The sequence below is a fragment of the Cetorhinus maximus genome, chromosome 11 (assembly GCF_964194155.1).
Source record: "Cetorhinus maximus chromosome 11, sCetMax3.hap1.1, whole genome shotgun sequence".
In the NCBI taxonomy this organism is placed as follows: domain Eukaryota; kingdom Metazoa; phylum Chordata; class Chondrichthyes; order Lamniformes; family Cetorhinidae; genus Cetorhinus; species Cetorhinus maximus.
This window is the reverse complement of record NC_135889.1, coordinates 53,959,742-54,248,099: the sequence shown is the minus strand read 5'-3', so window position 1 is coordinate 54,248,099 and position 288,358 is coordinate 53,959,742. Positions and strand designations below refer to the sequence as shown.

Below are 288,358 nucleotides of genomic sequence, written 5' to 3'. Positions count from 1 at the left end.
CTAAAAGTGCAAAATGAAAATCTCAGCTTTCGGTGTGTATATTAATTAAATATGTGCCGTTTCTTAACGGATTGTGTCCGGGGGCAGGCTTGTGTTTGGGGCATGTCAGGCATTGGGGTCAGCACCTGAGCTGACAAGGTGCACATCAGGTAGAGCACACTTTAGAAGAATCAGGTCTCTTAATTCACCAAAAATGAGTAAGCCATCAGTTAATAGTGCTAGAAGCTCCTGATGGTCTCTACAGTTTTTTGCAAGCCCAGCCCCCTGATGTACATTCATGCTATACTCCATGCAAAATCGAATGATTAGATGCAGGCTGATCTTCGTGATTAGTTTGTGTTACTCTTTCTGCCTTTTTTAAACCAGACCATATAGACATTTCTTTTCAACTGTGTGGAGATTCCCAGTTGCAGATTACAGGTAGTCCAATATGATGTACTGCAACGAAACTCACACACTGCAGTTATGTTCCAGCCTGCTCATAGCACAACAGGTGTGAATTCAACTGGGTGTGGATTCAGGCCAAAATGCATTCTTCTTATACTTACAGATTTGACATCAATGTGAAGAGGCAACTGCTTCGCATCAACACAAAAGCTGCAGTATAACTGCATCCCAAAACAATCAGCTATCAAATTTTGTCTGCCTCCCTGTGAAAAAGCACCTGAACTCCACTTGGAGCCTAGCCACAGCAGTGTATCAGAGATCAACCAATCGCCTCAAATCAAGAATTGTAGGTATAAACACATCTTCTATCCTTCTAAGGTATAACACATTGCACCTACAGTGCACCACACCATCAAATAATTCGATTCAGATAATGTTCCTTAACATACTGCCAATACCTTTTATCTCATCTTTAATGTAGACTTGAAAAGAGACTACAAGGCAAGTTGACTGGCAACTGCTTTTAGTGAAATACATATATCAAGGCAGCTACTTATCTATGTTAATTTTACATTGAGCACATAATGTTAATGAGAATTTGCATTGTAAATTGCCTCATGGTTTCTTCTGAGAATATCCGTTTCCTCCTAAACTTCTTCTGAATATCCAGCTGCTCTCAATAATATGTTATGTTAACACTATAAACCATTACATCGAGTCTGCACATTATTGTTGTATTGTAAGCTTGCGAAACTGGCGTCCTGGCAAATTTAGTGATGCATGGTGGTATGACATGATAAGGAAAGACACTCACAATGCATACATGGAAATAAATGCATGTGTGAAGGTTCTCTGGGAAGAGGGGACTATATTCAGCAGATGTCTTTCACCATATGTCTCAGTGAACTGGCAAGTATTCACCTTTCAATACAAGACATACACCATTCTTGTCTGTTCATTTTTCTTTTACATACACAAATCTTATTTCTATGTTTTAGTTGTACAGTTCTTCCTCTGCTGCTGTATGCAGCTGTAGGACAGAAATTAAGCATCCATTTTCTTAACTAGTGACTTAGATGTGAAACACAAAATTTAAATAATGATTAAATCTAAAACAGGGATGTACAACTGGAGAAAAAAAATGGAAAAGAACAATAAACACCATTTCTCCGGCACACCCCACATGTCAGAAGACAGATCAAAGTACCTTCCATGAATAAAGGAAAAAAATCTTGAGGCCCTTCTATTGTTGAATCTTTCTGTCTACCCACATAATCAGTTCAAATGTGAAAGATATTGAATGCCATAAAAATGTGATGAGCCACAATAAAACTTCCATTCTATTTTGCTATTCTAAGGAATATACTTTCAAATTAATAATCACAATATAAACAAATTAATGGGAGCTCAGATGAATAACAGATTTAATAACAAAACAAACCACACAAACTTGGCCCTTACAAATTAACCAAACTTGATAACAAAAAGAAGAGAAAAACAGACACTGAAATTTCTTGCAACACAAGCAGAAACCTGCCACAAGTCTCTGCAGTGGGAAAGAAGCCAGCCCAGATGGCATTACCTGGAGGGAGGTACTGCTTAGGGTTTACGGAACAAATGACTACGTTTAAAAACAGAGAGAAGGATGAAAACAAGGATGCAAGAGAGAAAGAGAGGTGGAGAACTAATGAAATAGGGAGAAACAATATTTCCATAAGTTGCAAGAAGGCAACTCAAATCACTTTAACTTAAAGAAGCAAATAAATCATAGATACTGAATAGAAGAAGAAAAGGTAAAACTGGAAACAGTTAAAGCAGAGAACCAAATGGCTATTGAAAAGAAGGTTTGAGGGAATAGTTTGAAAACTGAGGAGATGGCAAGCTGGAGGGAGTTCCAGAAGGAAGGAGCAGTGATTAGTTATGGTGCGGAGGAAGCAAGGGGCATGAAGAAGCTTGAGAGATGCAGAAAATGCATGAGGACAGAAAGCTGTAGATTGGGAATGTCAGATAGAATCATGTTCTAGAGGGATCTGGAAGCATGGACAATAAATTTGAAATCAACTGATTAGGGCACAAGGTGCCAGTGCAGTTTAGAGAGAGCAAGAGTGTGATTGTGCTGGGTAGAACTGAAATGTTTAGATGAGTTGGAGCTTCAAGAGGATTAAGGTAAGGAAGCCAGCTTGGAGGAAGTTAATGAAATTGAGCCTTGTAGCTATGAAAAATGCTCTGAAGTTCTGGAGCTGCTTGGGATGAGGCAATGGTGTTGGCAAATAATGTTACTGATACCGAAAAAAAGTGATCTTGATTGCAAATATGAGGGAAAAGGCAAAGATCAAGCCAGGTGCTAACATCTGACAATCTGAGAGGGCAGCTGTGAGGTTGATGGAGTAAAAGCTAAAGGCAGATAGGTGCTGCCAGGAATCAAAAATGACTTGTATCAATTTAACTTGATTAACCACATAGGCACATTCTCCATAATCGGCCAGACATTCATCTTTCATTAATTTTATTCCCACTGATGTCTCGTGGCCAAGAGCCATCTGGTGCCCTTGGCACTGCACCTAGTTGCGCCTCCTTGCCATGGGAGCTAAGACCGTGTGTTTCTGAAAGTGATGGACGCAGAATGTGTCCAAGATGGCCGTTGGTGTGGTGGGGAGTGGTTTGGGAGCAGTGGTACTATATGTTTGTGACCAATCAGCCGTAGCGTAGAGACGAGGCACTGGAGGCCTCAGATGGGCCACTGTGGTCGGGGTGCGGCGTGCACATGCAGAGTACATGTGCGATTAGCCCCAATGAATGGTCTTCTCTGTTTTGCAGGAGAAAACTGCGCACAATGCTTACGAGCGTTTGCACACTGGAGGCGGCCAGGCCCAGTTGGTGATACTGAGCCGTTTTGAGCAGGAGGCCCTGGAGCTTGAAACGCACAATGCGCCCAGGTCCAGAGGTGTCGGTGAGGCTGGGTTGGAGCGGCCAGGTGTTTGAGGTCCACTGTCACATCCGCCCTGTCTTCCCACCATCTGGGAAGCACTGATGATTGTTGGAATCATTAATATAGCAACACTGCTCATTCACAGACTGATAGAGTCAGAGGTGTGGGTCATAGGCAAAGGTCACTCGGCCCTTCGAAGATGCGCGTGTCCAGCACCTTCCAAAGTCGCCTTATCCCATTTCTGACCATTATCCCCATGGCTTTGTATGCCATGGCATCGCAACTGCACATCCAAATACTTATTACATGTTAAGAGGGTTTCTGCATCCACCACCCTTTCAGTCACTGCGTCCCACATTACTGTGTGCAAGAATTCCTCATCACCTCAGCTGTCAACCTCATGCCCCTTACCTTAAATAAATGTCACCAGGTTAGTCAGCCAAGGGGAAAAGTTGCTTTCTGTCCACCCTATCTATGCCCCTCATAATGTTATGAAGCTCAATAATGTCACCCCTCAATCTCCTGTGCTCCACGGCAAATATCCCCAGTCTATGCTATGTATCCTCACAACTTCAACTCTCCAGCTCAGCATGCATCCTGGTCAGCGACCTCTGCACTCTCTCCACTCCAATCACATCCCTTCCATGAAGCATTGATCACAACTGCATGCAGAACTATAGCTGTGGCGTCGGCAGCGTTTTCTGCACTTGCAACATGAAATCCCTGTTCCTACATTCTATTCCTCGGCTAATAAAGGCTAGTATGGCATTTACCTTCTTAAACGCCTTATGTACCTGTCCCGCTACCTTAACAGGCCTGTCGACATGCCCAGCAAGGTCCCTCTGATCCTCCTTATTTTACCACGATTCTACCATCTACAGGTATTCCCGTACCTTGTTTGTCTTGCCCAAGTGCATCACCTCACACTTATCCACATAACATTCCATTTGGCATTCCTTAGGCCATCTGACCAGCCCATCTGTATCCGCCTGTAATGTTTGGGCCTCCTCCTGATTATTTACCACCCCACCAATGTTCGTCTCCTTAGGTTCTGGGAGGTTGAGCGCATAATGATCCTGGGGGAAAGGGATGAAGTGTGTCACTGTGTGGACGCTAACTGATCCACTGTCCTTGTTGTTATTTTCAGCATCATCAGAGGCTAGTGACCAGGCTCCGTTACAGATGCCCCCTCTCACACCTGAGGGTCGTGAACTGTCACCTGCGTCACACCATTTCTACCAGGCAGGCACCAGCGCAGATTCTAGCACCCGGTGGGAATTGCAACATTGGATAGTGTCCCAGGGCACAGTGGAGAGGGCACTTCACAATCGCTGGGGGAGATGGCAGAGACAGAGAGTGCCGATGGCACCAGCAGCGGGAGGACTGCAGGGGACCAGACACATGCTGAGTCGGGGCGTGATGATGTGCCTCTGGAGTCGTCCGCGACGCAGCAGCTGCAGGAAATGCGGCTGGGTGTGCGGGAGCATCTGGGAGTGTTGCATGAGACCATTCTTCACTTGGTGTCCGTGGTGGAGGAGTCCACGTGGAGCATGAGTGATGCCATGAGCCTCATGTCAGAGCGTCATGCTTCCTCCATGGAGAGAGTGGCGACTCTCCTGGAGAGGGGCTTCCAGGAGAACAAGCAGCTTCTCCTGGGGATATGCTCAGACCTATAAGCCCTTACAGCGCCAGTGGCCACAGCTAGTCATTGACAATGTGGGAGAGGGCCTGGGCACCAAGTTTCCCAGCTCGGTGACCATCCATCTACGTTGAGCAGGGAGGTCCGAAGCAACCTTGCGTCGGCGCAGCAGCTGCCTGACGCCTCTGCGGGCTCCTCTGAGGGTGCTGCGGATGAGGGCAGCAGCTCCTCCGCTCCTTTGCCAGTGACAGTTGTATTCGTTGAGGCTGCGATGACTGGGGAGATGCCAGCTGTGGAACTGGCCACTTCCTCCCAGGCAGGGCCAGCACAGGCTCCAACTGCCAGAAGACGTCCGCCAAGGTCATCAAGGCCACCAGAACAGCAGAGTCAGCAGGCTGTCTCAGAAGCCACTCTGAGCGATGGGGCGGCACTAAGACGTAGCACCTGTAAACGTAAGCATAAGGCACCTTCGGCACACCACGGATTACTCACAGGTGCTTTTGTGTTGGCCCTAGATTAGGGAATTATTATTTATTGCTGTTGTAAAAACGTTTTGCTTTCATTTTGTTGCACCATATCATGGATGAAATTAAATCCAGATGTGTTACCATGGCTGAGGGTGGCTCCTTTGTGCTGCATTTATATGTTTTACAGACATGTCATGAGTGTTTGAGTGGACATTGAGGTTTATGTCCAAAGCCCTTAGTTGCAGCTGATGAAGTGGCACTTAAATGCTGCGTATGGAAGTGCCAGACAAGGCTGGTCCTACTGATCCATTTGTGTGGAGCTAGCTGAAGGTTCGTTGGATTAAAGTCTCCCAGGTGTCCCTGCCTCCTTGGTGTAGTGCCGGGTCAGTGTTCAGCCCCTCATCATTGCCCTGTGCTTCCTCATCCTCTGAATCAGTGCTGGACTCATCATGTGCAGCCGCATCCATTGTGTCAACGTCTTCATCATCCACTGCATCCCCCCTTTCCAGCACAAGATTGTGGAGAGTGTAGCATGCTACCACTATCACCGAGACACAATCTGGGGGGTACTGGAGTGTGCCCCCTGAGCGGTCCAAGCATCGGAAGCGCATCTTGAGAAGACCGAAGGCTCTCTCCACCACAGCCCTTGTGGAGGCGTGGCTCCTATTGTAGGGCTGCTCAGCTTCTGTTCTTGGATGGCGGAGAGGCGTCATGAGCCACCTTCTGAGGGGATAGCCCTTGTCACCCAGCAGCCATCCATCAAGTTGAGCCAGAGCACTGAAGAGCCCCGGCACCTGGGAGTGTCTGAGGATGTAGGCGTCGTGGGCGCTGCCTGGGTACCTTGTACAGACTTGTAGAATCAGCATCCTGTGATCATGGAGTGGAAGCCCTTCCTGTTGACGAAGGTACCGGGCTCACCTGCTGACGCCTTGATGGCCACGTGTGTGCAGTCGATTGCACCCTGGACGCGGGGGAAGCCAGCAATCGCTGCAAAGCCTCTGGCTCGCTGTGCCTGATTTGCCTGGTCCCAGCGGTAGTGGATGAAGGTCAATGCACACCTGAACAGAGTGTCTGTGACCTGCTTGACTCAAGTGTGGACAGCTGATTGGGAGACACCGCAAAGATCACCCACCGCACCCTGGAAGGAATCAGAGGCATAGAAGTTGAGGGCAACTGTAACCTTCAGAGTCGCTGGCATGGGGTGTCTGGCCACACAGTTAGGAGAGATCTCAGGGCCAATCATCTGACAGATGTAGTGTACTGTCTCCCTTTGACAGTCGGAGCCTCCTTCAGCAGTGCACCTCAGTCATATTGAGGTAGCTGCTTCTCCAGCTGTATACACTGGCAGCAGGATAGTGGCATCTTCTGCGGCACCTTCCACATTGGACTACCTATTGGCCCTGCGCCCCTTGTGCCTGCGCCTGTATCCCCAAAGGTGGCTCCCCTGGCCTCCTCCTCATTTTGGCCCTCCCTTCCTCCTCAGAGGAGCTGCCTCCAGTAGACATGTGAGAACCCATGCCCAGGCTAAAGGGAGGCCTCCGGAAAGCTGCAGGCCCGATAAAGATTCCTGACTGAAGTGTGCTGAACTGAAGGTTAAAAGTACACAGAAAGCTGCTGGAATATGTTCTGAACTGCTACAGATCACAAAGGCAAGTTTAAAAAAACTTTCTGCAATAAATATTTCACAGACCAGACTGATGACCCCACTGAGCCCTCTTATCCCGCCGGTGGATGAGTTTTATTAAAAAGTCTCTTACCCGCCTGCCTGTTGTGCCCGTGCCCCGACCCGAAGATCACATGGGCGCCTGAAAATCGGCGTCGATTGACGATTTAAGGGCCTTAACTAGCCCGTTAATTAATGGCAGGCGCGCGTCGCACTTCATCGCTCGCCCGCCCAGCGAAATGTCACAATGGCGCGCGGTGACGTCGGGACGCTCGCCCGACGTCATCGCGCATCATTTTATGCGCTGACGTGGCGGGGACCATCCCCCCCGCACATCACCCTGAAAATTCTGCCCCATGTCACTGTGACAAAGGCAAACTTATCCTTCTCATTCTTTTCGACCTGTCTGCAGCCTTTGACACAATCAATCAAACCATCCTCCTCAAAAGCCTCTCCACAGCTGGGTGGGACTGCTCTCACCCGGTTCCATTCTTATCTATCTAATCATAGCCATTGAGTTGTCATCAATGGCTTCTCTTCCCATTCCCACACAGTTACATCTGGTGTCCTTCAAGATAAATCTTTAGATCACCTATTTCTCATCGATGACATCCAAAAGCTTCCACATGTGTACCGATGACATCCAGCTTGACCTCTCCATCTCTCAACCTCCACTGTCTCCAGCTTGTCAGACTGTATCCAACATCCAGTATTGGATGAGCAAAGATTTCCTCCAATTAATTATTGGAGAAGGCTGAAGCCATTGTTTTCAGTCCCTGCTACAAATTCTGCTCCCCCGCTACTGATTCCAGCCTTCTCCCTGGCAACTGTCTGAGGCTGAACCAGACTGTTCATAACTTTGGTATCACATTTGATCCTGTAATGAGCTTTCAACCACATACCCACACTTTCACTAAGACCAACAATTTTCACCTCCGCCGCAACACCCAGCTCAGCCCTGTCTTAGCTCTTCCGCTGCTGATACCCTCATCCATTTCTTTGTTACCCCAGACTTAACTATTCTAATGCACTCCTGGCCAGCCTCCACACTCTACCTTCTGTAAACTTCAAGTCATACAAAACTCTGCTGCCATGTCCTGTTTTACTTGTTCCAATTGTTGTGTCTGTTTAAATACAATGAATCATATTGTGGAAGCAATGTTGAAACATATGCCAAACACTTTACCCACAAAATTGAACAGGGCCCGAAAATGTGTGGCGCGATTCAATGCATAATGAACTTGTGTGCAGGCAGCTTGCAAGCTTTGTGCTGCCTGCAGATTACCATGATAGCTGTGTGCAGCCAGACCTAAACACACTGTTGATTGGCTGCACCCCTCAGTAGGGGACCTGAGTTTGCACGACATCAACACTGCTTAAAACTAGCCTGCATTACTTCAAGTCAATCTGAACCTCTTAAACGGGAGGCACATTCTGGCTCGAGCAGGTGGTAGAACAGCTGTCAGAAGAGAGTATGAGCAAGAAGGACAAGTAAACAGGGTAAACAGCGTGCACCAAGGTTCTCTGACATTGTACTAGACACCTGGAAGGAGGAAGTGGACAGGAGGAGAGAGTCCTCTATCCACAGGGGACCAGGAGACCCTCCAGACAAACTACGCAAAGGCAGTGGGGCCAGATAGCTGTGGTGGTCAATGCCAGGAGTCGCCCCAAGGATCTGAATGTAGAGCTGCAAGAAGTTTTATGACTTCACATGAACGGTCAAGGTCAATGATCTTCAAATGTCATATCCCACCCTTGTGGAGCCTTGCATCTGCACTTCATTCTGTTGAAGTTGAGCAAATGCTGGCAGTCAGAGCTCTAAGGAAACTGCAGAAATCACATGGAACTACAGTGACACTGATTTGTCAGATGGAGAGATACTGGTGGATAATTCAAGAGTTTTAAAGAAAAGAGGATATGTCCTGAAAGGCCAAAGTACAGCGAACTGTTACCATAAAGAGATCTATATGCTCATTTAATTAACAGTCAGAACTACCTGCTATTGACTGGGACAGTATTAGTGACATTGAAGATATGACTTCTAACAAAATGGAGTGTTTCATGGAACCCGAATTAACTTGCCTCACACACTACTCAATACACCATACTCCTATCATTTACCTACAAATAATCTCTATTAAATATGACTCATAACGAGCATTCCTTGCTTCCGAGCATTACCTCACTCTCACACACTTAGCACTGCTGCAAAACACACACACACACATATCTCACAACTTGCACAGATCACCAGATATTCAGCCATGCGTGCACATTCCCCAAACAGATTGCAACACGTTTACTGACACATATCCTCCCTCTTGCAGGACACGATGGTGCATAAGTAGAGGCAATCGCACCTAACTGGTGGGGGACAGGCATGGCTACGTGTCCTTACCCACATGGAACAGATGGTGCTCATCATCAGTTGGAAGACTATGACTGAGGCTGTGACCAGAGGTGGGGCTGAAACCACCAAAGATGACAGCTTGATCCCACTTATTTCACTGTCCCATAACTCACTTCCCTACCCCTAATCTCTTGTGATTTTCAAACTGTACATGGTGTAAGCATTTGCTACTTGCTTTTCCCTGCCAACCGCAGCCCTCCCAGCCTGATTCCCCATATCACATCTCTAGCCTTATACCTTTCTCCTTTCAGATACTTAAGGAAGAAAAAGAGGTGGAAGAACAAAAAGATAGTGATGAAGAAGAAACACTGTCGCTAGCTCTCACACTGGCAGTTACCAGCTCAAATACTGACAGTGTGTACTTCGGAGCAGGAGTTCTCAACTTTTTTTGCCTCTGAAGGTGCTCTCCTGCGTTAAAAAAATTCTACAGATCCCTAACAATTAGTTCCATAATTTTAAAAAATGAAATTACTTGTCCTTAAATATTTCAGACTTTGTTAGTAAATGTCTCTGTAATTTGGAGGGCTTCAAAGAATGGACCGCACTTGGTTCACAAATTACATGCTGCAGTTGAGGTATATCTCCAATTCCACTAAAAATAAAACCAAAATTCAAGTAGTTGTCTTCGTAATTTCTTAAAAGCTTAATAAGACTAAAACCAGATGGATGACCCAACAACGGCCTAAGCACTGATCACACCAAAGTCGCACCTAGCCCAGCTGACCCTGCAAATTCCTTCTCACTAACATCTGGACACTTGTGCTAAAATTAAGAGAGCTGTCCCAGAGAGTCAAACAGCAGCCTGACATAGTGATATTCACAGAATCATACCTTACAGCTAACATCCCCAGACTCCTCCTTCACCATCCCTGAGTATATCCTATCCCACTGGCAGGACAGACACACCAGAGGTGGCAGCACAGTTGTACACAGTCAGAAGAAGGTGGCCCTGGGAATCCTCAGTATGACTCCAGACCCCATGAAGTCTCATGGCATTGGGTCAAACATGGGTAAGGAAACCCCCTGCTGTTTAACACCTATTGCCAACCTTCCTCTTTAATGTTGGACACCACTGAGGGTCGCAAGGGAACAGAATGCACTCTGGTGGGGGAACTTCAATGTCCATCGCCAGGAGTGGCTCGATAGCACCACTACTGACATAGCTGGCTGAGTCCTGAAAATCACAGCCGTCATGCTGAGCCGATGAGAAAGCCAACATGAGGGAAAAGCCCACTTGACCACATCCTGACCAGTGTACTTGTTGCAGATACATCTATCCTGACAGTATTGGTAGGAGTGACTACCGCACTATCCTTCATACTGAGGACCCCCCATTGTCTTGTGTAACACTACCACTGTCCTAAATGGGATAGATGTAGGCCAGATCTAGAAGCTCATCCCAATCCCCATCCTGAATGATGAAGGAGTCCAGTACATGTATGCAAAAGACAAGGCTGCAAGCAATTCAACAAGAAATGCCAATTATATGATCCATCTCAGCCTCCTCCTGAGCTCTCCAACATCATAGATGTCAGGCTTCAGTCAATTCGATTCACTCCACATGATATCAAGAAATGGCTAATGCACTGTATACAGCAAAGGCTATGGGCTCTGACAACAACCAGGCTATGGTGCTGAAAGCTTGTACTTCAGATTAACTGCACCTCTAGCCAAGTTGTTTCAGTCCAGCTGCAACTATGGCATCTACCCAATAATATGGAAAATTGTCCAGGTGTGCCCTGTCCACAAAAATCAGGACAAGTTGAATCCAGCCAATTGCCACCGCATCAATCTACTCTCAATCATCTGCAAAGTAATGGAAGGTGTAGTCAACAGTGCTATGACGTGGTACTTACCCACCAATAACCTGCTCAGTGATGCCCAGTTTGGGTTCTGCCAAGAATATTTCAGCACAGCCTTTGTCCTAACATGGACAAAAGAGCTAAATTCCAGAGGTGAGGTAAAAGTGACTGCCCTTGACATCAAGGCACCATTTGAAGGAATGTGGCATCAAGGATCACCAGCAAAACTGAAATCAGTGGGAACCTGGGGGAAAACTCTACACTGGTTGGAGTCATACCTGCACATAGGAAGATGGTTGTGGCTGTTAGAGGCCTAACATCTCAGTCCCAGGACATCATAGCAGGAGTTTTTCAGGTAGTGTCCCTGGTCCAACTATCATCAGCTGCTTCATCAATAACCTTCCCTCCATCATAAGGTCAGAGGCGGGGGTGTTTGCTGGTGATTGCACAGGGTTCAGTTCTATTTGCAACTCCTCAGCTAATGAAGCAGTCCATGCCCCCACTCAGCAAGACCTGGATTACATTCAGGCTTGGGCTGATAAGTGGCAAGTAACACTCGAGCCACACAAGTGCTAGGCATTGAAAATATCCAACAAGAGAGAATCTAACTACCTCCTCCTACATTCAATGGCGTTATGATCGCTCAGTTTCCACCATCAATAGCCTGGGAGTTACCATTGACAAAGAACATAACTGGAACAGCCATACAAACACTGCAAGGGCAGTTCAGAGGCGTAAGGTAAATCTATGCCAGTTCTTTTACAAGTACTTTCTCTCCAAGATTATGCAATTGACCATGATTCGAGATAGTTTTTAAATTCAAATTGTTTGAATTTTAGTATTCAGGCATAGAAGCTTACAATATTATGCTGAAAATTCCCTTTACTTACAGTCAAACTACAAGTGATCAGTCTGTAGCTGATGTAGTCAGTCAGTTGATCAAGCTGTTGCTTCTGTCTTTTCTGTGATTTTCTTCCTTACGATCACAAGGCTAGCATCGATGCTTCTTGGGCAGAATTTTACCGCCCCTCCCACTGGCGACATCTTCGGTTCCCGCCAAAGGCAATGGAGTTTTGAATGGCTTGCCTCATTTTTTGGCCCTGCACCCACCATGACGGGGCAGTAAAATTCTGCTCCTTGTGCTCCAGGTTTTATACCTTCCATGGGACATGTTGGAATGTTCCTTTCAAGTGAGACATGTGCTCGTTGGTGAAATACACTTCATCCATCTGCTTCAAAACACTACCCACTTCCTCCTCCAATGATATTCTTGGGTTCCCACCTCCACCACAGTCTGAATCATTTTGTGGATGTTCTTAACAGGATTGGTGCCCGCCAGTCTTGAACATGTATTACAAGCCAGGCATAACAACTTTGTTTATCAGCAGTTTCATCCTGCAGACAAATACATTGTACTGATCACGAGGTTCACTGATTTCTCTATAGAATACTCACTGTGCTAATCATCACAGAGCATCTTTTTCTCTGTGTCAGGCCTCCTCACAAGCCTGCTCTATCTTTTTGGTCAAACCATGCCTGGTTTTGATTGATTAGGTAGCACTCGTAAGCCTTGGCCAACTGAATTTGATTGTGGCTGCATCTCCACAGCTGCTGGGTACAGTGAGTAACTCACTTGTTGATTCCAAAAAGCCTTTCCACCATTTACAAGGCACAAGTCAGGAGTGTGATGAAATATGTACCACTTGCATGGGGCAGTGCACAACTCCAACAACACTCAAGAAGCTCAACATCATCCAGAACAAAACAGCATGCTTGATTGACACCCCAAAAAGTAGCTTAAACATGCACTCTTCCCAACAATGGCGTACCCTGACTATCAGAAGTAGACATTGACAACCCACAGCCAACCATCTCACTTCCTCCTCCCACTGGGGTAACAATTAGAAGGAACACAACATTGGGAAGCAGAAGATGCAAACCCTACAGTATTACTTCTGCACCAAGCACTGTAAAGGTTAATAAAAATTCAATTGATTGAAACTGGAATGTGTCCTCAGTTAAGTTGGCAAAATAAAATAAAGAATTCCTATTTATATAATGCTTATCACACTTTCAGGACATCTTGGGGCAACCTATAATGGTTACCTCCAATACCCGTTGACTCTCTTGTCAATCAAGAACCTGTCTAACTCAGGTTTAAAAATATTCAATGAACCTGCCTCCACCACTCTCCAGGGGGGAGAGTTTCACAGACACATGGCTCTCTGAGAGAAAAAAATTCTCCTTGCCTCCATCTTAAATCAGCAACCCTTTATTTTTAAACTGTGTTTCCTAGTTCTAGTCTCTCCCATTAGGGGAAACATCCTTTCAGCATCCACACTGTCAAATCCCCTCAGGATCTTACGTTTTAATAAGATTGCCCCTTTATTCTTCTAAATTCCAATGGACACAGGCCCAACCCGTCCAACCTTTACTCCCCTTACCCCCAGCCCTCACCAACCATCCTCGCCTTGCCAGGGCCTGTCTGACTGGCCCTGGCACCCCCAGACCACACTTATCTGGTTTGGAGACTGGCCTGCTACCATGGTGTCCTCTTTGCTAGGTACAATGTCAGCGGTGGCCACCACCCCCAATGATGCTGCTGAGACTGCTGGCCCTCTGATTGGCCAGCAGCTCTTGTGGGCAGGCACCCATCCTTCAAAGGAATGGGAGCCCCAACAGCACTAATTAGTTGCCAGATGGATGAAAATTGCAGCTGGGGATCACACAAAAAACTGAGGCAGGGTTGCCTCTGGCTTTTGGGTCTGTTGTTTGGGCCCCCATCACGTCAACAAAATCCAGGGCCCTTATTTTCCCTCTGTTACTGATCGTCACAGTGTCATGTTGGCCATAATGCTAAAATAAAACAAAAAGCCACCATAAAACAAACATTCCATACCAAATTTATAAATGAAACCTTCCAGTGTTTCATAGAAAAGTCAACAAATCATCCTTATGAATTCCTCTAGTGCCTGTCTTTCTTGTGCCTTTGCTGTCCTTGTGCTCCTATGCAGTGTTTCTCTAGTATCTGCAGTAGAGCTAGTGGAAGGCTGCTGCCTTTCAGTGCGAGAAACTGGAGTTGGCCTTGCAGGATGAGCTTAAGCAGCTCTGGCCCTAGAAGGCTTGGCTTTGGATTGCACCACCTTGTCATGGATGGCAGTCTGGGTTGTTGGCCGACTGACAACAGCAAGTTGCAATTTGTGGAGTAGCAGCAATGGAAGGACGAATGTAGGCTTGTGCTCCACTGTACTGCTGTCACTCCCCCAGAGCAGCATCTTAGCAATCCTCACAATGTTTTGGGGGGCAGATTGCTGAATAGTTGCTGCAAGCATTTTTGAACACTGGAATTGAAAGCTGTGGTGGCAGTAGTCTGAGTCTGCGTAGCTTGGGAGGCAGCAAGCTGAGCTTGTATGACTTCAGTCTGAGCTTCCATTGCCACACTTAAATGTTGAGTAGTTTCTGTTGTCTTGAAATGGAAGCTGCGACATTGGCCATTAGAAGCTGCATCACGGGTAGGTTCACATGTGTTCTCATGAAGTTAGCCACCAGTTTCACACTGGAAAGGATGGGCTCAAGCTCTGTGCAAAACCCTGTGTCAAGTTGGTGCCAACTCCTCCGTGCTCTTGACATTGACCATAGGCACCAAGCAGAAAGTTGTATATCCTTCAGCCTTTTTCTATGGACTGCCTCACAGAAATACTCATCTGAGTCCTATGAAGCAAAACTTGTGTGTGACTTTGTCTTCCAGCAAGCTGCCACCTGTGTTATCCTTGTCCCTGTCACTTCTGCCTGGTGTCTCACAAGGTGCAAATACTGCCTCTAAGCTAACCTCTAAAGTATGCTGTTTATAAAACTCTGTTTTATATCAAAAAAATTACTTTGTTTATTGAGTAGGCTGAAGCCACAGAATAAGTTTCAAAAATACTCAAATTACATAAACAGTCTCAAAATGGCCAAATAATTACATAACTACACCGGACAATTTACAAAGTTATCAGAATGGAGAAGGGCAGTCTGGGGATAGCACGCCCAAGGCAATAAGATTAAAGGAGTGTGAATTGCCATCTCCTCAACTACTCCAAAGACATTCAAACATAATCTAATTATTCAGGTAGATGAGGACAAAGCCGATAAGCTCAATCACTCTGAACGATGGATCCCGGCTGAAGAGGGCCTCACTGACCACCTTAATCTAATCACTTTAAACAATGGATCTGAGATGAACTTGTTATGACCATGTATGTTAACTGGCTAGTTTGTGAAGGAAGGTTACGTGACAGCAAGCTAGCCCTTTATGTACAAAGACACTGATTTCCAGAGTCAGGGTATTTTACTGCACGCACCCCCATGCATGCGCACACTTCTGCGCTCATGCTCCTCCTGCCCCCACCCCAGCAGTGCTGAGCGCTGCAGCGTGCGTTTCATGCAGGCTGGTCGTTATTTGGCCAGCCAGTGTGAAACCCATGCCGGGGCCCGATCGCAGGCAGTGGTCGGCTTTGCAACCACTCCTGGGCCTGCCCGTCGCACCCGGCTGACAAGGGCAAAATTCTGCCCCATAAATTGGTAACAGAATCAGGGAATTGTTATGCTGCAGAAGAAGGCCATTCAGCTCATCATGTTTGCACCAGCTCTTCAAGTGAGCATTATGACTCAGTGCCATTCTCCTGCCTTTTTACCGTAACCCTGCACATTGTTTCTATTTAAATAATCATCGAATGCCCACTTGAATGCTTCAATTAAACCTGCCTCCACCACATTTCCAGATAGTGCATTTCAGACCCAAACCACTCGCTGTGTGAAAAAGTTTTTTCTCACATTGCAAATCACTTTAAGTCAGTGCCCTCTCATTCTCAATCCCTTTATGAGCAGGAACAGTTTCTCCCTATCTATTCTGTCCAGGCCCCCCATGATTTTGAACACCTCTATCAAATCACTTCTTAGCCTTCTCCTCTCCAAGAACAGTCGCAACTTCTCCAATCCATTTTCATAACTGAAGTTTCTCAACCCTGGAACTTGTGGTCTCCTTACTCTCTCTTTCCACCCATTCTCCAAGCTTGCCCTGTCTGTATTCTGATCAGTCAGACACCACAGGCAGTACCTTTAACATAAACCATGCAGTTGCTGATTCCAGAAGCTGAGACAGAGATCACCTGTCAGCATTTAAATCATCTTGATGCAGAAACCGGAAAGGTCACCAAACTCAGCCTGAAACCATCCAAGTCATCAATCTACAGGAATCTACAATCTCCAGTCATTTTCAGTAATGGTCAGTAACCCCGCCTGGTAAAGAATTGCAGCTCTGCCAGTTCTCTATTGGTTAGGTTCTGCTGCCTCTGGTTGTGTGCCACCTTGTCCTGCAAGAGCAAGGAAAGTGTGTCTGAGAGTGTGGTGTAAATGATTGGATGCTATTCACAATTGAATAGCTAGAAGTATGTGTAAGCTGTGAGATGTGTGTGACCAACTTCCAGCAATGCTAAGTGTTTGCTAAGGATATACAACTTTTTGCTTGAATGAGTTTTTTTTTCTTTATTCTTTCATGGGACGTGGGTGTCACTGACAAGGCCAGCATTTGTTGTCCATCCTAATTGCCCTTGAACTGAGTGACTTGCTAGGGTATTTCAGAGGGCAGTGGGTTTGGAATCACATGGAGGCCAGACCAGGTAAGGATTGCAGATTTCCTTCCCTAAAGGACATTAGGGGACCAAATAAGTTTTTACAATTGATGATAGGTTCATGGTCATGAACTCTGAGACTAGATTTATATTTCAGGTTTATTAATTGAATTCAAATTCCATCAGCTGCTATGGTGGGATTTAACCCATGTCCCCAGAGCATTAGCTTGGAACTCTGGATTATTAGTCCAATTACATTATCACAAGTCCTGAGCGAAGTGAAGCTCACCAGGTGCATGTGGTTTATGTACAGTTGTGAAACACATGCCGACGTGCCCAGATGATCCAGTGTGAGAGGATGATTCTGGTGATCAGGGCTTATAATGAGAAACTAAAGTATTTAAATTAGGTTCCCGACTTGCAGTGGTGGGAAACACAGCCTACCATTGGTGGGTGGAGCGGATGATGGCAAACTAGTTTCATGGCATTGTGAAACCAATCTTTGGCCTTCTCGCCATATTTTCTTCTCATGCCTGCCATGACGTCCGATGCCAATGGGGACGAAAAATTCCGGCCAGAATTCATGTTGAAACTTTAACACCATTTCTCTCTCTCCACTCAAGCTGCCTGACCTGCTGAGTGTTTCCAGTATTTGTTGTTTTTAAATCTAAAATTAAGATGGCCACATGTGGTAGATTTTAGAATAGCAGGACAAAAACTCAAATCCGTGTAAGTCTAAAGAGATGAGAAGGGGAGAAAACACAGCAAGAATTTGACATATTTATAAATGTGACTTGTCTACTTGGAGAAAACAACATTGACTGATGCAAACATACAATGCCATTTTTTTTAACAGAAGAGAAATAGGCCTTGCTTTTATGTTTTTAGTGCAGTTGTATTCAACTGGTTTTTGCATCTGAATTTGTTAAAATGCAATTCTGTCTGTTAATCAAATTTAGTAGATTATAGATATTTTAATATATGTTAGCAACATGCATATAGGTACAATTGAAGGTATGCCAGCCACATTGGCCCAGATCTGGATAGTTGGAGACGTAACCCGAAAGGTGCACTACTGGACACCTCGGAAGTCCCAATGCATTTACTCCGTGGAAATTGCCTGGGAAGTTTGAACTTCCAATGGACAAATACCCTGACTACAAGGCCCTCTGGAAAGGTCTCCGACTTTGAGTCAGATTTGGGAACTCCGGACAGTTCTGACTTACTTACCTGGATAGTTACCCAGGAAATGTTAGACAGAAAAATTCTAGACTAACTCCTGGTAACTATACAACTGACCAGCTAATTACTCACACTGACACCCCCACCCACTGGGAGAAACAGGTTCTTTTATTGTTTTTCATTCATTCTTGGGGCGTAAGCATTGCTGGCAAGTCCAACATTTGCTGCCCATTACTAAGTGCTCTTCAGGAAGTAGTGATGAGCTGCCTTCTTGAAACGCTGCAGTTCATGTGGTGTCGGTACACCCACAGTGCTGTTAGGAAGGAAGTTCCAGGATTTTGACCCAGTGACAGTGAAAGAATGGTGATAAAGATCCAAATCAGGACAGTATGTGGATTGGAGGCGAACTTTCAGGTGGTGGTGTTTCCTTGCATCTTCTACTCTTGTTTTTCTAGCTGGTAGAGGTTGTGGTTTTGAAAAATGCTGTTGAAGGAGGCTGTTGGTGAGTTGCTGCAGTGCAAGTGGAGGCAAGGGATCAAATCTGGGAAGATGTGGTAAACCAAAGTAGAGACAAGGCAAGAGAGAAAGTATTAATATGGGAAATGATAAACAGATCGTGACATGAAAGGACAGAGAGTACAAATCTAAGAGTAAATCAGCAGATTTATTAGAGGTTATAAAAATAATCAAAGGACAAAACTAAAGGCTCTGATTCTGAATGCGCGCAGAATTCTAAACAAAACAGATGAACTGCTGGCGCTAATAGAAATAAATAAGTACGATCTGATAGCCATTACAGAGGCATGGCTGCAGGATGACATGGACTGGGACCTGGATTTTTTTTAATTCATTCATGGGATGTGTGCATCTCTGCCTAAGCCAGTATTTATTGCCCATTCCTAATTGCCCTTGAGAAGGTGGTGGTGAGCTGCCTTCTTGAACTGCTGCAGTCCATGTGGTGTAGGGATGGAGTTCTAGGATTTTGATTCAGCGATAGTGAAGCAACGGTGATATATTTCCAAGTCAAGATAATGTGTGGTTTGGATGGCCGTCTGCACCTGAAGTGCTGTAACCGGCAAGGTTATGGACCAGGTGCTGGAAAGTGGGATTAAAATGAGCGGCTCGTTGCTTTTTTTGCCTTTTTGGTTGGCACAGACACAATGGGCTGAATGGCCTCTTTCCGCACCATAACTTTTCTATGGTTCTATGCAAACTTCCAGGTGGTGGTGTTCCCATGCATCTGCTGCCCTTGTCCTTCTAGATGGTAGTGGTCGTAGGTTTGGAAGGTGCTGACTAAGGAGCCTTGGTGAGCTCCCACAGTGCATCTTGTAGATGGTACACATTGCTGCATTGTGTGTTGGTGGTAGAGGGAGTGAATGTTTGCGAATGTGGTGCAAATTAAATGGGTTGCTTTGTCTTGGATGGTGTCGAGCTTCTGGAGTGTTGCACTCATCCAGGCAAGTGGAGAGGATTCCATCACATTCCTGACTTGTGCCTTGTACTTGGTGGACAGACTTTGGGGAGTCAGGAGGTGAGTTACTCGCCGCAGGATTCCTAGCCTCTGACCTGTTCTTGTAGCCACAGTTTTTATATGGCTAGTCCATTTCAGTTTCTGGTCAATGGTAACCCCCAGGATCTTGATAGTGCGGGATTCAGTGATGGGAATGCCGTTGAATGTCATGGGGTGATGGTTAGATTCTCTCTTGTTGGAGATGGTCATTGCCTGGCACTTGTATGGCACGAATGTTGCTTGCCACTTGTCAAGCCTGGATATTGTCCAGGTCTTGATGCATTTGGACGTCGACTCTTCAGTATCTGAGGAGTCATGAATGGGGCTGACCATTGTGCAATCATCAGCGAACATCCCCAGTTCTGACCTTACGATAGATAGAAGGAAGGTCATTGGTGAAGCAGTTGAAAATAGTTCGGCCGAGGACACTGGGGAACTCCTGAAGTGATGGTCCTGGAACTGAGATGATTGACCTCCAAAAGCCACAACCATCTTCCTTTGTGCTAGGCATGACTCCAACCAGCGGAGAGTTTTCCCTCGATTCCTATTGACTCCAATTTTGCTAGGGCTCCTTTATGGCACACCCAGTTAAATGCTGCTTTGATGTCAAGGGCAGTCACTCTCACCTCACCTCTAGAGTTAAGCTCTTTTGTCCATGTTTGAACCAAGGATGTAATGTGGTCAGGAGCTGAGTAATCCAGGGGGAACCCAAACTGAGCGTCAGCGAGCAGGTTATTTCTAAGCAAGTGCAGCTTGATAGCATTGTTGGTGACCCCTTCCATCAAGTTAATGATGATCGAGTGTCAACTGATGGGGCAGTAATTGGCCAGGTTGGATTTGTCCTGCTTTTTGTGGATGGGACACACCAGGGCAATTTTCCACATTGCCAGGTAGATGCCAGTGTTGTAACTGTACTGGAACAACTTGGCTCGGGGCATGGCAAGTTCTGGAGCACAAGTCTTCAGTACTATTGCTGGCATATTGTCAGGGCCCATAGCCTTTGCAGTATCCAATGCCTTCAGCTGTTTCTTGATGTCATGGCAGAATTTTGCTCTTGGCATGCAGGCTTGGCGGGGTGGGCGGGAACAGTCGGGAAGCCAATCGCAACCTGTGATCGGGCCCGGAAGGCAATTTCACACTGGCGGGCCAATTAATGCCTGTCCAGCGTGAAATGCAAGCTGCAGCGATGAGTGCTGTCTGTGCAGGCGGGGGGAGGAGTGCAAGCCAGGCGAGCGTGACCTTCGTGCATGCGTGCGAGTGCGTGCTACATAATTTCCCTGAAGCAGAGAGCTGCCTCAGGGAGATGAACTGATCTAGAAAAAAAATTAAAGATTTGATAAATGTTATGAAACATGTCCCCTCGTGACTCTGTCACATGAGCAGGGACATGTTATTTATGAAAAATTAAAGTTTTTATTTAATTTTTATTTGCTTTTGGAAACCTCATTCTGGATGAGGCTTCCAAAAAAGTGCAAAGGCCACTTGGCCTTTTCGCCTGCCCGCCAACTGTAAGGTTGGACGGGCGGCAAAAAATTTACTTCAATTACCTTTTAAATGGCCATAGTAGGCCTTTTAATTGTCGGCGGGTGTGCTGCTGACTCCAGCGTGCGCCTGCCGACCGAAATATTGTGAGAGTGCGCAATGACGTCGGGACGCATGCCCAACATCAGCGCACGTCATTTTATGCTCAGTTGGGTCGGGTACGGGCCCACCCACCTAGCTAAAAACCCTGCCCCATGTGGAGTGAATAAGACTGGCATCTGTGATGCTGGGGAGCTCCAGAGGAGGCTGAGATTGATCATCTGCTCAGCAACTCTGGCTGAAGGTTGTTGCAAATTCTTCAGCCTTATATTGAATGGTACATGACACTTAGGAAGGACAGGAAGCTTGGAAAAGGTGGAGGGGTAGCTCTATTAATTAATGAAGGTATTAGCACAATAGAGATGGATGGCCTAAGTTCAGGAAACCAGGATATAAAAGTGGTTTGGGTAGAGATGAGAAATGATAAAGGCAAGAAGTGGGAGTGCTGTACAGGGCCCCCAACTGTAACTACACAGTAGGGCAGGGTATAAAGGAAGAAATAATGGGAGCTTGTCAGAAAGGCACGGCGATAATCATGGGGGATTTTAATCTACATATAGACTAGAAAAATCAGATGAACAAGGGTAGCCTTGATGAGGAATTCATAGAATGTTTTTGGGATAGTTTCTTAGAACAGCACGTTCTGGTGCCAACCAGAGAGCAGGCTATACGAGACCTGCCATTGTGCAGTGGGATAGGATTAATCAATTACCTCATAGTGAAGGTGCCCCTAGGTAGCAGCAATCATAATATGATTGAATGTTACATTCAGTTTGAGGGAGAGAAGAGTGAGCTTAAAACTAGATTTAAACTTAAATAAGGACAATTATGAGGAATGAAAGCAGAGCTAGCCAAAGTGAACTGGCAAATTAGGTTAGGGATAGGTCAATGGAGACGCAATGGCAGACATTTAAAGGGTCATTTCAGAATACACCGAATAGATAATTTCCAAGGGGTGGATCCACCATCCGTGGTTAACTAAAAAAAGTTAAACATAGCATTAAACTTAAAGAAAAAGCATATAATTGGCCAAAAATAGGTGGCAAGTCAGAAGATTGGACAGAATGTAAAAAAAACAAAGAATCACTAAGAGATTAATAAGGATATTTAAATAAGAAAAGAGTTAACAAAGTGAGCGTTTGTCCTATTGAAAGTGAGTCTGGGGAACTAATAATGGAAAATAAGGAGATGGCAGGTGAATTGAACAGGTATTTTGCATTAGTCTTCATTATAGAGGATACAAGGAACATCCCAGGAATAGCTGTAAATCAGGAAATGGAATGGAGGGAGCAACTCATGAAAAAATCACCAGGGAAGTGGAGCTAAGCAAATTGTTAGAGCTGTGGGCTGACAAGATCTTGGCTCCTGATGGACTTCATCCTAGGGTCTTAAAGAAGTGGATAGTGAGATAGTTGAGGCAATGGTATTATTTTTCCAAAATTCCCCAGATTCAGGGGAGGTTCCATTAGATTGGAAACTAGTTAATGTAATTCCTTTATTCAAAAAGGGAAGACAGAAAGCAGGAAACTACAGGCCACTACAGGCCAGTTAGCTTGGCATCTGTCATAGGGAAAATGTTAGAGAATAAATGCTACATTAAATATTCAAGAATTACAACCTGTCCATACTGTGGACGAAGAGCAAGAAGATAGTGTAGATGAAGACCCACCATCATTTGAATTCACAGAGATAGCCACCAGCTCATCAGACTAACACTGCACATGATTTAGGTAACAGCATAAAAGCGCTACCTACACCAGGCTCAAATGCCTTGCAGACAGGGCAGGGTGCGGCAGGTGCCAACTCGCTTTCGAGTGAGGTTGCACACTAGTTCTGCTGCAGAGGACTCAGATGATAACTTTGATGGGCCTGGCTACAGCATTGTCAAGCCTGCCAGAAAGCCTGCATTCAATATCAAGAAGCATGGAAAAGTCCAGCAGTAATTTAGCAGAGTTCTGCGAATTCTGCACAGAGTTTGAGCCCATCCTTTCTAACATAGAACCATTGGTCAACTCCATCAGCAGACCTGTGAAACCGCCAGCATACAATATCAGATGGCCAATGTCGCAAGCAGGGGCATTCTTTTGCTTATTCTTTCTTGGGATTTGAGCATCCCTGGCAAGACCAGTACTAGTTGCTCAACACTCATGGCCCTCGAGAAGGTGGTGGTAAGCCATCTTCTTGCACTGTCGCAGTCTATCTGGTGTGGGTACACCTACAGTGCTGTTAGGAAGGGAGTTCCAGGATTTTGATCCAGCGATATACGAGCAGCAATATAGTTCCAAGTCAGGATGTGTGTAGTTTGGAGGGAAACTTACAGGTGTTGGTGTTCCCATGCATCTGCTGCCCTTGACCTTCTAGGTGGTAGAAGTTGTCGGTTTGGTGTGGTCAAAGGAGCCTTGCTGATTGCTGCAATGCATCTTGTAGATGGTACACACTGCTGCCACTGTGTGTCGGTGGTGGAGGGAGTGAATGTTTAAAATGGTGGAAGGGGTGCCAATCAAGCAGGCTGCTTTGTCCTGAATGGTGTTGTTCTTGAGTGTTGTAGGAGCTGCACTGACTTGTGCCTTGTAAATGGTGAACAGGCTTTGGGGAGTCAGGGTATGAGTTACTCACCTCAGGATTCCCAGCTTCTGACCTGCTCTTGTAGCCACAGTACTTATATGGCTGATCCAGTTAAGTTTCTGGTCAATGGTAACCCCCAGGATGTTGATGATGGTAGATTCAGCGATGGTGATGCCATTGAATGTCAAGGGGAGTTGGTTAGATTCTCTCTTGTTGGAGATGTTTATTGCTTGGCAGTTGTGTGGCGCAAATACTACTTGTCACTTAACAGACCAAGCCTGAATGTTTTTCAGGTCTTACTGCAAATAGACATGAACTGCTTCAGTATCTGAGAAGTTGCAAATGGTACTGAACACCCACTTCTGACCTTATGATGGAGGAATTGTCATTGATGAAGTAGCTGAAGATGTTTGGGCCTAGGACACAGGCCTGAGGAACTTCTGCAGTGATGTCCTGGAGCTGAGATGATTAGTCTCCATAAATCACAACTACCTCCCTTTGTGCCAGGTTTGGCTTCAAGCAGTGGAGAGTTTTCCCTGATTACCTTTGACTTCAGTTTTGCTAGGGCTTTTTGAGGCCACACTTGATCAAATGTTACTTCGATGTTAAGGACATTCACTCTCACCTCACTGTTGAGTTCAGTTTTTTTTCCATGTTTAGACAGAGTGACCCTGGCGGAACCCATACTGAAAAATGGTGAGCAGGTTACTGCTATAGTGCCACATGATGGCAATGTCAATGACATGTTCCATCACTTTCCTGGTGATCAAGAGTGGGCTGATGGGGTGTCAACTGGCCTGACTGGATTTCTCCTGTTTTTTTTGTGGACAGGACATACCTGGGAAATTTTTCACATTGTCGGGTGTCAGTGCTTTAGCTGCACTGGCTTGGCGGGGGGGGGGGGGGGGGGCGGGGCGGATAGTTCTTGAGCACAAGTCTTTAGTACTACTGCTAGAATGTTGTTACGGGCCATAGCCTTTGCTGCATTCAGTAATTTCAGCCATTATTTGTCATTATGATGCTTGAATCGAATTGGCTGAAGAACGGCATCTGTGATGCTGGAGACATTTTTTATTGGGTCATGGGTATTGCTGGCAAGGCCAGCATTTGTTGCCCATCCCCAATTGCCCTTGAGCTGAGTGCTTGTTAGGTCATTTCAGGGGGCAGGAAAGAGTCAGCCACATTGACTTCAGGAGGACACTATGGTGGATCACCCACTCAACACTTCTGACTGAGGATGGTTGCAAATTCTTCAGCATTGTCCTTTGCACTGATGTGCTGTGCTCCCCCATTATTGAGGATGGGTACATTTGTGGAGCCTCTTCCTCCTCATGTTAGTTGTCTAATTGTCCACCACCATTCATGCCTGGATGTGGCAGGACTGCAGCGCTTTAATTTGATCAGTTGGTTGTGGGACTTATTCCTGAATATTGCATGCTGCTTCCACCATTTGGCATGCAAGTAGTCCTGTGTTGCAGCTTCACCAGGTTGATACCTCAGTTTTAGGCATGCCTGGTCCTGCTCTGGGCATGCTCTCCTGCCAGGCCATGAGGTGACAGATTGTGGCTGAGTGCAATTCTGCTGCTGCTGATGGCCCAGTTTTGGGCTGTGCAATATGTAATAAAAAATATCCCTTTTAGCATGGCGGTAATGCCACATAACATGATGGATGGTGTGATCAGTATGAAGATGGGACTTAGGGCGGAATTTTCCCAGATTTGCACTAAGTGTGGTAGCAGGCGGGTAAAATGACGTTTTACCTGCTGGTCACGATGGCGGATTTTCACGCCGTATCATCCCAAACCCGTCTAATTATTTATGCATTCCTGAGAAACACGCCGTTTCCATGGCGGGCAGGCTCTCATTCGCCCTCCCGCATCACCCCGCTGTTGTATCACGCCAGCTGCCATGTTTAAAAGGCAGCCACCATCACACCATTCATCACTGCCAGCTCACCACCGCTGCTGGGAGGCATGGCCAACCTGCAGCCCCCCAGTTTAATGACAGGTCCCTTGAGCAACTGCTGGATGCCGTGGAGGCCCGCCGGGTTGTCCTGTACCCCAGCTCTGGCCGCAGGATGAGCAGCAACGTGATCAATCTGGCTTGGGAGACGGTGGCCGCGGTGGTCAGCGCCAACGCCCTTCAGAAGAGGACAGCCACCCAGTGCCGCCAGAGGATGAATGATCTCCTCTGTTCCGCCAGGGTAAGTCACTCTTTTCATCACTCTCAACTCACACACTCACAAACCCAGCACACATCCACAGGGCCCTCACTCACTGTCAGTTCAAGGAACATCACCATTCATTCTCTCACACACAACGGCATTGTCCTCAGCCTGTCCATAGGACCACTCACCACCAACACAGGCCAGGCACATCTATCATCTGGCCCAGGAGGCATCCTGCTTACACTTTCTCCATCTCTATCCATGCAGGGCAAGCTGGCACGCAACAAGAGAGAGAGGACGCAGACCGGTGGCGGAATGCCCGAAATCAAGGTCCTCGTGGACTTTGAAAACAGAGCCATCCAGCTGGCCGGTGAGAATCTGGACCGTTCCTGTGCTGATGGTGAAGTTGACACTGCTCTACCAAGTGGGGGTCCAGCAGTGCAATATCCATCAGACAACCATGCTGTGAGTGATGTGTCCTCTTTCACAGGCCACTGCTGTGCACTAATTATCTCTCCATGTTTTCGCAGGCATATCTGCCAAACAGTCGACAGAGTCCATGACCCAGGGTCTCCAATCAAGCCCCAAAGAAACTTCCGAAGGGGGATCTGAAGACTCCCTTCTCGAAGCTCCATCACAGCGCTCACCCACACCCTCCACCAGCGCAGAGACACACACCTGGTGGGACCTAGCTTTAGAATGGACACGGGATCATAATCTGGTGAGCATATCGCACTGTCTGATCCACAGCAGGTGGCAGCAGGGATTTCCTAGGTCCCCGGCATTCGGAGGGCTGCTGGAAGCCAGAAATTTGCCTCTGGACTCGGTCATGTCACAGTTGCTGGAGCTGCAAAGGCAAGCTTGGGGACACCAGGAAGGGAAGTCCGCTGCACTCCTCAGATTGCAAGCATGATGGAGGATTCCGTCCACCTTCAGGCTGAGGTGATAGCACCATCATGCCAATGCACAGAGCTCAACACTGGTAGGATGGCGACCGCTATGGAGACCTTGGTCCAGAACGTCGCCCCTGCCTTGCTGCATGGGCTCAACTCCATCGCTGATGCCACAGTTGGCCTACAACAGTGTGTATGCGAGAGGGCTGCAGAGCATGCTCGATCTCACTCCAGCTACCCCATCCACTCAAGGAGTCAGCCAGGGGCCCACGGGCACCCATAGGGAGGAGGATCAGCAGGTGCACACTCCAGGCCCATCCACCCAGGTGACTCCGGGAGTGACCGGCCCATCCGAATCCCCTTTTCCTGCAGCCTCAGCAGCTCCAGATTCACAGGGTGAGGAGGGTGCCGCTGCCACACAGCAAGACCTGAAAGCAGTCCTCCAAGTCTTGACCCTCCAGAGGAGGCCCACCAGAGTCATCACAGATAGGGCGTTGCAGTCTGCAGGCTGCCTTCACCTCTGCTGTGGATGTCCGAGGAGCACCAAGATGTAGAGGCAGGGTTAGGAAAGTTAAGGATAATTAGTTGCACAGCCTGGGCACGGGTGTTAATCACTTGTACATACCGTTCACTATTGTCAATAATCTATCAAGAATGTCTCCATGCCTATGGTTCCTTGTTCTGATGAGCAGTGTACTTGTCATTCAGATGTGAAATCTTTCTGCACAAGATAAAGACAGGTGTTTCAGTCCAGGGCCTCTCCCCTGTGCTCTGTGCAGCCTTCAGACCAAAGTGATAGTCTGGCCGCACACTCCATGGAGACATTACTGATGCCTGCACCTCAGCAGTGCTTGACATTGCTGCCAGAATGTAGTGCCACAGAGTTCTCTCATTCTCTTGATGTGCTCTCAGCACTTTTAAGGAGGAGCTAGCCCCCATCTCTTCAGCATCTGTGACGACTGATGCTGTGCTACAGCTCCTGAAGGGCTCAGGTGCTGAAGGTGGACAAAGCATCGGATGCTGCATCTCAATGATATGACCCTAATCACAGAGCGCAAGCGAGTTGCCCTTGGCCAGGCAAGAGTCAGACATTCTCAGAGACTATGTGAAGATTTATGGAGTGTCCCCACTGCATGTCGTCATCATCCCCCTGCAATCGAGCGATTATTAGGGCCTCCACTGCAATTCCATGACAGGAGCATTTTCACAGAGGGTATTCGCACTGCCATAAGACAGACAGGAGTCAAATGTTCACAGATGTGATGTGAGGATCAATGGGGTCACCTCACTGTGTGTTGTTATCATCCTCAACAAATCTAGCAGCTATGAGGGCCTCCCGAACGCGCCTGCCTCGTCTAGCCAGTGCGAGGGCCTCATCCCCGTCATTGTAACGTCCGAGGACCTCCTCACCCTCATTCCTGTCGGTGTCCTCCTCATTGGAGGAGAGTTGCAGCTCCTCCATCTCCTCCTCAGCCAGCTCATCTCCCCATTGGAGCACCAGGTTCTAAAGGGCACAGCAGACGACGACGATGCGTGACACCCTCTGCGGACTATATTGTAGGGTTCCAGACTGGTCCAGGCATGGGAACCTCATCTTCAGCATCCCAATGGTCTGCTCCACCAAGTTGCGAGCTGCAGCATGAACCTCATTACTGCTCTGCTGCAGTCTGAAGCCGCCGCATGGGTGTCATCAGCCACGGCCTCTGTGGGTAGGTCTTGTCCCTGAGGAACCATCCCTGCAACTTCTGTGGGCCCTGGAAGACTCCAGGGATCTGTGACCGACTGAGGATGTAGGCGTCGTGCACACTTCCTGGAAATTGTGCGCACACCTGCAGGATATGTTTCTGATATCACATATCAGCTGCACATTCAGTGAGTGAAATCCCTTGTGGTTGATGTAGTCCTCCATGTGCAGCGACGGAGACCTGAGCGCCACACGAGTGCAGTCGATTGCACCCTGCGCCTGTGGAAATCCTGAGATCCGGGCAATTCCAATGGCCCTTGCATCCTAGCTGTCCCGGTCCCAGGCGAAAAAAGTTGTGCGCCCTTAAGAAGATGGCATCCCTGACCTCATGGATGCATTTGTGGGTGGCGGCTTGTGATATCCCACAGATGTCACCTGTGGAACCCTGAAAGAAGCCACTGGCATAGAAATTGAGCACCGTGGTCACTTTCACAGCCACCGGAAGTGGATTCCCTCCATGTCCCCTTGGCACCAAGTCCTGCAGGAAGTGGCAAATGTAAGCGCCAAGTCCCTAGACATGCACAGTCTTTGGCGACACTGGTTCTTGGTCATCTGCAGAAATTACAGGCGGCGTCTATAGACCCTGGGTGTTGCTAGGTGCCGACCAGCCATGGCTCGCTGTCACTCCTGGGCAGAGTGTGCTGGAGCCCCAGCAGTCCCTTTTTCCTGAGGTTGCTGCTCCAGCCTTTGCATGGCCAGGCACTTCAGTCACTCTCTCCTTCATCTTCTTCACTCTCTGTAGGCCATCAGGCATACAACTAGGTCACCCGGCTCCATCTCCTGGTGTGGTCCTCCTGTGGCATGAAAGAGAGAGAGACGTGGTTAGCATGGGTGAACTTAGTACCTTACCTGGCCCTGTGTGACGGCCCCTTAACGCTTCCCAGAGAGTGCTGGTCTCCCCCTAGGATGGCCACAGATGAATGCGCTGCATGGCTGCCCTGTCAGCTTGCGACATGGGGAAGGCAGCTCCTAACCGGGATGCTGAGATTGCAAGGGGCTGTGAGGGCCTCCAGCAGTGACTGCTATATGGCCAGCGTTGTCAAGGAGATTGTACAACGTGTGCAGTCCAACTGCTCCGCGGTCCAGTAAAGTGGTCGCGGACTCGCAGTCTGTGTCGGGGCTGGGGGAGGGGTATAGGGGGACAGCGGGGTGAGGTCTAGAGGGCTTGGTGGCACTTTTGTGCGTCCGCATTGCTTGTGTGGGCGGGCAGGCAAGGAGCCCAATCCCAATCATAACACTGTGGCTGCGCCTGAGCTGTCTCCAGTTGCAGAGGAATGGTCAGTTTATATCGGTGTCCCTACTGCATGGCCACTTCCCTCGCCTACCCTGCACTTCCATTTCGATTTCTTGTGCGTGGGATCCAATGTCAGGGCAGCAGTTGCCCCCCACAACCACCCCAACAACAGCAACAGTTGCCTCTGAGGCTGGGCAGCAGTTGCCCCCAGACACCTCCACCCCTGAAAACAGTTGCCTCTGAGGCAGGATGGCAATTCAGCCAGGCCCCCCAACACCTCTGAAACCTGCAAAAGCAACAGGCGGCCCTGGTGAGCTGTGGAAAATGATACTGCTCACTCACCTCAGTTCACCCAAAGCGAAGGCCACCAAGTGAACGTTGCCTGTGTGCCATTGTGAAACACATTGATGTGCTTTCCCGCCGACATGGACAGACAATTCGGCGGGGTCCAAGAGCTGGCGGGATGGCATTTTAATGATATGCCTGCTGTATTACAATGAGCTCCCCGACGACTGTTGGCGGGAAACGTGGCCCGCCGTTGGCAGGCTGAGCGGAAGATCACAACCTGCCTTCTCGCCGTCGTGAAGCCGATCATGCCAAATTGTCCAAACACCTTTACGAAGATGCTATCCACTGCATTTCTGATGGGTTCACATGCACTTTGGATGCCATCTTCGATGTGTAAAGGCACTTGGAGTGCTGAAGAAGTGGACACAAAAGAGCACAATTTCACCCCCCAAGAACTGAAGAGTCTCTACTTCATACTGTTAAGTATTGTGAACTGAATCCCAAATCTCCATTTTGGTATTATGAAATCTGAGTTAATAATTTATCATTCAGATTTAGAATCCTTCCTGTAGGAATTGGTTTCCTGAATATCTGCTTTTAAAATTACCATCTGTGCTTGCAAAATGAAGTTGCATTTACCAGCACTGATGAAAGGTCACAGACTTGAAACATTAACTCTCCTTCTCTCCCCACAGATGCTGCCAGATCTGCTGGGTATTTCGAGCATTTTCTATTTTTATTTCTGATTTCTAGCACCCATAGTATTTTGCTTTAACAAATGGGCACTGGCTTAAAAGAATCAAGTACAGGTATAGTGTCTCAAAACCAGCAACCTCAGGACTGAGGCCGTGCCCGACTTCAGAAATTGACAGATTTCAGGTTGGGTGGTTTGAGCCATGGGCGGTTCGGATCGGGTGGGATCAAGGGTCTCTCAGAGTGCAGGAATAGACTGGCGCGCATGCGACAAAGGGGATAACTAATCAGGCGCCACACCATGCCAATTGTCCAGGTAAGTTTCTTTTTATTCTTAAAAATGTCCGGTTTTCATATAACTCCGGTTTTTGCATAGCGGATTTGAGACACTGTACTATATAATTTTTTTTTTAAGTTCCAAGATAATCAGCTTGGCAACAAGAGTGAATTCAAATGTGCATCAGAAATGTTCCAAGTGCATGGTCTCCTTCATCATATCACAGTTGTTTAGCCCAAGGGTCTATCATGCAATTTTCATATTCATATGTCCAAATATACAGTAATCCATATTCTGAGCACCACTGTGTAAATCATCTATTTTTTCTGTCACTGAGCCAATAATGTGCAACAGTTACATATTCCAAATCTGGTCCATTTTTAAAGGAAAGGACACATCTGGATTTGGGATACGTATATGGTGCTACAAACACAGTTTAATTACACTGGGAAAAATATTGCTGTTTTATAAACTAGTTTTCCTGATAACATTCAGGATATATAATTGAACATGTTGAAGAGATTTAACCATTTTAATGCTCAGGGTGCCTATTCTATTATTTTATATTTATGGCTGTGACGTTTTAGGCATATTTGATAAGGTTTTAAGGTGCAGTCAAGTTATTATGTCAATAATTTACAATTATATATATATAATGGCCCGAATTTTGCAATCAGTGGTGAAGTGACAGCACTCGCTGTTGACCTTGAAGAAAGCTGCCAATGAGAACCAGTGACCTCTGTGGTGTCTATTTCGTGACATCAATTTGAATTTGGCGACAAGTCAAGGGGATCACCAGACATCCAACAATGTGAATAAGTTGGATAAGCACAGTGACATATTTTCACAGACAGCAAACAAATAAGTAAAATGCCCTGAATTTTTCATTTTTTACTAAAATGGTATAGAGGGTGAAGTAAATGATTGGGACATCTACATGGGTTTAAGGAGAAGTTAATATGTCATAAATAATTTCTTTTTAAAAATTGCATTATTTTAAAAAATGGTCTTTAAAAAAAAATCAAATTGGGAGAAATTTCACATTCCACAAACATAAAATTACTCTTTCTTGGGCAGTGAGGTTGTTCAGCAGTAATCATGAATTTAGCATGCTATTAAAAATCCAGTTACACCTCATTCAACAAGGTATAACTTTTTAAATGGCTTTTTACAACGAAATATTGTAAGAAGGCAAGTTCCTATGACTTCGGTGATTTCTACTTGATTGCAATCTGTGGGTATTTCAGCACCCTATGGAGAAGTATAAATCACTGACAGCAACTTCTGAATTTCGGCATTTAACTGTTTATGCGCGGACATCACATGTTGCTGTCAGTATTAGAGAAGTAATGACAGTGAACACTTACAGATTTTACTGTTGCAAAATCTGACCCAACATTTGAAGTTGTAATGGCATTTTGTGTTGACTTCTGATTTCTGACTGGACTAAAAGAGCAATGAGATTCCTGCCTGATAGTCATCTCAGATTGAGTTTGTACTGCCTACAGTAAAAATGAATCAATAAAAAGCTGAAAAAGCAACAATAACATTCAGCAAGAATCTCTGGAGAGCAGAACTCTCCAACCACACATGAGTAAAGCTCTTTGGTCACTGAAATAAAACCAGAACCTGCTGGAAACAGCAGGTTTATCGTTAGCTATAATTACAGAATTTCACATTAATTACTTAGAAGGGGCCCTTTTGTTCTCCCCCCTGCTGCTGAGAGTCTGTAGTGGCCTCCTCCAATGCTCCAGTTTCCCTCCCCATGCTTATTTAATTTACATTCCTCTCCCCTCATCCCTCCTATACCTCTCAACTTCATCCTTTTCCTTTTCCTGCCACATCATCTCTTCTCCCCTCTCTCTTCTGCTCCTCATCTCCCTACTAATGCTCTCAAAAATTTGGCTCCACATTTCTCTGCCTCCAACAACTCCGGAATTAACTTCTCTCCCTCTGCACGCAATTACCTCCTGTGTTCCCGACAGTCTAATTCCTCACATTCTTCCTCACCCTTTGAGACCCTTGGGACCTGTGTTTAGCTTCCAGAAATACATCAACAGCAATCAGATTTGCCTCTCCACTGCCTCTCTTAACCTCTTGTCTGATATTCAATGACATTCAGATCAGCCAAATTGGCAATGGTAGTCTAGAGGAAGAGGTCATGAAATGCATTTGATATAGTTGATGACAAAAAAACTGTTGAGGAGTCAATTATAAAACAGGTTATTTAAAATCCAGTTTTTAAAAATTCATTCATGGGATGTGGGCCTTGCCCATCTGAAATTGTCCTTCAGAAGGTGATGGTGAGCCACCTTCTTGAACCATTGCAGTGCTTTGGTGTGTTGGTTTGCTACAACCTAAGTGTTTTGCTCTGCCATTTTAGAGGGCAGTTAAGAATCTGTCACACTGTTGTGGGTCTGAAATCACATTTAAGCCAGATAGAGTAAGTCAGCAAATTTCTTTCCCTAAAGGACATTAGCGAACCAGATAGGTTTTTAAAGACAATCTGGCAGACTCATGGGCTGGGATTTTCTGGCCATGCCATGGCAGGATCCAATGCGGGGAATGCGACAGGCCAGCAAAAAGCCCATTGACTTTTGGCAGGACTGGAAGATCCGGCGGTGGGCGGGGCCAGAAAATCCTGGCCATGGTCATCATTGCTGGTAAAAGCACTTTATTCATTTTAGTTAGATTTATTTAGCTAACTGAATTTAAACTCCCTAGTTGCCATGGTAGGATCTGGACTCAAATCTTTGGATCATTAGGCCAGGCCTCTGAATTACTAGTCCAGTAGTATAACCACTATGCCATGATACAGAGTATTGTGTAATGTGACAAGGATAATTAGTGATCTTATTAGTGATCCTCGAAGTAAGAATGATCATAATATGATACAATTTCATATTGCGTTTGAGAGTGATGTACTTAAGTCCACATTTAGGGTCTTAAATTTAAACAAAGCCAATTAAAAAAACATAAGAACTTACGAAATAGGGGCAGGAGTAGGCCATTCAGCCCCTCGAGCCCGCTCCACCATTCAATGAGATCTTCTACTTCAACACCATTTTATTGCACAACCCCCATATTCCTTGATGTTTCTAAAATGTAGAAATCTATCAATCTTAGTCTTGAACATATGCAACAACTGAGCCTCCACAACCCTCTGGGGCAGAGAATTCCAAAGATTCACCACCCTCTGAGTGAATAAATTCTTCATCACTTCTGTCCTAAATGGCCTGTCCCTTATTCTGAGACTGTGACCCCTGGTTCGAGACACCCCAGCCAGGACAAACATCCTTCCTGCAACTACCTTGCCGAGCTCTATAAGAATTTTATATGCTTGAAAGAGATCAGCTCCAATTCTTCTAAACCCCTGAGAATAAAGGCCTAATCTATTTAATCTTTCCTCAAGGGGCAATTCCTCCATCCCAGGAATTAGTTTGATGAACCTTTGTTGCATTCCCTCCATGAAAAGTATATCTTTCCTTAGGTAAGGAGACCAAAACTGCAATACTCCAGATGTGGTCTCACCAAGGCTCTATATAATTGCAGTAAAACATTTTTACTCCTATACTCAAATCTTCTTGTAATAAAGGCCAACATTCTAATTGCCTTATTAATTGCTTGCAGTACCTGCATGTTAGCTTTTAGTGACTCATGAACAAAGACACCCTTTGAAGTTCAACACTTCCCAGTCTCTCACCGTTTAAGAAATACTCTGTATTTCTGTTTTTCCTACCAAAGTGGATAACCTCACATTTCCCCACATTGTATTCTATATGCCAATTTTTTGCCCACTCACTTAGCCTCTCAAATCTCCTTGAATCATTTTTGCACTCTCCTCACAACTCACACTTCCACCAAGTTTTGTCATCTGCAAACTTGGGAAATGTTATATTTAAACCCCACATCCAAATCATTGATATAGATTGTTACTAGCTGGGGCCAAGCACTGATCCTTGAGGTACCCCTATTTATTCCTACTCTCTGTTTTCTGTCCATTAACCAGCTCTCAATCCATGCCAATATATTCCCCCAATCCCATGCACTCTAATTTTGTTTACTAACTTCTTGTGTGGGGCTTTATCAAAAGCTTTCTGAAAGCCTAAATGTACCACATCCACTGGTTTCCCCTTATCTATTCTGCTAATTATATCATCAAAAAAACTCCAGCATGTTTGTTAAACATTCCCTTTCATAAATCCATGCTGACTCTGCCCAATCCTACCATTATTTTTGAAGTATCTTGTTATCACATCCTTTATTATAGATTCTAGCATTTTCCCTGCAACTGCTGTTAGGCTAACAGGTCTGTGTTCCCTGTTTCTTTCTCCTTCTTTTCTTAAATAGTGGGGTTACATCTACCTTCCAATCTGCAGGAACCATTCCGGGATTTATAGAGTTTGAAAGATGGCCACCAATGCATCTCCTATCTCTACACCTCTTTCCCTTTCTGGGTTGTAGATCATCAGGTCCAGGGTATTTATCTACTTTAAGTCCCTTTAATTTCTCTGGTCCTATTTCTTTACTAATGTTAATATCTTGCAGTTCTTTATTTACACTAGTCCCTTGATTCTCCATTATTTCTGGGAGAATTTTAATATTTTCCTCTGCGAAGACAGACACGAAGTATTTGTTTAGTTCCTCTGCCTTTCCTTATTCCCCATTATAAATTCTCCTGACTCCATTTGTAATGGACCCACATTTGTTTTTGCTAATCATTTCCTTTTTATATACCTATAGAAGTTTTTACAGTCCGTTTTTATTTTTCTTGCTAGTTTACTCACATATTCTATTTTCCCTTTCTTAATCTTTCTCTTGATCCTCCTTTGCAGAATTCTAAAATGCTCCTAATCCTCAGACTTACCATTTTTTTTGGCAACTTTATACGCCTCTTCCTTTGATCAAACACAATTGATTTCCTTCATCTGTCACGGTTGGAGCACTTTCCTTGCTGGCTTTTTGTGCATTAAAGGAATATATTTTTGTTGTAAACAATGTTATTAGTTCTTTAAATGCTAGCCATTGCCTGTCCACCATCATACCTTTTATCGTAGTCTACCAATCCACCATAACTAAATTGCCCTTCATACCTTCATAGTTTCCTTTGTTTAGGTTTAAGCCCCTAGTTTCTGATTGAACTGCATCACTTTCAAGCTTAATGTAAAATTCTATCATATTCTGGTCAATCTTTCCTAAAAGCTCCTTTACAACAAGGTTATTAATTAGCCCTTTTTCATTTCACAATACTAGTTCTAATATAGCCCATTGCCTAATTGGTTTCTCACATACTGTTTTAGAAAACTTCTCATACATTCCAAGAATTCGTCCTCCACAACATTAGTACTAATTAAGTTTACTCAGTCTATATGACAGTATGAAAGACAAATGAACTGAGGTAGATTGGGAAATTATATCCAAAAGTATGATGGTAGATAAGCAATGATGAATATTTAAATGTTTAAATAAATAATGAATAATTTACAATGAATATACATGAAAAGTTACCTGAATGTGGTTAATTAGAGTAAAGGATTACAATCCTGCCAAAAGGGGTAGTATGCTTGAGGACTGTGAGGGTCGTAGAAATCAATAAATGATCACCAGGGACCAGATTTTCATCATGGAGGTAGGAATTGGGAGTCAGGACTTTTCCTGACATCATGAACCTGTCTTTGTCATGGCAGTGCCGGCTGGCTGTATTTTCATCTGGGGAAGGCAGGGATGGAGTGAAACGGGCCTGCTGCTTCCCACACAAGCATGGAGGCGAAAAAGAGATGTGGGCCTGATAACATGTCCGACTCCACCTGCATCTTTGTGATGCAACAGTTTAATGGTCTGCAGTGAAACTGTCAAGTATGCTTGAAAGTGCTGGCTAAACTTTGTACTGTGAGTGCTAACTGTTATCATTGGTGTCATTTCTGGTCAATAGCTTGATGTCCCTGTTATAGTTGGCCCAGCATAATGGAACCCTCAGTAAACTTCAAAACCAATGCAGGCTCCCCGAGTCCCTGCTTTTCACCCAGCTCTGAGGGACTGCTGGCCCAGCCTGTCTCTGCACTCCCGGCATGTGGGTGCACTCTCACATGTGCAGTCACAGCACGGTGCTGCAATTGAGCACAGCAGCCCAAATCAACATGGCTCCCCAAAGTCAGCCCTCAATTCTATAGCCCTTCACAGTACCCCTATCTCTACAACCTCAATACAGGAGGCCAAAGCATGTGTGGTCCTTATGGAGCTCTGGCCCCCTAGAACATTGCTGCACTGCATCAACTTACACCAAGCTGGCATTCACACACCAATCGTGAGGCCACTAAGCCTACAAAGTGAACCCATCACCGGTATTCAAACCACAACTCACCAGACTCTTGCTATCGTGTAATCATGCTAAACTAATGATGCACCCCACACAAGGCCAACACACATACTGATTCATGTACTACATCTATTTCAGTGCCGGAATGTTTCAGCAATCCAACAAGCAGGAGAGCTGGGTCTGGTCAGCTCCAAGATCTCCAACCAGGACCTCGATCTACTTGTGCAAGCAGTCAATGCGACTGCCCCCGGTAGGCCTCCAGTTGTCTCCAATCCTCAGCAAGAGGGCATGGGTCCAAATCGCAGAGGTGGTCAGGGGAGCACTGCCAGACATGGGTGCAGTGCCCTAAGAGGTTTCATGGCCTGCTGTGTTCTGGAAAGGTGTGTGAGACCTCTGGCAATTCAGTGTTTCCCCTTGGCTTACAGCCCAGAACATGCAAAGCAGCTGGGGGCACAGACGTATGCTGCTTGTCAACGTTGGAGGAGCTTGTGCCCAGGGCGCTGATGGAGCGCTCAGTGTGTTTCTGGGTTCGAATGCCAATGAAGGAAGAGCTGCCCTTCTCCATGCAGCACTCTGTTGCCTTATCTCCCATTCCCTCTTGCCCTTGCAGAAGAAATGGGTGCACAACGCCCATGAGATGGCACAGGCCAGAGGTGGGATGCCACTGCTGACGGCTATACAGGCCATTGAAGAGATGGCTATGGACATTGCCAGGGCTCCTTCACAATAGTGTGTTAGTGATGGCGAGTTCGCCATTCCAGCTGTACATAGCCAGGAAGGTACTCATGTGAGCATGGTGTAGTGGTGGGAGCTTAGGTGGTGATGTTTGGGGGAATAGTCTTGGTGGTGGGGGAATGAAGTTGGGTGGATGGCACTAAGAACCTAGTCTGACAGCATGCCAAGCACTGGGTGGTGTGGAATTCCCCATGATTGTGGAGCGCTCAGAGTCTCCATGCCTACCTCTCATGAGCTTTTCATGTCTCACACAGGTCCTACCACCATAAGCCAAGGAATTCCTTGGACATCAGGAGGAGGAAGAGATGTCCGAAAATGCAACGTCACATCTGAGTAGTGCACTGGGCTCTGGCACAGATACATGCACCTCAGTGTGTGCATGCATGATAGTAGACTCTGTGGCACTGGGTGAGGAGTACTGCACAAGTGTGCAGGAGGAGGCGCCTGAGACAGAGGCATCTGTGGACAGTCCCCCTAAGAGGATAATGATGCTTTGCAGGCAGTGAGGAATGGCCTCAAGAGTCAGTTTGGGGGTCAGTACTTGAAGCAGTTGCAGCAGATATGTGGCCATCTGTTGGAGATTCCTGAGTCTTTGCAGGCTGTGAATTCAGGAGACCATGAAGCAGATGAGTTCGACCTTGTCTCAGGGCTTTGCATGAGCTCCTCCTATGAGAGAGTGGCTAACCTCATGGAGAGCCATATGCGGCAGCACCTGGAGTGCCTGGACCAAACAGTTCAGACCCTGAGCACTGATACCTGTGGAGTATATTAGCAGCTCTGGAACCTGAGCAGGGCATTCATGCAGATGGCTAAATGGTGGCTGGGGGGTGCCAGCTGCATCCCAACAACAGACTCCTTCCAGCTAGTGGGAAACCTGATTAAGGGCTGAGGATGTTCAAAGGGGTTCCACGCAACTTGAATCCTCAGCTTCCCCGGCCCGTCTGACAGAGGGAGCATTTATGGTGCAGATGCCAGTGATGACGGTTGCTCCTGCAGAGATATAGGTCAGCCACAGGGAGGATCCCAATGGGTCGCTGCACATCAAGGATGATCGCCATGGCCCTCAGAGCCAAAGAGCTGAGGGCATGAGCAGCCCTACCTCCATTTCCTCCGAGGCCATGAGGGGAGCGCATCATAGGAGTCTCTGTGTTCACAGGTCACTGCATTGTGTTGATTATTGAGTGGATCACTGTGATTTGTTATATATTGTCATGTTCCAGTATATCATGAACTTTCAGAAAATACTTCAAAATTCTGAACAAAAACAGACTGCTAAAATGGCCCCTGCCAATTATGTGACCTTTGGTCGTATCAGCTCCTGACAGTCCTGAGACCCAAGCAAATACCTAATTACATATGGACATTCACATCCATCAACAAAAGGATGGACTCCAGCATTCCCGCAAACTTGTCTTTCTGGTTCACTGTGGACAAAAGACACATCGAAGCTCACTGTGTGCTAGGTGGATGCGAATGGGACCCCATCTACCTCCCATTGTATTTTAATGGTTCCTCATCTGCACCCAGACTGGGTAAATTTCAAAGTGTCAAATGACAAAGACAGGGAGCTGAATAAAACCAGGGGGTGAGGCACGCCACCCAGAAACCACATTGGTTTGGACCCCACTTGCTCAGTGCCATCCACTCTGCAGCCATAAAGCGCTGCGGGGTGGACTAATGAGGGCCGAGTGGGCTTTCTGTCCCTCGCTCAGGGCACCTGCGTAGAGAAGAAAAATAAAAGAAAAGGTTCGAAAACCCCAGTCATGTGACCCAGGAACAGAGCCCATAATCCGAAGAATCCCAGACAGGGGAAGGGGACAGGGAGAGGTCTCTAAAGTAGATTCCCAGGCAGGGGACAGGGAGAGGGGATAGGGAGGTGTCTCAGTTAAGAGGAAAGAAAGGGAGGAGCAAAGAAAGAAAGACAGAAATTCTGTGACATATTGCGGAGCTTTGCAGCACATCATGTGGGAGACTCTGAAGGTGAGATCTGCGAAGGTGAAATTGGAATCCCGAGAAAGAGAGGGACAGAGTTTCAACATGATTGCTTGACTCACATGCATGTTTTGAAGGGCTCCACCAGAGCAGTCAAGGCAGCAAAATCTTGAGCAGGCCGTTGGCATTGGGGCCCAGTTTGTGGATTTTTCAGGGTGTTAAAATCCTTGCTGTTTATAAACTTGGCATCTCTGTCCTTGGATGTCTTGATGGCCACATGGGTGCAGTCAATCACGGGAGACCTAGGAGAAGCCAACTATTGTGGTGAAACCCATTGCCCTCTCCCCTTGGGAGGTGCAGCCTTGGGGAAGCTGATGAAGTCAGCCAAACTTGCAAAGAGGGGATCTATGGCAGCGTGGATGCAATGGTGAGCAGCCCACTGGGAAATGCCACAGATGTCAGCAGAAGAGCCCTAAAATAACCCCATGGCAAAGAAATTGAGGAAAACAAGCACCTTCAGTGCTATCAGTTGGACCTGTTGATGGGTGGTTCTAGGTGAGAGGTCATCATTAAGAAGGGCACAGATGTCTATTGCCATTTCCCTGGACAGTCGTAATTTCCTGCACTGGCACTCAAAGATGACCAGGTAGGGACACCTTTGTAGTAGGCCCAGTAGACCCTATGCTCCAGATATACTCAGGTCCTCCTCCTTAGTGTTGGTTCCTGAGGTTTACCCGCTTGTTGACTGGGGACCCTTGTGCCGTGTGCTGCTGCCTCTGTGCTGTCTCAATGATGTGAGGGAACTGAATCCATTTTCAATGGCACCTTTCCTTCCTTGGAATAGAATTTCTACAAGCATGGCTGAATGGCCTGATGCCCTGTCGGTGGCAGATTTTTACTTAGCCCCTGAGTTGTCACAGAGATCACCCCTGCCTCTTTCCCCCTCACATGCAGCTCCAGCATCTTCCCATGGGCTTTCCTGTTCACTTTAATGCAAAGCTATGAACATATTAAATAGGAGCAGAAGTAGGCCATTCAGCCACTTGAACCTGGTCTGCCAGTCAATAAGATCATAGCTGATCTGTTTGTGTTTTAAATTCCACGTTCCCATCTACCCCCGATAACCTTTGATTCCCTTGCCTAACAAGAATCTATCTACCTCCACTTTCAAAATATTCAATGGTCCCACTTCCGCCGCCTTCTGAGGCAGACAGTTCCAAAGTTGCACAACCCACTAAGAGAAAAAATTTCTCCTCATCCCTGTCCTAAAAGGGCAGCCCCTAATTTTAAAACAGTGCCCCCTAGTTCTGGACTCGCCCATAAGAGGAAACATCCTTTTCATGTCCACCTTGTCAATACCATTCAGGATCTTATATACTTCAATCAAGTAATCCCTCACTCTTCTAAATTCCAATGGAAACAAGCCTCGTCTGTCTTACCTTTCCTCATAAGACAACCCACTCATTCTAGGTCTCAGTCTAGTAAAACCCCTCTGAACTACCTCCAATGCATTTACATCCTTCCTTAAATAAGGAGGCTGAAACTCCACACAATATTTGAGATGTGGTCTCACCATGCCCTGTATAACTGAAGCATAACATCCTTACTTTGCAGTGATTCTGACATGTCTTCCTTCTTCTTTGACCGAGGTTTCCCACCCACGGTGGTTGACAGGGCCCTCAACCGTGTTCGACCCATCTACCACGCCTCTGCCCTCACACCTTTCTCTCCCTCTCAGAACCATGATAGGGTCCCCCTTGTCCTCACTTTTCACCCCCACCAGCCTCCGCATTCAAAGGATCATCCTCCGCCATTTCCGCCAACTCCAGCATGATGCCACCACCAAACACATCTTCCCTTAAACCCCCCTGCCAACATTCCGTAGGGACCGTTCCCTCTGGGACACCCTGGTCCATTCCTCCATCACCCCCAACGCCCTCCCACGGCACCTTTCCATGCAATTACAGAAGGTGTAACACCTGTCCCTTTACTTCCCCCTCCTCACCGTCCAAGGGCCCAAACACTTCTTTCAAGTGAAGCAGCACTTCACTTGCACTTCCCTCAATTTGGTCTACTGCATTCGCTGCTCCCAATGCAGTCTCTTCTACATTGGAGAGACCAAACGCAGACTGGGTGACCGCTTTGCGGAACACCTTCGGTCTGTCCGCAATCATGACACAGACCTTCCTGTTGCTTGCCATTTCAATAGGCCATCCTACTCTCACGCCCACATGTCTGTCCTTGGCCTGCTTCAATGTTCCAGTGAAGCTCAACGCAAACTGGAGACACGGTACCTCATCTTCCAATTAGGCACTTTATAGCCTTCTGGACTTAACTTTGAGTTCAACAACTTCAGACCATGAACTCTCTCCTCCATCCCCACCCCTTTTTGATCCCCCTTTTTTCTATATTAATTTTTATTTTTAAAATTTTATTTATTTATTTACACTTATTTTCATTATTGTTATTTAAAAAATTTATTTCCATTTTTATTCATTGTTTTATCCTGAGCTTTTAGTCTATTTTCGATCTTTTTTCCCACCACCATCCCCTCCCCCCACACCACCCCGACTAGGGCCATCTGTCACTTTCCAGAGTGCTTACCCTAGTCTGGCTGTTTTGACATTCTGCTTTCCACTCTTAATGTCACCATTAGCATTTCCTTTAGCCAGTACCACCACTATTAACAACCCTTTGACCTTTTGTTTATGACATCTTTTGCAACCTCTCCTATTGCTAGCCTTCTATCCAGCTTCACCTGTTCCACCCCCTTAAACAGTATATATTTCACCACATTTCTACTTCTCTTTAGCTCTGAAGAAGAGTCATATGGATTCGAAACGTTAACACTGTCTTTCTCTCCACAGATGCTGTTAGACCTGCTGAGTTTTTCCCAGCACTTTTCGTTTTTGTTTCAGATTTCCAGCATCCGCAGCAAAACCTTTATCCTTACTTTTATGTCAATTCCTCTCGTAATAAGGGATAGCATTCCATTAGCCTGCTTAAGTACTTGCTGTAACTGCCTACTAAATTTTTGTGACTCATGGACTAGAACACCTAGATCCCTCCGCACCTCAGAATTCTGCAGCTATTCTCCATTTAAGTAATATTCAGCTTTTTTATTCTTCCTGTCAAAGTAAAAAAAACTTCACATTTTCCTACATTATACTCCATTGAGCACATCTTTGTCCACTCACTTAACCTATCTATATCCGTCTGCAACTTCCATATGTATTCTTCACAACATACTTTCCTACCTATCTTTGTGTTGTCTGCAAATTTAGCTATCATACCTTCACTACCCTCATCTAAGTCATTGATATAAATTGTAAAAAGTTGAGGCCCCAGCACAGACCCCTGCAGGACAAAGACCCATTTATGCATATTCTCTGTTTTCTGCCAGCCAGCTAATTTTCAATCCATGCTAATACGTTATCCCCTACACCATGAGCTTTTATTTTCCACAATAACCTTTGATGTGGCATCTTGTCAAATGCCTTCTGGAAATCCAAGTACTGTGTGTCTACAGGCTCCCCTTTATCCACAGCTCATGTTACTCCTTCAAAGGACTCCAATAAATTACTTAAATATGATTCCCCTTTCACGAAAACCATGCTGACTCTTCCCAATTACCTTGAGTTTCTCTAAGTGCTTCCTTAATGGTCAATTCTAACTTCCCCACGACAGACGTCAAGCTAACTGGCCTATAGTTTCCTTTTTTCTGCCTCCCTCCCTTCTTGAATAGAGGGGTTATATTTGCTACTCCCCAGTCTGATGGAACCTTTGGGAATCTAGGGAATTTTGGAAAATTAACACCATTGGTGGTGCCTAATGGACCATGGCAATTGAGTCCTCATCCTCCCACTGCAAGTTCCTCTTCAGCCCTGAGCAGATGTCCCAAACCCTGGCATCGGATAGGCAACACAGTCTTCTGGACTCCACTCTTTGCTGCAGAGAATAGTGTCAATGCCCCTCACTATACTTTCCCCTACTACTACATTCCTGTTTGATTCTCCCACTTGAACAGCTTCCTGCACCATGGTGCCATGGTCAACCTACTCATCCACTTTGTTGATCTTATTTTCGTCCAGACAGGTTGTGAGCACTTCAAAATTGTTTGACAAATGCAAAGTCTGAGGCTCCTCCACTACTGTCTGCTGGGTCCCTTTACCTGCCTCACTCATGGTCACATCCTCCTGTCCCTCACTGTTGACCAAAACAGACGACCCTATTCTAAGCGGTGTGACCGTCTTCTGGAACAAAGTGTCCAGGTATTTCTCCCCCTCCCTTATGCTGTGCAGTGGACTTCCAGATCAATAGTCCTGATCTGGAATTCCTCTCGCTGCTTACACTTTCTGTAGCTGTGTTTGTACTGGATCGCCGTGGTGTCCAAAAGTACCCACTTTCCACAGCTGCAACATAACACCTGTCCTGCCATTGTTACTTATGTTATTTAGTTAATTTAACTATTTTCTTAATTAACTTTGAATAATTCCTATGTACACCACACCTCATTCTCCCGTGCACTGAACTCCCATGTGGATCTAATTTTTTACTCACTCAGTCACCGACTCACTCTGGTATAGTTATCTGTCTACTTGCATTCCCCTTACTGATCGTGTGGTATGAAAAGCCTGTCCCTTATATAGACCCTCTGATGAGTCAGTAGCTAGTTTAGCTTCCTGCTACAGTAATTAACACCGCTTGAACCAACTGCTTTCCAATGATTGACAGATAATTGCCACTCCAGGCAGTTCTCCACTTAACAAGCTAATCTAGTTTACTTGAAGGTTAGTAGTATGTCAGATCTTGATTTTTAATCTATAGTTAAAACCTGAAAAGGACTTACTGGAACTCACCATGTGAACCTAATTTGCTACTTACTCAATTTCCGTCTCATTCCATTGTAGTTGTCTTTTGCCTCACATGTCCTTTAATGATCGTATGGTTTGAAAAGCCTATCTCTTTTATAGACCCTCTGATGAGTCACTAGCTAGTTTTGCTTCCTGTTACAGTAATTAACCACACGAAACAACTGCTTTCAGGTGATTGACAGATTTTTGGCAAAACTAATTTGACAGATTTGGCAAAACTTTTCCATCCTTCCAAATGGTCTCCTGTGCTGTTCATAACTGTGCTGCTGTGGTTTAGGAGGCAAGAAACTTGTCCTCCTTCTTGAAAATCCCAGAACTTCTGTTTCAGCATTCAGTACAATGGTGCAGCCTGTGCCTACACTGCAGCATGCCTTCAGCGCTGCTGAAAATGGCCAGCACTGGAAATGGAGGCAGGACTTCCGAATCTGCACCCACCTCCATTTTCCTTTCCCACCAGACTCCGTTCAGTCCTGTTTTTGGATCGCAAAATCCAGCTCCAAGAAATTGATAAAGTGGGAGAAAATGGAATATGAAAGTAAACGCATAAGAAATATAAAAAAAATTGCAAGAGCTTCTAAAAAAGAGATTAGCAAAAGTAAACATTGACCCTTTAGGGGCAGAGACAGGAGGAATTATAATGGGAAAGAAGGAAATGGCAGAGAGTAGAACAAATATTTTGGGTCTGTCTTCACAGTAGAAGACACAAATTACATACCAGAAATAGAGGGCAACCAATGGGCTAACAAGAATTAGTAACTTATTAGTATATTAAACAAATTAGAATTTTAGGCCCTGCTAGGGATGGGAGCAGAGGTGGCAGGTGCCAAAAATGTTGCCAGCCGGGGTGTCAGTTCCTCAGTTCCAACTCTCCCTAGGTCATTTTTATGGAAGCGGGATAAGGGTTTGGCAGGGTTACCCACCAGCACATGGCATGTGATCCAGTGAGTTAATGGCCACTTAAGGCCAATCAAAGGAGGCTGACTGGGATTTTTCCAGTCCGCCTGCAGTTTCACGCAGGAGATAGGGAGCTATTTAACTGCCTGGAGGCAGCCTCATGGTAGCAGACTGGGGAGTCAGCACTCCAAGCAGGTCGAGAGGCCCTGTCAACCCAGCTCGTGGCTGCAGTGGCAGTGGACTGCCCTACAGAGGGCCCCCCTCCACTCCCCCCATCCCCTTCCAGCACTACCCCCCTCAGCAGTGGCTTGGCTTCAAAAGCCACTTTTTGTTTAAATCTAAAATAGTTGGAGAGAGTGTCTCCATTTGAAGCTCTCTCTCCCTTACTTACCTTCTATTGCAGCCTGTTGCTCCTTTCAAGCTAGAAGGCCTTTGATTGGTCCGCCAGCTTCAAAAGTCATCTTTAACTGGACAGCAAGTTTGCTCTTTGGCCATTAATTGGGTTCCCTGGGAAAATCACAGTGAGTGATTATTTCCTGCACAGTGAGGGCTTCTGATCCACATTTCAGTCAGATAGTGGGGTTCAGATGGCTGCAGGGAAAATCCTGCCCCTTACGCCTATCTTCATAGTAGAAAACACAAAATATTATCTGGACAAAGTAGGAAACTAATGGTCTAATCAGACGCAGGAACTTAAAGTTATTAATCTTAGTAAAGAAAATGTACTTGAGAAATTAACGGGATTAAAAGTCAACATATCCCTAGTCACACAGAGTGAGCATGAAAAAGTGCACTGTGAATAGTGTGCAAAAGTCAGGAATCTGGAGAGAGTGGGAATTCTCTGGTAAGAATAAATGAATATTTCTCAAACTGAAATTTAGTTTAACATTTGGAATTTTTAAAACTGCAAGATCTGACTCTGTCACATGAGCAGGGACATGTTATGAATGAAATTTAAAATTTTTAATTTAATTTTTAATTGCTGCTGAAAACCTCATCCCGCCTGTGGATGAGGTTTCTTAAAATATTCAAAGGCCGCTTGGCCTTTTCGCCTGCCCGCCAACCATAAGGTTGGACAGGCAGTGAAAAATTACAGTCAATTATTACTTTAATGGCCTTAATAGGCCTGTTAATTGTCAGTGGGCGCGCTGCCAACTCATGCGTGCGCCTACTGACTGAAATATCGCGCGAGCGTATGATGATGTTGGGACGCTCGCTTGACATTATCACATGTCATTTTACGCTTGAACAGGTTGGGCACAAATTTCTGCCCATTAATTCCGAAGAATAGTTACATTGGATTCAAAACATTAACTCTGCTTCTCTCTCCACAGATGTTGCTAGACCTGCTGAGTTTTACCAGCACTTTCAGTTTTTAGTTCAGATCTCAAGCATCTGCAGTATTTTGCTTTCAATTGTTTTGTCAGTTTAGTGCTTTAGTGAAAGTTAGTTTGTAGGAAAAAAACTAAAAATTTGACAATATAAATAACCTAGACTAAAATATGTCAGAGCAGCTTCTGTGTCTAGCCTGCAGCATGTGGGAGTTTGTTAAAAATAAGTCTGTCCAGAGTTAACACATTTATAGTCGCTGTTTCCGTCTTGAATTTCTCTGGCTCAAAGTAATTGAACTGGAGTATGAGATGGAGACACTCCAACATGAGGAATGGGGAGTAGTATCTGGACAGTTTGCTCCAGACCTTGGGAGCCTCTCGGAGAGATGCAGGATCAGAATGAAGTTGGTGTGACTGACTTAGTGTCGTCGTCAGTTGTCCTTCAATTTGAGGATGATGTCTACTCGAGATTTTCTGCCATGAGTCTTCATATGACTGAACAGGCTGATTCTCAATTAGTATATAGTGTAAGGGGGAACTCAAATGAGATAGAGGAAGAGGAACCACAGAAACTGATCCTATCCAACAGACATTTACTACATCTGAGGACAATGATAGAAACAATAGAACTTGTTTCTAACAAAGGTACATTGGATTGATCCCAAGGATGCAGGATTTGTCCTAAGAAGAGACATCGAGTAGAATGCGCCCATATTCTCTGGAGTTTGGAAGAATGAGAGATGATCTCATTAAGACATATAAAATTCTTAGCATCTACCCCGTCAAGCTCACTAAGTGGCCGTGTCCTCCGGCTGGCAAGTGTAGAATGAGGTATCATAGACTCAGGATGAAGTAAGTGATTTAGTAGTGTGTCATTTAGTGGTGATATGAGTAGAAATTTCTCTTTTCTTTAAGATCCAGCTTAAATCTACCTCTTTGGTCAAAGTTTTGGTTGCCTCTGTTAATGTCTATCTCCTTATTTGTACAACAATTCAAATTGCTGTTAGTATATCATGAATTTTGTTAATTTGTTGAAAAATGAAAGATGATTCTTTTTTTTGATGTTTTAAACACACATAAAGATTATTTTAATGTAGATTATTCGATAAATAGTTTCATATTCTAGAAAAAATAACATGAGTATGGGAGTGGGTGGTAAATGTCTTTCTTGGAAATATAGGGGGAATTTTAATGTCCAAAGAGGGTGGGTTGAGGGTGGGTGCGAAACAAAAATGTTTAAAATTTCCAAACCAACCTGAACTTGCCAACTTCCAATTTTGATGGAGGTGGGTCAGAATATGGACAACCAACCTCCTCTCAGGAGGTGAGTCGGACAGTAAAGGCTTTGAAGAAGGTTGCAGTTCCATTTTAACAGAATCTCAATTTTTATCCTATTTCCTCCTTGTTTCCAGGGTTTAGGAAACCAGGCAGGTAAAAGGAAGCAGGAAGGGCCAGATCCATCAGGTAAATAAATGTATCTTCCTCCACCACCCCACCAACCTCCCCGATTTCACTAAGATTTCACCCCCAACTTCCACAATCTCTCCTGTTGGCTAGGATCCTACCCCACCCTGATCTCCAGGATCTTGCCCCATCTTCATAATGTTCCCACGTTGACCTCCACAATCTCCCTTTCCACCTCCATTTTCTCCTCAATCTTCATCTGACGAGCCTGACTTTGATCTCATCCCATGCCCTGATCTACCTATCCCTTCCTCTTCTGTTCATACCTTGCCTACAATTTTGTGCTGTAGGCTTTACAGACCAATGGGCAGCTTAACCTGATAATCAGGCTGCCTGTTGGGTGGGAAACCAGCTGAAAAAATGTAAAACATGTGCTTGCTGTTAATTTGTACTGAATGTCAAAGAAACTCATACTTCTTGATTTCCCATTCGGAAATCCTTTTCCCACATTCTCTTAATGGCCCCAAGTAAATACTGGGGCCTCAGTTTTAAAAGTTGACAGCTAGTTAAGTGACTAACATGCATTAAACCATCCACATGTTGTAATTTATAAGACTGTGTACCCTGCTCCTTTTGGACCAAATTGAAAAATAACAAAATTGATAAACCATTGTAATTAATACACTAGCCCTTATATTATGCAATGGATACTAAAGTACAAGTGTTTAAGTGATGTATTTTGAAATTCCATTATTTTACTGAAGACATTGGACAAAATTTTACATCAGCAGCAGGGGTCCCGGTCCCGGGGCTGAAAGTGGGTGGTGGGCAATCCTGCTTTGACAGGTAGCAGGACCCGGAGTTACATTTTGTCGGTGGCAGCCAATTAAGTGGATTCTGCCGGGGTTGTCATCCCTAATAATGATGGTGGCCCAGTCAGAGGGCCAGCAGCTCAGCAGCGCCACCGCTAGCTATGCTAAGGCTCCAACTGGTGGATGAGGGTGCAGATATGACTGTGGACCCTCAAACTCAGGTAAGTAGGGTCTGGGGTGGAAGGGCTAGTCAGGCAGGCTCTGGCGGGAGGCCGGGTCATAGACGGCAAGTCACCATTGCTGCAGAGGTAGCCATTGCTGTCAGGGGGCCCTTCTGTGGGTCTAAAAGTGTCCAAAAAGGAGGGCACCTCCCAGAGACCACTGGGAGGCCACCAGGGTTTACCCGTGTCTCCCTGCACAGCTGCAGGACTCCCAATAGATGGCAAAATGCCAGCAGTGGTGGGAAGAGCCCCTTAGTTGGTTCAATTGGGCTCCGAGTGGGCAGGTTGTCTGCCACCTTTCCCACCTCTGGCAAAATGGCATGTTGATGGGAATGTCCCCCAGCCTTCCCACTCCCAGCCTGACTCCAGAGGGTTGGTAAAATTCAGCCCATTATTTAAATATTTTAAATGGAATAACACCTCGTCCGCAACAACAATGGGGAAATTTTGATAAATGTGTTAAGCTTTTGCATATTCATACTTTACAGCACATTTTCACAGTCCAGTGGTCTTTTGAGACAAGGGTAATCAAATTTCTATGTTTGATCGCATTTTGAAAATCTCAGGATGGCCATTGATTTTGTTATGTGCACTATTTTTCCTTTGTAGTGAACAAAATAGAGGTTTTACTGGCCTTAGTGCAGACCACACTTAAATCTGTTCAACATATTCACAGCATACTACTCACTGGAAAGGGGGTTAAATAGCAGAACTACCCAGATGCCCTAGAAGTTTACTCTCAAAATCAAATTTCTGCATTGCAAAAAGGAAACTGAGCAGACTGGGTCTATATTCTTTAAGGTTTAGACGAATGAGGGGTGATCTCATTGAGGCATGCAAAATTCTTACAGGGCTCAACAGAGTATATGCAGGAAGGATATTTTCCCTGATTGAGGGGAGGGTCTATAACCAGGGAACACAGTATCAGAATAAAAGGTAGGTCATTCAGGACTGAGGTGAGGAGGAATTTCTTCACCCTGAGGGATTGAATCTTTGGAATTCTCTATCCCAGAGGGCCATGGAGGGTCAGTCATTGAGTATATTCAAGACAGAGATCAATAGATTTCTAGTTAGTAAAGTCAATGAGGGATATGGGGACAGTGCGGCAAAATGCAGTTGATGTAGAAGATCAGTCATGATCTAGTTGAATGGTGGCTCAAGAGGCTGAATGACCTACTCCTGCTCCTTTTTCGTATGTTCTTATGAAACTGACTCCAAAGCCATGATGATAGAAATTCAAATTGGGAAGTTTTCTTTGACAGTTTAATTGATGAAAAAAAGATTAATAACAGTGATTTCTCCTGACACAAACCTTCACTTATAGCAAAAACAAAATACTGTGGCTGTTACAAGTCTGAAATAAAAACAGAAAATGCTGGAAACATTCAGAAAGTTGGTAACTTTCACTACCAGCTGCTTGGTAAAATTGTGTTAAGCTACTAGGCCTTATCTTAGGTCTTTTTGGTTCAATAACTGCAAAGGCATTTGTAGTATAATGGTCTAGCACATATAGGGTTAACATGGGACAGTACATAAAAACAAAAAACTACTGCGGATGCTGGAAATCCAAAACAAAAACAGAATTACCTGGAAAAACTCAGCAGGTCTGGCAGCATCGGCGGAGAAGAAAAGAGTTGACGTTTCGAGTCCTCATGACCCTTCAACAGAACTAAGTAAAAATAGGAGAGGGGTGAAATATAAGCTGGTTTAAGGTGGGGAGGGTGGGGTGGGGGGGAGAGAAGTTGGGGGGGTGGGGTGGTTGTAGGGACAAGCAAGCAGTGATAGGAGCAGATAATCAAAAGATGTCACAGATAAAGGAACAAAGAGGTGTTGAAGGTGGTGATATTATCTAAGAGAATGTGCTAATTAAGAATGGATGGCAGGACACTCAAGGTACAACTCTAGTGGGGGTGGGGTGGAAAGACTGACAGGGCATTACAGGTATAGATTTAAAAATAATGGAAATAGGTGGGAAAAGAAAAATCTATATAAATTATTGACAAAAACAAAAGGGAGGGGGAAGAAATGGAAATGGGGGTGGGGATGGACGAGGGAGTTCAAGATCTAAAGTTGTTGAACTCAATATTCAGCCAGGAAGGCTGTAAAGTTCCTAGTCGGAAGATGAGGTGCTGTTCCTCCAGTTTGCGTTGGGCTTCACTGGAACAATGCAGCAAGCCAAGGACAGACATGTGGGCAAGAGAGCAGGGTGGAGTGTTAAAATGGCAAGCGACAGGTAGGTTTGGGTCTTTCTTGCGGACAGACCGCAGGTGTTCTGCAAAGCGGTCGCCCAGTTTAAGTTTGGTCTCTCCAATGTAGAGGAGATCGCATTGGGAGCAACGAATGCAGTAGACTAAGTTAGGGGAAATGCAAGTAAAATGCTGTTTCACTTGAAAGGAGTGTTTGGGCCCTTGGACGGTGAGGAGAGAGGAAGTGAAGGGGCAGGTGTTGCATTTTCTGCGTGGGCATGGGGAGGTGCCATAGGTGGGGGTTGAGGAGTAGGGGGTGATGGAGGAGTGGACCAGGGTGTCCCGGAGGGAATGATCCCTATGGAATGCCACCAGGGGGGGTGAAGGGAAGATGTGTTTGGTGGTGGCATCATGCTGGAGTTGGCGGAAATGGCGGAGGATGATCCTTTGAATGCGGAGGCTGGTGGGGTGATAAGTGAGGACAAGGGGGACCCTATCATGTTTCTGGGAGGGAGGAGAAGGCGTGAGGGCGGATGCGTGGGTGATGGGCCGGACACGGTTGAGGGCCCTGTCAACCACCGTGGGTGGAAAACCTCGGTTAAGGAAGAAGGAGGACATGTCAGAGGAACTGTTCTTGAAGGTAGCATCATCAGAACAGATGCGACGGAGGCGAAGGAACTGAGAGAATGGGATGGAGTCCTTACAGGAAGCGGGGTGTGAGGAGCTGTAGTCGAAGTAGCTGTGGGAGTCGGTAGGCTTGTAATGGATATTGGTGGACAGTCTATCACCAGAAATTGAGACAGAGAGGTCAAGGAAGGGAAGGGAAGTGTCAGAGAGGCCGATGCTACCAGACCTGCTGAGTTTTTCCAGGTAATTCTGTTTTTGTATGGGACAGTACAATACTGCCTACACTGTGATGTAAGAGAACACATGACCCGCACCTAGGGGTCAGTCAAGTGTTGGGCAGAGCTGCGTGCACAACCAAGCATGGAGACAGCTCTTAGCTTGAGCTCTTTACTGTATATATGTACTTAGTTCTTGTAGTTAATAAATACATACAGTTAACTTACTTAAGACTACAACGACATCATTAAGACCTTCCAAATGGAATCCAACACCTTACAACAAAAATGAGACATTACAAAGAGATCCAACATGAAATCATATTTCAACAGTGCATTTCAGACAGGTAGTATTAAACCTCTCAGATCTTACGCACAGCATGGCCTGTGCTCATTGTCATCTATTACTTTATCTTCTGTACTTTCAGGAGTAAGTTAACACTCTTGATACATCAAACATCACAGATTAGCAGATAAAGCTTTAAATTCTGCTTTTGTGGTAATTCTGCACTCGTCAGGAGGTATTTAATTCAACAAAATGTTATAACTTGGATGGAAAAGTCAAGTTCCAATAAAATTTGAGAGAGATTTAAATACAGTGACTTGAAGGAGCCAAATACTTTCAGCTTGTCGGTATAGTATGTACGAGTGCAACAAACATCTGATTTTTTGATGTCTGATGTATCACAGCTGCTTTCCCAGGCACTGCAAATCTACATGGATCAAAATAAAAATCAAAGTAAAATAAGAATGAAAAATTAGACCAAGAAAACTGCAGGAAAATGGTGAGGGGATCTGAAGATGAATGCAAGTAACTACAGAGGCGAAGAGGGACCTGGAAATTCTTCCAATAATATAAGGTTTGGAAAATTGTTAGAAAAGAGAATAAAACATTGTAGTATGTCAACAGGGCTGAAACTAAGGAAAAGTATAAAATAGTTAACCTAATCATTGATTACTTCCCCTAAGTATTCATTAGAGACATAACGAATGGGGTGCCTCAGTTTTGGGGCCCCCATTGTTTCTAATTGATAACCTGAATTCAAAAATTATGTATATATAAAGTGAAACTCAAAGCACAATACCAGAGTTAAATACTGTACTGACAATGATTGTCCTTTCTCACACTGAGCAATGACTACTTGCTCAAGATTTTTCTGGAGGCCCTCAATACCTGTTAAACCTGACAAATGCACGAGTCATTAATTTCAGGAGGACAAGGAAGGGCAAAGAGAGCAGATTTGTTTCCTCTGCGGCAGATTTGCCATGAGAACTAAATTTCTACCTGTTTGCATGACACTGCTGTAACAGGGTTTCTGACTGGAGGGATTAGCGCTAGGCAACACCAGGAAAACCCATTTTCCTGCACCATCCATCCTGGATCTACCACATAAAGTGTAATAAAAGAAAGAGAAATGTGAATACAAGATGTTTTTTGCTCGGATTTGCTATGTTAAAAAACTTGCATGAAGCTATTAATATGATATTACAATTCTGCTGTAAAGAAAATCCTGAAATTAACTAATAATGGTGGCTTAGTGGATGCTATTAAATATAAAACTATAATTTTGAATTGTATTACTGATGGAAAGCTGTGAAATGGAAATAAGTTAATTATAGTTATTAGATATGTCATGGTATTCATCCTCAGCTTAAACATACATTATTAATAGCCTGAGCATTTATGTTTATTATCTCCTGCCTTACATGCCGCTGTACTGACATGTATCTTCATTGCGTTGAAATGAAGAAAATCTCACAGGGTGGAATTTTCCATTCTGGAGACTGTGTGGTGGTGGGCAGGAATGTCAGCGTATTTCCCACTGGGCAGTGGCGTGGATTTTCGCGCCTGATTTTTGTCTTTCCAGCTCATTAATTATGCATCAGTGAGGACCTCGTTGAATCTTGTGACGGGGTGTGCAGGCATTCGCCTGCCCCACCATAACCTCAGGTCTTGGCGCCATATTTAAATGGCACCTGGACAGACATTCGCTCACTGCAGGCCAGGTGTGTTGCTTCATTCTGGTTTTCAATGGCGCTTAAAAGAATCAAGCTTTCCGCTCCACAGTTCAGCGGGGCCTCCCAGGGAATTCTCCTCTAGGCCATTCAGGAAAGGAGGGAAGTCCTCTTTCCATGGGATGGGAAAAGGAGTTCTTCCAACCTGACCATGCCAGCGTGGGAGGAGGTTGCCAGGGAGATCAGTGCCCGTGGGAAACAAAAAAAGGACCGCCCTACAGTGCAGGAAGTGAATTAATGATCTGATGCGCTCGCCAGGGTAAGTGAACCTTCTACTCACTCCAAACTCACTCTCTCAAAAGGACATCAGGCAGTTTAAGGGTTAGAGTCAACAAGGATGGCACACATTACCAGCAGATGGGACACCAGCACTGAATGTTTGGTAGCCACTTTAGGATGCCCATCTCATGTAAGATTCTGCACAAACGGTGTCTTAATCCCTTGTTGGGGAGGGCTCAGCACATACTACAGGCATGCATGCAACTGAACCTATAGTGTAGGAACCTGCCTAGTCAATCACTAATTATCTCTCTTCTCTATTCCAGACACCAGAAAGAAAAAGCAGAGGAAGAGCTCCAGCAAGCACCCTAGCCCCAGTCCCCAGAACACCTCCGATGAGGATGCTGAGGAAGCATCAGATGAAGACCCGTCACAACGTTCACCTGCATCCTCCACCAGTGCAGATACATGCATCTCAGTGGGTCTAAAATAGGCTTGGAGTCAGTATTTGGTGATTACCTCGTGGGCACGTGTCCACAGCAGGTGGAGGCAGTGACAGCCGAGGTCTCTGATAGACTGCTGGAGATCAGGTTCCTGCTGAGTCCAAGTCTGATGTCGAGCCTAAGGAATCAGCCCTGAGAGAAATGTTGGAGATGGAGAGACAGGCAGGGGAACATCAGGCAGAGTTGTCAAAGGCCTTCATCGGACTGGAATGAAGGATGGAGGAATCCGTCCACGTTCAGTCTGATGTCATGGCTCTGGCATATGAGCATATTGAAGTCTCCACGGGAAGGGCGGTGGCTGCCTTGGAGACCCAGGTCCAGCAGAACGCACAGTTTCTGCCAGGTTTGCACTCGGACATGCATTCCATTGCTCTAGCCATATGTGCATTCCAGCAGTGGCTAGGTGAGAGGGGAATGTGGCACCTTGACCTCCCTCCAGGTGCCCCTTCTCCCCAAGGGGTCAGGGAGGGGTCCTTGGGCACCCAAAGGGTGGAGGAGCGCCAGCCAGACACACTGGGTGCATCCACCCAAGACTCTCTAAGGGTGTCTTGCCGCTTCAAATCCCCTCGGCTTGTGACCCCATCAACTCCAAGGAGGGTGCACTTGTCCCAGATCAGGAGACCCTTAGCAGGCTGGAGCCATCAGCTTCAGGCCTCCAGAGGACACCTAGCAAAGTTATCTCAGATAACAGGGCATAGCAGTCAGCAGGCTGCCTCCACCTTTGCTGTGGATGTTGGGGCTGCACCTAGACGTAGCGGTAGAGTTAGGAAAATGAAGAAGTTTTGAATGCACAATGGTGGCACGTGTGTACAAAACCTTCATCATTGAAAATATATTTTGCATTTATCCCTCTCCAAGTTGCAGGTATTGCAACTGGAAAAATCTGATGGGCAAAGATAGCGTAGATGAGGAGTTCATAAAATGTTTTCTGGATAGTTTCTCAGAACAGCACATTCTGGAGCCAGCCAGACAGCAGGCTATAATAGACTTAGCATTGAGGAACAAGATAGAATTAGAAGGCACACCTAGGTAGCAGGGATTATAATATGATTGAATTTTACATTCCTTTTGAGGGAGAAATGAGTGAGTCCAAGACTAGTATTTTAAACTTAAATAAGTGCCATTATGAGGGCATGAAAGCAGAACTAGCTAACATGAATTGGCAAATGAGGTTAAGGGATATGTCAATAGAAGTTCAGCGGCAGGCACTTATAAGGATATTTAATACACAGAATACACAGTATACATTCCAATGAGAAAGAAAAATTCCAAGGGGAAGGCCCATCACCCATGGTTAACTAAACAAGTTAAAGACAGTATCAAACTTAAAGAAAAAGCATATAATTACGCAAAGATGGGCGGCAGGTCAGAAGATTGGAAAGAATTTAAAAAACAGCAAAGAATGACAAAAAGATTAATAAGAAGGAAAAATTAGAGTATGAGAGAAAGCTAGCTAATAATATAAGGACAGATAGCAAGATAGCAAGACTATAGGTATTTAAATAAGAGTTAACAAAGTGAGCGTTGGTCCTCTAGAGAGTGCATCTGGGGAACTGATAACGGAAAGTAGGGAGATGGCGGATGAATTAAACATGTATTCTGCTTCAGTCTTCATTATAGAGGGCACAAATAACATCCCGGAAATAGCTGTAAATCAGGAAATGGAAGGGAGGGAGGAACTCAGGAAAATTACAATCACCAGGGAAGTGATATTGAGCAAATTGTTGGGGCTGCGGGCTGACAAATCCCCAGGTCCAGATGTTACAGCAGGGCATTTAGAAAAATTCAAGGCAATCAGACAGAGTCAACATGGTTTTGTAAAAGGGAAATCATGTTTAACCAATTTATTGGTGTTCTTTGAAGGAGACCCATGTACTGTGGATAAGGGGAGCTGATGGGTGTACTGTACTTAGATTTCCAGAAGGCATTTAATAAAGTACCAATCAAAGGTTATTGCAGAAAATAAAAGCTCATGGTGTAGGGGGTAACATATTGGCATGTGTAGAAGATTGACTAGCTAACAGGAAGCAGAGAGTTGGCATGGAAGCAGAGAGTTGGCATAAATGGGTCCTTTTCTGGTTGGCAGGATGTGAAAAGTGGTGTGTCACAGGGATCAGTGCTGGGGCCTCAACTTTTTACAATTTATATAAATAACTTGGATGAAGGGGCCGAAGGAATGGGGGCTAAATTTGCTGACGACACAAAGATAGATAGTAAAGTAAATTATGAAGGGGACCTAAGGAGGCTAAAAAATGACATAGATATGTTAAGTGAGTGGGCAAAGATCTGGCAAATGGAGTACAATGTGGGTAAATGTTAAATCGTTCATTTTGGCAGGAAGAATGATAAAGAAGCATAATATCTAAATGGTGAGAGATTGCAGAACTTTAAGATTCAGAGGAATCTGGGTGTCCTAGTGTATGAATCACAAAAGGTTAGCATGCAGGTACAGCAGGTAATTAGGAAAGCTCATAGAATGTTATCATTTATTGTGAGGGGAATTGATTACAAAAATCGGGAGATTATACTTCAGTTGTGCAGGGCATTGGTGAGACCAAATCAGGAGTATTGTGTACAGTACTGGTCTCCTTATTTAAGGAAAGATGTAAATCCATTAGAAGCAGTTCAGATAAGGTTTACTTAGTTAACACCAGGAATGGGCAGGTTGTCTTATGAGGAAAGGCTGGACAGTTTAGGCTTGTATCCACTGGAATTTAGAGGAGTAAGAGTTGGCTTAATTGAAACCTTTAAGATCCTGATGGGTCTTGAAAGGGTGGATGTGGAGAGGATGTTTCCACTTGTGGGAGAATCTAGAACTAGGGGGTCACTGTTTAAAAATAAGGCATTGCTCATTTAAGACTGAGATGAAGAGAAATTGCTTCTCTCAGAGGGTCTTGAGTCTTTGGAACTCTCTTCCTTAAAAGGCAGTGGGAAGCAGAGTCTTTGAATATTTTTAAGGCAGAACCAGATAGATTCTTGATTAACAGGGGGTGAAAGGTTATTGGGGGTAGGCAGGAATGTGGGGTTGGGGGTACATTCAAATCAACCATAATCGTATTGAATGGTGGAGCAAGCTCAAGGGGCCGAGTAGCCTACTCCTGCTCATAATTTACATGTTCGTATGTATAACTAATCGATGTGATGCAAGGTCCCACATTCAAATGACAACCCGACCCCCCTAAATTATCTCCTATCTTGTCCCCCAGTTCCATTTAGTCTCGCTCAATCTCATGACAGTGAATTGCCTTTGGTTCCACATCAGCGACATGAACAAAGGCACTTCATTATGAAAATGATGGCTGGACAATGCACATGTAACCCTTGCATCTCAGGCAGACATTATGTGGCCTTGTGAGAATTGTTCATCAAGGTTAGTGATTATCCTGATGCTGTCACAATGAAGTCTGTAGTTTGTGGATGTTATAAGTGTTTATGGCGACCAATGTTGGAGCCTTTTCACCCTAGTGCACTTTGCAATGGCCTTTAGTTTATGATTGTGAGGCTTTCGTAAAAGTATTCATCATTGAGCACCATAGCCTTTCATGCTTCCGTGCTGCTTTTAAGACTGAACTTTATTCCTTTGTTAGTTCCCATTCTCCCCATTCATGATGCTGAGCGATGGAAGTTTCTTCCCATTTCTTCCCATCTGCTAGTTGGGAATGAAAGTATGATGTCAGAGGTGTGTGCTCATCCTAACGAAGCTGTCCAATTACTTGTATGTTATTTTGCTCCTATCAGGCCTCCTAGAGTTGCTGCATGGAACCCCTCTGTGAAGTCACAGAATGCCAAATGATATGGAATTCATTGCATGACTGTGCAATCAGTGACTGAGGGTTCACAGCAAGGATTGACCTTTGTGGGATGGATAATATTGAGGACTGTAATGGTAAGAAAGTGATTCTCCGGCACATCTCCTGAGTGCTCATCAGTATCTACAAAGGGAATAAGTTATCACTGACTACTGTGTCAAAACTGACTGGGCCACGTCTCTCCCAGATGCCAAGGTAATGCAGGACATAAACTTGGCAGGCTTCTGACTAATGCAGGGTAACAAGTGTTTGTCAATAATCACACGATGGTCCTGCTGAACCACTCAATGTTAACAAAACTTGCAGCTTTGGGTGCATGCTGTCGCATGATAGATCACTGCATCCTGATGTCTGATGGCATCTTGAGTCTCTGTATCAAGATGGGGCCTTTGCATTAATCATGCAAGAGAGCTGGTGTTTGGAGAGATGGTGCTGTCTGGATATTGCTCTCTCTTGAGACGGTCAAGGCGCTAACCATTGATGAATGTTCTTTCACTTAGAGCTGTCTTGTTAAGCTGCTGTTATATACTGGCATGAGTGCATCCATGTGTGCAATAGCATTTCAGCCTCTTGGAGGATGCCATGACCAGTGGCTTGTTGGTGCCATGGCTGAAAGGACTGCACTATGTGTAGTTGCTTAAGGATGTGCACTAGTGGAGTGCTTATCCCATTTCATAACGGCCACATGGTCCCTAGGCCACTACGCCTTCCAAGAATGGCCCCATCGTTAGGGTGGAAGCTGACTTATGCTTCCTCCATGATCATTGTGAGATTGATGATGTGATATTTGTGATATCACATTTTGTGATATGTTGAAGATGACAATGAAGGTATTGTTGTTTCCCCTGCATCGAAGCATGAAGAGAACTGCGTCATGCCTGTGCAATGGCATCCTCATGTGGCTCATATGAATCCGACCCCTCTTCATATTCATCCCCTTCAACGTCTTCATCAGAGGAGGAAACGTTTAGCTCCTCCATGATTCCCTGTGGCAAAATATCCCCCCATTTGCAGGGTGCAGCAAACAAAGACGATGCAGGACACCTTCTGGTGAGTATTGGAGAGCCCCGCCTGATTGGTCCAAACATCGGAAACATATCTTTAAGAGGCCAATAGCCTGCTCTATTAAGGATCTTGTGGCTGAATGTGCAACACTGTATCTCTCCTCAGATGCACTCTGTGGATGACAAACGGGCATCATTAGCCATGTCTTTAGGGGATACCTCTTATCACCGAGAAGCCAACCCTCTAAGCGCCAAGCTTCCTCAAATATCTCTGGCACCTGGGAGTGACTCAAAACATATGAGTCTAGTGTGCTCCCTGGGTACCTAGCACAAACATGCTGAATCTGCTTTCTGTAACCACAAATTAGCTGAACATTCAGAGAGTGAAATCCTTTTCTATTAATAAATCTCACAAGTTGCTGCCAGGGAGCTCTCAAGGCCATATGTGCAGTCGATAACATCCTGGACTTGTGGGAAGCCTGAGATCACTGCAAATCCCACACAAGCAAGCGTGGCTTGCTTCATTCATGCTGAACTACACGTAACGGTGAGCTTTATTGAAAGGGGCATTGGTCACCTACCTTATGCATTTCTGTGTCACCAATTGTGAGATTACGCAAAGGTCTCCAGTACAGCCCAGGAAGGATCCGCTGGCAAAATTTAAGTTCAGTGTGGCGGTAACCTTTAGAGCAACCAGCATTGTGTGCCCTCCAAGTCCGTGTGGTGTGCGGCCTCTCCTTGTTGGCATCTGGGTGTTCCTGGGGCCGCGCTGGCTTTTGTTCCTCAGGCAACAGCCTTCCCTGAGCTGTGCCAATCATCACGGGCCCTTCTCATGCTAATCAAAGCCATCAAGAAAGCAGCGTTGCTTGCGGCCTGCATTCTCCACTCCTCGTTTCTGTGAATGGATACAATTGAGCAATCGATGGTAGTTCCCACTGAATTGTCTTCCTCTGTATACAAGGCTGTATGTATACATTACATACTCTGTATGCATTCTCCAGCCCTTGACTTTCCCTTAGTCTGCACATTGCATACCAAAGCCACTCCTTGAAGGATGGCATCTTCCTGGAGGACAGCAGACGGCAGACCTTTCCCCTCTGACATGAATGCACATTCAAAATTAGGGTCTTCATTAGGGTCAAAAGACCCTTGTACTAGGAGTCACAGTGAGCTTTGTGTCGATTGCCTTCCAGTGGCATTAAGAACAACTATGATGCCCAGTTCTTGCACTTATGTCCTGACTGCAAACATGGTGCCATGAATGCCATGACCAATGCACTGGGAACATGGAGGCTTGTAGGGCCCATGCTGCCTCTGCGCAGCAGATATAGCCATTGATTCTTGGTCCCTGCATTCATTCTGACATGCCTCTATAAGGGTCAGATGCCAATTAAGACTATATGCACTGCAACACCTAAACGCAATGGATTATTGCCTGAATGCACACCATTAGTAAAGGAGTCAGGCTCATCCATTGTGCATTAGACGCTTGAGTCCAGCAGTCAGCTGAGCCATGCTCTCCATTGTTTGAGCAGGACAGTTATAGGGTGCCCTTTCAATCGATCAAGAATTGCTGTGCTGAACTCCTCCCACACCCCCGAGACCCCTCCCTAGCCAATTTTTTTCTAGCTTGATTTTCAAACTGTGTCATTGCAAGGTGAACTCAAATGGTGCTGCTAACCTTTATGTGGGAGACCAGCTTCCAACCTCCTGCTTTCATCCACCAAGTCCCTCCAATCCTTATTGCCTAATTCCTCTTCCTCCTATCACTATCCAGCCTCCTCCTGTTACCCTTGAATCCATCATTATCCATATTGATATTCCAGTCCTCCCTCCTGAACCCTTTAATGTTGATGTTCCCATGCCCTTTGTTCACCTGACCCCTCCCCTTCTCGAGCCCATACGCACTCTAACTTTCCGAGACCCCACCCCCATGAAATTATGCACCCTGACTTTCCGGGACCCCTCTCATGAAACCATCAATACCCACCCATGACTGTTCAGCTACCGAATTACAGGATGCAGATGCCTCCCTTGACCGTGACTGTGCCATCTGCATCACAGTACCATGCCTCCAACCACCAGGACCAAATTTCTCAGGTGACTGACCATGCCTTGCACACCATGGTGTGCTTAAATGTCACTGCCCAGAGAGGGCTTCCCCCACCAAGACCATAATCAAGGCATGCATGCCATGCAGAGCCCTCTATCAAGGCCCCCTCAGCCCCGGAACAGTCTCTTCAACATGCCCTTGACAGTGTGGCCTCAGCCCCAGAACGGTCTCTTGACTCCTCCTTGGGCAGATTTATAACTCTTGCTCGAGGACAGTCTTTCACTATTCCACTCTGTTCCTTGTAGTCCTGCCTCTGTTTTTCCTCTTCCCTCCTGTGTTCCACCCCCTCCCCCACTTCCCAGACCTGCCTCCTTCTTCCCCCTCCCCACTAGCATTGCCTCCCGTGCCCAGCTTTGGCGCAGCTTCTGATACAAGCACCTGAAATCTCGTAGCTACGCTCTTAAAGGTAGACGAAAGCAGTGTCTATGTACTTTGAAGTCGTTGAAGAAGTGAAGCTCGGCAGGTGCATGCCACTTGTAGGTAGTCGGGAAACAGGCCATTCTAATTATCCGGGCAATTAATTTGGAGGGGAAACGTAATTCTGCCAAGTTGGCCTTTTAATAAGTATTCATGAGATGCAAATGAATTCCCAACATAGATCAGAGGGAAACTCGCCATGAGAGGTGTGACAACAAAGTTCCAAATTAATTTCCTGCTGGTGGGAAACTGACTTTTTCCATCATGTCAAATTTAGTGCCCCCGCCTTCCATGATTCTGTCACTAGCAGGAGCAGAATTTTCCACCCACTGTCTCTTGTTCTATCTGATTCTTTCCCAGAATTTCAGAACTGTGGTACACTATACCTCCTTCAATTCTCACCTCTACTGACAATCTGCTACCTTTTCAAACGTAACTTAAAACTTATTTTTATTAATTCATAATCACTTAACTTGAATTACTGGATAATTACACTTCTTAGCACTGCAATGTCTCTTATGATGTAGATTTCAATTAATTTGAATTACTGGATAATGATTTATTTTAGTTTGACAAACTTAGAATTAAGAGTAGGGTGTATTCCCTGATTTAGCTCATCTTCTCTGACTCATAGTACTCTGTTACCGGTCTTGGCTCTGCAGCATTGTCTGTCAATAATAAACAACAAAACTATATGCCTTGCTTCAGTTAACTATGCTCTATTTGGGATGTTGTTAATGTTTTTCTCAAGATATCACCTTCAGCAAATTGGTTGGCTAAATTTTCAGCTTTTTAAAAAAATTGATCCTGAGGTATGGAGAGCTCTTCCAAAGCAGTATTTTATGCCAAATATCAAGAATAAAGAGGCACCTTAAACATGTAAACAGACAGAAATCAATGTCGAACCAAAGAAGGAGCTATCAGAAGGGACGACCAAGAGCTTCAGTCAGCAAGGAGATGGGAGTTGAGAAGTATGAGGAGAATGTTCCCAAGCATAGTGTCTGAATGGATGAAGGTGCTGCAGTCAATGCTGGGGCAAAAGGAGTGGGGAATGCACACTGCAGATGGAGTTGGAGAAAATTAGATGTTGAGGAGGGTTGCAAGGCTGGAGAAGATTACAAGAAACAGGGATGGGCATGGCTATGTAAGGAAGGTGAGTAGTCAGCAGCTCAATGGGAGTAGGATCTTGGGAATAGGAGTTCATTAAAAAAATCTGAGTTCGGGGATGAGGGGGAGATAGGTTTAAAAAATTGGATAAAGACGTGAATTCAGGGCTGAGATGGGGAGATTATTGGGGGAGGTTTCATGGTACCCAGTACGAAAGGGGGCATGCATCAGAGGCAGCTAAATGGATCATCTCAATCTTAGTGACAGGCTTTCATGAGCTTGTTGGAAATGGAGGTGGAGGGGGGCAGGAAAGCAGGTTTAAGGAGATAGTTGGTAGTAGAGAAAAGAAGCCAGGGATTATCTTTTCTTACCATATTGATCCTGGAGTAAAAAGGAGATCAAGGCTTAATATAATCCAGTCAGATCTGGAGATGGATGGCTGAACCAGTTGCACACTGATAACACTCATGTTTGCATCCCTTGCACTTGAGGGAATGGATAATACATCCATACTGGGGAATTGACCAGGGTGGAAGAGGGCATCAAAGATGGACATGAGAGTGGCTGAATAAATCGACAGCTACAGAAGTATTGTGACAGATGACTAGACAGTTGAAACAAAATATTAGATTTCATGGTGACTTTCTGGTGTGCACGTTATTATAATCCCCATACAGACCGGGGATTTTCAATTAAATGAATTTCCAAACAACCAAAGGAAATAACCGAAGGACAAAATTTCATGTTTTAAGACTTTTACTGAAACAAACAAACTAAAGTCAACAAGGGTCAAACATTATTTAACAGACGAATACACCAAACTAAAGAAAAGGTTCTTTTGTGTTAACTAACAAACGCAAGAGATACTTCTGGTATAAGATGTATGGTGCACAGTGAAAGGGGGTGTATGAGTAGCATTACAAGAACAAGCCTGATGTTACTTCTCCTTCCGGTGCAAAGGTTGCAACTTTGAGAGGCGTTCGAAAGTCATTCCACTCAGCCTGCGTCTACCAGATCCGACTTCCACCAGCAAGGCCCACCTCAGCGACTCCTTGTCCTTAAAACTCCAAGTCATGTCTGTTCTGTTCCCTTCCTTTTGCACAGAAAACAAATTATCACAAGCATCCTGCTTCTCCACAGCAGTATCTTGTCTCTCTCTGCCTGTGTCTCATAAAAGCAATTGTCCCTTTACAGTTAGTCACTGTGAAACGGGTCACTTGATTTCATAGGTTTATTTGAGTTTCACCCCATTGGCAACCAGGCTACATAGTCTGTCTCCGAGCTTGCGTACTTTGAATTCAAAATTTTACCTTCCAAGTTGAAGGAATCAATTTGAAACAGAACTGTCTTGTAAAGTTTCAGTGTTTGTAACATTTCCCACCTAAAAATGAAAACAACATTCCTGCAGTAATGTTTTTTTTCCATAACACTATCAAAATACAACAAATAACAACATTTTAACAGCTGAATTAATTATACACAGTACAGGTAACATTCTCTACCTTTTTGTCACATTTCACCTTCAAACATTCTGTCTTGGCAGTATTATAAAGTTTAACTCATAACAACCACCAAAATGTAACAAATAAGATTTAAAGTCCAGCTTGCATGGGTTCTTAAGAGTCACAACTCTCTTGCGAACGAGTTTCTTTTACTATGGGTCAATTCACTTTCTTTCAATCCAGAAGATCTTCTTTTTAATATTGTGTAGTCTTTATGGCTTTTCTATGTCTTTGGCTAAAAGAATGTACTGTGGTCCTGCATTCCTCATGTTGCTTTTTAAAATCTGTATTTGACAGGGCACATTCTGGACCCTGGGATAGTATTTGATATGGGCCCAAATGTTTTATAATTTGTTTGGTCTGGTTAACTTTGTTAAGAACAACATTGTTGACTGCTGGCAAACCGTGAGGGGTGAAGGCTGAAGGGTCTAATGTTTAAGAAAACAACTGGGACGAGAGAACTGAAACAGGCCTTTTAAACAGCCCACCTCGGCACAAGGCAGCCCTTGTAGCCACCTCCGATCTGTGTCCGGGGAGAGGGGGCCTGATTCCATCCCCCACCCGTCCCTGGAATAAAGATCCTGCCATTCGGAGCACTTTTTCTGTAGGCAGGTATGGCGAGACGCGCTAGTTCCTGACTCCCACCACCCAACTCGAATGAAAAACCAGGCCCTGATCTCCATTTTCTTCCATGTCCGCATGTCTTTCAATGTCCAATTCTGTGAAGAAAGTTTCAACCAGCCAAACATACAAATTGTCATGAAGAACAATTGAATTCTTCTCATCCTCTGTAAATTCAGGATTATTTTAACTTTAAATTATTTTCCATGATGTAACCCTTCAGTGCATCCAGTCCAATGAGAGGGAAGGCACTGCTGGACCTTGTTCTTAGGAACGAGGTGGGCCAAGTGGACCAATATCAGTAGGAGAACATTTAGGCGACAATGATCATTGTATCATAAGATTTAGGTTGGCTATGCAAAAGGGCAAAGAACAATCTAGAGTAAGAATAATTAACTGGGGGAAGTCAACTTCAATGGGGTAAGAATGCATCTGGGCTATATAAATTGGAATCAAATGTTGGCAGGAAAAAATGGTAGTTGAACAATGGGCTACTTTCAAAGAGATAGTTTGGGCACAGTCAAGGTATACTCCCTTGAAAGTGAAAGGTAGGGTAAACAAATCCAGAACTTCCTGGATGACAAATGTTAGGAAACGGAGATAGTTCAAGTTATATTGGTATTTGTGGGTGTTAGGAATGGGTTTTAGTTTTAATGTTTAAGTTTGATTTGTATTTCTGTATCTGTGTTAAGAAAGGGTCAAGTTGAGTTTTAGTTTCACTTTAAAAGGTGCCTACATTTCTAATGAGAATTTACCACTGTAAGAGAGGTTAAGCAAACACAAGAGTAGAAAAACTGGGCTGTTGCTTAGCAACAGGGGTCCAGAAAGGCAGGTCCCACCCACAGAAGAAACTAGAAACAGCAGTTTGATTTGGAAGCTGTTTGAGTTCAGTTGGATTTGAGGACAGCTGACAGGCAGAAGCAACCTAGAAGGGGCAGATAGCCAGATCCAAGGTAAAGTTGGTTGAAAGTAGCTGCCAGGGAGAGACTGGTGCAAAGGGAACAGATAGCCAGTACCAATCTAAAGGAAAAGTCTCTGAATCCAGGGGAATGGAACAAGAGAAAGTCCCATAGTCAAAGAAAGGACAGGGACCTGGAAAAAGTCCTGTTCTGTGGAAGTGAGAGTAAGGAGCAGAGAGGAAGGCTTCAAGCTTAAAGGAAGCAGATTTAAAGTGAGAGGCCAGAAGGTCCATAGAGATGGCTAAAGGTCTGTAACTCGTTGCTATGGGCATGTGAAGCAGTGGTGTGCCATTGAAGGCTGAGTCAGAGAGAGGGAGTGCATGGAAGACAACTTGAATGCATGTGGTGACCCAGGGGAGACGGACATCAGAAGGAGAGTTCAAAACTCTGGAGGTGGACTCTTGCGGAAGGCTTGAGAGAAAACGTTGGTTTGGGAGGAGATTCTAAAGTGAGTCTTTGGAGAGTGGAGATAGAAAACCCTGATGTGAAAGATGGAGTTCAGTGAGACTGGTAGAGTAACAGTGTAACAAGTGTTTGGGGGGAATTGGGGAGAGATCGATACCATCCATTTGGGGTGGCACCTGTCACTTGGTTTAAGAGTATGGTACGCCTGACCACAGGTCACCTATTAGTTTACGTGGACTGTGTACTTACTGTGGACATTAGAGTATAGGATAGCTTTTGTAACTTGTGTTACCCTTACAAATCTGTATATATCTGTAAATATATAGTTGTGCATGAAGGAGTATTGCATTATAGTTCATCTTTTCTGGTTAAATAAATGTTTTACTCTTTTGTTAAAAGTTTATTAGCTGACTCCTGTGACTCTGTTCAGTAGCCACTCTCCACTTATCTAAACAAACAAATGAAAGTTAGGATCTATCAAGCTGGGTTCCACTCTGGCATCAGGCTTGTCCAGTGGTAACATCAGCTGGGATCATAACACAAAAGACACAGAGGTTAAGATGAAGAAGAAAAAGTATGCTTAAGACAGATGTCAGGCAGATAATAATGAACAACCAGGATGAAGACAGAAAGTTCAGAAGGGAAGTGAAAAAGTAAATGAGAAGCAAAGAGGGAGTATGAACAGACACTGGCAGCTAACATAAAAGGGAATCCCAAAGTCTCCTACAGGCATATAAATAGTAAAAGGAGTTGTCGGGCCAATTACAGGTTAGGGTTATTCAGAGGGCGGTGAGTTCCTGACTCTTTGGACATACCTTTAGGCAAAACATCAATTCTCGCAACAGGGTTACAGCAAGTTATGGATTCTTTAAAGTCACTCAATTTTTCTTGTGCAACTTCAGCTTCCATAGCCTCAAAGGGCTTTTCTGAAAGCACTGGAGATAGCAATTACCAGCCAAGTTATTTCCTAATAAAAAACCTACACTCTCAATAGGCAAATTATAAACCGCCCCACAATTACAGGACCAGGAATTAAACTGGAGACCAGCATTGTGTCTACTGCCTTAAAGTTACCTACAATGCCTACAGATGAGTATTTTCAGACATATGCATGGGACTCCTTGTCACTGTTATAGAAACAATGTCAGAAGCTGGGTCTTTGAACAGCTGCTTCATTGAGACAAGAATCACCTTAGGCCTCTCAGACACCAGGAGGCCCATCTTAGCCACCTTTCAATCTCATCTCACTGAGAGTACCACATAGGGGCAGTTGCTTGGGGGCACAAGGAATTGAGTGAGCTGGCACAAAATGTAGACATGTTAAGAAATATTTGTACACCTTGTTGCACTTTATAATCAATGCTGTTTTGTGAAGTAAATACAGCCTGTGCACCTAGAATTTTGAGTTCATTTCTACATGTTTTCAAACTTGGAGGACTTTGAAGCTGGCAAAGGAAATGCAGACTTTCTATCTTATGAAGGAACTTAACAGAAGTCTTTACAATGAAAGACTTTGCAAAGGTGTGGGGAAGGAAGAATGGACACATGTAAAGTGACTTTTTGGATGTGTCATCCATTATTTATTGAAAGTATTGGACTAACCATGGCTATTCTTTGTCCTGCAGTGAGATCAACTTCTAGTCAGCCAGAAGCTTTACTGTATATTCATCATACTTAAGCAAATAATTAACACATTCAGCTCAAGTGCAAACAAAATTACTATAATTTTAAGTGATAGAGTGAAACCTGCATAAACGGACACTAGTTGAGAGCCAAAATAATTTATGTTGTAAAACATAAAAGTGGAAAAAGTGGGACCATGGGCAGATTCAAATTATGAAATATGAACAGCCTTCAATGCATGAAGCCCATTTACAACTTAAAACACATTACACAACCTATGTCATATTTTAAATTAAGTACTGTATCAGCGTCTGAAGATTATGATGATTGATGGATTGGTAGAGGATTTGTTTTTTTTCCTCTGCTGGTATCAAGGTTTGGACTCATACTACAGCTACTATCTCTGCTTCCAAGTGAATGTGATGATTATGCAGACCAGGAGCTAGGCACGTCCATGACCCCGTGGGGTACAGTTGGCGGTCTTCTGAGTCGGTAGGAACAATTGCACTTGCAATGTCATTTTTGTGTACTGTGAGGTCAGAGTGCCAACAGAATTACCTAGATAGATGTGGGCATGAAAGTTGATTCAGAATCCTAGCACCAACTTTGAATTTGAAAATGTTTTTTTCATTTCTTAATGCGGAAGGAAATATTATGAACAATGAGGCTGAAGGTGTGAAGAGAGGAGACATTTACTGCAAGGGGAATGAAATATAAAAGTAGGGATCTTTTTCTGCAGTTGTATATGGTGTTGGTGAGACCACATCTGGAGTACTGTGTACAGTTTTGGTCTCCTTATTTAAGAAAGGATATAAATGCGCTCGAAGTAGTTCAGAGAAGAGTCACTTGATTGTTACCTGGGATGGGGGTTTATCTTATGAGGAAAGGTTAGACAGGCTGGGCCTGTATCTATTGGAGTTTAGAAGAATGAAAGGTGATCTTATTGAAACATATAAGAGCCCGAGGGGACTTGACAGGGTGCATGCTGAAAGGATGTTTCCCCTTGTGAGGGAGACTAGAACTAGGGGAGTTTTTAAAAAAAAGGCACCCCATTTAAGAAATAAGAGCTTTTTTTTCCCCTCTGAGCTTTTACCCAGAAAGCAGTGGAGGCAAGGTCATTGAATATCTCTGAGGCAGGGGTAGATAGGTTCTTGACTAGCAAGGGAGTCAAAGGTTATCACAGGTAGGCAGAATGTGGAGTTGAGGTGATGGTGTACTGGTATTGTTGTTGGACAGTAATCCAGAGACCCAGGGTAATGTTCTGGGTTCAACTCCTGCCATGGCAGATGGTGGAATTTGAATTCAATAAACATCTGGAATTAAAAGTCTAATGATGACCATGAAATCATTATTGATGTTGTAAAAATCTGGTGCTGTCCTTGTCTGGTCTACATGTGACTCCAGACCCATGGAAATGTGGTTAACTCTTAAATGCCTTCTGAACAAGGGAAATTAGGGATGGGCAATAAATTCTGGCCTAGCCAGCGATGCCCACATCCCATTAATAAAAAAAGCAATTTAACCAAGATCTTATCAAATGGTGGAGCAGGCTTGAATGGCCTACTTCTGCTTCTAATTTGTATGCTTGCTTGGACATTGTTTGTTGTGTACTATTAGTATTAAACTTCCTGCGCTACTTTGTTCATCATTAGCTAAATCATTACATGGTTCTACTGCCTCAACTTTTTAGATTTCTAAATCTCCCTTTACCTGAGCACTCCTTCCTCCACCCACATCTCTGCCTTTTAGTTGAAATCCATACCCACCAGTCCAAGTTATAGGATTTGCTAGGATGCTGATTCTAGCCCAGTTTTAAGTAGAGTCCATTCCTTTCCCCAATACTGGGGCCAGTGACCTATGAATCAAAACCCCTTCTTTCCACACCACACTATGAATCACGCATTAAATTCTCTAATCTGCTTGTCCGCAAGCATGACCCAGACCTCCCTGTCGCTTGCCATTTCAACACTCCACCCTGCTCTCATGCCCACATGTCCGTCCTTGGCTTGCTGCATTGTTCCAGTGAAGCTCAACGCAAACTGGAGGAACAGCTCCTCATCTTCCGACTAGGTACTTTACAGCCTTCCGGACTGAATATTGAGTTCAACAATTTTAGATCATAAACTCTCTCTTCCATCCCCAACCCCTTTCCGATCCCCCTTTTTTCCAATAATTTATATAGATTTTTCTTTTCCCACCTATTTCCATTATTTTTAAATGTATTTCCATCCATTGTTTTATCCCTGCTTTTTAGCCTTTTTCGATCCCATCCCCCCACCCCACCCCCACTAGGGCTATCTGTACCTTTATTATCACATTCCTTAGATAATATCACCAGCTTCAACACCTCTTTGTCCATTTGTCTATGACATCTTTTGGTTATCTCCACCTATCACTGGCCCTCTATCCAGCTCTACCTGTCCCACCCCCCCTTAAACCAGCTTATATTTCAGCTTTTATCTATTTTTCCTTAGTTCTGTTGAAGAGTCATACGGACTCGAAACGTTAACTGTGTTCCTCTCCGCAGATACTGTCAGACCTGCTGAGTTTTTCCAGGTATTTTTGTTTTTGTTTTGGATTTCCAGCATCCGCAGTTTTTTGCTTTTATCGAGTATGTCAAATCTGTTGGACAAAATCAAGGGCCAAGGTTCCTCCATTACTGCACTCTTGATCTCCACATCGGCCTGACTCGAAGTTATACCCTCCTGTACCTGACCATTGACCAACTCTAAATTTCTACTTAAGGGGTGTGACTGCCTTCTGGAAGGAAGTATCCAATTAACTCTTGCGCTTTTTGATGTCTCTCAATGTCTGCAGCTCACACTCCAGCTCAACAATTCTTGAGTCAAAGTTCCTAGAGTTGGAGATACTTACTACAGATATGATTGTCTGGAATCACACTGCTCTCTACAAACTTCCACATGCTGTCATTATGACACACCACCTGCCCTACCAATATCTTTCTAACCTTGTTTATTTACTTATTTGATTAAGTAATTTGTTACTAATTTCATAAAGTAATAGCATGTTACAGTTTCCCAGCTATGAGACAAAGGCAAAACACTCACTAGCTGCTGGAGGAAAAGCAAATTGCATGAAAAAGAATTCCTCCTTTCCACTCTGCACCAAATCCTAAATTTAAGTGCTCTATTTACGAAGCACTCCTTTGATGACAATCTGTGCTCCACCCATTGTGCAGTAGCAAATATTGTCTACTTATATTGAAGGCTTATGACTCGCACTCAAGTAACAACTTCTAAGTCAACTTCCTGCTATAGTAATTGACACCTAAGGCAACCACTTTCAGCTGATTGAGTTAACAGAAATTGCCTGTACCTGGTAGTTAACCAGATATCTTTGCTGTTTGTTTTACAGTTTTAAGGTTCTAAGTCAAATTCTAAATGTTAAAGTAAATTTCAGCTTCAGAAATGCTTACCAGCAAGATCCCACTTGAAATAAATTTCCAACTTTAGCACTTTTTACAAAGCGCTCCTTTTTACGACACTCTGTGCCCCACACTCTCTTTGTACTCTATTATTTAAGGAAGGATGTAAATGTGTTGGAAGCAGTTCAGAGAAGGTTTACCAGACTAACACCTGGAATGGGTTGTCTTATGAGAAAAGATTGGAAAGGCTAGGCTTGTATCCGCTGGAGTTTAGAAGAGTAAGAGACGACTTGAATGAAACATATACAATCCTGAGGGGTCTTGAAAGGGTGGATATGGAGAGGATGTTTCCTCTCATGGAAAAACCTAGAACGCGGGGTCACTGTTTAAAAATAAGGGGTCACCCATTTAAAACAGAGATGTGGTGAATTTTTTTCACTTCGAGGGTTCTGAGTCTTTGGAAATCTCTTCCTGAAAAGGTGGTGGAAGCAGAGTCTTTGAATATTTTTAAGGCAGAGGTGGATAGATTCTTGGTAAGCAAGGGGGTGATAGGCTATCAGGGGGATAGGTAGGATGCAGATTTCAGCTTACTATCAGATCAGCCATGATCTTATTAAATGGCGGAGCAGGCTTGAGGGGCTGAATAGCCTACTCCTGTTCCTTATTCATATGTATGTATAAAGCCAAGGATCTTATGTGCCTTTTTAACCACTTTCTCAACCTGCCTTACCACTTTCACTGATTTGTGCATATGATGCTGGTGGGGCACATGGATGTGGGCTTCCCAAGTGTCACTGATCTTGTACAGTTCTGCAGTACACTAGTCCCGAGCTCCTGCAGGCCCATGCCAGAAGCAATAGCTCAATGCCTCTCCTCCCATACCAATCACTGAATGAACACTTGCTGTGGTGCATGCAAGGCAGCTACGCCGACAGCCCCCACACTAGCTGAGATGCTCCAGTCATCAGCAAACCTTCAAGAGCCTGAACTGCTTGGGATCACTGACCACAAGGATCTCAAGAACCCTCATCTGAGAATCAGCAGCTTTCCACCACCTTGTAGCTTTGAAAAGCACCAAAGTAGGTAAGTAAGTACTTAAAGAGAAGTGTGATGAGCTAAAGCCAAGATGAAATCATTTTCTTCTGCCACTATGTGGAGGCATTAAAACAATAACAGCTGAATAATACAAGTTTGTCTGTTGCAAAGATTATACTCAGGAATCAGCTATGAATGGCAGGGTTTCCTGCCCTGCCACTGAAGAGTTCTCTGGGAATGCATCGCCGCTGGTCACAGCAGCCCCTTGGCCATTAAACGCTCTGAGCAGTGTTAATTGGCTGGGGCAGGGCTTCTGTCCCTCACTCGGGCAAAAGTCACACGCAGAGAGTTGCCAGCCAATGGCAGCAGTGGCCAACTCTGCAACTACATGCAACCCCCAGATTCTAAGTCCCAGGGTCCAGGACCAGGTAAGTGTGGAGGTTCTCACAGCGGGGAAAGCAGTGAGGCCAGGGTGTTGGACAAGTGGGCTGGGGGTTTTGATGGAGAGGCCGGGGTAGAGGGAGTACCCATGAGGGGCAGACCTTTGGGGCAAGGGTCACCTGTTGCTAAAAAGGGGTCCTTCAGAGAGGCATACTTGCCCCTTCCTGCCCAAAGCCTGAGCAGCATGAGCTGCCACTCTTCTCCTTGCTCCTGAACTCCTTTGCCAGCCTCAAAATTGAAATTAAGCGGGAAGTGGCCTTTAAGTGGGCAATGATTGGCTGCTTAAGGTTCACTTGGGGTGAGGGCAGGTGGGCTGCCCTAGCCCTCACTTGCCCCATGTAAAATTGTGGATAAGTCGAGGGCAGGCAGGAGGGGCAGATGTGCCACCCGGGGAATTTTACTGGACTCCCCCCCCGCACCCCTTCAAACCTGCCAGCAGGGGAGCATAAATTCTGCGCAATGTGGAAATGGCAGTCGCACTATCGATTTACATTCTTGCATTGTGAAGGTTTAAATGGATTTGTGTTGAACGATTGTTAATGCAGGGGTGATGTAAATGGTTCTAAATATTCTTTCATTGGAAATATAATCTATGAGCCGCTGCCTAACATCCCTGGTTGTTCGTTTGCAGGTCTTGCTGCAGCTTCTCCCGCATCTTCTTGTTCCTGATCTTCTTCAAATGAGGACTGCTATTTGTATATGTTGATGTTTAGAGAGACTTAGGTGTACTTGCACAAGAAACGTTAGCACGCAGGTATAACAAGCAATTAGAAAAGCAAATGGCATGTTGTCTTTTATTGCAAGAGGATTGGAATGCAAGAATAAAAAAGTTTTGCTACAACTGTATGGGGCTTTGGAGAGACCACACCAGGAATACTGTGTGTAATTTTTGGTCTCCATATTTAAGGAAGGATGTACTTGCAATGGGGGCAGTAATCATAAGATCCGAATAAAGAGGAACAGGGGTAGGCCTTTCAGCCCATCAAGCCTGCCCCACCATTCGATAAGATCACGACTGATCTGATTGTGGCCTTAACACCACTTTCCTACCTGTTCCCTATAACCTTGTCAATCAAAAATCTGTGTAACTCAGCCTTGAATATATTTAATGACCCACCCTCCATTGCTTGCTGGGAAAGAGAATTCCAAAATCTAATGACCCTCTCAGAAAAGAAATTCCACATCTCGACTGGAGAGGCAGTCAGGAGATTGAAAACAGTGCAAGAGGAGAGGCATTTGGGAGATTGAAAACTGCGCGAGTTGACAGGCAGTCAGGAGATTGAATAGTGACATCACAGCAAAGAAGCAATTTGATTGGTTGGAGAAGAAGCTAGCTGTTTGGTGAGTACCTGGTGAGTATCTAGTAAGTGGTTAAGGTTTATTCTGTTGAAGGGTCATGAGGACTCGAAACGTCAACTGTGCTCTTCTCCGCCAATGCTGCCAGACCTGCTGAATTTTTCCAGGTATTTCTGTTTCTGTTTTTGTTTTGGATTTCCAGCATCCGCAGTTCTTTGCTTTTATCTCAAGGTTTATTCTGTTCCTAGGGATTAAAATAGTATAGGCACTGTACTTTTGTAAGTTGATAGGCTGGTAAGTGCTTAGTGTTAGGGACAGTGTGTTAATAGCCAGCTTAGGACACAAGAGTTAAGGTAGATCTATAAATAAAATAGAACTAAAACTTTAAAATTAAAATAAAATAAAATAAGCACCTAAAACACATACCTGTGTAGTTAAGAAACGTGTAACTTTTAGTTGTCACTGGTACGGGCATTTAATAAGCACAGTAAGTGACAGCATACATCGGAGTTACTCTAAGTTAATTAAGAAAGTAATGAAATTAATTAACTAAATAACATAAGTAACAATGGCAGGACAGGTGTTATGTTGCAGCTTTGGAAAGTGGTAGCTTTTGGATGCCAAGGCGATCCAGGGCAAACACATCTGCAGAAAGTGTAAGCAGTTAGAGGAATTTTGGATCAGGATTATTGATCTGGAAGCCGAACTGCAGTCACTGTGCACATAAGGGAGGGGGAGAAATACCTGGACACTATGTTCCTGAAGACAGTCACACCTCTTAGAATATGGTTGTCTGTTTTGGTCAGCAGTGAGGGACAGGAGGATGTGACCGTGCGTGAGGCAGGTAAAGGGACCCAGCAGACAGTAGTGGAGGAGCCTCAGGCTTTGCAATTGTCAAATAGGTTTGAAGTGCTCACAACCTGTGTGGACAAAAACGAGGTCTACAAGGTGGATGAGCAGGCTGGCCATGGCACCATGTACAGGAAGCCGTTCAAGTGGGGGGAGCAAAGAGGAATGTAGTGGTAGTAGGGAACAGTATAGTGAGGGGGATTGACACTATTCTCTGCAGCAAAGAGCGAGAGTCCAGAAGGCTGTGTTGCCTGCCCGGTGCCAGGGTTGGGACATTTGCTCAGGGCTGGAGAGAAACTTGCAGTGGGACGGTGAGGATCCAGTTGTCATGGTCCATTTAGGTATCAACGGCATAGGTGGGACAAAGAAAGAGGCTCTGCATACTCAGTATGAGGAGCTATATACCAAATTAAGAAGTAGAACCTCGAAGGTAATAAGCTCTGGATTATTATTGAGCCACACGCAAATTGGCACAGGGCAAATAAGATTAGAGAGATGAACGTGTGGCTCAAAGACTGGTGTGGGAGAAGTGGGTTCTGGGGGTTTGTGGAGCGCTGGGGAAAATGGGGGCTGTACCATTGGGATAGTCTATACCTGAACCATGCTGGGATGACTGTTTTTGCGAATCGCATAACTAGGGAAGTAGAAAGGGTTTTAAACTAAATTGTCGGCGCAAGGGATCAAATGTGGGACAATGTGGTAAAGAGTAGAGACATGGTAAGAGAGGAAGTTATTAATTTGGGAAATGATAAACAGACCATGACAGGAAGGGACAGAGAGGAGAAGTCTAAGAGTAAACCAATAGATAACGCTAGAGGTTACAAAAATAATAAGAGGACAAAACTTAAGGCTCTCTATGCACATAGCATTTGAAACAAAACAGATGAACCGATAGTGCAAATAGAGATAAATAAGTATGATCTAATAGCTATTACAGAGACATGGCTACAGGATGGGATAAATTGGGATTTGAACATTGAAGGGTATGTAGCTTTTTGGAAGGATAGGAAGTTAGGAAAAGGTAGAGGGGTGGCTCTGTTAATTAAAGACAACATTAACACAATAGCGAGAGATGGCCTAAGTTCAGGAAACCAGGATATAGATGCGGTTTGGGTAGAGATGAGGAAGGATAAAGGCAAGAAGTCCCTTGTGGCAGTGGTGTATATAGGCACCTTAAGAGTAATCACATGGTAGGATGGGGTATCAAAGAAGAAATTGTGGGAGCTTGAGAAAGGTATGGTGATTATCATGAGGGATTTTAATCTACATATAGACTGGAACAACTAAATGGGCAAAGATAGCATAGCTGATTAATTCAAAGAATATTTCCGGGATAATTTCTTAGATCAGCCCATTCTGGAGCCAACCAGGGAGCAGGCTACACTGCACCTGGTATTGTGCAATGAGATATGATTATTGAATGACCTCATGGTGAAGGCGCCCCTAGGTGGCAACAATCATAATATGATTGAATTTTATATTCAGTTTGAGAGAGGACTGGGTCTAACGTTAGTATTTTAAACTTAAATAAGGGCAATTACGAGGGCATGAAAGCAGAGCGAGTGAAAGTGAACTGGCAATTTAGGTTAAGGGATAAATCAATAGAGATCCAGTTGCAGATATTTAAGGGGATATTTCAGAATACACAGGATAGACACATTACAACAAGAAAGAAAAATTCCAAGGGGAGGATCCAACATGTGTGATTAACTAAAAAAATTAAAGATAGTTTCAATCTTAAAGAAAAAGCATATAATTGTGCAAAGATGGATAGCAGGTCAGAAGATTGGACAGAATTTTTAAAAAAGCAAAGAATGACTAAAAGATTAACAAGGAGGGAAAAAATGAGAGGATGAGAGAAAGCTAGCTAGAAATATAAAGACAGATAGTAAAACATTTTTAAAAAAGTTAACAAATTGAGCGTTGGTCCGATAGAAAGCAAGTCTGGGGAATTAAGAATGGAAAATAAGGTGATTGCAGATGAATTAAATAGGTGTTTTGCATCGGCCTTCACTATAAAGGATGCAAGTAGCAATTAGTAGGTGGAGGAGTGGGAACCCATTCTCTCAACACGTTTTAAAAGGAAGGGAAGGAAGGAGGGTACTGTCTTCAGCAGGGGTGTACTTTGCACATAGGGAGCAGCCTATGTATCAATTGTAAAGGGATAAATTGTAATTTTCTTGGATAATAAGAAATACTGGTCCATGTGACCTGGTGACCCTTTACCTGGAAGCATTGTCAACAGGAAGTTACGAAAAAAGGTGTGTGGCTGGCAGACACAAAGGAGAGCTGCAGACACAAAGAGGAGTTACAAGTAGAAGAGCTGGAGGGTGAAGGCAATCAGTGCACAGATGCAAACACAAAGAGAAAGCAGACAGAGACAGAAAGAGGTACACGGAGAATTCTTGTGAGGGCAAGAAGCAAATCAATCTCAGGAACAAGTCAGTTTTTCTGATTGGCAGAAAAGGAGACAAGGGCTCTTGGAGGTGCTGTGTGAGCTGGCTAAGGAGGACTAATACCTGGAAAGTTGAATAGTTTGAAGATGCTAAAGGGCTACGTGTTTTTGCAGAAGTGGCCAAACCATGAACTAAGGTGTTGTTGGTTGGTTGCCTAAAAGGGAACTCTGGAAAGCTGCACCATCAGGACTGTTGTGACCCAGGGGAGAGCGGGTTCCTAACACTGTGCCTTGCTAAAGATAATCGTTCTGTGAAACTTGAAGATGAAAGGTGTTGTTGCATAGGACTGCTAACGTATCCAGCGTGAATGAGGAACAGCATATTGTGAAACTGTGCAGCTACATTTGTTCAGGGAGTGATGCAGGTGCATGTGGTCCTGTACGATGTATCTTTGTTGTATCGACTGTTGAAAGTGAAATTTACTTTTTTATTTGAAGTATCATTTGTTAATTCATGTGTAATTTGAATTGGTTCCAGATTGTGTTAAAGTAAAAGCTACAAAAAGTGGAATCTTGTTGGCAATTTCTTCATTCGGGGGTCATTCAGTAAATTTGGTTATTTTGAGTTACTGTTCCCCCACAGGGATCATAACAACAGGTTGATTTTTTTTGCTTCTCTCACATCAGTGATCCTGACCTGCTTCACAGTGATCCCAACCTGCTGTACACGCCTCCTAATCTGTTTCACAGTGAAATCAACCAGATTCCTCCTAGTCTGCTCCAAATTCCTCCTAGTCTGCTTCACAGTGATCCCAACCTGCCTTACACTCCTCCTGGTCTCCTGAATCTTTAGAAATTCTGTTTTCTGGAACTCCTTGCAGGAGAAAATAGCCCATAATAGGAGAAAGGTCGACAAGATGAAGCTTACGGAAAAACACAAGTTCACCCAGCTGTAACTTAATCTAGATCAAGAAATTAGTTTTAAAAAACTTTTGGGAAAAAAGGCTGGTTAAGGAGCATGAGTATTAGGGAGAGATGTGAAAAAAACACCTAAAGCAACATCAACTCAAGAGATGGATCTGATTAGAGAAGGAGCTGATTGGTGAGCAGCTGGCGAGTTTTTGTTTCCAGATCAGACATAAGTCTTCATTTTATTTCTGATGTGGTTAGATAGTAGTCTAATAAATGGAAGCATGATAGGGAACCTCAGTCCCGTCCAAAGCCTATCATATGCTATGTGGAAACTCCAGAATGCTTCTCATGTCCTTGAGAATCACATGCTGTGGACTTGTTTGTGGATGCACTGTCCAAAGGAACCATCGCCCTCAATCCTTTTGAAAACTGAATAGTGGTTAGAAAGCATCATGTACTCAGGGGAGACCTGCACTATCTGCCTATTCCTTCTTGTCTCTTTGGCAGCAACCCATTCCCTCTATGCCTCCATGGTCAGAAAAGCAATAGTGATTGGCGATTCAGTAGCTAGTGGAACAGACGGGCTTTCCAGTGGACACGCATGTGACCCCAGAATGTTATGTTGCCCACACACCCCCACCGGTCAAGGATATCAGTGAGCTTCTGGAGAGCATTCTGAGGGCAAAGGATGAACAGCCGGAAGTTGTGATCCATATTGGTACCACTGGCATAGGTGGAAAGAGGGATGAGGTCTTGTAGGCAGATTTCAGGGAGCCAGGAAATAACTTAAAGAGTAGCACCTCACAGATAGTAATCTATGGATTACTCCCGGTACCACATGCCTTACTGGGCACAGAAAGAGGTGGCTAGTGTAGATCAATGCATAGTTGGGGGGGTGGTATGGAAGGAAGAATTTTCAATTCCTGGGGCATTGGAACTGGTTCTGCGGGAGATAGAATTTGAACAAGCCGGACAGGTTGCACCTCAGCAGGGCCGGGACCAATATTGGGGTGGGGAGGTTTGCTACAGCTGTTGCGGAGGATTTAAACTGGCTTGTTAGGGTAATGGAAACCTGAGGATGGATTGAAAAGAGAGGGAACAAAATGGAAGGCAGGAAATTAGTAAACAAGTATGAAAGACAGAAAAACAATGGCTAGAAAATAGAAAAACGAAATAATATTCAGTGAAATAATGGATGGTGTAAACATACTGAGAGAGGTAATTTTAAGGATTTTAGCATTTTTAAATGTGGATAAAACTCTCGGCTTGGATAAAATGCATTTCAGGCTGTTAAGAGCAGAAAGGAAAGAAATAATGGAAGCTCTGGCCATCATTTTCCAATCCCCACTGGCTACGGGTATAGTGCCAGAAGACTGAAGGACTGCTAACATTCTACCGTTGTTTAAAAAGGTGATGATGGGACAAACTGTGTAATTACTGGCCAATCAGCCTAACCTCAGTACTGAGCAAATTATTGGAAAAAATTATGAGAACAATTGTTATGATCTTCGTAGAGACCAATACTTTTTTAAAAAAAGTTGACAAAATTTAAAATCCCAGTTATTCAGTCAGAGAATTAAGCCACAAGAACAGAAAAATTTTTAAGATACAAGAGTCAACAAAGCAAGAACTAAATATTATCTATCTTATACTCTAGCATCCAGAATTAACAAGAGTTAAACATGAATTAACAGGCATATTGTGTTTGAATATGAACTCTAAGTTGCTTTTAAATGGCAGATACAATGAAGACAGATCTTACGAATTGGCTCAGCAGGCCACTCAGAGTGATCACAGTGAGTCACAAAGTACTTCAAACTCTGTCTTCCTCATGAGGAATTTCAGCTCCTCTCCATCGAGGAGTTAGTCTGATCTCCAGCCAACAGCTGTGCACAATGAACCCAAGTTCCATAGGCATGGTCTTCACCACAAATGGCACACCTTATGGAGAACTCAGTCTGGATGGGGTAGACCTATCAATAACAGAAACAGCAGCAGCAACTTATTCTCAGCTTCTGGATCTGGACTGTCTTCTTCAGTTCCCTTCAGCTTGCTTGTACTACATCAGTGGATTCAAAAATTGCTACTGCTCAGCTTGGATTGATCTGTGCCCTTTTATATCTTTCAATAAGCTTTAGTTTCAATTTCCCAACCTCATTTTTGGTTTCCTTAGAAACTAGGAAGTTCAGTTTCATTTCTAGATTTACCTTTTCTGTTTCCCTTGCAGTTTCATTTTTGGTTCAGCTTCTGTTTTGAGATGGGTTTGCCTCAAAAACATACAAATTAAATTTAAAAACATAGCTTCCCTCACACAATATAAAACGTTATTTAAAAACACACGGATTAATTGGAGACAATCAGTACGGCCTGAATTTTCAGGTCGGCGGGCGGGTGCGATTGGCGGGCCTGGGAGCGATCAGGAAATGGACTGTGGACCGCGATTTCACACTGGCTGGCCAATTGACGGCCAACCAGCGTGAAGCGCGTGCTGAAATGGTCAGCACTGCCAGGGTGGGGGCGAGAGGAGGGCGGACACTGACGTAAATGCGGGCACGGCGAGCGCTGACTGAAAGCTCCCTGAAGGCAAAGAGCTGCCTCAGGGAGCTGAAGACTTTAAAACCAATAAAGCTTTGAGAATCCGGAAAAAATTGTCCACACATCACAATTAGTCACCTGAACATTTACATGATAAAATTCTTTTCATACATCGTTTTTTAATTTAATAACACACACCTCATCCCACTCTTGGATGAAGTTTCATGAAAAATGCAAAGGCCATCTGGCCGATTCGCCCGTCCGCCAACCGTAAGATTGGACAGGCCACGAAAAATCGGAGACAATTACAACTTTAATTCCCTTAATTGGCCTCTTAATTGTCGGTGGGCATGCGCAAATGTTGGAGGCACACCCGCCGACCAAAGTATCCTGTGGGATTTTGCAGCCGATCGTGTCGGGCGTGCATTTGCACGCCGACCAAAAAATTCTGCCCCATGGGTTTGTTCAAGAAAGATAGTGTCTGATTCAACTGAATTTTTTGAGGAGTTAACAAGGAAGGTCAACAAGGGTGGCATGTTTGATTTAGTCTGCATGGATTTCTGCAAGGCTTTGACAAGGTCCCAGATGGCAGATTGGTCAGAAAAGTCAGAGCCCATGCAATGCAAATGAAAAGTTGGATCCAAAATTGGCTCAGTGGAAGGAAGCAAACAACAACAGGTGTTTTCGTGACTGGAAGGTTATTTCCAATGTGGTCCTAGAGCTTAATACTAGATCCCTTGCATTACATGGTACTTACCAATGATTTAGACTTAAATGTAGGAGCATGATTAGGAAGTTTGCGGATGATACAAAAATTGGCTGTGTGATTGATAGTGAGGATGAAAGCTGTAGACTGCAGGAAGATATCAATGGGCTGGTTAGATGGGCCTAAAAGTGGTAAATGAAATTAGGGTGAAATCCCTGCTATTATGGCCAGGTGAGAAGTAGTAGAATGACTACCCCTTTCTTTTCACCTCTTGATTGACTGCAAAAGTGTTTTTAAAAGAATTTGCTTAACAATTTAGTAGTGTTTAACTGTTTAAGCGCTTTGACTGTAAATGACAAACACAGACAGGTTTTCTTGTAAGTTTTAAAAAAGGAAATTGTGTTTATTGTTCTTAACTACTGGTAAATAAAAACTAATAAAACCACTCCAACTCACACACACACAGAAGTAGGTTACAAGGAGGGAGGGTAGATTGAATTAATTAGGAGTCTCCAAAAGAAAGCCAATCATATCCCAATCCTGTAGGTTGATGCATTGGGTAGTTTCAGGCCTTGTTTAGTGATTTAGTTCGAGCATAACCTCCCTGCTCTTATATTCTATGCCTTAGCGAATAAAGGAAAGAATCCCAGATTCCTTCGTAACCACCCTAATTACCTGTAGACATGCACTCCGAAGTCCCATTGTTCCTTGACACTTCTCAGTATCTCACCATGTAAAGTCTTTTCACTTTGCCTTGTTTTCCTTCCTCAAATGCATTGCTTCACATTTCTCCAGATTTAATTTCTGCTGGGTGATTTGCTAGTGCTATTGGAGAGGGTTTAAACAAACTTGGTAGGGGTGTGCGAACTGGGGGTAATACAAGAGATGGATACTAAAGTGCAAAGAATATTGGGAGAGACAGATGGTACTACAGTAGGAAATAAAGTATTAGGTGGGTTCAGTATAAGAGGGAAAGTAATAAAGTTTAAATTATGCTTACAGTATGGAGTCTGGTAAATAAAATTGGTGAGTTGCAGACATAGATAGCCATGATGTTGTGGTGATAACTGGTTTAAAGAAAGGCAGGACTTGGTATTAAATATTCCTGGATACAAGGTGTGCAGGAAAGATAGGAAAGGAAGGCAAAGAGGAGGGGTGGCAGTATTTATTAAGGAGAACATTGCTGTGCTGGAGATAAATGCCCTTGAACGGAAATAATATGTTTGGCTCGAGCTAAGGAACAAAAAGGGTGAAATTATATTGTTCGATGTAGTCTATAGGCCATCAGATAGTGGGAAAGATGAGGAACAAAATTTGCAGATAAATTACAGAGAAGTGCAAGAGTAGTTATAATGGGGGACTTTAATTATCTGAATATGACTGGGATAGTAATAGTGTAAAGAGCAGAGAGAGGAAAAGATTCTACAGTGGGTATTCAGGATAATTTTTTACAGCAGTGTGTTTCCAGTGCAATGGGAAAGGACTGGACCTGGTTCTTCGAAATGAGATGGGTCAAGTGGATCAATTGTCAGTAGGGGAACATTTCTGACTCTGGAAACCTTTTGTTCCTCTATGTGAGTTTTGTGGCTGTATAAGAGACATTTTTAAACAACAAAATTATTTCTTTTAAGCCTTCATAGGTGCAGTCAATCTTTAGTGCTTGAACCCAACATTCAAAGGCTACCTGTTTAATTATTTCCAATTCAAGAAAGGTCTGTGTGGATTTTTTATGGGAATTCTGGAATTGTTAGCGGTATGCCTCCAGCAGGAGTTCATAAGCACTGAGACCTCCCAGTTTGTCTGATAGTAACTGGGAGAAATTTTGGCAGGCAGCATGAAATAAACCTCTCAGGCTTTTCTGACCAGCTGTCCTTGTATCGTGAAAGTCCAAAACTCTGGTAGCCATTGTAATTGAACTGTCAGTTTTTCGAAGACTGTAAAGAAAGTTTCCACATACTCCTCTTCAAATGTGGGGACAAATTGGGAGTCCTTTTGATTTCCCGAAGGGAACAGTCTCTATGGAATGCTGATGGGGGGGGTGAGGGGAAGATGTGTTTGGCGGTGTCATCATGCTGAAGTTGGCGGAAATGGTGGAGATGAATGCAGAGGCTGGTTGGGTGAAAAGTGAGGACAAGGGGGACCCTAAAATTGTTCTGGGAGGAAGGGGAAGGTGTGAGGGCAGAGGCGCAGAAGATGGGTTGGACAAGGTTGAGGGCCTAGTTAAGGAAGAAGGAAGACATGTTGGAAGTGCTGTTTTGGAAAGTGGCATCATGCAACAATCATGAAAGTGGCAACAGATACAATGGAGGCAAAGGAACTAAGAGAATGGGATGGAGACCTTACAGTAAGCAGGGTGTGAGAAGCTGTAGTTGACATAGCTGTGGGAGTCGGTGGGCTTGTAATGAATATTGGTGCACAGTCTATTACCAGAAATTGAGTCAGAGAGGTCAAGGAAGAGAAAGGAAGTGTCAGAGATGGACCGTTTGAAGGTGATAGAGGGATGGAAATTGGAAGCAAAATTGTTACATTTTTCCAGGTCCAGACATGAGCATGAAGTGACACCGAAACAGCTGTTGATGAACTGAAAAAAATAGTTGTGGGAGGGGGCCTGAGTAGGACTGGTACAAGGAATGTTCCACATCCCCACAAAGAGACAGGCATAACTGGGACCCATGTGGGTACCCATAGCCACACCTTCTATTTGGAGGAAATGAGACAAGTTTAAGGAGAAATTGTTCAGTGAGAGAACAAGTTGAGCCAGGAGGAGGAGAGTGGTGGTGGCTAATTTTTGCCAAGTTAAGTCCTCCTGTTCTATGGACATTTTTGCATCAAAACTAGCCATGTTATTTCCTAGTGTTAATAAATGGGACCTGCTGGTGTTTAAAAGAAACAATTTCAACTATTGAACTTTCCCCTTTTGGCTTCCAATTTCTTTTAATGTCAGATTCAGCTCATTTTAGTCCAATTGGTTCAAATCCTGGATGCAGCACCTAATTTCTGTTACAACAGGAGAAGCGGGATAAACTGAAAATCCTAATTCTCTTCCCTTCTGTCCAAAACAGTGTGGTTTATTTTTGGAAAGGTAAATGTGTGTTTCTAAACCCCATTAGTGTACCGTTAATTTAAAGGTACCAGCAGCAGACTTTCATGGGTTTAAACAAAGAGGGTTATTTATTCACACACTCACACCGTAAGATTTATGCTACATCAGTCATGCACCACACAATCAAGCAAGATACAATTAAAGAAGATAGTGTACTCTACAAGTATAAACCAAAAGAATATTTAACAGTTCATGTGTTTATGAGTTCAGTAAAGAAGGAAGTTTTTCCACTCTTGGAATTGTAGTGTAGGTAAGTTCAAATGGCTAGGGGTTGGATATCAGGATTTTAAAAATATTTGTTCATGGGATCTGGGCGTTGCTGGCTAGGCCAGCATTTATTGCCCAACCCTAATTGCCCTTGAGAAGAAGGTGGTGAGCTGCCTGCTTGAACTGCTGCAGTCCACGTGGTGTAGGTACACCCACAATGCTGTTACAGAGTTTCAGGATTTTGACCCTGCGACAGTGAAGGAACGGCGATATATTTGTCAGGTTGGTGAGTGGCTTGGAGGGGAACTTCCAGGTGGTGGTGTTGTTCCCATGTGTTTGCTGCCCTTGTCCTTCTAGATGGTAGCAGTCATTGGTCTGGAAGGTGCTCTCTAAGGAGCCTTGGTAAGTTCCTGCAGTGCATCTTGTGGATGGTACACAATGTTGCCACTGTATATCGGTGGTAGAGGAAGTGAACGTTTGTGGATAGGGCTGCTTTGTCCTGGATGGAGTCAAGCTTCTTGAGTGTTGCTGGATTACTTCGAAGAGAAGCATGTTCAGCAGGTCATAAAGTCATGCACTCATGGCTGTAGTGTCGGGGGTCCAATTTCTTTACAGGTGAATTTGGAACTTTGGAGGCTGAGAGGCTTTCTAAAAGACTTTTAAGCCTTGTGGTTCTTAAAAGGCAAAGTTTGCACAGCCTTTCTCTGCAGCTGTTGCCTTGTCAGTGTTATTCTACAGTCTGCCCCAGGTCTCTTCTGAGCTTTGGAATAAAAGGATTCCAGTATCACAGAACCAGTTTCAGTCACGTGGTCAAATGCCATTGACATACAATAGAAAGGCTTTCACATTTGTTAATAACTGGTCTTGTCAGCCTTCCTTTGTTACAATGCAAATCTACAGACAGAGTCTAGGAGCTTATTGTCTCTGTGTTTTAAAGTAAGTTTCAAACAATAGCAGGTGTGAATTCCACAAAGGAGCGTTGTATCGGCATGTCCATTCAAGGGGGAGATCCCCATACAGTAAATTCAATTTGGAACTTTCTGGCAGCTTGATAGTGTGGGCTGATGTTGCAAAGGTCACCTGACCCCCCTTGGCAGCCATCTTAACAGTTCATCACTGTCCACTTTAAGAGTAAATATGGACAGTTCTAGAAGATTCCATATAAGCACAGTGCATGTTTAAAGTTATGAATATGACATGCTTATTACTGAGCATGACACAATTGAGAACCAGGCCAAATATAGAAGGTTCAGATGGGAATTGAAAAAAACAAATAAGAGAAGCAAGAGAGTATGAGAAGGGAATGGCAGCTAACATAAAAGGGAATCCAAAAGTCTTCTTTGGGTACATACATAATAAAAAGGTGGTAAGAGGAGGAGGGGAGTCATTTGGGACCAAAAATGGGATTTAGACATGGAGGCAGGGCTGAGGTATTAAATAAATATTTTGCACCTGTCTTTGCCAAGGAAAAAGATGCTTGCCCAAGTCAAAGTGAAAGGCGAGAAATGCACCAGTTCTGGGCATCACACTTTAAGAAGACTGGAGAAGTTGGGACTGTTCTCCTGGGAGAAGAGAAGGTTGAGAAGAGGTTTGATCGAGGTATTCAAAATCATGAGGGGTCTGTATGGAGTAGATGGAGAGGAACTGTTCCCATTGGTGGAAGAATCGAGATCCACAGGGCACAGGTTTAAGGTAACTGGCAAAAGAAGCAATGGCGTCATGAGAAAAAAACTTCTTAATGCAGTGAGTTGTTTGGATCTGGAATACATTGCCTGAGAGTGTGGTGAAGGCAGAGTCAATTGAGGCTTTGAAAAGGGAATTGGATCACTAACTGAAAAGGAAAAATTGGCAGGGCCACGGGAAAAGTCAGGGGAGTGGCACTGGGTGAATTTGTCCTTCAGAGGTCCAGCACAGACACGATGGGCCGAACAGCCTCCTTTTGTGCTGTAACCATTCTATGAGAAATCAGCTGCCATCCAAAAAGATTCCCATTAAAAAATTCTGTCATGCACTAACTCACATGTCAGCTTACAATGGATGTGATGACATGTACATTTAACATTAGATAAAAGGGTCCTCTTGGATTGAATACATTTAACAACATGAACTAAGGAACATTTCAGGTGAAGGCTGGGAATGCTGGGGTCATTCAGCAGTATCATGGACACTAATAAGCTTTGAAAGTGATTTTAAAAAATGTGAGGAGGAAAATTTTAAATGTTTGATGCGATGTATTAATAGGTTACAGGAGGCTCTCTTTCACCTAGTAAGGGTAGTGAACCTTTTTACTGAACATAATATTGTGGAGGACAGTGCCAGAGAAAGCTTCCCTCTTTTGTCTTACTTCCTCAATTAGAATCGTGATGACCCTACTGCAGAACTGTGCTCACTTCACCTGCATATATAATTTTGACATGAAACCTTGCTATTTCTGAAGTTTAAAAAATCTGGTGTTTGCCATTTAAAGTTGTTGTAGACCGGAAAATCTTGCAATCGGCTAGCTTCCAGTCACAGGGGTTTTTCATATCTGAAGCCTGCCCATTATATTTAAAATGGGCTTACTCTAGAAATATGCATGGAGTCAGTACGTGGAAGACTAGACAAGCATGATTCATGCCTCCACTCAAAAGCTGACGGCACTGGATACAGCAAAGACAGTGGACCCTAACAACGTCCTGGATGTAGTAATGAAAATTTGCGCTCTAGAACCTGCAGCACACTTATACAAGCTTTTCCAGTCCAGCTACAATACTGACATTTACTCGACAATGTAGAAAATTGTCCAGGTATGTCCTGTCCACTAATAGCATGACAAATCCAATCTGACCAACTACTACCCATCAATTTATACTCAATCGTTATCAAAATAATGAGATATATTGTCTACAGTGCTCTCAGGCAACACTTGCTCAGCAGCAACCTGCTCAACGATACTTAATTTGGGTTCTGGCAGAGCCACTTAGCTCCAGACATCGTTACAGCTTTGGTCCAAACTTGGGCAAAATAGCTGAACTCAAGAAGTGAGGTGAGAGTGATTGCCCTTGACATCAAGGCAGCATTTGACTGAGTGTGGCATCAATGAACCCTAACAAAATTGATGTCAATGGGAATTGAAGAAAACTTTCATTCAATTGGCATCATACCAGCACAAAGGAAGGTGGTTATGAGTGCTGGAGGTGAATCTCAGCTTCAGGACATCGCTGCAGGAGTTCCTCAGGGTAATGTCCTCAGCCCAAGCATCTTCAATTGCTTCATCAATGATCTTACCTCCATCATCAGGTCAGAAGTGGGGATGTTTGCTGATGGTTGCGTAGTGTTCGGTACTATTTGCGACTCCTCAGATACCTTAAGCAGGCTGTGCCACATGCAGCAAGACTTGGGCAACATTCATGCTTGGGCTTATAAGTGGCAAGTAACATTCACGCCACACAACTGCCAGGCAATGACCATCTCCAACATGAAAGAATTTAATCATCTCCCCATGATGTTCAATGGCATTACTATCATTAAATCTTCCACCATCAACAACCTGGGGGTTATCATTGATCAGAAACTTAACTCAAAAGGCCATATAAATATTGTAGCTACAAGAGCAGGTCAGTGGTTGGGGATTCTGCAGTGAGTAACAGATCACATGACTCCATAAGCCTGTCCACCATATAAAGGCACAAGTCAGGAGTGTGATGGAATGTTCTCCACTTTACTGCATGAATGCAGCTCGAACAACACTCAAGAAGCTCAACACCACCCAAAGCAGCCCACTTGATCAACACCCTATACACCACATTAAACATCCAGTCCCTCTGCCACCAGTGCACAGTGATAACAGTATGTACCATTTACAAGATGTACTACAGAAACTCACCAAGTCTCCTTTGACAATACCTTTTAAACTTACAACCTCTACCGCCTAGAGGGACAAGGTCAGCAGACACATGGAAACACCACCATCTGCAATTACTTCTCCAAGTCACACACTACCCTGACTTGGAACTATATCACCACTCTTTCACTGTTGGTCAAAAATCTGGCACTGTCCTTTAAATAGCACCACAGGGACTGCAGCAGTTCAAGTAAACAGCTCACCACCACCTTCTCAAGAGCAAATAAGGATGGGAAACAAATGCTAGCTTTGCCAGCAGCACTCACATCCCGAAAATTAATATAAAATCATTTGAGTGGGCAAAACTTGATCAGAAATGCTAGGCTCAAGTATCTGCTGAAGTTATTGTATTTAAGTTGGAAGTATTGTCTGTACTTGGGAAATCATCTACAAGCAATCATGCTCATTGGTACCATAATTATTGTTTGGATGTGGCAAGGGAAAGGCATTGGTTTAAATTTCTCGGAATTGATTACTTTGACCTTTAATTGATCAAATGCTTGAGTTATTATCATCTCTTTCATAAACCCAATTTCATGATCAGATGATTTGCTCCTTGACAGCTTGTTATATTGTTACAGTAAGCACTTAGTGAAGACAAGAATAACTGACATGTTTGTTCTGAAAAGGACCTTTCTTACAGTTTCATCAAACATTTTCATTTTTCTTCTGAGGTTGTATTGAAAGATAATTGACCTCTTACAACACTTAGGCCTGAATTTCATGCTTAGCATGCACACCGTGTTAGTGGGAGCGGAATCGGATGTGGAATCCGCTCCCAGCTGTGGTCGCGTTGCAAACAGGATTTCACACTGGATGGCCAATTAAGGTCCGCCCAGCATGAAATGCATCTTCTCAATGGTTGGGAAGAGCCAGGCGGGCAGGGGTGGGAGCCTGTTGGGCGTCAGGTCCAATGGCGACCCGGCAGGCACTTTAAAAATGGCAGAGGCAGCTCCCTGAAGGGTGCGAGGAAGAATCTTTGGAGTCTGCCAGGAAACCATTTCATTCAAACAACAGCCTCACCAGTGGCTGGAGACGTCAGGCGGGAGGGCAAGTCGGGAGGCATTCGGCCCTATGTCGCGGCCCTTGTGGAGGATGTCGGTGTCAGGCAGGACTTTAGTATGCAGGGTTGGCAGGAGGAGGCCTCTGCACCTGACCAAAAAAGCCTGAGAGGAGGTGGCAGCCGAGGTCAGTGGCCACGATGTTTTGCGGCGCACATGGGTGCAGCGCCGCAAAAAGTTCAACGATCTGCTGCACTCAGCAAGGGTGAGTACGAAGTTGGCATGGATCAGTGTGGAGAAGTATGAAGGATTGGCTGTCCCTGCCGTGGAGCTCAGGGTGTTAGAGTTTGTACCAAATGCCACTGATACTGGAGCTGACCAAGGGGGTGAGCCCTGGCTGCTTGGCCTGAGTACCTTGCGGGTCGAGGGCCGCAACTCAGATGTGTCCTGCCAGGAGTTCCGGCCTGGTTGGGGGGGGGGGGGGGGGGGGTGGGGGTGGGGGAGGTGGGGGGTTGCCAGGCGCAGCGGGCAGAGGGTGGACAAATCAATGCTCCTCTGTCATTTCAGGAGAACAGGAGCCATAACACCAACAAAAAAACTAAGACAGGCATAGGCCCCCAAAACCTCCTCATTCTGACAAGGTACGAGATGGGTACCTTAGAGTGCCAACACCCACCCTCGGTTAGCCAGTCATGGAGAGGCAGGGGTCTCTGGTCAAGGTGAGAATGCAGTGCACAGAGGTGAGAGCGTTGAATTGTGCAAACATTCTTGTGTAATCTCATCATTAATGGGAGCCTCAAACCTGGAATCCCCATTGATCATTGAAAGACGATGGCACCGTGTTGCAGATCTTCATTGTCTCACCAGGATGCCTGGCATGCACAGTGGCAGTGTGATGACTTAAACTAATGACATGTTGTTGTCCTCCCCTAGAAACGCCAGCTTGCCCAAGAACGAAGGATCCCGAAGACCCACCCTTGATGTCAGAGGACTACTGAGCTTTAGATGCACCTGCGTCACCAAGCACCAGCGCAGATACCAGCACCTCGCTGGGCATTAGATCATTGGCTAGAATGTCGGTGCATAGCGGTGAGGGCAATTCACACTCGCTTGAGGAGCAGGCGGAGGCAGAGAGTGCCCAGGGCGCCGGCGGTTGGAGGATTGCTGGAGACCAGGACGATGCTGAATCGAAGGCAGGTGATGAGCCTCTGGAGTTGTCCATTAGGTAGCAGATGCTGGATGTCCAGCGGGATGTGCGGGAGGATCTGGCGTAGATCCATGAGGGTATACTTGCTGTGGTCTCTGTTGTGGAGGAATCCATGCAGAGCATGAACACTGCAATGACCCTCATCGCCGAGCGCACTGCCTCCTCTATTGAGTGGTGACTCTCATGGAGAGGCAACTCCAGGGGCTGAATCAGCAAGGGTGATTCAACCCTGAGGTTGCGTTCGGACCTGCAAGCCTTCACACAGGCAATGACCACAGGAGATCAGTGCCAGTGTGGTAGATAGATGAGGTACCTAGTATCCCAGCTAGGTGTCCATCCATCAATGGTGAGCAGGGAGGTCCAGAGCAACCTCATGTCGGCGCATGAGCTGCTTGTCGTCTCTGTGGGCTCCTCTCAGGGCGCTCTGGATGACTGCAGCAGCTCCTCAGCCCCTCTGCCAGTGACTGTGGCATCTGATGAGACTGGATGACTGGTGAGAGGCCAGCCGCGGCACTGGCCACTTCCTCCCAGGCTCGGCCAGCACAGGCTTTACTGGCCAGAGGACAACCGCCAAGGTCATCAAGGCCAACAGGTCAGCAGGCTGCCTCCAATGCCGATGCCAGCAAGCGGGGGTGGGGGGAACAAGACGCAGCACTCGCAAACATAAGTTTAATGCACCGTGAGCCCAAGAGGGACTTTTCACGGGTAATCTTCTGGTCTGCCATGTTTTGTTATGTTCATTTGATTTGAGTGCCAACATGATATAAATTTTGCTTTTGTCTTAATAGGCTGCGCATGGTTCACTTGTTTTGTAGGTGCAGGGCATGCCAGTATCTCATGTTGGACGTGAGTGGCTCCAAATTTTATTGCACAGGCACTGAGTGGACTTTGGGTTCAAAGGAAAGGGTCATTTCCAAGCATCCAGGATGGAGGCAGCACCCCTGGCATGAGGTGGATCTTTGGCAGACTAGCTGAAGGAGCGTTGGATCAAGGCATCCCTGGTGTCTCTGCCTCCCTGAAGGACCCAGAGGTCTGCCTCCATGTCCTCACTGTGCTCCTCAACAGGCTCCTCTTCTGACTCACCACTGGATTCATCCTCTGTGGCCTGTGGAGCTCCGTCAAGATCCTCTTCCTCAAATGGGTCCCCCCTTGCCAGAGCCAGATTGTGGAAAGTGCAGCATGCAACCAGTATCTGAGGGACCTGCTCTGGAGGGTATTGTAGTGCTCCCCCTGAATGGAAATACATCTTCAGAAGACCTATGGTCCTCTCTATCACCGCCCTTGTGGAGGCATGACTCCTATTATAACGCTGCTCTGCTTCTGTTCTTGGGTGGCGGAGAGGCATCATAAGCCACCTCTTCAACAGATAGCCCTTGTCACCCAGCAACCATCCATCCAGTCGAGTTGGAACAGTGAACAGCCTTGGCATCTGAGTGTCTGAGGATGGAAGCAGCATGGAAGCTGCCAGGATACCTTGCACAGACTTGCAGAATCTGCGTCTTGTGGTCACAAACTATCTGGACATTCACCGAGTGGAAGCCCTTCCTGTTGACAAAGGCACGTGGCTGACCTGCTGGCATCTTGATGGCTGTGTGTAGTCGATTGCACCCTGGATGCTGAGGACCCCCGCAATCGTTAAAAACCCTCTGAAAGCCTGGCGGGCCTCATCTGTATGGAAATGAATAAACGTCATTACCCGCCTGAACAGAGCATCAGTCATCAGTTTGAAGCAAATGTGGACAGCTGATTGGGATGCTCCACAAAGATCCCTCACTGACCCCTAGAAAGAGCCAGAAGCATAGAAGTTGAGGGCCACTGTGACCTTCAGAGCACCCTGGTAAACTGCTTTGATGTGAGGGCCAAACCAGATGAGGATAGCCATCGGGTCTCCTACCCTTGACGACTTAGGGATTTGTCTACCCTTGCATGCAAACTGATTCTGGTGGACTGGTCGTATGAGAGCAATCTAAGGTCCATCAATCTTGAAGGCAGGTCAGCACCATGTTGTGGAATGCATAGAGCTCGACAAGAGACTGAATTCATCCTGGTTACCCACCTCTGGATCTATCTCCTCCCGTCCAGCCTCATCTTGCCACTGGACATTAATAAATGATCAAGAACTGCATCCCAGCATCTAGTATGGACGGGTTAAGGTTCATATCTGAGCTTCACTGGAATTTTCTACCCTTCAATCCATTGATACACAAAAGTATCTGAATGTTGGGTACATCTATTTCAACTTGAAAGTTGAGTATGAGAGTGAGGCTGACGATTCGCAATTCTCCCTCACTATAATCCAATTCATGTGCAAGTCATGTTCATCATCTTTCTGTCATCCATTATCTATCTCTCACAAGTATTGTGGCAATGGGCGAGCGACGTAGCAGGTGTGGATTCACTGGGATCTGAAACCGCAAACTTGAACAGAGGTGGCTCAGACAATAGGGTCATTTTTCATTGGAAGGAAACATAAGTGGAATTCGGCAGCCCCCCTGAGCAAATGAGCAGCCCTTTTCAGGGCCACACTGCCCACTCCCTTGTATGAGGAAGGGGTGCCCTAACCAACCAAAGGTGCCCTAACCATTGTCTGCTTCACCTCCCTGGCCAGCAGGCCATAGCTGGCAGGGATCCCATCATGGCAGTTGTAAGTCAATCTCAAAAAAGAAAGTAACGGTGACACAGATCACCATGCAGAGAACATGCACACCCTCATGGACAACGCCACATCTAAGAGACCTGAATGAAGAACTACTCTTGTTGATACAGAGCTGGCTAGGTACAACATCCATATTGTTGCCCTCGGCGGGACTCGCCTACTTGAGAAGGGGCAGCACAAGGATGTTAATAATAGTCTGATGGTGCTTAAACTCCCCTTGCACAGCTACAAGCAAGCAACTCTCATCATTATGTATGCCCCTACTGTGACAAATCCTGGTGAAGTCAAGAATAAACTCTACAACCTCCACTCCTTGATTGCTACTGTGCTGAAGTAAGTCAAGCTAATTCTTGGTGACTTCAATGCAAGAATTGGTGCAGATCACCAGGTGTGGGAAGGGGTCATCAGAAAATACAGGATCCACAGTTGTAATGGCAGTGGTCGCCTCTTGCTGAAGATGTGTGCTGAGCATGAGCTCTTAATCACGAACACAGTTTTCCATCTTCTTAATCACAACAAAACGCCTTGGATGCACCCCCGTCCTATGTATTGCCATCTAAGCAACTATGTCATTACCAGGCAGAGGGATAGGATGTGCATGTAACGAAAGCCATGTGTAGCACTGACTGCTGGACTGACCACTGTCTTATCATTTCAAAGTTAAACATCAGGTTCTATCCCCCTTGGTGCCCCCAGAACATGAAGATGCAAAAGCATCTTAATGTCTCAAGGCTCAAACAGGCAGTCATGATGGAATCTTGCTCGGAGAAACTTGAGAGTCACCTGTGTACAGTGAAAATTGACACTCACTGCACTGAGGATGACTGGGTGACCACTAGGGATATAGAGGCCCTTGGCCCTACCTCTTGTAAGCATCAAGGTTAGTTCAATGAAAACAATGAGGTAACTCAGAAACTACTGGAGGAGAAACGTTGTCTCTACAGGGTTTACCTCAATGAAAAATCATCACTATCCAAGCACAATTCCTATTGAGACATCTGCAGGATTGTCCAATGCAAGCTCAGAGAGATTCCAGACACTTGGTTGAATCAGAAAGCAGATTAATTTCAGTCATATGCAGACCACAAAGACTGGAAGAGATTCCACGATGCTCTGAAATCTGTCTATGGGCCTCGGTCTACTGGTTCATCACCAATCCCCAGTGCCGACAGGTCCACACTGCTCATAAAAGAAGCCCAAATTCAAGAAAGATGTGCAGAGTCCTTTAACCACATCCTCAATCGGCCTTCATCCATCAATTAAGAAACAATCAACAGGCTGTCACAGGTTGCCATCAACTTTTCTTTTGACTGTTAGAAACGATGAACATAATTAAACTCCTATCTAGCAACAAAGCTCCAGGAGCTGATGCCCGCCTGGCTGAGGTCTACAAGGCTGGAGGTTAATGTCTGATCAAGAAGTTCAATGAACTTTTTCAGTCTATGTGGGAACAAGCAACCATCTCATAAGAAAACAAAGATGCCTCCAGGGTCCACCTGTATAAGCGGAAAGGAACTCACCGATCTTGGTGACAATCATAGAGGAACCTCACTCCCCTCCATCGCTTGCAAAATCTTTACCAGAATACTTGTGAACTGCTTAGTGCAACATCTTGACCTGGATCTGCTGCCAGAGTCTGTGTGGTTTTAGAAAAGGTTGTGGAACCACTGATATGGTGTTTGCAGTTAGACAACTCCAGGAGAAATGCCAAGAATAGAACATGGACCTCTGTACGATGTTTGTTGACCTGACCAAAGCCTTTGACACAGTCAGCCGTGAGGGTCTTTAGAAGGTAATGGAGAACTGTGGCTGCCCTGAGAAATTCATCACAATGATCTGTGCATTTCCTGGATGATATTAAGTCTTTTAACCAATTCCCAGTCACGAATGGAGTTAAACAGGGCTGTGTATGACTGCCAGCTCTCTTCAGCATGTTTTTCTCCACCATGTTCTCTACTACCTTCCGGAATGGTGATCCTGGCACTGAAATCAGATATCGCATAGATGGGAAGCTGCTCATTCTGAGACAACTCCAAGCAAAGACTATGGTGTCAAAGGACATTTCCTGTTTGCCGATGACTGTGCACTAGCTACTGGTTCAGAGCTGGACATGCAATGTAACATGGACTTGTTCTCCAATGCATGCAACAACTTCAGCCTTGTGATCAGCCTAAGGAAAACTGAAGTATTGTACCAGCCTGCACCAGGAAAGCTCCATCTTCAGCCAACGATTTCGGATCATGACCAGAACCTGTCAGCAGTGGGTAAGCTCACTTAAATTGGCAGCACTCTCTCAAGTTGTCAATGTTGATGATCAGCCACATGTAAAAATTGCCAAAGCAAGTGTAGCCTTCAGCAGACTTCGAACATCAGTCCAGAGCAAAGAGGAGTGAGTATACCTAACAAACTGAAATCTATAGAGCAACAATCCTGCCCACTCTACTCTACACATGAGAGATTTGGACTGTCTAGCAACATCATGCCAAGAAGCTCAATCTCTCTCATTTGAGCTGCCTTCAGAAGCCTCTGAAGATCAGATGGCAGGACAAAATACCAGAAACTGAGGTGCTCACCCAAACTGGCATGTCAAGTATAAACACCATATTGAGACAGTCACACTGAGTTGGACTGGTCATGTAGCCGGGAGGTCTGACATCTGCTTACCATAGCGAATCTTCGATGGAGAGTTTGAGTCTCGCGTGCGCTTTCATTGCAGCCAAAGGAAGCATAGAAGGACATTCTGAAGGCTTTACTTTGGAATTCTGAATTTGACTTCAAGGGCAGAATTTTCTGCCTTCCGGGCGGGCGGGCCCGGCCCAATCTCCGGCAGGCGGGGAGCCGATCCCCGCCGGAGAAGCAGGCCCCGCCGCTATTTTAAGTGGGCGGGCCAATTAAGGCCTGCCTAGCGTGATGCTCGGCGGGAAGCGCTACACACTTCCGGTGCGGGCGGGGGATTCCCCAAATGCGTGAGTGCGCTCTTTCACGCATGCGCATGAAAGAGCGCACATCTCCCTGAGGCAAAGTGCTGCCTCAGGGAGATCGCTGACAGTTGTAAAAACAGTAAAAAAGAGAAAAAAAAATCCTTAACACGTCCCCCTCATGTCACATGAGATGGGACATGTTCATAAGTTTCACTAAAACTTTATTGAACTTTTTAAATCCCTACATGAAACCTCATCCCACCGGTGGATGAGGTTTCATGTTTTTTCTATTCCCCACCCGTGCTCCTGGCCTGCCCGCCAACCTTAAGGTTGGACGGGCAGGTCCTTTAATTGTTTTAATGATCCTGTCAATGGCCTCAATTGTCCATTGACAGGTCGGCGGGCCCGCAGCTGATTTTGCTGCGGGCCCGCCATCCTGAAGACTTAAATGTGGCGGGATGACGTCGGGGGCTCCCCCCAACGTCATCCCGCGTCATTTTACGCGTCGGTGAGCGGGCCCCGCCCCCTGCTTGCCGACAGCAAAATTCAGCTCCAAGTCTTTGGAGAAGCTCACCCAGGACTGCTGCACCTGGCGTAACCAAATAAAAAACGGAAGCAAACACGTATAAGAGGCAGAGAGAAAACGCAAAGAGAGGGAATCCCGTGCCAGCAACTCATCGAAAACACATTGTCTGCAGTATCTTGTCCTATTTGCAGCAGAACCTTCTGGGTGCAGATTGGCCTTAGCAGTCACCTACATACCCACAGGAACCTTACCAAACATTATCATCTTTGCCTTGAAAAACAAACAAGAGAAGAACAAACAAGAAAAGGTTATTATTAATCTTTGTAGTATATACCTCCATGAAAACAAATTACTGATAGCCAATAAGGTGTGCTTATGGAAACTGCTGTTGGAATATTGAGTGAGAAGACAGTCTATATGTAGCAAGGACCTCAGACCAAAGTCTAATGCTGCAGCTATATTACAGTAATGGCTTCATCTTCTGCTTGCTGAGTAAAAATGATGGCTACTTTTGCCTTTTCAGGCTGCACTTCCTGGAATACTACCTCTAGACTCAACAGTTCATTAGGTGGCTATTAGACCTCCAAATTCAGCACTGAAATCTCATAAAACTCATTGTGCTGCTTCTAAATTTGAGGATGCCATTGGTTGCAGCACTGTAAGTTCATGTAGGATTATTAAATTTCAGGGAAACAAGCTCCTTTTCGTCCTCTTAAACATAATATTTCAGAAAACCTGGGGAAAAGTTTGGAAAAAAAATTTGCAAGGCTATTTGGGAAAGGTCAGGGGAATGAGACTAATTGAACAGATTTTTCAAAAAGTTGGCACAAACACGATGGGTCAAATGGCCTCCTTCTGTGCTGTATTAATCTATGAAGCTATACAAGTGAACAATGAAGAATAACGAAGAAAGATAAATTTACCAATAATTAAATCAATCCCGTTCACAAAGCAGTCAATAGTCTTTTTTACAGCCAAAGAAATTGCTTAAGATGCTGGAGTTATGAAAGAAGTGCCAACTAAAAGATCTAGAAGCCCCAAATCTCAATTTAAAAAATCTTCTTGCTGTAATAACATAACTCATCATACTTGAGAATAACCTTCCTAAAGGTTCAATTAACTTAAAACTTGAAGTAGAAATTAAATTGCCAGCTATATCACTGGCATCTACCCGGCAATGTGGAAAGTTGTCCAGGTATGTCCTGTCCACAGAAAGCAGGACAAATTTAATGTGGCCAATTATAGCCTCATCAGCAAAGTGATAAAGGTGGCGTCAACAGTGCCATCAAATAGCATTTACGCAGCAATAACCTGCTCACTGACGCTCACTTTGTGTTCTGCCAGGGCCACTCAGCTCTTAACCTCAATACAGCCTTGGTCCAAACTTGGACAAAAGAACTGAACTCAAGAGGGTAGATGAGAGTGACTGCCCTTGACATCAAGGCAGCATTTGACAGAATGTGGCAGCAAAGTGCCCTGGTGAAATTGAAGTCAATGGGAACCAGGGGGAAAACTCTCAACTGGTTGGAGTCGTATCTTGCACAAAGAAAGGTGATTGTGGTTGTTGGAAGCCAATCATCTCAGTCCCAGGACATCGCCACAGGAATTCCTCAGGGTAATGTTTTAGGCTCAATGACCTTCAGCTACTTCCTCAATGACCTTCCCTCCATTATTAGGTCAGAAATCGGAATGTTTACGGAAGGTTGCACAATGAACGGTGCAACTCCTCAAATACTGAAACAGTCCATGTCTGTGTGCAGTAAGATCTGGACAACGTTCAGGATTGGGCTGACAAGTGGCAAGTAACATTCACGCCACACAAGTGCCAGGCAACACCCATCTCCAACAAGAGAGAATATAACCATCTCCCCATGACATTCAATGACATTACCATCACTAAATTCCCTACTGTCAACGTCCTGAGGGTTACCATTGACCAGAAACTAAACTAGACAAACCAGATAAATACTGTAGCTGCAGCGGCAGGACAGAGGCTAACACCTCCTGACTCTCCGCAGCCTGTCCACCATTTACAAGGCACAAGTCAGGAGTGTGTTGGAATACTCTCCACTTGCCTGGATGTGTTGTGCTTCAACAACACTCAAGAAATTCGGCACCACCCAAGACAAAGCAGTCCACTTGATTGGCACCCCTTTCACCAACTTAAAAATTCACTCCCTCTACCACCAATGCACAGTGGCAGCAGTGTGTACTACATACATGATGCACTGCAACTCACCAGGGCTCCTTTGACAGTACCTTCCAAACCCATGACCTCTACCACCTAGGACAAGGGCAGAAGATGCATGGGAACACCACGATCTGCAAGTTCTCCTCTAAGCCATTTCTGACTTCAAACTACATTGCCGCTTCTTCACTGTTGCTGAATCAAAATCCTGGAGTTCCCTTCCTAACAGCACTGTAGATGTACCTGCACCAGATGGACTGCAGCCATTCAAGAAGGCAGCTCACAACCACCTTTTCAAGGTCAGTTAGGAATGGGCAACAAATGTTGGCTTTGCCAGCAATGTCCACAACGCATGAAAGTATTTTTAAAAATTATATAATTTGACTGAAGTATATAAATCTTGTACACAAATTATGTACATACAACTCCAAAAATGTTAAATTATAGAAATAGTCAGTCAGAATATAGTCCAAAAGGCAGTAAAGCTGGAAATATGTGGTGTGGAGAATACTTCGTTTGAAGAAGAATGATTGACTGGTCTTAATAATGGAAATAAAATTGGAGAACCAACTGATAGCATTCTTTCCTTGAAGTGATGCCACATGTTGCCCTATAAAATGAGAAGTTTAATGATTTTCAGGTGTTTAAAGTGCAAAACGTTCTGTAACCCAAGGGTATATTCAGGCTGGTACAAATAAATCAAGTGTTTGTTGTAAAAGGTAATTTGACTGATATATTCAGTGAATCGTATAATTCAGTATCAAAGAATGGTTAATTATTTGAATAGAAATATACCTAACCAAACAAAAGCATTAAAATACATAACCTACAGAATGTCTACAAGATTAATGATTTTTCTGGGAAAGATGCTATTTATTTAAAAATTCAGAAGAGACATGTGGCATCTTGTCTTAATCTTGTTCACCTCAAATCTCCCCTCAACCCCCTTTGCCTCAAGAAGAATGAACTCAGCTTCACCAACCTAGCCTTGCAGCTAAATTTCCCTTACCTCTGGAATCATTCAGGTCGATCTCCTCTGCACCCTCTCAAGGACCTTCACGTTCTTCCTAAAGTGTGGTGTCCAGAACTGGATACAATACTCCAGTTGTGGGTTTATCACAGCTTTACCAAATTCAGCATAACTTCCCTGATATATACCCAATACCTCTTTATATGAAGACAAATATTGACTTTTTCTATCAAAATAACACAGATGGGGACAAGCAGGTTGCTTCAGGTTTCAACTGTCTCTGACACAATTCAGAGTTAGAAACAGCAGAACTTAACAGTGATCCTGTGATGTTCCTTTCAATGCTTTCTTCCCCGCTCCACATTACTTCCCAACAAGTTCCCACTACTTCCTATCCTTAAGCCAATTTCTTATTCATCCCAGGTTTCAACTTCAATCATCTCTGCTTTGAATTAATGAAGATTTCTTCACTTTCATGATTTCATCTGAGTCATTGCTGAACTCTGCTCAGAAGTGTTTATTGCTTTAATTCAACATGTAGTTTAAAATGAATCTTTGAACCTCAAATCTTGAATGCCAGGGTATGGAAATATCATTGTTATAGTCCTGGAGTAGTAAACAAGAGATTGGGAGTTCATAATCACACCTCACCAAATTGTGAAGTTGAATTCACCAAATTTGGTCATTTGTGGGTTAGCACCAGGAAAAATAATAAAGTTACTCAATTGTTGTAAAAACAACCTGAAATGCCTTGTCTGTCAAGAAAAAAAATCAAGATGCCACATGTCTCTTCTGCTGTTTCTAATTCTGAATTGTCTCAGAGACAGTTGAAACCTGAAGCAACCTGCTTGTCCCCATCTGTGTTATTTTGATAGAAAAAGTCAATATTTGTCTTCAAATATAGAGGTATTGGGTATATATCAGGGAAGTTATGCTGAATTTGGTAAAGCTGTGATAAACCCACAACTGGAGTATTGTATCCAGTTCTGGACACCACACTTTAGGAAGAACGTGAAGGTCCTTGAGAGGGTGCAGAGGAGATCGACCTGAATGATTCCAGAGGTAAGGGAAATTTAGCTGCAAGGCTAGGTTGGTGAAGCTGAGTTTGTTCTTCTTGAGGCAAAGGAGATTGAGGGGATATTTGAGGTGAACAAGATTAAGACAAGATGCCACATGTCTCTTCTGAATTTTTAAATAAATAGCATCTTTCCCAGAAAAATCATTAATCTTGTAGACATTCTGTAGGTTATGTATTTTAATGCTTTTGTTTGGTTATGTATATTTCTATTCAAATAATTAAACATTCTTTGATACTGAATTATACGATTCACTGAATATATCAGTCAAATTACCTTTTACAACAAACACTTGATTTATTTGTACCAGCCTGATTATACCCTTGGGTTACAGAACGTTTTGCACTTTGAACGCCTGAAAATCATTAAATTTCTCATTTTATAGGGCAACATGTGGCATCACTTCAAGGAAAGAATGTTATCAGTTGGTTCTCCAAATACAACATAAAACACTGAGATTCTAATTTCTAACACATATGATTAGGAGGAAGAAGGACAGAAAGGAACAACTTAAGAGAATTGGAGCCAGGCAGTTGCTTTCCTTATTCTTACTTTATTTCTTCGAAAAGTAACAAGTTGAACATCAGAATAAGAGTAAGCCATTTAGTCTTTTGAGCCTGTTTCACCATTCAATGAGATCGTGGCCGATCTGTAACTGAGAGTGATTGAGTCAAAGCCGTTGTAGCAAAGAAGGAGGCTATTTGGTTCATCATGTCAATGCCAGCTCTTTGTAGTGCAATACAATTGGTTCCATTCCGTAGCCCAGCAAAATTATTTTGCTCAAGTGCCGATCCAATTTCCTTTTGAAATCTTTGATCATCTCTGCATCCACCCCCTCATAGGGAGCTAGTTCTAGGTCATTACTACTTGCCTGCGTAAAAAGTTGTTCCTCATATCCCCATTGTATCTCTTGCCCAAAATCTTAAATCTATGCCCCTTAGTCCTTGTATCATCAGCTAACGGGAACAACTTTTCTTTGTCCACTTTACCTTAACCAGTCATAATCTTGTTCATCTCAAATCTCCCCTCAACCTCCTTTGCCTCAAGAAGAACAAACTCAGCTTCATCAACCTAGCATTGCAGTTAAATTTCCCTTATCTCTGGAATCATTCAGGTCAATCTCCTCTGCACCCTCTCAAGGACCTTCACATTCTTCCTAAAGTGTGGTGCCCAGAACTGGATACAATACTCCAGTTGTGATTCTATCACAGCTTTATCAAATTCAGCATAACCTCCCTGATATATACCCAATACCTCGATATATGAAGTCCAAGATCCCATATGTTTTTCTAACTATGTTCTCAATATGTCCGGCTACCTTCAAAGATCTATGTGCACGAATCCCCAGGTCCTGTGTCCCTGTACCCACTTTGGAACAGTGCCATTAAGCATGTTTTGCCTCTCCCTATCTCTTCTTCCAAAATCCATCACCTCACACTTCTCTGTATTAAATTCCATCTGCCACTTGTCTGCCCATTCTGCTAACTTATTTATGTCCTGTTGCAGTTGACTCGTATCATCCTCGCTGCTTGCCATACCTCCAAGTTTGGTACCATCAGCAAATTTTGAAATTTTACTCTATTCCAATGTCCAGGTCATTTATATGTATCAAAAAAAGCAGTGATCCTAGCACTGACACATCCATAAACATTCACTCTCTCCACCACTGTCGCACAGTAGCAGCAGTGTATGCCATCTACAAGATGAACTGCAGGAATTCACCAAGGCTCCTTTGACAGCACCTTCCAAACCCATGGCCACTACCATCTAGAAGGACAAGGGCAGCAGATAGATGGGAACACCACCACCTGGAAGTCCCCCTCCAAGTCACTCACCATCCTGACTTGGAAATATATCGCTGTTCCTTCACTGTTGCTGGGTCGAAATCCTGGAACTCCCTTCCTAACAGCACTGTGGGTGTACCTACACCACATGGACTGTAGTGGTTCAAGAAGGCAGCTTACTACCACCTTCTCAAGGGAAACTAGGGATGGGCAATAAATGCTGGCCCAGCCAGCGAAGCCCACACCCCATGAATAAATTTTTAAAATTCTCCAGTTTGAAAAACAGCAATTTACCATGACACATTGTTTTCAGTCCAGCTGACACTGACCCTCCCTCCTACTCCATGAGCCTCAAATTTGTTAGCCAGCCGATTATGTGGTACTTTGCCAAATGCTTTCTTAAAATCCATATAGACAACATCCACTGCATTCTCTTCATCAACCTTCTCCATTACTTTATCAGAAGTTCAATTAGATTAGTCAAGCACGGCCTGTCTTTTACAGATCCATGCTGGCTCTCCTTAATTAACTTAAACCTCTTCAAGTGCCTGTTAATTTTTTTTCCCCTGATCATTGCTGCTAAAACTTTACCCACCACTGATGTTAAACTGACCATCCTGGTCCTTACCCCCTGTCTTGAATGGGGGTGTCACATTTGCCATTTTTCAATCCACCGGCCTTTCCTGTATCTAGAGAAGATTGAATGATTATGGCAAGCTCTTCTACCATACCACCCCACTCTCTTTAGCAAACTGGGGTGCAAGCCATCCAGACCAAGTGATTTATCCACTGTAAACAGAGCCAGGCTTTCTAATAAATTTCCTTTCAAATTTCTCCCCAATGATTACCTCCACCATCTCCACTTCTACTGATAACTTGTCAGCATCCACTTCTTTCATACACACCGATAACAAGTTCTCATTAAGTATCCTAGCCTTGTCTTGTGCTTCTAAGTATGTATCTTTGTCCTAAATAGGCCCCACCCTGTCTTAACCACTTACTGAAGATACCTGGGTTACCTTTTATGTTAACTGCAATTCTATTCTCATATTCTCTCTTTGTCAGTCTTATTTTCCTCTTCACTTCCCCTCTTACTTACAGACTAAATTGGGCCTTTGCCTCATATCCCTTTGAAAGCAAACAAAGGACGGAATTTTCCATGCCCGCTGGCGTTGGGCGTGATCAGTGGCGTGAGCGGACAAGATGCGCGATCGGTCTTATGAAGGCGGGAAACCAGTTTGCAATCGTCCACTCAGCCTGCCAATGGCAGGCCGCGTTTCCCACCATCAGATGTCAGGAACCTTATTGTAATACATCAGCATATCATTATCAGACCAGCTCAACGGAATCGTCCCACCGCCAGCTGGATCGTCTGTCCACGTCGGCGTGCTTTCCCGCCGACATGTTTCACAACAGCGCATAAAAGGCATGCACTTGGCAGCCTGCACTTTGAGGGGAACTCAGAGGTGAGTACACAGTCATGTTGTGCAGTGATCACCAGGGGCACCTGTTGCACTTCAAGCTTCAGGGGCGTTGGGGGAACCGGGGTTAAGGGCAGCCTTGTCGTTGAGGTGACTCATGGCAGCAGGGGATTAAGGGCAGCCCTGCCATTGAGGTGACTGGGTGGGGGGGGGGGGGGGGGGGTAAGGGCAACCCTGCCGATGAATATAGCGCACAAGCATTTGGGGCAGGTGGTAGGGTGGGAGAGGGAAGTGGCCACGCATTAGGGAGAACTGTATAAAGTGGCCATTCCTCTGCAACTGAGACAGTTCAGGCGCAGCCAAATTGATATGATTGGGGTCGGGCTCCTAGCTTATCTGCCCACTCAAGCAATGCAGAGGCATCAAAGTGCCACCAAATGCTCAAGAGATTTCCCCTCCACCCCACTGGCACAGACTGCAAATTCATGAGCATTTTAGTGGACTGCAGAACAGTTGGACAACTGCACACGTTGTACAATCTCCTCGCTAAAGCTGGCCATGGAGCAGTCTGGAGCCCCTTGCAATGTCAGCATCCAGGTTTGGACCAATCTCCCCCATGATTCAAGCTAACAGGGCAGCCATGTAGTGCACTAATTTCTGGCCATCCAAGTGGTGGCTAGCACCCTCTGGGAAATGTTAAGGGGCCGTCATGCTTAACCGGGACAGGTTCTTAGTACACCCGTACTAACCACGTGTCTCTCTCTTTCATCCTGCAGGACTACAACATCAGGATCATGGAGCCTGGTGAACTAGCTGTATGCCTGATGGCCTACGCAGCGCGAAGAATACGGAGGAGAGAGCGACTGAGGCACCTGGCTGCGCAGAACTTCAGGAGCAGCAACTTCAGGAAGAAGGCGCAGCTGGGGCTCCCGCACACGCTGCCCAAGAGTCACAGCGAGCCATCGCAGGCCGGCGCCTAGCAACACCCAAGGTCTTTAGACACCACCTTTCATTCCTGCAGATGACCGAGAACCAGTGTCGCTGAAGACTGTGCATGTCTAGGGAACTGGTCAGTCACGTCTGCCAGCTACTGCAGGATTTGGCACCATGGGGATATGGAGGACATCTGCTGCCAGTGGCCGTGAAAGTTACCGCGGCGTTCAATTTCTATGCCAATAGCTCCATTCAGGACTCCACAGTTGACCTCTGTGGAATCTCACAAGCCTCCGCTCACAAATGCATCCATGAGGTCATGGATGCCATCTTTGTGATGGCACACAACTTTGTGCATTTAGCCCTGGATCAGGACGCAAGAGAAATTGGACTCGCCCAGATCTCGGGTTTCCCACAGGTGCAGGGTGCGATTAACTGCACTCATGTGGTGCTCAGATCTCCATTACAACACACGGTGGTCTACATCAACCACAAAGGGTTCCATTCACTGATCGTGAAGCTGGTGCGCGACCACCAGAAACGCATCTTGCAGGTGTGAGCACGGTTTCCAGGGAGTGTTCACGACGCCTACATCCTTAGTTGGTCACAGATCCCTGGAGTCTTCCAGGGTCCACAGAAGCTGCAGGGATGGCTCCTCGGGGACAAGGGCTACCCGCAGAGAACGTGGCTGATGACACCCGTGCGGCGGCCTCGGACTGCAGCAGAGCACCGGTATAATGAGGCTCATGCTGCAGCTCGCAACTTGGTGGAGCAGACCATTGGGGTGCTGAAGATGAGGTTTTGGTGCCTGGACTGGTCTGGCGGTGCCCTGCAATACAGCCCGCAGAGGGTGTCACGCATTGTCGTCGTCTGCTGCATCCTTTACAAACTGGTGCTCCAACGGGGAGACAAGCTGGCTGAGGAGGAGATGGAGGAGCTGTACCTCTCCTCCAATGAGGCGGATGCCGATGGGGATGAGGGTGAGGAGGTCCTCGGAGGTGATGATGATGGGGATGAGATCCTCGCACTGGCTAGACAAGGCAGGTGCGCTTGGGAGACCCTCATAGCTGCTAGGTTTGTGAAGGATGATGACGACATACAGCGAAGTGACCACATAGATCCTCACATTGCATCTGCGAATGTTTGACTACAGTCTGGGTTATAGCAGTGTGAATATCCTCTGTGAGGATGCTCCTGTCATGGAGACTTAGTGGAGGCTCTAATAGTCACTCGATTGCAGGAAGATAATGACAACATGCAGCGATGATGCTCCATAGATCTTCACATCGCCTCTGAGAATGTCTGACTCCTGTCTGGCTGAGGGCAGATCGCTTTAGAAGCAATTGATCCTTTGTCTGCCTTCAGCACCTGAGCCCTTCAGGAGCACAGCATCAGCGGTCATAGGTGCTAAAGAGATGGGGGTCAACCCCTCATTAAAGGTGCTGAGAGCACGCCGAGAAAATGAGAACTCTGTGTGGCCTGCCCATTACATTCTGGCAGCAATGACAAACACCTCTGAGGTGCAGGCATCAGTAACGTGTCCAGGGAGTGTGAGGCTGGACCATCAATTTAGTCTGAAGGCTGCACAGAGCACAGGGAAGAGGCCCTGGACTGAGACACCTGCCTTTATCTTGTGCAGAAAGGTTTCACATCTGAGTGACAAGAACACTGCTCATCAGAGCAAGGAGCCAAAGGCAGGGAGACATTCTTAGGAGTTTATTGACAATAGGGAACAGTATATACAAGTGATTAATACCCGTGCAGAGGCTGTGCAACTAATTCTCCTTAACTTTCCAAACCCTGCCACTACATCTTGGTGCTCCCTGGACATCCATAATGGAGGTGGAGGCAGCCTACTGACTGCGACACCCTGCCTGTGATGACCTCGGCGGGCGTCCTCTGGAGGGCCGTGACTTGGAGGGCCCCGGCCTACTTTTGGGGTCCTGCTGTGTGGCAGTGGCACCCTCCTTGGCCTGTGGAGCTGGAGCTGCTGAGGTCACAGGAAGAGGGGAGTCAGATGGGCCAGACACTCTCGGAGTCACCTGGATGGATGGGCCTGGAGATTACACCTACTGATTCTCCTCCCTATGGGTGCCTGGGGGCCCAAGACTGACCCCTTGGGAGAGGGGGTAGCTGGTGTGAACTGTGCTGTCTGGCACCCCTCTCGCGTAAACGCTGTTGGAAGCCAACTATGGCATCAGTGATGGAGTTGAGCCTGTGCAGCAGTGTAGGAGCGAAGTCCTGGACCAAGGTCTCCATGGTGGCAGCCATCCTACCAGTGTTGACCTTCATTCATCGTAATGCCGGCGCTATCAGTTCAGAGTGAAGGCAGATGGACTCCTCCATCATGCCTTGCAATCTGAGGAGTGCAGCGGACATCCCTTCCTGATGCTCCCAAGCCTGCCTTTGCAGCTCAAGCAACTGTGACACAACCAAGTCCAGAGACTTGTCGTCTGACTCGGACTCAGCAGAGTTCTGGCCTCCAGCAGTCCTCTGGGTGCCAGAAACCTGGGAAGACCCTGCCTCCACCTACTGTGGGTTGGAATGGTGCAACGTGCTCACCAGATTGTGATCCCGGGGCTTTCCGAGGTGTGTGTCTCTGTGCTGGTGGAGGGTGTGGGTAAGTGCTGTGACGGGATTTCAGGGAGGGTGCCTCCAGATTCCTCTTCAGAGGTTTCTTCAGTGCTTGACTGGAGGGCCTTGGTTATGGACTCTGTCGGCCGTTTGGCAGATGTGCCTACGAAAGCAAGGAGAGTTAATTAGTGCATGGCAGTGGCCTGTGAAAGAGGACACATCACTCACAGAATGGTTGTCTGATGGATGTTGCACTGCTGGACCCTCACTTGGTAGAGCACCGCAGACCTCACTGTTAGTACAGGACTGGTCCAGATCCTCGCCGACCAGCTGGATGGCTCTGTTTTCAATGTCTGTGAGGACCTTGATTTCAGGCATTCCGCCACCAGTCTACTACCTCTCCCTCTTGTTGTGTGCCAGCTTGTCCTGCATGAATAGAGATGGAGAAAGTGTAAGCAGGACGCCTGCCAGGCTAGATGATAAGTATGCCTGGCCTGTGTGGATGGTGAGTAATCCCATGGACAGGATGAGGACAATAACAGTGAGTGTGAAAGAGTGAATGGTGATGGCCCTTGAACCAGCTTTGAGTGAGGGCCATGTGGGTGTGTGATGGGTTTGTGAGTGTGTGAGTTGAGAGTGATGAGAAGAGTGACTTACCCTGGCGGAATGGAGGAGATCATTCATCCTCTTGTGGCACTGGGTGGCTGTCCTCTTTTGAAGGGCGTTGGCGCTGACCACCGCTGCCACCAGCTCTCAAGTCGGGTTAGTGCTGTTGCTGCTCATCCTGCGGACAGAACAGAGTGTAGGACATCCCGGCGAGCCTTCACGGCATCAAAAAACGTTCGAGGGATGCGTTGCTGAACCTGGGCACTGCAGTCTTCTTCAGTTTCATGTTTCAGGGCCATGTCTTCCATGCAGCAGTGGAAGCACTGACATATGTGCCTGTGGCTGGCCTTTAAATATAGAGGCAGGGTGTGATGCAGCGGCAGGGTAATGATCTGCGGGCAAATGAGAGCCCGCCCGCCATGGAAACGGTGTTTCCTGGGACTACATAAATAATGTGGAGGGTTTGGTACAACACGGCATGAAAACTAGCCATCATGGCCGGTGGGTAAAATGGCATTTTACCCGCCCACTACCGCACTTAGTAAAAATCTGGGATGATCCCGCCAAAAGTCTCTCTGAGGGAATCAGATAGGAAGGGGGAATTGGATGGGAATTTGATGATTAAGGGCAAGGGGACAGAAGGCCTCTCACTCGCCATTCGTGTGGAGATTGTGTGGAAGTGGATTGAGGCCTTAGGATCAGGTAAGTGACAGCAAAGGAACGGAGTGGAGGGGATATAGGTTTTGAGAAGGTAATTCAAAAGGGAAGGGGTAGATAGAGTAATGGGAGTGAGGCATGGAAGGAAATCTAATTGCATGGGGCAGGGGACATGATGAGTACAAGAGAGTGGAGAAGAACAAGTAATTGTGGGAGGGAATGATAAGGGAGGCATCGGGAACCATACTTTCCCCACAACTTACTCCATTCTAATAGAGTCTGCAGCCACTGGTTTCCTGCCACACTATGCAGTACCATCCACCACATCCTACCTGAGGAGAAAAAAAGAGAAAGACAGAGAGAAGCAAAGGAGTTAAATGGAGATAAGCAGAAAAATCAGCAAGAGAAACAGTATTTCAAAACAGAAATTATATTCTTTGATATAATATGTACAGCACCAAAGTAGATTGACTAGTTGCATGTTAAATTTGATATTTGGATTATGCATTTCATTAAATACTCCTTATAAGTACCTGCAGTACCTGTTACTTTTGTATTTTTTCCATGTTAAAGATGCCCCAATAACAATAATTTGCATTTATATTGTCCCAAATGTCCAAAGGTGCTTCACAAATTATGACATTGAACCAGATGAAGAGATATTAAGACAGGTTACCAAGGGCATGGTAAAAGAGGTAGGCTTTAAGGAGCATCTTAAAGGAGAAGAGAAACCTATGGAGGTGAAGAAGTTTAGGAAGGGAATTCCAGAGCTTAGGGTTTAGGCAGCTGAAGACATGGCCTCCAATGGTGGAGTGATGGATGTGCAAGAGGTCAGAATTGGAGGGGTGCAGAGATGTTGCATGGGTTGGATGAGATTACAGAAATTACAGCGTGTGGTGAGGTCATGAAGCAAGTTGAAAACAAGGACGCAAATTTTAAAATTATGGTGTTGTTGGACCAGAAGCCCATGTAGGCCAGCATGTATTGGGGAGAACAGCAGGTTACGGACAGCAGAGTTTTGATGAGCTCAAGTTTATCAAGGGTGGAAGACAGGACGCCAGCCAGGAAAGCACTGAAATAATAAAGTGTAGAGATAAGAAAGGCATGGATGAGGGTTTCAGCAGCAGATAAGCTGAACTGGGGGTGACAAAGGTAAAAAGGTGGTCTTGATGATGGAGCGTGTATGGGGCTGGGAGCTCATCTTGGGTTCAAGTAGCATCCCAAGGTGGTTCAGCCTCAGACAGTGGTCAGGGAAAGGGAGAGTCAGTGGCTAGGGAACAAAGTTTTGTGGTGAGGACCAACAACAACGGCATTCGTCTTCTCAATATTTCGTCAGAGCAAATTACTGTTTATCCATGATTGGATGTTGGGCAAGCAAGTTGGGCAATTATGACATATCAGGAGCAGTAGATGGGTCGAAAGAGAGGTTGTGGTGAGGTAGAGCTGGGTGTTGTCAGCGTATGTGTGGAATTTGATGTGATTTTGGATGAGGTCTCCAAAGGCAAGCATGAAAATGAGAAATATGAGGGGCCAGGAAGAGATCCTTATGTGAATCTGGGTGTAATGCTGTGGGGGGCTGTGTGCCACACACTCCATAAAACCTAACTATTTGATCAAGTTTTTGGTCACTTGTCATAATATCTTTTGTGGCTCAGTGTCAAATTTCGTCAATGCTCTTGCGATTCGCAGTAACTGTTATTTTTTATGAGCATTTCATCCTTTGCATGCATAATCTTCCCACAAATGATGTAAAAAGAAAGAGAACACACAAGAAGACCACTAATGTTTATATAATAATCCCAAATGCAAGGGAACCTCTGCAAACTTGGCAGTGAAAGATGAGGACTGAAGATGGGGAAGAAAAACAGGGTTGTGCAGGGTTCACAATGACCACTTCCTCTTGCTCTTAGTTCTCAGCTTTTTCTCTGATTTTCTCACTGATAACAAATCATATAATGAAGAACTTTACCAAGTAACTTGTGCTGGAAGCTAAATGTGACGGTTGATCATTATCTCACAATCTGTAGCATCTCTTTCTTTTGGCGTGCAAAACAAAATGGAAGCAGGTACCACCCAATACTCACTCCATTGCTTCTAAATACCAGCTCAGATATATCCTGCCAAAGTTGATTGCAAAGCTTTCCGATTGTCCAGGGATAGAAGACAATGGTCTCGGGTTAGCAACCTGCAAAAATTGGCTGAGTTTACAGTTCGCACCAGTACCTTCTTTGTCGGCACAGAGAGACTCACAGATCAGCTGCTAATGAGAAAGTTTGAGAATCCGCCTTGGTCTGGGATTTCCTTGTAACTGGTCAGAAACTTCAATCGAAGTGGTGAAATTGCACCTCCAGAGAGGTTACAGCAACCAAGCTACAAGGAAATTCACAGCCTCAGTAAGAATTTCAACTTTCAAGGCGCAGTCTGTAATTGGTAAAATAAATGTTATTAAAGTTGTAAATTATTTATTTCCAAAAAAATCTGTACTGGACTTTGGAGTGTGAACATGGCAATTTACCAAGTCAATGTTCCAGTGAGCAATGGTAGACTGGTTCCCCTAAAAAAGTGACTGTTGCACACTTTGTGAGTAGTGCTGTCAGTCAAATAACGGCAATTTAAAAATAATGTATGAAATGGTAAATAGTGTTTGGTCATAGATTTGGCTTTGGCACCTGATAAGTGAAAACAAAAGACTCAAATAGAAGTTTGACATTTTGATCTGACCAATTATTCATATTCTGCTATGCATAGAAAGGAAATAAATTTTCTAAGCATTAAATGGTTCCTGAAAAGCTGTTATCTTCAACAATCCACTGTGTGACCACAACTTGACCTTCACAATGTAGGCAAAGACAATTTGTATCCTCTGAAGAGCTCCGTGATCCAAACCTCATTTTTGTTTCACTGATTGGTGTCAGGACTAGTGGATGTAGGAGCAGAGTGCACTTCAATCAAACCATAAAAACGTAATTTTCTTAACGCCCAGATTGGCAGGATTAATAAAAATCCTTCTGAGTCCGCCCAATAAGTACCCTGGGAATGTTTTTCCTACTGAGCTTTGAGTTGTAGTACAGCTGGCTTGTATTGAGTAGCACAAGCAAGTGTACAAATATGGCATTCAATCAAATGTATTTTTATGTTTCACAATTGAGCAATGTATCCACTTCTTCACTACAAATGGGGAATACTTCAAATAGATTCTACTGTATTTTTATTGCATTATGTGTTTTTCAATGCTTTTAGTTTAAAAATGAGTTACAATCTCTCACAGCTGTATTTGAGAATGAGGTTTGACTATATCCCACTAATATTTTTATTTTAAGTATGCCTGATTTTTATTCTAGATTTCGTTTAGTCAAATGAATTTATCAAGAAAAAAAAACTGAATATGCCGCAAATTTTGGAAATATCAAACAAAAATGCAGTATGCAGTGAACTAGTCAGGTCACATCTGTAAAGACAGGAAGATGTTAATGTTTCAGGTTGTCATGTGATCAAATGCAGACCTCCAGAATACATCCAATCAGAACTCTGCATTACCTCAAATCTGATGTCTTGTATATACACAACCTTGTTTGCTCAGCCACTGATGACAGTAGCTTCAGTCTTCTAGGCTCTAAGCTCTCGATTTCTCTCCCAAAACTTTGCTACTCCAACTTTCGCTCATCGTTTAAGATGCTGTTAAAAACCTACTTCTTCGGCAGAGCATTTGGTCACCTGTCTTAATGTTTCCTTCATTGTCTCAATGCCAATTTTCTTCTAATTATGATCCAGTGAAGCATCTTAGGATGTTTTATTATGTTAAAGGCACTCTATAAATGCACATGGTTGCTAAGTTACTGTAGTAATTATGGTTTTATTTAAAGTGTAATGTACCTTTAAGAATAATACTTGTTAGGAAAGATCACAGGATCTGTAGTAACCAATAGGTGAGTAGCGCGGGCTACCTCAGCAGCCAGTGTAGAGATAGAGTTGGAGTTGAAAGCACATGTGTAGTTGCTGCTGAATATATTGAAAATAAACTTAATGTTTCCGCCCAAGAAGTGTCTGCAGATCAACTCTATAACTAATAGTACAACTTGGCCACCTTACAATGAACTGACAACGGGGATAAAATAGGATTCAACAGAAGAAATCAAGTTAGAAAGAAACTGGCACTGTACCGTGCCCAGTTGATTGTAAGTAGCATGCTCTGTTAGAATTGAAGAAGTTATCCTCTCTCAAAATGCCACAATTTGGGAGAATTGATCCTTTTGAACCAGCCACAGACAACTGGTCTCAACAAATAGAACGCCTCATGTTCTTTTTTCAAGCGAATGAGATTACGGGGGAACAGAAGAGGCAAGCAATCCCCATGAGTGGAGCTTGTGGAAGCAAAACCTATGGTTTGATTCGAAGTTTGACAGCACCCAGTGCCCCAGATTCGAAGAATTTCGATGAATTGGTGGACCTCGTGAAGGGTCACTTTCAACCCAAGCCCTCAGTCACGATGCAGAGGTTTAATTCACGAAATAGAGCCCCAGGTGAGATAATTGCATACTACGTGGCAAATTTGAAGCAGCTAACGGAACACTGAGAGTTTGCTACGACTCTGAACAACATGCTCAGAGATCATTTAGTGCGTGGGGTGAAAGAGAACACTATTCAGAAACGATAATTGTCTGAAGTGAATCTGGATTTCGATAGCGATAGCGCTGCTCATGGAAAATGCTGTAAGAGATTCACAAGCAATACAGGGTATGCAAAATGGCGCCGTCTTCCACATCAGGCAGGAAACCTCAAGCGAAAGTGGCACGAAAAAGCGAGACTGCCACGAAGCGGGAAACAGCCCCTGCTAACCGAAGAGCAAAGAAAAATAACTTAGAAGCAAGATCAAAGAATAATTTTAATAGTGGTGGAAACAATCAATCAGTCTTTAAGCAATTGGTAGTTTAAAAAAATCAAATGCTACTATTGTCACAGAAACGGACATATAATGAGGCAGTGCAAGGAAAGATTAAAGCAGGCTTGTAAACAAAAGAAGAAGCCCAATGACATCTACAATGTAGAAGAGCCTGAAACAACAAATTTTGACATTTACTCCTTGTTTAATCTGAAAGTTGGAAAGACAGAACCAATATTTGTCAATGAAAGTAAATTGCAAACCTGTTGAAATGGAAGTAGACATGTGAGCTTCCACTACTACAACTGGGGAACATACTTACAGATATTTGAATTATGATGAACATCAATTAAGTTTGGAATGAACAGATGCCAATCTAAAAACATATACAGGTGAAGACATTCAAGTAAAAGGCATAGGCAGAGTAACTGTCCATTATGGAAGCCAATCGTCAAAGTTACCAGTGTTGGTATTGAGAGGCAGAGGACCAAGCCTTCAGGGCGAAATTGGCTAAAGGAAATCAACCTTGATTGGCCACTGAGATTCCAAAAAGAAGCTGGAAGCGTTCCTGTTTTGAAAAAGGAGCGTGTAAGGACTCAACAACCTGAAGAAATGCAAGCTGTCTTAAGCCAAATTCTAGAAGGACAGCAGAAGAAACTAAAAAAGACTCTGCTTGATGACAGAGTTCAAGGCAAGGTGAGCAACCTTTGAAGGGAAAAAGAAAACCTGTTGAAAGACCTTTGCACACTACAAGATTCTCTCAAGTCAAAGTTTGTACCTCTGGAAAAGTATGAAGAGAAACAGAAAGAATTCAGTACTTCTCTGAACAAACTGAAGAATGAGTTGGCAGAAAAGGCACAGCAAAGTTCAATTTTCCAGGAGGCAGCAAACAAATACAAAAAAGAGTCGGAAGAGCTGAAAAATCAGCTAAATGATGCCAAAGAGGCTTAGGAAGCAAAAGTCGCAGAGTTTTCCAAGAAGCAGACAGATAATGAAATTTTGAGAGACTCAGCCACTGAGCTCAGACAAGTTGAGCTTGCTTCTGAGAGAAGTCTGGCCAATAGTGAAGCCAAAAAGAAGGCTAAGATTAAAGTCTGTGCTAGAAAGAAGGCGGCACGTAGAAAGAAGATACAGAAATACTAATATTGTCTTAATTCTGGCAGCATACAAATACATAGGCCTGGCAATCAAATCGCAAACGCCGATGCCCTTAGTCGTTTGTCTTTACAAGAAAATGATGAGTACGTCCCAGTTCCACAGGCACTTGTTTTACTATTAAATTTCTTAGATTCCTTGCCGGTATGTGATGAACAGATCAGAGACTGAACAAGTCTGGACCCAGTCCTATCTCAAGTACGAGAACAAGTGCTACATGGTTGGTCACTGAAGCCTGTATCTGATGAAACAAAACCATACTTCAACAGAAGACATGAAATAACCAGTCAGGATGGCATCTTATTGTGGGGTGCATGTGAGATCGTTCCTCCAAAGGGAAGGGAGCCACGGCACCCATCCAGGAATTTCCTAAATGAAGACCATAGGATGCAGCTATTTATGGTGACCAGGGATGAATGGCAAAATAGAGAGTATGGTAAAGCATGTGGGCAATGTCAGCAACTGCAAAGTTTCCAGTGACAGCTCCATTACACCCATGGGAGTGACCTGGGTGCGGTTACACATTAACTACATTGGACCATTCCTGTGAACAATGTTTCTGCTCATTGTCAATGCCCATTCAAAATGGTTGGACATATATGAGGTGAGGTCACCAACGTCGAGCGCTATAATTGAGAAACTACATCAGAGTTTTGCCATTCACGGACTACCAGAAGTAGTCGTTTCCAATAGCGACACGGCAATTACGAGTGCTAAGTTTCAACGGTTTATCAGCCTCAATGGTACCACTTTTCCTCAAAACGGACTGGCCGAAAAGGTGGTTCAAACGTTCAAGACAGGCATGAAAAAGCTAACTGATGATTCCTTGGCAACCAAGCTAGCACGCTTCCTTTATCATTACGGACTACCCCTCACACAACAACAGGTGTCACACCTGCAGAGTTACTGTTGAAATGCCTTCTCAGGACGAGATTGAGCTTAATAGTGCTGAATTTAGAGGGGAAGGTGGAAAGGAGTCAGGGAAGCCAGAAAACTGGCATAGTTGTGAGAGGAAATTTACCATAGGAGAGTTGGTATACGTGAAATACTTCGGGGAAGGACCAAAGTGGTCACCGGGTGAAATAAGTGTGGTGACTGGACCTCTAGCTTATCATGTAGAGGTGGAAGGCTGGACCATCCGTAAACATGTGGACCATTTAAGGAAGAGAGAGACAAATCATCAAGATATGGTTCCACCAGTGACCATGACCGGGTCTGTGTTTCCTGTTGAAGATACTCCACCCAGGACTGACATGTGTGATGTTCCTGTAGAAGTTGAGGATACAGAACTGCAAGTGTCCACTGAAGTACCTGATGTTCAGGCAACTCCAGAAAAGGAGGTCCCTGACAAAGAATCTGAAATTGTGGAGTTGTGACATTCCACACATACCAGGAAGCCACCTGAAAGACAGAACTTGTAAATTCCTTACCCAGTGTAAATATTATGTTGTCTTGAAAAATATGTCATTGTAAATATGTGTATAGCCAAGGTAAAGTGGGAGGAATGTAGTAATTATGGTTTTATTTAGTGTTTAATGTACCTTTAACAATAATAGATGTTAGGAAAGATCATATGATCTGTAGTAACCAATAGGAGAGTAGCACAGGCTACACCTCAGCAGACAGTGTAGAAATAGAGTTGGAGTTGAAAGCACATTGTAGTTGCTGCTGAGTATATTGTAAATAAGTGCGTGAGAGTGGTGTGCGTGCGTGCGTGGTGTATGTGTGTGTGCGCGTGGGGGTGTACTGCGAGTGTGAGTGGTGTGCATGTATGTGAGAGTGGTGTGTGTGAGAGAGTGGTGCACTTGCGTGGTGTATGTGTGTGCGAGAGAGAGTGAGTGAATGAGTGAGAGAAAGTGAATGAGAGTGTGTGTGTGTGAGCGAAAGGTGAGTGAGTGTGCACGTGTGAGAGAAAGTGAGTGTGTGTGTGTGCGCGTGAGAGAAAGTGAGCGAGAGTGTCCGTGTGAGGGAAAGTGAGTGTGTGCATGAGAGAAAGTGAGTGAGTGTGCGTGTGAGAGAAAGTGAGTGAATGTGAGAGAAAGTGAGTGAATGAGTGTGCGTGTGTGAGAGAAAGTGTGAGTGTGCATGTGAGAAAGTGAGTGAGTGTGCATGTTTGAGAGAAAGTGAGCGAGTGTGCATATGTAAGAGAAAGTGAATGATTGAGTGTGAATGTGAGAGAAAGCGAGTGAGTGAGTGTGCGTGTGTGAGAGAAAGTGAGTGAGTGCGTGTGAGAAAAAGTGAGTGAATGTGAGAGAAAGTGAGTGAGTGTGTGTGTGTGAGAGAAAGTGAGTGAGTGAATGTGCGTGGGTGAGAGAAAGTGAGTGAGTGAATGTGCGTGGGTGAGAGAAAGTGAGTGAGTGTGCGTGTGTGAGAGAAATTGAGTGAGTGTGTGAGAGAAAGTGAGTGTGTGTGAGAGAAAGTGAGTGAGTGTGTGTGAGAGAAATTGTGTGTGTGTGAGAGAAAGTGAGTGAGTGAATGTGAGAGAGAAAGTGAGTGAGTGTGTGTTTGTGAGAGTGTTGTGGGTGTGTGAGCAAGTGTTGTGTGTGTATCTATGTGTGAGAGAAAGAGTGTTGTGTGTGTGTATGAGAGAGTGGTTTCTGTTTTTGTGAGAGAGTGGGGTGTTTGTGTGAGAGTGGTATGTGTGTGTGAGAGAGAGAGAGAGAGAGATAGAGTGGTGTGTGAGAGTGTGAGAGAGCACACATACACCAACCACTCTTCCTCTTCTCTGAAGAAGTCATACAGACTTAAATCGTTAACTCTGTTTCTCTCTCCACAGATGCTGCAAGACCTGCTGAGTTTTTCTAGCACTTTCTGTTTTTATTTCAGATTTCGAGTATCCGCAAATTTTGTTTTTATCTTAGAGGGGCAAGTGTGCCCAGGGAAGCTGGGCGGGGGGAGGGGGGGTGTCGACAGTGGGGTCCTGGAAGGAGAACTCAGGGTACTGGTGATAGGAGGGAACAGTCACAGTGAGAGGAGGGAGTGGGATGCAGTAGGGTGGCAGGTCCAGGCTGAGAGTCTGGTAGGTGAAGGTCACATCGGGTGGGTCACTGAGGGGGACAAGGCAGGTGACTCAGATAATGGGAGGAGGGGCAAAGTCAGGGTGGGCAGTAATGGGTGTCAGGTCTGAGGGGCAGAAAGGCATGTGGAGATAGATCGTGATGGGGTTCAGGGTAATGGGGAAGTTGAAGGGTGACAAAGGGGAGAGGAATGGTGACACTAGGTGGGTCTATGGTGATGGGGGAGAAGACAGGGGAGGGTGGAAGGTGGTGGAGCAAGTTTGAAAGGTCATACACACTATCTTTCCAAACTTACCTTGACCACGCAGTGAGTCAGTCAGTGAGATCCCTTGAGGTGGGGGTCTTTTCGGGTGTGTGGAGTTCAAGGTCAGTACAAGTGGCCAACTGAACTGATTCCATAATAATTGAGGCCATGGATGTCAAAGATGCTCACTTCTCCTCTCCATGGTGAAGCCCACATTGCAGCAGGTTCGGGTCTCATATCATCGAGATTCCAGGAAGGTATGGAGCTGCTGTTCATTCTGTGCCATTTGCCATTGGCTGCAATCAGAGGCAGGGGTGAAGAAAGGGGAGGGAGGTGGAATGCCTCCAAGGGGCATGGCTGGTGGAGGGCAGCCAACTCATGGCTCCAAGTGAACGGTCATGGCTGACAAAGGATCATGCGCTTAGTCTTTCTATGCTGCCAAGACAATGGTCTCTCTGTAGAATTTCAAGGGTAAATTTCAAGGGACAAGCAGAAAAGTGTCCGCATGAAGCTTCTTGCACATGGCACTCATCACCTTGATCAGAGAGCAGTGTCTCCATACCCATTCATGTATGAACGGGAGTGACACCCATCTCTGGATCTCCAGGATGTCCTTTACCTGGAAGGGGCGGGGATGCCATGTCTGGACAGAGACCAGGTGAAGGATTAGCACTTGCCTGCTGTCTCATCTTGAAATGAGTGAAAGGCAATGCCGGAGGTACCCTCATATGTCCCAGGATGTAGTTGCTCAAAACTGCGATCTTCTACAATACGAGTTGCAACTGCAAGGACTAAAGAGGAGTGGTGCGGAGCTCCTGGCTTGCAATGAGTGCAAGCCTGTCTGGGTGCCCTTTAAAAATGGCATCAATATCTTTGACCCCATGAGGTAAATGTGGGGCAGGCAAATTCCTGCCTGCGCCGCCACGTAATTTGCCGAATTCCTCACTGATGCATAATTAATGAGCTGTAAAAGCGAAAGATTGTGTGTGTCCACCCACTTGGCCGCAATCACGGCAGCTTTCCCACTCACCATCTGACTTAGTCTCCAGAATGGAAAATTCCATCCAGTGTATGTTTGTGGCTGGGATTTTCTGCTCCCGCACATAGCGGGTGTCATGGCAGGCAGGAGCGGAAAATATCACGAGATGAAAAAATTCAGCTTCACATTGGCAGGAAAACTGGGTCTGCCTGGGACTTCAATGGTGAATCGCATTTCCTGATGTGCAATGTTCAGAACGCTATCTGAATATGTTTAAATGTCATGAGCACTCATTATAGAGTCTACTTGCCAGTATCAACCCCCCACACTGGATCAATAGACAACGTCGGCATCTAATTAGACCAATGCGTTTCATAACCAGGTATAAGCGTCGTGCACCTGGCAACCAGCACTTGGCTTCAAGGTTTGTTTACCTACCTTTCATTACGCAGTGCTCGTGGCACCTCAGTGTAGCGTCAGGCTTTGGACGCCTGCAGCACCACATTGTTCTCGGGCAGGGGGGGGGTATCACAGGCAAGGGTCTACCTACCAGACCAGTGGTAAGGTGGGGGTGGTGTGGAAGGGGCCGCAGGATAAGGCCTCCACTGGGAAAGGGCAATAGTAGACAGGGTTTGTGGAAGGGGCCATGGGGCAAGGCCTCCACCGGGCGGGGGGTGGGGTGCAGTAGGGGACAGAGTTTGACTCAAACATGATATGGGGGATTCAGGGTGTGGGGGGGGGGGCGAAGGTCACAATGGGGAACAGTTTGTTACAAAGGGTCTAACATAACTGAGTTGGGGGCAGAATGGGAGGAAAGCGGTGTGAAAAAGCACCTCATTTTACATGGCTGACGTCACAAAGTCTCTCCTTGTCCCAGCCCAGAGAGGGTGAGGGCATGTCAGTCTAGGGTCAGTAGTGCCCAGAATGTTGTGCACAGGTAGTCTTCATAACACCACGCACATGGGTCTGTGGGGGTTTCTGGCATTATACTGTACTGCAGATGGCACACTCATAGTTAGGGGAGGCATCTGCAGTCAGGGAAAAAGGGAGTGTAGGGGCATTGGAGGGTTCTGGGGAGGGGTGTGCTATATGTGTAACTGGGCAGGAGGCCTCAAGATGGGGAGGGGTGAGGTCCACATGTGGAATAGGCACATCCATTTCCAATGATTCAGGGGGTAACACGGGGATTTCCAGAGCAAGCAAAAAGGGTTCAAGGATTCGAGGGGGAGGATGTTGGATGCAGGGAAACCTGGAAATTGAGCTCCTCCAAGCCGATGCAAGGGATTTTTTCAGTCATACAGGGAGGGTTCAGCTAGGGAGATGGTCCGCGCCACCATCTTCCAACCTGAAGCAATGGCGCAGCACAAAATTTAAAAGAGGTGGCACTCTAAGGATGAGGGTTCTGAGGGCCAATTGGAGGACCAGTCCTCTGCACAGGGGCACCCAACTGAGCGGAGATGCACATGTGAGACATATTAGGCACCTTTCAGTAGTAATGCAGAGAATCAGGACGGGCGGGGCGGGGGTGTGCAGGGAGCCACCATGAAAAGTAAAGTGCACTGGCCAAGATCTCAATGGCGATTAGGTGCCAAAACTGGACCCAACAATTTGAACCCACGATCACTCAATATTCATTGACAGAAATAGAACATTTGGAGGCTCGTGCTCACTTATGTATCCAGGGTTGGCTGCTGGGTGACAAAGGTTACCCTCAAAGGACATGACTATGATGCCCGTGCAGGGGCCACAAAATGCAGTAGAAAGAAGACCCTACCACTACCCGAACATTGGTGGAGCAGACCATTGGCATGTTAAAGATGCAAATCCTATGCCTGGACAGAGGGTCTCACGGATAATCGTGGTTTGCTGCACGCTGCACAACCTGGCACAGCAAAGGGAAAGGAGTTGCTGAATGATGACATGGAGGAGCTGCATGTCTCCTCCGGTGAGGAGGGCAACGAAAGGGATGAGGGCAATGAGGTTGAGGAAGCCAAGACTGCAGGGGAAGATGCTATTGCATGGGCCAGACGAAGCAGGCGCGCATGTGAGGCCCTCATAGCCACCAGATTCCATGAGGAGGATGTTGGGGGAGGGACCATGGTGTCACAGGTGATTGACCATAACACAGCTGATTATAAAGAGGCATACACAAGAGGATATATGAAATGAGTGCGATTCTACTTATACTTGTGAAAATTATATACATGTGTTTAACATCACTGCCACCGATAAGATCCTAATATTGTTTTGTCTTCCTGTCCCTACCACTACATCTTGGTGTCTCCCCAACATCCACAGTGGAGGTGGAGGCAGCCTGCTGACTGGTACGTCCTCTGAAAGGCCGAGACTTGGACCGTCCAGGCCTGCTTTGGGTCTCCTGCAGTGGGGCATTTATTTCATAATTTGCCATGGTGAGATTTGAACTCTTGATCTTGGGGTTACAAGCCTAGTACCATAACCACTTGGCTATCATACCAGAACTCTGCAGTGGGGCAGATGCACCCTTTCAGACAGTGACCTTAATTAGCTGAATCTAATGGGAGGTCACAGGGAGAGAGGTTTGGGATCGGCTGGTCAATTCCGGAGTCATCTCGGTGGTTGGCCCCGGGGCGTCCAGCTGCTGATCCTCATCCCTGTGGGTCATTAAGTGCCCCTGGCTGACACCCTGAGGAGAAGGTTAAGCTGGAGTGAGATTGAGCTGCCCCACCCACCTCTTGCATAGCCATTGCTGGGTGCTACCAATGCCTACACCGATGAACTGCAGCTCCTGCCATAGTGCAGGACCTATGTCCTGGACCAAGGTCTCCATGGCGGCTGCCATCCAGCAATGTTGACATCGGTGCATTGGCATACCAGCGCTATTAACTCAGACAGAAAGCGGACGGGCTCCTCCATTGTGCGTTGATATCTGAGGAATGCACCTGACATCCCTTCCTGATGTTCCTGTGATTATCTCTGCAGCTTCACCAACTGAGATAGGACTGAGTCTGGAGACTCGTCATCTGACTTGGACTCTGCAGAATACTGGCCTTCAACAATTCTCCGCGTGCTGGCTACCTCGGATGTCCCTGCCTCTGCCTGCTGTGAACCAGATTGTGTGCTGCGTTCACTAGATTGTGACCCAGAGCCTGCTCTAGAACTAGATCCCACTGTGGTGTGTGTCCTTGCACTGATGGAGGGTGTGGGTGAGCGCTATGATGGGTCTTCAAAAGTGCTATCCTCAGCTTCCTCATCTGAGGTGTCATCTGGGGTCGAGCTGAGGGCTTGGCTGACTGAGGGCCTTGGGCACTTGGCAGAGGTGCCTCTGAAAGAAAGTGGAGATGATTGTTGCATCGCAGGCAACTCGAAAAATGCTCAATTGACTCAGTCATGGTAGTCTGAGTGATGAGTGGTGCAGGATCCTCACTTGGGCGATTGTCGCCACAGGAATGGTCCACGTCCTCTCCGGCCAGTGTGATTGCTCAGTTCTTGTACTCTGTGAGGACCTTGATGTCGGGCACCACTCCCGTCTGGGACTTCTCCCTCTGAATGTGCGCGAGCATGTCCTGCAGAAAGACAGATGGCGAGAGTACGAGCAGGACACATGCCAGGGCAGATGATAAAGATGTTTGCCTTGCGTGGGTGCAGAGTGGAGCCATGGACAGGATGAAGTCATGAGTTCCAGAAGATATGAGGCCAGATGGAAATGTGAAGGTGTGTGTGAGAGAGTGAGTGGTGAGGTACCTTGAACTGGCAGTGTGTGAGATCCCTGTGGAGTGTGATCCTGCGAATGGGTGATGGGCTTGTGAGTGTGAGAGTTGAATGATAACCTGTTTGACTTACCCTGGCAGAACCGATTGAGATCATTCATCCTTTTTCTGCATTGGATGGCTGGCCTCTTCTGTGCAGCGTTGGCACTGACCACTTCTGCCACTGCCTGCCAAGCCGGAGTGGTGATATTGGTGGACCTCCTCTGGCTAGAGCGGGGGTGGAAGACATTGCGACAGTCCTCCACTGCATCAAGTAGGTGGCCCAGGAAGGCATCACTAAACTTGGGGGCTACCGTCTTCTTGCCTTTTGGGGCCATGTCTTCAGAGCACCAGTCCTGCGCTGCAGACAGTGGAACTGCTGTGTGCAGCTGCTCTTCAAATATGGCGCCTAGAGTGAGGTACTGGTAAGCTCATGGTGGGGCGGGCAAATCAGAGGCTGCCTGCCCACAATTCAACGTTTTTCCCAAGCACACAGAGTTAATGAGGCAGGTAGTGGACGATACAGCGTTAAAATCAGCCACTGCAGCCAGCAGGCAAAACAGATTTTCATGCCGCCATCACACTTAAGAGTGCGGATGAGAAAATCCCAGTGTGTGTGTTGTGTGTTTGTTTGGTGTGTGTGTGTGTGTGTGTGTGTGTGTGTGTATTATGTTGTGTTGGAGTGAGAGCTCTGAGACTGGGAGTGAGCCAAACACACACGCACACCCTTCCTCCCTCCCTCAAAATCTATCCACAATGCAGGTCCAAAGAGGAGGAAAACCCAGGCTGAAAGGCAATCCGCTTCCAACCCCCACTTTCATATGAATTCAACTGAGGCCAACTCAGCGTGTGCGCCAGAGGCGAATGCAAGGTCAATGTTACTTAAACGCAGCTCCTTAGCTCGGCTCCAGTCCCCACTACTTTCCCTGGTGGTCTGTATTTGGTGCCTAGTCTGTCTATCTCTAGCTCTGCTTTTTAAGTGAAAAGGCAAAAAAAGATTTTATTGGTTAGCTCTGCTGCTTGGCACTTTTTAATAATGGTCATTCTTATTAATTACTTCTTTTAATTATCAATTTATTGCTTTGACATTGATTTTTTAAAAAATTCATACTTAAAGTTGTGCTAAAAGTTATCTTTCCGAAATTTGCTCATTGGCCCCTGGAGTGAAAAAAAAATTGAAATGTGGCCCTTCACGTAAAAAGGTTAGACACCCATTCTCTAAACTGCAGAAAAGTTTCCCCATCTAACTTTTCAAAAGTCCGAAAATCCCACGCCATGGTTATACTTTACACTGTCCCCTAATTGAGCACTTTATTCTCCCAGAACCAGTCCAAAGCTCCATTCTGCTCCTGAGGGCCTGCTTCTTTCTTCCCTTTCCTAGCCTGGTAACTTCTAATTGCCAAATTGACTTTCACAGGGTTACAATGGAGATTTCTTCCCTCTAGCCCAAGCTAAGCGAAACTTGCAGCTTTCTTTAAATCCTCACAAACTTGGTCTCTTCAATCTGAGCGCAAGCTCCCGTCCACGTTCTGCGTGGTGATCAACGGGGTCAGCATTTTCTCTGCTTCAGGTGCAGGATTAGCTTCCTCTACCTCCTGCTCTCTGCCTCTCAAATGATTGCAGACTGACTTGTGTCTGAGTGTTTCAGGAATATCCTTGAAACACTTTAACCTGATACTACAATGGCTTTCTATGGGCTTTTCCTGTCCCAAAGCTCATCTCCATGGCAATGTGAATCATTTGAGCCTTGTATCGGGGTAGAAATGTTAATTAGCTATCCTCTCAACCCCCAACTCTATTCTATCTTGTAATTAAACAGATAGCCTAAAGCAAGGGTCATGAGGACTCGAAACGTCAACTCTTTTCTTCTCCGCCGATGCTGCCAGACCTGCTGAGTTTTTCCAGGTAATTCTGTTTTTGTTTTGGATTTCCAGCATCCGCAGTTTTTTGTTTTTAGCCTAAAGCATTACCGTTTACAAAACTTGACATTCCTAACATCTCCTTGTGAGACTTAGATACTAATTAATACCCATAGTCAGCAGAACTGCTCTTGCTATTGTCTACAAGTGTGAACATCTAGCACCTTCTTCCCAGTAAGACAGCCTGGGGCCCCTTTAACCTTTAACAACAAAGCTACACAGGCTTATTGGTTGGCAGAATTCAGAGTAGTTCACACAACTCCCTTCATTCCTCCATTTTATCTTAAATTAAAGAGACAGTCTGAAAACATAACAATCTTATAAACTTTATATTTGTAACATGAGTTATAACTTCTAAGACAAGGCCAAGACAAAATAAATAGTCCCATAGGGAATATTTTTCAGGATGGAGAAGATGGAGTATAGTTGGGGGCATTAACATTAAATTGTTAAAATGAGAAATGCCTACCGCAACCTGTCAAGAATTGGCCTACTTTTGGTTTAACTGAAGCAGCTTTGGGGTTGGATGAGCAACCCATTTGAGAGGCAGGTCACTCCTTATAATATTTCAATGAAGCCACATGCCTCAGAATTTAGCATCAATTTCAATTTAACAACTGCAGGCCAAGTTTCCCAGGGCTTGTGTAGGTAGGCAGCTGAAGGAAGGTAAGAGCTGCTCACTGCAGCAGCGTATTTTTCCAGCAGTGCATGTGGGCCAGGAGCAGGAGCAATTCCCCTGAACCCCTTCAGTCAGTGGTTCTCAAACAGTGGTCTTGTTCAAGAGAGTTGTTTTTTAAAATATTTAAGTAAGCACACACATCTCACTGATATCTAAAAGTAAATATTTGTATTCTTAAAAGCATTATTTATACACTGATCATGGGGTTTGGCGTGATTACTAATCCATTTGAAATCCTTAAGCAAACCTGTCATGATCTGCCTCCCTCCCTGAGATCTTCAAAATCTATCCAGCCCACAATCTTTCACGCTCCCCGCCCAAAAATCTGGGATCTTTTCCCCCCTTCCCTTTACTGCATTCCAAACCACGCCCACCACCCCTCCCAATCTTTAATTGCTGAGGGTTGTCCATAGCTACTGCCTTATCATAGAGTCATAGTCACAGAGGTCTACAGCACAGAAAAAGGCCTTTCGACCCATCGAGTCTGCACCGGTCAAACAAGTGCCTAACTATTCTAATCCCATTTTCCAGCACTAGGCCCATAGCCTTGTATGCCGTGGCATCACAAGTGCACATCCAAATACTTCTTAAATGTTATGAGGGCTTCTGCCTCTACTACCCTTTCAGGCAGAGAGTTCCAGATTCCCACCACCCTCTGGGTGAAAAAATTCTTCCTCACATCCCCTCTAAACCTCCTGCCCCTTACTTTAAATCAACGCCTCCGGTTATTGATCCCTCCACCAAGGGAAAAAGTTCCTTCCTGTCTACCCTATCTATGCCCCTTATAATTTAATATCCCTCAAATCATGTCCCCCCCTCAATCTCCTCTGCTCCAGGGAAAATAACCCCAGTCTATCCTATCTCTCCTCATAACTAAAACTCTCCAGCCCAGGTAAATCTCCTGGTAAATCTCCTCTACACTCTCTCTAGTGCAATCACATCCTTCCTATAATGCGGATTTTAGAACTGCACACAATTCTATAGCTGTGGCCTAACCAGCGTTTTATACAGTTCTAGCATGACCTCCCTGCCCTTATATTCTATGCCTTACCTAATAAAGGCAAGGATCCCATATGCTTTCTTAACCATCTTATCTACCTGTCCCGCTACCTTAAGGGACCGGTGGACATGCACACCAAGGTCCCTCTGATCCTTGGTACTTCCCAGGGTCCTACCATTTATCGTGTATTCCCGTGCCTTGTTTGTCCTGCCCAAGTGCATCTCCTCACACTTATCCGGATTAAGTTCCATTTGCCACTGATCAGCCCATCTAACCAGCCCGTCTATATCCTCCTGTAATCTAAGGCTATCCTCCTCACTATTTACCACCCCACCAATTTTCGTGTCATCTGCGAACTTACTGATCAACCCTACTACATTCGTAGGCTTTCCACCCAACAGCCACTCATTCTGACTGGTTCCTGCCTCCCTGTAAATTTTGGGATCATGGTCTTTTCTAGCATTGAGAATTTGTTTCTGTCTCCATACATTCCCTTGGCCTATGTCACTACTGAAACCATCATGGCTTCCCTCTCCATAAATATTCTTTAGGTCACCCATTTAATTCCTATACAGAGCTTCGAGGAATTCATTTTCATACTGCTTATTCTTCCTGTACTTTTGACATTAATTCTCTGTGTGACCGTATCTTTAATCTCCTTACTCTTACTTGCTGGAGGATCAGTGTTTGCAGGTGAACTACCTTCTATAATCTTCTACCTCCATCATTCTTTATTTTCCTCTTTCTATATCTGTATGGTTTTCCCCATCCCTTGATAATGTGGTGTTTCTCCCGTTTACCCTCCTTTCTGCTTCTGTCCTTGTCCTTAACTCAAGCGTCAATGACTAAACACTTCTTTGAACTCAAGGCATGTGTGTACTGGTTTCTCTTCATCCTCCCTCTTTGGGTGACCATTATTTCCCTTGCTCTCCTTCACTATTTATCTGTATGTATGGGTTTATCGTCTGTTGCATCCAGAAATTTTTCCTCCTCAAGTATTTTGTGAAATGAGCTAGCTAGTCCTCAAGCTCAATCTTCCTCCACTTGGGCAACACAATTTTTTATCATTTCAGGAGCATACATTCATTTGGATAATTTTCAGATCCAGAATATCTGTACACAAACTTGATTAGCCTAGGACTTGATCCTACTACAGTATTACTGTATACTTAAATTCTATGATGCTGTAGTCTTAAGTAGAATTAATTTTTGGTAGTTACCCGATACATAGAGATGAAACAGAGCAAGGGAAATGTCACTGCCTGGTTTTGCAGGTTCAAACCTACTTTTTCTCAGTGTCAAACTCCTTTTTTACCTCCTCAGCAAAAATTAATTTGTCAGCATGAATTTTATTCTTCAGTTTACCTGAGCTACTTTCTGTTCCCAAATAAATTGCAAAGTCTACGCCCTATCATAAGTTATTTTTGGTTGTGAAGATCCTTTTTATATTAAGCTATCTCTATTAAATTAAACCACCATATTTTGGAAACGTTTCTGTTAATGCTCTTATTGTTGGCTCATGTAACAAGCAATGAGAATATGATGAAAGGGAGACATCTATAGATATCTATATGACTGCCAATGTCATAAATTGATTTTTTATACACTGAATTCAGTACTTGGTATCCAAAAAGCAACTTAAACATTAAAAGTGAGAGTGGTTATGTAAGATCAATAAACTTAAGAACAAATATAGATGCTACTGATGAACAGACTTATTTTCTGGTGGCAAGTAGATGCAATGAAGTAGATAAAATATATTATATAACAGAAAAGCAGGTATTCATGTATATAGAAGTGTAACTGTTCCTGTGATTGTTTTTAAAATTTTATAACTATGATAACTGCTAACAAGGGGGATAAAAGTGGTTATGGATGTATCAGGGCACCGAGCAGATACTGAAATCATGGACAACTAAACAAAGATAATGAACCTGGCGCCAAATTCCTTCCAACTGGCCTGGATCTATCTGTACTATAGTCCCTCATATTACACTCGTTTGAGCATCCCCTACATTATAACAGTGACAACACTTGAAAAGTATATGATTGGGAACCCTTGGGTTTTAAACAGCAGTAGGCAATACAACTTGTTTCTTTCAATTTTTCTATCTCATTCACTCTCACGTTCTCCTTCATGTCAATGTACCAGAAATTGCATTGTCAAGGTTCAGTAACAATCATCTTGTTGACTGGCAATTAACAATGTAATTGCTATACAATGTAAGACAATTGTATTGTTAAAACAAGTGATGGGCATTGGCTTACCCATAATTGGGCACAGCTTTAACACTCCAGGGGGAAAAGGAACTAGGAGTCTAGCACTCTGTTGAACTGGCTGAAGAATAAACCTGCTTGAGGTAAAAAACTAGTTTCAGACTCGTTCTTTCCTTATATGCAATTACTGAAGTTAACACTTCAGTGGGGGAGGTGGCAATTCATGTATTTTTTCAGCATTCTGTCCATGACAGTATCAGTGATCACCTCACAGTCCTTGTGGAGACAAAGTCCTGTCTTCACATTGAGGATACCCTCTATCATGTTGTGTGGCACTACCACCCCGTGCTAAGTGGGATAGATTTTGAACCGATCTAACAACTCAAGACTGGGCCATCCCTGAGGCGCTGTGGGCCAGCAGGAGCAGCGGAATTGTACTCAACCACAATCTGTAACCTCATGGCCTGGCATATCCCCCCATTCTACCATTACCATCAAGCCTGATCAACCCTGGTTCAATGAAGAGTACAGGAGGACATGCCAGGAGCAACACCAGGCATACCTAAAAAAAGTGTCAACCTGGTGAAGCTACAACATAGAACTACTTGCGTGTCAAACAGCAACAGACTGAGCTAAACAATCCCACAACCAACGGATCAGATCTAAGCTCTGCAGTCCTGCCACATCCAGTTGTGAATGGTGGTGGACAATTAAATAAGTCACTGGAGGAAGAGGAGGCTCCACAAGTATCCCCATCCTCAAAGATTGGGGAGCCCAGCACATCAGTGCAAAAGTATTTGCAACAATCTTCAGCCAGAAGCGCGGAGTGGATAATCCAACTCGGCCTCCCCTGGAGGTCCCCAGCGTCACTGATGCCAGTCTGCAGCCAATTCAATTCACTCCACGTGACATCAAGAAATGGCTGAGGGCACTGGACACTGCAAAGGCTATGGGCCCTGACGATAGTGCGGCAATAGCACTGAAGACGTACTCCAGAACTTGCAGTGCCCCTAGCCAAGCTATTCCAGTACAGCTACAACACTGGCATCTACCTAGCAACGTGCCCAGGTATGTCCTTTATACAAAAAAAATGCAGGCAAATCCAACCCGGCCAATTACTGCCCCATCAGGCTACTCTCGATTATCAGTGAAGTTATGCAAGGAGAGATCAACAGTGCTCTCAAGAGCCACTTGCTCAGCAATAACCTACTCAATGATGCTCAGTTTGGGTTCTGCCAGGGCCACTCAGCCCCTGACCTCATTACTGCCTTGGTTAAAACATGGACAAAAGAGCTGAACTCCAGAGCTGAGGTGAGCGTGACTGCTCTTGATATCAAAGCCGCATTTGACTGAGCGTGGCATCAAGGAGCCTGAGCAGAACTGGAGTCAGTGGGAATCGGGGAAAACTCTCCACTGGTTGGAGTCATACCTAGCACAAAGGAAGAAGGTTGTGGTTGTTGGAGATTAATCATCTCAGTTCCAGGACATCACTGCAGGAATTCCTCAGGGTAGTGCCCTCGGCCCAACCATCTTCAACTGCTTCATCAATGACCTGCCTTCCATCATAAGGTCAGAAGTGGGGATGTTCGCTGACGATTGTCCAATGTTCAGCACCATTTGTGACTCAGATGCTGAAGCGGTCTGTGTTCAAACGCAGCAAGACCTAGACAATATCTAGGCTTGGTCTGAGAAGTGGCAAGTAACATTCGTGCCACACAAGTGCCAGGCAATGACCACCTCCAACAAGAGTGAATCTAACCATCAACCTATGGCATTACCATCACTGAATCTCCCATCATCAGCATCCTGCGGGTTTATATTGACCAGAAACTGAACTGTGCTAGCCATATAATTACCATGGGTACAAGAGCAGGTCAGCGGCCAGGAACCTTGTGGTGCATTACTCACCCCTGACTCCCCAAAGCCTGTCCACCATCTACAAGGCACAAGTCAGGAGTGTGGTGGAATACTCTCCACTTGCCTGGATGAGTGCAGCTCCAACAACACTCAGGAAGCTTGACACCATACAGGACAAAGCAGCCCACTTGATTTGCACCCCTTCCACAAACATTTACTCCCTCCACCACCAACGCACAGTGGTAGCAGTGTGTATCATCTACAAGATGCACTGCAGGAATTCACCAAGGCTCCTTAGGCAGCACCTTCCAAAACCACAACTACTGCCTTCTAGAAGAACAAGGACAGCAGATAAATGGGAACACCACCACCTGGAAGTTCCCCTCCAAGTCACTCACAATCCTGACTTGGAAATAAGTCGCCGTTCCTTCACTGTCGCTGGGTCAAAATCCTGGAACTCCCTTCCTAACAGCATGGTGGGTGTACCTAAACCACATGGACTGCAGCAGTTCTAGAAGGCAGCTCACCACCACCTCCTCAAGGGCAATTAGGAGTGGGCAATAAATGCTGGCCTAGCCAGTGACGTCAACAACCCACGATGAATAAATAAAAAGTATCCTACTCAAACAGCCAACAAAACCTTTTGGGGGAAGGGGGTGGAATTCAGAATTTCATAAAATCTTAAAGGATTGAAACTCTGCAACAGATTAAGAGCTCCCTCAGCCGAGGGTATATACGCCAGCATCCAGCAAGTTTGATGAAGAAGGATAAGTTTCGCACAGGTGACAGACCCATTTGAAGTCAAGCCCCAAGACATCGTTTTGAAAAATGTAAGTTAAGCAATGGCCCCATGTAAACACATTATTTTAACCTATAAACCACACATTATATCTACACATGCGATTAAAGGCAAAAATACGCTCACCTCTTGGGATGCCTGAATACGCAACGGATCTCCACGGAAAACATTAACTTCGGCAGGATTCGCTTGGAGTCTTTGTTTTGACAGGATGTATCGACCCGGTGAAGTGAATAGACATAAACAGTTGTTGAAACGTGTGGAGTATTGGCAGTACCCCCACTGTACCCCGCACCATCACCACCACCACCGCTTCCAACCTACTTTTCAAAACGGATGTTCTTGAGTGAAAGGAGGAGATGCGGGTTCTAAGCGGACGTCGCCTTTCGAAGACTGAGAGGGATAAGTTTATTTGTTTTGAGGGGGCTGCAATGCAATGTGATCTATGAGGTGGTTCAGTTGGGAGGCAGTCACTGTTCAAAATGCAGGTGAAGAACGCGAAGCCGTTAGCGCTCAGCGCGCGCCGGTCGTCGTGTTTTCCTTCCCCCCCCATCATTCGCGCATGCGCGCTCGGGGACCGCCGCCGCCGTTGCTGACTCGGCGCGATCCGTGCGCTGGCGGCGGGAGGCGAATTAAACAGCCGAGCGAGCGAGTGTCTCTTTGAGGAGAAATAGCACTCGCTTTCCGACTCAATGATTCAGACCGTGGGCTTCTGACACTTTTTAATTTCCTTCCTCCCCACCCCCTCCCCTTCGATTCCCCCCCCCATACAAATTTGCTATTTCTTTAAAAAAAACATTCTCGCCCAAACATCGGCTGCCCACCCCGTCCATTTCGGCCACAGGCCTCGGGCTCGGATCACCCTAAGGTAAGGAGGAAGTTGGCCGTCAGTTTTTTTTAAAAAGGTAGAGAATTTGGTCGGGAAACTTGACAAATTCCTCCTCATTGTTCAGCGGTTGTCGAGAGAGCCGAGTTTACGCATCGGTTGCTGTGCCACGCTGATTGGAGCGCCCCGCTTTTTAAAAGGACAATTTAAAATAAATATCAAAAAACAGTCACCCAAGCCTGCCACATATTTCCGACCCTGACCTCCTTCAGAGTTGACGGCCTCCTGGTTCAGTCCAATTTCACCCCCCCCCCCCCTTTTAAATGTCCGTCAAGATCGTGTAATGTTAAAATCCCGAGCAGTGCCACCTTACACAACAAAACCTCGTTTTACAGCAGACACTCCATGACCTCCCTCGCCAATTCCCTCCCCGCACAAACACAAAGACAACTTGATTTATTTAAACTATAGACTTTGCAATCCTTAAATTATGTTTCTAATATCCGTCGACGGTATGTAAATCCAATGCAAAGTGTGTTTTTAAATCTTTGTGGAGAGAGGAGGGGGAGGGAAAGAGAGAGAGAGCTGCTGTCTGTCCGCTCTGTGACCACAAGCATTGCTTCTTGGTGTCCATGCGAGTCGTTAGTTTTAAATAGTATTTCGGCTTTCCCCTTCTCTTTGGTGAATGTGGTAATTTGTGTGGCTTCTTTTGACGCTTAAGGGAAGATGTCCAGCGACAGGCAGAGGTCTGACGACGAGAGTCCGAGCACAAGCAGTGGGAGCTCGGATGCCGATCAGCGTGACAACCCGCAAGAGGAGAGGAAAGAGCCATCCTCTCAGCAACAACCGAAAAAGAAAGACCCCAAGGTATCCAGCAAAACCACAGCCAAACTCTCCACCAGTGCTAAAAGGTAAATATGTCTGTTTCTGCACTCGAGCACCGGCATTTTGCCAATCTCGGTTGCACTCCTTTAAAGTCCTTATCAAATATGTCAATATAAACACTCCTCTCTTCATTTGCATATAAGCTTGAAAAGAGAACAATTTGGGGAAAACCGATCTTAAGTGGAACAAATTACCTTTGTTCGCATCTTTGGTATACCTTTTTACCCGTTTTATGCTAAATTATATAAATTGAAAAGCGACATGTAGTGAAAATTTGTGAAAACTTGTCCTGTTATGGGATTTGGGTTTAACGCTGTTGAGAACAAAGAGGAAGCAGCCATGTTTTCCACTCTGGTTGGGTGAGCTGCTGAAAAAAGGATGGTGATAGAGGGCACTATAATCGTTCTTTTACATCTAAATTCAGCACAGTGTTTTGTACTAAAAATCTCTTTTTAAATTTTCTTCAGAATTCAAAAGGAACTAGCAGAAATCACACTGGATCCGCCCCCAAACTGCAGGTAAGTGAGGTGGATCAATTAGCAGGTTGCAAAATGTGATTAAGTACCATAAGTGATGCAATTTAATAAATGTGTCATGCCAGTGAATGCATGTCTATTGTAGTTTCCTGGACACACAGAGGCATTTGATAGATAATTAATATCTTAAGTAGGGCATGAGATAAGGCATAAATTATGGGGAGTGATAAACTGCTCTTTGTAAATAATAGACTTCTGTACCAGTAACTGATGGACATCTGCGAATGCTTGAAAGCATGGTGACATCTTGAGATATATAAAGGTTTTTAATGTTCTCACAGGTGTTACTCTGTTAAAATTGGTTGTTACAGTACACATGCCGTTTTTCCATTGCAACAGTAAGTTTAGCTTTGAGTTTACTTGGGGGGTGGGGGTGGGGGTGGGGGGGGGGGTGGGGTGGCGGGAGAGCGAATAACCTATTTCACTATTGGATTGCAATTTGTGTTGTTGGAGTAGAATTTTTTTTTTCCTGTCTCTGAGGAAAATGACTGTTGGTGAGGTGCAGCTTCTAAACTGAACTGTTAAGATTTAAAATTTTACTCCAAATTAATTACCCAACTTTTGACACTTATTTGCTGTCAACAGTCAATATAGTAATGCACATTTGGTCTGCCTGAGAGGATTGAAATAAGGTGATCTGTCTTCATTCTACAAAATGGAATGATGAACTGTTAACATTTTACAAGAGACCAAATTAGTTTCACAAGCAGCAGTGCTTTTTGTGTGTGCTACTTGCGTGCTAGTGGTACTTTTTTTTAGATTTCAGGAAGACTTAATTTTGTCCATAAATGTCATGAATTGTTTTGTGTTGTAAAGTTTCATAACATTTGGATATATTTGAGTTTTTTAACTTTGTTTTGAAAGACAATGATACCAGTCTTTCATGTGTAGAGTGTTCAAATATTGATTTTGTAAGGAGTGTGGAAATTGGGTTTAAATGGAATTCCTTAATGTAAATTTGTCAATTAAATTTTGGTAACTGTTTTAATTTTTTTTGATAAGTCCACTTTTATAAATGTCTGGATTTAGAAAATAAAAATAATTGTCACAGTTGTGTGTTATTCTTATGACCTTTTGCAGTACATGTGAAAAATATAATGAAGCAGAATGTTCCAGGTTGATATTCACCCATTGGTCTTATGGAAAGACATCTGAGTTGTACTTCAGTTGTCAATCAAAAAATGCTTTGACTTCAAGGTTTTCATCAAATACTAGCTTTGGTGCTGCTATATGCTTTGGAGCAGTGTAAACTGGCAATACTGTGTTGCACTATTGGCGCTCTGCTGTTCTATGCTTTGGGAGGGAATGGAATGGGATGCTAAGGTTTGCTGAGGATGTCCAAAGTTCATGCTTGAATTTGGCTTTTTATTAACATGAATAATATTTAATAATTAGATCACTTCAGTCTTTGAAGTCAAATTAAAACTTAAAATTAAATGAGTTCTAATTACAAATCTGTGGCCTCAGTGTCAAACTTTAAAACACCCTCGAATTTGAAGCTGGGCTTCAATGTGAATGTGCATGTGAATTTCACATGAAATTGGCATAATACAAAATAGGGGCCCATAAGCTTAAAAACAATGACATATTCAACTCACTACTTGTGTTTAAATTAAGAACATCCTTTTCAAACCATTCAATATGAGTGTTTATGGTGAAATTCTAATGTGGGTTTATGACCCACTTATGAACAAAATAATAGTGCACTTAAATTATGAGACCATAATCAAGGTGGAGCCAAAATTGCATTTGTGTACTTGATTTGATATTAAATACAGGCTAATTTGTGCTTTTAAAAAAAATAATTTCCAGTGGCAGGATGAGCCGGACAAACTGTGACAGGCTGATAAACCCCTTTTATCTGTACTTTCTGATTTATGGACAATTCATCCATTTTAATGTTGACTGGGGTTTTGGAGGGAAAAAATGGACAGTTCTTTCCAGTAGATAGGGAGAAACTGTTCCCATTAGTGGAAGGACCGAGAACTGGAGGGCACATTTTTCATGCGGTGAGTGAATAATATCTGAAATGCATTGCCTGAGAAGTGTGGTGGGGGCAGGTTCGATCAAGACAGTTGAAAAGGAATTGGATCATGATCTAAAAAGGATAAATGGTGCAGGGCTATGGGAGATAGGCATAGAGTGGCAATAGCTGATTGATTGATTGTTCCAACAGGGCCCCAACTATGGCATGGGCCAAATGGCCTACTGTGCTGTAACCATTCTATGATTCAATGTACTGAACTGATTTGAAGTTTGTTTCAGGCAATTTTTACAAGAACTTGCATTTATATAGCACACTATATAACATGGCCCAAGATGCTTCATAAGTATGTATTCAGATAGAAATTAACACCAGGTTGAAGAAAATAACCAAAAACTTGGTTTAGGAGGTAGTTTTTAAGTATATCTGAGGAGAGAGAGGCATGAGGCAGGGAGGGGTTTCCAGAGAGAAGTCATGGCTGGCGATGGTGCAGCAAAGGAAGAAAGGGTCATAAAAGAGGACAGACTGCACTTGAGGAAACTGCAGTCATGGAATGAAAGCCTTTACAGGCGATTCTCCGGCTACGGCTAGACATATAGGAATGGATAAAAACAGAGGGCAGTCCCACTCAGTTGGATGACAGGAGTTGAATAGAAAGTCTGGTCAACCTTGTCAAAGGCTGCAGGCAGGATGAAGAGGGCAAGTGCCCCATGGTCTCAGTCAATTGGAATATGATTTGTTGCTTTGTTTAGAGTGGTTTCATTACATTGGAAAAGCTCAGACATTGAGTTACGGGAAAGATAGGCATGGTTTGGGATGTGACAGCCCAGTCGAGGACTTCTTAGGAAGGTTTCAGATATGGTGGCAGTTTGCAAGTGAAATGGGTATGTTTCTGAAAGAGAAGGTTGATCACATCAGAGAGATCAAGTGAGGATTTTTTTTGAGAGGATTGCATCTAGCATCTTTTTTTAAAAAAATTAATTTGTTTGATCCTTACATTGTGTCTGGGTCCTCAATATGTTTAAAACCTGATTTAAGATAGATACCTTGTCTTTCTTGCCTTCTTGCCATCTAAAGAGGAAAAAGTCTATGGGAAATCTTTTTCTTCCACTTAGGCCTGTTACAGGGAGAAGCAAAGACTTGGAGTTATGCAGTGTTTTTTACATCCTCTGAACCTTGTTCAGTGATTCACAACCAACAATCTTTGAAGTTAAGTCCCTGTCAGCAAACACGATAGCTAATTTGCAGTCCGGTAGCACATATCAGGTGAAATAAATGAACAGTGGATCTGCTTTTTTTTTTTGCTTGTTGTATTGGCCTGGACATGTGAAGAACTCTCTGGAATAATGAAAATTGTCACCTGAAAACTACTTTTAAAAAAAAAGACACCTTGTCTCAATGGAAATTCACAAGCAAGGTCTGCTTCCCTGTTTGGACTGTTCTGGCGATGTTGATTATCAAGAGCAACTCTAAAGCAGTTGCATGGATTGTGATTTCAAAGCAGCAAGTGATCAATTTCTCCTCAACCTCAGCTAGCCATGCCAAAAGTTGGGAAACTTCATTCCTTTTATTGTAGTATGGGGACCTGGTGTGTGTCAGTAGCCTTTGGGCCAGTTTGCATTATTTACCTTAGAATGGGTGGAACTACCTAAATGTCCTAGGCTTGGGAGTCTCATAAGAAAATTGATGTTTTTTTCCAAGAGACGAGACTTTTTTTGGTGAAGTTTATTTTGGGGCATAAGTAAAGATAATTTTCTTATCTTCTGGTTTGCATTTATCAAGACACTACTTACACTTGTTAAGCATTACAGACAGATATTCAGGTTATATAGTATAATTGCTAAAATAATCTTCAGTGTAATAGGCCATTTTGAAGTATGAAATATCTGTTTGTATCTTTTCAGCTGAAAGACCAGTGTTTATATGAAATGAGTTTTAAGAAATATGCCTACAAATAACTTACATGAATTGCTTTTGCTTACAAAACCTTGTGCTGTTGCTGTACTTGTGGTTGCTAGTAATGCATTGGGTCGTGTCAATGAACTGTTCTAGTACTTAGTGATGCTTAGGTTTTAAGCTCTTATAGAAAATATCAAAACTATCAAAATGCCTTTTTAAGTTTTATTACGAAAACAAGTTTGTGCTGCTTGTTCTTAACAGTAACTCTGGTCAAGCACAAGATTTACAGTTACCTTAATACTTAAAAAAACTTGAAAATTAAAAAGCACAGCTCCATTCTAATAGTCATTTGACTTTGTTTGCTATTGTTAAAAATACTGCAAGTTGAATAATAATGAGATATTCTGCAATTTTGGATTTCTTTTAAGAAACAAGACCAGTTAATATTTTCTGCCTTTATGAATTGTAACGTACCTGTTAGAATGGTGTATGTAACTGAAATTTTAATAAATTCCTTAATATTCTGTATGAAAATATATTCCTATAGCTTTTCTTTAGTCATCCAAACTGTCAAATAACCAAGCAAAACTAGTCCATCTTGTGCTTTTTGGCAGAGAATTCAATAAGTGCTGAATGAGTCTATGTGCCAAGAACCCTTATACACAATTCTGCCCATGTACCAAAAAGTGGTTACAACACAGAAGGTGACTCTTGGCCCATCGTGTCTGTGATAGGTCTCTGTGACCAAATCAGCTAACCCCACTCGCTCAGCTTTTTCCTCGACCCCTGCAAATTTTTGCCACTGTCCAATTCTCATTCAAAAACCGTGATTGAATCTGCTTCCACCACTCTCCAGCCAGTGCATTCTAGATCCTAACCACTTGCTGCATGAATAAGTTTTTTCTCCTCATGTTGCCTCTGGTTCTTTTGCCATTCACCTTAAATTGGTGTCCTCTGTTTCTCCATCCTTCTCCCAATGGGAACAGCTTCTCCCTACCTATCTTGTCCAGACCCCTCATGATTTTGAACATCTTTATCAAATCTCCTCTCAACCTTCTCTTCAAGAAGAACAGTCCCAGCTTCTCCAAACTATATGCATAACTGAAGTTTCTCACCCCTGGAGCTATTCTTGTGAATCTATTCTGCACCCTCTCTCTAATGTTTTCCCATCCATCCCAAAGTGTAGTGTCCATTTGGTGAAACCAGTGTTTTATTGAAGGCTCACCATAACTTGCTTGCATTTATAATCTATGCCTCTATTTTTAAAAAGTCTGGGATCTCATATGTTTTATTAACTGCTTTTTCAACCTTCAACAATTTGTGCCCATATGGCCCCAGGTCCCTCTGCTCCTGTACCCCCTTTAGCAATTATATGTTTTATATTGTCTATCCCTGTTCTGCCAACCAAAACGTGTCATTTCACACCTCTGCATTATCTTCCATCTGAAATATGTTCGTCCATTTCACCAGCCTGAAAACAGTCATCATTACTAGTACTATGTTCCCTGTCACTTGGCAAACTGCATATTCATGTAGCCACAGTCCCATTTATTCTATGGGTTTAATTTTGCTGGCAAGCCTGAAATGTGGCACCTTATGAAATGCCATTTGAAAGTACCTCATCAAAACAGCATTGCCCTCATCAACCTTCTTTCTTACGTCTTCAAAAAACCTCAATCAAATTTAGTTGAACACAGTTTGCCTTTAACAAACCCATACTGGCTTTCCTTAATTAATCCACATTTGTCCAAGTGACTGTTAGTTTTGTCGTGGATTATCGTTTCTAAAGTTTTTTTTCACCATCGAGGTTAAACTGACGAGCCTGTAGTTGCTGGACTTATCCGTACACTTTTTTTTGAACAAGGGTGCAGCATTTGAAATTCCCCATTCTCTCAGTACACCCCTATATCTAAGATGCATTGAAGATTATAGCCAGTACCTCCACAAATTCCACCCTTACTTCCCTCAGTATTCCCAGATGCACCTGATTGGCCCTGGTGACTTATCAACTTTGCAGCTTGCATTTCTAATAACGCCTCTTTATCAACTTTTAGCCCATCAGTGTCTCAACTGCCCCCTCTTTCCCTATGACTTTGGCAGTATCTTCCTTTCTCATCCTAATTAAGGATTCAAAGTATTCATTTAGTCACCATCCATGCCCTCTGCCTCCATAGGTAAATCCCCTTTTTGGTCCCTAATCGGCCCCATTTCTCCTCTTACTACTTTTTTTACTATTTATATGCTTATATGAAAATTTTGGATTCCCTTTTATATTAGTTGCAGTCCCTTCTCATACTCCTTTTTTCCTCTTTCCTTTTTCACTTTCCCTCTGAACTTTCTATATTTAACCTGATTCTCACCTGAGATCTGACATCTCTCATAGGCACCCTTTTTTTTCTGCATCACCTTATCCTCTGTCTCTTATATCCAGGGAGCTCTGGTTTTGTCTGTCGTACCTTGACTGCACCTGAACTACCTCCTCTAAAGACAGCCACTGTTTCATTCCAGTCTTGCCTCGTTACAAAGCTCATTTTACCTGGGCCAGATCCATTTTCACTCCCATGCAATTGGCTCTCCTGCAATTAATTATTTTTACTCTGGGTTTCTATATAATTTAGATTTTGTTATTTAAATGCTTAGAAAGCTTTTATAGTTGTTTATAATTTCTTTTCATGTTAGTTGAGACCTAAAGCTCCAAATTACTTCTCCTTTGCCTGTGTCTGATCAGTTTCAAGTTGACAAAGAGTAACAGGTTCTGACATCTCATGCAATTCATACTTCAGCTTTATCAATACAAGTTTCTTTTTACCTTCCTTGCTCTGTTGTTTTCACTGAAGGGAATGTTTCTCTGACTTAGGTGGTTCACCTACAAAATAACTGAATCTGACGAATAGAAAATAGAAAATACAAAATGACCATTCAATTCAAAACTCTCTAACATTTAATCATTTGGAAATAGCATGCATCCTAGGTTTTTTGCTGCCCAAGTATTTCAACTCAAATTTGCAGCCACAAACATGTTTCTCCCTCTTTTCTCTTGCCCCACCCCTGTAATGTCAAACCCCTGATTTCTTATACCATAATACTGAAATATCCTCCCCATGTTGTAAAACTCCCAGCAGCCCCAACAAGGGGAAGACAACACTGGTGGGAGTAATCTATAGGCCCCCTAGCAGTAGCTATACTGTAGGAAAGAGAATAAATCAGGAGATAATGAGAGCATTTTTTTAAAAAAAAGGCAGCACATTAATTTTCATGTAGATTGGGAAAATCAGATTGGCAGAGGTAACTCGCAAGAGGTAACGAGCAAGATTTCATAGTGTATTTGGGACAGTTTCCTAGAACAATATGCTGTGGATCCAACCAGGGATCAGGCTATTTTGGATCTGGTAATATGTGATGAGGAAAGTTTAATAAATGACTTCAGGGTAAAAGATCCCCTAGGGAACAGTGACCATAACATAGTAGAATTTAGCATTCAGTTTGAGTGTGAGAAACTTGGGTTGGAAACAACTGTGCCAAACTTAAATAAGGGTAATTACAAAAGAATGAAGGCAGAGCTGGCTGGAGTGGACTGGGATAGGATTTTAGCAGAAAAGATGGTTGATGAGCAATGGCAGACATTTAAGAAAATAGTTGATGATTCGCAACGTAATTATATCCCTGTGAGGAAGAAGGATTCTAGGAAGGGGATAAACCAGCCATGGTTAACCAAGGAAGTTAAGGATAGTATCAAATTGAAAGAAAAAACATACAATATGGCAAAGATTAGTGGTAAGCCAGAGCATTGGACAAATTTTAAAAACCAACAAAAGATAACCAAGAAAATAATCAGGGAGAAAATAAGGTTTGAGGGTAAACTAGCAAGTAATACAAAAATGGACAGTCTAAGAGCTTTTTTAAATATATAAAAAGGAAGAGAGAGGCCGAAGTGAACATAGGTTCCTTAGAGAATGAGGCTGGGAAAATAATAATGGGGAACCAGGACATGGCAGAGAAGTTGAATAAAAACTGCCATCAGTCTTCATGATAGTAGACACTAATAGCATTTCAAAAATACTAAATAATCATGGGGCAAAAGGAGTGGAGGAAATAAATACAATAACTATCACTAGAGAAAAAGTACAGAAAAACTAATGGGGCTAAAGGCTGATAAGCCCCCTGAACCTGATGGGTTGCATCCAAGGATGTTAAAGGAAATAGCTACAGAGATAGTGGATGCACTGGAGTAATCTTCCAAGAATCCTTAGATCCTGGAAAAGTCCCAGAGGATTGGAAAACTTCCAATGTAACTTCCTTATTCAAAAAGAGAGGAGACAAAAAACGGCTAACTATAGGCCAGTTAGCTTAACATCCGTCATTGGGAAAATGTTAGAGGCTTTTATAAAGGATGTAATAGCAGAGCATTTAGAAATGCATAATATAATCAAGCAGAGTCAACATGGCTTCATGAAGGGAAATCATGCCTGACAAATTTATTAGAATTCTTTGAGGAGCTAACAAGCAGGATAGATAAAGAGGAACCAGCAGATGTAATAGATTTGGATTCCCAAAAGGTGTTCAATAAGGTACTGCACATAAGGCTACTTAATAAGATAAGAGCCCATGGTGTTGGGGGTAGTATATTAACATGGATAGAGGATTGGCTAACTAATAGAAGACAGTTGGGATTAGGGTGGCATTTTAAGGATGGCAACCTGTAACTAGTGGAGTACCACAGGGATCAGTGCTGGGGCCACAATTATTTACAATTTATATTAATGATTTGGATGAGGGAAGTGAATGTATTATTGCCAGGTTTGCGGATGGCATAAAAATAGGTGAGAAGGCAAGTGGTGAGGATGACTCAGAGTCTACAGAGGGACATAGGTTAAGTGAGTGGGCAAAAACTTGGCAGATGGAATATAATGTGAAAAAATGTGAAGTTATGTATTGGCAGGAAGAATAGAGGAGCTGAATATTATTTAAATGGAGCAAGACTGCAGAAAGCTGCAGCGCAGAGGGATTTGGGGGCCCTCATGCATGAATCACAAAAAGCTAGCATACGAGCTCAGCAGGTAATGGGGAAGGCAACTGGAATGTTGGCCTTTATTTCAAAGGGAATGGAGTATAAAAAGAGGGAAGTCTTGTAAAACTATTCAAGGTACTAGTTAGACCACACATAGAATACTGTGAATAGTTTTGGTCCCCTTATTTAAGGAAAGTTTTGCTGGCATTGGAGGCAGTCCAGAGAAGGTTCACTAGGATGATCCCAGGTATGGATTTTCTTATGAGGAGAGGTTGAGTAGGTTGGGCCTGTACTCATTGGAGTTTAGAAGAATGAGAGGTGACCTTATTGAAACACACAAGATTCTTAGGGCGTTTCACAGGGTAGGTTGTTTCTTGTTATAGGAGAGCCTAGGACCAGAGGGCATAATCTCAGAGTAAGGGGTCACCCATTTGAGACAGAGATGACGAATTTTTTCTTCTCAGAGGGTAGTGAATCTGTGGAATTCTTTACCGCAGAGGGCTGTAGAGGCTGGGTCATTATGTATATTCAAGGCTGAGGTAAACAAGATTTGTAATCAGTAAGGGAATCAAGGGTTATGGGTAAAAGGCAGGAAAGTGGAGTTGAGGATTGTCAGATCAGCCATGATCTCATTGAATGGTGGAGCAGATTCAATGGGCCGAATGGCTGCCTTCTGCTCCAACATCGTATGGTCTTATAGTGCTGTCAAGCTGTGTATCTCCAGTTCAATCAAATCCAAAAACTTCCCCCAGTGTGACTAAATACCTGGATAGCTATCTCTTAACTCGTCCACTTCTTAATTATTTGCTGTGTATTCCCTGCTTCAGAGTTGATAAAAATGGGAAATAAATCCAAAGATGAAGACAAATATTGATAATTGTAACTATATTAATCTTGGCTTGCATGCATTTCCTATTTGCACAATTTAATTTCCTGTTGCCAAATCTTTGTAACACTCAACTTTTTGCCCTATTGCCCACACTTGAGTTTTAACTGTAAACTTGCCACTGTGCAACCTGGCCAGTGAATTCCCACAAGTTGTGCACATTCCTCTCTCAAAAATTATAAATAACACTTCCTGACCATTTTTCCAAAGTATCCGAAACTTCCAATGTTCAAAACAAGGGTTTAAGCAACTTTTTTTTCAAAATTGTACAGATTTATCCATTGAAATTTCTTTTAGGTCTTTTGATGCGTTCATTGAGCATTTAAGTGAAATACGAGTCTTGGCTTTGTCTCTGAATTTGTCTCTGTGCTGACTTCAGTTTGGTTGCACTGCATATGCTCAGTATTCCAGGTTATGGTAGGGTGGGGTGGTGAGGGAACACTGATTACTCAACTATTAGAGCTTACTTTGTGTCCTATAAATTTAAAACATAGCTCATTATCTTTCCTTGTTACAATTTAGCTTTTTCTGTCAGAAAAGTGAATTACTTAAGGTATTTTGAAGTAAACAGCTCCTATCTGCATATCATATGTTAATTTTAAAAATGTAAATATACCAACAGCTAACCACTATTGGACACCAAGATGTGCATTGTCTTTCTACATTTATATGCTTTTTCAAGTTGAGTTGAATTTTGTTTATATAAACATTCTACTTTGTATTTTATTGTGATTCACTGGCCAACATGTTATCCCCAGGGTGCATAATACCCATGTTGAGTAAACAAGAAATCCCCTGACTGACAATGAGCAATGCCATAGGAGATCTAATAGTTGAAGATGAAACCTTGTTGTATTTGCTTGTACTTGTCAGAATCTAATTTACACTTTCCTGACAGTGGCTATGTGTCAATGCGGCCAGCACCTTCAGTAGGGTGAATTGCAGTGTAACAAGTTGATGTAGCATAATAAAATCCCTGTGTGAGCATAGAGATTTATGACTGTAATATAAAGGTAAGAAGAAGAATGTATGACTTTAAAATGGTGACTGATCCATATCTGAATGCTTGGTCCAATAATAAGCAGCTGTAGTTACCTGGATTTGCTAACTTAGAGCAGCGCTCTTAAGAGCACAGACCAGCTTCGTCATGCTCCAGACCTGAGGCAACTGTGAGCAATTTCATAGGAAAACTGCAATGGCAAAATGTATGCTCCCATGGTGTGTTCTTAGAGCTAAACTGGAACATGATTGTTATGTTCATCTGCTAACCAGCCTGCACCATTCAGGCTACAGCTGACGTTATTCTCCAGGCAAGTTCTCCAGGTATAAACAAGCCAAGAGTTCAATTAGAGCATAAATAGTTAATGGGAGCATATATATTTGCCAATGCAGTTTTACTATGACATTGTTCACAGTTGTCTCGGGTCTGGAGCATGACTGCTCGGTTGCCGGTTTCAAAGTTCTCACATGTCTTGGTCAAAATCCTGAAATTTCCCAGCAGCACTCTGGAAGTACCTTCGGCAGACAGGTTGCTGTGTTTCAAAAAAGTGGCTCACCACCACCTTCACAACAGCAGCTAGGATGGGCATTAAATGTCAGTGCCCGCATTTTGTGAATTAATAAATTAAAATTAGAACAGATCATCTGTTTATTTATAATCACAATTGTTTTGGAACCTTGCTGTGTGAAATTAACTACAGTTGTAACGTTGCTTCTCAGACAATGTGGTGCAGTCAATTTGTGATGTCCTGAGGTTGTAAAAGGCACAATATAAATGCAACTTCTTCCTTTCAGTTGTGATCAGTGTTTGTTTAGATAGCATATCAATTCCATCCCACCACTAATTTGCAGCAACAAATATATTTCATGGTTTGAGACTCTAGACATTACACTTCGTATAATGTGGCAAATTGTAATTGAATGTGTATACGTAGAGAATTCAATTGCTGTTATTCTGTTATGACTCTCGAATATTCAAGCGCTAATCTAGAAAACGTCCAAAAGTAACTATTCATGCAATTTCCAAGTCGGGATGTTGTGTTATTGGAAGTGAATTTTAAGGTGGTGGATGTGGTATTGAAGCTGCATTCAGGCAAGTGGAAAGCATTCCATCATACTCTGGCCTTGAGCCTTAATAGGTGGTGCAAAGGCTGTGGGGAGTTAAGAAGTGAGTCACTTGCTGCAGAATACCTGGATCAACCTGCTCTTGTAGCCACAGTATTTGTATGGCTGGCCCAGTTCAATCTCTGGTCAATGGTAATCCCCAAGGTGTTAATGATGGAGGTTCTGATGCTATTAAATGACGTGGGGAGGTGTTTATACTGTCTTAGCACTTGTTTGGCACGAATGTTGCTCGATACTTATCAACCCAAGCAGGTCTTGCTTCATTATCTGAGGAATTCTGAAAGAAAATGAACACTCTGCAATCATCAGCGAACATTCCCACTTCTGACTTTGGCGGGAAGGTCATTAAAGATGGTTGGACTGAGGATATCTATCCTGAGGAACTCCAGCTATGTCTTGGGGCTGAAGTCATTAGCCTGAAACAAGCCAAACTGTCTTCCATTTGTGCTAGCTGTGATTAAGGCCTAAATATTGAGACACCAGGAAAATTCCTCTGCCCTTCAGATGTTACCATGGGATATTTTATGCCCACTTGAGAGGGTGTCTGAAAGACAGCACCTCCCCCAGTAATGTTGATTATCTGCTTAAACAACTGGAGTAGAACATGAACTTTGACTCCAAGTTCTGTGGGTTACTGCATCAAAATGATTAAATGTATACTCATTCTGCTGCAAAATAAATTATTGGGATGCAAATTTACCAAGTTTGACGACTGAAATGCTCATTACAGCAATCAGTTTATATAATTAGCAATACACTTTTTAACCTTATGTTTACTGACTAAAAACGAATATGGTTTCGGGTTCAAAAAGAAAGTTCAATTGTGTTAAAATCAACAATTTGAACAAGAATCGACTTGACAGGATGTAAGTAGGTGAAACCAACACTGCCAGCAAAAGAGTCCTTTCTTGGCTTTCTGTTATGATTTTATTTCCTATTTATACTATTTATTATAGTATTTGTGGCTTAAATAATGTATGTTACTTGTGTTCACAAAATAATGTCGAAATTAAAGTTTCAGTAGCCTGATTGAGAGATATGATGTAAGCTGTCCAGAGAAATAATCTAAATTGATTAGTTCCTCTTCTCTTGACCAGTTGTGATATAGCCATAGTCATAAAGAGGGTCATAACCCCAGAATCTTCTGTTGAAACTTAATGAATTTCATCAGTGCTCAGCCTGATTTTGCTGAATGAATTAAGGAAGATGGTTAAAAATAACAGTAAAGATGAAAGATATGAATTCTGTGCACTTTTCAATATAGTCTGCCCTTTTCATAACCTTGGACACCAATTAAGCAGGCTGCTTTGTCCTGGATGGTGTCGAGCTTCTTGAGTGGTGTTGGAGCTGCTCTCATCTAGGTAAGTAGAGAGTATTCCATCACACTGCTGACTTGAGCCTTGTAGATGGTAGACAGGCTTTGGGGAGTGAGGAGGTGAGTTACTCCCCACAGGATTCCCAGCCTCTGACCTGCTCTTGTAGCCACAGTATTTATATGGCTGGTCCAGTTCAGTTTCTGGTCATTGGTAACTCCCAGGATGTTGATAGTGGGGGATTTAGTGATTGTAATGCCATTGAATGTCAAGGGAAGGTGGTTAGGTTCACATTTGTTGGAGATGGTCATTGCCCAACACTTGTGTGGAGTGAACTCAACTTGCCACTTATCAGTCTGAGTCTGAACATTGTCTGAGTCTTGTTGTGTGTGGGCATGGACTTCTTTATTATCTATTGCAAATACATTTAAACGCTGTGCAGTCATAGGGAACATCCCTACTTTGACTTTATGATGGGATGTTTGGGGGAACGTCACTGATCAAGCGGCTGAGGCTAGTTGGCTCCAGAGCACTGCCCTGAGAATCTCCCGAAGGATGAGGTAATCGGCATGAACAAGTACAACCGTTTTCCTTTGTGCTAGGCATGACTCCAGCCAGAGGAGAGTTTTCCCTTAATTCCAAATGACTTTACTTTTACTAGAGCTCCATATTGCTGCCTCCATGCCCGAACCCTGGAACTCAGCTCTCTCTTTCTGTGTCTGAACCAAGCCTTTTTAATCAAGTCTGAAGCCAAGCGCTCCTGGTGAAATTCAAACAACATGGAAGATGGGAGAGCTGTCTGGAAGAGCATTGGAGTAGCTGGTTCTGGAGGCAACAAATGCATGAATGAGGATTTTAGCCACAAATGGATTGGGACAGAGGCAGATGATAACACATGAAAGTATGCAGTCTTTGGTGAGGATATGGGGTTGGAAACTCAGTTTAGAGTTGAATAGGGTACAGAGATTGCTGATGATCAGACTTGACACATTAGCGGAAAGGGCTGGTGATGGACAGAATTTGTAGGAGAGGCCAAAGACAATGGCTTTAGTCTTTAGTGTTCACTGGAGAAAATTGTACTTCATCTGCAACTGGACATTGGACAGACAGCCTTGATGACCCAAAGACACTGAAGGTGTCAAGAGCGGTAAGAGCTGGTGTCATCAGCGCAGAGCACAAATTAAAAGATACAAAAGACAATTTGATGTAAACACTAAGCATCGCAGTATTGTTTAAACAAAACCCAAAAAATATTTTCGGCGTTTTCAGTTGTTAAAGGGGGCTTCGGAAGTCTTCAGAAACATTTTGTGATTTGTGGGACCCATTGGGTAATCAATGCAATAAACTCACTGTAAAGTAGCAAGCATTGTGTATCATGCAGCATGACACAAGTTAACATTTGAAGAGGCCCATTGTAGTGTCACCTACATGAGTCGCAGGTAGTGTCGGGGTGCTTATAATGGCCTTTGATTGAAATATCCACCCTGCACACTTGTAGATTTTTTTTATATAGGTATATAAATAAAGGATGATACTGGGAAAAACAAATTATTTTAGTCACCCAATGTTAGCATACAACTTTAATCAGCTGTTGATTATACTGCTGCGAGATGTGAAGTGAAGTAAACTGCATTAGTGTCGTAGTTTTTTAAATCTCCTTACCAGCCACCCTGTGGCATGTCTGAGTGACACTGACAAATTATGCTAAATCAGGGTAGTTTTACCCTTTTATGCCTATACTCACTAGAAACTGGACTCAGTTTACCAAAACTCAGTACACAAAGAATCCTTACAACCAGCAGACAGAAGAGACTTTGATTCCATTCGTCAGGGATGGATTTAAACTAATATTGAAAGGCTAGTGTCTAAACTCCTGTTCCTAGAGATGTCCTTTGCTTTTGTCAGAATGTGTATTAGCTATTTCCTCTCCCGGGTATTGATTCATATAGCACATCTTAAGAACGATCAAATGTTGTACTTTTTTCTCTCTTATATATGATGAGTGTATAATCTGTTTCCTTTTACTGTCCTTTTTTGTGATATAACTTTAAATATTGCTAGTTACTCCCAAAGAACTGTTGATGAACTTTTGAACATCAGCAAAAAATAAACTTTGTTTAATTTTAAGTTTCATAAAATGCTTTCCTTATCAGCCACTTCCTTTCAAATGGACGTGAGTTGTGCTGTGGCTTTGTCAGGAAAAAAATTGTTTTACACTAATAATTTGTAAAATACCAATGGTTCACACGCTTTTTTTGGACGTGTGCCTTTATTCAGATTTATCAACTTTTTGCATACGCATAAAGGTAGTTTTTTTCTTTAACTGCACCTGTTTCTCCCCCCCCCCCCCACCCATAACCATTATAATTGGACATTACAGGTAAATATTTGTCTATAATTTTTTTTAACTTAGCATTAATGTAATGGATGAGCTTGTATGTTGGGGCTTGCCACTTCCCACCACTCACCCTGCTCCCTCCGTTCCCCTTGCTGTGAGGAAGGTTTTGGGAGAGGGGTGGTGAGTGGAGGAGGGAAGCAGCGAGTAGGGAGGGTTGGGGGAGGGAAGTGGTGAGCAAAGTGCCGATTTGTTTTTAAGAGACTAGGCACATGCATTAATTGTTCTAAAATAAAAATCGGGCTGTGCTATTCAGGGAGCATAGGCACATTTTAAACACTGGGTACTTGTCATTACACACTTTCTCAAGTACCAGCACAGGCATCTGTCATATCCCCAAGGGTGCAGGTACCCCACTTTGGGAACCACTGCCCGAGAGACATCTGTACTCCCAGGGCTACACATACCCCACTCTGAGAACCACTGTTGTATACTATTTGTAAGTTATTTAACTTATCCACATACTTAAAAACGTGGTTGCATTTGTTCGGGTTTTTGTAATTTTCATATTTTCACATAGCTTAGACTATGGGACGGGACCCAAAAGCTGCAATCTCACCTGATCAGTGATTTCTTTAGAGCCCATCATGTATGTTGGCATATCAGTGTCTGTTTTGTGCACTCATATGGTATACATGGTATGCCTTTCTGTGTACAGACTTTGGCCAGGATCTTCTGAGGAGCAGCAACCTTCGTTGGATTGCTTGACACTGCTTCACGTTTCTTGCTAGGCCTCCGAGCCCAGCTTTCCTAGAAATGTGCAGTGCAGCATCCCTCGAAGAGCTCTGTCACAGCACAGGGGACTTGGGGGGTGGGAAGATGGGCAATGTCCCTTTTTAATAACATAACAATTGGAGTAGGCCATTCAGCTATTGGAGCCTGCTCTGCTATTCACTGAGATCATGGCTGATCATCTTCACCATTTTCCTGCACTATCTCCATATCCCATGATGCTTTTAATATGTAGAAACCTCGAACATAGCCAATGACTGAGCTTCCACAGTCCTCTGAGCTTCCAAAGATTCACCACCCTCCTGAGTGAAGAAATTCCTCCTCCTCTCAGTCCTAAATGGTTTGCCCCTTATTCTGAACTGTGACCCCTGGTTCTAGACCATCACACCCCACCCCAAGCCAAGGGAAACATCCTCCTTGCATCTATCCTGTCAAGCCCTGTAAGAATTTTCTGTGTTTGAATTGAGGTCACCTTTCATTCTTCTAAACTCCAGAGAATAAAGGCCTAGCCTACTTATTCTTTCCTCAAGTGAGAATCCTTCCATCCCAAGAATTAGTTTGGTGAACCTTTGTTCACTCTCTGGCAAGTATATCTTTCCTTGGGTAAGGAGACGAGGAGACCAAAACTCTGCACACTATTCCAGGTGCAGTCTCAGCAAGGCTCTATATAATTGCTTGTGTCCACGACTACTTGCCAATCTCTCCTGAGCTGTCACCTATCCCTGACCTACCATCTTGCTCCACCTCTTAAACAGTATAAAATCATCACATCACATTTCAGAGCTAAAGAGAAGTAGAAGAAGAGTCATATGGGCTCAAAATGTTAAGTCTGTTTCTCTCTCCACAGGTGCTGCCAGACCTGCTGAGTTTTACCAGCATTTTCTGTTTTTATTTCAGATTTCCAGCATCCGCAGTATTTTGCCTTTATCTATATAATTGCAGTAAGACATCTTTACTCCTATACTCAAATCCTCTTGTAATAAAGGCCAGCATACAATTTGCTGCCTTAATTGCTTGCTGTACCTGCACGTCAGCTTTTAGTGATTCATGAACAAGGACGCCCTTTGAAATGCGACACTTCCCGGCCTCTGTCCATTTAAGAAATACTCTACTTCTGTTTTCCCTACCAAACTGGACAATCTCATTTCTCCACAATGTACTCCATCTACCAATTTTTTTCGCTTGGCCTCTCCAAATCCCTTGAAGTGTTTTTGCATCCTCACAGCTCACATTTCCACCTAGTTTTGTCATCTGCACACTTGAGAAATATTACATTTAATCCTAAATCATATCATTGATATAGATTGTGAGTAGCTGAAACCCAAGGACTGATCCTTACAGTACCCCACTGGTCCTGGCCTGCCAACCTGAAAATGACCCATTCCTACTTGTTTTTTGTCCGTTAACCAGTTCTCAACCCACGCAAGTATATTTCCTCCAACCCCATGTGCTCTAATTTTGTTCACTAACCCCTTGTGTTGGACCTTATCAAAAGCTTTCTGAAAATCTAAATATACCACATCCACCGGTTCCCCCTTATCTATTCTGCTAGTTATATCCTCAAAGATCTCCAACTGGGTTGTTAAACTATTTCCCTTTTCCCTTTTTTCTTCTTTTGCAGTACTAGCTGCCATATGATAAGTTTAAAGGTCCAGTGTGAATGTTCGGGGGTCATTTTGAGTGATTTGGGGTTTCTGTTCTGGAGTTATCCAGGAGTTAGACTTTTTTTCTGTCTAACATTTCCTGGGCAGCTATTCAAGTAAGTACATTGGAACTGCCCAAGGTCTCCAACTTGTAACTTGGAATCTGAGACATTCACGGAGTGTCCCGGGGAGCAGGGGAGTTGCCCATTCCTGGGCAATTTTGACAGAGGTCAGCACATTGGGCATTCCACAAGGTCCTGATGCACATCTCCGGACAACCGGTTTCCGATGATCCAGAGACCGGAAGATTTGGGCCATTGTTCTTATTGATCAATAAAATTGAACAATTGCTCAGAAGGACTTAACAAAGATGTGTGCCACCGAATTGTTTAACCCCATGAGACCCGAAGTTGCATTCAAACATTAAAGGAATGAAATTGTCTCTCCGACAGTTCGTGTCGTACTTGTTAAACTAGAACTGTTTGAGACTTGGATGGATCTAAATCCAGAATAAAAACTTGTTTTTAATTCTGCATAAAACAGTAATCTTGCACAGCCATGAAGATTTGTGTCGCAATAAATGGAAAAGAAATTGCATTTATGTGAAATTCAAGTGGTGCTCTGCTAAAGTAGATGAAAAAAGTTACTTACATCTGACCTTTGTGCACTAGGCCTGGGATTGTTGAGGTTGCAACCATTCTCCAGTATTGATATCTTTGAGAATTTAAAAGTTTGTATTAATTTTTGTATCTTCTGCAGTACCTGTTGAAAGTCTTACAAAGAGCACAATTGATGGTATACACTCAAATTGATTCACTTGTGTCCCCCCTCTTTGGAGCTCTCTATACTTTTTTTTGATTATTTGTGTTTTAAAAATGTTTACAACCTGTCATGTTCCCACCCAATTCCTACTCTTGCTTTCTTGTTTGGAATTCGTTTCCAGTTGCTATCTTGATGTTTCCTACGTTAAGGCCCTGGAAAGGTTTGAGTTGTTATTACGGTCAATGATTGCTGTCTTGGGCTAAACTTAAAGATTGGCCACTTGGGTTGCATACTGCTGCAAGTCAGCGAGTACAGCCCAAGATGAGATCCTGGCAGTGGGAGGCTTGTAGATAATTTAACAGTGATAGTTGGTAAAATCTAGCTTTCTGCCTTTTTTTTACACTGCTATTGAATGATGCTGTGCTTTTAATGGAATAGTGAGTATGCTTATTAAAATATGTCCTTCTTGGCTTAATTGATCTGTTATGTCAAAGTAATGTCTGATTAGATGCTTGGTTGGTCATTTCCAGATTTTGACCAACTTCATTTAGAAGTGGTATATACCTGCTTATATGGTTTATGGCAATGGTTTAGCAATTATATAAATATTACTGCTGATTTGTGGAGTAGAAGCAAAAAAAGCTTAAAGCACAGAAGTCGTTCATTCGACCCATGCTATCTGTGCTGGCCAAAAGAGAGCCATCTAGCCTAATCTCACTTTCCAACCCTTGGTCCATAGCTTTATATCCACGTTTTTTTTTTAATGCAATGAGGGTTTCTGCTTCTGCCACCCTTTTCAGGCTGAGTATCAGACACCCAACACATTTGGTGAAGAATTTATTCTCAACTGCCCTCTAATCCTTCTACAAGTTACTTAAACCTATGTCCCCTAGTTTTTGACTTCCCTACTAAGGGAAATGGTTCCTCCCTATCCACTCTATCTAGCTCCCTTATAATTTTAGGTACCTTGGTTAAATTTCCCCTCAGCCGCCTCCTGTTCCTAAGAAAACAACCACAGCCGATCCAAACTGTTCCTCATAACTGAAATTCCCCATTCCTGGCAACAATTTCATAGCACTTCTCTGTACCCACTCTAGTTTGATCACATCCTCCCTGAAATGAGATGACCAGAACTGTCTGCGGTATTCTATCTGTGGCTTAACTGGTGTTTACCTCCCTGCTCTTGTATTTCATGCCCCAGCTAATAAAGGAAAGTATCGCATGTGCCTTCTTAACCACTTCATCGACTTGTTGTGCTCCCTATCTACCTGTTATGCTCCCTTTCTGGGATCTGTGGACTGTGACTAAGAAGGTTCAACTGACAGACATTCCTCAGTTTTGAACTACTGACTGCCTGCTGGCATTGAACACTGAATATCTCTGTTAACAGGCTCTTATGTGTTTGGCATTTTTAACTTGTGTTCAGCATAACCTAAAGTTGTAAAATTGGAAGTGAGTGAGATTTGGTAACAACTGTTACACACTTGTGTATTTGATAGTTTGGAAATAGGATATGTATTATATTTTTGAATGCAGCTTATTATCCAAAGCACCAATTTTTTTAATGCAGCTTGAATTGAATGTCAAGCACAAGAGTCACATTCCTTATTGTGGACATGAGGATTCCGAGATGAAGTTTTTTATTATAATGTGTTCGTGTTATATGTCTGTTTGCTTATTCAGACTAAGATGCCAAACAAATTGGCTGAGGTTTTATTTGAAACCAGCTAGATTATTTTTCTCCCCAATATAAGCTAACAATTTCATTGCACGCAGACTGCTCATGGGTGTTTTTTTAAAACAAGCATTTAAATTCTATAAGTTGAAGTAAAAGTGGGTGAATGGAAGTAACGTGGCCCCCTTAAACTGATAGTGATATTGTCCATGAAAATAAGGAAATGGTGGTTAATTACTTTGGTTCCAAATTTACAATAGAGGAAAGGGTCATTTTGCCAGACATCCCAAGGAAACTAATATTGAATCAAAAGGTCTGGCAGCATCTATGGAGAGAGAAATGTCATCGAATCATACAGACTCAACGTTAATTCGTTTCTCTCTCTGCACAGATGCTGCCGGACCTGCTGAGTTTTTCCAGCGTTTTCTGTTTTTATTTCAGATTTCCAGCATCCACAGTATTTTGCTTTTATAATATTGAATCAAATTAACATGAGAAAAAACAGTAACTAATAAAATAATTCACTAAAGCGTGACAAATCTCCAGGGCCAGATGGTTTCCTTCTCAGTTAAATCCTTTTAAAATTCTGGGAACATTGCAGAGTCTCCTGATTCAAGAATCATTCCTTTAAGTTGGAAAATTGTACATGTCACTTGGCTGTTTAAGAAAGGTGATGGAGGGAAATCATGGAATTAAAGACCAGTTAGCTTAACATCTGTTGTTTGGAAATTGGCAGTGCCAGAACATTGTTAAAAATTTTCAGCTGATCAGAGAGCCAACATGCTTTGGGAAGGGTAGGTCATGCTGGAGAAGTCTGATTTGAAGTTGAGATGGTTGAAGTAGCGGAGAAAAGAATGTTGTCTATCTGGACCTTGATGACATCCCTTTTGAAGAGATTTTGTTAAAGTTGAAACTCATGGAATTGAAGATAAACATTGACCAAGATAAATATTGACCTGGCTAGGAAATTGGCTGAGCAGCAGGAAATGAGAATGGGGCTTTACAGGAGGTACTCTAATGGGCAGGATGTTATAAGTGGTGTCCTGCAAGGATCTGTGCGGGGCCCCGACTATTCACTATATTCATTAACAACTTAGTTGATGGAGTAGAAAGCCACATATCCAAGATTGCTAATGACACACTGATGAGCAACATTTCAAGCAGTGTAGATGAAACCATAAATTCAGATATGCATAGATCATAGAATGAGCAAAACTGTGGTAAATGGATTTCAGAGTAGGCAAATGTGACATCATCCACTTGGAATCTAAAAAGAGATACAACAGTGTACTTTCTAAATGGTGAAAAACTGGAAACAGTGGAGGTTAACCGTGCAGTCCAAGTGCAGTATACTTAATTTTTACAGCGTACATCCTGATGGATAAATGAGGTTTAATGCCAGTCTAGCCCACGAGCAAAGAACTGGTAGACTCCTCCACGACAGTAAATTAATGGACAAGAGCTAAGCTTGACATGATTTATCAGGTGAAATTCACTTGGGCCAGTTCCTGGAGCCCGAAGCTATGTCTTTCATGTGGGCCGTTCGCTATTTCCCACCTTACTGCTTCCCTTCCTGACCCTCCTGCTCTCAGTTCCTCCTGCTCCATCGCTCTCTTCCTCCCTCTCCTGCCCCTCTACTGAGCCCTTGCTCAGGGTGAGGGTTCGGGTGAGGGGAAGCAGGCTAGAAGTAGCGAGCTAAAGGGAGGCAACAAGTGGAATGGTTGGGGTGGGAAGCAGCAAGAGGGAGGCGGTGAGCGGGAGTGTTGGTGGTGGTGGAAAGTAGTGAGTTGGGAAAGGTGGCAAGCCAGGGGAGGTGTTGAAAGAGTTACTAAGTTAGGAGTCAGTTATCAGGAGTTAGTAAGAGGATTTTTGGGCCAGTTAATACCACTGATCTAGTCATTCTGCTGTAGTTGGCTTTGTAGAATTATTAAAGGAAGATTGACCCCAAAGACATTCAACGCATTTAAAAACACAAAAGCATTTCTAGGCAATTTGTGAGAAGTTTTGGATTCCTAGAGCAGATCTCCAAATAATATCCAAAATCCTTGTGAGATTATCTCATGGGACATTTAAGCTGCGCATACTTCCAAGTACCACACCTTTCTGATTTACTTTTGTACACATTGAGAGATGGCTTGCTTTAAAAATGGTGAGCTGGTTTATTACTTCATAATGCAAAGATTTTTAATCTAGAAAAAAACTTAGGTGGAATAAATACCATTACTTCCCAAAAACATGCCCCAGCAGTCATTCTCCCTCCTGGGATTCCATTCTCTTTTCACTGCAGCAATTTCTCTTGTCCTGTTCCCAGATGTAGTTTCCCCCTTCAGTGTTCGCTTCATTTATAGGGACACTGTGTCTCTGACCTTCACCCTCCAGTTCACAAGAGCCAAACTCTCTCCAAATTCAGAGACACTACCTCTGCGTGATTATGTTTGTTGATGTGAAGAAATTACGGGGTTATTTTCCTCAATATTTGTAGCAGTTTTATGTAAAGGAAACACTCAAATCAGCTGAAAAGATAAAAGTTGCCTTTTCCACATTTTCTATGAATTCAAAAGGCAAGCCTCCTTAGCTCTTTCTATTTTGAGTTTGTCAAATTGAAACATAAGATCATGGTCTTGAGACATCTCTACCAATTCAATTTTTTTTTTTGTTAAATAACTAAAATGCAAGCTGCAATATAAAAAAAAACGTCCCTGCCTTGTTTATGGTATTAAACTTAAAATCTAGAAGTTGAGACTTCCAATGTTTCCATAGTAAATTTAAAATTGAATTCAGTAAGTCTGCTAATTTATGGACCAGCATGTTACCAAGTCAGCAGCTGAGGTTGGTATTCTTTACACTTCTATACCTATGGTATATATATATATACTGTTGCACATAACATAGTTCATTATGCACATGGATGGGAAAACTTAGAGGAAACGTTGGCAGAACTTCGAGTTCCAGGTACATAGACTGTCAAAATGCCATGAACAGAATCAAAAAGACTAATGGAATGCTGGCCTTAATATCTAAAAGACTTTTTAAAAAAAAAACAAGGAGGTAGAGGTTATCCTAGAGCTGTACAAAGCCCTGGTTAACCAACACCTGGAGTACTCGGGAGTTCTTGTTAATCACACCTTGGGAAGCATGAATTGGTTTTAGAGGGAGCGTAGCATACACTTAGCAGTATAATACCTGGATTCCAAGAGTTAAAGTACAAGTAGGGATTATATATTAGGAATGTATTCCCTGAAATTCAGAATGTTATGGAGTGATTTTGATCAAAATTTAAGATAGTAAGGGGATACAGAGAGTTTCTTTCTATTTGCCTTATTCCTGATGATAGTGGAGTCTTGGGCTCGGGAGATGGTCTAAAAATTAGAGGCAAATATTCAGGAATGAAATGGGAAAACATTTCCACATGTAATGAATGGTAGAAATTTGGGACTCTGTCCTGCAAACAGCAGTTGATCAATAGTTGAAGTCCAAATATTGAAATTGAGAGCTTAAGGTATTGAGGAATATGGGACAAAGGTGGGTACATGGAGTTAGTTCACAGATCAGACATCAACTGACATCAGTAGTAGGGAAAATGCTAGAATTAATTATAAAGGATGTGATAACTGGGTACTGAAAAATAATAGTAGGATTGGGCAGAGTCAACATGAATTTATGAAAGGGGAATCATGTTTGACAAACCTGATGGTGTTTTTTGAGGATATGGCAGGATAGATATGGGGGAACCAGTGGATGTGGTGTATTTAGTTTTTCAAAAGACTTTCCATAAGGTCCCATACAGGAGGTTAGTAAACAAAATTAGAACATGTGGAATGGGGCGGGGTAATTTACTGGCATGAATTGAAGTTGGTTAATGGACAGAAAACAGAAGGAATAAACAGCTCAGGTTGGTAGAATATCAATCGTGGGATACTGCAAGGAGATCAGTACTTGGGGCCCCAGCTGTTTACAATCTATGTCAATGATTTGGATGTGGGGACCAAATGTAATATTTCCAAGTTTGTGGAAGACACAAAACTAGGTGGGAATGTGTTGAGGATGATGCCAAGAGGCTTCAAGGGGATTTGGAGAGGCTGAGTGAATGGGCAAGAACATGGCAGATGGAATATAATGTGGATAAGTGTGAGGCTACCACTTCGGTAGGAAGGATGGAGGTGCAGAGTATTTCTTAAATGGGGAGAGATTGGTGTTGATCAAGTGTTGATGTCTAAAGGGACTTGGGTGTTCTTGTTCATAAGTCACTGAAAGCTAACATGCAGATGCAAAAAGCAATTAGGAAATTGGTATAAAGGCAAAATACTGCGGATGCTGGAAATCTAAAACAAAAACAAAAAATGCTGGGAAAACTCAGCAGGTCTGACAGCATCTGTGGAGAGAAAGACAAGAGTTAAAATTTCAAGTCTGTATGACTCTTCTTCGGAGTCATACGGACTCGAAACGTCAACTCTTGCCTTTCTCTCCAAAGATGCTGTCAGACCTGCTGAGTTTTTCCAGCATTTTTTGTGTTTGTGTGTGTGTGTAGGAAATTGGTATGTTAGCCTTTATCACAAGAGGATTTCAGTATAGCAGTAAAGATGTCTTGCTTCAATTGTAAAGAACCTTGGTTGGACTGCACCTGGAATATTGTGTACAGTTTTGGTCCCTTTACCTAAGGAATGACATACTGGCCATAGGGGGAGCGCAGCGGAGGTTCACCAGACTAATTCCTGGGCTGGCGGGACTGTCCTATGAGGAGAGATTGAGGAGACTGGGTCTGTGTTCTCTAAGTTTAGAAGAATGAGAGATGATCTCGATGTAATTTACAAAATTCTTGAGGGTAGGCGGGGTAGATGCAGAAAGAATGTTTTCCCTGTCTGGGAGGTCCAGAATTAGGGGACACAGTCTCGGAATAAGGGGCAAGCTATTTAGGACTGAGATGAGGAGGAATTTCTTCACTGAGGGTGGTGAATCTTTGGAATTCTCTACACCAGAGGGCTGTGGAAGCTTTGATTATGTTCAAGACAGGGATCAATAGATTTTTAGAAAGTAATGACATCCAAGGGATATGGCGATAGTGTGGGAAAACAGCATTGAGGTACATGATCAGCCATGACCTAGTTGAATGGAGAGTAGGCTCGAGGGGCTGAATGGCCTACTCCTGCTCTATGGTCCTAGACATTATCTCATTGAATGGGGCTTGAGAGGCTAAATGGCTTATTGCCAGAAAGCAAGTGACACTTATTGTAGAATCATGTTTGGTGCCTTCCACTACTATATTATAACACCATAAAATGCCATTATATGCTTATCAAAAGCATCATCACTCACATCCTTGTAAGATTCTATCCTCAATCTCTCTCTTCTTACAAACTATTTCCCAATCTCCAACCTGTTCTCAAGCTCTTGAATATGTTCCCAACCCAGAGCTTAGTGCTTAGTTCTCTCTGAATTCCATTTTGAATCGCTTCATTCAGGTATACACTTCCCCACAGTACCAAAGGTAACTGTTAACATTTTCTGTGACTGTGGTGCATTTTTCTCCTTTGACCCCTTTGGGGTCTTTCATCTGCTGAACCATAACATTATCAGTCTGCCCAACTGATGGCACTCCACCGGTTCTCTCAACCCCTCCACTCCCTGTCTTGTCAAACTGCAAAATCCAGCCTTTGAGCTGCAGTTTCTTCCAGCTCAACATTAGGAAGAACAAAGCCTTCCAATATGGTCCTGGCATGAACATTCTACCTTTGTCACTGACTCCCGTTCCTCTTTCTTGGACACCTGAGGAGGCTGAACCAGACTGTTTACACCTTTTTGGGGTGCTATTTGATCCTAACCACGTATTCCCTGAACTGTGCAGTCCACATCCTATTCTACACTGCCTTACTTGGCCCATAGCCCTAGTTCTCCTGAACCTCCTGATCAGTCAGCGCTTCAAATTTAAAATTGTCAAATTTTTAAGTAACTCCATCATCTCACTCTCTCTCTGGACAGAGATTCTTCAATTGCAAGTTTAGTTGGTCTATCTGTGGTTAGATCAGACAATTACAATTTACAACCTGTGGAGGAGCTGTGCCAGCTGGACTTGATTACTCTGTTTCATCGTAATACCAGTTCCACAGTTCAGTTTGGAGTTAGTTTGGGGGAAAATACCGTTAAGTTGGTAATTTATTGCAGGCTTGAGGGGCTGAAGATCTATCCCTGCTTCTATTTCTTGAGTTTAGAATGTACTGTTTTCCACAAAGGAAAGTTTATTTATCTGCTCAATTAAAATAAAGTATTGACTTCCATCTTGAGTCTTATTCCAATAGACCAGTTTTAAGACTAGCAGCTGAAGGTGAGAAAAATTGTCTTGCACTAGATTATGCTAGTTCACTAAAATGCATGTTGGGGCATGAGTTAGTTATCTGATCCTTTGTTTCACCATTGGGCAGATTTTAAAAAAAATTAGATCATAGAGCACTAGAATGATGCTGAAGTCTTGTAATAAATCAAATAAATTGGGAAGCAAATTCACATCAGAATAGTTAAAAAAAACTTTCTTTTGAATCTTAAAGTTTCAACTGACTTAACCATCCCCTATACAAGCCAGGCAAGGCATATTTAAGAACCTGCAAACGGAAGTTTTAATGTAACTTGTGCCAAGAAAATACATTAAAGGAAACAAAATACAGAGTAAATCTCAGTTAAGATAAATGTCGGGGGTGGGGGGGGGTGGGAAATGGGGGGAGAACTCTAATTGCATTTAGTAGACCAGAAAAATGATTTTTTTCCTACTCTGCTTGAAAACCTGCATTCATTGTTGAGAAACAAATTGAACAAGTACAATTGGAAGATACTTATATTTTGAGCATTGGGTTATGGTCAATTTTGTACGCCATGATTCATTCGTAAGGAGGGTTTGATAGACATATCAGAGAAGCTTGGGCATATTGTTGTTACACATTCAATTCGTTTATGCCACCATCTTTTAAGCTATGTTTCTGCACTGTTGCATTTCTGTGCAGATGCAGAGGAATACGTGGACATAGAATGCAGCAGTCTCGATGCTGTACTTAGTCTAAATTTAATTTCAATTTTATTGTGCCACTGATAAATGTACTACTTTTTAAAATATATTTTCTCCTTTGGCATATCAAGCAGCTGAGTTACACCCAACTTTAGTTTTCACTTGAGTCGCTCTATATTTTCAAAAGCAAAATACTGCCAATGCTTGAAATCTGAAATGAAAACAGAAAATGCTGGAAATACTTAGAAGGTCAGACAGGATCTGTGGTGAGAGAAATAGTTCATGTTTCAGATCAGTGACCTTTGGTTAGTTTTGATCTAAGATCATAAACCTGAAAAGTAAACTCTGCTTCTCTCTCCACAAATGCTGCCTTGCTTTATATTTTGTTGTTTTGCAGTATATAATTTTTTGCCAGCAGGAGGGCAAAAAAGGTAGGCAAAGCTGTGCCTTTTTCACTTCACTGTCTCTTGAGTTAAATAATAAAGAATCCATTGCTGCTAAGTGTTAGTAAAGCTGCACTGTCAGAACAAAGGAGCAGCTGGTCTTGGAAGTTAGGCTGGTGGCAGCAATAACTGATCACCAGTGACCTTGCATTTGCTTCTGCTCTGTTGATTAACAGAAAATTCAAGTCTGAAGCCGTGTCTGGTGCATTTGGCTCAAGGAAACGTGACTTTTGGTGAGTTTCCAAGCAATTTTTCTTTCAACATTTTGGTAGTAAACAAGATGGCTGACTGTTCAATTCCCTTTTATTACTGCATGAGGAATTGTTTACAGTTGTCCTATTAACCCTTGTCCTGCATTAATAAGTTAACAGAATAACTTAAAGTACAAGAGTTTAAATTGCTAAGAGTTGTCATTATTCTTCGTAGAAATTGCTGCTGTGTTAGAGAAATAATTACTAAAATGTTTGGCTTTTTTGAGCACTTTGGTGAGCTGATGGATGAAATTTGCCTATCTGAAATTCCTTCCTCTGGAAAATGCCATTTAACTTCAGCATAGGTTGTTCAAGATATGGTTTGCCAGTCAGATTTGGATCACAAGTTCCATCTATCCAGCCAAAGAAGCCGATGCCAATTCCTCTTGCGCACTTGTTAGCAGTGCTGACTTTCATTTCAGTTTGGCCTTTTTAAATTTCCTGGGCTTGTGGAACTGGAGAAAGATGCTGTTGATTAGGAGGGGGTGGGGGGAAGAAAGACTTAATCAAACTTCAATTAGGCATTTGAAGACCTGAGGCTAAGTTCTCAAACTTCGCAATATTGCAATGACATCTGACATGGAACAAACAGGTGCTGAAGGGGAAAGGCAGCAAATGCCATCTGTGTAGATGGGAGAAGGCAGAAATAGAGGAACATAGGTGGCATTAGAATGGATTAGATTAGACTAGACCAAACTGGGAAGTGAAGACTCTACGTAAAAGGTAAGTGAGATGTCGCGAATCAACCAACTTTTGCTGGAGGATCTTGTGTATTTTGGCAAGTGGGTGAGGTTGTTCTGAAGTTTTGTGTGTGTTTTGCAGGGAGCGATTTCATTTTATGTAATAAAATTGTGGCATAGGAAGGTCCCCTTTTTATGTAATCAAAATTATGCCCATCTCCCTAGTGCAAAAAATTGGATAGTCCTGAATTAGGAGAAAAAATAACTATTAGCATATTTTTAATGTTTTGTTTCTTTTGGAACCTGATGCAGCAATTGGGTCAGTACTGGTGTGTAATGGTGCTGACCAGATATGTGTTGGTTGATTATTCCAATAGGTACTCGTACTATTTGACAAGAAAATCTGCGTTCACAGATGTCAAGACATCGCAAATGTACATGCAGTCTTGTATTTTCATTATGACCTATCACAGCAGAACTGTTGACAGGAGAGTGGTCAAGAAGTGGTAGGAAAGTGAAAATTGTGCAGCATTGTGGCCAAAGCTAAAAGCAAAATACTGCAGATGCTGGAGATCTAATAAAAACAAAGTGCTGGAAAAACTCAGCAGGACTGGCAGCATCTGTGGAGAGAGAAACAAGAGTTAATGTTTTGAGTCCAATATAATTCCTCTTTGGAACTGAAGAGAGTTAGAAATTTGAGTTTGTAACTTTTTTTTTTAAAAGGGTGGGGGAGGACCAGGTGGAAGAATAGGGAAGGTAAGAGATAGGTTAGAGAGTGAGGGCGGGGAGTGCATAACAAAGATGTCATGGAATAAAAAGTAAAGAGAGTGGTAGTGGCAGAAGTAAATAAACAAGCATTGGTGCATAATAGGTGTTCATTGCAGAATAAAGGTCAGCTCTGTTTGAAAGCAAAAACAAGAGAAGATACAGACAGGCACTTAATGAGGTGGTTTGTGGGGGCGAGAATAAAAATGGAGGACAGAGTTCATAGTCTGAATTTGTTGAACTCAACATTGAGTCCAGAAGGCTGTAAAGTGTCTAATCGGAAGATAAGGTGCTGTTCCTTCAGCTTACGTTGGAACATTGCAGCAGGCTGAAGACAGAAATATGGTGAATTGAAATGGCAAGTGACCAGAAGGTTAGGGTCATGCTTGTGGATTGAGCAAAGATGTTCGGCAAAGTGGTCAGCCAGTTTGGTCTTCCCAATGTATAGGAGACCGGATTGTGAGTAGCGAATACAGTATACTAAATTGAAAGAAGTACAAGTAAATCACTGCTTCACCTGGAAGGAGTATTTGGGACCTTGGACAGTGAGGAGAGAGCAGGTAAAGAGGCAGGTTTTACACCTCCTACGGTTGCATGGAAAGGTGTTGTAGGAAAGGGATGTGATGTTGGGTGTGATGGAGGAGTGGACAAAGGTGTCGTGGAAGGAATGGCAGTTTGTGGCCAGTTGGAGAAATGTTGATTGTAATTTCTAGAATGTTGATTATAAATGCATCCAGATTTGGGTTAAGATAATTTACGATATTGTGCCTTTTAAGCTCTTAAGTAGGGATAGGATACTGGTACATTTCTTATCTTTTTAATACCGATTGAATCTGTTGCTTAGAATTGCAATTCTTTCTGTAATTATAACACTTTACTGAGGTACTTTCTCCCCCAAATTAGTTTAATCTGTCATTTTTCTAGTTGGGATAAAAATCATGAAACCAGAATGAATGTTTTGTGCATCAGTATGTCTTGTATTAGTTGTGGTGGAGGAAGCAAACCCTGTTCCTTCTGAGTTGTTTAGGTACTTGCTGTTCCTCTTGGGGCTTGGCTGCTGGAGATGCAGTTTATTTTTGGAGAGTGGTAAGAGGTTTTGCAAGATTACAACAGCATGGTTTAGCTGAGCCTTTACAATTGAATGGTTCATTTTTGTATGGTGCTGTTGATGGACAATTTTTTACTGTTAACTGCCTGTGCTTGTCTCTGTCCAGTTGTTTGTATATTGTTCAGCCACAGTATTGTTCCCATGTCGTGCATTTGAGCAGTTGGTGCAGATATGAAAATAAACATACCAGGTTTCTGGAGATCATCTGGCCTGGGTGACCTTTTTTTTGAAAAAATACTGTCTTCCTTGCTGCTGTTAATCTTCCTGGCCACATTAAAGATGCTGTTAAAGTTGTACCATGTTTACTGATCATGACAAAATTGCATACGTTTAAACAACTGTTGTCTCCCATCAACGTACTTGCACATTGGTCAACTGTATTGGCCATTATGTCCACATGCAAATGAACAAACCCCACAGTGCAGTAATTATAGATGAAGACCAGCTGCACCATCTACCATTTAATGCAAAACGAGGCACTGTTAAATTACTCTCCCAAGAACACAGACTGCAGTGTGATAGTAGCAAAATACATGAGTGAATTTGCCCTCAGTGCCACAAATAGCCTGGTGTAAAGCAAAGACTGGGTGAAAAATTCAAGAGCGGTCACTCACATACAATTACATTATGGCTCCTCCATGGTTCAAATGGGGTTGAACAATTGCAGGTGCAGCTGTCCCGTTGGAAGCGAGAAAACAATCCAGAGTTGATTGGAAGAACAGGGAGTATGAGAGACACTGAATTTGAGTGTATCTCCTCTCCCAATCACATGATTGTGTATGTCTCTCTCTCTCCCTCTCCTGTGCTTGCTGTTTCAGCTCCTCTGATCACAGGTTCCCTCCCTGCCATCTCTGAAGGAGCAAGGGTAGAACCTGTGATTGGAGGAGCAACCAGGGCGAGAGGGAGGGAACCTATGATTGGAGGAGCTGAAGCAATTATCCTGAACAATGAATCGACCTGTTTGACTGTAGAACTTCATCCTCCGGGAGACCTAGCAGAAGAAAAAGAGGATGGAGGAGATAGCCGGAAACCCAGCAACACGGTTGACAGCAGGCTTGGGAGTGGCTTGCACTGAGCATGTTTTCGAGAGCAGCCGGTGGAGAGAAGATCCGTCTCATTTTAATTTCACTGTAATCCTGTGGTGGTGGGTGGGGCGACAATGAGAAGAGAGTCCATGACATTTTAATTTTCTCAGCAACATTAGGTAGGCTCTCATGCTGGGAGAGGGCCTGTATCAACGAGAACAGAGATGTAAAATATCCTGTTTGAACTGTGCAAGTTAAAGCACGCACACCAATCCCATAGAGAGAGAGACAATAGGCAGTGGTACACCTCAGGCCTGTGATGACAGTGGACCAACGGTCATTTGTTACTGTGACTGCTTACAACCTTCATGTCTTATTTGACCCTCAGCTGAGTATCTAACCAGATCCCCTCTATATCACCAAGACTGCCTATATTATCTAGCTATGCCCCATCCTCGGCTGACCTGATAAAATCGTTGTCCATGCCTTCACCACCTCAACGGCCGATCAAGATCAAATGCTCTCTTGCATGGCCTTCCGTCTTCTGTCGTCATCTTTAGAAGGAGCATTAACAAAACTGAAGTCAGTGGGAATCGGGAAAAGCTCCACTGGTTGGAGTCATACCTAGCACCAAGGAAAATGGTTGTAGTTGTTGGAGGTCAATCATTTCAGTCATGGGACGTTGTTGCAGGAGTTCCTCAGGGTAGTGTTTTAGGCCCAACCATCTTCAGTTGCTTCATCAATGACCTTCCGTCCATCATAAGTTCAGAAGTGGGGATGTTTGCTAATGATCAATGTTCAGCACCATTCGCAAGTCCTCAAATACTGAAGCAGTCCATGTCCAAATGTAGCAAGACCTGGACAATATCCAGCCTTTGCTGACAAGTGGCAAGTAACATTCGTGCCACATAAGTGCCAGGCAACGACCATCTCCAACAAGAGAGAATCTAACACTCACCCCTTGACATTCAATGGCATTACCATTGCTGAATCACCCACTATCAACATCCTGGGGGTTACCATTGACCAGAAACTGAACTGGACCAGCCATATAAATACTGTGGCAACAAGAGCAAGTCAGAGACTGGAAATTCTGTGGAGGCTAACCCGTCTCCTGATTCCCCAAAGCCTGCCCACCACCTACAAGGCATAAGTTAAGAATGTGATGGAATACCCTCCATTTGCCTGGATGAGTGCAGTTCCAACAATACTCGAAGCTTGTTTGATTGGCACCACATCCACCACCTTAAACATTCAGTCCCTCCACCAATGCACAATGGCGGCAAGTGTGCACCATCTGCAAGGTGCACTGCAGCAACTCACCAAGGCTGTTTCGACAGCACCTTCCAAACCCATGATGTCCAGCATTGAGAAGGGCAAAGGCAACAGTTGCGTGGAAACATCACCACCTGCAAGTTCCCACATGTCATTCTGACGTGGAACTGTATCATCATTTGCTCACGGTTGCTGGGTCAAAATCCTGAAACTTCTTCCCTTACAGCACTGTGGGTGTAGCTGCACCACAGTGGTTCAAAAAGGCAGCTCATCACCACCATCTCAAGGGCAATTAAGGGATGGGCAATAAATGCTGGCCTAGCTAGTGATGCCCACATCCCATGAGCGAAAAAACGAAGAAAAAACATCCTTTCTTGCTCTGTCATTACCCCTCTGCTCACTGCCCTACATTGGCTTCATATATATAGATTTCTTGCATTTAAAAATATTAAATTTTACTTTTAAAATCTTGCTGGATGACTGACTTCAGCCAGTGGTCATGCTAGTTCTAACAAAATGAGACTGCTCCAGTGTCAAGTTGATGGCCAGAGCATGCAACTTCTCCCTAGTTTTGTGTTGAATCAATTTCCTATATGGCTGTTTTAACATCTGGAGTTGTGACATTTAACATTGAAAACTGCTGTCACTGAAATAGCTCCAGATTTAATGGGTAGTGCAGGTAAGCGCTGACACTTAGTATTTGAAATTGTATGGCATATGACTTTGCGATTATATTTTTGATTGGAATGCTCAAACTTGTATATTAACATTTCCAAGAATCAATCAATACACTCAACTTCAAGGCTGTGAAAGCCAGTGAGAACTCATGGCACTTTACATTTGAACTATTACTTGATATTTTTTACATGCTATGTAAAATTCTCCATCTCTTTGTTTTGCTTATATAGGTAGAATGAAAGGTTTGTATTAAGAGATCAAAAGAATTGAGAGCTGAGCACTTAATTATTTTAGGAAATATACTATTGAAACTAATTACTTCAGTGCTAAAGCCATGAATATATGAGTTCAAACTCCTGCCAATTAAGAACTGCTGTCATTTCCAACCTCCCCATAAAAAGAAAAATTATCATCATTTGTACAGAGGGATCAAACATTTAGAGGAAGAAATTGTGCCATCTTCAGTTTAATTTGTGACATTGGTAATGGTCTTTTATTTATATACGTAAGTGCAATCATTGTTCACGTGTTGCCTTTAGAAATGATCCCTTGTTTTGAAGATTAATGAAAGTTTCAGCGTAAATTGGGTTTAACTTGTCAATACCTCGATCAAGATCAACTTGCATTCATGCTGTTATTACAGCAGGTTGTAGATGTAATCTAACACTACATCCAATATACCAAAGACTACAGAGAAAGTGAGGAGGGTCAGCTTCAGGCACGAGCATTGCTTGCAACTTTGGCTAGCACAATTTTAGTGTTGTGGGAGGAGCAGAAATATGATTACAGGAATTCAAACAAGAAATTACAGAAGTCTGGTATGGATCTGAACAAATGCTAGGGAAAGTGAAGCTGCAGATAGTATGCTTTGCTCTTTTGAAAGAACAGATGTTGAAAGTGGTTATTTTGAGGATTGGGTGAGACACCCTCTTTGAGAGGAAAAGGGCTAGTCCATTCTATTAAATCTGCACAGGGTGGTTTTTGCAACAATAGATAATTTCACGTATTTGATACTTGTGTGAGCAGTTGCTGGTAGCACTCTTGCATCTTGAGTGAAAAGGTCATGGCTTCAAGTGCTATTCTGGAGACTTGAGAACATAATCCAGGCTAACATTTCAGTGCATTACTAAGGAGAGTGCTGCCCTATCAGAAGTAACTTTTGGATGAGAAGTTCATAGAATCACGGTCACAGCACAGAAGGAGGCCATTCAACATGCCATGCCCGCTGCAAGAGCAATCCAGCTAGCCTAGTCGATATTTATTCTAAAATCATTAAAACAGAGCATCTGGTAATTTTCTCTTTGCCGTTTGTGGCACCTTGCATCTTGTCACAAACTTATTTTTCTCTAAATAAATGGACAATCTCTGTGGGTTGATATTTTAAAAATGTTAATGTATGCAACAAAGAATACACGTGCATAAGTGTGAAACAAAATAACTGTGCTACACTCGCATAAAGGTTGGTTGATATACTGGTGTACCACTATTTTAATTTCACTGGGCTTGCTTTGATTCCTTTCAGTAATAAGACAGTTAAGAAAAGCCAGGTATGGTGTGCTGTACAAGAAAAACAATAAAACTCGTTGCAGACTCATTGTAATCTTGCGCAGAAGTAGACCCTAATTTTTGTGCCCTTCTGGCAAAAAGTGGAGAGTGGTACTTTTCTCATGCATGATAAGTTGCACTGTGAAGTATAATATTCTGGGATAAGAGTTTCATTTTCTATAAAATCAAGTTCTGCAAATTATGTTCCTCTTCAGGTTGAAAGTAATGAACAACACCTCTTTGTATTTGAGGAACTCGAGACCTGTTTTTTTTTACTGAATGTAAGCATTGACAAAAATGTGTCGATTGTGATCAAGTATTACTTTTTCTAAGTGCAGCATGATACATAATGCCTGTTAAGATCTCATATTGTTTTATTTGTAAAGGCTATAGGGACAAGTAATATTAAGCTTGTCTTTGACATGTTAACTGATTACAATATGATGGTGGAAGTCATGTGAAGGTTTGTGCTTGAAAATATCTTGAAGGCAAGAATTAGCTGTAAGGAAGTTTTATTCTGTGCTGTACATGCTAGTTAAATCTGATTATCTGATTATGCTGTATTCAAACCAACCAAAATGTTCCTTGTTAATTTAAATATTTTCATCCCCCTTTGTCAAGATTTCAAAAAGCAAGCCTATGTTAAATCTATCCACTTTTATTAGCTAGCGTATGATCGTTTAGCAAATAAAAGGGACCTTATGTAAATTGTGTTGGAATTTCATCCTTTAAATAACTGGTTGAAAATGGAGATTGTAAATGTTAGCATGTGACTTTTCAAGTTTCTATGGATAGAAATTAGAACAGCATGGAGAGTTCTTGCTCATGGTATCATCTTGGATTTTCTGTGGCTCTGAACATTCCATTCAACTTTGTTATCCATATGGAAATTAATTTTGGGCAACAATGTTTATTTGTTGTTTTATATATAATTTTTTAAAAACAGCAATAAAAGAAAATTACTCTATCACAGTGATTTAAAAAAAAACTATCCAATGCATTAAAATTATCGGTCAGTGAGTCCCATGCATCCCAATACCTCCTATTAAAAGTTCTTATCAAGAAGGGCACAAACAAGGTCAGGAACCAATTTGTCCTGTATATAAGGGATTGTAGCCTTTTCTCTAAATGTAACCAGATAATACTGAAACAAGAGTGATTCTCATTGTTCATGGCACTCTACTTTTGTCAAAATTCTTCAAGCAATTTCATCAAGAAGAATATATTGAAAACTTGAAAGTATTCTGTACTTCACTCATCATCCCTGTGGGTTGGGAGTGTTTCGTTAATGTTAAGTTGTAAAAGTTCTTCGGGGGTAACCTGATTTCCGATGTATTTGTCTGTCCTTGTTAGAGTGAGTTCCTATTTTAGCTTCGCTGTATCCAAATGTGTTTTCTGATGAGGAAAATATTAGCAAGCTATGGTGATTTCTGGTGCTAGTATATATCCAACAGGCTGCTTGAAAAAACACTTATTGATTGTGTAGGAACCTAAGGAACACCTGCCTCTAAATCCTGCAAGTAAACTTTGAAGATGTGTGTGGGGAAGGACAATAATCATTGCCACTCATTACAAATCATCTTTCAGTTGGAAATTATTTGAATAACGTGAGAATTTACAGTTTCCAAAACTATCTAATACAAACGTCTCATCCAGAAGTGCTTGATATGAAATGTTCAAAAGAGTCTTGTGCATTTTTGGTTTAGGGATGGGTATATGCCATATCCTTGCAGCTGAAATCATGGATTCAATTGTGGGAGCATACTGTCAGAATCCAGATGGCACTAGTAAAGCAGAGGATGAAATTTGTATAAAACTGTACCATAATGCCACTTGTGATTTAAAAATACAGCTATTGTATTAGTGTTAATACATTTTGGCATATTGATTGTCTCTTGAAATTTAATGTCTGAACTTGTTCTCCATGCAGCCTGTTCAAGGAGTTCAGATGGTGCAAAGCATAACTGAATTGGTATCCAGTTTTTGAGGCCATCAGAAACTCAAAGTTGTAATGGGAGCAGTTAGACTATCGTGTCCGATCAGACTACAATTGTAACATTGTTCTGTAGTAAAAATATTTGGTAAAACAGGATAAAACAAGGGATGGGTTAGATAGGGTCCAAAGGATGCGAGAAGATGACTGAAATAGAATTCACACCATTTGACAATGCAGTGTGGAGAAGCTAGAAAGAAATTAGATTTCTGAAAGAGGCTAAAAGGTGTGATTGTGATAATGCAGACTTCAAATGAGTTTTTGATGCGAAGGTCACATGCCATCTGCTTTCAGTGGTGGATATATATTAGTAGAAAACATTTAGAATCCTTGGCTTTTGGTAAACACAACTAATGGTTTTTCAATCAAATGTGGAGATACTTCCTGAGACCGTGTGTGCCCGCCCATGGCATTGCTCGTGCAGTAATTAGCTGTGTTTATTGCTCCATTATGACTCTGGCGCAACTGAGGATAACCAGTGTGTTTTAGAAGTAACATCGCATGACCAATTGATTTCCGTGTACCAGTTATGCCAAACTCAAAATAATAAAGAATTTAACATATTATGAGTGGATCTTCCCTGTTCTGTTGATGGGAAGTCATTTATAAAAAGTGGATTTGATATGGTTTTGGTGATGGCAAATGTGAGGGTGTATTGTTTGGGAAGGGAAGATCATTACATGATTTGCGTGGCATTGACTTGTATAAGAAATTGGGAAGTGAACTATAATACAGGGTTATCAGTAATTTGGAGCAATGAATAGGTAGCTGGCACAGGAAAAAAATGAGAATTGTGTTGAAGAACTGATGAAGTGGTGCATGAGTAGATTTTTTGCTTTGAATTTTCCTTGTATATATTCATGGGACACTTTTGTTTAAGCAAATCCTGGTTGCCTTATGTCCCAGAATCTGGATACTAAGATTTGAAGTTGTTTAAATTATGGTAATGTCTGAAAGCTAATTAATTTCATCAATTGGTTGCTGTCAGGCTCTGCCAAAGTGTCTCGTTTTGTAAGTTGAACCACATTTATTTGAATTGAGGCCACATTTAATCGACTTGCATGCAGCCCCAAAAGCTAAAATATAAAATGCTTCATACATAAGGGCAAGAAAGCTAGTTAAGTTGAAATCAGGAGAAGTGCATCACCACCTGCAAAGAGTTGGGGGCACTGATGAGCAGCTAGAATAGTAATTTTAGCATATGTAAATAGCTTACTCATTAAATATAATATAACCAGGCTTGGCTTCAGGTATCATCAAGTGCTGTGACTAAAACTGTTGAACTGGAAGTAAGATGTGAAACTCCAAATTTGCATAATCAAAAGATATTTGATACATAATTAGTCAGTGTCTGCCACTGTGACAAACTTTCATTTATAGCAATATTTTCCTGTCTGGCAGCCATCTCATCCATACTGGTAATTTCCCTTTTATGCAATGGGCCTATGTTGCTCAGTTGACACTTTGTGGTAGTTTATCAAATGTTTTTGTCAAATGCTTCATCAGAGTCCATATAAAATACATCAGCTGCATTTCCCTCCCAATCAATACTTGGTAATTTTCTTGAAAAACGCCATCAGATTACCCAAACATGATCAACTTTTAACTGACCTGTTTGACTCGATGATTAATCCATATCCTTTGAAGTATTCATTTTGGGGCAAAATTTGGTTTCTTGGAACATATCACAAAACTTCATACTCCAATCTCGTTTTTTTTTCCAGTTAAAATGGGTATAAAATTATAGATTAGGGTTCTGCAGTGTCATGATGTGCACCTTTTAATGTGTGCCGGAGTGCAGTTAAATTTTTACCCGTTACATTAATTTTTTTCTCTCAAAATCATCTTGCTACAAATGTTAGACTTGCTGATAAGTTACATTTCTATTCAGAGATGGAAAGATAACGTGCTTCCCTCCAATCCTTTGGCACGACTACTGATAGAAGTTTTTAACATCATGAATCATATCTCTAGCATGTCCACCAACTTCCTCTAGTACTCCAGTCCAGGACAAAGCAGCCTGCTTGATTGGCAACACATCCACAAACATTTACTCCCTCCCACCGACTCACAGTAGCAGCAGTGTGTACCATCTACAAAATGCACTGCAGGAATTCAGCAAGGCTCCTTAGACAGCATCTTCCACAACCACTACCATCTAGAAGGGCAAGGGCAGCAGATAGATGGGAACACAACCACCTGGAAGTTCCCCTCTAAGCCACTCACCACCCTGACTTGGAAATATATTGCTATTTCTTCACTGTCACTGGGTCAAAATCCTGGAACTCCCTTCCTAACAGCACTATGGGTGGACCTACACCACATGGACTGCAGGAGTTCAAGAAGGCAGCTCACCACCACTTTCTCGAGGGCAATTAGGGATGGTCAATTAATGCTGGCTCAGCCAGCGAAGCCCACATTCTGTGACTGTTTTTTAAAAAAGACTGAGAAGTGTATCCTCTGATATTCTCGCTGTATGAATTTGTAGTGCCCTCAAGAAACATGATGAGCTGAATGGCTTCCTTTTTGTGCAATTGGGTCTTGTACCAATTGAAAAAGTGATCCAGTCTAATCCCACCTTCCAGCTCTTGGCCCGAAGCCCACATGCATACCCGAGTTTTTTTTAAATGTGAGGGTTTCTGCTTCTACCACCTGGTTTCAGAACCCCATCTGTGTTAGATATTTCTTCTCAACTCCTTAGTACTGCCAAAATCTATGTCCCCTTGGTTATTGACCTCTCTGCTGAGGAAAGTAGGTCCTTCCTATCTACTTGATCTATTGGGGTTGGTTAGCTTAGTTGTCCAAATAGCTGGTGTGGTGTAAAATAATGACAACAACAAGGTTTCAATCCCCGTAGTGACTGTGATTCTTCAAGGAGGGATGCCTCCCTCTCTTGCCCATGCTTGATGTGGATTGGTGCCCCTCAAGCTATATAAATACTTTTCTAAGAGAGAGATGCCTTTGGTACTCTTGTTGACCGACTGGCTAATTGCCTTTCCTGCATCAGCTTTACCAGGCCTCTCATAATTTTATCTATCTCAATTAAATTTCTCCTCTGCCTCCTCTGCTCAGAAGAAAATTACTTCATCTATCCAATCTTTCCTCAACTTTTTAAAAAAAAAACCATTCCTAGCAACCATCCTTGTAAATCTCCTTTTCAATCATCCCTGGGGCAATTGCATCCTTCCTAGAATGCAGTGACCAGAATTGCATGCTGTACTTTAGTTGTGGCTTAACAACTTTACACAGTTGTAGCATGACTTCCCTGCTCTTACTTTCCTTTATTGGCTGAGGCATGGAATATATCAGGTATGCCTTTTTTCCACCCGGTCCACCTGACCCCCTCTCCCCCTCTCTTCAAGGATCTGTGTATAACCACTCCAACATACCTCTGTTCCTCTAGACTTGCAACTTTTCTGTCACTCCATTGATACCTTTCTGCAGTCTACAGCTTCCTTCCTCCAACAAAACAAAAGGCCCATTTTTGCATCATCTGCAAACCTCTTAAATATAGGGGGTATACCACGCAAAAAAAAGGGCCTGTGGAACTCCACTGGAAGCAGCCTTCGAGTCATGCAAACATCCATCATTGATCATTACCATTTGCTTCATGCTACTGAACTGAGTTAAAGACCCTACTTGCCATGTTTTTTGTCCTGTGGACTTTTAGATTTCTGGTCAGTCTGCCATGTGGGACCTTTTTAAAAAGCCTTGCAAAAATACCTTTAGATTTTTAAAAATTTATTCCTGGGGTGTCAGTGATGTTGGCAAGGCCAACACTTTCTGCCCAACCCTAACAGCCCTCGAAGGTGACAGTGAGATGCCACCTTGAACTGCTACAATCCATCTTGTGTAGGTACACCCACAGTGCTATTAGGAAGGAAGTTCCAAGTATTTAACCCAGCCTCTGAAGGAATGATGGTATTGTTCCAAGTCAAGATGGTGTGTGACTTGGAGAGGAGCTTGCAGATGGTGGTGTTCCCATGTGTCTGCTGCCCTTGTCTTTCTAGGTGGTAGAGGTCATGAGTTCGGAAGGTGCTTTTGAAGGAACCTTGGTGAGTTGCTGCAGTGTGACTTGTAGATGATACACACCATTGCCACTGTGCTGGTGGTGAAGGGAAGGTATGATTCAGTGAGTATGACCATACCAGCTGTTTTTTTTATTCATTCACGGGATGTGGGCTTCGCTGGCTTGGCCAGCATTTATTGCTCACCCCTAGTTGCCCTTGAGAAGGTGGTGGTGAGCTGCCGCCTTGAACTGCTGCAGCCCATGTGGTGTAGGTACACCCACAGTGCTGTTAGGAAGGGAGTTCCAGGATTTTGACCCAGTGTCAGTGAAGGAACGGCAATATATTTCCAAGTCCGGATGGTGAGTGACTTGGAGGGGAACTTCCAGGAGGTGGTGTTCTCACCTATTTGCTCCCCTTGTCCTTCTGGATGGTAGTGGTCGTGGGTTTGGAAGGTGCTGTCTAAGGAGCCATGGTGACTTCCTGCAGTGCATCTTGTAGATGGTACACACTGCTGCTACTGTGTGTCAGTGGTGGAGGGAGTGAATGTTTGTGGATGTGGTGCCAATCAGGCGGAATGCTTTGTCCTGGACAGTGTCCAGCTTCTTCAGTGATGTAGGAGCTGCACTCATCCAAGCAATTGGTGAGTATTCCATCACATTCCTGACTTGTGCTTTGTAGATGGTGGACAGGCTTTGAGGAGTTAGGAGGTGTTAGTCATCGCACGATTCCTAGCCTCCTACCTGCTCTTGTAGCATCAGTATTTATATGGCTAGTTCAGTTCTGGTCAATGGTAACCCCCAGGATGTTGCTAGTGGGGGATTCAGTGATGGTAATGCCATTGAACATCAAGGGCGATGGTTAGATTCTCCCTTGTTGGAGATGGTCATTGCCTGATACTTGTGTGGCGCGAATGTTACGTGGCGCGAATGTTACTTGCCACTTGTCAGCCCAAACCTGGATATTGTCCAGGTCTTTCTGCATTTGGACATGGACTGCTTCAGTATCTGAGGAGTTGCGAATGGTGCTGAACATTGCGCAATCATAGCGAACATCCCCACTTCTGACCTTATGATGGAAGGAAGGTCATTGATGAAGCAGCTGAAGATGGTTGGGCCTAGGTCACTACCCTGAGGAACTCTTGCAATGATGTCCTGGAACTGAGATGATTGACCTCCAACAACCACAGCAACCTTCCTTTGGGCTAGGTATGACCCCAACCAGTGGAGAGTTTTCCCCCTGATTCCCATTGACTCCAGTTTTGCTAGGGCTCCTTGATGCCACACTCTGTTGCTTGATGGCTGCCTGAGACAGCTATCCCAGTTTTGGCACAAGTCCCCAGATGAGCCTTTGTTTTTCTGGTGCCTCATCTGATGCTGGTTTTATTCTTATTTGACTTGCTAGGCTATTTGAGGGTAATTTGAAGTCAACCACATTGCTGCAGGTCTGGAGTCACTTCTAGGCCAGACCAGGTAAGGATGGCAGATTATCTTCCCTGAAGGATAATAATGAGGACATCAGTGAATCAGAGGAATTTTTATGACAATCCAGTGGTTTCATGGTCACCATTACAAAAACTTTTTTTATTCCAGATTTGTGAAGAGGGCACTCAGAAGAATGCATACGTTCTTCCATGCTGTGTTAACTGGATGTTATAACAATTAGTAGCTCTTCCTTGTGGCTTATCCCCGTCTGGTTCATGCTCTGTAACTAAGCTGAAAAAAGACATTTTTAAAAAATTAATAACCTCCATTTCACTCAGGGATTCACGACATTCCACATCCAACAACCTGCTCTGAAAACTCTGCTCATTTTAGATAGCTGTGACAAATTGCACCATAGCTACTGATTAAATCCACTACATTCTAAATAAAACAGCTCTCAACATTTTTTTTTAAAAAAGGTCAATTCGCCTTACTATCCAATGTCAACAGATTTATAGTTTTTTTAAAATCCGGGATCTGAATCCAGATCCATCAAAACCTAATTAGTTCTTCCTTGGGCCACACCCTCTGTTTTCGTTGAAATCTGACCATTAGTTTTTGAGATCTATTGTATCAAGACAAACAGACTAACGAACAGGCAAAGCCTCCCCCCACCTTCAGTGGCAGAGGTAATTAAATGAATTTGGATTTCACTTACTACCATGGTGGGATTTGAATTTGTGGTTCCATAATATTAGTCCAGGCCTCTGGATTACCAGTCCAATAACATTATGACTACGCTATTGTTCTCATCAAACGTGTTGCCCTCATTGATCCTCCCTGTCCTTTCCAAGTTTCTAGTCAGAAATGACCTTCCCTTAAGAAACCCACGCTTAACTGCCCTTGATTAATCATTTTCTAAATGACAGTTTACCATGTTTTTTCCCCTATTTGCCCATCACTGAGATTAGGCTGACAGTAATGACTAATTACTCATCTTATCCCTTTCTCACTTTGTTAACAATGATACAGTGTTACCAGTCCACCAGTCTTCTGGCATCATGCTTGTTGCCAGAAAGAATTGAAAAATGATGGTCAGAGACTCTTCTGTTCCCTCCTTTGCATCCCAGGCTGCTAAGAAAAGCATTTCATCTGCCCTGGCATTTTGTCCACTTCAAAAATCCTGAACCCCTTACATTTTACTCTGTTTGTTGTATCTAATGTTTCAGGCTCTTCTGCCTTTAATAATGATGTCTGCATCATCCCTTTTGTAAAGACAAACCCAGCATTTATTGGAAACCCTACCTTGGTCTTCCACCTCCATTCACAATTTACCTTCATGGCCTCTAATAGGCCCTACTTTTCTCTTAGGTAGCCTCTTACTCTTTATGTATTACAAAACACCTATGAGTTTTACTTGCCAATATTATTGCGTGCCCTGTCTTTGATTTCCTAATTGTCCTTTTAATTTCACAAGCGCTTTCAGTACTCTTCTCCTCGGCTTTCTGCATTATTGAGTTCTCGGTGGCTGACATCAGTTTCCTTTTTTGCCATATCCTGACCCCTAATGTGCTTTGACATCTGGTGTGGGGGTGAGAGTCTAGATTTAGGAGTGGGAAAGTATTTGTTTTGAAGTTTGTTTCTCATCTAATACCTCCCACTCCTCTGACACTGATTTACCTTCAAGTATCTGTTTCTAGTCCGCTTTGACAAATAACATCACTGCTTAGTAGAACTGCCCTGTCTCCAATTTAAAGTTTCTATCCTTCACCTATCTTTGTCCTTTTCCATAACTATGTTCATCTGCCTGAGTGATGACTTTTACCACCAAAATGCTGTCCCACTGATGCCCCTTCCACCTGCCCAGCTTCAATATTGCTGAAAGAAAGAGACATGCTATCGAAGCTTTTCATCTTGCACTCATCAGGACAGCTTGCAAGAAATGCAAACAACAACTTATATTGCATGTGAAGAGAGTGCTGATTGGTTGGGGAGTGAACTCTTGATTGGTAGAGGCATTGCCATAGAGAATGCAGCAGTGAGCAGTCAACTGCCAAGCTTTTGTTCAAGTTCAGACCAGGCAGGTTGACGCTGGTCAAGGCATTGCCATAGAGAATGAACCAGGGAATGGCTGTCTCCCAAGCTATTGTTCAGTTGAAAAGGTACAGTGTGTGGTAATGCTTCTTCTGCCTGCCAAGGACCAGGTGTGAGTGAATTTGTGGCTTCTAGCGTGCGTAAGTGAACCACATTGTGAACCTGACTGAATCTTAATTGGCTTTCAGTGCAAGGTGATTGGGCAGCACTTGTTAAACAATCCTGATTGTGCTAAGAATTACAGAAAACCAATTTAAGATTATCAGTAGCACTTGCAATGTGACTCACTTACGCATGCTAGAAGCCACATATATTCACACACAGCCCTGTCCTTAGGCAGGAGGAGCATATCCACATGTTGCACCTTTTACAACTAAACAAAAGCTTGGGGCTCAACCATTCCCTTTGCAATTCAATCGACCTGCCTGGCTTGAATTTAAACAAAAGCTTGGCAGTTGGCTGTTCCCTGCAGCATTGTCCATGGTGATGCCTCTACCAATCAGCACTCTCTTCTCATGCAGTATAAATTGTTGATCCCTTTACTGTTGGTATTTCTTGCAAGCTGTCCTGATGAGTGCAAAATGAAAAGTTTCAATAGCATGTCTCATTTTTTTATTGTCCTGCAATACTCAGTTTTAAAGGAATGAAGCTGGTAGTACAAACTTACATCCAGGACTCACCCTTCCCTCGTTGGATTAGCTACATATTGGCTTAAAAAAACCCTGCATGCATCTTGAAAAAACTGCACCCTCCATACCTTTGACATTGATTTTTGTCTCAGTTAATGTCCTGGTAGTTGATATCCTCTCGTATGACAGCCCTTTTTTTCTGCATCACATACCATCCTTACTCACAGATGTGATTGCTACCCCTTCCTCTTTTTTTCTTTTGTCCCCTTTCTTTCTCCTCAAAATCCTATAACCAGAAATGCCTACCTCCTATTCCGGTCATTTCAGCTATGTTTCAATAATAGCTGGTATCATACATCCAAGGGTCTGTCTGTGCCTTCAGCTTATCTGCTTTATTCACGAGATTCCAAGTTGAAATCACTGATCAACTCCTTTGTATATTTTTACTTTATCTCGTAAATATTCAAGTGAAGTATTTACTGTGCAACTTAAGCATAATTATTATACTCTACTCATTTAAGTGACTCTACCTTCTCCTTTAGTAATTATCTTCTTCCAAATCATCTCTAACATATTACACACACTTCCTGTCCATATAACTTTACTTGCTGTTTCTGATTTTTATACTTTTTGAGAGGGTTCCTCCAAATAAAACTCGTATTAAATATTTTCATATCCTGTCTCTTTTCACAATAACTGAAGGATCAAATGTTCAAGTAAAAGGTTAAATAAAATAAATTCAAAAACTATTGCTGTGAAACTTGGCTCTATAGCTATAGGCTGTTTGGCACTATTGGTGCTGGTTGATGCAAAAAATGGTGGTACCTGCATGATCTGAAGCAAATACCATGTTGAGGCTTCAGCGTGTGTGTTGGAAGTATGCAGTGTGAGATGCCAGTTGGTGTCTAACACTGATTTGATACATAACTTTCCATTTTGACCCCCCCTCCTCCTGTCAACAAAACACCCTCCCTTCTCCCTCCCCCCTGCCAAAAACATGTATAGCTGAACATGTGTTCAGCAGCATGATAGAAATTTGCAGAAATAAAATATTTAAAGGCATCACCATCCAACTTGCAGGTTAGTGGTGTTTTTTACTATCTACTGGCTATTGCAGAATTGGTGGAGGTATTGGGTTGTAGAATTATGACAAGTTAGTTAAGTCAGTAGGTTGGGGTGTCGGACACTGGAAAATCGTTGTGCCCCTCTGAAAGGCATTTGAGTGCACCAAATGCTCTGAGTAATGGGGGCCAAAGTTACAGTTTCCCTTGGGCTGCAGCAGCAGTGAGACAGGGCAGAGATGACGAGCTGCTTGCAGAGAGAGGAGAGGGGCTCTCAACAGGAGACCTCACCAATCTAGGGTCTTCAAGGAGCATTTCTTCTACCTGCACCTACTCAAGGTACATGTTCAGTGGCTGCACTTCACCAAGGAGGTAGTCTCTTAGCTGTGTCACCTCTTGGTAGTGGACTTGCAGCCTTGGAGTAGGGTGAGGACAATACTGCCAGTGGCCATCAAGGTGACTGTGCTCTGAGTCTCTATATCAGCAGGGGCTTCCAGGCTGGAATGGGTGGTCTTGTTAACATTTTGCAATTCGCTGTCCGCTGTTGCATCTGGTAGGGTCACTGCGAGGGTACTTCCATTGTCTTTGCTCCACACAGAGAGAAGCAGAAGGAACACGTGCATGGCTTTGCCACTTCAGTGGGTTTCCCAATGGTGCAGGGAACCATCGACTGCACAAGTCACTTTGTGGGTGCCATATCTCAATGGAATATACATAACCTCAAAGTCATTATCAGCAAATTGTACTTTCGAGGCAATATTCCAGACTCCTCCATCGCTATCCCTGGGTATGTCCTGTCTCACTGGTAGGACAGGCTCACAAGAGGTGGCAGCACAGTGGTATACAGTTGGGAATGAGTTGCCCTTGGAGCCCTCAACATTGACTCCGGACTGCATCAAGTCAAACATAGGCAAGGAAACCTCCTGCTGATTACCACCTATCACACTCCCTCAGCTGATGAATCAGTTCTCCTCCATGTTAACCATCACTTGGAAGAAGCGGTGAGGGTAGCAAGGGTGCAGAATGTACTCTGAGTTGGGGACGTGAATGTCCAGCACCATGACTGACCGAGTTGGCGGAGTCATAAAGGACATATTTGCCAAACTGGACCTGTGGCAGGTGGCCAGAGAACCAACAAGAGTGAAAAGCCAACTTGATCTCATACTACCCAATCTACCTATCGCAGATAAATCTGTCCATGATAGTATTGGCTGAAGTGACCACTGCAAAGTCCTTGTCCTCAGTGTAACAACGGGCGTTAGTCTTCACATGTTCCATGCTGGTGGCGCCACTCAACATGATATCAAATGGCATGGTTTTGGAACAGATCCAATAGCTCAAAACTGGGCATCCATAGGGCATTGTGGAGATTTTTACATACGCTCTGTGGTTCAAGAAGGTAACTCATCATCACCTTTTCAAGGGCAATAAATGCTGGCATTGCTCACATTGCATCCAATTAATGCCCGCCACCTGTATACAATTAAATGCACTGTATAATTAACGTACCACATATGGATAGCACTTACAGAATGTGAGCCATGTTGTCATGAGTAATGTTGAGTGCACCATTGGTATCCTCATCTGAGTCTTCCGCACCAACTGGTGTGTGTTCTCTCTCTATCTCTCTCTGGAACATGTGAGATCTTATGCCCCTGTCCTGCCTGCAGCTCATTTGTGCCCATGACTCATGACATTCAGATCCTGCCCCTATATTTCCTTCTGTAGTGGTAGTATCTGCTCATGACTGTAGGTGTCAGGACAAGTTGTGTTTGCTTCCCAGAGGTTGATTCTCCCTCCCGGCCTTCAGCCTCAGGCACCATTGACTAATCATGTGACAGTTCTTGGATAACTGAAAGCATAAATCCACAAGGGAGGTTTAGAAAGGGAATATTGGGGGCATGAAAAGCAGCAGGTGCATGGTTACACCATCTGCAGTTTGTGCTTCATGCCAGATTACGGGATGAAGATGAAGTGGAATTTGGGAAGGTGCATAAGGCACGAACATATTGTCATCTTGGGTGGCTTCAGTGACGCAGATGGTCACTGTCTCGGTGACTGCTGCTCCAATTATCCTCTGCATTTTCTCCTCCAGGGAGGTGCCATGTCTGCCCCCTGCTGGTTTGTTGCTGCTGCTATGTTACAGGCCATCTTGCCCTGCAAAATAGAGGAAAGTCTGCTGGTGAGTGATACAATGAGTTTGGGTGATGTGCCTGACATAATTGAAAAGCTGTAAGTGTGTGCACAATGTGAGATGAATGTGCATCTTCCAGCAGTGCTGCATGTGTGAGGGTGCAGTGAAGCATATGAACTTAAGGTTTGAATTGTGGTTGATATGGACTGTTGGTATGTAAATGAAATGGGTGTAGTGAATGGAGCAGTCTGTGAGGTTAGTAGTACAGTTGGTGGCATGTAAGGATACATTCACTGACCTTGACCATTGGTGTGAGGTCATTAAATTTATTGTGGTACTGCATCCAGGCCCTTGGTGCCAAACTGCTGGTGTTGACTGCCATAGCCACCTGTTCCCACTGCCTTCTGAGGACTTGCCTGGACGGTTTCCTGAACACCAGGGGGAAGAGAATGCCTTTCCTCTGGTCCACCACCTGCATTAATGACTCGTGTCCAGTGTGGCATCTGCGAACGAAGGAGCTGCCCTCTTGTCTGCTGTGCTATTTCAGGTGCTTCCTGAAAGTCTTCAAATGTTGCCATGCAGTTTCAGTCTCTGCTGCAGCCAGAATGCACCACATCTTTTTAATAAGTGCAGGCTAGCTTTAGGTGGCGCTCGCCATACAAATATCGCTCCTGCCCCCCATTGAGGTATGCAACCAACATAGTAGCACATTCAGCACATTGAATGCTGGACGGAATGATAAATCGTGGAAATGAGTAAATCAAAAACAAAGTTTCTGTACTGTCTGCATTATATCAATTGGGCACTGGATAATCAAGTATCCAGACTGGATCCATGGACCTCAGACAGGAATAGAAGAGCAGATATGTAGGCAAATTTCAGAGAAGTGTAAAAATAATAGGGTAGTAATAATGGGGGATTTCAACTTCCCCAACATTAACTGGGTTAGTCATAGTTTGATAGGTTTAGAGGGAGCGGAATTCTTAAAATACATCCAGGAGAGCTTTTTAAGCCAGTACGTAGAAGGTCCTACAAGAGAGGGGGTGGTCCTGGCCTTAATTTTAGGGAATGAAGCTGGGCAAGTGGTAGAGGTATCAGTGGGGGAGCATTTTGCAGATAGTGATCCTAACTCCATTAGATTCAAGGTTGTTATGGAAAAGGATAAGGATGGGCCAGAAATCAGAGTTCTAAAGTGGGGGAAGGCTGATTTTAATAAGATCAGATGTGATTTGGCCAGAGTGGACTGGGAGCAGCTACTTTTAGGTAAATCTGCGTCAGAGCAGTGGGACTCATTCAAGAAGGAAATAAGGAGAGTACAGGGCCAACATGTTCCGGTAAAGACAAAGGGTGGGACCAACAAATCCAGGGAACCCTGGATGTCAAGGGATATACAGGATTGGATAAAGGGAAAAAGGGAGGCTTATGGCATGTACTGAAGGCTCAAAACAGTGGAAGCCCTAGAGGAGTATAGAATGTGTAGGGGGGAACTTAAAAAAGAAATTAGGAGAGCAAAAAGGAGGCATGAAAAAACATTGTGCTTTCCTTTATTTTACCTGCCAAAGTTATTTTACAAGTACATTGAGAATAAGAGGATAACTAAGGAAAGAGTAGGGCCCATTAAGGACCATAGTGGTAATTTGTGTGTGGAGCCGGGAGACGTAGATAGGGTTCTAAATGATTACTTTGTGTTGGTGTTCACAAGTGAGAGGGGCGACATGGGTATGGAAATCAGGTAGAAGGACTATGATATAATTAAATAAATTAGCATAGAAAGGGGGGAGATTCTAAGTGGTCTGGCAGGCTTAAAAGTAGATAAATCTCCAGGCCCGGATGAAATGTATCCCAGGCTGTTGAGTGAGGCAAGGGAGGAGATAGGGGGCGCTGGCTACCTCTCTGGCTACAGGAGAGGTGTCAGAGGACTGGAGGACAGCTAACGTGGTACCGCTATTCAAGGAGAGAGGAAGGAATAAACCAGGGAACTACAGGCCAGTCAGTCTAGCCTCAATGGTGGGGAAACGATTAGAAGCAATTCTGAGGGACAGAATTAATCTACACTTGGAGAGGCAGGGATTAATCAAGGACAGTCAGCATGGTTTTGTTAAGGGGAGGTCATGTCTGACCAATTTGATTGAATTTTTTGAAGAGGTGACCAGGTGTGTAGATGATGGCAATGCATTTGACATAGTCTACTTGGACTTCAGCACGGCTTTTGATAAGGTCTGGCATGGGAGACTGATAATGAAGGTAAGAGCCCCTGGGATCCAAGGCAATTTGGCAAATTGGACCCAGAATTGGCTGAGTGGCAGGAAGCAGAGGGTGATGGTCGAGGGGTGTTTTTGTGACTGGTTGCGTGTGTCCAGTAGGGTTCCACAGGGATCGGTGTTGGGTCCCTTGCTGTTTGCGGTATATATAAACGATTTAGACTTGAATGTAGGAGGGTAGATCAGTAAGTTCGCAGATGACAAGAAAATTGGTAGGGTGGTAAATAGTGAGGAGGATAGCTTTAGATTACAGGAGGATATAGATGGGCTGGTCAGATGGGCTGATCAGTGGTAAATGTAATTTAATCTGGATAAGTGTGAGGTGAGCACTTGGGCAGGACAAACAAAGCATGGGAATACATGATGAATGGTAGGACCCTGGGAAGTACCGAGAATCAGAGGGACCTTGATGTGCATGTCCACCGGTCCCTTAAGGTAGCGCGATAGGTAGATAAGGTGGCTAAGAAGGCATATGGGATACTTGCCTTTATTAGGCGAGGCATCGAATATAAAAGCATGGAGGTTATGCTAGAACTGTATAAAACGTTGGTTAGGCCACAGCGTGCAGTTCTGGAATCTGCATTATAGGAAGGATGTGATTGCACTAGAGAGAGTGTAGAGGAGATTTACCAGGAGATTTACCTGGGCTGGAGAGTTTTAGTTATGAGGAGAGATAGGATAGACTGGGGTTATTTTCCCTGGAGCAGAGGAGGTTGTGGGGAGACATGATTGAGGTGTATAAAATAATGAGGGGCATAGATAGGGTCAACAGGAAGGAACTTTTCCCCTTGGTGGAGGGGTCAATAACCAGGGGGCATTGATTTAAAGTAAGGGGCAGGAGGTTTAGAGGGGATGTGAGGAATAATTTTTTCACCCAGAGGGTGGTGGGAATCTGGAACTCTCTGCCTGAAAGGGTGGTAGAGGCAGAAGCCCTCATAACATTTAAGAACTATTTGGATGTGCACTTGTGATGCCATGGCATACAAGGCTATGGGCCTAGTGCTGGAAAATGGGATTAGAATAGTTAGGTACTTGTTTGACCGGCGCAGACTCAATGGACCGAAGGGCCTTTTTCTGTGCTGTAGACCTCTATGACTTTGACATACCTGGTTGATTAACATCTCCATATATGTATGCGTGTCTTGATGCTCATCTACTGATCTAACCTGGGGGCTAATTGCCTTCATTGCCCAGGTAGCCTGGCAAAATACAGCTCCCACACAAGGAACAGGCAAATTGTGTGTATGCATATGCATGGGGGTTACATAGAAACATACATAGAAAATAGGAGCAGGAGTAGGCCATTCGGCCCTTCGAGCCTGCTCTGCCATTCATTATGATCATGGCTGATCATCCAATTCAATAGCCTGCTCCCGCTTTCTCCTCATATCCTTTGATCCCTTTCGCCCTAGGAGCTATATCTAACACCTTCTTGAAAACATACAATGTTTTGGCCTCAACTACTTCCCGTGGTAGCGAATTCCACAGGCTCACCACTCTCTGGGTGAAGAAATTTCTCCTCATCTCAGTCCTAAATGGTCTACCCTGTATCCTGAGACTGTGACACCTGGTTCTGGACTCCCTCCACCATCGGGAACATGCTTCCTGCATCTGCCCTGTCTAGTTCTGTTAGAATTTTATAGGTTTTTATGAGATCTTCTCCCCCCAACCCTGACCCCCCTCATTCTTCTGAACTCCAGCAAATATAATCCTAACTGACTCAATCTCGCCTTACATGTCAGTCCCGCCGTCCCAGGAATCAGTCTGGTAAACTTCTGCTGCACTCCCTCTATAGCAAGAACATCCTTCCTCTGATTAGGAGACCAAAACTGCACACGATATTCCAGGTGTGGTCTCACCAAGGCCCTGTATAATTGCAGCAAGACATCCCTGCTCTTGTACTCGAATCCTCTGGCTATGAATCCAACATTTGCCTTCTTTACCGCCTACTGCACCTGCATGCTTACCTTCCAATGTCTGGTGTATGAGGACACCCAGGTCTCGTTGCACATTCCCGTCTCTCAGTTTATAGCCATTCAGATAATAATTTGCCTTCCTGTTTTTGCTACCAAAGTGGATAACCTCACATTTATCCACATTATACTGCATCTGTCATGCATTTGCCCACTCACTCAGCTCGTCCAAATCACACTGAAGCATCTCTGTATCCTCCTCCTCCTCAGCTCACCCTCCCACCCAGCTTTGTGTCATCTGGAAATTTGGAGATATTACATTTAGTTCCCTCATGGGCTAGAGGTGCAGGGCCTGTCCATTCTCTTCCTAGGCTTTGCCAGTGGCCACTGCTCAGACAGACATACGGACCCATGGATGGAGAGTCAGGGGGATGATGAGAGAGAAATAAGAGGGTTCTTTCTCTGATAGGGCACATTGAGAGACTGGGAGGAGACTTTGGTTAGTGGGGAAGAGAAGGCAGCAATACGAGCAGATAAATGAATTGATCATTATGACCAGATCTGTGAGACCTTCCGTTTTGTAAAGTGACATTGAAGACTATGAAATAAAAATGTAAGGAGGTGGTTGGTAGTGGAAACGAGAATGAACAGTTTCTGTTTTCTGGATGTTCCTGGAGTTGGGTGTTGGAGGGAATTGTAAAATGCAGTACCGAGATACTAAAGGTATAGTCCCCAGTAATGGGGTGAAAGGAACAGATTTCCCAAGAGGCTGGGAGTTTTTAGAAGAGGTCTTCAGAGCTGAAGAAATAAGTAAATATGAAACCGTGGACTATTTAAACACAAGACAGGAAATGTTAATATTTGAGGCATTGATAGACTGGGAGTCCAAGTACCTTGGTGAGGATGGGAGCAAGATCTTTGTGTAGGACTGGATAGAAACAGCAGAGTTTGAAGAAGTGAAATTTATAGTGTGTTACAATATCTAGATGTCTCTTAATTGGCATTTAGTAGTGAATGTTATGCACCCCTCTTCTGATTGCTGAAGAGATGTTTTGGGACTGAGCTAATGAACATGATGATTAATTTTTCTGGAAAGAAAGCGGTTTAATTTTTTCAAATCTGAAATGACTTTATTGTCCATATAGATTAAATAATTGAATTTAAAGGATTTTTTTTTTTGGAGGATGTTTTTCATCATCTATGGTGGAATTTTAAAATTTTTCTTTCAACTGTAGTTGACTTTGGTGGATTTTATTTTGCTATGATCCAGAAGGTGATTGATATTTAGATATATTCTGAAGTATTTTGTTGAGATTTATACCTAAAGGATTAACAGTTGCTATATTTGAGTAATCTGTTTGCTAGATACTGTAGCCATGTACTAAATTGCTGCACTCTGAAATATGGACGTTACCACAATTGGCTTGTAGACAAAAGGAATTTGCATTTGGTTCTCACCTGTAAGATGGTCCGCATTGGCAAGTTGTATTTGAACATCACATCACATGAAAGCAGAGGGAGAGGAATAGTCCTGAGGCCTAATCAAATACCAGACTTGTACAGAAACCTAGCCTTGTTTTATGTGGCAAGTATAGCCTTTTGGAAAATGTATACCATTTTGACAGAACTGAGGAATTGTATAAATTTTTCAAACAAACAGTTTACACAATATGAACAATCTGTAGTGAATAGGGAGGAGGCATTAATTATGGAGAATCAAGAAGGGAGAATACTTTGGAAAATCTTTCATTATCTTCTGTATTACAGCAAAACAGTAAACAGGTTGCCACAATGCTAGAAGTGGTGAATGATTTGCATTATGGTCTGCCCTTATTCCCTTCTTCACACGCAGGCATACTAAAAAGGCTTTCCAATATATGGTGTTCTTTTTTTATTTCAGTGAAATGCAGTGTTTTACTTTGAGCTAGTGTACTCGGTCACCGCCTTTGTGCCCTCTGACACGGTGTGCTTGGCCAGCAGCAGGCGCACTGCGGTCTGGACCTCCTGGGAGCTGATGGTGCTGCGTTTGTTGTAATGGGCCAGGTGGGAAGCTTTGCCTGCTATGCACTCGAAAATGTCTTTGACAAAAGAGTTCATGATGCTCATGGTCTTGGAGGAGATACCGGCATCCAGGTGAACCTGCTTCATCACTTTGTAGATTTAGATAGAGTAACTCCCCTGCCTCGCCCTCCTCCGATGCTTGCTGCCATTCGCTGGGGCCTTTTATAGTGACTTTTTCTTGCCCTTTTTGGGAGCCCCTGTCACTTTCTTCTCATCCCCCATAATGTTGACATCTCCTCCTTACACAAGCTCGTTAATTGCTTGTTTAGTCTGGGGGCCTGGAGGTAAATTATTTTAGCACATCAACTGCCTTTTGCCAACACACTTGAGTGCACACTTGGCTTTAACAAATATCAGTAGAAAAATGATCAAAACAAACCTGATGCATGACCATGTGTATATCAACCTCCAGATTCAAAATTTGAACCACATGCACAACTAATGGTTTTGAGCCTGGTTAATCAATCACAGTGTAATTATCGTCTTTAGTGATTGAATCACAAATGGCAAGGTTGAACAGGCCTATCATGTCTCAAATTATTGCCAAATTGGTCCCCCCCCCACCCCCGGAGTTGACTGATTAAAATATTGCTGACTCCAAAATTAACCAAACTTTTTGTCTGTATTATGACATCAGAACATCACCACCCAAAAATTCCATCTAATTTGGATTGTCGTTTGCAGGGTGCCACTGCTACTCGACTTCAAATCCAAAGCGAACTCTAGAGTGATTCTCCATGTTTAGTGCTGGTGTTTGAAGGTGTCATAACTTATTCCAACAGCTGAAATTCAGTCAAAATTTGGATTACTGTACTTTAAGTGAGTTTCTACACCAATGAAAATGCCTAGTATATTAAATGACAAAGTAAATACAAGTATATAAATGTGGAAATGTTTCCAAATTTGCTAAAAAAGCAAAAAGCCAATGAAACCTGTAGAAGAAACAACCTGACTTCATGAACAAAAAGAAAAGTGACACTATCTGAAAAGCAAGCAGAAAATGCTAGAAACATGAGCGTGTGCACATGCCCCACACAACGTGCACGCCCTGACACCATGACCATTGGAAACAGAGTTCTTCCGGAATTGAAGACTTCGCTTCTAATTCAAAGCTACTGCTCGTGGAGAAAAAAGAAAACTGCTAGAAAAATGTAGGTTGCCATACTCGGCCACCAGTTTTTGAATAGAAATGGAATTTGCGATAGGAATGATTTTTAAACACAACATAATGATCATTTTCACCTTGTGTATATATTAACATGAGATTCATTGAGTTTAACATCACAATAAAATTGCTATCTTTATTGCTGTGAACCTGCTTATTCCCTTAAACTGATGTTACACAATGCATGGGGGGAGGGGGGGTGTTTAATTCCTTGAATTATTCTTTTGTGTTGGGCAAGGCATTGTATGTAACTCTTAAAAATCCTTGTTCAAAGTAGATTTCAGTTTTAGGAAAGAATCTTCAACTTCAGGCAATTGTTCTGCAACACAGTAGTGGTTGTGATTTCTGACTGCATGGTTAGGAATGAGATTTTGTTAGACTTGCTAATACTGTGGGTTCTGTTATTTGAGGGCAATGCAATGGACTGTATGGGAAATGTTAATGAGAATGATTTTATGGAATGAAACACATCACCTTCGTTCATGCAGAGCTCACTTTAGTGAATTGTAAAAGGATTGGCCCAGGTGAATTGGATTGGCAGATAAAACAGCAAATGATCAATGGAAACTCTTCAGAGGAAATAGTTCAGGTACAGACTAGATGATACACTTTGTCATGAGGGGGGCTAAAAAGGAATCCAAGACAAGAGCTCCCTGGTTGACTGAAGATGTAGGAGGGGTTTATGATAAATGTCAGGTTCATACTTGATTTGAGAACCAAGCTGAATACAAAAAGTACAGAGGAGAACTGAAAAAGGAACGAAGGGATAAATAAAATATATGCAAGTAGAATTGTTGGTTATGAAAAAGAGAACCCAAAAGTGTCTAAATACAAATAGCAAAAGGATAGTCAAAGAAAGGGTGGGTTTAATTGAGACCAAATGGGAGGTTTGTTTCTGTGAAGGCAGAGGGCATGGTTGAGGTACTTGATGAGTACTTTGGCAGCATCTCTTCTTTGGTGAAGACAGATACAATGCCACTGTACAGGAGGAGGTAGTTGAGAAATGAGGTAGGATTAAAATAGAGGAGGTACGTAAAAGGTTGTCAATGCTCACAGGTAGACAAACCACCTGATCTGGATGGGATGCACCCCAGCTTGATGAGAGAAGTACGGGTGGAAATTTCTGAGGCCCTGGTCACATCTGTAATTCTCCTTTGAAGTGGTGCCAGAGGACTGGAGGATCATTTTCACAGGGGAATTCAATAAATACTTGAAAGGAAAAAATTGCAGGGCCAAGGAGAGAGAGCAGGGGAGTGGGATTAATTGGCACAGACAATGAGCTAAATAGCCACCTCCTGTGCTGTACCGTTCTTTGATTTCACAACAAATGATTACTTTTCTAAAGGAGAATAATTTCTGGTCTAACTTTTGACGTTTAGAGGTTTAGAATTTTTTCAGCTTAAATCATATTCTGGACTTTTACATGGTATTCTGCAGAAACAAAATTATATGTTCAAAGATTCAGGTTCATTCCTTTAGAAACAAAATTCCTCACGAACATATTGTTAAAAAATTAGGTCACAAGTGTGGAACTTGGCCACAAAAGTTAGCAAGTTCTTGGATTCAATCCTTTGTCCATGTAGAGTTAGCTGATTTCAGCTGATCAATAATAGTCCAACTGATGTGAACCCAGGGCAAGGAGGGAAAATCTCCAATTCTGACTCTTTACTCATATTCAACAGGCAATGACTTCTCATCTTAATTTAGTTGATTTGGGGGAAAAAACTAGTGAGACCATTTTGCTGGCCTCTGAGGAAGGGAAGCTTTTGTGCTATTTGAAGTAAAGCCAGTTTTAAACATCTTTTGATTTTGCTACGTATGACAAAAAAAAATCCCCATAGTGCTGAAGCTTGTGGTGGAAAATGACCATTCTTTAGAAGAGTCCCTGAATTTACTTGATACATTTGAAAGAGTTGCTTTTCTGTCACTGGTATCATCCTGTTGTATTTGCTGCTTAGCACTGAGCTCGACCGTTAGGTTTTGAGGCCAAAATTTTGACTCTTTCTTCTCACCCCATTCCCCCAGCAACTGTAATTTTAACTTCGTTTCTGAACGATAGTGTGAAGAACAATAGGTGTCATCTTGTTCAGAGATATTTTAAAAGTGGTTATATTTCGAATATCGAAAATTATTGGATTAACTTGGACACCTTTTGGGTGCTCATTCTATAGCTTAGAACCAGCTTTGCTTTGAGGGATCATGATGTTGGCTCAAATGTATTGTTCTTGAGCAGTATAGTATATATTTTCAGCTTTGGGCTTGGTGGCTATGATGCTTCATTTGTCAAAACTGGAAATGATCTCAGTAAATTAATCCTTAAGGTGTAAGTTTCTTTAAAAAAGCTTTTTTTTTATGGAATGTGCAAATACTATTTAATGTAAATCTAGTTGAGACTTTTCTAATTGGATTTCTTTATCAAAAGTCAAACACATCAAGAGTCAAATAGACTTCCTGTTAATTCCATGTTTATGTTTTGTCCTTTTTACCACTTGGTCTTCCTATTGTCACCCTGAGAACCTGTTGCTAAAAGATAATTGTAGAAACTACAGACTGCATTGGTTAGTGCAGCTCTTTGATCCTATTGTAAAGGCAGAATGGAGTTGAACAACAAGTGTAATCCTCTCTCTCCACTCCCCCCCCTGCCGACCCACCTTAAACCAATTTATATTTCTCCCTTCTTCTAACTATGCTTCAGTTCTGCCGAAGGGCCATGAAGGCTCGAAACGTTAACTGATTTCTTCTCCGCCGATGCTGCCAGACCTGCTGAGTTTTTCCAGGTAATTCTGTTTTTGTTTTGGATTTCCAGCATCCGCAGTAGCTTTTAGCTTTTTGTTTTTATAATTGTTTCTCCAACTGGTTTTGCATAAGTTGTGGGCTTTCCAAAGCCCCTAAAATTGCACAAACCCATGTGGAATGGTGTGCAATCATTGTAAATCTCAACTGCACAATTTGCAAATTTTTTGGAATCTTGACAGCAAGATTGACTAGAGGTGAACATATTTTTCAATCTTGAACTGACATTTTCTGGCTTGGTGCCTCTGATTCTGATTCTGAGGCTACAGTGCAACTTTGGGATGTCCACTGGCCTGTAAAACAATCACCAAATGGCTCCAGAATGAGAAATGCTTCTCCCATTTTTTTTTTGCGGCAGGGGGAGAATTAAATTTATATTTTCTCTCAAACTGGAAATGCCATCTTAAATTACTTTGCAGTTTAAATGCAATGCATTTTCCCTCCTCTTGACTTTTTAACTAATATTTCCAGTTCCTGATTATTTTTGGCCTGGTTCCTAGAAGGATTCAATTGCATTAGATAGGTAGCTTCCAGTAGATTGATGATACTGGACTTTCATGTTGAGTTTTGACAAGTTCCTCTGACTTCCAAGTGCTAGGTTGAGATTAAAAAAAACTTACTCCAGTTGTCTGCAATAGATGAGTATTTGTTGCAGTTATATAATTGTGTTTTTTAATTAAAATAGCCCCAAAGCTTGCTTGGAGTGGTGGAGTAATTGGCTGACTTTTTTATGGTTAGTATTGGGCCTACTTCTTAATCTTATACACTGTTTATTTTCTTCTCTCTCAGTGGGCTGTTTGAAACGTGTGTGCAGAAAATCTAGTTTTTTTTTGTTGTTGTTGTGAAAAAGGATGATCTTTGGAATCCCATTCAGGTACATGCGTTTTGATATCCTGTAAGTTATTTTTTTGATGAGACCATTCCAGTGGAATTTTAATATGACATATAATTCTCCTCACCTCGGAATCTATTTTTATTCTCTTCACCAGTACTTAGTCATCACCTTATTTATCCTTGCACAGTTAGCCAGAGCACCTTTATTCCTTTCTGAAAACAAAGATGCCAAAACAGACATCTTGGCATTGCTGGTTTTAAAACCCACAGTTTGCTCTTCAAGCTAAATCAGTCATGTCATTCAGGCTGGCTTAGGACCCATGCCTGGATCTGAAAGCCACATCTGACTTGTACGTTCAGCACTAGGGTGGAGTAAGAAAATAATAGAAATGCATGTGGATTGAACAAACACAGTGGAGGGAAATATACCTGAAGTTTGATTATTGGGGCATTTTTTAATATGTCATTCTTGTTCCACTTAACTTCATCTCCCAGCATGGTCTGTGCAATTGGCTTAAGTTTAATCCTTAAATTTTGCTATCTCTAACACTCTGCTCTTGGTCTTGATGTGAGCCTCTAACTGCACTCACTGTTTTCACCTTTGGGACCCTTAGCTGGAGATAAAGTTCTGCCACGTGATTTAAATTCCAGAGATAAAAACAAAAAGCTACTGCGGTTTCTTCTGGACAATGACAATTTGCACTCGTATAGTGCCTTTAACATGTAGATTTAAGGCTGCTTCAAAACTTAGACTGGGACCAAATAGCAGCAGTCAGAATAGACAAAGAATACAGTAAATGGATAACTATAAAAAGACAAGTGTGCCAAGGTTGTGTGTTCTCTCCAGATCTTTTCAATTGTTACTGTAAAAGCATTATAAGACGCCTATCGGAGTTAGCGGGAATTTTAGGTGGACAGAATATAAATAGAGAAATGTGGTTGATAAAATAATTATTACAGATGCAGAAGAAAATCTTCAAAGACTCCTAAATACAATTGTAACAATCAGTAACACATATGGATTATCATTAAACTGCAAGAAAACAGTATGCATAGTTAAATTTAAAAAGGATGACACCTAGATGCCAAATAACAGTGGAATCAAAAGAAATAATTTTCTTATCTGTGTAGCCTAATGACATCTGATGGGAGAAGTGATCAAGACATCAGGTAGTGCATAATACTTGCAAAACAAACTTTGACAAAAATGTCAAACCTCCTCATAAGTAAGTACATCTCTATGGAAAGCAGAATGAGATTATGAAAATGCTACATCTGGTCAACATTATTATATGTGTGTGCAGGTTACAATATAAGACAATGGGAGGTAAATCAAAGGTAACAGATGTGGTTTCTGAGCTGTATGATGAGGATTTGTTGGACAACACATCTAATCAGGAGCTTTTGAGGAAGGCCGGCATACAAGAACTTTCGCAGATGATCAATGGCCAACTACAATTCTTTGAGCACATACATGGGAGAGAGAACCTAGACCATCTGATAGTGACTGGTAAAATGGAGGGCAGCAGACCAAGAGGGAGACAAAGGAGGAAATGGATCGACAGTTTAAAAAACAGAACAGGTAAAAGATTTGAGAGCACCACCAATGTTGGCTGTGAACAAGAACTACGAGCGTTGGAGAGCCAGGATCGTTGAAGTTGTAAAACATAGCACCTGAAGGAGAACATTTAAAGCATCCCTAGGCACTTCACAGGGGCATTATCAGACAAAATTTGATACTGAATCACTTATGGTGCCATTAGGACAAGTGATCAAAAGCTAGAGGTAGGTTTTAAGGATTGCCTTAGAGGAGCATTTTGGAGAAGTTTTGGTAGTGAATTCCAGAGTTTGGGGCTTATGACAGCTGAAGACATGGCTGTCAAAGGTGGGATGAAAGAAATTAGGGATGTATAATAGGCAAAAATTGAAGGATGCAGTTATAGAGCTAGAGGAGTTAGAGATGGTGCAAGATTGTGGAGGGATTTGAACACATTCAAAAATGTGTTATTAAAATTGAGACATTGTTGGCCTGGGAGCCAATGTAGGTCACAGGCACAGGGCTGATGGGTGAATGAGATCTGGTGTAAATTGGGATATGAGCAGCATATTCTCGCATGAGTTCATGTTTAGAGTTAGGCAGAGCTCTAGTTTCTAACCAAGAGCTCTGTGAACTTGAATTAGTGAGAATGAGATGGAGGCTGGGTTGAGTGTAGAATAGCTACGTGCCAGAGGGACTAATTTAACTGATAACCCCAGTGACCAGGCTTATACTTTCCACTCCCCAGTTTGAGTGCTGCTCATGTGACTTTGTGCCATGCTTTCCATCTCCTAATGTGATTGCCGTCATTGCTGCATCTGCAAGTTCGTACTTCCTCTAATTTTTCTCCCAACTTAAAGTAGCAACAGGGCCACTAAAGGAAGAGCAAGATAAACACACATATCTTGATCAAGAAATGGCTGAAGTATGGAATACTTGCAAAACTTTCAGTTTTTGCTGAAGAATGTGAGGAAATAGAGACTTCACTGGAGTATACATTTAAAAAAAAATGAATGCAAATGGGGTAGAAAAAGAGAAAATTATCGACAAAAATGTGAGATACAACAAAATTTGGGAGCAAAAGACCAGTCAGTTAATGTCCGTGATGGGAAAGATACTGGAATCTATAGTAGAAGTGATAGGGCACCTAGAGACAGAAAATTGTTGCGGACAGAATTTGTGTGTTCCCTTCCAGTCCGTTATCAGGATGTTTGTACATGAGGTGTGTATCTCTATTCCCTCTAGTGTGTTTTTCTCTAATATAAAATAATTTCCAGTGGCAGGCTATTTTATGAACTTGAAAATAAAGGTTATTAATTTCCCACACTGGACCTGGATGTTTAAAGCGCAACTTCTTAATCTTTCATCTCACACTCACTATCACATCACACTCACTATCACATACACAAAGATTAGGTATAGATGAAGCCCCTAATTATAAAAATAGAATTTATAACTCCAATCTCTGTGTCGGCACGGGTCTGGTGTTGACTTAGTTGAGTTGATCCTTTAGTTGGAGTGAAGGTCTCTTAGAAACACCAAAGGATTCTCAAAAAAACTGCAAAGCCTCTTGTAGATGAATGGTTAGGAGATTTGTTCTCAGGTTGACTTGAAAGCATCAGAAGACGTTCAGTAATAATAATTCAGATGTTTCTTGGTGTGTTAGTTGTTTCTCTGCCGAATTTGCTTTGTTGGGGATATTTTAAACTGCAGTCCATGAGAGTTAGTTTCAGTCACATGATTGCAGATTAACACTTCTCTGGTACAAACCACCATGATACAATGACAGTTGACAATGGTCATTCACTCTAGTCTCTCTCCCAACTCAAGCTCAAATATTCTCCTGGCACTTCAATATGGCACTTGGACGCCAACAGTCTAGAGATCCCATATTCCTCTAATGCTGGTTCATCCTTAAAGAGATATGTGAACTTCATCAGTAGCTGTGAAGTACCCTTATTCGGGTCCATGTTTAACTAAATATTTGCCAAAATTGAATACTGTCTGCACTTTGTGTCCACAGTCACATGTTAAGGTGTAGCCATCTTAACAGGATTTGTGGCCACTTTCACAAATTATGATCTTACTGTCTATAATATCTGATAGCTTCATGCTTGTACTGAGCATGACAAAATATAGTGAAAAATCATTGGCATGAGTTCTGGAAGGTTTAAGTCATGCATAATTAGCCTGATAGAATTCTTGAAGAGGAATTGAAAGAGTGGACAAGGCTAATGTAATAGGCATCAAATGCTTGAATTTTCAACAGCCCTTAACTTCTGCTGAGTCTCCCATATGGTACCCTGCCAAAGACACCTGGAATCAGGGCATGAATAGCTGAATGGATTAAAAAGTTGGCTAGAAAATAGATTAAGGGTGAAGTGTAGTGATTCACATTCAAGAATCTGAAAATGAAAGGAAATTTCTCAGTGATGAGTTTGGATGCGTGAAAACATAAACCGTGTTGTCATGAGTGCAATAATTAAAATTCCTTTTCAGATGGACACTCTGGAAGAAATCATGATCGAGAAATGCTGGATAAAATTTTAGCTGACCAACCAAGCTGCAAGTTGACAACCACTCTGGCATAGGTGATTTCATGTAAAGATTCACTCCAAATGGCTGGAGGGTGGGAGGGTATAGTCCCTATCAGTTAGCCCACAGGCGAAATCCCAAATTGCCTTCTGTGCTGTGTGATAGTCCTGCTATATAAGGTACTATAATTAGTTCCAATTTTTCTGCACATTTGAATGCTTTATATGCGGTGAGACGGACTTTCATCAAGGCTAAGGTCTCAAAGGAAATTCAGAAAGTACTGAGACATCATACATGAACACCCGAGAGAGGATTTGATTCAGGAGATGTGTGTATGAAAGAGAGGGCCATAGGGAATGGTAAAGCAATAGGTGGTGACGGTAAGGCGGTACTTATTGAACATACCAGTCAAACTGATCAGGTACATGCCCCCCGATTAATCGGAATTCGTTATAAAACCTCAGACTCTGAGCAGCTGATAGAAGTAACTCAGGCATTTTGCACCTCAGGTGCTCATGTGTTTCATAATGAAGATCCTGAGGTAGATCAAGGGCTACATAGTGGTAATGAATGATCGTTATACACAGGACAGAGTTATCACATCAAATTACCCACAGTGGTTACTCAGATTACATACATTCCAGAGGGGTCCAGTGAATAAAGTGGTGTAGGATGTGCAGGAAAGCTGCTGGCAAGTGTAAATATTGGTTGAATGTTCAGGAGGATGGCCAAGAGATGAGGTCCAAGGTGGTGTCAGTGAGTGGAGAATAAGACAACTTAATGCAAGTACTGATAATGGGTCCAGAAGCGATTCTTGTGTTAGAAAACAATCACATACTGGAGAAGACCCTCATAATGCAAGAGGGTTATTTTACAGTCATAACCGATGGACACAAGTGTGCAAGTAGAGACCTAATTTGAATAGCTCATATGCTGAATTGAAGACTACAGAACCGTCTCGAGATAGGACTAGAAACACAAGTCCTTTATGACAGTGAACATTTTGTGGCATCAATAAATTTGAGCATAAACTAATGAGAGGCAAAATGAAGGGAATTAGATATTTGGACAAAGTTTAGAGTTTATTAAGATACCAGATAAAAGGCAACGAGCTTTGTTGCTTGATGGATTTGTACAGGAAAATTTTCTTGCAAATAAGACTTAAAAGTACAAGGATAAAGGGGAGCCAGTTGCTTGGGGCTTTGAAGGGCAATTGGGTAATGCAGATGGTAGAATGGACTCTCCATGGAAGTTTTAACTTTTTTTTAGCTCCTTTGGCATATAAAAGCCACATTTCTACAGGGCAATACTTGCTCAAAGGCAAGTGTTTTTGAAGCCACCCAAAGGGGCAGCGGATGAAGGAAAACTCTGGAAACTTTTTTTAAAAAGTCTAAGGTCTGAATGATGTTTTCCTATCCAGTTTCGATCACTGCAAAACAGTAATCAACATACAAGTCAGGGAAGCAGTAAAGATGATAGTGCTCTGATTAGACTGCACTTTGAATACTATGTCCAGATATAGTTCCTGAGAAATGAGGGCAACATTAAAATGAACTCAGAGAGCAATAAAGAGAGCATTTCATACTAGTAAGAGGATCTTTTTAGGAACTTACTCCACACTATCTATATTTAAGTGGAAGCTTAATTCATTACAAAGTAAAGGAAGCAATAACCCTGGAATCATTTAAACAATTGGATAATGCACTGTGGGCAAATTTAAGATAGCCTAATTATCTTGATTACTGACAAACTGCTTGGACTTCATGATTGGAGTTTGAGCTATTTTGCCACTCCCTTAAGTGAATGGCTGCCTGCTGTGTTGGTGTTCACGTAGACTGAGGCCATTCGTCCCATGGAGTCCATACCAGCTCTCTGCAGGACAATCCAGTCTGTTCCAATCCCTGTGGCCCTGCTAATTTATTTCCCTCAAGTGCCTATCCAATTTCCTCAATCATTTGAGCTTGCACCACCTTCAAAGGCAACAAGCTCCAGGTCTTTATCATTTACTATGTAGAAGCTAAAAAGTAATTCCTCACATCCCTTGCATCGGCTTTTTGTCTGCCTTAGCTAAATCTGACATAACCTTCTACACCACCTAATAGATCTCCCCTCAACCTCCTTTTGCTCCAAGGAGAACACACCAGCCCCCCAGCTTCTCCAACCTAACCTTGTGGCTAAAATCTTTTCCATGGAATCACCTCCTGCAGCCTCTCAAGGACTCTCACATTCTTCCCAGTGTAGTGACCAGAAATAGTTGTGATGCTCCAGTTGTGGCCTAACCAGAGCTCCGGACAGGGTTAGCATCACATCGAATGCTTTTGTGCTCAATATATCTCTTTTTATGAAGTCTAAGATCCCATATGTTTTAGTGACTGGTCTTTCGATATCTCGCCACCTTCAAAGGCCTATGCATGTGAATCCCCAGGTCTTCCTGCCCCTGCACTTAATGGGGGTCGGTTAGCTCAATTGGCAGGATGGCTGGTTTGTAATAGAGTGACGCCAGCAGCACAGGTTCAATTCTTGTACTGGCTGAGGTCATCCATGAAGGCCCCACCTTCTCGACCGCGCCCCTTGCCTGAGGTGTGGTGAGTGATCCTCAGAGTAAACTGACCACCAGTCATCTCTCTCTAAAAAGAGAGCTGCCTATGGTGCTCTGGAACTATGGCGACTTTCATTTCACTCTCTTTAGAACTGTGCCATTAAGTATGTAATGCCTATTCCTTCTGTGAAAATTACACTTAGTTACACTTAAATTAACCAAAATGATGTCACCAGAATACTTCGTGTCTCAACCAGTGCCCACACAAACATAAGTTGAGCCATTAGTGCAGGTTAAGGATGACTTGATTAGGAATCGACCTTTGAGCATGGGTTGAACACAGAAAATTGCCATAGTGCACTTCTGATCTCTGGTAGGCTAGAAAACAGTGTTGACCTTATCCTTCACACATTTGAAGATATGTGATAGATGTTCATGCAACAAACTTGCTTTTATGCAATACAAATGAAGAAAATGTCCCAAAACGCTCGCCACTGATGAAATCCTTTAAGTATAATTACTGCTGTGTAGACAAATGTAACCATCAATTTGTATGCAACAGGAGCCTACAAATGGAAAATAAATGAATGGCTACATAATCTATTGTCGTTTAAAGGAGGAATATATGCCAAGACAGCTAAGTTAACATATGTTCTTCAAACAGTGATGTAGGATATTTTATATCCACCTCAGTTGGTAGATGGAGCCTCAGTTTAATACCTCATCCAAAAATCCACTGCTCCCTTAGTACTATTAGTGTTGATTACATGCTCAAGTCTGTGGTGGAGCCTGAATCCACAGGTTTGCAACTCTGACAGAAGAGTACTACTAACTGATCCAAGGTGACATGTAAGGTAGAAAAAAGTTTTTTTTTCAGTTATTTTTAAACATTAGTGACAGTCAGTACCAGGAATAGGTCTATGGCATAATGAGTGGCTCCTGAAACCAGTACTAATAGTAGAAGACCCTCAAGCCAGACTTGCATACAAGAACCAAAGGAGACATGTCTAACAATGTTCATTACTGACCTAGATTGAACTGCAAATCCATGCCCTGGCAACAGTGCAGGAACATGAAACTGCCACAAAAGTAACTTTTTTAAAAAATTGACATGCCCACCCAAAATTCTTAAGAATTGTAAGAGCAAAGACAGCAAAAAATTCAACTTTGTGGGTGACAACTGTCAACAGAATAAAAGAACTAAAAGAAATCCAGAACAAGTTTTCAACTGCAGTGAATGACTGAAGATCTCACATTTTGAGCGTAAATACAGTACATTTAAAATGATGAGAAGATAACACCTGGTGATATAATGCATGTTATAACAGCTTTTAGGTGGGTGGTGATTTGTTATGGTAGCTATATAAAAACCTGTTTGGCAAGAGGAGAGAAACAAATCAGAAATATAAGCACAGACACAGTCACCAATAAAAAGTTAGGACGTATACATAAAAATTGTGGCAATCAAACATATTTTAAAGCCATCACTTTTTCTCAGTCTTGAGAATTGGAATATTATACTTGCTGCTCTTCCACTTATTGAAAAATTGCAGCCTTACCCATATCTGAGGGCAGGGGTGTAACTCTTCCATTAACTGCCAATATCACCTTCCAAGGAGAATTGCAATTTGACAATGAGTTGTGGTGCCACTCTCCATGTGGCTTGTTGGTACTATCCCCATATATTACTGTTTGTTTCCAGGTGCATCTTTAACTTTTGTGCACTGCTTAATGATGATCCCCCTTTGTTCAAACATGGCAATGCTGCTGATAGCATCCAGTTGCCACTCACTTTCCAGTGATCGCATTATACCACATATACACTTTGGGGTTGTGCTGATTTGCGAATGGATGCTGTAAGTTTCTTTTGTTAGGGCAAAAAACAGTATTGTTTTTGTCTACACATTGATCACCCTCTCACTATTCTCATGGGCTGCCAGTCGAGAACCACTGGCTTATGCAACGCTCCAAACCTACCAGAGGGTGTACCCATGAACAATATAACCACCGGAAAATAAATCTAAGATTTATCAGCAGTCATACAAAAGGTGTCCTGTTAGTTTGAACATTATCTCTTGGTGCAGATCCAGCAATGATTTCAGAAATTTAAAGAAAGTCTTACTGTAGAAAACTGAAAGAGCAGCATGATTCTGTGACTCTGGTGTGCCATAAGTATCTGACTTCAAATTATACTGAAAAAAAACCTTCTTTATTTTTATTAGACTGAGAAACATAAGCAGTGGATTACAAAAGCTGAACCAATTTGCAACACCTTGTTCATTTCAAGTTTTGTTCTGCTTATTCTTTAAATGGTCACCATACATGGGCCCAGTCACAGCCGCTGCCTGTGAAGTTTTCTCCAACCTGACAGGAGGTGAGGGGCTGTAGTTGAAAGTGACTTGAAATGAGTTTGTCTTGCATCAGTTCATTCATTTTAAAAGGCAAACCAGTGGATCATTTAATAGAAAGGATTTGCATTTATATAGTGCCTTTCACAACCTCTGGGCTCCCCAAAGAGCTTTGCAGACAAAGTACTTTAGAAGTATAGTTGCTGTTGTATTGTTGAAAAATGGTAAAGCCTTCCATCTTCTCAGCTTCAGTTTTTTAAAAATGTATTTCAGTTTTGGTACTTAGATTTATCATATTAAAAAAATAAGAACATACAAAGAAACAAAATGCACTAAAATGAAATCAAAAATGTAAGTGATTTAAAAAAAAAACGGTTTTAAGGAAATTTAATATTCAAGCCAGTTAAGGAACTGGAATTGATTTATCCACTCATCAGCAACAACTAGCATTAATATTGTAATTTCAACACAGTAAAACAACTTGAGGAATTTCAGAGATGCAATAAAATCAATGACCAAAAAGGAGACAAAACTTGGCATTATAATTGAATTTTAGGGAGAATGGTCTAAAATGAGGGAAGCGGAGAGGCAAGGGGGAAGGGATTATAGGAATAATTCCAGAACATTAAGCCAACTAGGTAAGGGGATGGCTGCCTCTGGTGGGCAAAACAAGAACAATAGTAATAAACATTTCCATTGACATTTATGGATTGTGGAAACTATCATTTGATCACAAGTAAAATGTACTCAGAGTATACCATTTAAGTAACTTTTTGTCTTGCCCTGTGTTTGAGTTAAATGTCTCATTCCACAAATAAGAATTCAGCCTGAGAAATTAACCCAGGATTATGCTTTTTTAATGTATATTTCCCCAATCTGAGCATTGACAAAACATGAGAAGCTTGAGGAAGGCAAAGCTTACTATGTTTACTTAGCATATATTTTTGCTTTTGGGAAAGGTGTGGCATAAATCTGTTTTGTTTCAAATTGGATACAAAAAAAAAGTATCATTTCTAGTCTCCAGTGCCTTTTGTGGAAAAGCTCAAACAGCACCTGACATGCACAGACCAGCAATGTTCTATGGTTGATCACAGTCTGCTGAATTTCATGATTTGGTTGTGATAACAATAGGGGTGCTACATTTGACTTGACTTTTTACATCTCAGTTAGGAAGAAAAGAACATCAGGAAGAATTTCTATCCTTGATCACTATCTAGTGGAATCTGCTAGAAATGCATATGTGGAGGTTTGGTGCACATGGACCTATTTGTGCATTATGTATGTTTTTGAAATGGCTGCTTATAGAGCTGAAGTTTTTTAATGTTGTCCAGATCAATTGGGCAATGATTTTGGTTAAAGGTGTATATGCCAGTGGTGACTTCTGCAGATAATTGGGTGATGAATTTGTACACTGCTTAACAGAAACGGATGCAAATAGATTTTTAAAAATGTATTCACGGGATGTGGGCTTCACTGGCTGGGTCAGCATTTATTGCCAATCCCAAGTTGCCTTTGAGAAGGTGGTGGTGAGCTGCCTCCTTGAACCGCTGCAGTCCATGTGGTGCAGGTACACCGACAGTGCTGTTAAGAAGGGAGTTCCAGGATTTTGACCCAGTGACAGTGAAGGAACAGTGTTATATTTCCAAGTCAGGATGGCGAGTGACTTGGAGGGGAACTTCCAGGTGGTGGTGTTCTCATCTATCTGCTGCCCTTGTCCTTCCAGATGGTCGTGGTCGTGGGTTTGGAAGGTGTGGTCCAAGAAGCCTTGCTGAATTCCTGCAGTGCATCTTGTAGATGGTACACACTGGTGGAGGGAGTGAATGTTGTGGATGTGGTGCTAACCAAGTGGGCTGCTTTGCCCTGAACGGTTTTGAGCTTGTGTAGTAGGAGCTGCACTCCTCCAGGCAAGTGAGGAGCATTCCATCACACTCCTGACTTGTGCCTTGAAGATGGTGGACAGACTTTGGGTAGTCAGGAGGTGAGTTCATTCTGGCAGGATCCTAGCCTCTGACCTGCTCTTGTAGCCACAGTTTTTATATGGCTCGTCCAGTTTGGTTTCTGGTCAATGTTAATCCCCAGGATGTTGATGGTGGAGGATTCAGTGATGTAATGCCATTGAACATCATGGGGGGATGGTTGGATTCTCCCTTGTTGGAGATGATCATTGCCTGACACTTGTGTGGCGTGAATGTTACTTGCCACTTGGCAGCCCAAGCATGGATATTGTCCAGATCTTGCTGCATTTGAACATGGACTGCTTCAGTATCTGAGGAGTCATGAGTGGTGCTGAACACACAGCGAATATCCCCACTTCTGACCTTATGATGGAAGGAAGGTCATTGATGAAGCAGCTGAAGATGGTTGGGCCTAGGACACTACCCCGAGGGACTCCTGCAGTGATGTCCTGGAGCTGAGATGACTGACCTCCAACAACCACAACCATCTTTTTGTGCTAGGTATGACTCCAACCGCAGAGAGTTTCCCCTCCTGATTCCCATTGACTCCAGTTTTTCAGGGCTCCTAGATGTCATACTCGGTCAAATGCTGCCTTGATGTCAAGGGCAGTCATTCTCACCTCACCTTAGGAGTTTAGCTTTTTTGTCCATGTTTGAACCAAAGCTGTAATGAGGTCAGGAGCTGAGTGGCTTTGGCAGAACCCAAACTGGGCACCAGTGAGCAGGTTATTGCCAAGCAAGTGCCGCTTGATAGCACTGTTGATGACTTTTTCCATTACTTTACTGATGAGTGAGAATAGACTGTTGGCACGGTAATTGGCCGGTTTGGATTTGTCCTGTTTTTTGTGTACAGGACATACCTGGGTAATTTTCCACATAGCTGGGTAGATGCCAGTATTGTAGCTGTACTGGAACAGCTTGGCTAGTGGCACAGCAAGTTCTGGAGCTCCCCCCTGGAGCATAAGTCTTCAATAATATTGCCAGAATATTGTCAGGGCCCATAGCCTTTGCAGTATCCAGTGCCTTTAGCTGTTTCTTGATATCACATGGAGTGAATCAAATTGGCTGAAGACTGGCACCTGAGATGTTGGAGACCTCCGGAGGAGGCCAGGATGGATCATCCACTCAGCACTTCTGGCTGAAGATTGTAGTAAATGCTTCAGCCTTACCTTTTGCACTGATGTGCTTGGCTCCTCCATCATTGAGGATGGGTATGTTTGTGGAGCCACCTCCTCCTCCAGTGAGTTGTTTAATTGTCCACCACCATTCACGACTGGACGTGACAGGACTGTAGAGCTTAGACGTGATCCGTTGGTTGTGGGATCACTTAGCTCTATCAGTTGTTGCTTATGCTGTTTGGTATGCAAGTAGCCCTGTGTTATAGCTTCACCAGGTTGACTCCTCATTTTTAAGTATGCCTGGTGCTGCTCCTGGCATGCCCTCCTGCACTCTTCATTGAACCAAGGTTGATCCCCTGGCTTGATGGTAATGGTAGAATGGGGCATTTACTGGGCTATGAGGTTACAGATTGTGTTCGAGCACTGCTGCTAATGGCCTTCAGTGCCTCGTAGATGCCCAGTCTTGAGTTGCCAAATCTGTTTCAAATCTATCCTATTCAGTACAGTGACAGTGCCACACAACACGATGGAGGGTATCCTCAATGTGAAGCTGGGACTTTGTCTCCACAACGACTGTGCAGTGGTCACTCCTGATACTGTCATGGGCAGATGCATCTGCGGCAGGCAGGTTGGTGAGGATGAGGTCAAGTATGTTCATTCCTCTTGTTGGTTCCCTCATCACCTGCCGCAGACCCAGTCTAGCAGCTATGTCCGTTAGGGCTCGGTCAGTAGTGGTGCTACCGAGAGACTCTTGGTGATGGACATTGAAGACCCCCACCAGAGTACATCCTGCACCCTTGCCACTTTCAGTGCTTCCTCCAAGTGGTGTTTAACATGGAGGAGCACTGATTCATCTACTGAAGGGGTGTGGTACGTGGTAATCAGCAAGTGGTTTTAAAATGCACCTTTCATTAGAACTGGGAAAAGTTAGAAATGCAATAGCTTTTGAGTAAGGGGTGGCTGGAACAAGGACAAAAAAGTCTGAGATAGGATCCAAGACAGTGGAGATTGAATAAGAGAAGAGTTAAATCTGAGAGAGCCAAAGGGAATAGTGATGGGGCAAGAAAATAAACAAAAGATATATTCTGCAGTTTAACACTTTTGTTCAGTTGCTGAAGCTATGCGGTACCACAAGAACACTGAGTGGGAGTAGGCCATTTGGCCCTTTGAGCCTGTTCCTCCATTTGATGAGATTGTGGCTGATCTAATTGTGGCCTCAACTTTACTTTCCTGCCTGCCCCACATAACGCTCGACTCCCATATCGATCAAAAAAACACAATCCCATTTAAACATAACTTTGCAACTATGAACTGATCTGTGCTTGCATAGGGTTTTCAATAAGGTTGTTTAACATTCAGGTCAAGGGTCAGATTTGCCTTCATACCAAGGATGGGAGATTTCTGCTGTTTGGCGGAAAGCCAACTTTTGGATCATGGAATCCCACGCGTTTTTCTCTGCCCTCCATCGGGCCCTGGGAAGCTGTCACTCAGTTCCTCTCTCTTTGATCCACCACCAGTTTGACTTGCTTGCTGTGATTGGGAGATGTAGAGACCACATCCTCAGTAGCTGCTGTTCCCATGTGCAACCTGCAGAGTGCTTTCCTGTGCTGATGATTTAATCCTTTGGTGTTCTTTTCTAGGAAATGCAGGTTTACCACTGCCTCCTTTTGTGCAAGTTCATTTTTGTTGTGTAAAATCTTGTTCAGCTTTTAAGGGCTTCATTAAGGTTATTTTAATGTTGATTTGATGTTTGAAAGTTTGATGTCCCTTTTCAATCAGTTCGCAAACTTTCTTAATTTTTTTTGTTTTTATCTTCCCATTTTGTTTGAGCTTTGTTTAGTTGCCTTTTAGCAAGGGCAATCGAGGCTTCATTTTGAAGGTTTAAATTGCATTCAAGAATGTAGCTTCCTCACAGCTCTGTCATGTCAGCATTGGGTGCTGCTGTTCCATTCTCCCTCAAAGCCTTCCTGTCCTTTGTTTCCTCATGGGCTTTGAATACTATTGCTATTACTTTGCCACGCCTTGCTCAAATTTTTCTTGTATTTGTAATTCATATGGCTTTAACTGCTCTCCAACTGCTATTGACTTTTTCTTTTCAGTCTGATGCTGCAATGTCCTTTTAAAATTAGTAGGCTGAGTTCCTGACTCTTTTGGACATATCATTAGTCAAAACATCAATTCTCACAGGGTTACAGCAAGTTATAAGTCACTCAGTTTTTCTTGTACACCTTCAGTTTCAGCAGTCCCAACAAGCTTTCCCATAACCACTGAAGACAGCAATACCTTATCCCCAGCCAAGTAATTTTTCTCATTAAAAAAAATCCATATCGTCAGTAGGCAAATTATGAACTACCCCAACAATTACAGAACTGGTAATTAAATCACAATTTAAATTAATGGCACAAGGAATGCTAAACAATTTCCAACAATACCCAAATCAATACGTTTTTATTTAGCGAATTTTCTGGAGGGAAATTTTCATCACCTGCCAACATGAGTGACTGTGCAGTTCCTGCTTCCCTATCTCACCAGACAAGAATGAAGACATTTTGCCTTTAAACAGAAAACTTCCATAATTTTGTACGCCTTGACCCGCTTTAGTGGCAAATAGAGGATAACCTACAGGTTTGTCATCAGTTTTACCCACCAGAACAGTATTTTCTGGAGGATCACGGTGCAGTCTTACCAATGCTGCAATCTTGCTTTTTAAGTTCCACAATTTCACTTTTACATGTCCTTTTTTTATGATGATAACATGTCAGTATCCTTGAATCAAACTTGACTTCAGGACTCTCTCTTGGTGCTCTTGATGGGTATGTTTCTTTCCCTGGCTCATTTTCCTCACTATGATCAGATCTTTTATCTCTTGTGAGATAACTCATTGTTGTCTGCCATTACTTAATGCTTCTAAGATGAGGGAGGCTGTATGGTCTTCCAGGCGGGACTTATTCCCAAAGGGACACGATTTTTAAATTCTTTCATCAGCATCACCTCTCTCTAAGGTTTTCAAAACCTGGTTCAAACTTCATCGATCTAGATCACCTATCAAACACCATTTCCTGCACAAAAGTCTGACTGTTTCATCCTTAAATTTCTAAATTTTTGTCTGTAACCCTCTGGCACTAACTCATAGGCATTGGGAACAACAGTTTTCATTGTACCAGAATCCCCAGATTGTTTATCTGAAAGAGATGAGTAAACCTCCAAAGCTCCTATGAGAACACTCTGCTATAAATTAGTCCAAATTTCTCTCGGCAACTGCAATTTTGTGACACTTTTCTCAAATGACACACAATACACTTCAACTCCCTTCTCACTGAATTCATGCACTAAGTGGATATTCCTTGCCAAATCAAACCCAGGAATTAATCCCAAGTCATCCTCTTGTGTTTTTTTTAACCTCCACCTTTGTTTATGTAATAAGTTTTTCCTCTTTCCTGTTCAAATTTTCAGACTTCCTTTTCTCTCTGAAATTCAAAGTTTTCTCTTTCAGTTTAGAATTCTAATTTTGCATTCCTTTTACTATCTTGAATTCAAACTGTTTCATTTGCATTTGAAGTCTAGATAAGTCTACTTGAGTACAATGAGGATCACCTTTTTCTTCCTCAGCGCTCAGGTGCTGAGCCAATACTCCAAAAATCTCAGTCTATTTAGCTCCTATCTTCAAGTCACTCCCTAATATCTCTGCCACAGCCTTGAATTAACCTGTTAACTGTTGTAAGGTGCTAACAAACAGATCTTATCTTTCCAAATGCTTGAACAACAGAAGCAGTCATGTTGATTTTCACTGCAGCAAAAGAATACATGTAATCTTCTGTTCAAACTCTGGAAAATTCCAATGTACCCATTCTACAGCCTGAAATTGATTGCAGACGAACTCCAATTTGTTATGATGCCTGTAGAGAACAATAAGTCTTTTTTTAAAAAAAGGATGAATTTCCCAGCAAATGATGGAAGGATCTCATGTTTTAAGACTTTTATTGTAACAAAAAAACAGATCGAACACAAGTTAACAGGCAACTAATACACCAAACTAAGGAAAAGGTATTCCCACATGAACTAACTAACACAATCGAGATTTATCTTATAACCCCTTTCTCTCTACACCACATTCTGTCAGATGTGTAACATTACAAGAACAAGTCCAAAGTTACTCCTGGCTCTCCATCAGGCTTACTTCTCTGTGCCTCACTAGATCGAAACTTCCAGTTTGCCTCAAAAGTCATTATACTTAGCTTGAGTCTTCCAGATCCAAATTGCACCAGCAAGGCCCACTTTGGCAACTCCTCATTCCTTAAATTTCCAAATATCTTGTCAGTTCTATCCCTCTTGGGTTCAAACATAAAAGCAACTCTTTCAAACATCCTGTGAGGTCGTTAACCCAAAATAGTCCTTTCCTGCTCTTCAGTGTTATGATCCCAGCTGAGGTTACCCCTGGACAAACCTGATCCCAGAGTGGAACACAGCTTGATGGATGCTAACCTAACTGTGGAGAGTAGCTACTGAACAGTGTCACAGGAGTCAGCTGATGAACTCCTAACAAAAGGATAAAACATTTATTAAACAAGAAGAGATGAACTATATTACAATACTCCTTCACCCACAACTATACCTTTTACAAATATATATGCAGATTTTTAAGGATAGCACAAGTTACAAATGCTATCTTATATTCTAATGTCCACAGCAAGTACACAGACCATGTACCAATTGGCACCCTGTGGTCAGAAACACCACACTACTCTGAAACCAAATAACAGATGCCAACTCAACCAGATGCTATGGACCTCTCACACTATGAGCTAACCAGTCTCACTACACTCCGTCTTTTACACGAAGGTTTGCAATCTCCACTCTCCACGACTTCTCCTTGGAATCTTCTCCCAAACTGGCGCTTTCTCTCGGACGCCTTCCGCAAGAGTTCACCTCCAGGGTTTTGAACTCTCCTTCCAATGTTCCTCTTCCCTAGGTCAACACATGCATTCAAGCTGTCTTCCATGCACTCTCTCTCACTGACTCAACCGTCAACAGTACCACTGCTTCACATGCCCATAGCAAAGAGTTACAGACCCTCAGTTGTCTCTCTGGACCTTCTTGCCTCTTGCAAGCTATTCTTGCTTTAAATCTGCTTTCTGCAGCTTTTGTCTGTTTAAATCTTTAAAGCTTGGAGCATTTCTCTGCCCCTCACTCTTACCTCCACTTAACAGGATCATTTCCAGGTTCCTGTCCTTCCTTTGACTAGAAGGCCTCCTTGGGACTTTCTTCTGTTCCACTCCCCTGCATTTTTGGTGTCTTTTCTTTAGCTTGGGACTGGCTACCTGTCCCTTCTAGGCCGTTACTGCCTGGCAGCTATCTTCAAAACCTTCTGAACTGAGCTTCCAAATCAAAACTGCGATGGTTTTACTTATGTGCCTGTGTGTGTATATCTGTGGAAGGGACTTACCCCTCTGGGCCCCTGTTGCTAGGCAACAGCACTTTTTTTCTACTCTTGTTTGCTTAATAGCTTATGGTTGTAAAACTCATTAGAAATGCAAGCACCTTTTAAAGTGAAACTGAAACTCAGTTTGACCTTTCTTAACACGCAAGTACAGAAATACAAATCAAACTTAAGCTTTAAAGCCAAAACTCATTCCAAACACCCACAAATACTAATATAGCTTACTTTAACTGTCTCTATTTTCTAACAACAGCAGGAACTGCTTTGCTTTTCCACACGGTCCTTCTCTCTCTCTCTCTCTCTCTTTTCCCCTTCCCTGTAACCCCCACCACCTGTATCTCACAAAGCAGCTATCCCTTTGCTGAGCGTTACTGTGGAAAGGTGTGGAAACTGTCGCTTGATATTTCAGTAGGTTTCCGTTTTTCTTTTCCTATGGCAACTAGATGGCACGGGGTTTTCTGCATTTGGTGCTTAACATGACCTCACCACCCCCCTTTGAGAACTTTCTTTTTCATTTAATGTTAAAGGAGACATTTTAAAACAGAGTCATCTTTTAAGGTCTAACCTTTGTAACACAAGGCGTGTTCCATATATCCCACAAAAAGACAGACATAGCTGGGATCCATGTGGGCACCCAGAGTAATCCCTTTTCTTTAGAGGAAGTCAGTGGAGTTAAAGGTGAAGTTGCTGAATGTGAGAACAAGTTCAGTGGTGGTGGATGAAGACTGGTTGAGCCTTAGTTCAAGGAAATGGGAATATAGGAACATAGGATTTTAGGAGCAGAGGTAGCCAATTCGGCCCATCCAAGCCTGCTCTGCCATTCAATAAGATCATAGCTGATCTGGTTGTGGTCTCGGCTCCATTTTCCTGTCAGCCCTCAACTCCCTTCTCTATCAAAAACCTACCTAACTCAGCCTTGAATAAATTCAATGACCCAGCCTCCACTGCTTTCTGGGGAAGAGAATTCAACAGGCTAAGAAACCCCCACCATCACAATTGTCCCCACCATTACAATTGTCACTCAGCCAATTTGGTTCACTCCATGTGATATCAAGAAATGGTTGAATGCACTGGCTACAGATAAGGTTAAGGATCCTGTTGGATCAAGGATGTAATGCTTAAGACTTATATTCCAACAGCTACCATGAGGAAAATTGCTCAGCTGTGTCTTGTTCTCAAAAAGGGAAAATCCAACCTGGCAAATTATCATCCTATCAGCGTAAATCATCAGCCAAGTGATGCAAGGCTTTCTAGTAATGCTTTCAAGAAGCAATTATTCTACCAAAAATTTCACAATGAAGCTCAGTTGCGGTTCTGCAATCACAAATTACAATCACTGGGGAAGCGGTACTTAGCAAACTGGAGCTGTGGGCTGACTAGCCTCCAGGTCCTGATGGACTTCATCCTAGGTTCTTATATGGCTAATGAGATAATAGATGGATGGTCTTAATTTCCCAAAAATTCCCTAGATTCTAGAAAGGTTCCATCAGAATGGAGGGAGAGAAGCAGAAAACAGGAAACTATAGGCCAGTTAGCTTGACATCTGTCATGGGGAAGGTGTTCGAATCAATCATTAAGGAGGTTATGGGTAAGCACTTCCAGAAGCTCAAGGTAATTGGGAAGAGTCAGCATGGTTTTGTGAAAGGGAAATCATGTTACTCCTTTAAAGAACTCCAATAAATTGGTTAAACATGTGCTGTGGATGAAGGGGAGCCTGTAAATGCACTGTACTTGGACTTCCAGGAGGCATTTAATAAGGTGCCGCATCAAAGGTTATTGTGGAAAAGAAAAGCTCATGGTGTTGGGGGTACTGTATTAGCATGGATTGAAGATTGGCTGGCTGGCAGGCAGAAAACAGTATGCATAAATGGGCCTTTATTTGATTTGCACAATGTGTCGAGTGGAGTCCCACAGGGGTCTGTGCGGAGCCTCAACTTTTTTACAATTTATATCAATAATTTAGATGAGGACAGTGAAAGCATGATAACTAAATTTGCAGATGACACAAACATAGGTAGGAAAGTATGTTGTGAAGAGAACACGAGGTTGTAGATGGATTTGGATAGGTTGAGTGAGTGGGCAGAAATATGGTAGATGGAGAATAATGTGGGAAAGTGTGAAGCTGTTCACTTTGGCAGGAAGAAAAAAGCAGAGTATTATTGGAGAACGGCTGCAAAATGCCAAGCCGCAAAGGAATCTAGGTGTTCTAATGCATGAATCGCACAAAGTTAGTATGCAGGTACAGCAAGTAATTCAGAAGGCTAATGGAATGCTTTCCTTTATTACGAGATGAATTGAACATAAAGTAACGATGTTGTTATGCAGGGCATTGGTGAGACAACATCTCAAATATCGTGCACAGTTTTAGTCTCCTTATTTAAGGAAGGATGTAAATGTGGTGGAGGTGGTTCAGAGAAGGTTTACTAGATTGATACCTGGAATGAGCAGGTTGTCTTATGAGGAAAGGTTAGACAGACTAGGCTTATTTCTACTGGAGTTTAGAAGATTGAGGGGTGATTTGATTATCAATACCATTCAGGATTTTATATACTTCGTTGTGGACGTGGAAAGGATGTTTTCTCTTGTGGGTGTAAGTCCAGAGCTAGGGGGCACAGTTTCAAAATTAGGGGTTGTCCTTTTAGGACAGAGATGAGGATAAATTTTTTCTGAGGGTTGTGCGATTTGGAACTCTGTCTCAGAAGGTGGTGGAGGTGGGGTCATTGAATATCTTAAGGCGGGAGGTAGATTCTTGTTAGGCAAGGGAATCGGAGGTTATTGGGGGTAGATGGCAATGTGGAATTTGAAACATAAACAAATCACCATGATCTTAAATGGCGGAGCAGGCTCGAGGGCCAAATGGCCTACTTCTGCTCCTATTTCGCATGTTTGTATGAACTCTCCTGTCAGCTGCGATCTCTGCTTCCAAGTACAACCTTACACACGCCAAAAGATAAACATACATAACTTTATGTAGTATGGTCACCTTTCTTCTGAAACTGTCATTGGCAATGGGTCCAGTATTTTACTTGCAACGTCAATTTTGTTAACATGTGTTTGCAAACATTTCTTAGCTCTGATATAGCTGATTAGATGCTGTTCTTGGATTGTTACAACAATTTTCAGTGCCTACAAGAACCATTCTGAAAATAGACACCTGCAAAAAAAAATGCACTTAATTCAAGCCTTTTGAGTTGTCCCTATTTAACAGGTTTATTTGTAGTTTTGCTTGTTGGAAGCCAGTCATCTCAGTCCTGGTTCCTCAAACAGCATGAAGAATGATGGATGATGAGTAATATTTGCACTACAGAAATGCCAGACAATGACAATCTCCGATAAGGTATACTAACCAGCTCCCCATGACATTCAATGACATTATAATAGCCAAATCTACACTATCAGCGTCCTGTGTTGCATAGAACTGAAGTGAACCACATAAATATTATGGCTGCTAGAGAAGGTCAGAGGCTCAATATTCTGCAGTGAGTGGCTCACGTCCCAACTTCTAAAGTTTTTACGATATCTGCGTGGCACACGGGTGCGATGGAATGCTTTCCATCTTCTCCAGCACTCAAGAAGTTCCATGCCCAAGAGTCTTCTTGATTAGCTCAAACACCACTTTAAATATTCATTCTTTCCAATCACTGCCAATTACTGTGGTGGTAGTGCTTTCTATCTTTTTTTTTAATTCATTCACGGGATTTGGGCTTTGCTGGCTAGGCCAGCGTTTACTGCCCATCCCCAGCTGCCCTTGAGAAGGTGGTGGTGAGCTGCCTTCTTGAACCACTGCAGTCCATGTGGTGTAGGAACACCCACAGTGCTGTTATGGAGGCAGTTCCAGGATTTTGACACAGTGGCAGTGAAGGAACGACGATATATTTCCATGTCAGGATGATAGGTGACTCGGAGGAGAACTTCCAGGTAGTGGCGTTCTCATCTATCCGCTGCCCTTGTCCTTCTAGATGGTAGTGGTTGTGGGTTTATAGTTGCTATTGAAGGAGCCTTGGTGAATTCCTGCAGTGCATCTTGTAGATGGTACACACTGCTGCTATTGTGCGTTGATAGTGGAGGAGCGGGTGAATGTTTGTGGATGTGGTGCCAATCAAGCGGGCTGCTTTATCCTGGACAGTGTCAAGCTTCTTGAGTGTTATTGGAGCTGCACCCAGCCAGGAAAGTGGGGAGCATTCTGTCACACTCCTGACTTGTGCCTTATAGATGCTAGACAGGCTTTGGGGAGTCAGGAGGTGATTTACTCCTCCCACGAATACTAGCCTCCGACCTACTCTTGTAGCCACAGTATTTATATGGCTATTCCAGTTCAGTTTCTGATCAGTGGTAACCCCCAGGATGTTGATAATGGGGGAATCAGTGATGGCAATGCTATTGAATATCAAGGGGCGATGGTTGGATTCTCTCATTGGAGATGGTCATTGTCTGATACTTGTGTAGCGCGAATGTTACTTGCCACTTGTCAGCCCAAGCCTCTATATTGTCCCCTTCCATTACTTTACTGATGACTGGGAGTAGATTAGTGGGGCAGTAATTGACCAGGTTGGATTTGTCCTGCGTTTTGTGCACAGGAGATACCTGGGCAATTTTCCACATAGCCAGGTGTAGCTGCACTGGAACAGCTTGGCTAGAGGCACGGCAAGTTCTGGAGCACAAGTCTTCAGTACTATTTCCGGAATATTCTCAGGGCCCATAGCCTTTGCAGTATGCAGTGCCTTCAATTGTTTCTTGATGTCATGTGGAGTGAATCGAATTGGCTGAAGACTGGCATCTGTGATGCTGGGGATCTCCGGAGGAGTTTGAGATGGATCACACACTCAGCATTTCTGGCTGCAGATTGTAGCAAATGCTTCAGCCTTATCTTTTGCATTTTTGTGCTGGGCTCCTCCATCAATGAAGATGGGGATATATGTGGAGCTTCCGACCCCAATGAGTTGTTTAATTGTCCACCACCATTCACGACTGGATGTGACAGGACTACAGTGCTTAGATCTGACCTTTTGATTGTGAGATCACTTAGTTCTGTCTATCACTTGCTGCTTATGCTGTTTGGCACGCAAGTAGTCCTGTGTTTTCGGTTCACTAGGTTGACACCTCATTTTTAAGTATGCCTGGTGCTGCTCCTGGCATGCCCTCCTGCACTCTGCATTGAACCAGGGTTGATCCCATGGCATGACGGGAATGATAAGAGTGGGGGATATGCTGGGCCATGAGGTTACAGATTGTGGTTGAGTACAATTCTGCTGCTGATGATGGCCCTCACTGCCTCATAGATGCCCAGTCTTGAGTTGCTAGACCTTTTTGAAATGTATCATATTAAGCATGGTAGTAGTTCTACACACATGATGGAGGGTATCGTTAATGTGAAGGTGGGACTTCATCTCCACAACGACTGTGTGGTGGTCACTCTTACCGATACTGTCATGGACAGACACATCTGCGGCAGGCAGGTTGGTGAGGATGAAGTCAAGTCAAGTTTTTCCTCTTGGTTCCCTCACCACCTGCCACAGACTTAGTCTAACAGCTATGTCATTTAGGATTCAGCCAGCTCGGTCAGTAGTGGTGCTGCTGAGCCACTGTTGATGACGAACATTGATGACTCCACCCAAAGTACATTCTGCACCCTTGCCACCCTCAGTGCTTCTTCCAAGTGGTGTCCAACATGGAGGAGCACTGATTCATCAGCTGAGGGAGAGTGGTATGTGGTATTCAGCAGGAGGTTTCCTTGCCCATATTTGACCTGATGCCATGAGACTTCATAGGGTCAGGGGTCAATGTTGAGGACTCCCAGGGCAACCTCCTCCCGACTGTTTACCACTGTGCCACCTCTGCTCGGTCTGTCCTGCCGGTGGGACAGGACATACCCAGGGATGGTGATGGTGGTGTCATATGATTCTATGAGGATGTCTATGTTAGGCTGTTGCTTGATTAGTCTGTGAGACAGCTTTCCCAAGTTTTGCACTAGCCCCCAGGCTTTGCAGGGATAACAGGGCTGAGATTGCCGTTGTCCTTTCCGGTGCCTAGGCCGATGCTGGGTGGTCCGTCCGGTTTCATTCCTATTTTGAGACTTTGTAGCAGTTTGATACAACTGAGTGGCTTGCCAAGCCATTTCATAGGGAATTTAAGAGTCAACCACATTGCTGTGGGTCTGGAGTCACACGTAGGCCAGACCAGGTAAGGACGACAGATTTCCTTCCCCAAAGAATATTAGTGAACCAGATGGGTTTTTACATCAATCGACAATGGTTTCATTAGGTTTATAATTCTAGATTCTTATTGAATTAAAATTCCACCATTTGTCATGGTGGGATTTAAACCTGGGTCCCAAGAGCATTACCCTGGGTCTCTGGATTACTTGCCCAGCGACAACACCACTACATCATCGCCTCCCCTGTGTATCTGCTGGATACACTGCAGCAACTTGCCAAGGCACCTTCAACAGCACCTTCCAAACCCATGATATCCACTACTTGGAAGGACAAAAATAGCAGGTGCATGGGAACACTGTAACACCTAATTTCCTCTCCATGCCACATGCCATGCTTGATTTGAAATTTATTGTTCCTTCATTGTCACCACTCACAACCCAGGGCCTCCCTCCCCAACAGCACTACGGTGTACCTTCGTGACATGGACTGCAATGGTTCAAGAAGGAGACCTACCAGCAGCCGTATTGTACTTGAACACAATTTGCAACTTCATGGTCCGGCATATTCCCCACTCTACCATTACCATCAAGCCAGGGAGTCAACCCTGGTTCAATGAAGAGTGCAGGAGGGCATGCCAGAAGCAGCACAAGGCATACCTTAAGTGAGGTGTCAACCTGGTGAAACTATAACACAGGGCTACTTGCATGCCAAACAGCTTAAGCAACAAGACAGAGCTAAGCGATTCCACAACCAACAGATCAGACCTAAGCTCTGCAGTTCTGCCACATCCAGTCGTGAATGGTGGAGGACAATTAAACAACTCATTGGAGTAGGATATCCCGATCCTCAATGATGGAGGATCCCAGCACAGAAGTGCAAAAGATAAGGTTGAAGCATCTGCTACAATCTGCAGCTCGAAGTGCCGAGTGGATGATCCAATTCAAACTCCTCCGGAGATCCCCAACATCACAGATGCCAGTCTTCAGCCACTTTGATTCATTCCACATGATATCCAGAAATGGTTGAAGGCACTGGATACTGCAAAGGCTATGGGCCCTGGCGGTATTCCAGCAATAGTACCGAAGACTTGTGCTCCAGAACTTGCTGCGCCCCTAGCCAAGCTGTTCCAGTACAGCTACAACACTGGCATCTAATTGGCCACGTAGAAAATTGCCCAGGTGTGTCCTTTACACAAAGCAGGATAAATCCAGCCCAGCCAATTACCGCCCCATCAGTCTACTCTTGCTCATCAGTAAAGTAATGGAAGGGGTCATCAGCAGTGTTATCAAGTGGCACTTGTGTGTCAGCTGTGGCTCAGTTCATAGCACCCTCGCCTTTGAATCAGAGGGTTGTGGGTTCACGTCCCACTCCCGGAAACCAAGAACTGTGATTGTACTTGAAAGAGTTGCAATCCGTGACTGTTGATAACTCGAAAGAGTTTTTAGCAATAACCTGCTCACTGACGCACAGTTTGGGTTCTGCCAGTGCCACTCAGCTGCTGACCTCATTACAGCCTTAGTTCAAACATGGACAAAAGAGCTGAACTTTCTAGGTGAGAGCGACTGCCCCTGACATCACAGCTGCATTTGACTGAGTGTGGCATCAAGGAGCCCTTGCAAAACTGGGGTCACTGTGGGAATCAGGGGGAACTCTCCGCTGGTTGGAGTCATACCTCGCACAAAGGAAGATGGTTGTGGTTGTTGGAAGCCAATCATCTCAGCCCAGAACGTGACTGCAGGAGCTCCTCAGGGTAGTGTTCTAAGCCCAACCATCTTCAGCTGCTTCATCAATGACCTTCCTTACCTCGCAAGGTCAGAAGTGAGAATGTTCACTGATGATGTTCACTGATGATTGCACAATGTTCAGCACCGTTTCGCGACACCTCAGACACTGAAGCAGCCAATATCCAAATTCAGCAAGACCTGGACAATATCAAGGCTTGAACTGACAAGTAGCGAGTAACATTCGCGTCACACAAGTGTCAGGCAATGACCATCTCCAACAAGTGTAAATCTAGCCATCATCCCTTGACATTCAATGGTATTACCATCACTGAACCCCCCCCACTATCAACATCCTGGGGTTTGCCATTGACCAGAAACTGAACTGGACTAGCCATATAAATACTGTGGCTAGAAGAGCAGGTCAGAGGCTAGGAATCCTGCGACAAGTAACTCACCAAAGCCTGTCCACCATCTACAAGGCACAAGTCAGGAGTGTGATGGAATACTCTCCATTTGCCTGGATGAGTGCAGCTCCCACAACACTCAAGAAGCTCAATATTGTCCAGGACAAAGTAGCCTGCTTGATTGGCACCACATCCACCTCTTAAGTGTACACTCCCACCACCACCACCAATGTACAATGGCAGCAGTGTGTTCTATCTACAAGATGCACTGCAGCAACTCACTATGGCTCTTTCGACAGCACCTTCCAAACCCACAACCTCTACTACCTGGAAGGACAAGGGCAGCATCACTGTGTCAAATTCCAAGAACTCCCTCCCTAACAGCACTGTGGGTATTCCTACAGCACATGAATTGCAGCGGTTCAAGAAGACAGTGCACCATAGAAGCATAGAAAATAGGAGCAGGAGTAGGCCATTCGACCCTTCGAGCCTGCTCTGCCATTCATTATGATCATGGCTGATCATCCAACTCAATAGCCTGCTCCCGCTTTCTCCCCATATCCTTTGATCCCTTTCGCCCCAACAGCTATATCTAACACCTTTTTGAAAACATACAATGTTTTGGCCTCAACTACTTTCTGAGGTAGCAAATTCCACAGGCTCACCACCCTCTGGGTGAAGAAATTTTTCCTCATCTAAGTCCTAAATGGTCTACCCCGTATCCTGAGACTGTGACCCCTGGTTCTGGACTCCTCCCACCATCGGGAACATCCTTCCTGCATCCACCCTGTCTAGTCCTGTTAGAATCTTATAAGTTTCTGCGATCCCCCCGCCTCATTCTTCTGAACTCCAGTGAATATAATCCTAACCAACTCAGTCTCTCCTCCGTATGTCAGTCCCGCCACCCCAGGAATCAGCCTGGTAAACTTTGGCTGCACTCCCCCTATAGCAAGAACATCCTTCCTTGGATAAGGAGACCAAAACTGCACACACTATTCCAGGTGTGGTCTCACCAAGGCCCTGTATAATTGCAGCAAGACATCCCTGCTCGTGTATTCAAATCCTCTGGCTATGAAGGCCAACATACCATTTGCCTTCTTTACCGCCTGCTGCACCTGCATGCTTACCTTCAGCGACTGGTGTATGAGGACACCCAGGTCTCGTTGCAAATCCACCTCTCTCAATTTATAGTCATTCAGATAATCTGCTTTCCTGTATTTTGCTACCAAAGTGGATAACCTCACATTTATCCACATTATACTGCATCTGCCATGCATTTGCCCACTCACTCAGCTTGTCCAAATCACACTGAAGCATCTCTGCATCCTCCTCACAGCTCACCCTCCCACCCAGCTTTGTGTCATCTGCAAATTTGGAGATACTACATTTAGTTCCCTCATCTAAATCATTAATATATATTGTGAATAGCTGGGGTCCCAGCACCGATCCCTGCGATACCCCACTAGTCACTGCCTGCCATTTGGAAATAGACCCATTTATTTCTACTCTTTGTTTCCTGTCTGCCAACCAGTTCTCTATCCACCTCCAATACACTACCCCCAATCCCATGCGCTTTAATTTTACACACTAGCACCACCTCAAGGGCAATTAGGGATGGGCAATAAATGCTGGCCTAGCCAGTGACACCCACATCCCATGAACGAAAAAAAAATTCCAGGTACAGCACTCCATTGCATTTGTGTATTACTGATAAATTAATTTATTACTGACTCGTGTCCTTTTTCTACATCAAACATATATTAACCTGAATTAATAATCACAAATTAATATACATGTTCAGTTGAATTTAAAATTAAATATCCCTGAGAAAATAGGAAGCTGTCTGGGTCTTAATAGCCGAAGGTTATTGGTTAGGATTATATTCGCTGGAGTTTCCAAACACCACTAATGTTTACAAGTACTGTCCCAAATGATAGGTCTATGTAAAACTATTCTGGCTTCCTCTATGGCTTTCTACCATTGCTGTAGTCAGTATGCTCCACCTTGAGATTGCCTTTTTGAGGAAAGAAACATTATTTCCCTTCTCAATTTACTTGCTCTGAAGCAGTGTAGTTTGCCCACTGTCCCTCTGTCCTCAGAACAAAGGTGTTGGCTTCTGCAGTGTTGAGTCGACAATGACCTTTTGGCAGCATTATTTTTTTCACATGGATCTTTGGTTCCAGATGAACCTATTGTGCACACAAGTGACTGTGTTCTGAGCTGGCTTTCCTCTTAACTTTCTTGATCCCAGATGATTTGCAGTTGAGTGGCACTTTTAATTCTGCCTGTCCAGTTCATAATTAATATGTTTTAGAATATAACTTGTAGGAATTAAAATTTTTAGCTGTAGATATATGTGGGCATCTAGTTGAGAAACTAGTAAACACAACTCTGATGTAAATGCAATTCAAACAAGCCTGGGTTTATTCAAATAAGGTCTAAATTAATAGTGGAAATGCTTGAATAATGGATAACCTGTTGTTAGGAACAATGTATAACTCTAGGTTTAATTTATATTTTGTATTTGGGTGTTAAAGTTGAAACCTGGTTTTAGTTTCATTTAGAGGTTTTGTGAGCTGGGTGCTGGGAAGCCTGGAGCTCTGCTTGTATACATGCATTTTAATGAGGATTTACAACTCTTGAAGTGAGGAGATGGGTTACCAAGGGGGTAGTAGTTTAGTGAAGTTAATGTAGAAAAACTATGCCGTTGCCTAGCGACAGGGGTGTAGAGAGTGGCAGAGTGACAGTGAAACATAGGGCAGTTAGTTAGTGTATGTATACCAGAGAGTGCAGGTAGAAGCTCTAAGCTCTGTAGGAAGAAATCCTGCAAGACTGCTAGGGAACTGAGTTTAGGGAACTCATGTTTGCTCTGAAGTTGAAGTAATAGTGAGTTTAGGTTGCGGTTTTTGGGTGTCTGAGAAATACCAGCTGAAGAGAAACACCTAGAGAACGCTCAGCATTGCGCTCCGGCGCAAACAGAAGACTGTTTGAAATTGAGCTAACCCAAGCAAGAAACCTTAGTGTTGAGACAGTGGTAAATCTTCACTGGGGTTTTATGCCTGTTAAGAGTTTCTGGGATAAAAGGAATCATGTGAGTTTAAATCATTTTCTGGTATCTGTATTGAAATCTTTCCATTCTTTTTGTCTGATGTAATATAGTTCATTTTTTCTTGTTTAATAAGTTGTTTTATTCTTTGCATTAACAGTATTCTGGCAGACTCTGTGAAGGTATTCAGTAACTGACCGCCACCATTTCTCAAAAAAAGTCCAAAGTTAGGATCTACCAAGCCAGGTTTCACTTTGGGATCTGACTTGTCCGGTACTAACATCAGCTGGGATCATAACACTATTGTTAGGCTTGTCGTAGAGCCAGAGGGTCACCACTTCCACTTCCTTTTGATAGAAGACTTAAATTTGGCATATAGTTTCCAGATTAGAGGAAGATGAAAGCAGCTTTGTAAACATGGGATTTCTTTCTGGACCCAGGCCGCCTGGAAAAGGGTTGTGAATTCTATTAGCAATACAAACTATTCATATGGGTCACAATTGGAGAGTTGTTCTGAAGACAACATAATTTCTTTATATTTCTGTTTGAGACCATCCCAAAGCATGCCATGTTGCCATAAGAGACGGGCTGTGGATGTAGACGGTTCTTTGTTTAATTTCTGTGTTTGCCGACAAGGAAGCAATTCAGTTTGGGAACAGACAGAGGCAGCTACAGCTTTGCTTTGGCATAGACTGCATCACTGGATTGAGGGAGCCAACAGGAGATACAGTTAGGCCTGCACTTGAAGCAGAGAAAATACTAACTTCATCGTTCACTGTGTGGCTTACAGGTGGCGAGGGGATCTATCTGTTTGGATTTTGTGAGGGAAAAGCAGCTGGAAGATTTGTTCTGGATCGCAGCTAGTGGATAAATCTACAGGGGTCCTAACAGAGACTTGTGGTAGAAAATAGTCAACAGAGTTGGCTTGGAAGCTGTGAGAGGCAGTTGCGTATCTGCCGACAGCCAGAACAAGGAGCTGAGGTATTAAATAAAAGCTGGAGGGTTACTTAGCCAAAAAGCTAAGGGAAGGATCCCATAAAATGTCACCTTGGCGAATAGCTGAAACACTGAGGAGCGTTAAAGTGAATTCAGGAGGCTGTGGCATACCTTTTGGGTTGGTCCCTAAAGAAGTGAAATGAACCTTTTCAAGCTTGTTGTAACATATAAGGGAATTCTTTGGGGAGTGGTTGGGGGGGTGGTGGTGAGGGGAGTAAAAATAGAATTCAGTTCATAACATTATATAGTTTATAATTACTTAAACTAATAGTGCTTGCTTTATTTAATTAAACAAATTTTTTTGTTGAGAAATGTGAAGTTTTGTGGCGTGGTTTTGATTGCTAGATGCTGGACTTCTCTTTAAACATTCACGGTTCTTGAGTGGCTTGTAAACACTAAGACTGGTGTAACCATGAATTAGCTTCTCGCCTCTCAACACTTGTCTTTAAAGGTAAGTTACTGGGATGTATATCACCTGCCAGATATATTTGTTATACATGAAGAACAGAGACAAGAGAAGAGTTAATTCTGCTTCAGAGTGCCTCATAAGTTTGAAAGGCTTGACCAATTTCGTGTGCATCATCTCCAGTGATTATTAAAGTACGGATCACCAGACAAGTTGACTTCACACCCTCCCTTACATTACAGCCCTATTTATAACCAAAAACCCCACACAAAAGTATAATCTCGCAATGTGCTTTCCTCCCTGGACTTGAAGCATGGACAATGACATTACACGTTTGTTGCTTATAAACCTGTTCTTTTTTTCTGGTACTTCGTTTTATTAAAGGTGTTCATTCTGGGGATGTGGACGTTGCAACAAAACCATCATTATCGCTCATACTATTTGCGCTTATGGCGGTGTGAGCCGCCACCTTGAACCGCTGCAGTCCATGAGGTGAAAGTACTCTCTCTGCTGCTATTTACTAAGTTCTGGCATTTTAACCCAGTGATAATGAAATGGTGATGCAGTTCCAAATTAGACAGGGTGTATGACTTGTAGGGTGGTAGTGTTCCAGTGCATCTGCCCTTGTGCTCCCGGGCAATGGAGGTCACTGGTTTGGGAGATGCCATTATGGAAACCATGACAAGGTGCTGCAGTACATCTTGTAGATGGCACACAGTGCATTCAAGGTGCACTGGTGATGGAAGCAGTTAATATTTAATGTGAAGGATTTTGTTAATTGTATATTAATTATTTAATTGTATGCAGATGATGGATATTTAACTGGGATAATTCAGTTGTACTCTATAAGAAGAAACAGAATCAAACCATGGATTAGATGCATGTTTGTAATTTATATCTCTGTAAATAAAAGCTTCTAAAAGTGTTTAAAGATCAGCCCCTGTTCTATCCTTTACCAACTAGATTTTCAAAGTGTAATAACATTGTGATGAAAGTCCGTATTGTTTGTATGCTACAAAGCTACAATCGATGTGTAAGTGAATGTATCCACCAGGAATGCAGATTCAATAGGTATAACAGATTAGAAGAGGCATTAGGTCTTACTACCTTTCACCTGATGGCCTTGTAAAGGATGGATGAAAATCTATTACACCAGGAACATTGAATACTTTAATGTTGCAATAAACGGTATAATATTTTTTAAAGCGGGCAGAGATGGTGGGTCCTCACAGTTCGGTTGGTGTCCCAGTAATACTCTGGGACTATGGTGAAGATATTCACCTCTGATTATATTTGAAGAAAAGCCATCACCATCAGAATATCTCAGTGAAACTATCAGTTTGTTTGGGATCCATGCTTTTTGTGTAGACATAGACTTTCGTCTGCAGCTATTAATACTACTGGATTGCGAAACGTGTTTGGTGGGAACAGAGTGCTGGGATAGTAGTGGTGGCATTTGACATTTTGTGCCTTTGGAGTTTCAGACAGTTGGAGTTGCACAGACTGCAAGGGTTCAGCTACCTTTTCAAGCGCAAAGGGCCTGTAATGCCCACTTCCCTCGAATGAACACCTCTCAAAACTGAGTACTGGGGGAAAAATACAATTTTTTAAGCAATAAAATTGTAAAATCGCTACCTGGGTTCTGATCATAAAACCTCATGGTTTTGTAGGGTCCTTGGTTAAAAGTGAAGCTGTGAAATAAAGGATAAAATGAAGCTAACTTGTCTGGAGATCGATGATTTAATACTGTCAGAGGATAATGCACACTGATGGGTGAGCCATTCTGACGCTTAGGCAATTCAGAAGCAGAATTAAGTCTCTTGTCTCTCTATTCTCATGTAAGAATTTTTATCTGGTTGGAGGTATACATCTGACTATAAAAGGTAACCAAAGACAGCTTCTCGCCTCTCGACACTAACCCTTGGTTACACCAGTCTGTTTCAGGCAGAATAAAGAGCAAGTAATCTGGGATCAAGCAAGTTGAGGGGAAAGACAGTTCAGATACCGTCACTTGTGTGTATGGTAAATTCATCGAGAACCAAAAATCCAAGTGAAACAGAGCTCTATCACAAAAGATCATTGTCAACACTACAGAAGCCATTGCCTTTGTCCCAAGGAATAATGAAGAGTGGCCCAATTTACACTATTTCTGAGGGAGTGACCTGCTTTGGCCTGGATGGTGTCAAGCTTCTTGAATGTTTCTGGAGTGGCGCTCATCCAAGCAGGCGGAGAGTGTTCCATTACACTCCTTGTAGATGGTGGGAAAAGCTTTATTTGGGAGGAGGAATGACCAACACACATGTTTTTGATTGGAACAGAGGATTACGAAAGGGAGACACTGAAAATGCCTCAATTTTGATCAGGGAATGAGGAAAAACAATCCCACTGACCTGTGATTCCATAACTTGAGGAAATCAATTAAAGATCATTGTTAAAATAAAAGAAAAACCCCATTATTTTTAAATACAGGTGGGTGGTGGGACATGGCTAGTTTCTTGAGCAATAACTATAGAAGCAGAAGAGAAAGGTGCATTGAAATGCTGGCTGCACACCACCCTTTGAAATATCGCTGTTGTTTGTATCCATGCAATTAAATTAAAATGAACGGAGAGCAAGACGGGCCAGTGAAATTTGAAATGCTGCATTTTATTTAAACACTGAGGATCAAAGTATCTGCCTGATAGTTGGTTGGCTTTAGGTACAATTTCAAATCGTAAAATATTAATGTATGGGTTACCTGTGTTTTTGTAAAACATGTGCACAAAATGATTGATAAAACTACCCTCTTAGAATAGTCCTGCCAGATTACTGTTAATTCAGTTATCATGATTTTGTTAATTGTTTGCTTTCAACAAAGCAGATGCTGCTTGTCTCATTAATTGCTGCTTGAGGAGTCTTTAAGTCTTTAGAACTCTGTTGAAGCCTGTTATGTTGTGTTCCGTTGTAGTCCTCAAGAAGGTTGTGCATCTCTTATCACTATTGTTTTTTTCAAATGTATTGATAAAGTCTGTTTAAAGCACTTAAGACGTGGCTTTCGGTTTCTTCCATCAAATTTCAGTTATAGATAGCTTTACGTGAAAACAACTATTTTTACGATTAAATGCATTTTCTGATTGTCATTTAAAACAGTCATGCCTAGAATGTACCTGTGTATTGAACTTTTGCCTACTTCACTTCGGGGCTTGTAACTAAAAGTATTATCCTCTAGTTGCAACAAGAAGCTAGAGTTTCCCCAAAATTTCATTTCTCCTTATCAACAAACCTGCTGAGTTCTCTGATTCTGAAATATCTCTGGAGTGTTCCCAGGAACTTCTATAAATGAAGAAAAAAATTGCATTTATTTAGTGTTTTTCACAGACTTGGGATGTCAAATTCTACATATCCAATAAATTACTAAGTCAGTTGCAGCAATCGTTTTGTCCATGGGAAAAGTCCCACAAACAGCAATAACCACTCAGTCAGGTTTTGTTGAGCAATGACATGAAAAACTTGCTATTTTTCAAAGAATTACCTTAAGATCTCTTGAGCCTACCTGAATAGGCAGCAGAAAAAGTCTTGGTTCAACTTTTCACCTGAAAGATGACACCTTTTATAACATAGCAGTTTGAAGTGTAAGTCCAGATCAGGGGTCTGCAACACCACATTTGCAGCTCCCAACCTTTGCCAGTTGGATTGCATTAATACGGAAAATGCTTTAAAAAAAATTTGTGGGGATGTAAAAGCTAATCATTATGTTGCATTCTGAATTCAGATCTATTTATTTTCAAGAAAAGCATGATGCTCTAAATAAACGTGTTAGAGTGGTATAGCTACACCATGGTTATAGGTAATGCCTTTGGATCGAGAGACTGGTTTTATGGCTGCCACCATTATTGCTTCTAACATAGCTGAGAGATATTATTCTGAAGCTATTTTTCTCAATCACCAGAATCAACAGCTGAAAAAATTGTCTTAATTCTACACATTAAGTTGAAGTTTATTCTAAATATTTTTTTACCTGTTAAAATAATTTTATAAGTGCAATAATTCAGTTAGGTCTATTTGAATTTATGTATCAATAGAAAAAAATTAAACATATACTTATCATCGACGGGAGGTGGTGGCATGGTGATATTGTCACTGAACTGGTATTCCAGAGACCCGTAATGCTCTGGGGACTCAGGTTCAAATACCACTATGGCAGATGGTGGAATTTGAATTCAATTAAAACTCTGGAATTAAAAAGTCTAATGACCATAAAACCATTGTCGATTGTTGTAAAAACCTATCTGGTTCACTAATGCCCTTTAGGGAAGGAAATTTGCCGTCCTTACCTGGTCTGGCCTACATGTGACTCCAGACCCACAGCAATGTGGTTGATTCTTAAAATGCCCTCTGAAATGGTTTAGCAAGCCAGCTGGTTCTCAGGAGCAATTAGGGATGGGAAATAAATGCTGGTCTAACCAGCGACACCCACATCCCATGAACAAATAAAAAAATATGCAATTTATGCATTCTAACAGATACATTTGGTAATTTACCTAGTATTTGGTTTAGAAATGCCATTTTCTTTTGTCTTGTGGCCCCAAATAGATTTTTTAAACCTTTTTTTTTTAAATAAGATTCTTCAGGTATGAAAAGGTTGCTGGCTCTTGTCTAGGTGATGTGGCTGAGAGAAGTTTGAGTCAATAGCCTTCAGTATGAATATTATCATTAGGCCAATCTGACACTGACAAATAAATTCATTCAGCCTCCTCATGTGCCAGAAATGCCTATAAGCAAAACTAAAATCACTTGCATAAGAATACACTGGCCCATGAGCTCCAGGGCATCATAACTAGGGGATACCTCAACAATGTGCTGAGGAACCTCCCCGGGAAGTCCCCAGGTAAGGATTGCATGACAATTGCCTGGGAAAGTCAAACTTCTGTTAAACATTTGCCCTGCGATGGAAGCCATCCAAAAGTGATTTAAATCACAAACTTCAAATGGTTCTGGCTTTCTTTCAGTAATCGTTAGCCAGAAAAAGTTAGAAGTAAAACCACTTGTAACTTCTGAGTAACCATTGTACTGACCACCGCCATCTCGGTCTCCTCCACCAACACCAACTCCCCCATGACTACCCCAGCTAGTGCCGTAAAATAAAGGGAGTGCATCTTCCTCACCTCCAACTCAGCTCCCCTCGACCCAAGGCATTGGGAACCTGTTGTACTGCACTGTCGCTTTGCCTATGTCGGCAGGTTGGGGGAGAAAGAAGTGGCTCCATTTCCACTTTTACTTTTAAGTAAGTAGGAGTGGAGTGGCAATCCAACTCTGCCAGTCCGCAGAAGTTACAAGCCACTTTAAAATATTTTGCGTCTATACATTATGCATGGTCCCTTTGGTGTAGTAGTGTGCAGGGGGGATATTTTTTTTTCTAGAATCACTTGTTAAAGCTAAGTGGTGTAGAGCATTGGTAACTGAGTAATTCGAACATTAAGAATACTAAGGGCTTAAGACCTGGATTTTACAGTCATGGGCAAAAGATCTCTGCCGTTTTTCATTATACTTGAAACTGCCCACAGACTTTAGTGGGCTTTTGCGCACAACTTATGAGAGCTATTTCAGCATGCACAATCTCCAGAGGGCTTAGGGAGTTCTGTGACCAGGGTAAATAACAGTGTCTATTTTCAATCAGATTAAAGAGCCCCCTTGGTGAGAGTGCAGTGTCGAAACCAGAAAATTCAAGTTGAAATTTTTAATTCAATGTAAAATCGTACAGAAAACAAAATGGAACAGGCAAGTAGGGTGAGGTTGAAAACGTTAAGAAATGGGGAAACTAGTGGAGAAGAAAATGTATTTTTTTTAATCTCTGATAATTAAAATCGGAGGACTGAGACACCACATTGGTATGGAGTGCCAGAGAGGTTATTTGGTCATATTAAGATTTGTCAAATTGCATAAAAGATCATTTTGCACTTAGATGGACAGACCCCAACCCTTTTCTGGCATGTTTGGTAGGCATTTTGTGGCTAATTGTCACAAATTCACCCCCTTCACATGTTTTAATGCCAGGCCTCTAGGCAAGAACCTGGTGCAGCAAAGCTTGTGAAGGAACATGCAACTTAGGCAGCAACTTCTGATTTCAGCATTTAACTGCACATGTGGACGCTGGAGGTTGCTGTCCCATTCTTTAATAATAGTGAGTGCTTATTAGTCTCATGGTTATTATTGCTGCAATATCTGACCCATTTAATCCTGTTACAGCCCCTTCTCTATACTCTATATACTCGTGAAAATGAAGCAACTCTGCTGACGCTGATTGCAGTTAATTTAAACATCATTAATGCAGTATTTTGGCTTTTGTGCACAACCTAAGCCTAAAACACATCTCTTTTTCTCTCACATGCCTCCTGTTCAGACTTGGTACTGCTTTTCATGGTTTTACAGTATGATTCAATAAGGAGATCAAGTTTGCTTTGTTTACACAGGTCTCTGATTCCCTGTAGATGGCACTGCACTTTTTGGTTGTTGGCTGACAGGAACCTTGGACTTGGTATGGTCTTTTTACACTATGGGCAAGTGCACTGAATGGTTCATGGCATTGTTTCACTGCCGACCGCAAAATCTAGGCCTAAATCTTCAATGTAAAGCAGTTCCTCTCCCCCGTGCCATTACCACCACCACTGCCAAAAATGCACATTTTGGGGGGGGAAAATACAGTTAATGCTGGCCTCAAAATTGTTGCTCTCCCAAAGTAATTTTCTGTGCCAACTGCTTGGAGATGTTTTGAAGACCCATTGTTAGCAAAATAGAATTCTTTATATTCTTGGGTGTGTGCTGTAGTAGGTACTTTTCAGAAAATTGTTTAGCTGCTGGTGAAATATGGCCTAACTTTACTGGAGAAGCAATTTACTCTCTTGCTCCATAAATTTCTGCTGTTCCTGTTCATGTATTTCCCAGCCAAGAAATACTTAATAGCAGCCTTAGATTTTTTTTTGTTTTAAAAACACATTAACAGGTTAAATAGCCAATTGCTCTAATCGGTAATTGAGATGTTAAGGAAATGCAATGTTTAAATTAGGGAATGTAACATTGTAATTATTTTCATAATGTTCGAGATTTTACACTACATCTCATAAAAACATTTTGCTTTTATGCTATAATCTCATAAGTTTCATTTAATTCTGCTCATGTTTTATGTGATGAACTTAACATTCTAAAGGTGAAAAGTTAATTTTGTGTGTGGCAACCTTATTGTCAAAATGTGCTTCAAGTTGCTGGGTGTTATGATTGGACACTTGCCATCAGCTGCCTGGAGGGATATTTGCTGTTAGCTTTACTAAAAATATTGTGGGTTTCTTTTCTCTTGGAAATCTGGATGGTAGCCAGCAGTTACAGCCTGGTCTTCATAACTGTCAACCAAGTTGTGAGATCTGATGATTATTTTCCATTCTACTTATGAGGAAGAGATATTTGTACAGTTGTAGTATTTGACCGAATCAATACAATTACTAATGGCAAAACTATTTAGCTGATGCAATGATAGTACTAGCAAATGTCTATTCCCTAACTATGATCAAGTAAAGCATTTGATAATAATGGTATCCCGGCAGCACTTTCATTTAAAACAATATTCCTGGTCCCAATGGTTTCACTTATTAAGTAAAGTTATTTAATTTTATTTTGTTCCCAATTCCATTCATTTACCTTGACTGCAAAAACAGCTATGTGCTTCAAATGAAGATGTTGGGGCAATTGTGAAAATACAAGTTTCTGTTAGATGGCAAGGTGTTCTTATTCCATCTGCTGCCCTTGTCGTCCTTAGTGATGGAAGTTGTGGGTTTGGAAGATGCTAGTAAAGAAAGCTTGGCTAGTTGCTGCAGTGTACCCTGAGTATGGGGGACACTGCTGCTACTGCACTGTTGGCAGATTGAATGTTTCAGGCAGTCGATAGGTTGCCAATCAAGCAGGCTGTTTTATCCTGGATGTGTGTGTGCGCATGTGTGCATCTTGTCCAATTTGGTTTCTGGTCAATGGTAACCCCTGGAATGTTTATGTTGTGGGGGCTCAGTGATGGTAATGCCATTGAATGTCAAGGGGAGATGGTTGAGTTCTCTCTTTATTGGAGATGGTCATTGCCTGGCACTTACATGGTGTGAATGTTACTTGCCACTTATTAGTTCAAGCCTGAATGTTGCCTAGTTCTTGCTGCAATAGGACATCGACTGTTTCAGTATCTGAGTAGTGAATGGTAGCAAACACTGCAAACATCAGCAAATAACCCCACTTCTGACTTTTATGATGGAGGGAGGCCATTGATAATTCACAGACATTTATGGCACAGAAGGAAGCCTTTTGGGCCCATCCAGTCCATGCCAGTTCAATTCAGGGCAGCCCAGTCAGTCCCACTCACTGCTTGATTCCTGTAGCACTGCAGGCTTGTGCTATTTTCTTCAAGTGGCCATCCAATTTCCTTTTGAAATAATTGATTGTTTCTGCTCCCACCACTCTTTTGGGCTCCAAGCTCCAGGTCATTGTGTGTATGGGGGAAAAAAGTTGTTCTCCACATCACCACCCCTCCCACCCCCCAGCACCTCTTGCCCAAAATAATCATTGTCCCCTAGTCCTTATACCATCAGCTATTGGGAGCAGTTTTTCCTTGTGAACCTTATCCAAACCTGTCACAATTTTGTACACATGATCAAATCCCTCAATTTCCTTTTGCTCCAAGGAGAGCAACCAAAGTTTTTTTCCAAACTAACCTTGTAACTGAAATTCACTCATCCCTGAAACCATTCTAGTTGATCTTTTCACCCTTTCAAGGACACGCTCATCCTTCTTAAAGTGTTGTGGCCAAAACTGGATGCAATACTCCAACTGGGGCCTCACCAGAGCATTATATAGGTTCAGCATAACTTTTCTGACTTTGCACTCAATACCTCTATTTATGAAGCCCAAGACCCTATATGTCCTGTCATCTTCAAAGATTGATGCACATGCAGCCCCAGCTCCTTCTGTACCTGTGCCATTAAGTCTATGATATGCCTAGCTGTTCCTTTTGATGAAGCAGCTGAAGATGGTTGGGCTTAGGACGCTAACTTGAGAAACACCTGAGGCTGAGATGATTGGCCTCCAACAACCACAGCTATTATCCTTTGATTCCAACCAGTGGAGAGTTTTCCCCCTAATTCCCATTGACTTCAGTTTCCTTATCACTTTGCTGATGATCGAGAGTTAATTGATGGGGTGATAATTGCCCAGATTGGATTTGACCTTTTTGTGGACAGGATATGCCTGTGCAATTTTCCACTTTGGGTTTCGCCTTTGAATCAAAGGGTTGTGGGTTCATGTCCCACTCCCGGAAACCAAGAACTGTGATTGTACTCGAAAGAGTTGCAATCTGTGACTGTTGATAACTCGAAAGAGTTTCCACTTTGGGTAAATGCTAGTATTGTAAGTGTGTTGAAACAGCTTGGCAAGGGGCACAACTAGTTCTGGAGCACAAGTTTTCAGGACAGGTGCTGGGATGTTATTAGGGCCCATAGCCTTTGCTGTATTCAGGGCCTTCAACTGTCTCTTGATATCACAGAGTGAATGGAATTGTTGAAGATGAGCATCTGGTGACCCCTTCCACTCAGCAATTGCAAATGCTTCAACCTTTTGTACTGAAATAATTTGCAGGGCTACGGGGAAAAGGGGTGAAGAAGTGGGACTAGCTGAATTGCCCTTGCAGGGAGCTGGCACAGATGAATTGGGCTGAATGGCTTCCTATGTGTTGGGCTCTGCCATTATTGAGGATGGTGATATTTGTGGAGCTGCAGTCTCCAATTGGTTGCTTAATTATCCACTATTCACAACCGGATGTGGCAAGACTGCAGAGCTTAAACTGATCCATTGGTTGATATTGCTGAGTTCTTGTCTGTTGCATGCTGCTTCCCCTTGCTGTTTGTCATAGATGTAGACCTGTGTTCTAGCTTCACCAGGTTGGCAGGTCAATTCAGATATGCTTGATGCTGCTCCAGGCATGCTCTAATGCACTTCTCATTGAACCAGGCTTGAAAAATTAAGTCAGTAAGTTACAAGATAACAAATGCACAAACATATCTTGGGACTGAATCAATATTACTACAATTAAGGTGTGAGTTCTTAAATCATAATGCAGAATAATTATTCTGATAACGTTTTAAATGTTGCAATTGTGATTGGCATTGCTGAATGGCATTTTGAGCTTAAATCATAAATATTGTATTTCATCTGCCACATTTTTGACATGCATTTAATTACATCTTGCATTGCAAGAGCAAATGTCGCTCAAGATCTGTCTAGAATCCTAACTTCATAAATTGTTGTAAATTTTACATGTGCTGTATTTTCACTTAGACATGTTTGGCAACACTATTCCTGCTGCACTTTTTAACATTATGAATGTAGTCTACTTTGTTAGTATTCTATTTTAATTCCTTACATTTTTTAGTCATTTTTATTTACAAGGGTTTTCTATTTAGACCATATTGACAATGCATCGGGAGTAAATTTGAAGCTTAAGTAGGATTAAACAGAATCACTATTTCCCAGCCCTACCTTTACTGCATAAACACATTTTCCTTATAGTCCACCTCAATAAATATGGACACCCTGAAATTGAGAGAATGCTTATAAAATTGTATTGTAAACAGTATGAAAGTTGGGGATTTGGTGAGAGTGGGAATTCTCTGGTATGTAGTGGATGAGCAGTGCTTGAGCTGAACATAAATTCAAATTGTTAAACTGTATGTTAAAGTTCAGTTCATGTTACAGTTAAGTTCTGTTAACAGAAGCAGCAGGACAATAGCAGTCAACTGTCAATCAACTAAGTGATTGCTTAAATAGGTACTAATTATTTTGAGCAGGAAGCTGAGTGAGCACTTGTAATTTGGATGTGGCACAAAAAGGTGTATGAAAGTAAACAACATCTGATGCAGAGTGGTTGCAAATGGGGCACATTATATGCAAAAGTGTAAATGTTGAAATTTTGTTCAAAGTGGAAATTTGCTGCAGAGGTTAAAAGAGGTGCTGCTTTTTGCCTCCAAAATGGTTTGTGTAAATTTCAGGTAGCAAGCGTTAAACTTAAACACTTCGCAAAAATATTTGCCAAGTGTGTAGGGAAAAAAGAGTGACTTGCAGCAAATTAAAAAGCAGTTTTAAAAAAAATAGAAATAATCAATCTAGATTAAAATATAGCAGAGCAGGTTGTGTGGCTGATGGCACACGTGGATGGCAAAACTGTCCTGATCAAACAGACCCATAGCAGATGTTTCCATGGCTTCTCTCTCTGGCTGAAAGCCATTGAGTAGAAGTGTGAGTTGGAGACAGTTTGACACACGAGTGGAGCAAGAAGTATCTGGACAGCTTGCTCCAGACTTTGGGCACACCTCATAGATGCAGGATCAGAATATTATTAGTGTAGAGAGTAAGGAAAATCCAGATCAGGCAGGATCAGTTTCTGTAATCCTTGTTCTCTATCCAATGTATTTGACAATGTGAAGATAAGGACGAAGACTATCAGAAGGACAGCTAGAAGCTGATGAAGGACCTTGGAGCCTTATGAGATGGGGGTGGGTTTAGGAAACATGCTCCAATTAAGTACTGGCAAGTGAAGTCATTGTTTTCAATCTCTGTTCCCCAGCCACTGACTTGATCCTTCTCCTGGCCACAGTCTAAGATAAAGCCAGTTTATTCGCAACATTTGACCCAGAGATGAGTTTACAATCTCAGATTTACAGCATCACTATGACTTCCTATTTCCACCACATCACCTGACTTTGCCCCTGTCCCAGCTGATCAGTTGCTGAAACTCTTCGTTACCCCAGACTTGACTACTTCCACGCACTCCTCACTGATCTCCTGAATCTACTCTCTGTAAACTGGAGGTCATCCAAAACTCTGCCTGTGTCTTAACTTGCAACAAGTCTGGATCCCTTATTAGACCTGAGCTCGCGCCACAGGATTCTTAGCCTTTGACCTGCTGTTGTAGCCACAGTATTTATTTAGCTACTCCAGTTCAATTTTGGTCAATGGTAACCCCCAGGATGTTGATGGTGGGGGATTCAGTGATGGTAATGCCATTGAATGTCAAAGGGCGATGGTTAGATTCTCTCTTGTTGGAGATGGTCATTGCCTGGCACTTGTGTGGTGCGACTGTTACTTGCCACTTGTCAGCCCAAGCCTGGATATTGTCCAGGTCTTGTTGCATTTGGATATTGACTGCTTCAGTATCTGAGGAGTTGCGAACATTGTGCAATCATCAGCAAACACCCCCATTTCTGACCTTATGATGGAAGGAAGGTCAGTGATGAAGCAGTTGAAGATGGCTGGGCCTAGGACACTACCCTGAGGAACTCCTGCAGTGATGTCCTGGAAATGAGATGATTGACCTCCAACAACCACAACCACCTTCCTTTTGTGCTAGGTATGACTCCAACCAATGGAGAGTTTTCCCCCTGATCCCCATTGATGCTGGTTTTGCTAGGGCTCCTTGTTGCCACACTCTGTCAAATTCTGCCTTGATGTTAAGGGCAGTTACTCTCACCTCATCTCTGGAGTTCAGTTCTTTAGTTCATATATTCCACATTCCTATTCAAACATGGACAATCAATAGGAAAGGACATCTAGAGAACCTAAAACGAGAAATGGAAAAGGAGAAATTAAATATCTTGGAGTTATGTGAAGTACGGTGGTCAGGAGAAGGTGACTTCATGAGTGATGAAATGAGATTGATGTACTCTGAAGAAAGGAACAAGGAGTAGGCTGTAATGAGGTCAGGAGCTGAGTGTTGTTGGGATATCAATCATACCCCTTTTGTGTTCCAATTACATCGACTCCAACCCATTGTGTGGACAATGGGATACTTTGATACTGCCATCACAAGACTGAAACTGGCAAGAAAAGGATTTGACAACTTATTAATTCACAAAGGGGTGCAGCAAGGCAGCCTGGGATCACATCCAGCCAGAACAACCCTGCCTAACCCGGGCATTAAAAAGGGGCTAATTCATTTTGCCTGCAAGGTAACATTTCTTCTGTACAGGAGCTTGACTACAATTTTGTTTGACAAAACCAGAAACTTCCAATGTCCATTTGTCTTCAAAGAACCAAGAGAGGGAAGCTTCAGGCCTGCAACACTTTTCGACCTCCATCTTGAAGGACTGCTTTAAAATAAGTGATTTGTTTCTTGTTACTCTTACTTATTGAAGTGTATGTTGCATCTTTAGAACTCATATTTTCTTAAGTGCATGTGTCTTGTGTGGGGAGTGGGTGTTTATTGTGTACTTGTAGGATCTTGTGACAATAAACATTTATCCATCCTTCTGATTTTTAAAAAAAAATCTTACAAAGCCTGTTTTTAACATCACAACATTAAAGGGGGTTAAAACACTCATTAAAAATGCATCTTGTTGCAGTCAGCCGAGAGGAAAAATTATCCCACCCACCCCATCTGTAACAATTGTATTGTAAATATTAAACAAGCATTTAATAAAGGCAGTTTGTTTATAATGGGGAATTTTAACTTGATGTAGATTGGAATCACATATATATTTCTTTCCAATCTCCTGTTCCATTAGCTCTTCAATTTTATCATACGTTTCATCAACCTCCTCAACTGGATGTTTGCTTGTTGGCATATATACTGGAATGATGGTCATGTCCACTGGTTTCCCCTTAAGTTTCACTAGCATTTCACTTCACTCGCAGTTTCCTTGTCTAGCACTGATGCTGCTACCTGTTCCTCTCTTCAGAATATATCTATCTCATTTCATCACTCATGAAATCATCTTCTCATATCTACTGTACTTCACATAACCCTAGGATGTTTAATTTCTCCTTTTCCATTTCTTGCTTTAGATTCTCTCGCTTTCCTTTCCTGTTGATAGTTCATATATTCCACATTCCTATTTTGATAGTGATGAGCTTGTATATTTGAAGATTTCACTGAATGGTGACCTGGGAGGTCTTTATCCTTTTTTTGATTAGCACTTCCATCTACACTGTTGTGCTGATGCCATCCTTAGCTGCTTGTTGACTGTTTTCAGGGTGGTTCATCACTGCTTTGCACTGTGGGTGCTGGTTTAGACACTGACAACTTGACCATTGTGACAGAAAGTACTGGGCTAAAATGATACTGGTAGCAGACCTCATGCTACTCACTTGACTGCATGGGATTTTGGAACAGTATTGTTGGCGAAGGAAGTGATGACAAATCATTGCTGCTTTCAGGATGGGACTCTGCCTGTTCAACAAAAAGTGCTCCAGGACCTTGTGTTATTGAGATCAGGTTGATGGAGCAGTAGCTGCGTGCGTTGAGTGGTTTCTCTTGCTTGGCAATAGCTGCTATCTTGGATTGGATTGGAATGGTGCCTGTGTTGTGGAGGTTGCAAACAGTGTTGTTAGCCACTCCCTTCACTGTGATCCAATATTCTTCTAGAATTCTGGGTAACTCCTATCAGCTACTGCTGCTTTGTTTGGTTTTATTACTGTCAGGGTGCTGTCCACTTCCTTTTGTGTGTAAGGGCTTGAGAAGTCTGTCTGTTCTGAGACAGTCTTGAGAGGCTGCATCAGAGACGTTTTTACTTACCTATTCTTCTGAAGGGTATCTTTTGAGTTTGAGGAGTCGTGAAGCGAAGGCATTAGCATTGATTCTGGGCCACTGGTGTGGTTGTTGCTCGGCTGGTCGCAGGCGACGCAGGGGTTACCATGCGTGAAGATGTTCTGTTGTTTCCTGCCATCCTATGAAGAGTCCTTTATCCTGGGTCTGAGTGCTGTTGCCACATCAAGCTCTAAATTTTCTCTGTATTCTTCCAGGAACTGATCACTTTCCCGGGTCCAGCAGGAGTTGAAGGTTTCCCTGAAGCCTCAAGGAGCAAATTTGGTGGCTGCTAGTTTGAGAAGTCGAGTGAAGCAGTTGTAGTTTTCATAGAGGTTTGGGATCTGGTTAGTGGTGGCTTTTATGTATCTGCTGTATGCATCCCAGTTGCCCCGCCACGGGCTACATTGTAGCTTTGGCTTTTGTGTTTATGGATGGTAGTTTTGAGGTAGATTGTAAATGAGGCTTGAGCAATGTTGGAAGTAGGGAAAGATGGGCAGCACTTATTGGGAGCATATCAGCAGTCAGCATGTGTCATCTTATCCCTAATTGCAGGGAGTTGGTTGGAACCCAGGAATCTGGACTTGACAACTGGAATGGTCTGAGAGGTAGGTTTTTTTCGGGGTGGCTATGTCCATGTGCTTGTCAGAGTTCTTTTGCAGCAAGATTATGTCGTAAATCAAGATGTTAACTGATTTGGCTCCAGTGCTGCCAATTTTGAGCTCTGCATTCCAGCCAGCGCCCTGTCTTAACCTGCTGAACTAATGTCAATAGGAATTAATGACCGGCTCTATTTAAAGGAATCAGGAACTATTTGCAGATAATTGCTGGCGTATTTCCTGTTGTTAATGCGATGCTGTGCTTTTGGAGTTTTCCACTAAAGTTTGAATAATCTACATGGAGTGGCCTGGCTAATGTTGAAGTTTTTTGGTCATTTAAAGGTGTGAGGTGAGACTGGTTTCCTGAAGTAAAAGGCTTGCTGACTTGCCTGAGGAATTCAACTTGACTGGAGGAATGAATAGAGGTTGCGAAGAGCAGGACAAGCTGCAAGAAGAGGGAAGAGGAGGGATGGGGAAGAGACAGGACACTGTATTCACCAAGTGTCTTCAGGGACCAATTCTCTTTCCTGCACTTCAGCAAGGACCAATGCATGAGACCTCTTCACTTCACAAAAGAGGTTGTGACTGAAATCTTTCCACTGCAAGCCTGAATGGCGGCCTAATGCGCTGTGACAATTCTGTGATACTGTTAACAGCCTGTGGCGTGCTGCCTGGGGGCGTGGTGGAGGTGGGTTCATTCGAGGCGTTCAAAGGGGGATTAGACTGTTGTCAGAGAAGGAACAATGTGTAAGGTTACAGGGAGAAGGCAAGAGAATGGCACTAAGGGAATTGCTCATTCGGAAGGCCAGTGCGGACACAATACGCCAAGTGGCCGCCTCCTGCACTGTAATGATTCTTATTTCCCTGCAAGAAATAGGGAAGCGTGTCACTGAGTGCCCTGAAATGTGGCTGTCATGTTTGTATAGCTGACAATGTGCACGAATTGTGAATTGTGGGTGCTGGATTTGCAGTGTTGCTAAGTGAGTGAAGTAAACCACATGAATTGTAAGGGTTGTGTATGAATATTGATTGAGATTTTTTGGTGGATGGGTAATGGGTATGTCATGAGTTGAGTGGTGGATGTGGCTCATGGTGCAGTTGGTGGGACATGCCATTTGAAGATTGAATTCATTCCTCTTGACACCTCATTTCAGATTGTTAAGCTCTCTACTTCTTGCAGACACAGTGCTCTTCGCCTTTAAGAGGTGTAGGCTACCTTTAAATATCTGGTAATGCGTGGACCCAGTTGACAGTGTGAGATGATGGCTGAATGCAGTATCATTTAAAACAGCAGGCAACATGAAAATGTTAATGCAGCATGTGGTCATGCTTGCTTTCTCACTGCCTGTCTTTCTCTAATCCTGGCTTTTTGTGAACTTCGAGGAAGATAGTGATGGACCTCAAGAGGACATTGACAGGCTGGTAATTGCAGGTGAAATTTAATGCAGAGAAGGGTGGAATGATATATATTCTGGGAAGAACAAGGATAGGTAATATTATCTTAAAGGTATGCAGGAATTGAGACCTGGGGTATAAGTACACAAGGTGGCAGGCCAGGTTGGCAGAAAGTGGGTGAAAAGGCTTTTGGGATCCTGGCCTTAATTAAATACAGCCATAGAGCAAAGTAAGGAAGTTATGATGATCCTTTATAAAATACTGATTTGGCCTCGACTAGAGTATTGGGTCCAATTTTTGGGAGTGTGGTAGAGGCGGGTTCAGGGAGATGGTGGGATATTGGTAATGTCACTGGACTAGTAATCCAGAAGCCCAGGATAATGCTCTGGGGACACTGGGTTCAAATCCCACCATGGCAGCTGGTGGAATTTAAATTTGAATAATAAATCTGGAATTAAAAGCTTGTCTCGTTAATGGTAGCCACGTGTTGTGTGTGTCATTAGGTCAGCTACGTAACATAAGAACGAACATATGAACATATGAATTAGGAGCAGGAGTAGGCCACTCGTCCCTCAAGACTGCTCCGCCATTCAATAAGATCATGGCTGATCTGATTACTTACTGCCAAAATCCTTTCACCCTTTTGTTTATCAAGAGTCTGTCTACCTCTGCCTTACGAATATTCAAAGACTCTATTTCCACTGTCTTTTGAGGAAGAGAGTTCCAAAGACTCATGACCCTCAGAGAAAAAAATTTTCCTCATCTGCCTTAAATGGGCAACACCTTATTTTTAAACAGTGACCCCTAGTTCTGGATTCTCCCACAAAAGGAAACATCCTTCCCATATCCACCCTGTCAAGACCCCTCAGGATCTTAAAGGTTTCAATCAAGTCACCTCTTACTCTTCTAAATTCCAGTGGATACAAGCCTAACCTGTTCAGCCTTTCTTTTTTAGAACAACCTGCCCAGTCAAGGTATTAGTATAGTAAAGCTTCTCTGAACTGCTTGTAATGCATTTACATCCTTTGTTAAATATGGAGACAAGTACTGTACACAGTACTTCAGATATGGTCTCACCAGTGTCCTGTGCAACCTGAAGCATAACTTCCTGACTTTTGTATTCAATTTCCTGTGCAATAAAGGATAACATTCTATTAGTTCCCCATATTACTTATTGTAACTGTGCACTAGCCTTTTGTGATTCATACACCAGGACATCCAGATACGACTGAAACTGATCTCTGCAATCTCTCACCATTTAGATAATATGCTTTTTTATTCTTCCTGCAAAAATAGGCAATTTCACATTTTCCCAGACTGTACTCTGCCAGATCTTTGCCCACTCACTTAACCTATCTATGTCCCTTTGTAGCCTCCTTATGTCCTCTTCACAACTTAGTTTCCTACCTACTTTGTATCATCAGCAAATTTAGCAACCATACCATCTGTCTCTTCATCCAAGTCATTTATAAAGATTGTAAAAAGTTGAGGCCCCAGCACTGATCCCTGTGACACACCACTCGTTACATCCAGCCAACCAGAAAAAGACCCATTTATGCCCACTGTTTCCTGTTAGCGAGCCAATCTTCTACCATGCCAACATGTTACCCCCATGCCAACATGTTACCCCCACACCAAGCTTTTATTTTCCACAATAACCTTTGATGTGGCATCTTATCAAATGAACAGTGAAAGATAGAAATTCTAAGAATTTAAATTGTGATAGCACCCAATAGCATATATTGCTGTCATTGAACCAACAAAAATGATCTGGAATCCAATCCCTTGTTATAAATTCATATCCTAACCAGTCAAACTGATCTTTCACCAGATTTCATCTGGTAAGAGTTCCTGCTGGTTTTTTTTTCCTGGTTATTGTTGGTAACAAATGCATAATGTTTCTTGGAACATAAATCTTTACTATTGTTTACTTTTCTGTTTGACAGTTAAAATCCTTTTCTGCAATTGCTTTCAGAGGAACCTGTTTGTAATTTCAGCCTGTCAAGATTTTTGTCTAGTTTTCTGCTCTGACATCTGGTGTGGAGTACCCTCCATAGATATGCTGCAATCTCCTGGATTTAGTAGAGACTGCTACAGATTCTCCCCAGTTTATACTACTGGATGCCCCTGTTGCCTTTCATTACTGCATAACACTTCTAAGTGAGGATTAACATGAGGACTCAATGGAACTAGTCAATTTATTGCAAGACAGTCAAAAGATGGTTACTTCACAGTGAAAAACCAACTTAAGCTCTAGTTTGTCATATAGGAGTGGTGGAAAGAATTTGCTAAGATCATTCCCATAAACTGCACCAGTTCATCCAAACTTTGCCTGTTACAAGCTGGTTCAAGCTATTGGTTCAGTCAGCAGTCTGGAATCAACAAATGTTGGCATTAGCTGAGTGGTTATGACCTTTTTTAGGTGCTGGCTCATTTCCCACTTTTAAAATTACTTTGTTACCCAGCCATAAGCCAATCTTCACAGGATCTTCCAGACACTTACTTGCAATTCCAACCGCCTTGCTTGCCATGGGCAGCTTACAAGAAGTGTTCCCTCCAAACCAACCCGAGCGACCTATCTACTAAGTGAGCACAATGAGTAAGTGGTCACTTTCAGCATCCTATTGCCAGCCAATTCTGTGCTAGCCTCAATGGAGCTGGCAAATTTAAAAAAAAAGAATATTCAGTTATGCTCCTTACCAACACTGCGTTGATTTTTAAAGTTGCCACCTCCACTGAGATCATCAGAAAATGCAAATTGAATCATTGAGGTGAGCACATACTGAATTTTGCACTCAGCTCTGTTATTTGGGGACGGGTGCATTTTAGATCAGGATTGTTTTGGCCTGCTTGTTTGGCTGTCATAGGTTTGACAGGCACATTAAGAAGTTTTTCCCTGGTGGATCAGCTTTGCAGCAGCATATGATCTTGCCAGCAAGACCAATGGAGTTGAGTGATGTTGCAAAGCACTGGCAACCATCCGTTATAGCAGATAATTTGAGGTTTGCTGGTGAAATCCTCATCTGTACCTTTGCCTCCAGATTTGACTATTTCAGTGTTTTCCTAACTGACCACCCTACATAAACTTAAACTCATTTCAAACTCTGCTGCCTTAATCCTAACTCTCAGCAAATCTTGTTCACCCTTCATCCCATGCTTGCTGATGTACATTGGCTCCTGGTCTATCTAAGGCTCAATTTTAAAATGCTCATCCTTGTTTTCAAATTGTTCAATCAGCTTGCCACTCCCTATCTCTGTAACCTCCACCAGCCATACAGCCCTCCAAAATATCTGCACGCATCCAGTTCTGGCTTTTGTGCATCCCCTATTTTAATCGTTCCATCATTAGCTACTATGTCTTCAAATGCCTAGGCCCTAAGCTCTGGAACTCCCTCCCTAAATCTCACCACCTTTTTACCTCTTTTTCTTCCTTTTAACATGCTCCAAGCTTTTCATCCTTTTGTCCTAATATCACGTTATGTGGCTCAGCCTTTGATACGCCCTTGGAACATTTTGGAGATTTCACCATGCTAAAGATGCTACTTAAAGCAGGTTATTGTTGAGGAGTTAAATGAGCAGAAGGGATTAATTCTTCATCCTGTTTCTAATTGTGTGCTGCATTCTGAAGTGTTTGCAGAAAATAGAGTTACTTAATTACTGGCCAATAGCTGTGAGGTTTGAAATACCTGTTGTACTGAACTGAGAAGAAATTTACCCAACCCAGACCTTAATTTTGGCTTCAAAACCTTTTATCAATTTGCTGGAAAAATACTCCATATTGCATTCCTTAATGGCTTAAAAGTGGTTTTCAAGTTCAAGACTGAATGTTGACATAAACATGCAGTTGCAATGTGACAGACAAGTCAGGATCAATTGTTTTTTTTCCCTCCATCCAGAGCTTCAGCATTTAATTGTTTGGTTAAATTTTAATTTTGTGACTTGATTGGATAATCTTAGAATTGAATATATCCATGTTGGAATGCAGAGGACTGACTTTAAATTCTGCTATAGAAGTCCAGTACTACTTTTTAAAAAAAAAAATTAAACTTATAGTCACCACTTTGCCTTAGAAAACTAATGCTGAATCTTTCCCCTATGGGAAGGAATTCACATCAAAAACCTTGTACCACACTGTAGTAACAGACCTTTTATTTTCCCTCCCCCTTGTTGGTTCTTATGTGTTTAGGAAAGGATAGTCATTTACTGGGTAAGTGCTTCATCAGCAGATCATTGGAGAATTTTGTGTTCAACTTAAGTGCATCAAACTTAGCTGCTTTAAGTGGAAAGTGTATGCTGAAAACAAAATCTCTGAATCACTTTTAAATTAGATTTTTTTTTACCTTCACTTAAGTATTTAGTAGAATAACATCAATACTCTTTAAGTATTCTCGCATCTCTATCAACATGAAATTGTGAAAATACTTGTACCAAATTGGTAATTCTTGCAGCAGAATAATGGACTTCAAAGAGTCTGAATTAATGTTAAGGGTCACACATTCATTGCAAGTGTTTCAGCTGCAGTTTGCAGACTGTATGCCGGACCTGACTTCAGTGAGAGAGAACAGGTTTGCATTTGTATAGTGTCTGAGAGTTCTCAGAAACTTGCCAGCAACTTAGTGTATAACAGCCAATTAATTATTTTGGTAGTTTATTTTGTAGGCAAGGTGTCCCTAGAATACTGGCTATTTTTTGGCATGACATATTTTTCATTTTAACTTTGTTCTTAATTTCATCCTATTGCACTTTTGCAAACACTTTTTTTTGCTTGCACAGTGTGACAAACTCACAGTTGACTTTTAAAAAACTATTTTTGAACATCATACACATGCACTCTTAAATGCTTTCTATCCTTTAAGTAATAAACTCAGCTCCTTAACTTGGGAATCATATAACATCTACATTGGCATAAGAGGGGGGATATAAATGTTGGGAAAAAATGGAAATCTTCAAAAGTGTGGCTAATTGAATCACCTGTGAAATCTATCTGGCCATGAGATGCCTGATTTGAGAGGTTTTGGAAGAAAGTTTATCTCTGCCTCCTGGATTCACTGTAATCCAAAGCCACAAAGACGACTAGATTTGCTAAGGATGGCATCCTCCCGTGCTCTCCCCTCTAATAAAGTTCTGAGTTTTCTATAACTTATGAATAGAGGAGCATCACAGCACATTTCAGCAATGTTGAAATTGGCTGCTTCAATCTGTATAGACTGCATAGATCACTGGAGCTGTCTTTTGTGTCCCTTTGTTGTAATAAGCAACTAACCACCACTTACTGAGCCTAAGTTGTCAGGTTTGCATTAAGTTGTGGGAAGCCTGCAGTTTTTCTGCTGGTACAGAATATTTCTTCAACCATCACCAAGGCTGGATTTTGATTATCTGCTACTGTCAATGCACCTCATTAGGCTATCTAATTATATATGCAGTGCAGGTAGGATCCCAATTTCAACCATGGAGAAGGAAGTAAAGCACCACCTATTGGTTAACTGTGAAAGTTGCAGTACAGGATAGAGTCAGTTCTCTCAACTCATAAAATGCAGCCTGGTGGTGACAGTTGAAAGCTAATGCAATGAAATGCAGGTTGTACTGCATGAAGTTTTTCCTAGGAGGATTACTTTCTGTAGCACTCGATGGCGCTAACCCCATAGGTTAGCAATGAATGAGGTGCTGACAAGTTTTAGGCCACAGCTGACCATTTCTGACCGGGAGTGTGCCTGCCCTCTGCTACATATTTTCCATTGGTGTCATTATAACAGGCAACACAGCTTTCCCTGGCATTCTATTAACCCAAACCTCATAAAGACCCCACAGTCATTATCAGCTCTGAGGCTTCCATTAATGCCTGTAAAGGATATTGAGGGAAAAATAAGTAATTTTTGACAGGCTCACTCTCCCTCTCACAACCGGTCTCTTGCTCTGTACCATGTCATTATAACTGAACATTTGAAAAAGAACTGCCAACTTTTAGTGGATGTGGGCTCGATAGAAAACGTCACACTTCAGATTTTGGTGCCCATGAATGGGTAGAAGGGGATGTTAATTGCTAGCTGTAATTTTTAGAATTCAGTACTTTTCAATGTTGCCATAATTGTCTTTTTCAGTATTGGAACATAATTGGATCAGTAACCTTATCCAGCATGTATTGTGACAAAATTCTGTGCCATTAATGTACAACTGTAATATATTTCAGAGCAAGGAAGAAGTAGAAGACCTGATAAAAAGAGATGGAGTTTGAGGAGGCTGCTAAAAAAGAGAAATATAGAGAGGCAGCATGGTTTAGGGAAAAGATTGGAGTGTACTACATGGGTAGCTGACAATTTTGCCATCAATGGCTGGGCAAAGGGAAGGAAGGGGATGCATAAATGGCTGGGATCAGGAATGGAGTGTTTTATGCGATCATATGAATTAGGAGCAGGAGTGGGCCATTTGGCCCTTCGAGCCTGCTCCTCCATTCTCTAAGATCATGGCTGACCTGATTTGTGGCTTCAATGCCACTACCCTGCCTACCCCTGATACCCTTTAATTCCCTTGTTAGTCAAGAATATATCTATCTTTTGCTTTATAAATACCTAAGGACCCTGCCTCTTCCACTCTCTGGGAAAGAGTCCCACAGACTCATGAACCGCAGAAAAAATTTCTCTTCATCTCCGTCCTAAATTGGAGACTCCTTTATTTTTAAACTGTCTCTCTAGTTCTGGTCTCTGCCACAGGGGAACCATTTTTTCAGCATCCACCCTGTCAAGTCCCCTCAAGATATTCAATAAGATCAGCTTTCATTCTTCTAAACGCCAATGGATATAGGCCCAGCCTGTCCAACCTTTCCTCCATAAGATAAACCCCCATCCCAGGTATCAGTCGAGTGAATCTTCTCTGAACTGCTAACGTAATTATGTCCATTCTTAAATAAGATGACCAAAACTGTACACAGTACTCCAAATGTGGTCTCACCAATGTCCTGTGTAACTGCAGCAAAACATCTGTACTTTTATGTTCCATTCCCCTTGCAATAAACAACAACATTCCATTTGCCTTCCTAATCACTTGCTGTACTTGCATACTAATATTCTGAGATTCATGTACTAAGACAACCAGATCCCTCTGTACCACTGAGTTCTGCAATCTCTCTCCATTTAAACAATATACTGCTTTTCTATTCTTCCTGCCAAAGTGGGCAAGTTCACATTTTCCCACATTATACTCCATCTGTCAAATTTTTTGCCCACTCACTTAACCTATCTGTGTACCTTTGCAGACTCTTTGTCCTCATAATTTATTCTCCTACTTATCTTAATGTCATCAGCCAATTTAGCAACTATACATTTGGTCCCTTCATCCAAGTCATTGATATAGATTGTAAATAGTTGAGACCCCAGCACTGACCTTTTGTGGCACTCCACTAGTTACAATTTGCCAACCTGGAAATGATCTATTTATGCTTGCTCTCTTTCCTATGAGCTAACCAATCCTTTATCCATCTTAATATTGCTGAAAAAGAGACATGCTGACTAAACTTCTCAATTTGCACTGGACAGATTTCAAAATTACAAGTAATAAAGCAAACAGCAATTTATACTGCATGAGAAGAATGCTGATTGGTTGGCCGGTGCACTCTGGTAGAGGCATTGCCATGGAGAATGCGTCAGGGAACAGTTAGCGGCCAAGCTATTGTTCAAATTCAAACCAGGCAGGTTGACTCTGGTCAAGGCATTGCCATGGTGAATGAACCAGAGAATGGCTGTCCCCCCCCACCCCACCCTCCACCCACCCCCAAGCTTTTTAGTTGAAAGGGATGCAATGCATGTACATGCTCCTTCTGTCTGCAAAGGACAGGGCCCTGTGTGTGAATATATGTGGCTTCTAGCATGTGTAAGTGAGCCATGCTGCGAGCTTGACTGATAATCTTAAATTGGTTTTCAGTGTAATGCTTAGCACAATCAGGATTGTTTAGCAAGCATTGTCCAATCATGGAAACACGTCGAAGGTTGGACACTGTTGAGTTTTGCAAACACAGGCTGCCTTGACCAATCAGAGTTGATCTGCCTGGTTAGAATTTAAACAATGGCTTGGCAGTTAACTGTTCCCTGATGCATTCTCCATGCCAACACCTCTACTAATCTGAGTATGCAGTATAAATTGTTCCCTTCACTGTTGACAATCTTGCGATCTGTCCTAATGAGCGCAAGACGAAAAGCTTAGACAGCAAGTGTCTTTCTTTTCAGCAGTACTCAAGTTCTGTAGCACCAAATGACCATGTTTATATATTACCCCCTACACCATGAGCTCTTATTTTGTGTAGCAACCTTGGATGTGGCACCTTGTCAAATGTTTTCTGGAAATAAAAGTACATCATGTTCACAGGTTCCCCTTTATCCACATTACTAATTACTTCCTTAAAGAACTGTAAAAGATTAGTCAAACCAGTTTCCTTTTCTCAAAACCATGTTGGCTCTGCCTGATTGCTTTGAGATTTTCTAATTTCCACGCTATAACTGCCTTAATAATTGCAGCACTTTCCCTATGATGGACGTTAAGCTAACTGGCCTGTAGTTTCCTACTTTCTGTCTCCCTCCTTTCTTGAAGAGAGGAGCTACATTCATTAATTTGCAATCTGGTGGGACCTTTCTGGGATCTAGGGAATTTAGGACAATAAGAACGAATGCATCTACTATCTCAGCAGTCACTTCTTTCAGGACCCTAGGATCAAGTCCGTCAGGACCAGGGGACTTATCAGCTTTTAGTTCTGATCAATTTTAAAGTACCCTTTCTCTGGTGATTGTAACTGTTTTAAGTTCCTCCCTCCCTTTCACCTCATGATTCACAATTATTTCTGGAACGTTATTTGTATCCTCTACAGTGAAGACCAATGTAAAACATCTGATCAATTCGTCTGCCATTTCCTTATCTTTGATTGTTAATTCCCCTGACTCTTTCTCAAGGACCAACGCTCACTTTTTCTTGTTTCCTTTTCAAATACCTGTAGAAACTCACTATCTTTTTTTATTATTTCTAGCTAGCTTTCTTTCATACTCGTAACTTCTATCTCATTATTCTTCTGGTCATTCTTGCTATTTTTTATATTCTGCCCAATCTTCTGACCTGCCATTGATCTTTGTGGAATTATACGCTTTTTCTTTCAATTTTGTACAATCTTTAACTTCCTTAGTTAGCCACAGCTGGTACGTTGTTCCCCTAGAATCTTTCTTTCTCACTGGAATGTATCTTTGCTGAGTGTTATGAAATATATCCTTAAATGTCTGCCACTGCACTTCTTCTGATTATCCCTTAGCTAATTTACCAGTTCACTTTAGCCAGTTCTGTCGTCTTAACCTCATAATTGCCCTTACTTAAGTATAAAGCAATAGTCTTAGACACACTCTTCTCTCCCTCAATCTGAATGCAAAATTCTATCATATTATGATCACTGCTGCCTAAGGCTCCTTTACTATGAGGTTATTAATTAATCCTGTCTCATTGCACATGACCAGATCTAGAATACCCTAATAGCCTGCTCTCTGGTTGACTGTTGAGCATGTTGCTCTAAGAAACCATCCCAAAAACACTATGGCAAGGGTGGCCTGGAAGATTAGTTCAATCCGATTTGTCCAATCTATATGTAAATTAAAATAATCCACGATTATTGTCATACTTTAGTCACAAGCCCCTATTATTTCTTGCTGTATACCCAGTCGTACATTGTGGTTACTGGTAGGGGGCCTATAAACTACTTGCACAAGTAACTTCCTACCTTTTACTATTTCTTTTCTCTAATCAAACTGATTCTACATCTTGATCTTTAGAACTAAAGTCATCCCTGTCTATTGTACTAATGTTATCCTTAATGAAGAGAGCTACTCCACCGCCTTTGTCTAACTACCTGTCCTTAACGAAATGTCATGTAACCTTGAATATTCAGGTCCCAGCCATTAGCATCTTGCCGCCTTGCCTCTGTAATGGCTGTCAGGTCAGACATATTTCTTTCTATTTGCATTCTGAATTCATCTATTTTGTTACGAATGCTACAGACATTTAGATACAGTTCCTTTAGTTCTGTCCTTTCACTGTTTTCACAACCTCTGGCCTTATCTGCTGGTGCACTCTTAAATTTGTCCCTTCTGCCACACTCTGATTATCATTTCCCTTATTGCTGCCTTGCACTTTTGCCTTGTCCTCCCTCCCCCTCTCCCCTCACTTATCACACCTTCCCATACTTGATCACTCGCCACCATCATTTAGTTTAAAGCCCTCTCTACCACGCTAGTTATATGACTCGCCAGAACTCTGGTCCCAGCACGGTTCAAGTGAAGTCCCTACGCTACAGCTCCCACTTTTCCCAGTACTGGTGCCAGTGCCCCATGACTTAACCCATTTCTTCCACACCAATCTTTGAGCCATGCATTTAATTTTCTAATCTTATTTACACCACACCATTTTGCTTGTGGCTCAGGTAATAATAGAGATGATTACCTTTGAGGTTCTGCTTTTTAACTTGGCCCCTAGCTGATAATGATCTCTAAGCAGAACCTCTTTTCTAGCCCTATCTATGTTGTTGGTACCAATGTGCACCATGGACACTGGCTCCTCCCCACTGCAAGTTTCTCTCCAGCCCAGAGCAGATGTCCCAAACCCTAGCACCAAGCAGGCAACAGTCTTCTGGACTCTTGCTCTCAGTTATAAAGAACTGTCAATCCCCCTGATTATTCTGTCCCTTACTACCACTATGTTCCTATTAACTCCCCCTGCTTGAATAGCGTTCAAGGTCAGTATACTCATCCACTCTGCAACTCCTGCTTTTATCCATAGAGGATGCAAGCACTTCAAACTTGTTGGATAATTGCAAGGGCTGAGGCTCCTCCAGTCTACCCTGTTGATCCCCTTACCTGCCTTTCTTGCAGTCACACCCTACTGTCCCTTACCATTGACCAAATCAGAAGACCCTTTCCTAAGGGGTTTGACCACCTTCTGGAATTACGTTTCCAGGTAACTTTCCCGCTCCCTGATGCATTGCAGTGTCTGCAGCTCAGCCTCCAACACGACTCTAAGACAAAATCCCTCAAGTAGCAGATACTTACTATAGACGCGATGTCCTGGATTAAGCTAGTTTCCAGGAACACAAACATTCTGCAGTTGCAACACATCACCTGCCCTGCCATATTTATTATGTTAATTTTTTATTAATTTATGTATAATTAATAAACCATACTACTCCCAATAATCTTTACCACTATCAATGAAACCTTACTAATAAATTACATGAGTTTTGAAAGATGAACAAGCAAAATACTCACCAACCCCTTACCTGTTTCCTTGCACTGTCACACTTTATCCCTGCCCCAAAATGAAAAAATAATGGTTGGAAAGGATTACAGCGTTATGGTGCTGGCCATAGATTTACTGCACTAGGGCATGCAGAATTAATTTATGTCCGTGATAGCATGAATAAAGACAGTGAGATTTGCTACACAATGGGATATGTACAAAGAGGTTTTGGACAGTGGAAGGTCATAAATGGTAGACCAGGAAGGCGAACTTTGGGGTAGGTGATAAAGGCATGTATAACATTTGAGCAGAGAAGGAATTGAGATAATTGGGGAGAATAGACAATGTTGTACAGATAAAAATAATGGACTTTGATAGTGAGAATTTGAGCTTTGGAACTTGGGTCATTCAACATGCCTATACATCATTGGGATATATAATTTAGAGTTGTGCAATGTTTTTGCCCACTTTATCTATCCGTTGTAGAAACCCATTTGGAACTGATCACAATTTCTGCTCATGGTGCAAGATATTGCTGTCATATCTAGTTGTGTAAGACAGCATATGCAAAATAGATGTAATACCTTGATATTTCCCATATATTGATTTTTGTTAAGCTTGCTTGGAGCAAGACTAAGTTCATGGGGTTAACTCTTGTGAAATGTTGCAAATAATTTCTTTAACATACTTTTAATGAATTTATTTCAGTGCTGGTCCAAAAGGCGACAATATATATGAGTGGCGATCTACCATACTAGGCCCTCCTGGTTCAGTTTATGAGGGAGGTGTTTTTTTTCTGGACATCACTTTCTCATCTGACTATCCATTCAAACCACCAAAGGTAATTCTTGATGCATTATATTTAGCTAAGTACATTTTAAAATAGTTTGCTGTGCATGTATAGTTTGCTGTTTACAATATTTCAATGATGTGTGACTGTTTAGTCTAAATTTTAAAACGTTGTAAAGGTGGATGACCTTTTTGCCAAATGCTTTCATATCGTATGCAATAAGACTATATGGTAGCAATTGTTTTGTTAGGGAAGGACTATATTTAAGCTTGGACAAAAATCATCTTTTTTTAATTATACCAATCAGAGTCCGCTATATAATTTTATATATTTGTTTTGTATTTTCATCTCCCATCGTGCATCGCAGTTCTTAACAAACTTAATCAAATAATTTCCATCAATATTGACTTTTTTTTTGGCAGCTTTAAGTGTTAGCTCTTATTGATATTTTGTGATTTATGGTGTTTTATTCATTTGCTAAGAAAAGTTCCAGCGAGCATGTAAAATTAGAATCCTACAAAAATGAAGTAAACCATTTGGTTCATTGTGACTACGGACTCTGAGATATTCAATTCGCCCAATTCTAATTGGCCTTTCCTGAATGGAATCGCACTTTTCAAAATAAAATATTATACATACTTTATCTGATCTCTACGGATCGGTTACAAGGTCAATAAAGAATTAAATGATAATGCAGGTAACTTTCCTGCTTATATCGGTGCTTAACAAGATTTTGTTTTGTTCTGAAGACCATATAAAATGGTCCATTTAATCACTGAAACAGTGACTAAATTAAAACAGTTGAACATATCAACAGCATCAAGCTTGCATGGTGAGCAAATGGCTTGAGCCCTATTTAAAATGTTGCTGATAAGGCCACTTTTATAGTGTGTGGAACTCTAAAAATCTCAAATGCGTATATTTGTATTAAAAAAAAACCTTGCCCACTTATCATCTGGACACCAATGAAACAAATTAAGACTAAGAGTTGTGCTAAATACACTTCAACTGATTCTACTCCTGAAGAACCAATAACTTCCTCAACAGTAAAATGTTATTTACAGAACATCTCTATCCTATAATGGAGCATGATGCTCCTTTACACTTCTGTTTTTAATAGGCAGCAAACAATTATTCCTAGTTATTTATATTTTTAATCTCCTAAGCAGCCATTCCTGAATTCATTGACCTTGCCCTCAAATGTTTTTGTCACAGAAAGCAAGTCACCGATATAATAGAGAATATTATACTTTAATTGTTGAATTTTGCCCTGAAAATGGAAGGAAAGAAGTTTTGAGGTAAAAGGTTACATAGTTGAAGTTGTTGTTTGGTAGTACAGAACTTGAGTATTGCTGAAAAAGGAGATATCCTGTCGAAGCTTATCGCCTGGCACTCGACAATTAGCAAGAATACAGGGAAAACATCAAAATTATGCTGGATGAGCACAGAGTGCTGATTGGTTGACAAGTGGACTCTGGTAGAGGCGTTGCTATGAACAATGTACCAATGGATGGTGGCTGACAGCGAACTTCAAACAAGGCAGCTTGATTCTGGTCAAGACATTGCCCTGAAAAATGAACCAGCAAATGGCTGTCACTTATTTTGTTGGCTGAAACAGATGCAATGTGTGTACATGTTCTTTCTGTCTGCAAAGAACAGGGTCCTGTGTATTAATATACGTAGCTTCCAATACATGCCAATGTGCCACACTGCAAGCCCAATTGACAATCTTAAATTGGCTGTCAGTGTAATTCTTGGCTCACTGAGGGTTATTTAGCAAATGTTGTCCAATTGTAGAATCACATCAAATGTTAGAAACCTGAGTTTTGCAAGCATGGGCTGGTTGGGTACTGTCTGTACCTTACCCTTTGTAAACAATGGAAGGGACATGCTGTTTGATACGATCCGCCAGTTTTTGGACTATACGGTCAACAAAGCATCACACTGGCTCTGAAGTTCATATACCACGCTACTCATTTGTGTGATAGGCAGAGTGTCTTTTTGGCTTGATGGCAGCATCCTTTTGGTGGCGAATACCGCTCATGTTGCGACTGCACAGTAGAACCGTAAAACAGCTAGCTTCACCAGTTGCTCAGATTTTTGAGATACCTTGCCCTTCCAGGGTTATCTGAGGTAGACTGGGCACTTTTCAAGGCTGAAAGTGATGGCCTTAGGCCAGTTCATGTGGTATACAGCGTGAAATGACCTGATCAGGGTAGCCATTATCCTGCAGGATGAGGCCTATATCAGAATCAAGCTTGCATGGTGAGCAAATGGCTTGGGCCCTATTTACAATGTTGCCGATAAGGCCACTTTTATAGCGTGTGGAACTCTAAGAATCTCAAACACGTATATTGACCAGTAAAGGTAGGCTTGTGGTAGACCGTGGTGAAAAACCATCTGGCAGATTTCTCAACGAGTACATCAAGGAAAGGAAGTTCATTTCAGTGCTCCATTTCGAAGGTGAATTTGAGCACAGGATGGAGCCCATTAAAAAATGTAAGGAAATTATTACATGCAGCTGTGGATTTAAATATAACAAACATATCATCCACATATCGGAAATATGCAAGAGGTAGGAGGTTGCGTGTCATTCCAACACATTTCTCATGGAACCAAAAGATGTTAGCGTGAACTGGGCTGAGAGGACACGGCAACACCATCTATTTGAGCATACGTGGTGTCATTAAAACTAAACTCAACTGCACGAGCTGCTGAATTCGAGTTCCATAAATACTGATTCGTGCAATGATGTTAGGTCTAGATCATCACATAGTGCTGCAGCACAAATATCTATGGCTTCCTAAAGTGGAACATTGGTGAATAGGCTGGCAATGTGAAATGAGCACGTGGACACAACATTGCTATCGATATGTAAGTCCTAAATGGCCTTTGCAAAGGTGAAGGAATCTTTCACCGTGTATATGGAAAACTTGCTCAAAACTGGTTGTAACAATTCGCGCACCCTTTGGCCAATTCCATGTTGTGCAGAGCCAGTCAGAGATGAGGTAAGGCATAAAGGGACATCACTTTTGTATGTCTTGGGTAGCCCAGACATACACTGATTCAGCGAGCCTTGAGAATGAACCATGTAATATATTTTGCACCCTTGCAAAATTCCAGCAAGCGTTTTTTAGCCAGCAAGGCTGTCTGTTCGTGTTGAGCAGATATAAATTTGGACTCGTCATTAAGAATGGCATGCATTTTGTTGATAGAGATCTGATATGGATAGAAATAGATGGTGTTGCTATGTGATCCCCTCTCAGCCCAGTTCTAGCTAACATCTTTGTTGGATTCCATGAACATGAGCACTGCTGGCTAGGCAAGCATTTATTGCCCATCCTTAATTGCCCTTGAGAAGATGGTGAGCTGCCTTCTTGAAGTGCTGCAAGCCATGTGGTGTAGGTACACCCATAGTACTGTTAGGGAGGAAGTTCCAGGATTTTGACCCAGCAACAGTGAAGGCATGGCGATGTCAGGATGGTGAGTGGCTTGAAGTGGAACTTCCAGTGGTGGTGTTTCCATGTGTCTGTTACCCTTGTCATTCTAGATGATAATTGATGTGGGTTTAGAAGGTGCTGTCTAAGGAGGCTTGGTGAGTTCCTGCAATGCATCTTGCAGATGGTACCCACTGCTGTCACTGTGCATTAGTGTTAGAGGGAGTGAATGTTTGTGGATGGAGTGCCAGTCAAGCTTCTTGAGTGTTGTTGGAGCTGCACTCATCCAGGCAAGTGCAGAGTATTCCATCACACTCCTGACTTGCACTTCGTAGCTGGTGGACAGGCTTTGGGGAGTCAGGAAATGAGTTACTTGCCACACGATTTCTAGCTTCTGACTCTGCTCTTGTTGCCACAGTATTTATATGGCTACTCCAGTTCCGTTTCTGGTCAGTGGTAACACCCAGATGTTGATAATGGGAGATTCAGCGATGGTAATGCCATTGAATGTCAAGGGGCAATGATTATATTCTCTCTCTTGTTTGGAGATGGCCATTGCCTGGTACATGTGTGGCACGAATGTTTCTTGCCACTTGTCAGCCCAAGCCTCAATACTGTCCAGATCTTGCTGTATTCAGACATAGACTGCTTCAGTATCTGAGGAGTCGTGAATGGTGCTGAACATTATGCAATCATCAGTGAAAATTCCCACTTCTGACCTTTTGATAGAAAGAAGGTCATTGATGAAGCAGCTGAAAATGGTTGGGCCCAGAACACTACCCTGAGGAAGTCCTGTAGTGATGTCCTGGAACTGAGATGACTGACCTCCAACAACCACAATCATCTTGCTTTGTGCTAGGTTTGGCCAGCAGAGAATTTTTCCCCTGATTCCCATTGACCCCAGTTTTGCTAGGGCTGCTTGATGCCACACTCAGTCAAATTCTGCCTTGATGTCAAGGGCAGTCACCCTCACTTCACCTCTGGAGTTCAACTTTTTTTTTGTCCATGTTTGAACCAAGGCTTTAATGAGGTGAGGAGCTGAGTAATCCTGCCGCAACCCAAACTGAGCATCAGTGAGCAGATTATTGCTAAGCAAGTGCCACTTGATAGTATTGTTGATGATCTCTTCCATTACTTCACTGATGATTGAGAGTAGGCCGATGGGGTGGTAATTGGCCGGATTGGATTTATCCTGCTTTTTAGACAAACCTGGGCATTGCCGGGTAGATGCCAATATTGTTGCTGTACTGGAGCAGCTTGGCTAAGGGTGCAGCAAGCTCTGGGCACAAGTCTTCAGTACTATTGCTGGAATATTGTCAGGGCCCATGGACTTTGCAGTATGTGGTGCCTTCAGCCGCTTCTTGATACCACATGGAGTGAATCGAATTTTTTGAAGACTGGCACTTCTGATGTTGGAGGCCTCCAAAGGAGATGGGTCATCCATTTGGCACTTCTGGCTGAAGATTGTTGCAAATGCTTCAGCCTTATCTTTTGCACTGATGTACTGGACTCCCCCATTATTGAGGATGGGGATATTTGTGGCGCCTCCACCCCCAGTAAGTTGTTTAATTGTCCAACACTATATTTCACAACCGGATGTGGCAGGACTGAAAGCTTGAATCTAACCAGTTGGTTGTTGCCAATCGCTTAGCTCTGTCTATCACTTGCTGCTTATGCTGTTAGACACGCAAATAGTCCTGTGTTGTAGCTCCACCAGGCTGACACGTCATTTTAATTTTTTTTAGCTGTGCCTGGTGCTGCTCCTGGCATGCCCCCCTGCACCCTTCATTGAACCAGGGTTGATTCCCTGGCTTTACGGGAATGATAAGAGTGGGGGATATGCTGGGCCATGAGGTTACAGATTGTGGTTGAGTACAGTGCTGATGGCCCACAGCGCCTCATGGATGCCCAGTCTTCAGTTGTTAGATCTGTTCGAAAACTATCCTATTTAGCACGGTGGTAGTGCCACACAACACGATGGAGGGTATCCTCAATGTGAAGATGGGACTTCAGCTCTATAAGGACTGTGCGGTGATCATTCCCACTGATGCTGTCACGGACAGATGCATCTACGGCAGGCAGGCTGGTGAGGGCGAGGTCAAGTATGTTTTTCCCTCTTCTTGGTTCCTTTGCCACCTACCGCAAACCCAGTCTATCAGCTATATCCCTTAGGGTTTGGCCAGCTCTGCCTTTGATTGTGATACCTAGCCACACTTAGTGATGGACACCTGAAGTGCCCCACCCAAAGTACATTCTGTGCCCTTGCCACCCTTAGTGCTTCCTCCAAGTGGTGTTCAACATGGAGGAGCGTTAATTCATCAACTGAGTCGGGTGGGGGGAGGTGGGGTGGTGGTATATGTGGATGATACGGTTACTCTATTTAAATCCGCAGCCATTTGTAATAATTTCCTTACATGTCTTAGTGGGCTCCATCCTGTGTTCAAATTCATTTTTGAAATAAGGCATTCAAACGAACTCCATTTCCTTGATATACTAGTTGAGAAGTCTGCCAGGGGTTCTCTACCATGGTCTACCACAAGCTTACCTTTACTGGTCAATATATGGCAATATACAGGTTAGGATTCTTACAGTTCCATGTGCTATAAGATTGGCCTTATTGGCAACCTCGTAAATAGGGCCCGAACCATTTGCTCACCATGCAAGCTTGATGCTGAAATAGGGCGAATCAAAGGCATCCTGCAGAATAGTGACTAATCAGATCAGTTCACACCGTAGATCATGCAAACTCATGAACGGGCCTAAAGCCATCTATTTCAGCCCTGAAAAGTGCCCAGTCTACCTTTGGTTACCCCAGAAGGGCAAATCATTTCAAAAATTTGAGCAACAGGTGAACCTAGCTGTTTCATGCTGCTACTATGCAGTAGCAACATGAGGGGATATTCACCACTAACCGGATGCAGCTGTCAAGCCAAGAAGACATTCTGTCCATCTCTCAAATGAGAAACATGGTTTATGAATTTCAGTGCCAGTGTGATACTAAGTATGTAGGCCATACGTCCCAAAGACTGGCGGATCGTAGCAAACAGCATGTCCCTTCCATTGTTTGCAATGGGCAAGGTACAGACTGTACCCAACCAGCCCATGCTTGCAAAGCTCAAGCGTCCAACATTAGATTCTGCGATTGGACAACATTTGCTAAATAATCCTCGGTGTGCCAAGAATTTAGCTGAAAACCAATTTAAGATTGTCAGTGGGACTTGCACGTTGCGCCTGTTTCAGCTAAACAAAATAAACATCAGCCATTCGCAGGTTCATTCTTCAGGGCAATGCCTTGACCAATCAGTCTAGCTGTTTTGTTTAAATTTCAAACAATGCTTGACAATTAACTGTCAGCCACCATCAACTGGTGCATTCTTCAGAGCACTGTTTGTACCGATCAGTCAGCACACTCTTCTCATACAGCATAAATTTGTTGTTTTCCCTTGTATTCTTGTGAATTGTCCTGATGATTGCCAGACAAAAAGCTTCAACAAAATGTCTCTTTTTCAGCGATAGTTGAAGTTAAAGGTACTTGTGATTTCCCCTTATCTAGTCATCCTCTTAACTAGATTCTATCTTTTTCCATCCTTATCCAATTTTTACCCGTTTGCATCCAGTTATGAAGTAAAGGCAAAAAAAAATCACCTGTTGGAAGAACACAGATCATTTGTTTCAGGTGTAGACCCTTCCTCAAAACTGGGATATTACAAATGAACAGTTTTTTCAAAAGACTTCAGCAGGAAGGATAGTTCTCCCTGTTGTTGAGGTGGGGATCCCTCGTCCATTCCAAGAAGCAACCTGCTCTGTGGAAATGCAGCCATAACACATCAAGCAATTTGACGATACTTGTCCAAAACATCATAACCTGTCTATTCTCTTCACAGATGCTAATAGGTGTGTTCTGTGTTCCATTTGTTTCTGTTTTTATTTCTGTTAGGTGGTGGTTATTTAACAAGCAGCTATGTATGCTGAATTCACATCTTCCATATATGAAATGCAAAGTTCATCCCACAATTGCTTTAATTCACATGGTTTATGAGATTAAATATTCTTGAAATTTTAAGACAATTGCTGCCACCACCTCTCTTTATTGAGTAAATTTCTTGACCCTTCTTTCCTTTCATTTCAAACCATTTTCCTTCTCCTGAAGGTTGTTTACCCTCCCCTGTTGGTTCTTTTTCAGCTCTTGGAGATGAGAACTAGTTAATGACACAATTTTCATGTAACTTGGGTCACCACTGACAGCATTATTGAATGCTCTGTTTGCTATAAAGAACAATTCCTTGTATTTGTATGTTATCTTTTAGGTAACTTTTCGGACCAGGATCTATCACTGCAATATCAACAGTCAGGGAGTAATCTGTCTGGACATTTTGAAAGACAACTGGAGCCCAGCTCTGACCATTTCAAAGGTTCTACTTTCTATTTGTTCACTTCTGACAGACTGTAATCCAGGTAAGCAAATTAGGATCCAAGGAATGATATTTTATGTCTAGCTTATTCGAAAATACTTTAAGGCATGTATTTGGAGAGCAATCATATTGTAGCTCTCATTTTAAAATTAAATTTAAAACTTGTGAATGATGTTGGGCAGTTATTTTTGGCATGGGCAGCTTTGCCTTTAACCTCAGCGATTTGCCTTTAACTGTTCAATTGGTTCTTGATCCCTCCAATGCTCATGTCTCCAGAAACTAATTTATTTGCCTCTTTAGCTCCCTTATATTGTGCTTCAATGGCCTTCCGTATTATTTTTTTCTCTCAACTCTTAATGTTTGTATGAGAAGTTCAGTCCAACATTCTTGCTCCTAAGTTCCTAATTTTAACTTGTCTGCCCTAGTAGTCAGACCATTTGTGTATTTTAATTTGGTCATGTCAAAGTCTCTTCCAAAGAAATGTTCAACTTTGTAAATCTTTCAGTATACAAAGTAACCATTGTTGCTTGCCTCTATATTATATAAATAGCAACAATATCCTTTTATTATTATTTGTATCACAGCATCATTGGATGTGTATAGCACAGAGGTTATTCTGCCCATCAAGTCTGTGCCAGCTCTCTTCAAGAGCAATTTAGCCAGTCCCACTCCCCTCTATCTGCAGCCCTGCATGTTTTTTTTCTCTTGAGGTGCTTATCCAATTCCCTTTTGAAAGCCTTGATTGAATCTCCCTCTGCCATCCTTACGGGCAGTAGAAGGCAGCCTAAGCCTGGACCAGTGCTTCCTAAACTTTTTCCTATGTTTAGTTTCCTAAACTATGACCCTATTTTGACACTGGAAAATTGATGTGATGAAGCATTAATGAAGCTGTACTGAAAGTAATGCAATGTTTTATTTATGCATTGTCAGTCATTTTCAAAACTTCGGATATTTTAAATTAAATCTTTTATTTTCTTTTTCAACTACTTTGAATTACTGACATTCTCCAGTTACCATCAGCTGCATCTGGTAAATACTACAAGCTTATTGCTTGGTCAAGGTGGTATCATACTGGGAAAGATGAGAATGAGCTCTGACATAAGGAACAGGCACCTGTTGTCTCGCTGTTCATATTTAAGTTCATATTTGTCAGCTATTTTTAAGCTTGCATTTGGCTGCAGGTATATTGGCTTTGTATTCTGCAACTTCAGAATCATGCGAACAGATAATGAAAACTTGGCTTACTATTGCAGTAACATGTAGTGCAGCCAATAGTACAAATTTCACTACACTACAAATGCAACGTTTAATTATTTTAGCTTTTCTCTCATCTTCATTTTTTCTTCTTTCCCCTTCAATTTGTCCACCTCTCATAGTTTTGGCTTTTACTCATTTTTACATTTCCTCCTTCACCTTTATTTAATTTTTTTCTTCCCTGCTTTTCCTTCCTTTTCTAACTAACTTCACAACCCATTCGTCTACAGGTACAAGTTCCACACTCTATTTCCTTTTACTTTTCTTCCACTTAAAAATATACTGTGGAGGTGAAGTTTAGCATAAGTCAATAGAAGGTAGTGAAAGTTTCTGGTTAGAATTGCGGACCTTATATTTTTGATGAACTTTAACTGAAGCTCAAAGCCCTGCTTCTATAACATGCACTTGCTAGCCACTAACAAAAAACAAAACATAGTGCAAAGCTCGGATTATTGGCAGAATTAAGGGTGGACATAGCATTCTTTCATAGGGATGTTGGATGCAGCAGGATTCCGCCAAGGACTTCACCTGAGGCTTGTAAATTCTGAAGTTGGCTCACGTACTGTAGTCGATCTCACTGAACGCGATACTAGTTTGTATCATTTGCTCTTCTAGGTTATATAGTCTCTTTGTCAGTTGCAGACTTTGATCCACAAGCTTGGATCTATGTAATGTATTAATGAGGGACTTAGAATTTCTTCAAGCTTTAGCTTGAGGTCCAGTGGAATAACTTTTTTTTAAACAGATGAAGACCTTCTATAATTGGTTTCCAAACTGCTGTGAGTGTGGTGCATTCCACAATAAATATGAAAATGTACCTTTTGAATTGTTTTTCTGTATTTATTGATTTTAAAAGCAAACACGATTGCATGCTACATGATATGCAATGAATCTTGGATCCCAAACTAGATCAGCCAGTATCTAGCAGTTGGCCAGTTTTGTCGTCTGTGAGGTTGTCATTGTGGCCAAATGTTAACAACATAAATTGATACATTTTGCTTTCTGGACACATCATTCAGGACAATTTAAGTTTGAAAAGCTTATCAAAATGAAGATGTTAACTGGGGTATTTTGGAGTTCTTGCAGTGGATGCTCATGTTGCAGTAAATCAATAATTTGCAGCATTATCAACTGACACAGGAAAGATATCCTGAAAGTGTGTTACAATAGAATATATTTCTTTGTGAACCTATTTATTTCATGACCCTTTTATATTCCTGTGCTATGATTATAATCTTTTCAAAGTCGGTGTTGCTTTCATACAGTTTATGGGCAAAAGGGAAATACTTAATGATAACAAAAAAAAATCTGGGGATTTCTAATGGGATTACCAGTAGGTAAATATAATAAGTGTGTGTGTCCATGTATAATATACTTGAAGTTTTATGCTATGCATATTTAAAGCCTTGTGTATTGTGTGCACCTGCATCCATGTTACTACTGCTGTCGCGAGTTTTGAATTATGATTTTTAAGTCAGCATTTATATTTGGAGAACCATGTTAATACTTTATAATGGGAAAACTGCTGCTGTTAGCACTTACTTGTCACTCTGCAATTGTTCCTTCCAATATATTGTTGTGAGAGTCACTTAGGTTTGCTAGCCATTTTGTTTCTCCATTTATACATGTTCGCGCGCCAACTCCTGGCCTTTTTGATGTTTTATCCATTTTCAAGTGAATTTTTTTAATCCCTATTTTTAAGATAAGAGTGACCCTCGCCCATTTGAGCATCTCAATTTGGATTTGGGAGAAAGCCATGCCTCATCTCCTTTCCTTAATAGTAATGGACTGACCTCGAGCTGGTGAATAGGCCTATTTCCCTGATCTGATTCTGGCTGCTGCATTTCCATTTGGGGCCAACTTTATTCTTCCTTCCGTGCTCTTTCTTCTTCCCCCCCACCCCAGTCATATTTATATTTTAATTAGCATTGACTGAGCCCTGAGCCGACAACCTCAGGCTGCGCTTCCAACACATTATCTACGCTGCCCACCGCCCCCCAACTTTGGAGCTCTTCTCTGAGCACCTCATCTTTGCACTCTGTATGGAGCAGTATGAATTTTATAAACATTTGGTAATCACACTGCCCAAAACATACAGTTAACGCTTTAAAAATATGCTAGCAATCTAAGACTGTTTAAAAACAAAAAAAAAAGACTGTTTAACTTCAGTAATCTTAAACAGGCTTTTTAGTTTCTTAACTTATCTTCTCCCAGTGGTGAAATGAAATCTGGCACAGGAGCAAATTTTGTGTTTTGCTGTCTCCATGATCAATGTGCCCACTGACTTACTGAGCAGTGCTGCAGGATACTTGCCACCCACCAGCTTATAAATGTATGAAATGGTGTGTGTCTGCTCCTTCATCTCATTTTTTTTGTGGAATATTGGCTGCCAGGTTTCCTTGCATAGCAACAGTAACTACATTTCAAGTAAATTATTGGCTTTGATGCTGTTTAGGACATTGTGAAGTCTGAAAGTTGTTCTATAAATGCAAGACTGTTTGTCATGTGCGTACATCTTGTTTTAATCATACTCAGCAATTTACTCCTCACTCAATTTCTATTACTACTATATTCAATTATATTTCTTTACCTGTTGCATCTAAACTCATAACTATCTATAATTACCATGTACTTATCTGGTTGTCTTGTGAGGTAAAGATAATTATGTGGAGGTTCCAGATTACACCCCAGCACTGTAATCCTAACTCCAACACACCCCAAATACCTATCCCACCATGGCCACAGCCTAATAGACCATTCCTATGCCTTGGATCACTTTTTTTCTCCCCCACCCACCCTCCCAACCACCACTTCCCAGTATTCCATGACACTCATTCCCTTCCAGTAGTTGTAGAACTCCAACACCTATCTTCTCCTGTCAAGCTCCACTATCCACTTCCAGGTTTTCTTGATCGTCAACACCACCCTCAACTTTATGTAATCATTTGGTGCTCCCTCACTTCTCAAGTATTTGCAACTTCACTACCTGCATCCTGGAATATCGCCTTTACTATCTGTCTGTGGGCTCTTTATATAAAACTAACTGTATGCTTGAAATAACATATACTAATAATCAAGGCCATGTATTGCATTTTCCATTCAAATGCATATAGAAATGAAATTTAACTAAAATATAGATTTTACTCTCTCAAAATGTAGTAATTTGCATTTTTATGACAGTTCTTATGACTTAATTCAACACATGTGCATCAGTGATTCTGATACTTTTTGTACACTATAGTCAATAAACAGCAAATGAAAACAATGCCACAGGAGAGATATTCTAGTCCATTAAAAATGGTACCTGTAATGTGCATTTCCTATTTATCAAAGAAAGGTATAAACTAACAAAGATGGTTGAAGCAAGATAAAGGAACACAGAATACCAAAATCAATGTGTCTGCACAGTTAATTGATGTCTTGTGTGAACTTACCCAATGTTGGCTTGACAACAATTAGACTTTATAATGTTAGTGAACCTCTCTTGTGGTGTGAGTCAACTGCTATTATCCACTGCAACTTAATATTAAATCACCTGATCAGTTCTCTGATTTATTGTGAACTCTTTTTTTATTCTTTCACAGGATATGGGCAGTTCTGGCTAGGCCAACGTTTTATGCGCATCCCTAATTGCCCTTGAGAAGGTGGCGGCGAGCTGCCTTCTTGAACCACTGCAGTCCATATGGGTGTAGATACAGCCACAGTGCTGTGTGAGTGAGTTCCAGGATTTTGACCCAGTGACAGTGAGGGAATGGCAATATAGTTCCAAGTCAGGATGGCGTGTGGCTTTGAGGGGAGCTTGCAAGTGGTGGTGTTCCCATGCATTTGCTGCCCTTGTCCTTCTGGATGGTAGAGGTCACGGGTTTGGAAGGTGCTGTCTAAGGAACCTTGGTGAGTTGCTGAGTTGCATCCTGTAGATGGTGCACACTGCTGCCACTGCATTGGTACTGGAGGGAGTGAATGTTTAAAGTATGGATGGGGTGCCAATTAAGTGGGCTGCTTGAGCTTCTTGAGTGTTGTTGGAGCTGCACTCATCTAAGCAACTGGAGAGTATCCCATCACACTCCTGATTTGTGCCTTGTAGATGGTGGACAGGCTTCGGGAGTCGGGGAGTGAGTTAATCTCCAAGGCGGTTCAGTTTCTGGTCAGTGGCAGCCCCCAGGATGTTAGTGGGGGATTCAGCAGTGGTAATGCCATTGACAGTCATGGGAAAATGATTAGATTCTCCCTTGTTAGAGATGGTCATTGCCCTGGCACTTGTGTGACACAAATGTTATCTGCCATTTATCAGCCCAAGGCTGAATTGTTGTCAAGGTCTTGCTGCATATGGACACAGACTGCTTCAGTATCTGAGGAGTTGCGAATGGTACTGAACGTTGTGCAATCATCACCGAACTTCTCCAACTGAAATAAAAGCAGAAAATGCTGGAAAAGAGCTCGGGTTAGGCAGCATTTGTGTAGGGAAAAAAATAGTTAACATTTCAGGCTGATGACCTTTCATCAGAACAGGGAAAAGTTAGAGATGTAATATGTTTTAAGCAAGGGGTGGGTGGGACAAAAACCAAACGTAGCTCTATGATAGGGTGGCAGACAGGAGAGATTGAATGACAGAGTTAGCCTGCCAGGGCGAAAGGGAATCAAGATGGGGCAAGCAAAGAAAGAAAAATTGTGCCTAGAGCATGTGTGCTGCTAACGGAAAGAAAAAGAAAACAAAAGCAGCAGAGGGGGACAAATGGGGGACAAAGTTTACAGTCCAAAATTGTTGAACTCAATGAGTCCAGAAGGCTGTAAATTGCCAATTAAAAGATAAGGTGCTGTTCCTGAAGTTTATTTTGAGACTCACTGGAACAATGCAGTCGGTCAAGGACAGAAATGTCAGCATGAGAGCAAGGTGGAGAATCAAAATAACAGGCCACTGGAAGCTTAACATCATGCTTGCGGACTGAACAGAAGTGTCCCTTAAAGCGGATTCTGAACTTTTGGTGGAGGGAGCATTGTTGTTGAAGCAGCTGAAGATGGTTGGGCCTAGGACACCACCCTGAGAAATTCCTGCAGCGGTGTCCTGGGACTGAGATGATTGACCTCCAACAACCACAACCATCTTCCATTGTGTTGGGTATGACTCCAATCATCTGAGTTTTCCCCCGATTCCCATTGACTTCAATTTTGCCAGAGCTCCTTGATGCCGCACTTGGTCAAATGCTGCCTTGATGTCAAGGGCAGTCACTCTTGCCTCAACTCTGGCGTTCAACTCTTTTTTGTTCATGTTTGGATCAAGGCTGTAATGAGGTCAGGAGTTAAGTGACCCCGGCAGGACCGAAACTGAACGTCGGTCAGCAGGTTATTGCTGTGTAAGTCTAACTTGATAGCACACTCTGTGGCTCCCTCCATTTCTTGCTGATGGGGTGGCAGTTGGCCTGGGTGAATTTGTCCTGCTTTTTGTGGACAGGACATAACCTAGGAAATTTTGCACATTGCCAGTTAGATACCAGTGTTGTAGCTGTACTGGAACAGCGTGGCTAGGGGTGCGGCTAATCCTGGTGCACAAGCCCCAGTCAGATAGACCCACTAGTCAAATTTCATTTATTTACAAAGTATTAATCTAACCCTTCAGCTGAAAGTACACTTGAACTTGACTCTGTGATACCACAGGAGATTAACTTGTAATTTATGAAACATGGTGTGAAGGGTATGCAATCTATTGCCAACATTGTATGTAAAGTTATGGCATAATAGAGGTGTTTGCATATTTTTGCTATTACTTATAGCAGCTTTAGGATAGTCCATTGAATATTTTTTGATGTTCAAATATAAACAGTCACTTGGTATTACAGAACTTGACTATTGCTGAAAAGAGAGACATGTTGCTGAACCTTTTCATCTTTCATTCATCAGGACAAAACAAAGAATGCCAAATTTCAACCGATAACAAAGATTTATACTACAGGAGAAAAGGGTGCTGATTCGTTGGTCTGTACATATTGTTGCTATGAAGAAAGCAATAGGGAACTATAGGTTCCCTGGTAATTCAGAAAAGGGCGCAAGGCTTGAACATATTCCTTTTGCGGAGAACGGTCCCTGCATATGAATGTATGTCACTTCTAGAAAGTGTAAATGAGCCACGCTACGAGTTAGACTGGTTGGTGTAGTTATTAGCATGCTCAGGATTGTTCAAGTCATGCCTGATCGCAGAAACAGATATTTGATATTGCAAGCGTGGCCTTGTTAAATATAACCTGTACTCTGCCTATTACAAATACTTGAGGAACAAGATATTTGATTCAGTCAGCCAGTTGCTGGGACATATGGCCTAGGTACCTGCATCACACAGGCACTGAAATTCATATGCTGTTGCCACTCACGTAGCCATTACATAGTAGCAGCATGAAATGGCTTCCTTACCTGTTGTTCAAATTGTTGAGGTACTTGCTTTTCCAGGGGAAATTGAGGTAGACCAGGCATATTTCAGGTCTGAAAGTTGTGGCCTTTGGCCCATTTGTGAGTTTGCACAATACACAACAAACAATGAACTGATCAGGATAGCTTTGATGTGCTATATTCCTGCATCAAACTTGCATGGCGAGCAAATGGCTAGAGCCCTATTTACAAGATACGGCTTATGTAATGGTGCAAGGAACAACAAAAATCACATGTATATTGACCAGTGAGGATAGACTTGCAGTAGACCTAAATGGTGAACCTATTTGTGGACTTCTCAACTCGCATGTCAAGGGAACATAGGAGCAGGAGTAGGCCATTTGGACCCTCGAGCCTACTCTGCCATTCAACTAGATCATGGCTGATCTTCTACCTCAATGCCATCTTCCTGCACTATCCCCACATTCCTTGATGTCATTGATATCTAGAAACCTGTTGACCTCTGCTTTGAACATGCTCAATGACTGAGCCTCCACAGCCCTCTGTGGTAGAGAATTACAAAGATTCACCATCCTCTAACAGTAGGAACTCCTCCTCATCTTGCTCCTAAATGGCCCACCTCTTATTTTGAGAGTGATCCCTGGTTCTAGCCACCCAAATCAGGGGAAACATCCTTCCTGCATCTAATCTGTCAAGCCCTCTAAGAATTTCATACACTTCAATAAGGTCACCTCTCATTCTTGTAAATTGGAGAATACAGGCCCAGTCTCCTCAATCTCTGTTTTCCCTTCCCAAAGTGGATAACTTCACATTTTTCCACATGATTTTTCATTCTTGCCCACTCACTTTGCCTGTCTAAATCCCCTTGAAGCCCCTTTGCATCTGCCTCACAACTCTCATTCCCACTAAGTTTTGTCAACAGCGTACTTGGAAATATTACATTTTGGTCCCCATGTTTCAAATCATTGATATAGATTATGAATAGCTGGGGCCCAAGGACTGATCCTTGCAGCACCCCACTCATAGCCTGCCAACCTGAGAATGACCAGTTTCTCTATTGATGTTTGTCCGTTAACCAGTCCTCAATACATGCCAGTATATTACCCCCACTCCCATGTGCTCTAATTTTGCTTACTGAGCTCATATGGGACCTTATTGAAAACGTTCTGAAAATCCAACACACCACATCCACTGGTCCTGCTAGTAACATTCTCTGTCAAATATGATTTCCCCCTTTGTAAATCCTTGTTGACTCTGCCCAATCCTATCATTATTTTCTAAGTGCCCCGTTATCACATCCTTCATAATAAGTTCTAGCATTTTCCCTATTACTGATGTCAGGCTAACAAATCTGTAGTTCCCTGTTTTCTCTCTCACCCTCTTTCCCCCTTACAATCTGCAGGCACTGTTCCCAGAATTTTGAAAAATGATCACCAATGCATCCACTACTCTATAGCCACCTCTTTCAATATTGAGATGTAGATCCTCGGATCCAGGGGATTTATCAACTTTTAATCCTAATAATTTTTCCAGCACTACTCTTTTACTGATACTAATTTCTTTCAGATTTTCAATCTTACCCTTGGCTGCCCAGTATTTCAGGGAGGAATTTTTTATCATCTCCCATGAAGAATTTGCTTAGTTTCTCTGCCATTTCCTTAATATCCATTATAAATTCTCCATTCTTTGCCTGTAATGGGCCCACATTTGTTTTTACTAAATTTTTCCTGTTTACATACCTATAGCAGCTTTTACAGTCCCTTTTTCTTTCTTGATCAATTTCTTGGTTCCCCTTCGCTGAATTTTAAAATACTGCCAATTCTCAGGCTTACACTTTTTTGGCAACTTCAAATGCCTCTTCCTTTGATCTAGTCGAATCTTTAACTTCTCTCGTTAGCCATGATTGGATTACTTTTCTTGTTGGCTTTTTGTGCCTTGAGGGAATGTAAACTTGTTGCAAACCATGTATTAATTCTTTAAATACCATCCATTGCCCGTCTACCGTCATGCCTTTTTAATGTAGTTCCCCAGTCTACCTCAGCCAGCTTTCCCCTCATACCTTTGTAGTTTCCTTTTAGATTAAAGACCCTAGTTTCAGATTGAACTACATCGCTTCCAAACTTCATGTAAAATTCTATTATATGATGACCAGTCTTCCCTAAAGGTTCCTTTTACAATGGCATTATTAATTAACTGTTTCTCATGGCACAATACGAGATCTAGAATAGTCCATTCTCTTAATTCCTCAACATACTGTTCTAGAAGACCATTGTGTATCCATTCCAGGATTTTGTCATCCTCTGCATTAGGCAGGGTAAACCTAATTAGCTCTATGTGTAGATTGAAGTCCCCATGATTACTGTTTTACCCTTGATGTATGCACTTCTAATTTCCTCATTTTATACTGTGCTCTATATTGCCACTACTATTTGGTATCCTATAAACAATTCTTGCCAAAGTTTACTGCCCCTTGCTGTTTCTTCGCATTCCCCAAACTGATTCTACATCTTGATCTTGTGATTTAAGATCCCCTCTCCTAATGTAATGATCCCATCCTTTATTAACAGTGTGATGGTACCGCCTTTTCCTTTTTACCTATCCTTCCTAAATACCAAATACCCTATGTGTTCTGTCCCTTGCTGCCACAGTCTGATAACCATTTCCCTTATTGCTATCCTGCCCTCTTAGCTTCTTCTTTCTCTTTAGTTTATCACATCTTCCCTCACTCCCACTATTTAGCTTTAAATCCCTCTCTACTGCCTTAGTTATACGACTCGCCTTAGCACTGGTCCCAGCACAGTTGAGGTGAAGACTGTCCCAACGATACAACTCCCACTACCCCCCTCCGCCCCCCAAGACTGATGTAAGTGCCTGAGGAATCAAAACCCATTTCTCCCACACCAATCTTTGAGCCATGCATTTAATTCTCTAATCTTATTCACCCTATACCAATTTTCTTGTAGCTCAGGTTACCTTTGGGGTTCTACTTTTCAATTTATTCCTTAGCTGTTCATATTCTCTAAATAGAACCTCCTTCCAAGCCCTACCTCTGTCATTAGTACCTACATGGACCACGAACACTGGACCCTCCCCCACCCACTGCAAGTTCTTCTCCAACCTAAAGCAAATGTCCCGAACCCTGGCATCGGGCAAGCAGCACAGCCTGCTGGACACTCACTCTCGGCTGCAGAGAACTCTTATCACCCTCACTATACTTTTCCCGAATACCATTACATTCTGTTAACTCCCCCTGCTTGAATGGCTTCCTGTACCATGGTGCAATGGTCAATTTGCTCATCCACCCTACAGTTCCCACTCTCATTTGTACAAGCAAGCACCTCGAACCTGTTGGACAATTGCAAGGGCTGAGGCTCCTCCACTTCTACCTTCACAATCCCCTTGCATGCCTTACTTGCAGTCACACCCTCCTGTCTCTGACCACTGATTAAAACAGAAGACCCTACACAAAGGGGTGCGACTGCCTCCTGGAACAAAGTGTCCAGGTAACATTCCCCCTCCCTCATGTGTTGCAGTTTCTGCAGCTCAGCCTCCAGCTCATAACTCTGAGCTGAAGTTCCTCGAGCCGTAGACATTTATTGCAGACTTTTGCCCTGGATGTGGGATCTCCCACATCCTGCCTCATAGCACATCAGCACCTAGCCTGCCATCCTTGCTGTATCTTAATTAATTATCATGATTAATTTTGAATTAAATTAATGCCTCCTCTCACCTCACTCACTGTACTAATTTAAATCTTAGTAATCCAATAAATGCTATCAGTTAAGAATAAAAGAAATAATGGATTCACTAGTTTCTTTCTTCTCATCTGCTACTGTCTCTAAATTAATTATAAGATGGGCATTATATAAAAGTGTACATTTTTCTAAATTCCAGCCCTCTACAGACCAGTTCCCAACAGCAGTTACTCACCAACCAATCAACTTGTGGCTTTCCCGTGAGGCCACTGTTTGAATTTTTTTCTCTCAAACTCAGTGCACTGTTATGATCCCAGCTGATGTTACTATTGGACAAGTCAGGTCCCAGAGTGGAATCTGGCTTGATAGATCCTAATTTTTTATTTTTTGTTTAGAGATGTGGAAGGAAGCTACTGAGCAGAGGCATGGAGTCAGCTGATGAGCACTTAACAAAAGAATAAAACATTTATTGCACAAGAAACAATGAACTATATTACAAGGCTCCTTCTCCCACAACTATACCTTTTGAAGATATGTACAGATTCGTAAGGATAACACAAGTTTCAAAAGCTATTTTATGCTCTAAAGTTCACAGTAAGTACACACTCTGAAACCAAGTGACAGATGTCACCCCAAACAGGTGCTATGGATCTTTTATCAACTCCCCCCAGGCACTTATCACACTGAGCCAACTGGTCTCATGGAACTCCATCCCTCACACAAGGGTTTCCACTCTCGAAGAACTCACTTTGGAATCTTTTCCCAAACAGACACTTTCTCTCAGGCGCCTTCTGCAAGGATCTACGTCGAGGGTTTTGAACTCTCCTTATGATGTTCCTCTCCCTTGGATTGCCATGTGCATTGAAGCTTTGCCTTTCGTGCGCACACTCTCAAATGCTCAGCCATGACAATCGAACACCACTGCTTCACATGCTCATAGTGAAGAGTTACAGATATTTGGCTGTCTCCTTGGATCTGCTGGCTTCTCGCGAGCATATTTTGCTTTAAGTCTGCATCCTGCAGCTTTCTCCTTTTAAGCTTGGTGTCTTTTCTGCTCCTCACTCTTAACTTCACTTAACAGGACCTTTTCCAGATTCCTGTTCTTTCCCTTTGACTAGAAAGTCTTCTCAGGAGCCTCCTCCTTCTGTTCTTTGGGGAAACCTTCCTGCAGCTCCCTCCTATCTAGCTTTTTCTAGCTCCTGTTTCCAACTATGGTTTGGGCCTTGCTATCTGTCCCTCTCCTATGTTGCTTCTGCTGGCAACTCCTTTCAACCAAAAAGCATAATTACCAACTGAACTCAAACTCTTTTTGGTTTCTCTGTCCCTATGTAGGCTTCCTGTTGCTAGGCAACAGCCCAGTTTTTTATTCTACCTTTGTTTTAACTCCCCTTCAAGAGTCGTAAAACGGAATTGAAATGCAGGCATCTTTTCCCCTTTATTAACACACATACAGAAACACAAATCAAACTTGAACTTAAAGTTAAAACTTGTTTCTAACAGCCACAAATACAAATATAACGTACTTAAACTATCTCTAGTTCCTAACAGTGCACTGGTAGCTTAAGCTGCTTCCTTCTGCGGATTTCAAGCAGGTGCGTGTCTCTGCCGCTGCTTCTTGCTGAAGCCTCGCTTTTTGCAGTCTAGTGCACTCCTCGCTGAAGCCCCGCTCTTTGCAGTCCAGTGCGCTCCTTGCTGAAGCCTCGCTCTTCGCAGTCCAACACGCCCCCCGTCTAAAAGTTAATTTGAGCAAAGGTTAAAGTGTATTAAGGTGTGTAAGGAAATCCTTACATACAACTGCAGATTCAAAAATTGCGAGCATATCTATGTATCAGAAATATGCATGGGCTAGAAGGATAGGGCTCATTTAATCAAAATTGTGTTTCTTGTATAAACCAATGAAAATGTTGAGTGCTGGACCTAGAAGGGCTCCCATAGCTACACCATCCATTTGGGCATTAAAACTGAACTTAACTGTGCGAATTGCTGAGTTCATAAGCTCAATGAATAGATATTCAGAAAATGGTAATGCATCTATAATTACCGTGACATAGTGATGTGTACAAATGTTGAATGTCAGTGACATGTTCGTAAATAAGCTTGCAATGTCAAACAAGCACATAGATGAGGCGTTGCTATTAATACATAGGTCACATATCGTCTTCACCGAAGACTAGGAATCCTTCACTATGTGTGAGAAAACTCACTAAGAACTGGCTATGGTAGCTTAGTCTACTATTTGGCCAATTTATGCTGTGCAGAACCGGTCATAGGTAAAATGGGGAGTATCACTTTTGTTTGCCTTCAGCAGCCCATACATGTGCGAAACCATGAGGATGTATCCCATCATATACATTGCAAGGCAGTTCATTACTCTTGCACAAGTCAAACAAACTTTTTGTAGCTTGCTTTTGAGCAAGGCTGTGCATCATGCTTGGTGGCAGATCCACCGATACAAATTTGGAACTGTCATTGAGAGTGATGTGCGTTTTGTCAACATAATCGCACTTGTTTAGAATTACTACTTCAATCCCTTTGTCAGGTTTGCAAATTTGTAAATGTATTTGTGTTCTGAAGAAGAGTCATATTGAACTTGAAACATTAACTCTTTCTCTCTCCACAGACGCTGGCAGATCTGAGTTTTTCCAGCATTCTCTATTATTTCAGATTTCCAGCATCTGCAGTATTGTGCTTTTACATCATTGCAGATTTGTATGTCAGGGTTGGCTCTGAGGCCTCACAGCAACACCAGACATTAAGGAAGCCATTTCACGCTGCTACTGTGGAGTGGCTACACGAATGGTATTTTCCACTAACGGGATGCTGCCATCAGTCCAGAAGGACTTCCTTCTGGACACAATTGAGCAACGTTGTGTATGAATTTCTGTGCTGGTGTGATGCCAGGTTTGTAGGCCATATGTTCTAACGATTGGCTGATCAAATCAAACAGCATGTTCCTTTGGTTGGTTGTAATAGGCTGAGTACAGACCTTATTCAACCAGCCTGCACTTGCAAACCCAAAACAAAATATTTTACTGTTAAATGTGATTCCACAATTTGGCAGTACTTGCTGACAATCCTGGGCGTGCTAATAGCTACACTAACGACCAATTTAAAATAATCAGCCGAGCTCGTAACATGGCTCATTTATGCTTGTTGGAAGTGACATAACGCAGGAACCCGTTCTCTACGAACAAAAAGAATATGTCCAAGCCTTGTGCATTTTTTTGAATTACCATGGAGCTTCGAGTGTCTATAGTTTCGCATTGCTTTCTCCATGGCAATGCCTCGGCCAATCAGTTGACTTGTCAACCAGTCAGTTCCCTTTACTGTAGTATAAATTGTTATGATCATTTGGCGTTTTTACCTTTGTCCTGATGACTGCAAAATGAAAAGCTTTGGCAGCATGGCTCTCCTCAGCAATATTCATGTTCAAATATGATGGACAAGGAGTGAAAATAAGTTTCTAATTGAATGTTAGCCCTTACAACTAGAAGGTTAGAATATAAAAGGATGGAAGTTTCATTTACAGCTGTTTAAAGACCCATTGGATGAAATCTGGATCACTGTACAGTCCTGGGCATTGTGTCTTAAGATATATTGGCCTTGGACAGAGTACAGCAAAGATTCACCAGAATGTTACCTGGGATCTAAAGGTTAAAAAGTAGGAGAGACAAGCTAGGCTTGTATTTCCTGGAATATAGATGATTGATAGGTGGTTTGATTTGAGGCTTTGAGGATTTTGAAAGAAATTGATAGGGTAGATAGAGAGAAGCATTTTCTACTGCTGGGTGTGCATAGGACAAAGGGGCAAAAGCTTAAAATCAGCACCAGGCCATTAAGGAGAGAAGTTGGGAAAAACTCATGCAAAGAGTTGTAGAAATGTAGAATTCTCTCCTTCAAAAATCTGCAGATGCCAGTTTAATGTTTTTTTAAATCTGAGGTTGATTGTTAGAATTTTTGTTAGCCAAATGTATTGAGGGTTTCTCAGCAATGATCTCATTGGTGGAACAGGTTCGAGGGACTGAATGGCTGACTGCTCAGTCATAAAGGTACTGTTATGATCCCAGCTGAGATCACCCCTGGACAAGCCTGATCCCAGGGTGGAACCCAGCTTTATAGCTCCTAACTTTTATTTGTTTGTTTAGATACGTGGAGAGGGGCTACTGAACAGTCACCGGAGTCAGCTAACGAACTTTTAACAAAGCATAAAACATTTATTAAAGAAAAGATGAACTAGATTAGAATACTCCTTCACCCACAACTATACCTTTACAGATATATACAGATTTGTAAGGATAACAAAAGCTATCTTATAGTCTAATGTCCACTGTAAGTACACAGTAAGGTGACCTTGTAGTCAGACACACCACACTCTGGAGCTATGTGACAGATACCACCCCAGACAGATGCTATGGATCTCTCCTCAGCTCCCCCCAGACACCTGTCACACTGTGAGCCATTTAGTCTCACTGAACTCCGTCTTTCACACAAGGGTTTCCAATCTCCACTCTCCAATAATTCACTTTGGAATCTTCTCCCAAACTGTCACTTTCTCTCAAACGCCTTCCGCAAGGGTTCACCTCCAAGGTTTTGAACTCTCCTTCTGATGTTCCTTTCCCCTGGGTCACTATATGCGTTCAGGCTTTCCTCCACACACACTCTCTCACTGACTCAGCTGTCAACAGTAGACCACTGCTTCACATGCCCATAGCAAAGAGTTACAGACCTTCAGCTGCCTCTTTAGACCTACTGGTGTCTCGCTTTAAAATCTGCTTCCTGAAGCTTGGAGCCTTTCTCTGCTGCCCATTCTTAACTCCACTTAGGACCTTTTTCAGGTTCCTGTCCTTCCTTTCACTAGAAGGTCTTTTTGGTACTTTCTCCTGTTCCACTCCCCTGGATTTAGGACTGGCTATCTGTCTCCTTTGCTCTAGTCTCTCTCTGGCTGCTACTTTCAACCAATTTTAGCTTGGAACTGGCTATCTGCCCCTTCTGGGTTGCTTCTGCCGGCAGCTATCTTCAAAACCAACTGAACTCAAACAGCTTCCAAATCAAACTGCTGTATCTAGTTTTTTCTGAGAGTCTGTGGGAGGGACCTGCCTCTCTGGACCCCTGTTGCTAGTTAGTGGCCCAGTTTCTCAACTCGTTTATTTAACTTAGCTGCAACAGTCATAAAACACTCATTAGAAATGCAGGCACCTTTAAAGTGAAACTAAAACTCAATTTGACCTTTTGTTAACATACAGATACAGAGACACAAATCAAACTTAAACTTTAAAGTTAAAACTCATTCCTAACACCTACAATTTCCTAACAGTACTGTGTCAAAGTAGAGTTCAGAGAATAAATATATTGAAACTAAACTGAAACATGCAGCACTTTTTTACGCAAAGTGTAGTTGAAATTTGAAATTCTTCCCTCACCCAAAAAGGCTGTGGATGCATGGAGAACTGGAACTTTTAATACTGAAATTGATAGATTTTTGTTGGGTAAATGTCTCAAAGTATATGAAGCAAAGTCTGATAAATGGAGTTGAGGTGCAAACAGCCATGATGTAATCGAACTGTTGAAAGGCCTACTTATGTTACTACAGAGTGGGTTCAAGGAGCTGAATAGTCTTCTATTCCCACAGAGCAGGTTTGAGGGGCATGAATGACCTTCTTTGTTCTATAAAAAGATTCTGAAGTAGCCAATATAATGCTCTGGTACAAGAAGGGACAGCAGATAAGCTGCTGATTAAGACTGGACCAACTCAGTTGATGTCATTTATGGACAATGCATTTTGAAGTGAACTGAGTTAGCTAGCAGAGACTTGTGAAAGCTATTGTGTTTGACAGATATAAGGGTTTTGTTAAAATAACCAATTAACAAAAGGAATGCTTCATTTAAAAGTCATCTTTGTTCTCAAATCCCTCCATGGCCCACTCCTCCCTATTTCTGTAATCTTCCCTAGCCCTACAACCCTCAAGTTATCTGGGGTCCTCCAGTTCTGCCCTCTTGTGCCTCCCCACTTTTAAACACTACACCATTGGTGGCCATGCCTTCATCTGCTGAGGTCCTAAACTCTGGAATGCCATCCCTAAACATCTCTCCTCCTTTAAGACACTCCTTAAAATCTACCTCTTTGGCTAAGCTTTTAGTCATCTCACCTCTTTCCTTATATGTCAAATTTTTTGATACAGCTCCTGTTAAACACCTTGGGATGTTTTATGATGTTAAAGGTGATATGTGAATACAAGTTGTTAATGTTGGAGTATGGGATTCTTTACCCCATAGAGTAGTTAAGGCAGAGACCATTACTTTTTTATTGGATCGGATAAACTTTGAAGCGGAGGAATAGAAGGGACTGAGGGGAGAAAGCAAGGCTTTGGCTATTATTTTTGGATTGTTCTCCAAAGAACTGGCCTGCACCAGTGACAAGCACTACATTTTGTTCTTTAGGCATCAAGGTTTTGATACTGAACTAGCAAGAAACATAAAGGTGAACTGTAAAATCTTCATTCGGTGTGTGAAAAGGAAAAGATTAGCAAGGACAAATGTGGGACCATGACAGGCAGAGACAGGAGAATTTATAATGAAGAAGGGAATGGCGGAAAAACTAAACCAGTATTTTCTGCCTGTCTTCACTGAGAAAGATATAGAAAATCTCCCAGAAATTCTAGGGAATCAAGGGGTTTGTGAAAATTAGGAGCTGCATGAAATCAGTGTTTATAAAGAGATAGAAAAAAAACAGAAAGGCAGAGTATTTCTTAAATGGTGAGAGGTTGAGATGTGTTGATGTCCAAAGGGACCTGGGTGTCCTTGTTCATGAGTCACTAAAAGCTAGCATGCAGGTGCAGCAAACAGGAGGGTAAATGGTATGTTGGCCTTTATCACAAGGGGATTTGATTACAGGAGTAAAGATGCCTTGCTGCCATTGTATATAGCCTTGCTGAGACCGCATCTGGAGTATTATGTACAGTTTTAGTCTCCTTATCTAAGGAAGGATATACTTGCCATAGAAGTAGTGCAAAGTAGACTAATCTCTGGGATGGCGGGATTGTCTTATGAGGAGTGATTGTGGAAACTGGGACTGTATTATCTAGAGTTTCAAAGAATAAGAGAAATCTTGAATCTTAGAAAATTCTTACAGGGTGTGATAGGGTCGATGTAGATAGGATGTTTTACCTGGCTGGTGAGTCTAGAACCCGGGAACATGGCCTCAGAATTAGTGGGCAGGCCACTTAAGATGGAGATGAGGAATTTCTTCACTCGGGTGGTGAATCTTTGGAATTCTCTACCCCACAAAGGCTGTGGAAACTCGATCATTGAGCATGTTATAGACAGAAATGGATACTTTTCTGGGTACTAATGACATCAAGGGATAAGGGGATAGTGTGGGGAAGTAGCATTGAGACAAATGATCAGCCATGATCCAATTGAATGGCGGAGCAGGCTAGGTGAGCCAAATTCAACCAGTGACAAATTGAGAAGAGAATTAGAGCATGAACAAAAACAGAAACTCTAATTTCTCGCCTTTAATGTCCTCAAGCAGCCCAAACCACTTCACAACCAATCAACTTTTTTTCTCTTCCATTTCCACCTGCCCTTCCCTCTCTTTCTGCTGAACACTCTGATGGTGTTATTTGTGGAAACGTTGGCCATTTACCAAAATGGTGCTGCTGGTTTATGATAACCAGGGCCTCACCATGTATTGACTTGTTTTAGAGTGCTGTACTGGATGGTACAAAACAAGGAGGACTTCCAAACAAGTGCCACCTGGCATCAGTGAGTCTTCTGTATACATTCCTATATCAGCAATGTGTTATTGTGTCACAGAAAAGTGACTATTTTCTTAAAACTTATCTTTTTATGTGACAGCGCCACATTATAATATAAGTTGACAAGGTTTCTAAACCATAATATTTACTAATAAAAAGGTACAAATTGGTAACAACATATGGTAACATAATCTTAAGGTAATTTTGTTTTTCCTTGTATAAAGTATCGTTGTCTCTGATTTGATGTTCTGTCCACACTTTTTTGTTCCATTAATGCAAGTTTAAAATTCAAATATTGGCTCTGCTTTTATCAGTGACTTGTGGTGGAACATCTTGTACAGAAACGAGCTGCCAGTGGATCTTAAAAAGGTTAGCTGGCTGCAATATCTTGAGGGTCTTCTCTTGCACATTGATTTTTTTTCCCCACTCCTCCTAATAGACAGTTTAATGCTTAATTGGCAATAAAATTGAATGTTGCATTTTTCTATACAATTTCAAATGTAGTTGATTAGTTGTGAAGTGGTTTGGGCTGCTTGAGGACATTAAAGACGAGAAATTAAGAGTTTCTGTTTTTGTTCATGCTCTAATTCTCTTAGTTTGTCACTGGTTGCTTTTTTTCTCTTCCATTTCCACCTGCCCTTCCCTCTCTTTCTGTTGAACACTCTGATGGTGTTATTTGTGGAAACACTGGCCATTTACCAGAATGGTACTGCTGGTTTATGATAACCAGGGCCTCACCATGTATTGACTTGTTTTAGAGTGCTGTACTGGATGGTACAAAACAAGGAGGACTTCCAAACAAGTGCCACCTGGCATCAGTGAGTCTTCTGTTGCTGCAGAATTCAACTTTCAATTTTCATGGTTGCAATTACTGTTGGAGTTTACATCACAAAAGGTCATTCTGTCTATGCTCTGTTATTTTGCTCCCTTTATCCTTTGGTACTTTCTTACAATTTGTTTCAGCTAAGACTGCTGTTTCTATTCCAATAGCTTTATAATTCTGCTCTCCTTATTTAATTTCAAACCTGACTTAACTACAACATGCTCTTCCACCATATTAATTTTAATACTCCTGCACTGTCTGTTTACCCTGTGATGTTAAGGTGCAGGCCATATTTTCCTGTAGAATTCACTCAACTACCTCAAGAATGTGAACCCTGCATGCCACCAACACCTTAAACCCAGCCATGAGTTGACAAAGTCTTCTTCTCTTAAATTCAGTCAGCACACAGTGCAGGAGACAATCTAGCAATTACCACCCTAGTAGTCATGGTTTTCAAACTAATGTGAAACATTTTAAATTTCCACTGCAAGACCTCAAGTGTATTTGTATCTCTGCTATTGATTCGAAATGGACCCAAGCTTTTCATTACACTCTCTCCCTTTCCAGAAATTTTTCACCCTTTCAGTGTTGCCCTCACCCGCCCCTGCCCTGGCAACTAGGAGACATTCTGAGCTCATTAAAGCATAAAAAAGAGGTGATCTACATCCCTCATTATAGAACTCCCCAGAACATCCACTCTCCAATTCTTGTAATCTAATTGCCTCTCACTTCCCTGGCTTGTCCCTTGTGCTATGATGCTACAGTGCTGCATCGCATTATCCTTTTCTGAGACCCTGTTACCTGTCCATCTCCTATTTCTCCAATGCTAAATATCTGTTCTACATCTTCAATAACTCAGGTTCGCATCACCTGAGAGTTTTGTTCCATTTTGCAGTGCTGATGGGTAGTCGCCCACTTCCCCCTTTCTGCATTATTCCTGTATCTAACACAGGAACATATGAATTAGGAGCAGGAGTAGGCCACTCGGCCCCTTGAGTCTGCTCTGCCATTCAATAAGATCATGGCTGATGTGAATGTACCCTCAACCCCACATTCCAGCGTACCCCAGATAACCTTTCGCCCCCTTGTTAATCAAGAATCTATCTAGCTTTGCCTTAAAAATATTCAAAGACTCAAGGCCCTCAGAAAATTTCTCCTCCTTTCTGTCTTAAGTGAGCGATCCCTTATTTTTAAACGGTGACCCCTAGTTCTAGATTCTTCCACAAGAGAATCCTCCCACATCCTCTCCGCATTCACCCTGTCAATACCCCTCAGGATCTTAAAGGTTTCAATTAAGTCATCTCTTACTCTTTTAAATTCCAGTGGACACAAGCCTAACCTATCCAGCCTTTCCTCATAGGCAACGTGCCCATTCCTGGCGTTAGTCAAGTAAACCTTCTCAGAACTGCTAATGCATTTACGTTTTCCTTTAAATAAGGAGACCAGTACTGTATACACTACTCCCAGTTGTGGTCTCACCAATGCTCTGTACAACTGAAGCATAACCTCCCTACTAATCCATTCCCCTCACAATAAAGGAAAACATTCTATTAGCTTTCCTAATTACCTGCATATTAACCTTTTGTAATTCATGCACAAGGACACACAGATCTCTCTGAATCTGAGTTCTGCAATCTCTCACCATTTAGATCATTTTTATTCTTCCTGCCAAAATGAACAATTTCACATTTGTCCACATTATACTCCATTTGCTAGATCTTTGCCCACTCACTTAACCTATCTATGTCACTTTGTAGCCTCCTTACATCCTCTTCACAATTTACTTTCCTACCTATCTTTGCGTCATCACATTTAGCATCCAAGTCATTTATATAAATTGTAAGAAGTTGAGGCCCCAGCACTGATCCCTGTGGCACATTACTCGTCACATCCTGCCAACCAGAAAAAAACCCATTTATGCCTACTCTCTGCTTCCTGCTAACTAGCCAATCTTCTATCCAAACCAATATGTTACCCCCTACACCATGAGCTTTTACTTTCTGCAGAAACCTTTGATGTGGCACTTAATCAAATGCCTTCTGGAAATCTAAGTACAGTACAACCACTGGTTCCCTATTATCCACAGCATGTGTGACTCCTTCAAAGAGCACCAATAAATTGGTTAAACATGATTTCCCTTTTACAAAACCTGTTGACTCTGCCTGATTTCCTTGAATGGTTCTATGTGCCCTGCTATAACATCTTTAATAATAGCTTCTAACATTTTCCCTATGACAGATGTTAGGCTAACTGGCCTACAGTTTCCTGCTTTCTGTCTTGCTCCCTTTTTGAATAAAGGAGTTATGTTTTCTATTTTCCAATCCAATGGAACCTTCTCTGAATCTAGGGAAGTTTGGAACTGTCTGGCATTAACACAAGCACATAAGAAACAGGAGCCCTATAGTCCCTTGACCCTGCTCCACCATTCATTAAAACCATGGTTGAACTTCTACATATTGCCTCTTGATTGGTCACATTCTGGCGAATTTGGTCCAAAGCACCCTTGTCCCCTCTACCCAAGGTAGCTGTCAATTGCTGCAGAAGTATCTAGTTCTTTCACTTCAAAAAACCAAGTTCTGACAAGTGGTGCAAATATGTTGCTTTTCTACTCTGTTGTCCATAATGACTGTCGTCTTGTGCACTATTCCTGTGCACAGTTCCCTGCTCTGTAATCAACTAATGAAGAATATGATTAGTGTAAGCCCGAAACTCCAATAGCACCAAACTCTCTCAAATGAAATTCTTCTCACCCACACAAGTATTATAGAATTATGCATGTCCAATGGCATCACTAGGTTATAATTCGCACTTTTCTGACCCCGCTCTTCACTAGCTTTTGAACATTGCCTACTTAACCTTCAGAAAATGTCTGCTAAAGCATCTTAATGCTGCAACAGACACATCTGTCAAAAAAATTGCTCAAAGAACAATCTAGCAGATACCATATTCCAGAAGCTTGGCGTCAATGCTGACTGTTGGAAGTTTTGTGTTGAACCAAAGCAGTGAGGTTTGCAATGAAAACAAAATGCTTAAAAGACTCAGCAGATAAGGTAGCATCTGTGGAGACGGACACAAAGTTGATATTTAAGCTCGATGATCTTTCGTCAAAACTAATGAAAGGTTATTGAAGGAAGCATTAAATCTTTCCAGCATCCATAGCATTTTGCTTTTGTTGTCCTGTTTGTAGGCACCCTGCTTTGGATCACTAAGGTGTTCCTGCCCCGATTGATATGCATTCCTTCAGACTGCTATGTTCTTTTCATGAGTTATCTAAATTTCAGTAGAATACTGTCACTATCAAACCAAGAATGTGGAGTTTATCATCTTTGTTCTCTTCAATGTTTGACTGTTTGTGAGAAGTGTGCAAGCAAGCTGTTTCCTGAACTGCTGTGGTAATAGATACTTACTTCCCTGGCCCTAACAAGCGCAGGAAAATTGTTTGACAATTCTCTGGGGAGTCTTTTGCATCACACGGGTCACCAGCCAGCACTCCATGGATGTCTATCATAATGTTGACTGTTCAACTCTTTAAGGTTGATTAATCTCAATTCACAGATTTATCACCTAATCTGTGTGGGTTATTTCATGCAGGTACCTGTGGGCAGATTGGATCACTTGTTCTGAGGGGTGTGATCTATTTTTGGTGTACCTGATTGCACACAAGTCTATCTGACATGCCAACAGGCATAAATTATGAACTGCATAGTCAGCTTATAAAGCAAAAATGTAGCTGGTCAGTGAGTCTCCAATAAGGTCGTACTCTTTTTGTTCTAAATCTTTTTGAATGCTATGCGTTTTGCTTAGATTTATGGCTGCACTCATATCTTAGTGTATCAGTAATTTTTATAACCTTACAGGTAGTGTGTATGTTAATGCTGCAACAGACACATCTGTGTCTCAAATAAAATGCTCAAAGAACAATCTAGCAGATACCATTTTCCAGAAGCTTGGCGTCAATGCTGACTGTTGGAAGTTTTGTCTTGAACCAAAGCAGTCAGGTTTTCAACAGCATTATAAGTAAGGAACCCATAATGAGTTCCTATAGATCTTCACTTGTGGCTACTCCCTTGTCAAACATTTTTAGTTTGCAGCTATAGGTTTTGTGTTCATAGAATTATCTTTTGATCCAGTTAGCTAATTAGCCATGCTTCATAATCCTTTCATCTTTGAATTTATAGCCTTATGTAATCATATATACTTTCCTAAATTCAAATGTTAGTCACGTGTGACTGCAGCTTTAACAAAATTGCCATTCAACTTAAAGGACCCCATATACACCATTATGGTGTCCACTAGCAATGTTAGTTACCTTTTTCCATTTGCTTTCATGTTTTTGCCCCGAAATCTATATATCATTGTACACTTGCATGGAACATGGCATGAAAGTGCAAAATTTCTATCTTGAGCACACTGAAACACTCCTAGATTTGTAGAAACTTGTAGCAGAATCAAAGCATTAATCTCTATTCTTGGGAAGAGAAATAGCCTGTTGGTGAGGTACATTAATGGTGGCACTTGAGTTCAAAGCCATGAGAATGACCTGACAGATTGAGTTTATGCAGTATGATGTCTAAGTACCATGCAAGAAATTGAAATTTGCATTATGCTGTTGTCATTAATTGAACTTTCTTTATAAATATACATACGAATCAGAAAGAGTTGCTTGGGGTCAGCTGAGAGGAAAAGAAACACTGGCCTGTCTGTCTCTTCCTCTTGATGAGAATCTGAGGTCAAACCTTGATGGGACTGTGAATGAACAGATTATAACGCTCAATTTGTTTATGTGCATGGGGTCACAGGCATTATTCTGACATGCTTTAAAGACATATTGGAAGAATGAGTTGTCCAGCAGGCAGCCAGGCCATTGATTGCTAGAATCTTGCAGTTATACTTTCTAGGGCTTTTCTGTGCTCCCTAAAACAGAGGCCAGCACTCTAGAAAAAATTAAACATTTGAGGAAGGAAAAAAGGCAAGTACGAATTTTAGGCATTGAATTGATACAATCAGTGGCCTTAGCAGTCTGTTTTATTCAGCAGCACAAACACACAACGGAACAAAATTAAAACCAAGGCATAGGAAGATTATTTTTCAAGAATGCATCAGATAACTCGTAAAACTTAGTACAGCAAAAATAAGATTTGTTATGCAACATTAGTAATGTTTCCATATAGCGAAAAGCTATCGGACTAGAATTTGCAGTTGTAATGACAACAAAAGTCTTCAGTGTTCACCATCATCACTTTGTAAAACTAATGGCAACTTCTTCTAGCATCCATGCATGCGCAGTTAAACAGGAAATCCAGAAATTGCTGTCAGTGAAACCCTGCTCCTCCACAAAATGTGCTGTTGCAGCCATCACCCATGGAATCTACACAGAATCACTGATTTGGCATGAACCTTTTGTACACTTTTAGCTATCTTAAAATAAATGAAAATGTTGAGCCTTAGTCAGTCAAGAGTAACAGATATTTTTATGACACATTAAGTCATAATTACTATTGAACAACCTCACTGGCCCTGGAAAGCTAATTTTACAAATGTTAACACTTCCTTTGAAGAACATTTAAAAATGGAATGATCAATCTAAAATGTTTTTATTTTATTTAAAATTTGAGATTTCTGCTTCCTTTAATCCCACGTGTATGCTCCAATCTTTATTTGACTTTCAGCACAGTGATTAAAATGTGAATTATATTTCGTGCTTTTTACTTTCTGCTCTGAGAAGACTTCAGTGTGATTGAATTTAGTATGGCATCCAGCCAGAGTGACATTGAAATAGAGAAATAGAGGTAAGCTCTGGAGCCGGTTAAATCATGGTGGGCAGCTTTTTCAAGGTCAGTGGCGAGCACTATCCCTAACTGCTGCCCACAAAATGCAGCCCATGTAAAAATTGTGGGTTGATGGTGATACCATAAAACCTTGAAGGCAAAACAAAAACTATTTTCCATTGTGAATTGCCTAGGCATGCCTATTTGAAAATAATGTCATAATTTAAGTTTGACAAAATACTTTTTATGCCATTATCCCATTTGAAAATTGGCATTTTTGGAGTTGTCTTAATTCTAGTAACAGTTTTGCTTTGGCTTGCTTTTGGGTAAAAAAGCATTTTTCATGATTTCCTATGTAACACTACTGTTAAAGTGTTGGAAGCTAATATATTGGAGATCTGGGGAAAATGTGGTAAATGAAGGAATGCAAAAAAAGTCGGGGAGGGGTGGGGGAAACTGGTGAAAAATAAAACATCCTTAATTTTTTCAGCTTTGGTTTATTCATTCATTTCTTTCTGTTTCACAGCGGATCCTCTAGTTGGGAGCATAGCAACCCAATATTTGACCAACAGAGCAGAACATGACAGGATAGCCAGACAGTGGACCAAGAGATATGCTACATAAATTGCATCACTTCCTGTGTTGTGAAAAGGAGCAGGAGGCATTATTTACAATGTGCAACAATTCTTTATAGCCTTTACAATACGGACTTCTGTGTATATGTTATACTGATTCTAATCTCTGCTTTTATCTTTTGAAGATTGGGACAAGCCCTGTAAAAGGTAAAAGCTATTGAAGTAGATCTTTGTAGCAGTAGATTAGTTATGTTTAAATGCCTACTTGCAAGTCTGCTTCTTTGGGATATCAAAATGTATTTTGTGATGTAATAAGGAAAATGTTCCTCAAGTCAACCAAATATTATGGTGCATTTTAGCCTAATCCATTATCTGTATGAAATCTATGATAGCTGTAGATTATTAGAATTTTGGCATTCGTATTAAACCCAGTTCCATTTCCGATCATGTGGTACATGCTGTTGTGAATCCGTTTTACCTTTTTGTCAATTTGTAATGAAGAGATTTCATTTAAACCTTTGTAGCTCTAAATAATGAGCACCTGATGTATCATCTCAAAACACAATAAACTGTTTCCGAGGTTATTTATTTATTTTATATTCAGTGTGTTATTTGGTCGGGGAGTAATATAGCTTGAGTTATATGCTTGGATGTTGTAATTGCACTTGTTGCTGATTTATGCAAAGGTGGCAACATCACTGGATAAAAATAGAGTCGCAGTAGGAATAGCTGTGTCAAAAATGACCATCCATTAGGGTAAAACAAATCAGCTTTTAATATTAAGTAACAAAATGTCATGGTGCAGAATGTTGACAGTAGGTAAATGGTAGTAGATTGGTGTAAGCATGCAGTTATGCTGGCACGGGCACTATCTTGTTGATCCAAAACAGAACCTGGTGCACAGTATAATTCAGAACAAATCCTAATTTATTTTTACGACATGCTATTAGACGTCTAATAATATGAAGAAGCAGGTACTCTTACCTACTTTGCCCTAATTTAGTTGCCAGGCCTC

The 288,358-nt window shown here is 42.8% G+C and overlaps 1 protein-coding gene and 1 long non-coding RNA gene across 4 annotated transcripts; one reads left to right on the top strand and one right to left on the bottom strand.

The window, feature by feature from the left end:
- Nucleotides 1-80,597: 80,597 nt before the first annotated feature.
- On the bottom strand, nt 80,598-132,889 carry LOC144686583 (uncharacterized). 2 transcript variants are annotated; one of them, XR_013577949.1, is made up of 4 exons: nt 132,755-132,889; nt 112,125-112,340; nt 110,419-110,487; nt 80,598-81,174 (listed from the first exon to the last, which is right to left on the bottom strand). It is a non-coding gene; the product is annotated as an uncharacterized LOC144686583 (long non-coding RNA). The 2 variants fall into 2 exon arrangements; XR_013577948.1 differs by lacking the exon at nt 110,419-110,487 and having other exon boundaries at nt 80,732-81,174.
- Nucleotides 132,890-132,976: 87 nt separating this feature from the next.
- ube2e3 (ubiquitin-conjugating enzyme E2E 3 (UBC4/5 homolog, yeast)) lies at nt 132,977-287,927 on the top strand. Of its 2 annotated transcripts, none has more exons than XM_078551940.1 (6): nt 132,977-133,116; nt 134,176-134,365; nt 134,807-134,857; nt 253,163-253,295; nt 260,989-261,136; nt 287,295-287,927. In XM_078551940.1, exons 1-6 carry the CDS (start codon nt 133,074-133,076, stop codon nt 287,390-287,392), a joined length of 663 nt encoding a protein of 220 aa, XP_078408066.1. In that variant the 5' UTR covers nt 132,977-133,073; the 3' UTR covers nt 287,393-287,927. The 2 variants fall into 2 exon arrangements, with proteins under 2 accessions (XP_078408066.1, XP_078408068.1); XM_078551942.1 differs by lacking the exon at nt 132,977-133,116 and adding an exon at nt 133,200-133,496.
- The last annotated feature ends 431 nt before the right edge of the window (nt 287,928-288,358 follow it).

Excerpts from the sequence above, each read along its gene's own strand:
- ube2e3 (XM_078551940.1), top strand. The coding sequence starts at position 133,074 with ATGAGGTGGTTCAGTTGGGAGGCAGTCACTGTTCAAAATGCAG. Across the intron at positions 134,366-134,806 it reads CTCTCCACCAGTGCTAAAAG|AATTCAAAAGGAACTAGCAG; the intron begins GTAAATATGTCT and ends AATTTTCTTCAG. Across the intron at positions 253,296-260,988 it reads ATCCATTCAAACCACCAAAG|GTAACTTTTCGGACCAGGAT; the intron begins GTAATTCTTGAT and ends GTTATCTTTTAG.